The sequence below is a fragment of the Artibeus jamaicensis genome, unplaced genomic scaffold, assembly GCF_021234435.1.
Source record: "Artibeus jamaicensis isolate MK-2021 breed Jamaican fruit bat unplaced genomic scaffold, CSHL_Jam_final contig_76, whole genome shotgun sequence".
Lineage (NCBI taxonomy): Eukaryota > Metazoa > Chordata > Mammalia > Chiroptera > Phyllostomidae > Artibeus > Artibeus jamaicensis.
The window spans coordinates 240,691-529,048 of NW_026521954.1; the positions used below are offsets into that span (position 1 = coordinate 240,691).

At 36.4% G+C, this 288,358-nt stretch overlaps 1 protein-coding gene across 2 annotated transcripts; it reads left to right on the forward strand.

Annotated features, from left to right (window-relative positions):
• The first annotated feature begins 6,637 nt into the window (after positions 1-6,637).
• On the forward strand, positions 6,638-212,837 carry KCTD8 (potassium channel tetramerization domain containing 8). 2 transcript variants are annotated; one of them, XM_037151668.2, is made up of 2 exons: positions 6,638-8,058; positions 211,182-212,837. In XM_037151668.2, the coding sequence occupies exons 1-2, from the start codon at positions 7,107-7,109 to the stop codon at positions 211,640-211,642; spliced, it is 1,413 nt and encodes a 470-aa protein (XP_037007563.1). In that variant the 5' UTR covers positions 6,638-7,106; the 3' UTR covers positions 211,643-212,837. The 2 variants fall into 2 exon arrangements, with proteins under 2 accessions (XP_037007563.1, XP_053528444.1); XM_053672469.1 differs by lacking the exon at positions 211,182-212,837 and adding an exon at positions 96,766-97,236.
• The last annotated feature ends 75,521 nt before the right edge of the window (positions 212,838-288,358 follow it).

Genomic DNA, 288,358 nt, shown 5'->3' on the forward strand with positions numbered 1-288,358 from the left:
TTATAAAGATTTACACATGAATGTTTAAACTTTAGTTATGAATTACTCATTTATAAATATTTAAGCATTTAATGATATGGTGCCAAGTGTTTGTCCTTGTTACTAAAAACTACTAGGCTGAACCATATGAAACTGCTAAATTTTGGGAGTTTTTACAAAAGTGTCTATTTGTTATGGTTCCAGCTTATCAGTGTGGTGAAGTGACTTACTGTTGCCGGCTCAGACAGTTAAGGCTCAACACGGACCTCAGTCACTTGACTTACATTCAGTTTCCCACTTAAAAAACCCCAATGACAATAGAAGTAATACTATTTGTAAATAAATATTTTATTTATATCAGACTATCAGCATCTCCATCTATACCCTGCATTCATAGTTTCTAACAGGAGATTATCTGGAGACATTTATTTTAAAATTTTGATTGTTTCCTTGTAGATTTAAGATAGTTGTCAAGCATTTTACTAACTGCAAACCTTAGCCTGAGGGATTAATTTCACTAATCCAGCATACCCTGCGCTCCCGCTGGAGACAGGGCGGGTGTCATACGAGAAATATATTTATAACAACACCATTTTGGTTTCATAGTGACTTCCTTTGAGGACTATCGCTTGTCTTAGGGCCATTATTTAGATAATTTTGTGGACAAACATATTAGATAGGACAAAAGTTTAAAAGTATAAGAGATGACTGAATTACTAATATGATCAGGGTTTTAATGATATAGTGAAACTCATCAATTAATAGTCTGTCACTGTTCCAAATAATAAAGTTAAAGAAAACTTGTAATTTGGGGCCATTCCAAAGGAAACTTCGGTTAGTGATGGGAAATTAATATTGCTATGCTTTATATTTTAAATTGTTTCCTAACCAATGAAATTTCTTAAAGTACAGCACTGAATTGATTACATCCACATATCATCTATATCTGTATCTATATCTATATATATATATAATGCATATGAGATTAACAGTTTTAGGTTCTTGGCTTATGTTTCCTGAGGGCTTAGAATCCATCCTGGATCAGAATATTATTTTCTTCTCCAGACTAGAATTTCTCCCCAGATATCCTAATGTTATGAGAAACTAGGTTGTCCTTGCCCCTTTGCAGAGCTAAGCAGTGTTTCAAGGAGACCACCAGTTGGGCAAGATGAAATACTAGACCATCTTTTACTACAATATCCTCAACACATATATTCCCACCTGCATATAATTAAACAGCCAACTCTAAAAACATGATCTTTACATCATATAAATTGGTATGAAACTGGTTTATAAATGATCTTATTCATAAACATCTATTGATTATCTTTTATGTGCCAGGCATTATATTATGCATTCAGGTATACTGAATCATGACATATACAAACTTTCGTTAATTTCCTTGGGTATTTAATGTCATAGATTTTTACCAAGTATCACCCTAACCTTTAATAGTGCTTCAGGACAAGAACTCACATCACATTATATTAAGATATTTAAATTCCTGGAATTATGCCATATAACATGCATGTCAAGCACTGATACTCAGTTTCTTAAATACCTCATTTGCAAAGGTTTCCATTTCAGAGCATCATTTTAATTCTCAAAACTGGTAGGTGAGATTTCGAGGTAAACTAGATTCTGCAGCAGTTGTTGAATTTGTAGAAGGTTGTTTCCATCTTATATTCGGCCTTGTTTGTACCAGTGTTGGCCCTGGTCTGGCAGCAAACATTTTACTTCCCAAGAATCAATAGGCCCTTGGCTTGGCCCACTTTTCACAAGAATGAAAAGAAACCTCACTCAGATTTTACCATTATGGGGATTGTGATGGGTGGGAAAGGGAAACAAATCAAAATTCTTCCACTGAGATTGTATACATTATTTTCTCTTTTCTCTTTAAAGATTTTCCTCACTTTTTTGTGTGTGTGGGCATTGGTTAGAGGAATGCCTCAAGGTCCCCATTCCATGTGTTAACGATTCTATTCAACTGTGAAATTCCAGCCTCCTCTCATGACAAGTCCTATAACACATTTTTAATAATGCACATTGCCTTTACTGATTCTCAAAACAATTAGGTGTTTAAGAGTCAGAGCTCAAGAGCTGGGCTATACCAGACGACAGCCACTAGGCACATGTGGCTATTGAGCATGTGACATATTGCTAGTCCTAATGGAGGGGTGTTAGAAGTGTAAAATACATGATCTATTATGGAAACATCTAAATTACATCATTAACGCATTTTCCTATTGATTACATAAAATGATAATATTTTGGACCAGCTAAATAAAATATACTATAAAAATAAAGTTATATATATATTTCATTTTTACATTTTTAATGAGGATATTAGAAACTTTAATTTTAGATATGTGGTTTACACATTTTTACAGGAAAGTACTGCTCTAAAAACTGCAAAGATGTTTTGGAAAAAAAATCAGGCTCTGTTTAGAATTATAAATACTTGAGGATTTTTTTTTGTAATACTTTCAACTGCCTTGTCCAAGATAAATAGTTACCAGATGGGGCTCTGAAAATTAAAAGTGCAGTTGGCCTTGTAGACAAGCACAATATAGGGATAATTAGACCACAGTCCAAAGACTGAGCAAAGTAAAAAAGAATATAAGACCAAGGTAAATTATATCAATGAAATTACATCAATGTCTAGGATGTTAAAGTGCAACGAGAGAGCTAACAATGACTACAGGCAGTGAAGGACATGCTGGGGGTAGTGTGGAGGTGTTCATGGTGGTGGGGTAGTGCTACCTCAAACCTTAGGGGCCAGACAACTGAAAGGAAGGTAGGTAGAGCTATTGATGTGGGAAGCTTTGGAAAACCTTTGTTCACCCAAAACCCCAGGCGCCCTGGGAGAGTGATAACAGCAGGATAGTCACAAGGACTGGGACTAGCACCCCCGCTGATAGAACTAATTTTCACATTTAGCCTTTTAACTCTGCTTCTGCTCAGTAGATAGACCTAATTACCGCATTCTGCTTCTGTATCTCGCTTTGCTACGTAGACAGGAGGACCCCATAGACTATATTAACCCCAAGAATCCTTTGTTCGGGGCTCAGACTTTGGAGATTGATTACTATGCGTATGTACACGTTAATAAACCTCGTACTCCAGAATTCCTTGGTGTCTGGTTGCTTCATTTTCCTATAACACTATTACAATCTGTCATCTGCTTTCGGATCTTGGGTCTATCTGCTTAAGTGGTGGCCCTGTTCTCATCCCCTGGAGGAATGGTATAAAAGAGACATAATAAATACAGTACACCCCATCAAATCTGAATGGTACTCTTATGGTGGCATCATCCCGGTGAGAAGTCTATGGTTTTTATTATTTCCACTGTACCCACAAGGAACCAGGTTCAGAGAGGTTAAGTAAATTTCAGATCACAAAGCTATTCAAAGACAAAGATTTTAACACGGTTCTCTACTGGAGTCTAAATCTCGTTGTTACCTTCTGTGTTCTCCTTGCCCTAATGAAATCAAGATAGTCTCTACCTTCAAGTAATTCTCAGCCTAGTGAAAAATATCAAGTTTATTTTAAATTATAAATTATTTGTTAAAACCTGGACTCAGTATATCTTTTTTGGAAAGGTGGTGGTACTTGTAGAGACACACAGGTTTGGCTGTGTTATTTTAAAGTGTGTTGGGAATGTAGAATGATCTAGTATAGTTTGTAATCAGAGAAGTTTGACGATAGTATGTGGTGTTGATTACTCAGTCCACCAAAAATAACTGTCTTAATATTGTCTCTTTCTTGCTTTCCCTTCTATTTTAGATCTGAGTTTTTACTTATCTTTAATTGAAAGTATTAAAGTGACATTGATTAATAAAATTATATAGTTTTCAACTGTGCAATTCTATGATACATCATTCATGTATTGCATTGTGTGCCCACCACCCAAAGTCAAATATCCCCCCATCACCATGTATTTGGCCCCCTTTTACCCTTTTACTACCATCCAAACCCTTCCCTCTGGGAACCACCATACTGTTGTCTGTGTCTATGAGTTTTTGCTTGTTTCCCTTGTTCATTCATTTGTTGCTTTCTGTGTTATATGCCATGTCATATTAAACCAAATGGACATAATTGGCATTTACAGAACCTTTCACCCCAGAACACCAGATTATACATTCTTCTCCAGTGCACATGGAATACTCTCAAGAATAAACCATAATGTTGGGACACAAAATTAGCCCCAACAAATATAAAACTGAGATGTTTTAAATCAGATTCTGTTCTCACTTTTTCTGATTTTAATTGTGAAAGACTGAGTCTTACTCATTTCTACAATCTCACCACTTAGCCAGATGTCTAGCATATAGTTCATGATTTGTCATACATTCATGATATGAACACATTTCTATGCGGCAAGCATTCGATGAATAGTAATTGACTGTTTCCTGTTGGATAGACACCCAGCAATGACACATCCTTGTGATAAACATTATCCATGTGTAAGCTCTGGGTGCTTGACATCTTAGGATGAAACTTAACCTAGTTTGGTAAAAAGATTTCCAGAGAAGTGTTATTTAACCTGAGTCCTAAAAGAAGAAGTGAAGAAAGGAAAAAGATTAAAGAACTTCTGGAAATTAAAGGACATTTCTAGCAGAAAGAAGAATAACAGGTAAGGACATTCTGGACCTGTAACTTGTTCAGTTTACAGTTTGGTTGGAGGGTATCCTTGGGGGAAGGGGTGAGAGTAAGGGGACTATGGGGAGGGAGGGAGGAAGGAAAAGTGTTCAGTAGATGTGAAAAGGATTATTTTAAGAAGCAATATATCACACAATGCAATTCATTAAGACTTTCTAAGATGAATCATTTAAAATAGAATTTTAGACCATTTTATTTTATAACACATTTTATAAAATTAAAAAAAATTAAGGTGGATTTCACCCTGATAATTTTGGAGACCTGATATATGTGTATGCATATGCATATTTATTATATATCCACTGTGTTACAGTTCTGTGGTCTGCACCATGCTTATCATTAGGGACATTCGCCTTATGATCAAGGGGCTTTATTAGTGGTTTGAGCTATTATTATTTATTCATGTATAAAGGTTATAAAGCTTCTATTAATTCATCTTTCCACAAACTATTATTTTAAATCCCAAAAGTTTTCTGATTTTAGCTTTTAAATGAAGAAGAGTAAAGTCAGTTCTACTTATTAATTTAATTAATCAGTTTGTAAATTTGGGGAGACAATATGCTTAAATGAAAAGATTACATGAAGATGCTTATCACAAACCCACTTTTAAGTCTTAGTTCTTTGGCAAATATATTGTGCTTTTTCATTGGTAATATAACTTCAAAATTGGTGTAACATTTTCTATTGAGGTAGCCAATAAGGATTATTGAATTGAACATAGTTTGCAATGCTTGAAAGAATAATATGTTACTTATAAAAAACTTTTATCACAAATCCAGCACTTTGTTTTTGATGGATTCAAAGATAAGGAATCTTAAGTAGATATTAAAATTTCTTTAAAAAACATTAAAATCTCTGTATTACTTTAGGTGTTAATGGATAAAGTTTATCTGTATTAGTATGATAATGTTTGAAGAAACTTTGTATCAGAGTATACTGTTTTCACATTTGCACTTTATAAATTAATGGTTCTGTATATCTATGAACACAAAAAGATGGATAATATGTTTGATTCTTCCACACCATAAAAAAATCATCATTTGCATTTTTATCACCATTCTTTATGACAAATATTGCTAATCTTTCAGACTGTACTTTTGCCATATGCAATGAAAATTCATATAATTTTGATTTGTGACTTGATCCATGGGGTTAAACGACCAATAAAACATAAGCCATTTCTCTTGATCGATGGAAGCGAAAGGGAAGTGGGGAGATTAATGAAAGGATGATCCGTACTGGATGGAGACTAGGAACCAACAGAATCATGTCCTTCCTGGCTCTGTCCCTTCCTCCGTAAACACTTACTAAGCATCTCCTGTGAATCGAATACTGAAAAGATGAAAGAATAATCACTTTACATACAATCCTTTATTCGTTTTGGGAACCAAAATCAGGTTTTATTCCTAAAAATTCTTCAACTGTATGTAGCACATGGAGTTAAATACCTAATCGTGACATATGATTGTAACAGACCTGCGCTGCCGGCATTTCGCACTGCACTTTAAAAACTATAGTAAAACCACTATAAAGGATTCACCCCCACTCAGTCTTTTTACAATCACTGCTCTCAGCCAACATAGTAATTAAAGATTAGAAGATTGGCTTTTTGTTGTTGTTGTTATAATCCAACCCTCCTCCCCGCCCGGCCCCAGTCCACTTTACACTATAATATAAGAGGGAAAAAACAAACAAAGTGGTTTTACTGGGTGAACAGGGACGAAGGAAGAAAGGAAGGAAAAACAGGGAAAGAAGGAGGGAGCAATCCGTCCGGAAGGTGGGGCTGAGCGGAGGGGCAGGACTGTCCCTTTTCCCATTTGTTCTGTGAACGCCCCGCTCCCCTCCCCGGCCTCACCGCCCCGGGAGCACCTCCTCCGGCTGGGACCCCGGCCCCGCCCCCTGGCGTCGGAGCCCGGAGCCGGCGGCGGGCGCTTATCTCTTTAAATGACAGCTGTGGCTCGAGTCCCGGTCCCGGGCTTGACGTCAGTGCCGCCTCCCGGGCTGCGAGGAGTAGTTAGCGCCACGGTCCGCGCTCGGGACTCGCGGCGCGCCGGCGAGCTGCTGGGGCCGCGAGTTTCCGTGGCTCCGACCCCTCCTCTCGCCCTCCCCGCGGAGAGCCGAGCGGCGGCGCTGAGAGCCTCTTGCAAGTGTCTCGCACACTTCACGCCGTCGCCCCGAGAAGCAGCCGCTCCTCCCGGCTCTTCCACCGCCATCACCTCCGCCGCCGCGGTTCCCGCTGAGCTCCGCTCCCGCGCTTCGCTCCCCCGATGGAGCCGGAGCGCCGCGGCCGCCACCGCCGCCCCAAGCCCTGAACCCAGCCGCCCGGGCCCGAGGAACTTGCTGTCCGGTCCGAAGGCGCACCAGGCGCACGTCAAGGCCGGGGGCCGCCGCGGGTGCAGGGCGCGGGCTCCGGGAACGAGAAAGTGCGGCTCTCCCGGGTCCCCTGGCCGGCGGCGGGGCGGACCATGGCTTTGAAGGACACGAGCAGCGCCGGCAGCACCATCCTGCCCATTAGCGAGATGGTCTCTTCGTCCAGCTCTCCAGGGTCGTCGGCGGCCGCCGCCCCGGGGCTCTGCGCGCCCTCGCCCTTCCCGGAGGTGGTGGAGCTGAACGTGGGCGGCCAGGTGTATGTGACCAAGCACTCGACGCTGCTCAGCGTCCCGGACAGCACTCTGGCCAGTATGTTCTCCCCCTCCAGCCCCCGGGGCGGCGCGCGACGCCGGGGCGAGCTGCCCAGGGACAGCCGGGCGCGGTTCTTCATCGACCGGGACGGCTTCCTGTTCAGGTACGTGCTGGATTATCTGCGGGACAAGCAGCTCGCGCTGCCCGAGCACTTTCCGGAGAAGGAGCGCCTCCTGCGCGAGGCCGAGTACTTCCAGCTCACCGACCTGGTCAAGCTGCTTTCGCCCAAGGTCACCAAGCAGAACTCGCTCAACGACGAGGGCTGCCAGAGCGACCTGGACGACAACGTCTCGCAGGGGAGCAGCGACGCGCTCCTGCTTCGGGGGGCGGCGGCCGCCGCGCCCTCGGGCCCCGGAGCGCCCGGCGGCGGGGGCGCTCTGGACAAGCGCTCGGGCTTCCTCACGCTGGGCTACCGTGGCTCCTACACCACAGTTCGCGACAACCAGGCAGATGCCAAGTTTCGGCGGGTGGCGCGCATCATGGTGTGCGGACGCATCGCGCTGGCCAAGGAGGTGTTCGGTGACACGCTCAACGAGAGCCGCGACCCCGACAGACCTCCAGAGAAGTACACGTCCCGCTTCTACCTCAAGTTCACCTACTTGGAGCAGGCGTTCGATCGCCTGTCCGAGGCTGGCTTCCACATGGTGGCGTGTAACTCCTCGGGCACCGCCGCCTTCGTCAACCAGTACCGCGACGACAAGATCTGGAGCAGCTACACGGAGTACATCTTTTTCCGTAAGTGCACAGTCTCCGCATTTCCCGGCCCTCCAAGAATCCGGACGGGCTGGTGTCCCAGAGGGAGCTGGCAAATTAATAGATGCCAGAGGTCCCCTGGCACGCCCCGGTCGCGTAGCAGACAGGGTTTGCGCTTTCTCCTGCGCGATCGCTCCCCTCTTGTTTTTCAGAAGCACGAGTTCCCACGCAGTCCTCTTTCTTAACTTCATTGAACTTGCCCTGTCCCTGCCCTGCATCTGGAATCTCTGGGCTCCCTTCTACTGCGGAGGGCAGGGAGGGAACCTGGGAGCCCCGGCTGGGAGCGTAGTTCTCCTCTCCACTTCTGCGGGACTCCCGGGGATCAGCTTCTGTGAATCTCAGTGCTTCCTCTCCAGAGGGCAGGTTGGCATGGAGGCATCGCCGCGCACCGCCAGGATTACCTCCTCTTAGTGCTGGTGTGGCGCAGGAGAGTCCAATTAGGGGCGATTTCGGAAGGGGGCAACTTGAGAAGCGATGAATGTGCCTCCAGAGTCCCTCCGGGGCCCGGGGTCTGAGAGCGGCTGGTGGGAAAGAGGTCTCCATCGACCCAGAGAAACCTCGTATTTATTTCCGCGCCACTCGTTATGTGTAATTGCTCCATGATTTGGACGGGGAGAGTGGAGGGAACTGAGGAGTCTGAGTGGTTTTTGCCAAGCAGGGACTTGGTGTTTGCGTGTGCCTGCGTGCGTGTGTGTGTGTGTGTGTGTGTGTGTGTGTGTGTGTGAAAGAGAGAGAAAGAGAGATTGTGTTTTCCTTCTGGGCGTCTCAGCTGCGAAAGGGGAGTTGAGTCTCCTTTCCCAGGGGCAATAAACCCTGGGATACTCTGAACCCAGGGAATGAGGGAAAGGATTTAGAAAGCGTTTGGCATGATGCTTTGTGCAGTGCACTTAGGGAGGGGGCCCTGTGGATCAAGTTCAAGAACTCAGCCAAAAATCACTGGGGTGTGGGGGATGGGGAGGCGGGACAGGCTCAATTCTCAGTGGCGTTTTAGAAAGCTAGCAGGACCACATCTAGAGAGCTATTTGGGAAAATGAAAAGCCATCTGGGATGCAGCATTTGGCAAATGGATTTCCTTCTGCAAGACACAAAAAGCTTTGACATTTGCTATTAGAGAGAGTAGCCATGACCGCTTATGAAACAGACCAGCTTTAATTGTATGTATTTATTTTGGTAATTTACTCACTGTTCTGGAACTAGACAATTTTCTGCACTTTATTTTGACTTGAGAAGTGGAAAGAATGTCTTCTCGCATAGCTGCACGGTTGATTGGAAGGTGCTATTTTATATTCTAGTAACCTCGTAGGTAGGGTGACAAGACACAGCAGGCTTGGCCTTAGAGTGAGGTTGTCTTTTATAATAATGCTGAGTATTTTGAGAAAGCCATTTCAACAGAGGAAGTATCCTCTGTTGGTAGATAAGAACCTAATCATCTTAATTATATCAAAGTAGTATTTCTTATTGCTCAATAAGAGAAAAACCACCAAAACAAATGTATTATTTTATTGCTTATGTATAATAAGGCTTCTCTAATATAGATATGAGGTAATTAAACTATATTTAGCATTACTCTTTACATTTTATCTCTTATAAGTGGGAACTTTATTAACATTTTAGACCTTAAACATTTATGTGATTTCAACATGGATATATTTTCAAGCATTTCAGAAGAGATGAAATGAACTTTTGACTTTCTTGTGGTTAGTGATTTTTGTTAGAGAAGATAAGGGTAAGTGTTCTGCAGTTTTGTTTCTTGCATATTTCTTCCAGGTTTGGTTTTTCTTTTTCCTTGAGAAAGTTGTGGGCTTAAAAGTGTCCATTAGTTTTGTTATAAAGAAGTAACAAAAGGTTATCTCTAAAGTATGAAAAAATGTTTTAAAGGAGTGTACTGAAGTTGGAAACTCAGTCAATTTAACTAATAAGATAACAACTTAAGAGATATTTGCAATTCAGAATATTTCACTTCTGGAGTAAGTATAGAGCATGTAATTATATTGTTTCGTGGTCTCTCTTGAAAATGAATATCAGTGTTATTCATTAAAAACAAAATTATCGGATAAACTTCCCTTTTGACACAATACTTTCAACACATATTTATGTAGTATATAACATGCATAGTCATTTTAACACCTTTCTACATTCAGGCTACATGTGAACTTAGTTTGAACCTTCACTAAACTCTATGGAATTGTAGTTTATACACTTGCTATTTAGCAAATGTGTGATATTGGTTAAATTATTTATTTCGTGTATGTCTCAGTTTCCTCATCTGTCTAACATACTATAGTACCAACTTAATAGTATTTGAGAATACATGTAAAATGCTTAGAATAGTGTTTGACCTATGATAAAAGCTTAACAAAGGTTAACTGTTAAGAATTATAATTAAGAGAGTACAGGCTTTATTATTCTTGTTGATATTAAATTTTAATTTTATAATAAGTATGGTGGATTTAATTATAAAGTTAATTAGAAATTTATTTGCCAATTAAATGACAGCATAATAAACTTTCAGAAGTGTGAAACAAGCAATTTAATAACCAACTTCTTTCCTGGAACTGTGATTTTTTTCAGGCCAAGTTCAAGACTTCTAGCTTTGCCAATCATATTCCAGTTAGTGTTTTTGGATTAACTCCAGGAGAATTCTTTTCTGATTCAAGGCCAAGAAGTGTTTTAGTGCTCTCCACCAGGACCTGAGACTTTGGCAGTATTTTCTGACAAGCACTGAGCAAGATTTGTATCTCCTTAAGTGCTTGTATCCAAGCCATTGTGTTCTAATGCTAAAGGTTATATACAGGCCATTAAACATTTAATACCAGCTTCATTTGGCTACACGGACACATCCATTCTGAGTCTTTTTTATAAAGATTTTATTTATTTATTTTTTAAAGAGAGGGGGAGGGAGGGAGAAAGAGAGGGAGAGAAACATCGATGTGTGAGAGAAACTTCCATCCGTTGCCTCTGGCAAACCTCTAACCAGGCATGTGCCTGGACCAGGAGTTGAACCATCAACCTTTCAGTTTGTTGCATGATGCCCAGCCTCCTAAGACATACCAGTCAGGGCAGCCACACCAGTCAGGGATATTCTGAGTCTTAACTCATTATTTTATCAAGTCTTTTAGGCTCTGCAACATATACTAAGTACTTTATATTACTCTTCTAATACTTAAGATGGATTGTCCTTTCTTGAAGAAAAATAGCAATTTATTGGTCTTTATTATAGAGTGTTTCTGTTAAGGGTATTTATGGCTGTTTTTAACAATATCTGGGAGGCAAAACATTGGCATTATATTACATAGACAATACATAGTTATCTGCTTGGAATGTGGTACATGGGCCACTGATACTTAAAACTGGCAAGCATTGCATGCATCATTTTTGTCTCATAATCAGTAAGTTTACAGACACATAGTCTTGATTAATTGGTCTTCTCTTATTTGTTTGTTTGTTTGTTTATTTATTTATTTATTTATTTTTAGAGAGAGGGGATGGGAAGGAGAAAGAGAGGGAGAGAAACATCAATGTGTGGTTGCCTTTCACATGGCCCCCACTGGGGACCTGGCCCACAACCCAGGCATGTGCCTTGACTGGGAATCCAAGGGTGACCTTTTGGTTCACAGCCCATGCTCAGTCCACTGAACTACACCAGCCAGGGCTTAATTGGTCTTCTCTTAACAGTGCTTCCAGTTTTGTTGGCTGAGTAGTATGTTGTACAAAAGTACACTTTTCTTTAGGATTTCTCTTGGTATTCTTTAAGTTTGGTGTATCCTTTTTGTTGTGATACATAAAATTAATTAAACATTCATGCTATTACTGAACTAGGCTGTGAAATCTAATTTGTCTTACTATATTTTTATATCATCTCTTTCAAATTCTGATTTAATTCATTTGGTTGGGTTGAAGAAATCTAGTCAAGTTGGAAATGGTAAAACAGCTATTCAATTCTATGTTATCAGGGCTGTTGAATTAAAATCTTTCTAAGAGACACCTTCAAAAAATACAATGTTTCTAAGAAACAATGTATTTAGATGAATATATTTTAAATTATGTTATTTTCCAGTTTAAAAACATATCTACTTTTATTACCAAACATTGTTTTATAGAAAACAACTTTGTTAATCACTTTTTAAGTTGGTTCTTTTCCTCCTGAAAATGTATTAGTTATTTTTATAATCATAATGTAAAAATTTTTCCTGAAACCACATGGTTGAATGACCTTTGGATCAGGGAATAAGAAAAAGGAAAAGACAGCTTTATAAAACAGCAAGACTCTTGTTTCATGCAAATAATTGCAATAATAAAGCAAACAAAAAAGACAAAAACCTTGGAGCACAAAAACCTTGTTGGCTGTGGCAGGACATTGCTTCCTATCTGAGGGCATTAAACTTTTATTCTGGCACAGTACTGTCTCTAAACTTGATCTTTTTTATAGTGTTGGGTGTTCCCTTTGCGGGCTGCCATTTCTACAGCTTCTTGTTGGTCCATTGGTGTGCAAATGAGGAAGTTGAAAGACCAAATGGTATTGCAAGCCTTATTTGGCAAAGTTCTTTCTTTTATAGCTCAGAATACTAGAAATCACACTGTGTGTGTGTGTGTGTGTGTGTGTGTGTGTGTGTGTGTGTGTGTGTGTGAGTGTGAAAATGGCATAGGCAGTTTTAGGACTTTTATACAAGAAAAGTAAAAATTTTAAAATGATCAATAGTAATTGCTAATGAAATCTTGGTTTGTTTCCTTCCAGTCTTCATTATATGTGTACATAGATGGTAAATATTTTTAAAAGTTATGGTTTATAGTATGTAGATGGTTCGTCTGCTGTCTTTGTTTTGTTTTATACTCAATACATTTAATAAGTTGACACATTTAATGACATTTCCTCCATGACGTTAACTTTTTTATTGTCTTCTTATATAATAAAGTATAATGCAAGTCCTTTGCCACAGGCAATATTATAAATATTAGTGTTGAATATTTTCCCTGCAAGCTTAGGAAACATTTGATTGTTTTTAAAGTACAGAATGTGCAGTAATAAGAACATTTACTAAGTACCTCCATTTGTGATGTGTTTTATGTGCAACTTTGTTTACTTTTTGTAACATTCCACTTAAATGGAAAGTCTTAAGGTAGTTGTATGCTCTTCTTATGCAGAAAATTAATTTTACCTTGTGTGATGAAACACATTTTTTAGAAGGTGGCAAAATAAAGAGGGTATTTTAGTTGAAATCAATTTTCTTAATTATATACCTTTTATCAGTCCCAAATATTCATTAACACCATTTAAATTATATACTCGGTATAGTTAGGTTCAAAAATGTGTCATGTACCTGTTGAGCATTGGGATTGGCTTTAACGATTCTGAAGCCTTAAAGTATTGTGAAAATATATATACATATTTTTATATTTCTAATGCAATATATATGAATAAACTTGAAATCCTTGAAAATTAGCATTTTGGATTACTTTTGAATCTACATTTAATTATACATATTTTAAAAGCCTCATATAAATTAACTTCAGGGTGTCTGAGTGGACATTTGGTTGTGAGCAGCTGGAATACTGCAGGACCCGCTGGTGGTCTCTCTAATGAGTTCCTTCTTTCAGTAGTGGGGCTGCCCCGCCTCAGGTTTTGCAAGGACTCACCTAAAGAAGAGAGCGATTTTACTCTCAGGACTTCAAAGTCACTGCAACCAGAAGTTAAATACGTAGGCTCCAAGGGTGATGATGAACTTCCAGTTGCTGACTTGGGTGCACATGCTCTGTGCCTGTTATCTGTACACTTCTCATCATTGGTTTCCGCAAGTGAGCATGTCACGAAACATAATTGTCCAATGAAGTGAACTGTCTTTTGTACTTCGAAAAACAAAGTCCGTATGAAGTATTTTATGATGAGCTTTACTAACCCATTGGTTTTGCAACACATAGCCTAGCCGTATAATACTAGGTCTCACCTTGCTGCAGTATCTGTCTACATTTAACCTCTGCACTCCTCTCTTTTTTAATAGCGTACTGAACAAAGGGCCTCACTGCATGTCCTACAATTTGAAGTGGTGTCTGCTTCTCTTTCTTGATGCATCTTACCTTTTCCAGCTTTGTTGAGATATAATTGACATATAACATTGTATACGTTTACATAACACATGATACTTTATCTGTTGTGACGTGATGACCACTGTAGTGTTTGCTGACACCTCTACCACATCAAGTAACTAGCATTTCCTTTTTGTGGTGAGGACATCTCAGATTCACTCTCATAGCAACTTTCAAATAGATAGTACAGTATTATTAATTATAATGCTAATGCTGTGCACTAGGTCCCCAGAAATCACTCCTCTTTCAACTGCATGCTGTACTCTTTGGCCAGCCCCCTGTTCTCCAAGACCACTTCCCATCCTTTGGTAACCACCGTCCTTACTCTGTGTCTATGAGCTCAGCTTTTCTTAGATTACACGTATAAGTGATATCACATAGTGTTTTTCTTTCTCTGTTAGACTTATTTCATTTATAATGCATTGAAGTCCATCCATGGACTTCCATCCATTTGTTGTCACAAATGGCAGGATTTCCTTTTTTTCTCATGCCTGACTCATATTCTATTGTGTGTGTATCACCTTTTCTTTATCCATTCATTCCTTGATGGGCACTTTGCTGTTTCCTAATCTTAGCCATTTTGTGTAACTCTGCAATGAACATAACAGTTCAGATATCTATTTGTGATCCTGTTTTCATTTCCTTTGGGTATATATCTCGAGTAGAATTGCTAGATAATACAATTATCTATTTTCATGTCGATGTTTCTCCTCAGCTTACTTTCCTTGAGAGTTGGCACCAGGTCTCAATTTTGTGTTCTTAGCTGCCAGGGTAGTGGCTAGGAGCATATTAAGAACTCAGTAAGTATTTGTTTTTTAAATGAAAGTGAAAACTAATGACTGACCCAGAGATGCTGGAGGTTCCATTAGGATAGTTATTGAATTGAGATTTAGTTTCACTTCAATTTAAATTGTACTTATTGAGCAATTACCAGGCTGCAGCTTGGGGCAAGACATATAAATATGAATGACAGAGACCTTGTCTTTAATGTGATCACAGTGGACTTTATGCCATAGTGAATTATGTTTTGAGGAGTTATTCTGTGTATTAGTAAAAGCAGAGTAATGGCATGAGAAGTTGTTACACAGGTGCCTATAAAAGTGAAAATAAATGAAATGTTAGCTAAAATATGGACAGATTAAAATAGTGTTATAAATGAAGCTGTTAGAATTATAAACATATACATGGATTCATATGCACAGGCACATACATGCATTTATTTATAGTTAAGTGGTTGGTGGGATAGAAGGCATAAAATATCTAGAATCAGTGGACTTATCTTTTTAGTATATGAAGGAGGTTGGGCAAATGCCTGATGCTGCAGCCCACCTGCACCCGTGTTGTCCAGTACTTGCTTTTCAAAGAATCATAGAGTGTGGAGTGGCTGCTTCCCCCAGACATGCTCAGGTCTTGTTGTGGTGGGATGTCAGTTCAGGAAGTATCTGGCTGTCCTGATGGGTATTTGCAAAAGTGAGGACTGTTAATGTTATAGTGATATCTCTATGCTTATTTTTTGAGAAGTACCTTAAAATAAACCTAACAGGTATTACTGTTTCATGATCAATAATACCATATCAGGTTCACTTATATTCATTAACCTGTGTTAAGGTTTGTTGGCAATAAGTGCGCATAGTTTCATGATAACCAGTAGGATGCTCATTAGTTCATTTATTCACTAGTTAAACTTCAAATGCTGTTGCTAACATAATGCAAAAATTTTCACAGCTGTAATTGAACAACAATAAAAAATTTAAAAAAACTACTTATATAGGAAAAACTAGTTAAAGACAATAAAATAATGTAATAAAGAAATATATAGTGTTGACTTCAGGTACTAGAATAGTAAGTGATTTAACCATTCAATTGTGTTACTTTCAGCAGTTATAATACAAAAAACCTTGAGCAAAATGAAATTGATAGATATTGCTCCTTCTCACCATTTCGTGTGATGAGACATGTCTGATTTCTGGTACAAGTGGACTAGGAAAAGCAGTACTGTACTGAAGGAATGACAATACCAGAATTTATTGGGCCTCATGCCTAAGAAGCAAAACCTCTCAACACTATGAATAGTTTAATATTTCTTAGTCAGATTCCTTGTCAAATTCTGGCTTGAGCTTTGAGATATTGGATAAATAATTCAATCTCTCTCCTGAAGGAGAGTGAGAAAAAATACAGCACCCATCCCAGAGGTTTGTTATGAAGATTAAGTGAAATAATACATATATATAACACTTAGAAGAATATCAAACACAAATTAAATGCTTAATAGGTATTAGCTATTGCTATTTATTAACTTAAAGGACTCAAAATACATAACTAATTGAATTGCTGTACATAGTAATTCTCTGTATTACATTTCTGTTTTTCTCTCTGAGGAATTTGGTAGTTATATCTATTCAAAATTGCTCTGGTAGCATTATTGGTTTCTATTATCATTATCATCAGTGCAAATTTCAAAAAGTTCTTGACCTACCAAATGTAAAGTCAGTTGTAATTTATTATTAAAATAAGTGTTCTGGTTGGATCTTCACTGCTTAGGGAAAAAATGCACTCTTCTAGGTCTGGTGCTGTGTAGTCGTCAATTCCGATATAATTAACAGGAATACTGTCATTCAGCAGTTACTGTCTCAAACTATGGGTTCTATTTAGGCAAATCACCTCTTAATCATACTCTATATATTTCTGATGAAGGCTTTTAGCTTTGATTGTTAGCAGTTTTGCGCAAGAGAACAAATTGTCAAAGGGCCAGGTGGGCTCAAACATTGCTCAAGGTTTGGGCATTTGGCCAAAAATCTCAGGCTAGTTTCTTGGATTTGAGTGCATACATATCTTCACAATTTTGGGAATAATATGTTAGATATCAACTCAATCAGCTCCTATTGAAACTCTGCCACACTTTTCGAATGTAAGTTTTCTAATTGCTGAAAGTCTAGGTATCTGAAGGAAGATATCTAAGAAAAATGCTGGCAGCCATTCAGAGATAATTCTTGGATATTTTGACCTGTTTTGGTTGCTGAAGGCTGCATCTAAGATGTCTCTTTGCAGGTAAGGGTAAACATTTTCATGCATGTAACTGGGTTGTCTTTTTAAAAATCTAAGGTGTACTGCATGTGACTTTGATATATTTATGTAGTGTTACATGATTGCTGATATAGTGATACTTATCACACTATATGGTAACAGTAAAATATTACTGTCTATATTCATCATAGATCTCTGTGGCTTATAACCACTTGTTACAGGTTTGTACCCTTACACACTGCTACAATTATCCCTGCCCCCCATTCCACTGGTAACCACCATTTGACTCTTTGCTTCTTACAGGTTTAACTTTTTTAGATTCCACATGTAAGTGATGCCATATGGTACTTGTCTCTGTGACTTATCTCACCCGTGTCAGTTGCCCCATTTTCAGTGGTGGTTAATCCAAGGGTGCAAGGGGGGACAGCCTGATCCCTGGTGCCTGCCTGATTCTCATCAACATTTATCTAGCAGTTTCGTCACTGATGACCATGGCCTGGTGCAAACATTACATTAGAGACAGTCAAACTTTGATTTTCCTAATTTTGTCATTTCTTCCACATTTCTAGGTGGAATTTTATAATGAACTTTTCCTGAAAAAAACACCACAAAAACTTAAAATATAGTTCATAGAAGGAAGATGGGGGAAATGCATAATTCTTTCTTATTTCTTGCCATTTTCACAGTAAAAGGAGTTGGTTCTCTAGTAACTTCCAGTGATATTCCGCGAGTTGTGCTTATTGCTTTGGTGTTTTGTCGGTTCCTTTTCTTTTTTCCTGTTGTGTAGCTTTCATCCTTGTTTCCCTCTTTTGTTGCTGCTTCGTTTTCCAATCTCTCTTTTCTTTCTCTCCCCTCTCTCTCACGTGCTCTGTGAAATTATGGCTATTTCATGCAGTTGAGCATTTAAGTCAATGTTGTCTATTGTTTTGGATGCCCATGCTGTTCAGTCTGACCTGTGAGAGACTCTGCTCTTTTGAAGCAGCACAGTAACACCTTGGTAGATTACTTACTACTATGTAGCCACAACCTTTAACTGCTTGGGTTTGGGGTATAGAAATAGCTGGGTCGGTCAGCTCCATAAATTTCCAAATTTCTCCTTCCCCTTCTCTTAGAGGCGTCAGTCAAAGGGATTAAAGAGTGCCTCCTCGCCAAAAGCTGTGTTCTCTTCTTCCTCTTTTGGTGGGTTTGCTAGGTGGGTCTTTCTCCCTTATTAGACTCTGCTGAGGAAACAGGATTGAAACAGGACACACTAATGTTCTGAAATTCCCTGGCATTTTCTCTCATGCTGCAGCTTTAGTTGGCATGTGTCTACCTTCTAAACTACAACAGATCGTAATGTGACCAAATGGTCACCATCATATAATAGATGTTGCCAGTTTTTCCATCTGCAATATCATTATCCTGTGGCCAACCACCTGACTGCATCCCTGCCACATTAAACTAGTACCATATTTTAGGTTTTGTTATTGCAGGAGGGATCCACATTCTCTAATCCAAGTTATATTTCTGAGCTACATAAAACCAAATGCACTCTAGTTGAAGCTGAAGGGATTTGTTAAGGATATAGATTATCTTATGGAATCATAGGAAGAGTTAAAGAAATGGACTCTAGACTGAGTTCATGAGACTTCAGATCACCCTGGAGAACTATCTCTGCCACAATCAGGGAACCCAGAGTAAAGACTCTGCCAGCATAGCTATAGGCCACTTCCCCCACAACACCACACTGCCCTGTGCTCACCCTCCCTTGAGCAATGAATGAGAGTCTGTGGGAGGCAGAAATGATGGGACGTGGACCAGATCCAGAAGAAGGATCTGCAATGGAATCAGCAAATTTAGTTTTCAGCTATCTAGCCTCTTCCTGCCAGTATATAGCAGGCCCATTCACTGCATACTGCACATCCTGAATCTCATTTAAATGTGAAAAGAACACCTGAAAGATAATATTTTCATACAAATACCTGCAAATATGATATTCATACACATCGCAGTTTTGCAAAGACATCATTGTGTAACTCTCTTTCTGCCCATTCCTTTATATACCACTGTATGTAAAGTGGAAATGAGACTAGTAATTTTGATCTTGTCATTTCAGTGCAAATTGTCTTTGAGAAGAAAGTACAGGAAGTGGGATCACAACCTGGAAGACGAAAAATACCTGAGGAGTGTTGATGCTGTGCAAGTGCGTGGTTCTAAGTGGTGGAGTCTCGGATAAATGAACGTCTGCTAGGTTGTTCGACTACTGCTGTAGTGATGTTCTAGGGTAAATGGATTCTGGTAAAGGTCAGAGAAAAGCAGAAGATTTGGAGAAACCTTTTGCTTCTGTCACTTTCTAGTTATTGACTCCATGAAAACCCCTTGTGTACTTTGAGATTATTCTCCCATCTCTCATCTGAGCTTAAATGGGCTGATACTTGTCAGGGGTTTTTAGCACCTCAGTTGAACTCTATGGTGTAAATAATTTACCTCAAATTATTCTGAGGTAAAATATGAAGAAAATCTGCTTAAGGAAGGAGCTGTCTTATTTTTCTGAATCGGGTAAGATACAAGCTGAGGCTCTGCCCCAGCTATTTGTCAGATGAGTGACTTCTGCCTGGCATTAAAAGTGAATTTAAGTTTGAGATGTAGGTCAGGTGTAGGAAAATTACAGGCAACCGTAATAATGCTTGTACATTGTCATAAATATTCCCATAAAAACTCATGAATGAGAGCAATTACTAGCAACTTCAACTCCCCAGGGAAATTTTCTGTTAAACCTGCCGCAGACGATTTGGCCAATCAAGTGAAGAGGGCAATTTTATAATAATAGCTCTGCTCAATCTTCCTGTGAAGTCTTGTTCTGAGTCTGATGCTCAGTTACTATTTCTTGATTGAAGTAGTGAAAGGTGTTATGGACTGACTAGGTTTTTTAAAATGAAATTGAAACTCCTGTTTCTGCAGTTACAGAGGGTGATGTTTTTAAAATGTTATTTACTCTCCGTGCCTTATTCAGTGAAGCCTGTCACTGTCTCTGGCACCAAATTGTCACTTAGCGAATGTTTATTGACTTTAATTAGGGAAGCTGTGTGATGGGTGAGTAGAGACATATTGTGATGGGTTAAGAAGGAAGGTTTTGGAGCAATCCAGGGCTACCTTCGTATCTTAACCCTTTTAGTGCATAATTGTGATTTTGGGTAAGTCATTTAGTGTCTCCAAACCTTGGCTTCCTTTTTTGCAAAATTAATAGAGTAATAGTATATATTTCAGAAGGTGCCTTGAGGATTAAATCATATGATTCATACAAACCACTTGGCACAGCAACTTGTTCAAAGTCAAGGTTTTCTAAAGCTAATTATTTTAATTATAAATAACAATGGGAATACAGAGGAGTTGTTTATTGCTTGAACTAAATGGAGAGAGAGTCCAGGGAAGATGTTAGGGAAAGGAAGACACTGCCGATTAGTGACAGAGCAGTGGGCATCCCACACGAGTGCTTGGGAGTGTCACCAGGCATGGCTTGGTAGAGACTAGTTTGATTTGGCTAGAAAATGAAGAATATGTGTGTGTGGGGGGGACCTGGAAATGTAGGCAAGGGAAAGAGGATGCAGTGCACTTTGTATCAGGGAAAGGATTTCAAGACAGAAAGGGACATCATCAAATATGTTTATTCAGGAAGCAACTGTGGCAGCAGGTGACACACGGAGTTGGGGAAACTAAAGTTACTTGGTTGGTTTTTGGATGTTGGAAAGGTTCAGACCAGCCATGAGCCACCATGTTCAGGAAGAAGGAGATGAATTCCAGTGCTGTGTAGGTGGTACAGTCAATCCAACTTTGAGGGGAAGGAGTCAAACCATCTGGCAGTCATGATTCATTTATTACTTTTACCAAGAGGAAACCTTGAGAGAAAGAAAAGAAAGGAGGCAACCTGGTCCAATCTCCTGGTCAACTGGCTCTCTGAGTAAATAGATCAGTGCTTTTTCTGGGAAGAGGAGGCCATATCTAGTAAAGGCTTGTGCCAGATAACCCTGGTTAAAGGATGACTTATAGTAAATAAGTACAAAAGGATTTGCTCCCTGGAGGATACCATGTAAGTTATTTTTTTCTCTGAGTATATAAAATTTAGAAGCTTTATAACTTACATGTTTTTGTCCATGTGAGGAGGCCCATAAAACCTCCCTTCGATGCTTCATCGTTCATTCCAGGCCAGGGAGTGAACATCCTCTGCAGAAAAGAAGGAACTGGAGCGCCGCGCAGGATGTCCCAGATCTCTCTTTGTTTTATCCATGTCTCTAGGGTCTAAATGATTGATGAAACCTGATGCCACAGGAGTCTGCTTTGATGATCTGATTTTGAGTCTTAGCTCAAACTTTGTAACCTATTGTGTATAAAGGATGGGGAGGAAGTGATACAGAGGATGACTCCAGAGTTGATGAGATTGGGCATACTGGAGGGGTCAGACCCTGGCAGTGTCTGAAAAGAGAAGGTGATAAGGTCAGTGTTAAATCTGTTACATTTGAGGTATCTGTGTAAGCTGCAGGTGGTAGTGTCTCAAATGTAAGTACTAGAGATCAAATGAATAATCAGTGAGTTTGGAGAGGGAGGGGACTGTGTCAGGGCTGTTGAATGAGTAGATACAAAGAAGCCAGGGAATGGTTTTGAGAAAGGCCAGCTGGACATTGCAAATATCAGAAGGGAGAAGTGGTTGTGCATTGTATAGGAAAAACAAAATTTAAGTACAGAGAAGTGAGTTTTAACCATGTCACTGTAATGCTCTGATGTGGACACTGGCACGCAGTGTCTGCGGCATTATGGATGAGACACAGGACATTCACATGGACTACCGAGTCCTGTGGAGGAAAAGGGACCGCATGGCTTCTCTCTCAAGGGGAGAAAAATCTGCGGCCCTTGCTGTGAATGGCCCTTATTGGGTTTCTCGGCACATTACATGATGTTCCTCATTTACTATTGCACAGGTTCACTTTAGGTGGTTACCTTTTAGAAAACAAAGGAGACAATGCCGCTAATCACATCACAGAAGAAAGATATTTGCAAATGCAAAGGGAAAAGTGGCTGAACCAATTACACTCCATACTGGGGAGTTTTAGCATGGATTTTAGGAAGTTATAGTAAGCACTTTCTGTCTCAATTCAGGGTGAAGAGTTTTAGCAAAAGCAAGTCTCAAAGTGGCCTAGGCACATTGCAGGCCTGATTCCCCATGGGAGAACCTATCCGTGGGCGTGGGTCCTGTGCATCTCCGAGTGGGAGCTGGGCCCACGCCACACAGAATAGTCTCCTACAATGCTGCAAAGGGTTGAGCACAGATTTATACTGAAAACATCAATTAGATTGACCCATTAGGAGCTCATTAGTGATTTTAGAGATGGTTGAATAAAATTATAAATTTATAGTGGTAATGAATTGCATGACTGGAAGACAGTCTCTGGTGTGGATGTAGAAGGAGGGAGGGTAGATAATGGGATTCATTCAGGCTTTCAGATTCTTAGTGTGGTACTGTGAACAGAGCAGAACTAGTTAAGGATGATGATAAAAGAGTAGTAATCAACCAGCTGCTTGTTCCAGAAATCAGTAAGCTTTTCAGGTCTAAATAACTTATAATAGTATCACCTGGGATGTTGGCTAAAACAGAATATTTGTTCCCAACTGAATTAGAATCTCTGGGTGATGGTGCTTGAGAATATTCCTTTAAAAGGAAGCCTTCCAGATTAATGTTTTTAATTTTATTTTATTGTTTATGCTGTTACAGTCGTCCCGATTTTTCACACTTTGCCCACCTCCACCCAGCCACTCACGCCCCTCCCTCAGGCAATATCAGTGGGCCTCTGGGTCCACGGATCACCTGGGTCTGTTCTTTGGCTAATCCCTCCACCTTTTCTCCTCCAGTCCTGCCCCCTTTACTCCACAGCTATCAATCTGTTCCTTGTATCTGTGCTGCTACTTCTATCAGATTAATGTTTAAGAACCTTTTTAGTCATAAACAAGAGAGTCCTGAGAAAAAATATGGTTCTGCTGAAATAGTAAATGAAAAAACAGAACAGATCTGTATGTCTAGAATGCTGTCAATTATAATAAAAAATATGCAAGTCAATATTTATACATTAAAACAGCTGGAAGGAAATGCACTTAGTATTGTAGGATTTTAAATAACTTATTTATTTCTTGCAAATCTTTTCATCACAGACTATATTTGTTATATGATTTAAATATAATTATTAAAAATAAGTAGCTAATAAATATATATATTTGTATACACTAGATTTTAGACATAGATACAGAGAGATAAGACAGTGCCTTAAAGAGTATGTTTTGATAATAATAGAAAAAAGAAAGAACATAAAGGCATTTTATAGCTGAATTAGATTTCGAGAGAATGATATCTGAGAGAGACATGAAGGAAAAGCACAGCTTAGTAAAAAACAAATTCCATGTACTTCATAATTTTGTCTAGGGTAGTCCATCCTCTACTACCCTAGAGACTACAGATGTTCAAATAAAATTACAGATCACTCTGTGGATTGGCACACTCATTTAGAGGGAACATAAGTCTGAAAAAAAGCCTGAAATCATGAATCCAGCTGTGTTAGGAAAATCCCAAAGGCCATCTTAGAGAAATGGCTGAAGTCTTGCATAGATTACTAGTCACCTAGGAGTATATCTTTCAAAAGCTATCCTGGTAAAAATTAAGTACAGGAAATCAGAATACTATTTGCAAGACCTAAACTAAAGAATTGGATTTTTTTAAAGTAAGTTTTTTTTTTACAAGGCTAGCATTATACACAGCACTGTGAGAGCCAACTGACTGTCAAATTCATAGATGTCTATTGAGCAATTATTATAGGCCAGACTTTTTAAAGAGGGATATCAAAATATATGTGTATGATACTTAACTTCAGGGAGCTTACAATATAGGTAGGGAAATGGAATAAATGAAGTCTCCACTCTGAAGATAATTGCAAATATTAAAGACATGGAATCAAAGGAAGACACAAAGGGGTAGATTATAGCAAGAAAGGCCTTTGGGAGGTGATTGTAAGAGTCTAGGCATGAGATGGCCCCAGCATGACTTGAGCTGATGATAACGAGACTGGAAAAGAGGAGGTGGACATTGTGAAGAAATAATCATTAGGGTTGTGGGCTGTTTGAGTACTTACGAGAGGGATAGAGAGGCCTAATTTCAATGCTTAGACCTAGAAAGACTCAGGAATATGGAGGATGAGAAGGACTAATGAAGAGGAGGAGAGAAATGATGGGTCTAGTTTATTATGTCAAGTTGGTCATTCTGGCCATTAGCCCTACCCATGAGACTTTGCACTTCTCTCTTCAAAGCATGCCTTTAAGGAAAGAGGATGATCAGTAAACATGTTAAGTAGCTAGATCACCAGGTGAGACCCGAAGGTTGGGGATGGGCAAATGTTGGCTCCGAATATTTTTCTGGTCATTAACTCAGGACAATAAAGATAAACCATATGCCACATTCTTGAAGTTTCTCTACCTCCAAACTGTTCATTCAAAATCTCATGGATCATAGCATTTGCTGCTACCAGCTTGTGGGATCACTCTATTATTCCTGCCTTCTCTCAATTCCTCAGCCTTTTGTTCATTGGCTCGTTTTCTTGTTTTGCTCGTTTTCTTGTTTAGGTTACAGGCTTATAATCGTTACTCTCCTGAAAATATTCTAAACATTCTTTTTTTAGCTGAATTATTTATTTATAAAGACCCAAACACTTCTACACTTCTAATCTTTATGGTATTTTTCCATTACCATTTAGTCTCTTTATACTCTTCTCCTTACTCCTCATTCTTTTTAATCCCTTTTGTGGCTCCAGTGGACCCAACTAGCGACTTTTCTCTGCTATAACCAAAGAGCTTAAAATGCTGGAGAAAGTCATACAATAGAACAGATCATTTCCACAAAAAATCCGTGGACACCAGCCTTAAATAGACATCACTGCCTGGAAATTCTCCTGTGCTTTTGTGTTAAGTTCTAATCATCACAATTCTTATAATAACCCTTTTTAAAGCCTCCAGTTACCTCACATATTTCTTATTTTAGTCTCAGAAAAAGTCTTTACTTCTTTCTTTACAGAAAAAGTGGAAGCTGCTCCATTCATTCATCTGCCAATGTACAAATCTATGCACAACTCAGTCCCTGTTATCTGCCTTCCCTTATGTTACAATGACAGAGGGTCCATTTCTTTGGTCCTAGGATGTTCCTTCTGCTCTGTGATCTGGGTCCTATCATTCCCATCTTATTAGGAACATTGCATGAATGCTTACTATTACTGTTTTTTGGTGTTCAACCTCTCTCTCAACTTCATCTTTTCCATTAGCTTTTAAAGTTGCCAATCTTTTCCATTAGAATAACAGTAAAATGTCCCCAAAGTTATTCCTTTTCTCTATCTAATTACCCCCTTGTATAGGTGAATTTTTGAAAGGCATTCCTATCCAATTACATCTTTATGTGACTGAACTTAGTGAAAGAATGCTCTATCTATTTTTATGTTTCTTTTTTATTATTGACACTATTACAGATGTCTCTCATTTTCCTTTTTTTGTCCTCCTCCATTAAGCTGCCACCCCCCAACCTGCTGCCCCTTCACCTCATTGTTTTCTGTGTCCATGGGCCATGCATATATGCACATGTGCTCTTTGACTAATGTCTTCCAGTCCCTCTAACACCCCTTTCCTCTGAGATCTGTCAGTCAGTTCCATGTACCCATGCTTCTGGTCCTATTTTGATCGTCACTTTATTTTGTTCATTAGATTCACATATAATTGATATCACTGGATAAGGGAGGCAGAACTGAGCCAAAAGGAATAAGGACTCATGGACTTGGACAACAGTATGGTAACTGCAGGGAGGAAGGGAACATAAGGGGATTAAATGGGAATGGATGAAAATTACAATACAAAAAATGCACACAGTAATCACATGGTACTTGTGTTTCTCTGGCTTCTTTCATTTAGCATAATGATCTCCAGATCCATCCATGTTGTTGCAAAGTGTAAGAGTTCCTTCTTTTTTACAGTCTGTGTTTCAATGTCAATATTTTCCTGTTTCAACTTTACATTTACAGTATAGTATACTCCAATGTGGCTTTTGGTCCTCAGCGCATCTCTAGAAGAGTCGCTTCAGAGATCGCTATGGTTTTCCATCTATGCATTAAAACCACTAGCTATCTTTCTTTCCTCATTTATTTCCACATCTTATCAGCATTTGCCATTGTTGACTGTTCTCAAAGTCTCAAAATACATTCTCTTCGCTTGTGTTCAGCTCGTGCTTAACCAGAGGACAAAATGTAATATGTGATTCTCTATCCCAGCCTTGTGCAAAAGCATGGGCCAGTGTCAGAACAGAAGAAAGAGGACATTTTCCTGTTCAATAATTCATAAAGACACTTTTATAGTTCTTAATTTTATGAAACTACAGTATGCTTACCTGTTTGGCTGTTCCTTTTGTTTCCTTCGTGGGTTTGTCATTCCTAGCACTTAAATATTAGAGTTGCTTTGTTCTATTTCCCCTCTCACCTTTCCCATGTTACTCAGAGGTCTCATCACCATGGTGCACTGATCATTTACTTACATGCTAATGGCTCCCAATTTTAGGTTCATAGTGTAGACCTCTCCTTTGAGTGACAGGCCAACCCAGCTCCTATTTGAAATTTCTGTTTGAAAAATGTGAGAAACATGTCTGATTCATTACATCCAAGTTCACAAGTGCGAAATTCATGACCTTCTTCTTTTCCACTTCTACCAACACATTTCTATTTGCATTGTCAGTAAATGGTCATCTTATGCACTCTGATACACAAGCCAGAAACCTAATAATCCATCTGGGCACATCCCTTGTGTTTCTTTTGGAGTTGAAAGGAATTGTAGGTATTTCCTCATTTAGAATATTTAATCTAAATGAATCCTCTGACATTTGATTCTCGATTTTGTTTGCATAATCTCTGAAACTTTTTAAGAGAGAAGGAGGCCCCTAGTATTCATGAGATTCTCAAAGGGATGTGTGTGTGTGTATAATTATGTGTATTATTTATACATTATATATGATAACAATGATCAGAGTTTTACTTAACTCCCTCATCCATGGATGAGGAAATTGGAGCCGTGGTTTGCCAGGGTCACTCACCACACTGCTTGGAGCCAGAGCGGGACCCAGAACCGCAGCTCCTGAGTTCCAGGCCACTACTCTTTTCTACAGAAGGAGTTTAGTGGCGAAAATCAAATTATTTTCACTGAGATTATCACCTCTTATCTCCAATGAAACTGCAATGATAGTCATGTAAGCCTGAAGGTACCTGTTTTTGCTGTGCATGAGTGTTGGAATATTCTGTTAATAATGTATTTCAAATTCAAGCAAGTAATTCTTATATGCAGAATAAAAATGTATGATTTTTACATGAAATTTTATATGTCTATTTAAAAATTATGATAGCAGGAGCTTCTTTTTAACTTGCTCGGACAAGTTAGTTCCCGTTATGTATCATGTGCCCTGATCTGTTTCTGACTTAGGATTCCGCGGTCACTCAGCCCAATTGCCTAGGCCCGTTGTTCTGTTCTGCAACCTCTGGGCTTCTTCCTCATCCCAGGATGCCAAAAATGACAAGGGGAACATTGTACAAGGTGCTTCTTTTTTGACTTCAGTTTTCATTTTTATATTAAGGTCCTTTAACCATCTGGAGTACTGTTTTGTATGTGGTGTTCAAAGGTAGGAGTGCATTTTTATTTATTTTCTGTCTACTACATGGAAAATTTATCCTACATTAAGACAAAGAAATGTGTCCTTTCTCCTGTAATTTAGGCTACCACATTACTCATCACTGGACTTGTGACATGGCCTCATTTGTATATCATCTTCCATACTTCAGAAAGTCTTTGAGTCTCTTTAGTACATTCCATTTCTTTACTTTTTTCATACCATAGTATTTTTGTTAACATGGTTTTATATATACACTCTTCCTTAATTTAATTTCTACTTTGCAGAGTTTAGTTTTCTATTATGAATGGTATTTTATTTAATCAATTTTGTATCTGATTAAACCCTTGTTAGTTTTAATAATTTGTCTAATTCTATCTTTCTTTTTGTATTTTAAACCATCATATTATCTAAAGGATAGTTTTTTTCCTTCCCTTCCAATATTTTTACTTTTATATCTTTGTCTTTTTTTTAATGAAATTTTGTATGAATGCCTATCTTAATTGTAAAATGAATGTGTCTGAAGTTTTTTCCTTAAATGCAGTGTTTGAACATAAGATTTGCTTTAGATATTTGGTTCATAACTATAACCAAGTTTAAGCTATTTTCTTCTATTCATAGATTTATATGAGTGGATTACTTTTTAAATTATAAAGAGTTTTTAAATTTTATTCAACTTGTTCTCTTTTATCTCTTCAAATAATTATATATTCCTCTTTGTTATGTATTGATATGGTAGATTGTATTAATTGCTTATTTGGAACTAAATATTCCCAGAATTCTGGGATAAATTTTACTCGATTATATTAAATTTTATTTTAATGTACCTTTCACTTGTTAATATTTTATTTTGATGCTTGCACATACACTGGTAATTGAATGGCCCTACAATTTTTTTTTCTGTACTGTCTTTACCTGGTTTTGGATTTAAGACTATACCAGCCTTGGGAAAGGGCAGCTTTGTCTTGTTATGTTTTTCCTTAAAAGGTAAGAATCATCTGTTCCTTGATACTCTGGTGCACCTAATGCACCTAAATTATCTAAAAATGCCCCTAAAAATCAGCAAAGGCAGGTAATTTTGTGGAGGAAGAGATTTTGACTTTTAAATTTCTTTAATACTAACTAAACTATTCAAATTTTCTCTTTCCTTTTACACTAATTTGACATTTTGTATTTTTCTCAAATATATATTTTGCCTACATTTCCAAATTTAGTATCATATGGGTGTTCATATTTTTAAATGATCATTTTACTATCTTTTTGTGTTAATGGTTATTTCTCTCTCACTTTTTCTGCTGTTGCCTCTCCCTTCTTTCTCTCTCGCTCTCCTTCCCCCATTTGCCTCTCTCCTCTCCTTCTTCTTCCCTTTCTCTCCTAAAACTAATTGCCAGAGTCTATTTATCCATCACTCTCCTTAAAGCTTTTAATTTTTTTGTTTTCACTGAGTTGGGAGAGGGTGGGTTTGTTCTCCATGCATTGATTGTTGTTAGTGTATGTGTGTGTATATATGTATGTATATATGTATGTATATATGTTTTTCTACTTTCCAGGTTCAATTGATTCATTTTCCCCAGTGCATCTATTGTTCTGTTCTGAATTTCCTATTCTTCTGTACTATTTTTGCCTATAAATATAGAGACAAAATTGGCACAGATAACAGAATGCCTATTTACATTGCGTGTGTGTATGTGGGAGTCTATCGGATTATGTAGAGAAGCAGGGTCATTTCGTAGAAAGGCCCCTGAGGATGCTGAGCTGGGAGTGAGACCGATGGGTAAGACTGCAGGATCTGGTATTATGTATAAAGACAAATACAGGCAAGTGGCCACACTGGCTGATGACCAAAGGAAGAGTTGGGGAAGTTGGTGGGAGACGTTGGATAGTCTCCTTAAGGCCATAGATATATGTATATGTTTAGAAAATACTGGCTAGCTCTTATTAGTTTAACAGCATCTTCCTAGACCTGAAGAATCGACAATGTTTAGTACCTAAGATCAAACTGAAACCATCTGGATTCAATATGGAGAGTGTTAGATACAATCTATAGAAACTATCTTCTCAGTACTACTTTATTAGGTATAATTCACTATGAAATTATGACATCATTTACATATTGTTTTTACCATCAGCACCTGAAAATATGTACATTCTCTCTGAGGGAGTTTTACCATTATCAAAAGGCACTGATTATTCAGAAATCTCATTAAACGTCTCTTTAGTATATGAAAGGTGTATGCATCTGTCAATCGTGCACTCCTTTTTTAATATTTTAAGCAGCTCACCTTTTGTTCTTAGCTCAGTGGGATTAAAAAAGTTTATATATCTTCATCATTGTTGATTCAAGTAAACAATAACCTCATGGTACAATTATTACTTCTCTTCACTGCTAACTTTCTAGTCTTCATTTATCTTTAGAATCCTGGGTCTGCCTTTAGAAGGAGATGAAGTTCATTGTCCCCTGTGGACTGTTCTCTGGATCAAGAACTTTTTTCCAGTTTAAATTAACAGAAGAATTGGGTCACATTTTATTAAGCAGGCAGATTTGTAGACATTCTCTGGAATCACAGCTGTGTCAGTTAATGAACTGCAGAGGAGCTATTATTTCACTGATATCTTGACAATTCACAACATAATTAACAGCAGGGCTGCTTTACTAAAGGAATATGTTGTGCTCAGAGTGTTATGATTTCTTACTTCGAAAGGTGCTGAAGGATGGGAAGGCGCGCACCATGCTCTGTGCAGGGTGCTCAATGAGGATGCAATGCAAGTGTGTCAACTTCATTAATTTAGGTCAGCGGTTCTCAGCTTTTGTTCTATTGGCATTTTGGGTCCAAGGATGCTTTGTTATGGGAGGTGACCTTGGAAGATGTTTAGTACTATTTCTGGCTTCTACCCAATAGGTTGCAGTAGCACACCCATCCTGTTCCCTTTGTCCATTGTGACAACCAAAAATGTTCCATGATATTGCCAAATATCTGGGTACAACAACCTCTCCCCTTGTGTGTCCTGTTGCTCTTGGTTCTTTTGCTCACCACCAGTAAGAACTGTGGCTCTCAATGCTAGAGTTTGGTAAAAAGAAAGGTATTATTTACTCAGAAGTTATACAGATTGAGAAAAATGGCAGAATATCACCATTAAATCCCAAATTCCCTTTAAAACACCCACAAACACACACACATAGTCCTATTTCCCCTTGTCAGACCAAGCCAGTCAGGGATTCCATATCTAAGGAAGAGAAATAGAAGTTTGTAGTTTAGCTGGACAGATTCCCGTATGTATTCTGGCTCCCTCCAGCAGTCTGTGCTAGCTACTTAGGCTCCTACCCTTAATCCCAAACTGCATCCTCATAGTGGACCAGTGGGTGAATCCTTCTGCATTCTTTCAAACCACATGACCAAGACCCTGCACTGCTGCTACATGGTCAAGAGGTTTCTTCTTCCCCAGCCCCATGGTCAAAAAGGAGAGCAAAAGAGAGTGAGAGAGAGAGAGAGAGAAGGAAGGAGAGAGAGAGAGAGAGACTGAGCATCTCATGGCTTTCCTATTCTCCTTCCCACAGAGGTCTAGCATGGCTAAGAGAGAGAGAGAGAGCATGGCTAAGAGAGAGAGAGCATGGCTAAGACAAAGACAGGGACCTCTCTCTCTGCTTCCAAACCTCATAGTTAAGCCCAAGCATGGCTGCCATGCCTGGGCTTAAATCCCGGCTCAGATCTTTCGCTGTAACCCCATTTCTGATTCCTCCTACACTGCATCACACCTACCAGTATTCTGGTTTCGTCTGCTTTTCTCTGTTTCCATTGTTAGTTCAGGCAAATGTATCCTCATGATGGAGGAGCTTCTGCCAAGCCATTCTCGCAGGTGCAGGAAGCTGGTCCATCTACATTGCATCCCAGGTTAGCGTCACGCCCATCTCCCTGACTCTGAGCAGGCACGGCTTTAATTACTGAAGAAACATTGCAGGCTACAAGGGGTTTGAAAGAAGTTTTCAAAGTCACAAAAGGCAAGGGCCCGCATCCAAGATTACTCTATCCAGAAAAGCTATCATTTAAAATGGTAATCATCATTTAAAATGGTAATATCACTTAAAATCATCATCACCAAGCTATTATTATGTGAAATGTCAAAAGGACTTATCTAAGAAAAAGAAGAAGATCAAAACTATGAAAAGTAAAATGACAACAAACTCACAACTATCAACAACCGAACCTAAAAAAAAGAACAAAAATGAACTAAGCAGACAACTAGAACAGGAACAGATTCACAGAAATAGAGATCACATGGAGGGTTATCAGCTGGGAGATGGGGGAGAGTGGGGAATATATACAGGGAATAAGATGCACAAATGGTAGGTACAAAATAGACAGGAAGAGGTTAAGAATAATGTAGGAGATGGAGAAGCCAAAGAACTTGTATGTGTGACCCATGAACTAAGGGGGCAGAGGGTGCTGGTGGTAGGAGAGTGCAGGGCAGATGGGAATGAAGGGGAGAAAGAATAGAGCAACTGTAAGAGCATAATCAATAAAATATATTTTAAAATAAATAAAACACTTGCTAAGTTCTTTAGATATGCAAAGCGGCTCTCAATGGCCCTGCTTGGCTTCCCTCATCCCCCAAGTTGGGGGAACTCTAGCTCAGCACCCTGTTCCATGGGAAAGGGGCAAAATTACCCTAATTAAGAGCTGCTGACTTAGATCAGTGTTAACATTTACCCTGGTTATTTAAGTAGTTAACTATATGGTTGTTAAAATGGAGTTGTGATAGGGTCCAACTCTTTCTTAGCCCAATAAAATAGCAAAAACAATAGCTGCCATCACTACTGCCCTTTTGCTGAGGGGATGGAAAGGGATATTTGCTGGATATAAACTAAGTGACAGGTGCTGCTCTGGGCTCTGCGTGTTATTTCATTTACTCCTCCCAATAGCCCTATGAAGAGTGCATCTTGGTTCTCATTCGACTACCATGAGAACTGAGGCTTGGCGTGACTAAGCTACCTCCCCAGGGTCAGGTACCTGATCGGTGGTGCAGGTGGGAAGAAATCTAGCCGGACCCATCTGTCAACCCTACTTTTTTCACCTCTTTGCACTGTACCCTAAAAACAGCTTCTTCTGTAAGTCTCACTATTTCTGTCAATGACAACATGCTTCCAAGCATTCAGTATTCTGTTTTTTAATTTTTAATATGTTAATAAAATTATTAGCTCTACTGTTAATGTGATATGGTTTTCTGTTTTAAATGAATGCATAAAAACTTTGGAGGACCTTTTTCAAACATTAACTCTCCAAAGAAGTCTAATACAGATTCTTTTGTGGCTACGGGATTGCTTCTGGCTTCTTCCCCCACTCCTGTATACTGACATTGAAAATCACCCACTGTAATAGAGGTATCTCAGAGATATTTTCTTCAACAATTGACATTGGAGAAAAAATCTCATATTACTAACACCTCAAATTCTACATTATAAGACTTTCTTTCTAATGACAAAGTTTCATGGGCTTAAGTTCAATACTTTTTATTGTTTCCTTGGAGAGAGGGGTCTGATCAACAACCAAATGGCTAATAAATAGGTAGAAAATCTAAAGAGGGGTAAAATTCTAAGGTAAAGATATAAAAGTCAAGTTTGAAATTTCTATTTCATTTCTAAAGAGTACAGTGCAGTACATTAAGCATAGACATTTAGAAAGATATTGTTAAGTAACAAAAATAAAGTAGGAATGAATGGCACATATTTTAGGAACATTTAATTAATGCCCATGCTCAGATCATATAATTGCTTTTAAGCACAAAATAATTTCAATAAGGGACAAAAGGAGATTCAGAGTTAAAATTGGAAACCAGAAGCATTATTATGAACAAGCCATTGTGACTTTTTAAAAATATTATAAGAATTCTGGGCTTTCTCCCAATAGTTGCTACGTCAAACACTGAAACATCTGAAACAGATGTTGCGTTTTTTTCCCCCACAATTCATGAGAATTTTATTTATCACAAATTGTAGCTGATGGGTAGAGAGTTATACAATCCCTCTGCCATGCGTATATTGTGTTAGACTTCTGTGACTCTATTTGGATGCTGCTCTTGAAGTCTAGGTTTCAGAAATGACTCCATTCTTTGTAAGAAAGTCCATACTATGTCACACAGTAAATATTATAAAATCAGAGGCTATGCAGAAACATTTTGTCTACAGGAAAACCACATATGCTATCTCAATTTTCAAAATTAAACAAAACATGATAAAAATGACCAAGCATAGAGACAGTGAGAGAGAGAGAGAGAGGGAGAGAGAGAGAGAGAGAGAGAGAGAGAGAGAGAGAAACAGTTTTAAAAACACCTCCACAAAGGGATTCCACAAATCTGGTGGAAATTCATTACCTTCTTCTTCTAAAAAGCAGCTTAATTTTTGTCTCTGAATGAGGATCAATCTAGGTACTGAAAACCACTTTCCCTATTTTAAACTATCAGATTGTAATTCCTTTACAGCCATCATTTTCTGACTCTGCTAATTAACTTCCTGACAGTTTTATGATTCTTCCCTACGTCTCTTTAATATTACCTGAATTGTTCTGTTAGGAATTATTACTTTATTTCACGAGGGAGATCGTGTCAGGATTTTTTCTGATCTTTTCTCTGAGTTCCTGGGGAGATGCCTGGACAAGGCTGTGCACTCACCTGTGTTCACAGCTCCCAGGGGCTTTGTGCTTTCTGGCCAGCACACCAGGTCTCCAGCAATTGACCCAACATCTAGACTAGGGTTGGCAAACTGTAGTCTGTTGTGATTCTTAAAAAAATAAACTTCTATTGAAATGCATCTATAGTCATTCGATTTCTTATTAACTATCTATGTTTTTAACATAGCTGAGTAGTTGTGACCCAATCTGTGTGTACTCCAAAGCCTAAAATATGTACTTTCTGTTTCTATGAAGAAAATGTTTGCTGGCCCCTGATCTGTTCTTACCAGTGTCTGAATGTATTTTGGCCAGGTACAATTAAATCCCTGCTCACCATTTGTCTCTCCTTTGATTTTGGGCCAGTTGGTTGCTCTGTGACCATAGCTCTCCAGTAAGTTCACGTTGTTAACCTGCAGTTTGTTCATTGCTATGGACTGAATGTTCATGTCCCATCTAAATTCATGTGATAAAGCGTAATGGCCAATATATGGTATTTGAAGGCGGGGCCTTTGGGAGGTGATCAGTTCATAAAGATGGGACCCTCATGAAGGGGATGAATGCTCTTACATTGAATAAGAGTGCTGAAAGTGGATATCCCTGACTTGTTCTCACTCTGAAGGGGCCATTGGTGCCCTTATAAAAGAGGCCCCAGAGAGCTCTGTCACCCCTTCTGCCATGTGAAGATGCAGCATAAAGAGGGCTGTCTATGAACCATGGAGCAGAATCTCATTAAATTCTGCATCTGCCAGCACCTTGATCTTGGACTTCTCAGCCTCCAGCAGTGGGAGAGAGAAATGTCTGTTGTTTATAAGCCACCCAGACTGTGGTATTTTGTTATAGCAGACCAAATAAACTGAGGCATTTATCATTTTTTACTGTTGTTGTTTAAAGTTAAAGGAAGTTCTGTCAACTCTCTACATCCCCGAGTGATACCCAAAGGTCTCCATTTCTCCCTCTGTCACATTTTTTCCCCTTACAATTTATCTGTTAAAAAAGTTTAGTTATTTGTTAGATTTCTCCACTATATGTTGTTTTTTGTGACATTAAAGTAATTTGGTTCCTTGCTTCTCTGGAAGCTTTTTTTCAGCTTGGTCCCCAAACTCTACTCCCCGCTTCCCCGGGTCTTCTTGTTTCTTCCTCCTCTTTGTCTCTCTCCTGCTGTAGCATGATTCTACCTCCAGCAGCTTTTTCTCTGTTTGGAGTCCTGTTTAGAAAGGAAGCTTGGAAGATTTAGAAGTCACTTGGAGATACATAGGATTTGTTTTTAGCAATTTACAGATGAGGGGACCAGGCTTGAAGAAGTCGAATGTGATTGACTCAAGGTAATACACTAATAATTAGGAATATGGATTTTTAACTGTTGATTCCAAAAACATGCCTCGGTCCCTGTAATACACGTGCAGTGGTTCAGCAAGACTTGTTTTGATTCCTTTCTCTCTTCTCCATGCCCTTACCCACTGCCTTAATCCTAAGAACTTCTAAAAATAGCCCCTGATTCTTTCTCAGCTGCCTCCATGCTGCTGTTGCTGATCTGATCCATTTCCTCACCAACATAATACAAAACAAAACATGTTAAGTCCTCTGTGATGAGTTCTAACTGGTCAAAAAGGTGTGCGAATGGACAATATCTCAATTCACATTTTATTGCCACAGAAGAAATGCCAGCAATTCCACCACCGGTGTTTGCTCATTTTGTGCCCTGTTTCAGTGACTGCCCATTAGAAATTATTTGTTCTAGCCTCAGCCATCTGTTCGCTTTCTGTACCACTGCCATTTTGTCTCACCCTTGTTTATGCTCATGCTGCCATCTCTTTATATAATGTCTTCTCTTTCCACTGCCATTTTAAAGCCAGATGCTTAGGTGGCCCTTGTGCGAAGCCTTCCTTAGTCTCCTTCAATGCTGAGTTAGAATTTATAGTTTTTTAATGGGCCTCACACAGTCATTCAAAAAGATCTATATCAGAGCATTAACCAGACTGTGTTTGGGTGAGTTATTTGTGCATCTGTCTGTTCTGCGAGAGTCAGAGTTTACCGAGGAATGGGACAATACCTTCCTCATCTCGGAATCCCAGAGCTTCCACATTACCTGGAACACAGTACTTATTTAAGTCAGTTTTGTTAGATGAACCCAGTTAGTATTGGTGAGAGTATGTTGCTATTGTAAGACAAATTTTAGCTTCTTGCTTAGAAAACATATTTAACAATTGCATACTTGTTTCATTTTTCTGTTTTTACTTATCTAATAACATATATTCAAAACAATAGTTAAATACGCATAGATAAGCAGGCAGACGACATTTCGTTTTTCTATATTTTCTCCTAAATTAACCTTCCATTTTTCATGACAGTCCTCTGAGTGTTATCTGAGTGCAAATAATATTTCTTCATGTAGCTCATCATAACCAGCAAAATTAAATATTTTAATTAACATTTGTAATCAGCTTTTCCTGTTCTAGGGTCTAGTGGTTTATATTCATTTAAACAAATTGAATTTTAGGGATAAACTAAACATTGCTTTTATAAAGCCACATGCAGATTGATTTTCTTTTCTCTAACCTTGCATGCTTCATAAACTTACATTTCCATCATTCGTTCATTTATTCACTCACTTAATAAATCTCATAAGTATTGATAGCTAATAACTGTCATCTAGGTAGGTCCAGGGTTTGCCCAAGTCAGGGCTGATGGACCTCTTTGGAAGACACTGTGCTTTAATTTCTTTAAGTCACAATAAGAAATGTTTAGGACATTAGAGACACAGACTCTACCTCCTACAACATTATTTTACTATTAATTTATTTTCCAAGCAAATACAACCATAAGCAACATTCAGAAGGGAATTGAACTGCTGGTCCTGCACCTAAAGGTCATATTATTCAGTCACCCCAGTGTGTCTAGACTCCAAGTTACCTTTGTTCTCTTAATGACCGGCAATGGTGAGTGAGGATGCCTTACAAACGTGTTAAATAGTTTGCCAGCTTAGAGGCTCTTGTTTCAGGCAGATGGTCTTTCGGCTTCTTCTTCTCAGGGAAGAAGTTATGGGTCTTTGAATGACATTGAGACCTAATTTTCTTACTTTGCTTGTGATATTTCACAGAAAAATTATCTTTATTTTAAATAAAAATTTAACAGCAAACAATTTCTAGGAAACTAGAGGATACCATGCTGTCCCTAGTTATGGAATAAGACACGCAGACCTTAGGGAGACTCATTCAGGGAAATTGGTACAGTACACACAAATGTGCTAATGTCACCAGCTCCCATGATAAGGGGAGACTTGTTTCTGGTTGGTGGTGCTGAGTTTTTTACTCAAGGTTGAATTTCTCCCACATTGTCAGAGGTTCTCCATGAAGATCTGCCATAGACTGGGATACAAATGCAAATAACGCATGCTTCTTTCCGCAGGTAGTTTATTATCTAACCAGTAAAAAATTTCACCAATGATTATAAAAGAATGTGGCAAGGTCTTCTGAGCCAGTAAGTCATTAGAATAGATGGTATCATTATGTATTTTAAAATGGTTTTGAAGGCTAATATTTTCACAAAACACAATTTGTAAATAAAGTATTCTCCTATAGAATAAGAGTATAAGTTATAATTTGGATATATATTTTAACAATTGTATAATTTGGATATATATTTTAACAATTGTTAAATTTAACAATTTAACATTGTTTTTTCCTAATTTTTGTGGGATATATAATTTAGAATCTGAGAAGTTAGCAAACTCCCATAAGGCACGATTCAAGAATTTTTAAAATCTAGCTTTTCAGGACAATTTGCTGTGAGAGTATAAAGTCATAAGGACTTGAAATCCCAACAACATAATTGTATCATAGTTCAGAGATTAGTGATCACAATTCAGAGACTGGGGATTTGAAGTCAGACACACAGGGATTCGACTCCTGTCTCCTTATTAATGGTATGGTCTTGGACATGTTACTCACCTGCCGTAGGTATCATTTTACTTCCGTGTGATGCCTCAGAAATTATTTTGAGGATTTAAAAAAGATTATATAATTGTAAACATTTGTTGTATATTGCCTGACTGATAGCAAACCCTTGAAGCACAGTCACTATCTCTGTGTTACTAGAATCATGTCCCTGAATCAGTTTTGAAATATTTTAAATAACTTATAGTACATTCAGTCAAGGAAGTGTCAGAAGAAGAGTGAGACAGAGGTGTTACAAAAAGATTATGGCAGAGCACCCACAGGGGCCATCAATCTCATCCTCAGCTACCACGCCAGCACTCAGTCTTGTAAAGATACGTTTTTGTAGATGGATTTGGGTTTATCACGAGACGCTTTCTCCTTCGGGCTCATTTTTATAATACAGTTCTCTACTCAGAGCTCTTTCTGCCTATTTAACCTCCTACAAACCAATCCAATTTGGTCATTACAGGTTTTCATGTGGGTTCAGAAGTTGATCAAAGGACATCACATTGCTTTATGTACTTTGTATCTGAGCTGCTTAAAAACCCAGGGAGGTCTCCTGATTAAGAAGCATATACTTTTCCAGTAACTACTATACCCTTTCTTTTGGTCTGTGTTAAGTTAAAAAAAAATCTAAGCAATCTTTTGCTTTACTTCAGTGTTCTTTTTTCACTGCTGTGTGTAGTTCACCATATTAGTCTCTACTGCTGCTCTAACAACTTGCCACAAACAGTGGCTTAAAAGTACACACACCCTCCAGTACTGGAGGGCAGAAGTCTGAAATGGGTTATAGTGGGCTGCCACCCAGCTGTCGCCTGGGCTGTGTGTCCTCTGGAGGCTCTAAGGTACAATCTGTTTCCTGCCTTTTTCAGCTTCAAGAGGCTGCCTCTATTCCTGGCCCTCTTCCCGCTTCAAAGCCAGCAGAGTAAGGCTACCACCCATCTGTCTGCCTCTGCCTCTTTTTCTCCCTGTCTGATTCTCCCCACACTCCCTTCCACTGATAACGCCCCTTGCGGGTATACTGGGTCGATCTGAGGAGTGCTTGGGTATTGTCCTCTTTTCAAGATCCTTAATCACATTTGCTAAATCTCTTTTGTCACATAAGGCAACATATTAACAGGTTCTGGGTTTTGGAGGTGGGTTTTTTTAGGGGACTTTATTCTGCCTACACTAACTACCCAGATAGTCTTTCTGTGGGTATGGTAATGCTGTCGATTACATAACGACATTTTTCACTTTTAACAATGATGCACTCAGATTTTCAGACTGCTGCTTAAGTACGGACATGGGAGAAATCTAGTTCTTTAGGCAGGTTAACAGCTCATCTTACCTCTTGTGTGTTAAATTTACTAATTCAACTATTTTTTATTATTTTTCAATAAAATTGTCCCTATTTTCCCTCTGTTACTCTCCCCTGCCCTACCAACCTCCAACTCCCACATTCAGTCCTACATCCCCCAGTTGTCTTTGTCCATGGGTCCTTCTAAACAAGTTCCTTCATGACCCTTCTTTCCCTGTTAAGCCTCTCCCCCCTCCTTTCTGGTTACTGTCATTTTTATCTTTATTTCCATGTCTCCATTTCTATTTTGCTCACTTGTTTGTTTTGTTGATTAGGCTCTACTAAGTGAGATTTTATGATATTTGTCTTTCACCACCTGGCTTATTTCACTTAGCATAATGCTCTTTGGTTCCATCCATGGTTTTGGGAAGGGTAGGAGCTCCTTCTTTCTTTCTGCTGCGTAGTATTCCATTGCGTAAATGTACCACCGTTTTTTGATCCATTCATTTACTGATGGGCACCTAGGTTGCTTCCAGCTCTTGGCTATTGTAAATTGTGCTGCTATGAACATTGTGGGGCATAGGTTCTTTTGAATTGGCATTTCAGAATTCTTAAGGTGTAATCCCATCAGTGGAATTACTAGTTCAACCCTTAACAACTAATATTTTATTCAAGTTTTAATACTTCTTTTATTCACCAACTAGAAATCACAAAGACATAGGTCATGCACTAATATTTTAGAGGTTTTCATCTACGAGGGTGAGGTTTGTTTTTTAAAATTGAAAGTTTCAGTTCCCTTAGACATTTGTTTCCATGGGACTGCTCATTTTCTAAGGATGCTAATCCAGTTAGATATTACTGTACCCAATATAGGAATACCTTAAATTTGAATAAATACTTTAATCTGTCTTCTCACTTTAATGTATTTCTGCTTTTCGTTGTCAGTTTTGGGTAAATTATGCAGTAAATTTTTCTTTTTGAATGACTTTCATATATGGATGCAATATTTTTGAATTGATGTGTGGTATGATAGGAACTGTTATTATAAAATTTCCTGTATTAAACAGCAACTATAAAGACAGAGTAAGTGTCTCTTACCTGGGCGTGACATCTAGTAGGTGTACAATATCAATGCATTTTATAGATTCTGAACAAATGAAAAATATTGCAATAGCAGGGTGGCATGATCATGACAAAGTGAGTGAAACTGGGAGAAGAGGCACAGAAGAATGTAAATAAATATATGTTTGTGCTTTGGATTAGCCCTTTGAATAAATAAAAATTATCTATACTGACTATCAAGCAGAGAGCTTTATGTGATATTAAATAATTTAATAAATTGACAATATGGCTCTAAAATTAGAACATTAATTTTAAACTGCATTGTGAATGTCATTGTAGTAACTGTTTTGATTTTTCCACTCTATTATCTACTTGGGGGCTGTTCTGTCCAGTTAAACACTCAACATTTGTAGTCTTAGGCCAAGCTTTGCCTGACAAGTTTATCAAAGAAATTGAAATCTTCTAGGATCACTTTCATGGAGAGCTAACTTTTAGAGATCTATGGCTCTATGCTGTCTTCTCAGAAATGTGGTGTTTGTAGAAGTTGTACTAACTCTTTGAGCCATTAAGCTAATGCATAGTATCTTGTGGGTACTATGTTTGAGATATTGTAACTTGGGAACCTATTCATAACATCAATTCTTTCTTCACTAGAATAATACTTTTGCAGGGGTCAATAAAATGTCTATGGCTCGAGGTGGCTGGAGAGATAATTTTGGTAATATGAAGTAGCAAGTGTAGTAATTTATCTTGGTTGCTTCCTGATATGCTTTATATCTTAGTTAATCATCACAATAATCTTGTAAGGTAGGAGTTAGTAGCTCCATTTCCAAGATGAGAAAGTTGAATTTCAAACAGATGTTTAATTAGTTATTAATGGAATTTATGGCATAGCATTCGTTAGTAAGATTATATAGGTTTCAAGTGTACAGCTCTATGGTACATCATTTGTATATTGCATTGTGTGCCCACCACCCAAAGTCAAATCTTCAGTCACCATATATTTGATTCTCTTTACCCTTTACTACCTCCTACCCCTTCCTTCTGGTAACCACCATACTGTTGTTGCCTGTGTCTCTGCGTGTGTTGTTTTGTTTTCCTGTTTGTTCACTTGTTCTTTCAGTTTGACGAGTATATATCACCTATGACTGAAATCCTATGATTCTTAACTAGATTTTTTAAAAGTTAATATAAACAAGTAGATCTCCATTGACCACATGAATATCTACTCTCAAGTGTCTTTCCACACTGTATACTCTGCCCAACTATTACACAGTGCTTTACTCTAAGTATTCTATATTTTATTCCACATTCAAGGTGTCAGAATTTAATCTTCTTGGAAACTGTACCTGTTATTTATCTAAGACTACTGTAACAATGTACCACACATTGGGTGGCTTAAAACAACAGAAATGTATTCTTTCACAGCTCTGGAGAAGTTGAGGTATCTTTAGGATCATGCTCCCTCTGATACTGCAAGGAGCCCTCCCTTGCTTCTTCCCAGCTTCCTCCGGTGGTAGGTCTCAGTCCTCAGCATCTCATGGATTACAGCTAATTGGCTCCAGTCTCTGCTTCTGTCATCACACAGACACACATATCTCGATGTGTCTGTGTGTCTTTGCATGGCATTCTCCTTCCTCCTCTTCTTGTAAAGACACTGGTCATACGAGAATAAGGGCCTAACCTACTCCAGTATGACATCATCTCAATTGGTCACAACCTTATTTCCAAACAAGGTAATATTCTGAAAGTTGGGGGGGGGATTTCAAGCTGTCTTCTTTGGGGGTCACAGTTCAACCCATGACACCACATGTACCACATTTGGAAAATATATGGTTACTTTTATAAGCTGTGTATTTCGACACTGTTTTCTCTGGTTTATATTAAAGGATGTTACAAATAAGGATCATATAAAAATAACGATTGTACTTTCTATACATAAGTTGCTTCTCCAAGTTTGTTTCAAGAAATTCATGGTTTTCAAGATGCTCTGAGAAAAATGGAGTGTTATTAAATAACTGTGGGATATTCTGAACATTATTGTACATTTTATATAGTCTTAGTGCCCCTTAGGTTTTTAAAGTCACTGAGAAGTCCTGTGTAAAAATCAGTGAATCTACTCCTAAATTCCACAAATATGTTTAATGTTGGAAACCAGTTATCATGTAACAGTTGTTGTTTTGCACAACTATCTTGGGAAATGCTGAATTATAAGATCACATCATAGATACTCGTGTCCCTTTTTATCAAGAACATGGGCAGATTACTTAACCTCTGTATGCTTCAGTTTTCTTAACTGCAAAATGAGAATAATGGCAGTTATGTCATAAAAATTATTGACACTATTAAATGAGATAAAGCAGGCAAAAAGCAGGATGCAAAAGGGGCTTGATGCATCTATTATTATTTTGACTAGTATTATCATCAAGTTTGTCACAAGGCATTAATCCAGAGTGATGTTGAGATCCATCAAAAAAGAGTGCCGTACTGACTAGACTGAACCCAATTTTTTATGTGGTTTACAGAATAAAGAGATCGTATATTTTATTTTACAAGTACTTAAGCTTTTTCATTGTTTTATAGCAATACTCAAGAAACAGGAAAAAGTTACATTAGAATCAGTTTACTGGGTATAATAAGAGTGGGAATTATGCAACACATTTTTAAAATAGTTTTGTGGAAATGGTTTAATTAGGAAGGTCCCTTATTAAGAATACCAGTCATTTTATTGTGCTGTTAATACAATGATGCTCTGGAGCCATTGGAATGTATAAGCTGAGAGGACTTGAAATGAAAGGCCCAGAATCCCACACTTCGGACTTTTGTGTGTTTACTTCTGTTGTCCTTTATCTTGGGTGATCGGTTGACATTTTTTTCTGTTTCCTGGCCCTTTATTCTATCTCATATTATAACCTTTGCTTTTTAAAAATATGCAATAAACTGGAAAACTGATGATGAGTTGTTTTTAAAATTATAAAAATGGCTGAAAGTTTTTTTCCTGAAAGTCTTTGAGCATATGTTTCTACATGGTTTAAATTGCCAGCTCAATGGATAACATGTTACTACATTATGTCTCATAAAATGTTTATTTTTGTGTAAGCTAAAGGAAGCTCCTAAATTGCCACTTCTCCATCATCTGCTAGTCTCTAAATGCCCCTCTTTCTTCTTCAGTTCCTCATAATTTCTCCAAATGAGCACCAACCTGGATACTACCACACCTCTTTCAGGTGGACCACTGGAGTCCGATCCTGCCTGTCACCGGGCACAGACTGTTTTCCCAGCACAGCCTTATGCTGTAAGACAGCTCTGTCTTAGAGGGACTGTGGACTATGCTTGGGTCTCTCTTGGATATGTAAAAATGTCACTCCATTCTCTGTCAGTCATTTTACTCAGAAAATTTTTAATGCTAAAAGGAGTGTTAGAAATTTCCCATACTGGTAGGTCTGCATGAAATCAAAAATCTTCACATTCATTTCCCAACTTTAGAATATATATAGCTCTTTCTAGCTGCTTGTGGCTATGCCATTTGAGGGAATGTTTTAATGTTTTGTTAATGAAGAGTTCTACTTAAATGCAGTAGATATGCCATTATATATTATCAATTTTCAAGTAGCTCGTAATACCTAGAATACGTGGACAGCAATTAAAGTACGCCACAGAGACTTCCTTTCAGTTTAATATGTAGGGGTCATTTAATGAGTCAAGGTCATGATTTTACCAACTGCTTTTTGACTATATTTAGAAGCATGGGTTAGTATTTCATAGACTGCTTGCCCATTCTTGTACTTTACAAATACAGTTTCTTTAATCTTTCATTGACCTTATGAGTTTAGGTTATTATCCTCTATACGGCAGACGAGGAAGCTAAGGCATAAGGACTTAACAGTAGATGGATGATTGGGCTGGGATTTGATCTCAGATTTGCCAGAAAACTCAGAGTACATATTTTCTACTCTATTGTACTGCTTCTGGTAACACAAAGGTAAAGAAAAATCAGAGAAGAGGTAAGACTGTATTAACTATTACGAAGTATGAGTATTCGGTAGGCAATGAGAAAGCAGGAGAAAGACCATTGCTTGTGCATAGTGTGGGGTGTGGATAGACAATGAGAAAATAAGAGAACTAAGGTTGTAGGGTGTGATAGGAGAAAAATTTATGTAGTGTTAGCTTCAATAACAGATTAGGGAGCAAAACGTTATTTCAGTAGGTGATGGAGACTCATTGACGGATTTGATCTTGGGTGATAGAATATCATGGGGAAAGTGGTGAGTAAAAAGACAGCGTGGCTATACACGTAGCTGAAGGTTAATTAGCAGTATAACTACATAGTCATGCTGCCAGTCTCCTTCAGACAAATAGTTAAAAATTAAAAAATTAAAAAATAAAAAGACAGCATGGTTATATCAATCTCATTGGAAAGTGGTAGACTTTGACATATTAAAATGAATTAGGAGTTTATTGTAGTAATTGAGATGAGAATGATAAGAACTTAGACTAGGTTATTAAAATAGGAGTGTTTTGAAGATAGTCTCTTTAGAAGTTGTTTGGGTATGAAAGAGAAGAATGGAGAGTGACATGCTGAAATCTGCATTTTAAATAATTGGAAGAATTGTGACAACATTGATGGAAGTAAGGACAATGCAAAGCAGTACACTTTAGAGGAAGAAACAAGCTCTTACTATATGAAATGTTAAAGGGACTTACCTAAGAAAAAGAAGATAAAAAAGATGAACAGTGAAAGGACAGCAAACTCACAGTTATTAAGAACCACACCTAGAGCAAAAGCAAAGTAAGAGGACAGCTAGATCAGGAGCAGAACCATAGAAATGAAGATCACATGGAGGGTTAGCAACAGGGGAGTGGGAGGAGGAGAGAGGGGGGAAAAGGTCCAGAGAATAAGTAGCATAGACGGTAGGTAGAAAATAGATAGGGGGGAGGGCAAGATCAGTATGGGAATATAGAATCTAAAGAACTTGAGACACATGGACATAAACTAAAGGGGGATGGTGGGGGAGGGAATGTGCAGGGTGGAGGGGAATGAAGGGGGAAATGGGACAATTGTAATGGCATAATCAATAAAATATATTTAAAAAAAAGAAAAATTAATGCACTTAGGGAATTGTGGCATTGCGCGTGGACCATGATCTGGATATGTCCAGTGGGCTCTTACACAGATGGACCTGAACTCCTGTTGGCTGAGGATTGCAGGGAAAATTAGGTAGTCATCTATATTCATTGAACATCCAAGATTTGTGTTCTCATGTTTATTTAGTTGTCGCGCTTAATTAAAACATTTAGCTACCCAACTCGAGCTCTTAAAATTAACCTGAGAACAGAAACATTTGTAAATACAATATGTAAATTTGAGGATGAAAATAATGTGACAAGAAGCACAGATGGGATCTTCTTCACTGGAATCATGAATAGTTTTTCTTTGAAAATTTTTCTTCGCTTTTTTTGTGAAGCTATCATTTCCATAGATGTTTATGCTCTTAAATTCTTTTCTTAGACTTGATGATTTATAGATCTTTTTTGAGTTCAGAGAAAAGCCATATATTTTAATACATAAAATTCTGCTCTGAGGTTGACCATCCAAGTTATATTTAACTCACAAAAAATATTTATTATATACTCTGGATATTGTTCTGACTACCAATACTTGTCCCTTTTCTACCTGAACTTGAGAACTGATAGTCCCTGTATCCACCTCTTCATCTTTGGATGCTCTCCCAGTGCTGAAAAGAAAAAGAATACCCAGAGCAATATAAAGAAAGCAGAACTGCCTTAGTCTATAGGAGACATGATACATTTTTCTACTGGCTGTAACTTTCCAAAGAAATGCATAATGCAAATGTTGCTTTCAAAGAAAGCAAAGTTGCCAAAATAACCATGACTGTCTCCTAACATGGCCACCCATGGCTTCTACTCTTGTCCACTTCCCTAAAACCAAAACTTGCTAGAAGAATGGCTCAGAGTATGAAGACATGCTTGGAAATGAGGACCACTGTACTAGTTCTTGTGCAGTGGAGGAACAAGCCCTTCAAAACACTCAGTTAGAGGAATGACAGACCTGATCCCTGATCCAAAACTGAACACTAACCACCATTTGACTTTCTAGTTTCTATCTGGGATTAAAATAAAAATGGATCACATACTTTTTCTTGGCATTTGGGCTACTTGAATAGCATCACAGGGAAGAAAACAGAACAAAAATTAGAAGAGTGACAGTAACTAACTCTGGCCATGCCTTTTTCTACTCTTCTGTGACTTGGACGACATGGCTGATCAGATCTTTGACCCTTGCTAAGAACACATTTTGCAAGTGAGGTTTTTTAACTCAAGACCATGTACAATTGTTTAAAATCCTTTTTCTTTTTTGGATGGAACAAAAAAGGTAGAAATCCAGATCAAAATTAAGAAGCCTCATGAAATTTAAATTTAGAAAAAATAAAATTGCAATTACTTACTTTGAACAGGAATTTCATTAGGTTTTTCTAAAGAGCTTTGTCCTAAGAAACCCAAAATATTTTCCTCCAAACATTGCCTCATGAAGGCGAATCGTGATTATTATGAAACAAAATAGGCATTTAGCACCAGAAAGTTTGACCTAATTCTCAGCATTTCAGAGAATGTTTAAAGTGAGATTGCTCAACATGCTCAGTTACATTTACGTGACTTCAAACATAAAGCAAAATGTAAAACGATAGAATCTTGAATGAGTGTGAGGTAGGGATTTCTAAAAATGCAAAACATGAGGATTTTATAAATTAGGGAACCAGTTGATTTGTCTCATTATCCTGCAGGGTATCTGTCAAACAGGCCAGCTCTTCAGGTCATTCAGCTTATTTTCTCTTCTGGATTCTATCTGTTCAGTCCTGAGGCAAAACTCGGATCCTGCTGAAAGGCACGCTGATGTTCCAGGAGACAGTGCACGCACAGGGTTTACCCAAGTAGTGCCCCATTTGAAAATGATGCATAGACTTTAATATAGAAATGCAAAATGTCATACTTAGTTGTCCTCTTTGCAAGGTCAGACTCATAGATATGGTTGGCGATACTAGAGAAAATTTTTGTTTGGTATTGAAAAATATTTTCCCACATATGACCTTTATATATAGAAATAGGAACAAAATATGAAATACAATATGAACAGAGCAAGGAATTTAGTATTGGGACTTTAAGGAAGGTTGAATAGTAGGATAAAAAGCTACCTTCTTTTTGGCCTTATAGGAAACAGATTTATTATGTGACATTTTAAAGATGGCCATTTCTTTTCAAAATATCATTTTATATTGAAATGGAAACAGCATTTTCCTCAATGTCAAAATGATTTTGATTTTAGAGATTAATCAATTGAGTCCTGAGACTTTTTAAAGATACAGAATTTATGAAGTAGTTGTGCATCCTGGTTTTGTAGGAACTGAATCCAGTACACTATGGGGGAGGGGAGGCAGCTCTCCTAAAGGAATACAAAACAAATTATAAATACAGTGTTAGCACAAAAGTAAACATATCTTCCACATGAGGCAATAAGTTAAAACAAATGCATACTGAAAAACATGAAAACTACCAGCAACTTCACAAAATCTATTTTAAAAACCTCATAGTTTAACAAATTACTAATTACCTACAAAATTTACTTTTTTCACTACATTTTATGTCTGCATATTCTTAGTGTCTGCTATGGGCTGAATTTTGTTCCCTTTGAATGCATGTGTTCACTCACCCTCAGTACTTCAGAACAAAAAGGGCTTTTTAAGATATAATTAAGTTAAAACAAGGCTGTTAGGGTGGGCCCTAGCACAGTCTGACTGGTATCCTTCTAACAAGAGAAGACAGGACACATGCAGGGAGACCAGGGGTGTGTGCTCACGGTGAGAAGTGGCCACCAGCCAGCCCAGGAAAAGGCCTGAGGAGAAACCAACCCTGCTGACTCCTGGATTCTGTCTTCCAGACGTTGAGAAAATAAATCACCGCTGTGTAAGCCATCCAGTCTGTGGAATTTCATTATGGCGGTCCCAGCAGTCTAGTGCAGTCTTTGTAGCTTCTACCTACTAAAATGATATTGTAACTTTTTCTGCAGAAAATGTAGAAAGATAATTCAGCTTTTTCTCTTGTAGGATTGATTGAAATATATATTTTATTATTGGGATGCATAAACCATGTGACTTTATACCCAGATGTGTTTGCTTTATGGTCAGCAAAGAGTAATTCTGATAAATTCTATTTTGCTCAACTCCAACCTCTCCAAAATCATGCATTTATAAGTAAATATTCTGCAATGTTGAGTATCTTGACAAGAGAGAAATTCAGTTTTAATCATGTGCTGATACATTTTTCATTTTCAATTTTACATTACAATGTTTGATAAGTGAAAGAATTTCTCACAGACTAGCCCCTCACTTCATTTATTTCCAGTCTTGTTTCTCACTCACTGACCACACACTTTTACTGCTGGATTCCAAAAGACAGAATTATATTGTGGTATAATCTTCCACCTATGCCTTTGTGTTCCAAAGCTGAATATATTGTGCCAGTAGATATGTGTTCTTAGAAGTCATTTCTACACAGGGATAACTAATATAATGGAATCTACTTAAAGTCACTTCAGTGTATCCAACTACATGTATTCTTAATTCAGCCTCCCTTAGCCAGACTCCTGAAGCGCTTACCAACACGGTGGTAGCCAGCCGACATGATGGAAGAAGATAGCGATTATAACCAATTGCAGTTAATGTATCTTTTGCAAATTTTATGAAAACCTAAATGTATATATTTTTCTGGAGCTTCTTGGATCAAGGAGAGAGCCTTGCAGCTTAAGCTTCTCTGGTTAATTTGGCTTTAAAGACTCAAGGGGTTTGCCTAAATTCACACAGTGGTTAACCAGGACACTATCGTAGGTCTTTCTCGGTGTAGTTTTTGTTGTCTGTTTTAAAGCACGGATTTATGTATTTTTATTCTTTCTAATATAATGAAGTGTGATGACAGCTAATTTCAATTCTGTGATTAAATAATGATATTCTTTTAAAGAGGAAATTATTGGAATATTTCATTAATAGTTTATTGTTTATCTATCTCTCTTCAGCCAAGGTTTTCTGTGCTTAAAAAAGAGAATAAACATTTGAGACTGTAAGGCTTAAATTTGGATGAACTTCAGTAAGAAACCAGAGAGCAGCAGGACCAGAATCTGAGAAGGAAACATGTCACTACCTGAACTGTCCTCTATTCATTGCTCTAGAACAGCTGTGTGGTCATCCTACATAGTCATTTCTTTTTGCTGTTCAGTTATTAAAAGCCAGGTTTACTTCACCTTTGTGAATTCAATGTTTGCTCTAGAATATGGATTTGCATGCTAAAATTTAGAATTTAAAAATATGTAAGGCTTGAAATAACTAAAGGAGTCTTTGTGGACTACCTTTGCGCTTTATCGTGTGTTTCAGTTTGTGCAACTTCATGGTCCTTCATATGAAACTATTTGGGGATGCTTACGTTGCTCTTGGAAATATGAAAAATAGAATTCTTTTTTCAATACTGTAATGACACTGCAATGTCTGGATGGAACGGTGTAGGCATTTTGAGTAATAAGAGGAAATGGCTACCAAGACTAGTAATTGCTTCCATTTATTTGAGATTTAGTGTCTTCTGTCCCGAGTTAAAACATTCTGCATGTGTTAACTCATTTAATCCATAAAACAATGTCAGCATAAGAAGTATTCCCATGTCCATGTCATAGATGAGGATCCCGAGGCTCAGAAAGGTAAAGTCCAAACATGATAAACGCGGGCATTTCTGACTTCAGAGCCCATGTGCGTAGCCTTTGGCCTACACTGCCCCTTTGTCTTTGACAGTGAGTCAGTGACAGCTGTTAGACGAGACACACAGGAAACGCACACTAAAAACAAGCAAGGATGAAAACCGCAGCCCTTCCAGAGAGTTCTAAAGGATTCACGATTCTCTGATAGGGTGATTGGGAAGAAAAGTATTGAAAGTAGGAATTGTAAAGTCTTCTTTGAAAGTACTCAGCTCCATGAGACTACAGTATTGTACTTACCCTACCAATTTGCACCTTAAGAAACACATGATCAAAACAAAGTCATAGAATGTATTCATTGAACTAAAATAAAATAGCCACATAGTGAATTACCGTGAGAAGAGTTGAGCTTACGGAACTGAAGGTGCTAGAAGGAGAGTTTTGAGGTGTCATTTCCCTCCTTCTCTTAGGTCTGAGCATGGGTACAGCATACTAGATGAGGAAGAAACCTGGGGGGGGCAGGAATTTAGTGGTTTAGACCTGACGTCATTGTCTATTGAAGCAATGGGAAAGTAGATGAAATTCTATACTTCAAATGGTTTTTAAATGTTTTATGTGTGATTAAGACACTCAACAGTTGCTACCGGGTAGGCAATGTAGGCTTTCATTTTAGCATTTGAAGAAACTTTTATAAAGTTATTCTCAGAAATAAAATATGACAAGGAATTTGAGCCTATTTTCTTCTAGTAATAAAATAATGCAGATTTATTTGAACAGAAACAGGTACTGAAATGTCAATTACACAATTTCAAAATGTACTGTGAACAGTAGAGGTAGTAGTATAGTAAATTCTCTAGTTTCTAGGTAGTAGGGACTATTTTTCACAGAAAAATAATGCTGGGTTTAAGAGTGATAGAGGGAAATTCAAAGTTGTTTCAGAGCCTATCTGAAATGCGATGAGCTGGCTTAAGTAATAAGGTAATACTTACTTGCTATACAATCTAGAGTAGACTGATCCCATCACAATTGAAGAGAGATAAACATCCTTCCTCTTGAGTTTGTGCCTTTTTTTCCATTTTGTGATTATTTGTTAGACCTTTACTCTGACTACATTGCCTTACAATCATCTTGTGAAGGAGCCTGTGATATTTCATAGGACATTTTGTCCTTGAGTCCCCAAGCCATATACTCTGTTACTTTATTACATGACCTACGTCCTGCTGGAAGACCAGCACTTCTGAATTGTACTAGCTTTTTCTAATCCTTTAAAAATGGCCATTGGTCTTTTCTCCCCTTGAACCTTGCCCAGAGCAATTCTTCCACCTCTGACTCAACTCTCCTCCCCTCCTGTCTCCTCTGCGATCTTGCTTACATCCCCCATCTCTCCCTGTTTCACGGGCTCTTTTACCTCTACCAGCATTCAGACTAAAATTTCTACAAGCCAACAAGTTTTTCCCCACCATTACTTCCATCTGAGTAGTGCCTCTTCACTGTTTATTTTATTACTTTCACTTGAAAAAGCCAGTTTCCTGAATTCTTTTAGTAATCAATTATCTTTTACTTCTCTACAATATGGCTTCTGCCTGTTCAATATTTTTTTGAAACCGTTCCATGGGAATATGGAATGACTGCCATGATGTGCCTGTAATGTTTGGCAGGGTTAATCAGCTCCCTTCCCCCCACCTGAAACTCTCTCCTCCTTTAGGCTCTGTGACACAGTTGTGTTGTGGTTAACTGTGTAGTGTCTAGATTTGTGGGTTCCTTTTCCTTCTCTCCTGTACCAGAAGTATGAAGGCACTCTTGAAGGTTTTATCATCAAATCTCTTCTCACATTTGTTTACTGACTTAAAATTAAATCCAATCTCCTTCTCACGATCTGGTCCTGGCTACTTCCTGACAACCTCAGCTCAGACTTCTCTTATTTGGCATCGATGTGCCTCCATCACTCTGGCCTTTGCTTTGTTCCAAGAACCGTATGTGGTCTTTCCTCCACATGTGCTTAGTAAATGCTGTACCTACCTGGCTGTTCCCAAGCTGCTGTTTCTTCAGGTGTCAGTTTAAATGACTGTCTTATGCAGAATAGGTCTGCTTTCTTGCTGCCCAGTGAAATCAGCTATAAAGTGAACTTGTGCAAGATATCCTCTATAGTTTGTTCTGGATCTTTAATTCTGTGATAGACCTAAATGACCTATAATGATAGGTTTGATAGGCCACTATAGTGGCCTTCAAGTGAAATACCTTCAAAATCCCCATCACCAATTCTGTGTCCCCAGCTGATAGAATATAGTCGATGCACAGTGGATGCTGAATGAATAAATCACTCATCACCGTCTGACTTACATAAGTCACTTCTCTTTGGACTCCATCTTTGATGCTTCTTTACTTTTTGGTGAGAACTGAGAGAGAGAATCTAATCCTTTAGGACTAAAGGCAGCAAGTATTAAAGAGGACACATTAACTCAGGTAACTGGGCACTGTCTTATTGAATCTCTGATTTAGTGACTGCAGTGGTCGACATTGTACACTTACTTCCAGGGAATAACTTCTAGGCAATAGATAACTTCTAAGCATCTAAAAAGCCAAATGAAAGTGGTTTGGCAGCTAAAGGCACAGAGCTATATAAATTCCAGTTAATTACCTGAAATGTGTCATTTTAAAGATTTTTATGACTTTTATAAAATGCAATATATTTCTGAGTTTCATTCTCTGAACATAAAAATAAATATCTTAATTTTCTATCAAAGATTTTTCTACAGGAACATAGCAGTGAAATGTGCCCTTTGTATTAAAAAATACACATAAGCAAAAGAAAATTCAGGTTTTTTTTAAAATGTTGATTTAATTGTAACTCATTGTGCTAGAACTGTGTTGTAACCATAAACAAATTAATTCCATTTGTTGGATACATAATTGCAATAAATTGTGTTTGAAAAACAATTCAAAATTCTTGTGCTATTTTCTCACATAGTAAGAACATTTGTCAGTCAGTATATTTTAGTTCTAACACATTAGCCATAATAAATTCTAAATTCTTTTTTCCAGATAATGACTTAATTCCTTTTGTAAGAAAAATATACAACCTCATTAATAAAAATAGATAAGCAATATAGAAACATTCAAGAATAATAATAAAAGTTATTCAAATGTAACCACTCAGAAAATACTATTACAAAAACTGTGCAGATGACATTCTAGTCATCTCTGTAAGATTTGACTCCTTAACTTCATTTAAAACCATGAACATAAACTCTTATATCCCAACTAATTATTGTCTTCTATGCACTTGTACATGTTTATATGCATATGTCAGTGGGTGTATATACTACACACAGACATATACATGCACTTTACCTACTATATATGAATGTGCATAAATATATGTGAACATATTACCAATGTTTAAATATATAAATATTAGAGAAATGGGCTTAATATTTGCTACTATGGTCAAGGTACTTATAAATCAATACCATTTGTTTCACTGATAGGCATCTGACCTTTAAAATGGACTATTGATTCTTTATATTTTTGTGGTCTCCTTTTTATATAAACTGATTCATTTAGATTTGGCCTGATAATCTTTATTTTATGTTTTATTAACAGCAATTCATAAGCTGGCTAAAAGAACCCAAAAACTTATGGCTTAAACACATTAAGGGTTTTTAAGAAATATTCATGTATAGGGTCTAGATAGAGGCACCCAGGAACCAGACTCTTCCTAGGTTTCTCAGCCTCTTTTCAGAGCAGGAACTTTCTCGTGTTTGCAGATTGGCAACTAGAGTTTAACCACCAGGTTTGCATTGCAAGCTGCAAATCAGAGGGAGAAAAGGGGGAAAATGGGACACCAGCTGAGTTGATGCCTTTTCTTTGAGGAGCAGTCTTAACTTACTCCAACAATTTACATTCCTATTGCCTAGTCTTGAAACATGTCATAAGGCCATTCCTGGATGCTGGGGAAGGTGCTTCTCTTAGTGAAGAAGTGGAAAAAAAGACAATTAGCCTGAAAGTGGTAGACTTAGTAGCAGTAGACTGAGAGACAGATATCTGTCTCCAAAGGGTTGGGGACAAGCAAAAATTGACTTGTATTCTTTTTGATGTTAATGAAATTGTTCTTTGTGTACTAATTTCTTTAGCAGTTGCATGATATGAGAAGATCCATTAAATTTGTTAGGTTGTCTAAGATTTTTGTGACCTGATTTTTAGGACAAATAAAATTACAGGTATCTCTTTGAATCTGACACATTTAAAAACCCTCCCTTGCGGTTATCAGGTGAACACTGTAGTTGGATCACATATTGACCCTTTATCACTTCCTTTTTCCCACCTTTTGTGCTGGTAGGGTTGGAATGCTCACAGTTCTGGATACTAGACATTGGAGGAATTCGGCTTGCAGCATGTCCACGGAAGCTTTAGTTTCTTATTAAAGGGAGTGACTTACCTCTCTCTCCTCGTTCTTGCATAAGCACAACTATGATGCCTGAAATCTGAGCAGCCCTCTTGAGAACATGCAGGACCATTCCTAAAGGAAAAGCCTATATAATTACAGATTTAAGCCCTGGTATTGCTGAGTCAAGCCTATGTCAAATGTAAATGACTTTCTAATGTGAGAAAATATTTGTCATTGCAAGTTTTTCCATTGTTTATAGGTAAACTCCTGCCCAGTTGGTGCAGTATTCATTTCTTTACTGAAACAAACTAAGATTTTTATTTTTGAGACTTTGTCCTGGCTTAGAATTATCATCAAAAGCCCCTGGAAGAAATGTTTCATTTATCTATATCATGCATTCCAGAGCAAACAGGCATTTGTACAAGTTACCTGACTTGAGGCCAGTGTGCTTTTATGTTGTTAGAAAGACTTGAGTTTGAAGCCAGGATTTGATCTTGAGGAACTGAATTTACAACAGGAATAATAATGACGATGTCATGGGGTTTTATGACACAAAATATGATAATATGGGAACACATTTTGCACAAACATTGGTTTTTTTCTTGGACCCCTCGCAAAAAAACCAAAAGTTTTCCTCTTTCTTTCTTAGTTTAAGGGTTTTTCATTTGTTTGTTTTTGAGGTATATGATATTTATGTTAGGATCAGGCACTTTGGCAGCTCAAAGAAAGAAATTACTTAAATCCCACTTCTCTGGACTGTGTACTTGGGCTGGTTACTTGATCTTTCTGAATCTCCATTTCCTGTTTCTTTGCTCGAATTAAAGGGCATATAAGCACATACTCTCAACTAAATGAAATGATTTATGTGAAAACTAGTCCTTGCCATACTATTGCTCAATCAGTAGATGTTATTTTCTGATTCACTTGAACTTGATACTCATAATTATGTTTTAGAGGAAATATCTTATATTTTGAAATAAATATCACTTTTGATGCTTTTTAATGACTTAAGAGAAAGTAAACTGACAGTAACTAAACACAGAATAACTGTAAACTATTATGTTCTCTTGAATTTTCTATTCTCATTGATGAAACTGTATTACATGCTATCAAATTCAAAGTATTGGAGAGCTATAGATAATAATACTGGCATTAATATCTATAAAATAAATGCCATTATTTTCACATTAATAATTCATAAGATACTTTAATGTTTTGATAATTACCATTCAAAAACTCCTTTGCTCAACATGGTAGTTTTTAAAAACATTCTCACATGAACTTTATGCCTGGATTTAAAAAATTTTGAGTTCAGTATTTGTAATGTTAGGTAGGTAGATAAGATTTATACATATATATATATTTTAGAGTGATCGTTTAGTAGATTCTCTGTTTTGAAAATATAGTACATTAACTAACATGACAGGTGTAATTTTAATTGCTTATTTGTGTGGGTTTAAAAAAATTTTTTTATTGTTGTTCAAATACAGTCTCCATTTCCCTCCGACCATGTTCTCCTGCCCCACCCACCCCCACCTCCCACCCTCAATCTTACCTCCTTTTGCTTTGTTTATGGGCCCTTTATATACATATTCACATAACAGTACAGCTAAAAATAGGTAACTAAATAAAACATAAAAATAATTGCCTATTTTTTGTAGATGGCATTTGTTTTTTGTTTTTTTAAATTATTTTAAATATATTTGATTAATTATACCATTACAGTTGTTCTATTTCCCCCCTTCATTCCCCTGAACCCTGCACACCCCTCCCCCACCATCCCCCCTTTAGTTTATGACCACGTGTTTCAAGTTCTTTACATTCTCTATTTCTCCTACCATTCTTGCCCTCCCCCTATTTTCTACCTACCATCTATGCTACTTATTTTCTGTACTTCTCCCCCCATCTCCTTCTCCCACTCCCCTGTTGCTAACCCTCCATGTGATCTTCATTTCTATGGTTCTGCTCCTGATCTAGCTGTCCTCTTACAAGTACAGTTTTCTGTCTATTTCTCCCATCCCAGCCCACCCCTCCCCCATGCTCCCCACCTCCCTCCCATTTCCACCCCCCTTAGTTATTGTCCCTGTGTCCTTTATACTTGTTCCTCTAAATCCCACCCATTTTTCCCCCTTAAATTCCCTCCCCTCTCCCCTCTGGTCGCTGTACCCTGTTCTCTATTTCAGTGTCTTTGTTTTTATTTTTCTTGCTTGTTTGTTTTGTTGTTTAGCTTCCTGTTAAAGGTGAGATCATATGGTATTTGTTTAATTACCTATTTTTAGCCCTTCAGGTATGTGAATAACTGTAATGTAGTTTTAGAAATTTTTCACATTTTTCCTAAGAATTACGTTATTTGAAAGACCTGATCTAGGTTCTCCTTTTAACTTTCTTTATAACTATAGGAAAATAGCACAATCTTTTTTGTCCTTACCAATCTTTGTTTTGTCCTCTGTTTTTGTCCCCTGTACTGAAATCTGATCCTATACTTGAACAGCCAGCAAAGCTCTAGTTTGCTGCGATAATGCTTCTGTGAATACCGAACTCACCCAAGACCACAGGACTGTCCTCACTACAACCAGTGCTCATCTATAGAAGGAGGAGAACTCTGCTGTTGTTACCATATGACATTTTCCCCACACTCGGCAGCACAGTACTTTCAGCAGGAACTGGGATTCAGTGTCAGCACTTTCTCAACTATGACTTCGCAGTGATCAGTATTCTTGCTCTGAAGGCTGAGAGGAAAGTGCTTCTTTGTCCTTATCTGTTCTGACAATCTGATATATTTAGCTTTATCTCATGAATATCTGCAGATTATATTTTTGGCATTTCATAAAAATAGCTGTTTTTTTCAGCTGCACAGAGCTATAGTTTATAATAAATTTTATAGTGCAGTGTTCAAGAAAGAAATTATAATGAGTCAAGACCATCCCCTGCCCCTCAGCCAAATCTCACCATTTTTATTTCTCATGTAACCTAGGGAAGAAATTGTATCCACTATTTGGCATTATATCAACTGGTTATTCTTAGCTTCCAAGGTTTTATGGTTTTATTTTTTTATCATCAGCATGATCAAAAATACTTATTAAGCATTTTTATGGTACTTATGTGAGTGAATCAGCTGCTAACCTTTAGATGCTCATGAATATTGGCAGAGGAAACCAAGTGCTTTGGAGCAATTCATTTCTCTCCAAGTACACTCAAGCTGTTTTAACTAAGGTTTGACTTTGAGGTCGTGAGTGATCTCACTCAGTGATCGTTGAAACTGTAATGACAACTAAAGTCTCAGCCCACAAGCTCAACTTGTAGTTTTTTAGGATTTAGTGCCTTGATTTGCAGGTCACATTCATTATTGTAGAAGGTTGCTGCAACACTTCCAAGACAGGAGAGGACCACATGATATACCCACTCAGAAGACCAACTCTCTCTTTCTGCAAATCTTAGTGTCCTTTCTCAGCATCCACTTAAAATAAGGACAAAACTTTAGTCAAAACCTATACATCCACTTCTATTGGTTAATGGAATGAGTACCAGTGTAAATAATAAGATCTGTGTAGCTTAAGGCAAGATAAATAGGGATGCTTGACCAAAAATCCGTTCTTAAACTTGTCTGCCAAAGATTCTGAAATTTGCACTTTTGGCAAGAATGTAAGTCTTTTTTTGGGGGATTGTACTGAGGTTTGGCATAGACCTTGAAATTTAGACTACACCTGCTGTTTGGCTTTTGCTTCAGGCTCAGTTTTGGAAGACTGATTTGCTTAATGCCATAGCTGTGTCAGTTTTGGCAACCCCGAACTCGTGTGGGATCATGAAGATCATCATGTGTAACGGTAATTCAAACAAAGTGCAACATTTATGTTGATTTTTAAAATCTGAACTTTTCATTATTTAAATATCTTAATTATAAAATATATATAACAAAATGTATCATCTTTAATTATTAAGTAAACAGTTCAGAAATATGAACTTACTCACATTTTTGTACAACTATCTCATTCCATTTTGGCTGCCATAACCAACTACCAGAGACCAAGGGGATTATAAAGCACCAGAAATTTATTTCACATGGTTCTGGAGCCTGAGAGGCCCCAGACCAGGCAACAAGCAGCAGGCAGATTAAGGTGGGACCTAGGAAAAAAGGAAGCAAGAGAGGCAGGAAAACTGGGAAGAATGAGGTGGGAGAAAAAAACTCCTGTCATTTATTTTCTTTCATTCATTTATTCAAAATATATTTCTTATCTCTTTGGCGCCAGGAAATATATTAGTCTTGGGCAAACACTGATAATGAAATGATATTTTTAAAAAAATCAGCTAAACTTATATAGTATTTTCTATGGGTCAAGTCCCAGAATAAATACTTTAAAAATATTTAATCATTTATCTCCGTAACATCCTGTGAGAGTTATTGTTATAGTCCTCATTTTATAAATGCAGACACTGAGGAGAAAATAGACTATGTACAGATAGTCACTGAGTGGCAGGGCCTGGATTTGACCACAGGCAGCCCTGCTCTGGAGCCCTTGCTGTCAATCAACATTTTACTGACACTTCTAGAGGATCTGTAGCCCCTGAGCACTACAATGAGAAGAACATGAAGGAGAGGGACAATTAATAGACATTCATTTGCATGAAAAGCATGGGAAGATAAGGGAATAAACAGGAAAGATTTCCCTCTCCAGGTTCCAGAGATGGGAAGGGCTTAATTCCAGAGAAGGTGAAGGTTTGCCTGCTGATGGTTGAGTGGAGTTCAGCCAGATGAGGGGAGGAGGAAGGAAGCCCAAAGGAAGGTGAACCCTGCTAGAGAGACATTTGTTTTTTGCATTTACATTATATAAAAGAAATAGCATTTGCAACAGCTGCATCATTCTACATTATTGAGTAAAAAAAGTTTCCCTCCATATTTTACATGAGCTGCTAAAAGCTATCATGTGGATTTCAAAAGCCATTGATACAGCTGGGATTTTAAATATAGTTGTGCTATAATAAAAGATAATGAGTATATCTCTGCACCAAGCATGCAACTTATAATGGTGTCTCAGGGTTTTTTTGTTTTTGTGGGGTCTTTTTGTTCATTTTTTAAATTGAAGCAGTATCTCTGAAATGTGGCCTGATTGTCAGAAGTATAAGTCAAGACATAAATCTGTGCCTGGGAAGACATCCTGTTATTGGCTTTAAGACCTTTTCTTGAAGGTCTTTTCTTTAACATAGTGAATAATGTTTATTAATCAGAACTTTCTGGATTTCAAATTGGGTTTGGGAGTAAAGCGACTGAAGGAAAAAATAACTCAGTTTTTTCTATGAAAATGAATACACACAATGAATAAACAATGGATGGTCTCTTTTTCTTTTTCTTGGGGGCTTTACCTCCCTTCCTTTCCCTTTAATGTCCACCTGTTTCTGTAGCGTGTCTGCTCTGCCATCACCCACTCCGTAAAGCTGCCTTGGTATCGGTCTCTTTGCCTCTAGGTGTGTCTGCAGCCTCTCTCCACACTTGCACCCATGCCCTCATAACAGCTTTAGCATCACCGGTGCAGCTTCGCTATAATTGCACATAATTCTTAGCACATCTTTTTGCAATTTTTTCTAAACTGTGAGCCCCTGAGGGTAGGGATTGTATTATGTTCAGTATAATGGATTTCACGACAGTCTGTCCTTACTAAAAGACTGGATCACCTGATACCATTAAACTATTATCTAGTGGGAAATACTGCTATTTTAACTAAAAAAGCAAATTCATGGCTCCCTAGAAATACAAAGATCATCACCAATATGCACCAATATTTTGTCTTTTTCTAAAACCATTTCATGGTCAGGGTTGGCCTCATGGATGTAGAATATAACTTGAAGCTCTGTATATATTATCTGGAGAAGAAATTGGGAGAACCAGGTGGGGAAATAAAGATAAATCACAAACAACGTGTAAAAACTAGGCAAAATCTATACAAAGAATGAGGAAGGGAAGAAAACAGATTCATCTGGGTACCTAACAAGTGAGATACACTAGTTTCATTTCACTATCATAAAGACATTGTTATGTAGAATTTGTTACCCATTTTCCACTGTAGATACTACAGCACAACAGTGTTGTAATGCACAGTGATACTAATTAGAGAGAACAGCTCCACAGTCTGGAATTTATTTTCCAAATTGTTTGTTTGAGTTCATACAAGTTGCCTTTCTTCATATAATGTTTATTAGGAGCAAACTCCAGTAGCCTTGGCAGTCTTTGAAAAATATTTTCAATGACTGTCTATATCCCACTCATTTATCAATCCATTCACTCATCACCCACATATTGAACACTGCGGTGTGCCAACCACTGTGTATCCCAGGGATACAAAGCCAAGTTCCTGTTGTCATGGAACTTATTTCAAAGATAAAATTTCTGTGGCCAATCCCGTTGGTTGGCTAACTCAACATTTATTTCCACTTCCTTCTCTCTGTCCAGGAATTAAGGCTGGAAAAGAAATACTTTTTGTATTTCTCTTCCAGCTGCGGTTGGTGGGCAATGTAACCCATTTTCACCTGTGAGATTTAAGTAGAAGTCTCCTGTTGGATTTCTGGCAGGTTTCTGCCTTTTTGATAAGAAGGACTGATATATATATTAAGATTTTGACCGTTTTTTTCCTGCCATAAAAGATGATGTCTGGACTATGCCTGACATCATTCAACTATGAGGATGCAAGCAACATTCTAAGGCTGTCAGAACCCAAGTATGGAAAAATGTCTGGGATCCTTGTAACATTGTTGCAAACCTAGAGCCATATTATCCACTATTTATGAGTAGACTTATTATGTGAGAAAAATGAACTCTTATTTGGTCAAGTCTACTTTGGTTACATTTCCTTTCACTAGAGTCCTAATGCTACCTTCTTATTTAGCCAACTTGCTATTTTGGTGTCTTTACATTTTATCCAATTTTTAAATTATGCTAGAATGTCTAATAGTATAGGCAGAATTTTAAGCCCACTAGTAATTATTTGATGAGGTTAATTTCTAGATATATAAGTACTGGCTATAAAGACAGGCCTTTGGATGCCTTTTGGCCATATTTCTATCTTGACGACCTGAAATATTTCATAATCTAAAATATGGGAGAGCGTCAAATTCAAATGAATGGTACTTCTTAACTATTCATTTTCAATTCATTATATCCTGTAAATGACAGTAGAAATAGATTTGAATTTGGAAATGCCTAGGTAATTTTTAACCCAGACAATGTGATGAGAATTTGTGTAAATTCCAGGAAAATTCCAGTCAATGATATGAGATGCTTATTTTTAAAAAAAAACTGCAAGAAAAAAAGCCAGTGAATGCAAATGTGTTCATCTGTTAACAACTCTTATTCTTTTTATTAAAAAGTAATGCTTATCAAATAAGTTTAGCAAAACTCTAAGGAATAAGTGCTCTACAATTTCTATCCCCAGCACATAAAATGCGTACATGTTGTTAGCAGGTTGGAATGGTTGATATCTCTTAAACATGCTCTTCTGATTTTGAGCTATGGAGACTAGTCATTAATATTCAGCTCACTTATATAGAAGGGGAAACAATAACTTTCCTTTGGGAACTGTTTTCTAGCACACTAAAATTTACCTAAGTAGAAGTACAGATACTCTTAAAGGAGCTTAAATGATCTGTCTCCAGTCAAGTACAGAAATTATGTTAAGGGAATACTTCTCCTTTAATGTGTTCCTTTTCCAATACAGAGTCATTTTATGTCACCAAGTATTCTAAATTTTCCCCTTAACTATGAAGGAATATCTCATACTATGTTCTATATGCTCATGTATATTCAACCACTACTTGAGTTGACTCCTGGGTATAGAAAACCTGGGTGACCAGGTTACATATAACTTTGCAAGAAACAACAGGAGCTGAGCAGTGTCTGTAACAATGACTCCCTAAAGCCCGGTCAAGTGTAAAATCAAATTAGAAACATTTCAGTCCAGATACCAAAATGTATCAGAAGGTGAGATTTCTAGAAATTGTGTTTTCTTACCTTTAATCCTTTCTCAAAAATATCATTGCTGCCTTTCCTGTTTAATTATTATACAGTTTATAGTAGCTTTCTCTGAAGCTAGTGATTTTGAAAATACTGAGGCATAAACATGAGTCCAGCAGGGTTTATTGTTGTTTCTGAGATTACCTCTTTATTTTATAATTTGCATAACAGCTTTTCTCCTTACAAAAAAGACCTGTTCCCTGTCTGGATGCCAAAAATTTGTATTTATCTTCCTGCTGCCTAATGCCAATGTAAAGGGATCTAAAGCACAGTGTGCCCTGTCTGTATTTACAGGGGTTCTTCACATGCTAAATGTGGGCTTCCACTTAATCTCACCAAAAAATAATTTGGTGCTTGAGCACCCTGCTGTTAGTGGAATGTCAAGAGCTTCAGCAGTCATTGGCTGAATGCAGGGTATGGCTCATGCAGAATCTGATTTGATTTCAGAAAGCTATAAACCAGACACTGATGAAGCTGTTGAAGAAGCTGCTTGTGATGTTTTTGAAACACTGCTTTTATCTTTAATCTCAAAGATTGTGTATGGCTGCCTATATCAGGATTTTGGCTCAATGCCATTTTGATAATGCAACCAAAAGATTTTCTTAAGAAAAAAATTTTCCTACTTTGTCAGTTCATTTTTTGAAATCCCTATTATAATGCAAGGCAACAACCTATAGTGATAGCTTTAAAGATTGTATAAAGTCATAAATATTTTTGGATGGTTGATGGTTTTTATGATGCATTTTATACATCCAACAGCTGGAAAAATATTTAAAAGATCATCTGCCTATCATAGACTATCAAACATAATTTTCTGTGGCCATCTCAGAGATTTTCAACAATGCCAATTTATATAATTGAATAAATAGTAGCATTAATTCTAATTTCAGGTTTGCTGAGGTCCCTCCCTGCCCACACACAAAAATAAAGTTGAATAGTGAGAGACAATACCTTGTACTTTCATTTTACTGGTAGTTAAAATATTTTAATAAAGTCAGTGATGGTCTCTTCATACATGATTCCTTGTTGTAATGTTTACAGTGTAAAGAAATGTCTGATGGGCTAAACTGTAACTAATAACGGACGTTGAACCTCTATGAATTCTGTTAGCTTTGACTCATAAATGGAGAGCAGAACGGCAGTTAGTGGGTGGGGGAGGGGTAGAGGGGGAGGGGACTGAGCAGAAAGGAGAAAGGACTAACGGACATGGACAACAGTGTGGTGTGTGCTGGGGGGAGGAGGTATAAGGATACTAAAAGGTAATGTAAAAATATACGATAGAGATTAAATTTAAAAACACCGTAAAATAGTTCTGTTAGCTTTGAAATTGATTAATTCATGTATGTATTCATTAAGTGAATGATTTATTGACTTCATTCTGTGTACTGGCATTTGAACAGTAAGCAAAAATAGATATGTTCTCTGTATTGGAGCTTATCGTGAAGTAGGGGAAAACAGGTATTAATAAATTTATCACAAATTGGCAACTATGGTAATAGGAACTGAAGACCAGGGTACATAATACTATATGATTGCATAATAGTGGATTTCACCTAGTCAGGGAGGTCAGGTAGGGCTTCACTGGGGATTGGGCACTGTCATGCAGAATAGAAGGACTTGAATAGATCCTACTGGGGGTAGAAGAGGAAGTGAAGAAGGCCCAAAGGGCCTGTGGCAGGAGGGACACCAGCCAAGTCTGAGAGAACGAAGAAAGACAGGCATAGAGGAGAATACTATGGCTCAGTGTGGGGCTAGAGGGGTTATTAATAGTCACCCAATAGGGTCTTAGAGTGTTTTACCTTTATTTTAAGAGCAATGGGAATTAATGAAAGGATTTTTACATAGGAGATTTAGGAGGTAGGGTAGAACACATATAACATGATAAAATCCCTATTCTGAAGAAAAGAATTGGAAAGAGGGGAGTGTATACCCATCATCTGGTTAGGGCTTTCTAGTATTTTACAAATGAAAGAAGGCTAGTAAGAGGAAGACTGGGCTGCTGAATCAAGTCTCCAGAAATTTGGAATGATTGTTTGCAATTTCAAATCCTGTTACTGTGAATTGTTGAGACAACATTTATGATGATGCTGATTATTAGTCAGTGTGATAGGCCAAACTGTATGGCCACATGGTCTTCATAAATAAGGTCTCTGGTTTTGCTTTTGATTTTTTTTGTTTGCCTGCCACTTTTAGCTTTCTCCAGGCCTACATTCTTAAGAAGTATGATATAAAAATAAAAACAAAGATTTCCTCCCTGGCACACACAATGACATCTAAATGTACATGCAGACAACCTGTATATTAATTGTGTATCAATCATGATAGAGGCATAATTTTATAATCTGCTTTTAAATTCAATTTGTAAGCAAGATCATAACACATATTTATACATTTAAATGCTTTTTTACATATTTTATTATTTATTTTCAGTCAGAGGAGAAGGGAGTTAGAAGGAGAGAAAGAGAAACATTAATATGCGGATGGATGCCTCTCACATGCCCACCACCAGGATCCTGGCCTGCAACCCAGGCATGAGCTCTGACTGGGAATCCTCCCAGCAACCCTTTGGTTCCCAGGCAAACACTCAATCCACTGAGCCACACCAGCCAGGGCCAGAATTTATTTAATAATTTCCCTTTTAATGAAAATGTGTGTTAATTCTAATTTTCCCTATTATATAAGACTGAAATAAATGTTCTTGCATCTAAATATTTCATATTTATTTAAAATTGTAGATGAAATTATTGAGTCACTTGGTATACACATTAAAAATTTAAGTATATTTGTGAGTTATCTGCCCTCCAAAAGTTTTTAAGCAATTTAATATTTATCCTATTTGGAGATCATGTCTGTTTTACAACATCTTTCTCAAGAGTGGATAGATGAATTACACTCAGATTTTATTAGTATGTTTTGCTATTCTGATAGGTTATAAATGATACTTTTACTGGTTTTAATTTTTTTAATGGAAAAAAGACTCATGGAATGGACGACAATGTGGTGATTGTTGGGGGAAGGGGAAATAAAGGGACTAAATGGTAATGAGAAAAGTACAATAAAGATTAAATTAAATATTGATGTCATTTTTCTCAACAGTTTTGTGTCATATTTTTGTGTACTCATTTTATTTTAGGAATTCATTTGAAATCATTCAATATTGTAAAATATTTCAGTGTTTAATATGTTTGTGGATTTGGAGTTCTTTCTCTTTTTTTTATTATTCAGAAATAGTATACATTTTTTGGTGGAACCAGGTGCAATTAACATTACAAACACACATTGTCCTTGATGCTGTTCTGCAAAGCCCTACTTTTCTCAATAGTAAACAACTTACAGATGTTTCTTTCTAATCTTTTAAAAATTAATAACATTCATTTTTCTAGAACTGTTATACAGGTTTACAAAAAAGTTGTGCCCACCACTGTTCCTGCAGTTTCTCTAGTACTAATATTTTGCATTAGTGTGATACGTGTGTTATAACTGAAGAATCAATATTGATACATTGTTGTCTATGCTTTTTAGTTTATATTAGGCTTCACTGTTTGTGTTGCATGTTCTGTGGATTTTGGAAAATATATAATTTCACATATCTACCATAACACTTTCATACAGAATAGTTTGTTGCTCTAAAGTCCCACTTGTACATCTCTCCTCCCTTCCCTCACTGCTTGCCTTAACTCCTTGACACCACTGAAATTTTTACTCTTTATTGTATTGACTTTTCCAGAGTGCCTTAGAGTTGGAATCATAGTATGTAGCCTTTCAGCCTGGCCTCTTTTTCTCAGCCATATGTATTAAAGGTTCTTTCATGGTTTTTTTTTTTTGGCTTGATAGCTTAGTTTTTCTTATTGCTGAATAATATTGCAAACCAGAGTTTGTTTATCCAGTCACCTATTAAACCTCTTGGTTGCTTCCACATTTTAGAAATCATGAACAGAGTTGCTATAAACACTTGTGTGCATATTTTTGTGTGGATGCATATTTTCAACTCATTTGGATAAAGTGCTAGATTATATGGTACGACCGTGTTTAGCTTTGTAAGTAGCACCCAGACTGTCTTTTATAGTGGCTGTTACCATTTTGTTTCTCCACTACTAATAAAGGGTTCCTTGACCATGTTCTCCATGCCCTTCCCAATATTTGGTTTTGTCTGTGGTTTGAATTTTAGCCACTTTAATAGGTGTCTGATGATCTGATTGGCATCAGTATCAGGTTGTTTTAATCTGCAATTTCCTAATGACATATGCTGAGCATATTTTCATTTGCCTGTTTTTCGCTTGAGTATCTTCTCTGGTGTAGCATCTCTTTAAATATTTTTACCAATTTTTTATTGTTTTTTTTAACTATTGGATTTTGAAGTTTTTTGCATCTTTTCAAAATCAGTCTTATGAGATATGTGTTTAGAAAATATTTGCTTTGACTTGCCTTTTTAATTCTTTTAATAGTGTCTTTCACAGAGCAAAATTTTTCTTTATTTTAATTAAGTTGAATTTATCAAATTTTTCTTTCATGGACAGTCTTTTGGCATCAGATCTAAAAAAGCCATTCTCAAAACCAAAGTCATCTAAATTTTCTCCTATATTATCTTTAGGGAATTTTATAGTATTGTCTTTTACAGTTAGCTCCGTGATTCATTTTGAGTTAATTTTTACAAAAAGTGTAAGTACAGTGTTTAAATTCACTTTTTCACATGTGCATTTTTAGTTGTTCGAGCACCACAAATATGTTTTGTTCATGCTTGAAACACTCAAACATCCCTGTGTAACTAATACTAAGTTATACATGTGGATATGGATGTAGGTATAGTTCTCAGAATTTTGCTACTTTTCAATGGTTTGTTTGAAAACCAATAAAGTGATTTCAGTTTATTCTAAGAGTCTCAAGTCAGGATGCAATCACTGGCAGGAACATTTCCATAATATCCAATTTTCATAGAGCTGGTGTGTTGCTTAGGGATACATGAAACACTGTTCCAAAGTTGGTGCACCATATTCTTTATGGAATGATCTGGTGAAGGACATTTAGTTTTCTTCTGTATCTTGGCTGTTGTGAACATTGCTGCGGTGAATGTAAGGGTACACGTAACACACAGTAGATTATGGATGCGTTATATACTTGCACAGTTAAATTTACATACTGTTGTTAACCAGTGTTGCCCAACTAAATTTAAGAAAAATGCTAATATGTCTTCACATATGTAATTTTTAAAAAGTTGGTGAAAAGTTACAGGTGTTCCTAGAGGAGAAATTTTGTTTATTGTATCTTGCCTCTCTGCCCGGTCCTTCTTGAAGCTTCTCATCTCACACAAGCCTGTGATCTTTATCTTCTGTGGCTTGCAGTGAACTTCATTCTTTGAAGCTGGAAGCAGGAAGTTTTTAGTTAAATGCTCTAGCTCCCCATCCATACCCTTGGAGACTAGCTGTAGTCTCAGTATTAATATATGCAGAAACACATCAAAGGTATATTTTTCCATGTCCTCCTTTAACCTTAGAATAAATAACATGGGAGTATTCCTCTTAGTTTGTAAGCTCTGATATGACTTACAATGGAATAAAAGACCGAAGAGTGTCAGTTCTTCAATGCTTCTCTTTAATGGTTCTGTGGTTTGATACCATGGTGACAAGCATTGAGGAAATACTTGAAATTAATGATGCTTTCAGCTGATTTGAAAAAAATGTATTTTTAATTCCTCTAGCATCTTGTTTATATTATCATCTTTCATGCTAATTCCTTTTAGAGCATAAATGAATTGCAAATATCAATTTCAAGAATTATTTTAATTCATTAACACCATGCTTATCTTTTGCCTAATTTTACCAGGTTATTTTAACCCAAATTATAGAAACATTAAAAAAAGTAAAACATATGGCTTAAATATTATAAATACATTTTGTAACCCTATTTGTATTTAGAGAATTATGTTAGGAATTTGCTGAGCTATTTCTTAATATTTAAATATCTACTATTTCTTATTTATGTATTTACTTATTTTTATTTTTATTTATTTTTTTTAGCAAACTATTCCAAGTTTAATATTTCAAAACAGTCATACTATATCTGGCATTGGTTATCCAGTACTTTGTAAGTTATTTCTATAACAGTTAATAAAATTTATAATTTATTATTGGTCTTAACTGGGTCAGAGTTTTAAAGAATTTTTTTACCTTTAACACAGGAAAAACTAGCAACTTGAAGTTATTCTGGTATTGCCTTTATAATTCAATAAAGAAACTTCGTAGCTTCTTTGTGGTATTATTTGAAAAATTTCTTTTCTACTACATTTATTGCAGATTTCCATTTCATCTCACCTGAACTGTTTTTATAATAACTTCATGATATCCCTGACTTCAGTCTTTTCCTTCATTGTTTTGCCCCCCACTCTACACAGTATCTGAGCTTTCACAAACACAGCACTGCTCATATTAGAGTAACTGTTCTGCATTATAGTGTAGAAATGGTATGGCTTCAGAATAAGTAACACTTACTATCTCTGTGATTTTGGGCACATTCTGTAATCTCTCCAAGGTCCAGTGTCCTTAGTTGTACAATGGAATATTATTAGCAAACTCATAAAAGGTGGGTTATGATGAAGTGAATATAATTTTTATTCTCTTAATTCTTTTCATCTGCCTAGAGAATAAATTCCAAAAACTTGGAATACAAAATGAATGAAAATGGGCTCAGACAACTCTGAACACTTAGGTAACTCACCTATATGTGGCCAGCATTTTAGCCTCAGCCCATTCAGAGATCTCCTACCCTGTCCTTGGCTTCCCTATTCCTGGGCCCGCACTTCTATTTATAATTCTGCTGTCTAGAATTTCTGTCCTGCCCACTCATTGAAGCCAACAGATTGACATGTCCAAACTCCAAGTCAATGACATTGCCAAGTGTAATCAAGTGCAGCCAGCCTAGTGTGACCTTTCTTCCTGATATTTGTAGGGCACTGATTTTTTCTTTCTCATGACACTAAGCAGTTACTGCTTTGAATGATAGTTACTTGTGTACATCTTTTCTAAAACATTGTAAGGTACTCAACATCAAGGCCAATGTTATGCCCATGCATGCTGATGGCTCTTAGAATTGTGTAATGGACACAAAGTTTTCAATAACTGATGGTGAATTAAGGTATCATTTACCTTTTTAATACTCATAATTATCCTCAGGATTATCTGTCATATGGATAATTTTTAACCCATTAAACCATTCAAATCTGGTATTCATCCCAAATTGGCCCAAGAGGACTTATCTGACCATTTCAACAGAGTGCATACATATCACTGAATATTTGTATCGCTATTATCTAGAAAATTAGCTCAATTGTCTAATAGCAAAAAATTATCCCCTAATGTGTCAAATTCTGACAAATCTGAGGCATTTTTGGTTAATACTTTCTATTTTTAAAAACCCAGGTTATTTCTGACCCCAAACATCTGAACCCATAATTCTCTATCGTGTTGCTAAATGAGTATGTTTTAGTGCATAGCATTTTGAACAATGCCCAAAATAATGCTTCATATCTCATTATACACCATGAGGCTAAGAAAAGCATTGTAACTTGTCTAGTATTTTACATATTTTCTGGCCAAGTTTTACCTAAACCATTTCTGACAGGAAGATAACTCCTCTGGTCTTAATTACCCCAAGGGAAGCTGGTTTCATAGCCTCCCTTATAAAATAAGGATCTTCACAAATGAATGTGGCAAATGAACCCTAGAGCCATTTTAGTGCCAGATGAAATGTGTCAGTGAAAAACGTGGAATGAGTAAGATCAAGGAAAAAATTCTCACCTGGCCTGAGATTAGGTAAGCAGAAAGCATTAATGATGCCTCCCAGGAAACTTCTGCTCTGAGGCAGAGAATGAGGAGATAATGAACTGTGATGGAAGGGGAGAGGAAAAGAGAAGAGCATTTGAGAAGACTAAAGCAGAAATATTGAGAATTAAATGGGAAAAAAAGCCATGTGGAAAGAATTACTCCGCCTATGAATAAATGAAATAGAAAAGGCACAGAAGGGTCCCCAATAGGAGGCCTTCCCAGATTGCAGCTTTAAGAGATGGTTAGTATCTATTGATATGAAGCTTAAAAACTGTGACCTGTGAATTTATATCATCTGGTCAATCTTAAAAATTTTTTAATCTATAAATACTAAACCTCTATGATGGCTTTCCTCAAAGGATTCCTCAAGGATACTTTCACTTTGGTTAATTTTTTAACAAATGAATTAAATATAAGGATTGCCTTGTATTCCATTTTCTTGATACTCCTGGCTGTTTGAAAAAAACAAAGCTTTGATTCATTTAACAAAGAAAATACTTGTTTGTTGTTCTGCCTCCGTAGACTCCCAGCAGATGGAAGGGTAATTAAAACCATCCACTAGCATAGTTGTTGTTTTCCTTCTGGCAGCTTCAATTCTATTTTTATTTGTCTGTGTCTAAGTTTTCTTTAAGAATTTCAGGAAATTGTCCGTGAAAGATAACTCGATGACCCTGGATGGAACTGATGGAAAGGGGGGCTACGCTCACTAAGGGCGCAAAGCAGAACAGGAAGCAGGGCTTTTAAAAATTCTTTTTATCTTGCCGTTTAGGCCAGGAGTGCAGAAAGTAAACAAATATTTTCTAGTTTCTTAGAGAATTTGGATGGCATGTATGAAACATCTGGATAATCTACCTTTCATTATACTTTTAGAAGAAAATAGTTTATTGAAATATAAAAGAAATGGTAGTAGTTGAATTGCTGTTAACTTCTATCTACTGAAAAAAATCCACTGACAGATCGCCACCCCCTGTGCCCAGGGTAAATAGTTTTGCTCCTGAGAAGTGTGGGTATGTTTCTGTGAGTCTGTGTCAGCCTCATCATCACCTCTCCTTTTAACCTTGCTAAAATGGTTCGTTATTCCTTGTTTTTTTTAAAGTCACTTGTGTATGTATTTTCACACTATAAGAATAAAAAGATAATCTGGTTTGTTAAATGATAATGTCTCAAATATTTAGGAGAGAACTACAAGCTATTTGTTTAAATAATAAATTACTTATCTGGTTTCAGTCTTGCAGTATCTGATCTTGATCTGATCAGCACTGCATTTATTCAGGATTTTTTTTTTGTGCTAGAAATATTGTCAAAGCCTAGAGAAAAGATAACTGCTCTACCTGGACTTACTTTCAATGAAGACTCCAAAGCAGTAAGAACAAAAGAAGAGTTCAATAAGTAAAGACGTCAATGGTATTTGGCATAAAATGAGTTAATGATGTTGGATGTTTGGATTTTATGTTACTGCAGTACAGGAGAATGTATTTTCTGTACATTTTATTTCCTTCTCAGTCTTGGAGGTGTGCTTACTATCCAGTGTACAAATCCGTGATGCCTTGGATGATCATCTGTTTTGTAAACGACATATTCAAACCTTAATTCATTCTATTCCAATGACACACTTTATCTTGCCGTTAATTTTAATAAAATATCAATAGGGTAAAAAAAGTCATAATTGCATATGCTAGGGAAAGCCAGTTAGTAAAAGCAGGAACATTGTATTAAAATCCTGCATGGTTTTAGGCAGGAAAATGAAAACAAAGCAGAAATGCAAAAATTACAATCCATTTTATTAATATACGTGGGACTTCGAGATTTTTAAAAATTATAATTTAGAGAGTAACACTTTTCATTTTATTTAATTTTTATTTTTCATTTTGACTGTTCTTGCTAGCGCATATATTCAGAATAGTCTATAAAGCAAAACTGTATGCATGAGTTAACTGTCGTAAAGCCAGCACCTGCACAACCGCGTCTGGGGCGGGACATGGCCCTTGGTCCTCTGGATCCCCATCCGTGCTTCTGTCTCCAATGAACTTCCATGTTGACTTTGTTACTTATTTGTTGGCTAACTTTCCTGTTTTTTTCTTCAGTGTTTTAATTCATAGGTATGCATCCCTAGCCATTTTTGGTTTACCATTATTTTTTAAAAAATGGAATGTGTGCCCAGCTTCTTTCTCCCAGCCTGACGTCTGTGATATTTAGTAGAGATGTTTCACGTAGCTGATTTTTCCCTTTTCATGGTTTGTATTTACTGTATGGCTCTCTCACAATTTTTAAATCCGTACTACCACTCTGGACATTTGAGTTGCTTCTAGTTTTTATCTTTCTATCCCTGGGCTTTTATTCAGGTGTGGAACTGCTAGGTACGTCTCTTTTCAGCTGTAGCAGGTAATGTCCAGCTGTTCTCCAAAGTGGTGTAACTTTGTGCTCCCATCTCCTGCGTGGTATTTTCCCACGACTTCACCTCGTTGGTAGCCTTTGGTATTTGTCAGGTTTTTAAGTTGTAGCCACAGTGATTGGTGTGTTTTAGTGTCTTAGTGGACTTTTAATTTGTTCATCTGACCAATTAGGTTGAGTTCCATTTGGCCATGGTTGATATTCTTGTCATATTTTTCACTTGGGTTATTTTTCTTTTTCTATCGATTTGTATGATTGACACATACACACATACGGAGCATAAAAATCCAGTGTTGGTTATGTTTTTTGTAAACTTCTTCTCCTAGCAAGTGGTTTATTTTTTAATTCTCTTAACACTATCTTCTGAGAACATAACTATTTTATATAGTCCAATTGATCAATCTCTTTCTTCATAATTATTGTGTCCTGTTTAAGAAAGCTTTCCTTGTCCTAGCATAAACATACTTATTTATATTCTAGAAGCTTTATTATTTTGCCTTTCACAGTTTGCTCCATAGTTTACCTGGAATTGATTTTTACATATTTTGTGAGGTAGATGCCAAATTATTTTATTCCTAGAATTGCCCTATAATCATTGATTGAAAATGTCCTTTCCCTCTGTGTAGAGTTGTAACTTTGTTTACACAATGCCCTTACATGAATGCGTCCAGAAATAAACTCTCCATTTTGTTTCATTTGTTCGCTACTCTGTCCTTGTGCCATTGACACATTGCCTTAAAAACTGTATTTTTATAATGACTCCTGATATCCCACAGAGCACGTCTTTCTGCCTCACTCTTCCTCCGTAGTGTCTTGACTATTTTTGGCCCTTTGCAGTTTCCGAGATTTATCTTTCCACCCATGCTCTACATGATGGGAAAGAGAGCAGAATACAATTTCTCAAAGAAAAACTGGGTGCTTTTTAGGAAGGTTTGAATGTTAGAGAGCAAAATCAACAAAAAGTCACTTCTCCTTAGAAGATAATGGATGACAGTTTGGCACCCACCAGGGGGTGCTGTGTGAAGTTTAATAGTAAGTGCTCTTGTTAAATGTGGATATGTAATATGGAGGATTTTGGATCTGCTATATTTCTCTCTCTCTGTCTATCATCTATCTATCATCTATCTGTCTATATATATTTAAAGGATATATATATATATATATAATTGATGTTAGTGTGTCAATACATGATACTTTATAACAAAAAGCACCCATGAAGCAGAGGATTAGAGAATTAAGAATTTGTCTTGGTGTAACTGTTTTTAATTTTTTCGTAGACGCTCATGTGATTAAAGGAACTAAGAGAAATCTGTTCTACAATGTAATTTCTCCAGGAGTTAAAATAAGGTATACAACTTGTATTATTTTTTGACAGAGCAATGAAGTTCGGGTAGGGTTGGTACTTAACCCTTTTTTCATCCCAAAGGGTGCCCCCAGCTTCAGCTGTACTAGTCACAGAAGGAGCAACTCCCTCTGCAGGTCTTCCTGGCGTGTTAAGCTTGTGGAGATTGATTGCACTTAGAGTAATGTTTACATATGTGCAGGACTAAATGCTAGAATGGCAAGGTATCCTCTTGTACTTCACTAGACTTCAGAGATTTTTTAGTTCAGTCCCTACCTGAAGAAGGAGCTTGGCCTATATGTCTCTGGAATAAAATTGCTTAGTATCCATTCGAAGCTTCTGGGATGACAAATGCTGGTCTCTCAGAGAGCCTTCTCCATTATTAGGCAGTACTAAAGTCACTTTCTTCATCAATTCTTTAAGATTTCACTACTTTACTTACTTTTTTATCACCTTTTTCCAGCAGTGATTTTTTTCATTCTAAAAACACTACCTTTTTAAACAATTTATATAGGTAGTGTTGTATGAAACAGGAAGTGAAAGCTTGAAGTTTCTTCCACTGCTAGAATAATTTCCCCCATGTTACCCCCCCTTGCCTGTCTAAGTTTAGCCTTCTGAGGCAAGAGATGTGTGTATTTTTCTTTCATGCGGCAATACTGCAGGTGGTCAGCCAACAGCTTATCATGGTCTCCTTAAGTGTTTTTTGCCTGTTTTATGTGTCATGTATTTTTAGTTGTTACAATAAATGTGTTAAGTATAAATAAGGTATTTTTAAAAGAGAAAATGGAATCATTTAACATGCTTTCATAGTAGAACTTGTATGACATTTGTGGAATTTGACGTTATTACTAAAATCCAGGACAGACCTGAAGAGATTGGCTTTATATTCTGAATTGTGTTTCAGCTACTACTGAATTTTTACTTGCATTCTTAATATGAATGCCTGTCAGTAGAGTACATGTACACAAACGCCATTTTTGTTAAGGACACTGACGCCATAGAAAGGAACATCCATTTGTCATTAAAACGTTATGTGTTTATTGTAAAAGTTTTCTAAATAATGCAAGTGGTAATCATAACTCCTTTTGATAAAAGACAAGCCAAAGGAAGCATTACTTTGATTTGTAAAATCACTGCATTGAAGGTGTTTTAGAGGGCCTATGTCGGTAGGTGTCTCACCATCTTGATGAAGAGAAATGCCATTAAAGTTCACATGCATGGAATCAAGTTCCCATGTAGACAACTAAAGACACATATTATCCACTCTTCCAAACAACAAAGATGTTTTCATTGAGTAGACAACACAATAATAGAATTAAGAAAAATAGTTATGTCCTTGAGATACATTTCTTAACATTGCCCTCCTAGTTGTATAATTTGTAAGAAAATGCTCATGGTATATAACTATTAAGAAATCTGTTTTTCAAACAGTAATGCATATTTGTATTGGTAGATATACCCTGGGAAAAATAACTGCTTGTTTTTCTATAGCTGGAGTGTTCTAGAAACTAACTCATCTTTTCTGCTTTGTATGAGTATATTGGACTTTTGATTATTTATAACAAATAATATTGCAAAAAATTCTTTGTGCATATTTCTGTAATCGATTTCTTGAAACTGAATTACTGGGTTTACAGTATTTGATTTCAGCTTTGGACATACAAGGTCAAATTGTTCTCTAATGGCACTGTGGTTCCATTCATACTGGCGTGTGGCTTTGGACACTCACATTCTGTCCAACACTGAGTAATAGTCACAATCTAATAGTTTCAATCTTTTTATTTTGGGAAAATCGATAGTCCAAAATGACATCTTGTTTTAGTTTTCAAAAATGTTTGTTAAAGAGATTGTAATTTGGGACCATTTTAATATCTTTTCCTGGAAATATCCTTTCCTCATTTTAATTATACTTGTCTTCTTATTATTAAATTATTAGAACCCTTTTAAAATTAGAACTGTTATACTTTGCCTATTATATATGATGCAAATATCTAACTCCATGTGGTATTTGTTCTTTAACTTTCTTTATGCAGGTATTTTTTGCAGAATACCTTTTTCCCTATACTTTTAATAAACTTATCTTTTACAGATTATGATTTTCCATCATGTTTAGGGCAGCTTTTTCTACCCCAAGATTATAAACTATTATTCTATTATTTCTCTTTTTATAGTATTTCTTTTTTTAAACTGATGCCAGGACAGAAATAAATAGAATATAATAACTGTTAATATATATTATGGGGTGCTTACTGCATGGCAGGAGATTTCCTAAGATCTTTACAAACCCTAATCTATTTAATCTTCAAAACTATCTGATAAATTAGGTGTTCCCCACTTGGTGGACTCGGAAACACAGAGAGATTAAGAGACTTAACCAGAAGTCACTCAGCAGGTTGGTGGTCAGTCAGGAATTAACTCTCTGTAGTCTGCCTCTGAACCTGTGCAGTAAACCATCATTAATTACTTGCTAAAAGAAATTAATTACTCACTAAAGAATTACACTTGAATATCTTTGTTTCCAGTACTCGATTGCATTCTGTGGGGAATATAGTAGAAATTTAAGTGCTCTTGTCTTTTACATGAAATGCAGAACAAAGAAAAGTGTGTGGTAACTTGAGAACATAAAGCAAAATAAATTATTAGATCAAACAATCAGAAAACAAATTACTTCAGAAATGAGAAGCTCTTGGTGATAAAATTCATTGGTTATCTATAATGAAATTTTGTTTTTAAATGTCCTTCTTCCCTCCTTCTGGAACATCAAATATATGTTGAGTCAAAGAGGAACTGTGGAGGAAAAAAAACTCACTTATTTGGAATATTTTTTTAAAACCTCAAATAAGAAAAAGTATGATAATTCAACCCAGTACATCAGAACACTTTAAAGATTTTCTGAAATCATCGCTTCATCTTAGCAAAGAACAAAAGAAACTCCTAGAGGAAAGCGATGTTTTATTGGCACTCGGCTGAGGTTCTGGGACAAGAAAGTTCAATAGCCCCTAAATCAGCATACTGCCCACTGCCTCCTGTTATTCTGCTACATATTGTTTGTACTGTAATGACCTTGAATAAAATAATTTTTGACCTGCTAATTAAGCAGTGACCCTACCTTGAAATTTTAAGCAACATGTTTATGCTCACATAAATTACAAGAGTGTCGCTTCACGGGGGTGGGGTGGGAACCCTGACCTTGGGAAGTCCTTCCTCTATGGATTTGGTAGAAATTTCCAACTCAGTTTCATCTTCTATATTTAGATACTTCAATAGCGTTCAAGGTCACCATAAGAAACTATTTCTGGCACTACTTATTTCCTCTCACCTATTGTTCTTTTTTTCCTTTATTCACTTTACTGAGAACTAGAAGAAATAGAACAGATGAAATTCAGAATATCTATATAAAGAATATTTAAATGTTTAGACAGAATCTTGAATCTTACACCTGATATAATTATTACTTAACTTTCACATTTTCTCTTAGTTTGATGATACTTATTTTTATTGCAATTTTTCAAACAGAAGGTATAATGTAACAAATAATACATCTACTTTCACATATATTCAGAATTTGATTTTTTCTTTTTCACTTTTAGGTAAGTTATAGAATAGTGAACTGATCCCACTCACACCCTCTCCCTGATGTCCTCCATTCTGGTTATTCTTTTGAGCAGTCTCTCCACTTGAATTTAATATCCTTGTTCCCATTTGTTAAGGAATTTGCTTTAGGAGGGGAATCCTGTGCCATTAAATAGTGATGGTAACTGACCCGTCCACAGTCAGAAATACTCTTGTAACACATTTCAGCTATTTGGTCTTTTGTGTTGAGAGCAAGTATAGTTATTTGGTGGAATTATATGTCCTTTGGATTGACCTTAAGAGCAGGAGAATGCTGTATTCATTCATTCAAATTTATTCCTCTGAGCTGGCAGTGATGGAGGAGAGGGGGGAGAAGGAGAGAAGGTAGACTAGTGAAAAGCTACAAGGGCTGGCCCCCAGCACAGTCTCTGAAGTTAGGCTGGCTGAGTCCCCCACTTTACAAGTGTTGCATTTGTCAAATTATTTAACCTCTTTGTTTCTCAGTTTTCTCATATTTAAAAGGAGGACAGAATGGTATGGCAGATGTTAATTCAAGTATGTAAATAATAACTTTTTATACCTTTGTTTTTTTGAAGACATTTTTGTTTTAAATGGGTTTTTTTGGTGATAATTGCCTTTAGGTTGAGATCTATGAAACAAAGGAAACCGTACATCATCTACAAACATACAGTTTACACGAATGTATTAAATCATCTACATTTTATACTGTTCCTAGCTTTCAAAATATTGTTCTAAATATGGGGTTATTGAGTCTTATGACAATTTTGTGTCCTAGCCATTATGGTCATTAATATCCTCATATGGACAAAGACTCCTGTTCAAAGCTACAGAAACCACGAGCAGCTAAGAGAGAAATGGAATATGCATCCCACAAATTCTAGTACGCTGTTCTTTTTATCTGATACTTCCTCACTCAGAATCTAGGCACTTGATAGCAGGTAGACAAAATAAAGATTTAAGAACATGTTAAGAGATCCATAGATTGGAGCAATTACTTTTTAATAATTATCAACTAATAATGCTTCGTGTGTTTTCTTCATTTTTGATTTTCATGAAAAAATGAAATGGTGCAAAGAAATGTAAGGAGAGAGAGTACCACTGTTATTAACTCAGAACCAACTGGTTGAGATTTTTAGGATCTTAATAAATTTTAGGTAAAGTAAGTAAAGCGATAAAAATCAAATGAGGGGCCATAAAAACGCTTTTGATGTCAAGTTAAGACATTCTTAAGCTGTCATCAGAAATATGAAAGTTATGAAGCACTGAGGGTAAGTTAGAAGGATATATACAACTGAAGCATGAGAGGCAAAGACAATGTGGAATGAAGTTCTCCACAGTGTACCTGTATACACATCGGGTGGAGTGTGTGTTCATGTGCTTGTGTAATTATACCCCGAGTTTAGAGAGTGATCAGTTTGCAAATTGTTGTTGATGATACTATTCAGATTTTGTATTTCTTTGACTTTTCTATAAATTGTATTATTTTCTATACTTCTGTGAATTTTCTTCAATGATTATATTTAAGTTTTAGTAGCTTTGTTCACTTATTAAATATTTTAAGTAACTACACTGTGCCATATAGAATACAATGATGAATAAATCATATTCTTGGTGGGAGATTGATATTATTGAATGGAGAGAGTGCTAATCTGGATTTCTCAATTGATAATGTTTATGCCCTCAACATGTAGATCAAATAATTTTCTCTAACATGCTGGATGATAATTTGTTCTAGATATATAAATATTCTATTTGTATAAGTAATATTCTGAAATTTTGATAGAAAAAAACAAATTCACTAAGAATAAATTAAAACAAATTCTCAATGAAAACTTATTGCCAAGTCTGTATGAGATTATAATAGAGGATAACCACCCATAAGGGAAGAGATCATTTTTTAAGTTATTTGCACAGTTTTGTTGCCTAGTTAATAAATTTGACATCAGAAAGTATTAACAGCAAGAGCTGAGTTACTGGAAGCTGAAACACCATATCATGGTTCCTAATGAGAACAAGACACCAGAAGCAACATGCTCAGCAATAAAGCAAATGTTTTCATCAATCTCATTAACTCCGGATGGCATGATCTTCTAACTGCATAGTTTAGCAATCAATATTTCTAATAAATATATTATCAAGACAAAGGCTAAACTACATTTTGGTTTTCCTGATTTAAAAGACAGAGGAAAGCATATCTGCCTCAAGAATTTTCTCAACAATAGAAAATTTTTAAACAGGGTTTTGTTAAATAAAGGAATAAACTTTATCTGAAAACAATTTCCAACGAAACTGTCAGCTTTTGAGGTTTTCTCAATTGACTCATTTTTTCATAATTTCCTAGTCCAGTTTTTATTTGGAGTAGAAACAATTATGCAAGATAAAATGTTGATGCAGCTTAAACTATTATTTACTAACTACTTCCTAATTCATATGCTTGTTATTTACTGTGCCACAATTATATCAACTTCTAAAAAGAGGCTAACATTTCATGGCCAGTATTTATCACTTTTTCTGTTTTTCAGAGCATGAACCAGTACTTACTGTAGTGTGCCTGGCCTCGTGGAGTTTATATCTATGGTACTGCAAGGGTGTGATAAGTAAACCAACACGGCATGGTGCTATAAGTAGTGTAACATAGGCAACTTACTCATCATCCCTGTGTCTGTATTTCCCCATTTTCAAGATAGGGATAGTAATAGTACTTACCTGATTGGAGTTTACGAAGCTTGAATAAAATACTTCTTCCTGAATACTTAGACAAGTAAGTGGCACATGTTCAGTGCTTAATAAGTTAATAAAACAAGATTGTATTATAATGGTTCAAAAGAAAGTGGTTATATCTTCAGGCTTCAGGAAAAATAGGGTTCCTGAGATGGACTGTAAGATTTGATTTTGACAAGTGGAAAAAGCAGGGGTCTGGAAGAGCAGGGCGCTTCAGCTGGGAGAGCCAAGAGTTGCAGATGGGATTTGGTGTCACATTTAAGGAAAAGCCATCCAATTTCATTAGCATGAGGAGTAAGCATGGAAGTATATGATCAAACTAGATGGATATATTATGTGGGGATTAGGATGTGGGAGGGTTGCTAGGCTAATCTAAGATTTTAGTTAATTTAAAAATTACCACAAAAAAAGCAGATATGATTAAACCTTGAGGCTGATGTGATTAGTTTTTTTATCTTAGAAAATGAATATATTTAGTTTGTCTAAAATAAAGATTGGAGAAAGAGAGATATGTTGTACGTTACTGCTAAAAAACAAAAGATTAGTGATATTACAACTAAAAAATTGGGTGTTATGGATAGATATTAGGAAATTAACTTTTGTTTGTATTGGATATCTACTAGAATTTTTTTAAATGGTGGTTGTGGAGTAACCAATAGTAAATGCTTGAAACACAGCAAGTTTTCCAACCATGGTCACGTAACCGGGTTTGAAGTAGCTGTGTTTCTGTAAACAGCTAGGACACTGGCTACAATAGGTTAAAGGACTGCAATAGGTTAAATGTCAAGCAGTGGGAAATCCGGGACTTCCATCAAAAAGAGAAGACAAGAAAATAAGGATAGCTGCATGACCACCTTGGCTTTTTTTTCTTGAAAACTCTTAACCTGATGCAAGGAGGAAAAGCCAAGAGTCCAGTCTGGGGAGCCCTCTGAGGTGAGGTGACTGAAACAGAGTTTGGGGAGGCCCAGGTATCTGGAATTTTGAAGGCAGGAGGGAGCTATGGAGAAAAAAGAGCTCCAGAAATCATAATAGTGGTATCATTGAGATCATTGTTAGATACTAAGCCAGCCCATTATGGAGGGAAATTCCCCAAGGCTGTTAGGGGATGAGTAAGAGGCTATAGAATATGATCAATTTTAGAGATCATACCAGGGAAGAAGACGTTTGAGTTCCAGCAGGCTAGAATAAGAACTGTGAGAATACCTCGTGCATTTATAATGGACCCATAAGGGTCATCATGCCTTATAAACAGAATTCAATCTAACATAAAATAAAGTCTACATGAGACCTTCTACACCCTTACCCCCAAATTCATAAAACAACCTCAAAAAGGTCAGGCTGGCCTTTATATAATTTCCTGTTGGAAGAAAAGTCTAACACACTTTTTAAAAAGTCAACAAAATGTGGTATTCAACAACATTCACAATGTCCAGAAACAAATTACTAAGAATTCAAAGAAATATCTAACCCTAATCTCTTCAGAAAAAAAATGCAATAAAAGAAGGTAGAAATTATAAAAGTGGTAAAAATATCAGAAAATCGCTTAAGTCACTTGTTATAAACATGCTCAGGATTTAAACAGAAATAAGAACAAAATAACAATAGATGAAAAACAGGATAAAATGGGACTTTTAAAGCCATAATGTAAAATATCTGAAAAGAAAATTCAATAAGAATAATAGCAGTTCACGGAATGCAGAAAACAGCACTGGCTTTGAAGATAATAGAAGTAGAAACTTTAAAATTGAAACACAAAAGTAAAAAATTAAAATAAAAATACAAGTAGGTTCTTAGGAATTTTATGGAAACTGTGAGATAATATCACATGGTATAACATGGAGACAGGCAGAGAAATTTTTTAAAAATTCATGGTCAAATTTTCCAAATCTGATCACAATTATAACCAACCACTCAAAAAACCCCAACAAAATAGGATAAAATAAAGCCAAATAAGGCCATCATAAGCTAATTATTGAAAACCAGTATTAAAGAGATAATTATATATATAATTAATGTATACAATTTTTATAGAAATTGACAAGCTACATATAAGATTTATATGGAAATATAAAGGATCTAGAATAATGAAACCAATTTTTTAAAAGAAGAAAAATGAAAATATTTAAATTACATGATTTCAAGAATTATTATAAAGTCACAGCAATGAAGAACAAGTGGTATTAGTATAAATCTTGATACAAATATATTTGGAAGAAAATGGAGAGTCTGGAAATAGACCTGTATAACATTGCCAAGGCGATTCGGTGGAGAAAGCGAAAAAATGGTGACAGGAAAATTGGACATATGCCAAAAAAGGAATCAGAACCCTTACTTCATATCTCAAGGGGGCGGAAGGACTGGGCAAAAAAGGACTCATGGACATGGACAACAGTGTGGTGATTACTGGAGGGAGGGGAGTGTAAGGGGACTAAATAGTAATGGGAGAAAATACTATAAAGATTTAAGTTTAAAAAAACCTTCAAATTGTTCGTATAGCAAAATGTAATAGCGAAAGTACTAAGTTTTAAAAGAATGATTTGGAGAAATCTTAATGATGTTGGATTTAACAAAAATTCTAGACAAAAAATCGAGTGGCTGAGCCTAGAACTGCTTGTTATGGAGAAATCAGGACAGGACGCAGCAAGCATCAAGTGCAGTTGTGCCCAAGAGGATGGCAGCCATGGAGATGTGCTATCCACTCTCCCTTCCAGAGAGAACCCACTGTGCCCCTGAAAGTTGTAGAGTTAGTAGGCAGATTCCTGATGTTAATGCCTTCAGTATCCACATTTGTGTTTAACTCAAAGCAATGGTTTTTTCTGGCCAGTTTGTTAGCAATAACTGAGCATGTCAGGGGTTCTGGTGCCTGACCATTTCTGCCCAAAGTGGGACTCCTGTAACATGAACACCTTCTTCCATAGCTTCCCCATGGGTTAGCCAAGATGGTCAGATCCTTGCAGTAGTTTGAGGATGAAGCCTGCTTCTCTTTTCACCACAACTCCGTTTCTTATATATTTTTCAGATCTGTTATTACAGTCTGAATGTTTTCCCTACCTAATCTTTCTTCTTCCCCTTTTATCTGTTATAGACATTATTCCCAACTGATCTCATGTGCTCTAAACTCCATCTCAAGAATGTTTGTCCTCAACCTGGCTGGTAGCTCAGTTGGCTACAGCAGTGTCCCAATGCTCCCCAAGGTCGTGGGTGTGATTCCCTGTCAGAGCACATACAAGAATCAACCAATGAATGCATAACTAAATGGAACAACAAATCAATCAATTGATCTCTCTAAATCAAAATTATTTATTGATTTTAAAATCAATAAACAATTTTTAAAAAATGTCTTGAGATAATTGAGGTTCAAAAACCAAAATGTGTAGATGGGTGAGACATTGTTAGGTGATGATGATGATGATGGTGATGTTGATAGTGATGATACTAAAGATTACATTTACTTTAGCATCACTTAAGTTTATTTTTTAAATAATATTACTGAGAAATACAGTGTATAAGTGTGCAGCTTCTAGAACTGGTAATGTATCTAAAGAGGTGGAATCCAAGAAAGAGAGAAACAGAAAAATAGGAGGCTCAAGGATGTAAGAGGAGACTGTCAACAGAGGAGAGAGTTTGGTGAGGAGGGAATCAATATATAGCAAAAAGGTCATGTTACCTGTTTTTGAACTATGACTTTGTTTTTCAATGTTAGCATTAGTGACTATGGGAAAATAGGACCAAGAAGGGTCACAATCTTTTAGAATCTTGTACCCAGATTTCAGTGATGTCAACAACCCTCAGTGAATATCACTTGTCCTCTGAAGCAAGAGATATATCTTTTATTAGTAGTATTTTAAATAAGGAATTAATATAAGGGTAATCATCAACCATAGTTAAGACAGATATTCATTATAGAATGAATATTATTGATCACAAGAATAGAAACTTTGAAGATAGGCACACACATTTAGTTTGTCTTTCTTTTTGCAGTTGTGACCAGTTTGCATTATTTTTCCACCCTGGTGGAAGCTTAAGTTGGTTTGCACCTATATTTTCTAAAGTATGACTTTCGGGTTGATGTTATGTGGGCCATCTGCATTATTATACTTATTTAAAACTGTGTTAAGAATGGGAAAGTAGAGAAGTAGGGTTTTGAATAATGACTTCACTTGTGTAATATTTAGCCCAATTGACTGTGTCATTTTCTTTGGTGTTTTTCACAGATGATTTATAGTCTTTGTCATGCAAAGTTGTGTGCTCAATTTTATGTAATATAATTATTTAAATTATGGTCTTAACTCCATCCTTCTATGTTATTTGAAGCTAGACATACTCATTAGGAAAGAATAGTGTATTTCCAAGTAAAATTGGGCTACAATTCCTATAACCTGCTGTGTGTATTCAGAGAACAGTTCTCCAACTGTGATTTTAATATTACATTATTTATCATGGAGGAAACTTGCCGACTTATTTCAAATGAAAGGCTGACATTGTGCTTTACAGGGATAATAATGGCATTTTTTTCTGTGTAAAAGTATTGATCTAATTATTTCTTTAATGATCCTAGAAGAAACATGTTGTCGCCTGCATTACCATTAGCACGATTCTGGTTTATATATACAATATTAAAATATATTTAAACTAACTTTTAAATCTTATAACTGACAATAGAATATACAGATGGCATGTTACAAAATTGTACAACTGAAACCTATATAATTTTATTAACCAACATCACCCCAATAAATTCAGTAAAAAAATATTTGTTAGTGTTCCAGACAGAAACACTCATAGATACAGAGAACAGGTTGATGGTTGCGGGGGGGGGGGGGGTCGGGGGAATGAGTGAAAAAGATGAAGGTTTAGAGATGTACATATCGGTGGTTACAAAATAGTCACAGGGGTGTAAAGTACAGCATAGGGAATATATAAGAGGGGACTCCCCCAAACCAGAATTTATTTATTAAAAATTCTGTATTTATTCTTACATGTTTAAACTTCAGTCACCTTCAAAGCACTCTCCATCTGATGCAATACCCTTACCAAGAAGTTTTCCCACTGCTCTAAACAGTGTTGCAACTCATTGGTTTTGATGCCTTTTTAGTGCTTCAACCATTTTTCGTTTCACCTCTTCCACATCAGCAAAACATTGCCCTTTGAGGACTTTTTCATCCAGGGAAACAACAACAAAAAGAGTTGCTCAGGACGAAATCAGGTGAATAGTGAGGCTGGGGCACAGAGCGGGGTCGGGATGTTTTTGGTCAAAAAGTGCTGAACACTCAGCACAGTGTGGGCAGGTGTGCTGTAAATCATCTATCACAAAGTGGGCAAAGTTGAAATAGTGTTACAAAACCACTGAAGCTGAATGCAGCCTCTCACAGCACTGCCAGCTGGTACACTATATAGTTGAGTTCCTAGAACACTCACCTAGCAGGGGAAGCCTGTACTACAAGGGCCCACCCTCCAGAAGATAATTCTATATTTGGGGGGGTACCTCTTCATAATCAATAATATTGTAATAATTACGTATGGTGCCAGGTGGGTATTGGAAATATCAAGGGGAACACTTTGTAAAATATATGATTGTTTAACCACTGCACTGCACACCTGAAATTAAAGCAAAGTAGAATTGAATGTAATGTGATTGCTGGGGGAGGGATTATAAAGGAACTAAATGGTAACAAAAAATGCAATAAAGATTAAATCAAAAATATATAGAAATGTAAATTAAAGAAACATGTAGATGGCCTTTGGGGCACCTATAGAGACTTAAAGGATCTGTGACTTCTGAGTCCTAGGCTGTAGAAAAAAATTTCAAAAACCTACAATGTAGTTAACAGGAAAGAAAGAAAGGTGGGGCAGGGGTGGAGGGGAGAGAGGAAGAGGGGGAGAGAGATTTGACTATATTTTGGTTTCCACCACTGCATTTACCTAAATGACTTCCTGAGAATTTTTCTTCCTGATGGTAGATGCCCACTCCTGGCTCACCACTGGGGTGCCCTGTTGTCTGGGGCTCAAAGAAGCACAGAAAAAGAAGCTCTTTTACCAAAAGTAGTCAAGAGCTGCAATTTTTAGCCCTTTCTTGCTTCAGTGGGCTGTGTATGTTAAGCTTTGATTTCGGAACCTTGTCTTGAAGAACCTTAGAGCATGTGAAAGACCGGTGTTCTCCTGGCGGGTATTATACCAACAGAGCAAAATCAATGTAGAGATTTTCATTGTATGTTGCCTATTTGCTGAGACGGTCAACTGGAATTTGGAACATGAAAGCACTCTTCTCTATTTAAAATCAATTCAGTTAGAAAAAGCATTTTAAACAAGGAAAGAAAGTGTAGACTAATTCTAAAGAATGTGGTTTCATTATTTTTAGAGTTTAAATCAAATTAGTGGATCTCATAGGGCTTGCTTAACGAATAGATAATAATTTGTTATTAGCACATTAGGTAATTAGGGTTTATGAAACTTTTGAAAATGTGTGAAAATAGTCCCATTCTTTAAGTAATTTTAAGCATTCTTCCCATAATCTTATCTATATTTTATCATAATGTGGAAAGCTTATTTGATAAAAAGGAAAATCTGAGCTTAGATTTAGTTAGATACTGATTTTTAAAAATCTAACTTAGTAGAGTAAAAAATAAATAAGAAATACCACATTTTTTAGACTATAAGACACACCCCCCAAAATTTGGGAGGAATAATGGTTGTTAATGCTGCTGTTGAGTTCTGTTTACATTTACATAGGTGAATTATGTTATTTATGTTATTAAATATTTTACCACATGTTTTTATTCAAAATTTTTTTCCTATTTTCCTCCTCTAAAACCTAAGTGCATCTTATGGTCTGGAAAATATGGTATTTGCCACAGTGTAGCAGGAACTGTTGATTCCTTATTCACAATATTGATAAATACTACAGCTTCTTCTCTTCTCACAGTCTCTCAGAGGTCGTGGGTAGGACCAAGCCCCGGATGTCCTCAGCTAAAGCCCTCTCATTAACACACCTAATACTGGCCTCTTCCCCTCCATGTAATTTCCTTATCCCACTGGTACTGCTCCTGGGGGTCACCTCCCAATTCAGCTACTTTTTTTTTTTTTTTAATTTTATTTAGTTATTTTTCAAGTACAGTTTTTTGTCTATTTTTCCCCTCCCAGCCTCCCCTGCCCCTTGCTCCCCCCAATTCAGCTACTTGATCTCAAATATTTCTTATGAGATTTGCTTGGAGGGAACCCAACCTAAGACAATTTTATATAAGGAGATCAGTATCATCTTTTTAGGTTGCTTTTTGCTTAGGAACCAATTACTTATAAAAATGATGTTGAATTTATGAAATACATGAAAAATCATTTTATTCACTATGTTGACATTTTTAACCCACCACAAAGAGTGAGTTTACTGCAAAAGAAAGAACATTAGAGTGTAACCCATTAAAAATTCTGCTATCTTTTGGATCAGAACATATATAATTAGGAATTTTCTCTACTTAAATAGAACCTCTCCAATCACACTCGCGTTTCTTTTTCTGTTTTATCTTTATCCATAGCACTTATCACTCTATGCCACATCACGGAATTTAACTTTGTGTGTGCCTTCCTCCCTTCAAAGTGGATTCCCTGCACTAGAATAAAGCCTGACCCATGATAGGCTATCAAGAAATGTTAGTGGAATGAGTGAATAGATAAAAGTTTTTTATATAGTAGCCAAATTGTAATCAGAAAATTGTTTGGTAAGCATGGAGTCAAAACTAGAGAAAATACCATTTTTGAAGTATAAATGATATAGATTTCTTTTCTTTTCTAAACATAAAATAAACTTTACTCAAAAGACTTGAAATTTAAAAAGAAATCTTATAGTTGACTTTATATAAAATTCTTTTATTGATAATAAATGTCAGAGTGTTGATAATGTTGGTATATTTTATCTAATATAATTTTCAAAGAACCCTGTAATGTGGTGGCCAGTTCAACTTTCAGGTAGTAAACACTGATTTAATTCAGCAACACAGCATTATCTGTTTTTTTTATATTAATGTGAATATTAACATATTTTTTACTTTATGACATAAAGTATATTTTTGTTTTGTATGTTTTTATTTTATTGTTGCTAAAGACCTGAAAGCTTAATAGGTTTACACCTCTTTATATGTTGTATTTATTTTATTGTATTTAGATAGGATTTATATACATATAAATTCATAGATTTTATATATACAATTTAATAGGTTCTGGGAAATACATATATTTATATAGTATACCTTCTTGTTAAAATGTGGAATATATCATACCAGAAAGTTCCATCCTGCCTTTTTTATCAATCCTCACCATCATTCTACCTCCAAGGTTAACACTCATGATTTTTTATCACCGTAGATTAGTTTTACCTGTTTTTAGACTTCTTCTAATGGGACTATACATTATAGGCTCTTGCGTATTCATTTTCTTTTGCTCAGCATATTTGTCCACACTGTTGCTTTATAGGTTTAGTTCTTTTTGTTTTTAAGACAATAATTTTTAAAACACTTTTAGGTTCACTGTAAAACTGAGGGGGACAGTACAGAGATTTCCCTTATAGTTCCTGTCCCCACACATGCATGGGCTTCCCAATGAGCATTCAACACCAGAATAATATATCTTATGAACATCCATTGAAGTATCTTTGTCACTCAAAGTCCATGCTTAACATTAAGGTTAACTTTTGGTGGTGTACATTCTACGGTTTGGACAAAGGTAAAGTGACATGTATTGATCATTTGGTTGTAATGCAGAGTGTTTTCACTGCCCTAAAATTCTCTGTCTCTGTTAATTCCTCTTTCTCCCCACTCTCCAACTCCTGGCAGCCACTGGTCTTTTCACTGTCCCTATAGTTTTTCTTTTTCTAGAATATCACAAAGTTGGAATTATACAGTATTTAACCTTTCAAATCAGCTTCTTTCACTTAGTAGTATGCATTTAAAGTTCCACCATTTCTCTTCATGGGTTGAGAGCTATTCTTTTGAGCATTGGTAATATTTCATGACCTGAGTGTACCACAGTTTATTCATTCATCTACTGATGAATATCTCTATTTCTTCAAAGCTTTGGCAGTTGTGAATAAAGCTGCATTAAGTATCCATGTATAGGTTTTGTGTAGATGTGTTTTCAACTCCTTTAGGTAAATACCAAAGAGAGCAATTGCTGGATTGTATGGTAAGAATGTACTTACTTTTGCACAAAATTATCAAACTGTCTTCCACAGTTACTGTACCCCTGTGCATTTCCACCACCAATGAATGAGATTTCTTCTCACTCCACATCCTCACAGGCATCTGGTATTGTCAGTGTTCCAGCTGGCAAATTCACCAGTGATATTGAAGGATAATATATAAAACTATCTTCCATAGTATTAAATTCTGTCATAATTTCTATCCTAATCAGCATTACATTTTAATGATATCTATAGTTATATTTCATTCAATATTTCTCATACTCTAATAGTCTTTGTACCATAGTTTGATAACTTTAGCATATATGTGATTATGAATATTACACATTTCTGTGAATATTAATTTTGAAATATACAAAATGGTTTATCTCTTTTCTTTAATTTCTTTGGCAACCAATAACACAGCCATTGCTTTTTATAATGTTTGGATTTGCCCTATGTTTAAACCTTTTCTGTCAAAGGGTATCCATCTTCATATTATCAGTCTTACTTACTTGAATACATCATATCTTTAGCTCCATCACTATATTATTTTATATTTAATTTCTAATCTCTTACAGCTTACTAGATAAAATGATCACCTAATAAATGTGTGAAGAAATGAATGAATGATGGGGTCAGTTATGAGCAGTTATCAAGACATGCCATGGAGAAGTCAGTTATGACATGTCGCTAGGTAACATCAGGTCACATCATGGATAATGTGACCTGAGATTTATCTCCCCACCATGTGCTTAGTTTTGTCCTTGCAGACTGATGCTACTACTGTGCATCACCTGGAGGGTGTGGGTAAAATACAGTATTTGGGAAATACTAATGCCTTTAGTTTAAGAGAGTAACCCAATTAAAAAATGGGAAAAGGACTTGAACAGACACTTCTCCAAGGAGGACATACAGAAGATCCAGAGACACATGAAGAGATGCTCAATATCGCTAGCTATCAGAGAGATGCAAATTAAAACCACAATGAGATACCACTTTACACCAGTCAGGATGGCTATCATAAACAAAGCAACAAACAACAAATGTTGGAGAGGTTGTGGGGAAAAGGGGACCCTAGTTCACTGTTGGTGGGATTGCAGACTGGTACAACCATTATGGAAAACAGTATGGAATTTTCTCAGAAAAATAAAAATCAACCTGCCTTTGACCCAGCAATTCCACTGCTAGGATTATATCCTAAGAATCCTAAAACATCAATTTCAAAGAACCTATGCACCACAATGTTCATAGCAGCACAATTTACAATAGCCAAGAGTTGGAAGCAACCTAGGTGCCTGTCAGTAAATGAATGGATCAAAAAATGGTGGTACGTATACACAATGGAATTCTATGCAGCAGAGAGAAAGAAGGAGCTACTATCCTTTGCAACAACATGGATAGAACTGGAAAGCGTTATGCTGAGTGAAATAAGCCAGGGGTTGAAAGACAAATGCCATATGATCTCACCTTTAACAGGAAGCTAAACAACAAAACAAACAAGCAAGCAAAATAAAAACAAAGACTCTGAAATAGAGAACAAGGGGACAATGATCAAAGGGGAGAGGGGAGGGAATTTAAGGGGGAAAAAGGGGAGGGATTTAGAGGAACAAGTATAAAGGACACAGGGACAATAAGTGGAGTGGAAATGGGAGGGAGGTGGGAAGCACGGGGCAGGGTGGGTTGGAGTGGGAGAAATAGACAGAAAACTGTACTTGAAAAATAGCTAAATAAAAATTTTTAAAAAATGCTTTGAATGAGATACAAAAAAAAAGAGAGTAGTCCAAGTTTTTATCCAGAACATCTCCAAAAGTCTTATTTGGTTTGCTGATGACTTATTAAGCATACAATATTTTCTATATGTTTTGCTATTCTATTTAATTTGAGACAGTAGTATTGTTATAGGCTTCACATGTTTCCTGGTTACTGTGTTAAATTTTCTATCTCTATTGTCAATATCAGTGAAGAGATATCATGTTTCCCAAGGCCTAATAAAGTACCTGTATAGTCTATGAAGTTGTTATTCTGCTGTCTGATCATGATACAAATGAGAAATATTCAGTACATTTTGTTGGTTATTTGGGCCATTAAAACAAACAAATAAAAAGAATGGCATCTCTGTGTATTAATTCTGGACAATTGTTCAAATAGTTGTTCTCTGTGTATTAATTCTGGACAATTGTTCAAATGCCAGAATTGGATATATTGAAATTAATCATGCATATTGAAATTAATCAGTCACTGCACTTGGCCTCAATGTCTGTCTATCAAGTTGTTCTCAATTTTTCTCCTCAAGAGGCATTTGACAGTGTTTGGAGACAACTTTGGTTGCCGCAACTGGGGAACAACAAAAGGAATGTACAGGGTGAAGGTCCAGGATGCTGGGAAACATTCTATAGTTCAAAAGAACAGCATCCCACAACTGAGAACTATGCAACCCAAAATGTTAATGGAGCCAAGGATGAGAATTCCTTTCCTATCATATAAAAAAGGCATTTTTGAAAGAGTGATATGAATATGGAATGTGTGTGGTATGTGATATTATAAAAACAGAATCATTCATGGTGAAATTGGTATGATGGATTTGCCTTTTTCTAGCTATTGAGATTTTTCTTTTAAAACAAAGCTTAATACAATGAAAAAAGAGCTTACTCCTCTTTTATGCATTCTTGTCTTGTCCACTTCATTAGTAATGAAAACAAGCAACATAATGAGATCCTGTGCGAAAGTGCTTTATAAGAAGTAAAATAGCACATAAGTAGAATAGCAATTGAAGGCACTCAAGACAATAATCATTTATTGAGCACTTATATACTGTATAATTCTACTGAGAATAAAAATATTGAATACTATTCCATTTTTCTGTGTTGAAAAACTAAAACTTGTATATTTGGAATTACTGCATTTTTTGGATTATACAATGTACCCCCCCCCCGCTCCAAATTTGGGAGAAAAAATGTTAATGCCTGTGGGGGCGAATTCTTCACAAGTCTCCTGGTGCCATGGACACCTGTGAATGAATAATTATGTCCGAGACAAGATGAGATCTGTTTAGGGGAGGAGGAGTGGGCTGTGGCCAGTTTCTCAGGGGAGACACAGGCCAGCAGAGGCCAGTTTCTCTGAGGAGAAAAAGGCCCCAAGTGCCCTCTTCCATAGCCTTTTATTGGGTTGTAATACATAGGAATACAGGGTGGCAAGGATCAAACAGTAGATAACATTTCAAAGATATCTGAGGGCTTCAGAGTCTGAGTCAGTGTCTGTCAGGAAGAGAGTTGCAGAAACTTTGGGAGACATACTCATTTCCTCTGGGACCCTTATCATATGAATGAAAGCACTGTTAGCATAGCAGATTTCACAGGTTTATCAGCAAGTTTTGTGATGCCAGATTTTTCCACAGTACATGCTCTAGCAAGGCAAGGAGCTGTACCTCTTCCCAACAGGTATTCAGGCATAAGGGGATTAGAGCCAGGAAGCACTTCTCCCAGAGGACATGGGGACTCTGGCTTTGACAAAGCCGGGGAGTGGGGGAGAGTGCATTGCTTTTTGTTGCAGCTCCCCGAGTCCTTCCATGAAGGCCTCCCAAGTGATCCAGTCTGGCTTAGGTTGCCCCCCACTTTGAGGGGTCTTATCCGTCATTGACTTCCAACCAAGCTCCGGGGGCAGGGAGAGGAACTGAGGCAGCATTTGCTACCAGAAACAGGCTTTGTCTCCTGCGGCTGGCACTCCAAAGATCGTCTCTCCCCTTAGCCACAAAGGGTAGAGATACAATTCCTAAAATCAGGCAGAGCGGTCTACAACAAATGCTGCTGTTGAGTTCTGTTTACATTTACATTGGTGAAATATTATATTTTTTATGTTAAGTATTTTACCACATTTTTGCTTCAAATTTTTTTCTTATTTTCCTCTAAAACCTAAGCATGTCTTATGGTCTAAAAAACATGGTAATAACTTTGAGAAGTAAAGATACCTGATTTGAAACAATGTTTAGGGTATTTGTATAACAGACACATTCAACAGAGGAGCAACTTGGACCATCTTCTCTCATCTTCATTGCAGCAGGGCGGATCCACTGCCATCTCTTAGAAACATACTGAAATTGTATATTGTCTGTGATGGACACAGAGGAGTTCACTGCTAACAAGGCCAGTGGGGAGACACTGGCTGACGTAGTTCAACTCCTTCTGTGATCATTGAAAACACAAATGTAGAGGATGAGTGACTTACTCAAGATTGTGTATTTAAAAATTATTAAACAGGTCGTGAAATTTAGGGCTTCTGACCCCTTAGGGTGTTTTTTTAGCATATTACATTGAACTTTATGCCTGTTAAAAAATGCTGATTTCAGAGAATTTAGTCTGTGCATTAATTGAGGGCATCTATAAGTACCTGTGAAATAACTATATATAATAATTTTGTAACATTTCTGCCTTATTTCAGTTTTCCTTGAAAAATTGGTCTTAGAATGATAGTAATTTTCATGGGTTCTTGTAGGTCCCGGTGTGTGTAGGTATACACACACACACACACACACACACACACACATATTTATACATATGTATGCACAAGGCCTGTCCAGAAAAAGTCCGGCCATTGTTAAAATAACAAGAACAGTTTGCACAACATCAGTGTAACCTGGCAGCCAAGGAGGGTGGACTGGTATGCGCATGTGTGAACAAGGACAACTTCACTGTACTAGTCAGTGGGGGTGGTAGATGCAGTTAAGAGCAAGTGTACTGTGTCATCATCACATTCAGAATGAATGAGCAAGTAGAACAACAAATTTGCATCAGATTTTTACCTGAAGCTTGAACATTCCTCTGCAGAAACTATTTGGATGATTCAGAAGGCCACAGCTATGGGCAACTGGTTATTGACAGTTTCATTGTGAAAATGCACCTGTTTATGTATCATGTCTTGTGCAGAGATTTTTAGCCAAACATCAAATCTCCCAGATGACTCAGCTCCCCTTATAGCCCTACTTCCCAGAATTGGTGCCCTGCCACTTCTGGCTTTTCTCAAAACTAAAATCGCCTTTGAAAGGGAAGAGATTTTAGACTGATCATCAGTAAGATTCAGGAAAATATGATGGGACAACTGATAGCAATTGGGAGAACTGTGTGAGGTCTCAAGGTCCCTACTTTGAAGGGAACTGAGGCATCATTGTCTTATATGTGATGTTTCTTGTGTCTTACATCTTCTTCAGTAACTGTCTCAGCTTTTCATATTACATGGTCGTATACCTTCTGGACAGACCAAATATATATGCATATGTCTGTACACAATATGTATAGTTACATAGTATGTATATAGCTACAGCTATAGAGTATGTATGACATATAACTTAGGTAAATTGCTATCATCTCCAAAATCAGCAAGGAAGTTTAATGGTAAATTTTCTACTCAAAAATGGCAGTGAGTTTTGTCTACAGGTTAATTTGAATTCACATCTTGTCATTTATTTTATAAAAATCAGTCTGTTTATTCTGTTGCTAAGACCCTACATATCCCTGTTTGTTTTTCACTGAGTCCATTTTTTTTTATGATTTATAATAGAATAAAAGTATTGTATTAAGTGGACACACTTTTCTAAAAGAAATAATTTAACAACACTGTGTTTGTTAAAGTGTGTTGGAGCTCATTTTACTCTTATCATTATGAATTAAATGGCCCTCAACTCTGGTGTGCCTGAATGTATTTAACACACTAGTCTTCATTTGCTGACATTATTACAGGATGCGCTATTAACAATGTGTATTTAGGCCCTTACAATTGGATCTATTGTTTTCATCAAAAATTTTTGGCAAACTAAGACAAAAAAGATAGCTACAAAGTATATATATTTTTTATGTTTTATTTTCCTCTGGACTTTCTTTAGAAATCACGCAAAGCAATCATGCCTTCTGTCAGTTTACACAGTGTACCTAAGTATACAATGATTTGTCCATTGGTGAAAATGTTCGGCATGTAGAATCACGAGAAGTAAAAGTTATCTTACCATGAATCATCTGTTATTCCTTAATGACACTCGATGGGGGTGGAGTTGGAGGGTCACCATGCAGGATGTCTCCTCCTGCTCTAGAAAAATTGCTGGTGCCAAAGCCTTCCTTTCTCTGACTCAAACAGAAAAGGGATGGAAGCTTTGAATCAGCATAATTGACACATCCTTGTTATCACTGAGACCACCATCATCATCATCACAGTCAACTCCGGTACAAAATCGTGTACCTATATTTACTATATGCCCTGCATATATTTCTTCACTTAATTTTCACAGCAACCTTTTTGCTGGCCATTTTTTATACCTGATATGAAGACATATCACTAAGACAGAGAAGTTAGGTAATTTCACTCAAGTTCATACCTTTGGTAACTTTGATTTATACTCGGGTCTCTTTGAAAGGTATTCTATTTTTTTTTGTAATGTGTACCACAATTAACTACTTCTTTTTTATCATAAAAGCTACTAAAAAGGTAGGCTAGAGCCTCTGAAAAATAGATAACACCCTGGATTCTAATAACACCTATGAATAATGAAGCTAATGACAACCGAAGTATGAAACTAAATCTGAGCTATAAAAACAATATATAAAGTAAGAAGAGAAGTTGATGTATTTGAGAAGAGCTCAACCAAATAAAACCTGAGAATGACCTAGTGACACTGTTATCAAAAGGCAAGGACAGAGTCAGTCTGAGGCTTTCAAGCTAATTGTCAGTGTGGTTACAGTTTTTATAAGCGAGATATTCACCTGAGGCATGACCCACATTTGTGTCTCTTACAGGAAATCCTAACGGCGTTTACTGATAGCTGGAAGACAACACAAAAGATCTCCCTACCTGCTGCATTTCAGACATATCTAACCTGAAATGCGAGGCTTTTTGTCACACTGGAAAAATAGAATGACAATAGAAAAAACTGACAGGTCGGGTGCACTGTTTTCTTTCATTGCTGGGGCATTGCTACACGCAACGTACAGTGGAGGCGGAGGCCGGACTGTGAGGTCTTGAGGCACCAAGTTTCATGTTATATTTCCCATGGACTCCTGGGAAATTCCATCTGTGTTGACTTGCTGTTATTCATTCTCTCCGTTGCCTCCTCTGAGGTCAAATTTATGAGGTCAAATTTAAATTTTACATGGAAAAGCTTATTCAAGTACACAGAAGGTGATTTATTTGAATTATTAGAAATGATTTCCATATTTAGTGCATGCTACTCCATGAATGTTTCCCTGTATATCTTGTATAAAACACAGTAGTAATATTAATTGCTTTTAAAATCTACATTCCTTCTCCTGTGTCACCAGCTACCCATGTGGGTGGTATGACACTGAGAAACAAAAATTAATAATTAGAGTCCTTTGTAACCTAAGAAAATTACTCTGGTAGATCGTTATTAATACTACATTTAGAAGAGGAGCTCTGCATTCTCAAGTCACTTTGCTTTTCAGTAAATAAATTTGTGTTAATCACTATGATCTAGTACAAAGATTTTTATTGGGTTCTCACATTTTAATCTGCACAGAATAAGCTAAGGGTTGATTGCATTTCTGAATAGAATTAAGAGCATGAGAATGATGGCGTGCTGCATTTTAATGACCTTTACATTTGACAAACACAGTTGACCCTTGAACAATGGGGGTTAGGGACACCCCCATTGACCACTGCATAGTCAAAAATCTGCATGTACCATTGTACTGCCCAGTCCATCCCTTGGTATTTGTGGGGGATTGGTTACAAGACACCTGTAGATGCCGTAACCCATGGATTCTCATCCCTTATATAAAATGACACAGAACCATGCCTGCAGACCACCCTCTGCATCCACAGATTCCCAACCATGGACTACTTTCAATTTTTGTTTGGCTGAGTCCATGGAGGAGAAGCTCAGAAATATGAGGGCCTCTTGGATATTTACTGAAAAGAAAATCTGCTTATACATGGACCCATTTGTTTCAAATCCTTATTGTTCAAGTGTCAACTGCACTTTCATTTCCTTTGTAATTTTAATTTGTTTCTTCATCATCATTTAACCCCCCCTTCCACCCCACCCTCCCTCCCCCACAGTCGCCACACTGTTGTTCCTATGGATGAGCTCTTTCCCTTATTTTCTTTTCTGCTCACTCCCTCCACTCTCCCAGCACCCCAGCCTCTGCCCAGAGCTGTCGGCCTGCTGTCTGTAAGTCTGTCTCTGTTTTCCTTGTTAGTTCAGTTTGTTCACTGGATTCCACATATGAGTGAAATCGTATAATACTTGTGTTTCTCCGACTGGCTTATTTCATTTAGCATAATGTTCTCCAGGTCCATCATGCAAGTTTGCAAAAGGTAACATTTTCTTCTTTTATGGCCAAGTAATATTTCATCATCTCATCTTGTCAACACTTTTCAAAGTTCAATCTGCATAAAAATCATTTGAGGATTTTGATAAAAAATGTCAGGTCTGACTCAGCAAGTCTGGACTGCAGTCTGAGATTCCACATGTTTTACAAGGTGCTGGTTGATACCAGTGTTGCCGGCTCACTTCTGGAAGTGGAAGCACCTTTTCCACCTGTTCTTCCTTTGCTACACCTGAGGCACCTGAGGCTGAACAGGTCCAAGGACAAAGTCACAGTCACATGGTGAGCCATCCATGAGGGGCTTTCTGCAGACCAGTGCCCTTCCCACCTCACTGTGCCGGCGCTGAAAGCAGGGCTTACACAGAGAGCCCTTACCAAAATGAGACAGGACCAACAGTGACAGAAACCTATTAAAAATGTAACATAAGAAAGTTTTTTTCCTCTGAGTTTTCAGAATACTCAGAAACTTATCTTTTGCCAGAAATGCAATTGATTTGTAAATGATCATTTTTTCATATTTTAACAAGTTTTTTTTAAATAGAACGGATTTTAGAAGTAAAAAAAAATAGTGTGGTTATTTCTACAGAAAAATTGTAGAAAATTTGTTCTTAACAATATTAAAACCCATTAACCAGTGCAAGACACTAGGGTAATATTTAATTCTTATGTAACGTTCCAAAGGAGCATTAACCAGATCATAAAAGAGATGTTTAGTGGCAGTATGTAGATGAAAAAGCAAAAACCCTGGCAGGATGCATTCATTGTGCAACATCTCAGCTAAGTGAGGGCAGAATGGGGACTAGAACTCAGTTCTCCTTTTCTCTACACTCCTCTCCTTAGCTGCAAGGAAGTGGCAGGCAAACTTAGTCTCCCCTGGCAGTCCATCATGAGTAAAGCTAAGGGGTCTCTAAAGAGTAATGGGGTTCTCCAAAGTAACATGTGGGTAGTTACAACTCAACTCCATAAAAGTGGAACCATTTCCCCTAACTCAGTTCAGCCACATCTGTCATTTGTTCAATCCTGAAAACAATCCCCCGGATGGCACTGATTTTTTTTTTTTTAGCAGCTTTACTCTCTGGTCTTTGCTAGTGCTGCATAGTTAATAGTTTTGTGTCCCTGATGGAAAATCATCTAAAATTATATGTACTGAGTGCTTATTATGGGCGATAATATGTGCACATTTTGCAGATGCACTACATGTGTACAGTGAAAATTACCATCAGCTGGGAGAATACATGTCTAGTACAGCCAAATCATCGCAATTGGCAAAGAGTCCGTATCTGCCCAGTGGTCATGCAATTCTCTGTCGTGCAAAGACTTCTTCCTAGTTTCAAGGTGTTTGCTGGAGTCAGAATCGAAACATTTACTTTCTGTTCCGGAAGATCCTTTAGAAATGTCAGTGCCAACATGGTTGCCGTTGCCACCAACACACTGAGCAACTATGTAGTTTGCATTTATGTAGATGCTTTATGCAAACTGCCTTCTACAAGCAATAACTCTAATTATTATGTGTTTGTGTTTGAAAATGAATATTAGTTCAATATTATTAAAATATTAGTAAATATTAATAAAACATTTAAATATTAGCCAAACATATAATATTGGTATGCAATGTGAAACAGAGACATTTTTCAAAAGAAGTACCTCTGAAGGAATGTATATATTCTGAATGTGCATTGAAATTTAATACTTTTAAATTTTTCTTAAAATTACCAGTTTGAATTACAAATTGCTTAGAACAGTGTCTGATGCAATGCAAGAGCTCAGTAAACGATGTTCTTTGTAGTGATTCATTACACCTTCAAAACAGCTCTATGAGTTAGGAATTGCTTTATATTATCCCCCACCCCCAAACCCTCTCACCCCCCCAGTTCAACAGATGGCATAAATATGTTTATTTGCCCAAGAGCACACAGCTCAGTGGTGAAGCTAGCATGTAAATACAGACATTTAACTCCAGTGACTTGATATTCTTAATTCCTACCCTTGTGAACATTTAAATAAGATGATAATCACAGTAATAACATTAATGATAATGATAAGTAACTTTATCTCAGATTCCATTTTCTTCCCGAGCCTTGATTATTTCACTAGATTCTTGGGGTTTGCTCTCAGTTCCAATATTTACAGCCCTGCAACCAGCAGTACTGAGGAGAACATTATGCAAACATTCTTTATTACCCCATGTATTAATTAGAAAATATTTTATTTGCCAGAAAATCTAAAACAGAAACCTGTAATTATAAGAAAATAGAGCTGGTGTGGCTGAAGTTAATTCACCTAATACTTGGATAAAAATTGGCTTCTGAGATTAATATGCATGAAGAACTGAGATATCAAAATCAGACTTAATTTTAAGTGGTTTTCAAATGAATGGCCCAAACTGTAAGAGGTAAATCAAAGCAAAAATTGTGTTTGCATTTCACTTCATATGCAATTTGAACTTTCGTGCTATAAAAATAAGAAAGTCTTTTGCCCCCTGATTTTTTATGCTTCATTTGTTTGAACTACATTTTTATTTTATCACAAATTAAAAACCATATCTTTTGGCCAAGAGCTCATTAGAGGGACAAATCTTTCTTGAAAATGTTCTGAAACAGGCTTCATTTCCATCCCTGTGTGATTTTATTTCCAAACCGAGAACCAACTGAAGCATGTCAGAAACAGCTGATGAGCAGATGAAGTAATGGCTTCTTACATAACGAGATTAGGTTTCTCACTTGTAAGAATAAAGGGACAAAGAATGCAGGGTGGGTAATTGCACGGTCAGAACACGTGTTACTCATGCAGGGGAACCTCTCTGGAATACCACTTGCTTCAGAAGGTTCAGATATTTGAAGGGCAGGACAATCCGTTGTGGCCACACATAGTAAATGAAAAGATGGGAGAAAGCTAAGTAGATAAACAACTTGGGCAACGAGTAGAGAAAGAAAGATACAACTTGTTTATAGAAAAAATTAGAAGCTAAAATATGAAAAATAAAATTATCCTTATGCCAATCTGTTTAAGCAAATGTGGTGGATAATGGAAGCCATTGTCATGATAATTCAGGCCCCAGACCCTACAGGTAAGTAAAATAAATGGGAATAAACCTGAGGATTTTTAAAAACATATTAAGAGCTTGAAGTAATCACATTTATTAAATTAAACTATTTACTCGTAATTCTAAATTCACAGGAATTCAAGCCATATGGCAAAAAATTAGGATCCGGGTTTTTAGAAAAAAAATTAATCCAGATGGAAGTGCAGCTACCAAAACACACATGCACACGTGGAATGGTGTGTACCCACAGTGTGGTCAGTGCTGCGCTATTGCTCCTGGAGGTAACAGTGACGCACAATATGAAGTGTTCCAGGTTAAAAATGTACAAGGGGCCCGTTGCACGTGCTCAATTTATTAAATGAGTGAAGCAAATAAACAAAACACTGAAACAGTACAAGCTGTGAACCCAAGAGAAGAAGGAATCACACATGAGGGATTTCACACGGAGTCCCTTGGAGCACATCTCCAATCCGCACACTGCACAGCGGCTGTCTGGCTCACTTCTGTCTTCCCTTTCTACCCAGAGGTTCTATTTTGAGAAGTTGTGCATTGAGTCTAGATTTTCCCCACAGTACGGCTCTTTAAAGGACATGAAAGGTATATCTTGAATCATACAAATTTGTTTCTGCCCTGATTTGAATTTCTTGTGCCTTATAACATATTGATTTTATCTTCCAAGCATTATGTATATGAGGATACACTCTTCCTGTAGGGATATATGTGTGTGTATAATTAAAATATACATTTTATTATATATAAATGTTTTACTTATATATAAATAAAATGCACATATTTTTAATAATGGAAAGATAATAAGATTAAGCAAGCATGCTGCTAAAATTTGCAGGCCTGGTGCAAGAATATATACCATATATACATATACATATATATGTGAGTACCACATATATATTAATATTGAAAGTTGTATTTCAAAGTAGTAAATTATTAAATACAACAGATTTTATCTTCATACCTTGACCAATATATTTTCTTAAAAACCTAGAAGGCCAGGTTTAAATGTAGAATTCTTGAATGACTCCCACTTCTGTCCTGCAACAGGACAGGCCACATTAGGAGAGCTTGTCCTCAGTGCCTGAGCTGCAGGTTCTATCCCATTCTCTTCACCTTGGATCGCTCCTGTCTTTTCAAGAAACACACACACAGACACTCTCCCATCATCCAAACTCCCGTCTTCCCTCCAAATAAGCAGCTGTGGCTAACTATCTGCATCAGGTATATCTGAACAGACAATTGTATTTCAAGTTCTTTTGCCCAGAATCATGGAAATGTAAAGTTAAATGATACTTAGAAATTCTTCTCTAATATGATTATTTTCACCTAATTTTTCTTATGCTTATATAATTTTTAAACATTTTTTAAAATTTTATTTAGTTATTTTTCAAGTACAGTTTTCTATTTCTCCCATCCCAGCCCACCCCGCCCCTGTGCCCCCCACCTCCCTCCCATTTCCACCCCCCTTAGTTATTGTCCCTGTGTCCTTTATACTTGTTCCTCTAAATTCCTCCCCTTTTTTCTTTTTAAAAGATTTTTATTTATTTATTTATCTTTAGAGGGGAAGGGAAGGAGAGAGGGAGAGAAATATCAATGTATGGTTGCATATCGTGGATCCCCTGCCAGGAACCAGCCTGCAGGGAACCGGCCTGCAACCCAGGCATGTGCCCTGACTGGGAATCGACCTCCCCTTTTTTCTAAATAGGCTTGATGAATACATTACTGGATTAAAAAGCGAAGTTTAGAGATGTTAAGTGAGTTGACTAAAATCACTTTTACTGAGAGTAAATCACATCTAAATTAAAACATTCAGATGAAAAGTTTTTACTCTTACAAGAGAGAATAAATTGGTAATTTGTTGAATATCAAGCAACCAAGTGTTCAGAAATTTAAAAAAATTCTTAGATAATAAAATTAATACATTTCTTAAAAGTGTCCAAAAGAAATCCAATATCAATACTGGGACTTTGGCAGAAGAATTCTTATTCATAAAACACTATTAGGAACAATTACTGAGCCTAAGGGGCAAGTGAACAAAAATTTAATCCAACAAAATTTGGAAGATTTTTGGGTGGATATTTATTAGTCAGTTTTAGATTGCAAACTAGGTATAGTATATTACATATATTCTTTGTCAACATTTTATGACTATGCTGAAATATCTCAGGAGAACTTGGGAAAAATGGAAATGAAATTGCTTTCTGAGAGTTAAACTGTGAAGTCAGCACATAATATATCAGATCAGAGATATGCAAAGTTGCCTTAGAGAGAAAGATTAGCTTCCTGAATTGCAATGTAATCAAATGCATTAAAATATCAAATGAAAGAATATGTCCATCAGGAAGAAGTTAGAAAATGAATTATAGAAAAGAGAAGGTCCCTGAATTAAGAGTTGACTGTGTCAGTCCAAGTATGGTCTAGGGGAGAAGATGCCTTCTCAACAAACAGAACATTCTTAACTCATGGGAAAGGCCATCCCTGGAACGGGTATGCACACACCAGGCTGTTTTACCTGCCATCAAGTATTTCTTTTATTAAACTACCTCTTTTTTTCTAACTCAGTACTTTCTAGGTCTTCTTCTGATAAATATTGTAGGAGGTATTTTATAGGAGGTCTATGTGACATACGGCTGACGATGATGTCTTTTTGTTGTTATATATTAAGAGGCATTCTAGTGTGTACACGAGACTATTAATTCTCTGCTCAGCTTTCTTTCTTATTAACAAGACCTCAACATTTTGATATTTTTATAGTATTTCCAGCTTAATCAAATAAATAAAAACGATATTTCCCAGCCCTTCTTGCAAGATATTAAGAATGGAAAATAGAAAAATCAAAGGATCTCAGGACAGTGGTAATGGAGAGTTGTCATACCTTTGCTGAACTACATGTAACACTCTGTTACACAGAGAACAAAAAAAAACAACTAACCCCTTTGGATAAGCCACTCTAGAGTCTCTCTTGCCTCATCCCAAACACAAGCTTAAACCACACAGTCAATCTTACAAGGAGCCTTTGGAAGACTGTTGTCATAAAGCTGAGGATGGCAGATTAAGTCAAATGATAATCAAGTGCATACTCTGTAGGCTTCTTGGAAGAGAGTAATACATGAAATAACATTGTTTCCAATTGAATTTTTATACAGTAAAAATGGCAGTTAAAGAGAAGACAGAGAGAGTGAGAATAAATGAGTACAACTAGAACTGATGTTAGGATAAATGATTTGAAGGAAATAAACAGTGAAGTGATAGGCCTAAGAAGAGTTTACCCAGGGTGGCTGTGAACAAATGTCACTTTGGGAACAAAAGGGAACAAATGGAGCGTGAGCATTGCAAGGAAGACATTTTACAAATGTAGACAAATGCACAAACCCCCCTGGGAATGCCCTTTTGTGAGGTCTCCTAGTTCATTATCAAGCTTCTCCTGTCTCTCTAACCTTGTTGTTTTGCTTACCTTCTTAAATGTCTTAAAGCAAAGAAAGGACATTTGCAGAGAGGAGGTATTGATAGGCTTTTTTTTTAGGAATCAGGAATGAGCAGTGGATGTTTTTTTTTTCATTTCCTTCTCTTCCATTCTTCCAGTAAACATTGCCAGGGATTTATAGATTCATTAACATTGTCTCCATTTTCTCAAACCAAACTACTGCTTTACTGTTCTGCATCCTAGTCTTTCAATTTTAAAACCTTTCCTGGAAATGAATTCTAGCAGAGTCTTTTAAAGCTGCAATTATGCTCCCAAAATAAAAATGTTTTATTTGGTGAGATCTATTTTTCAGTGATTTTCCTCTATACTACCAAAAAGTATAAACCCTTATTCCACAATATTTACAGGACAAAAGTACCCATGACTAGGCATAGCTATATATTTGAATCATAACATGTCTTCTTGTAATTTAAGACAGTATCCAAATCTAAAGTGAGATTTCTATTGAAGAAAATTCTGAAATATCCCTTTCTAAGTGCACTTGAAAAAAAAACTTAGGTGCAAAAAATCTTTCCTCCAGATCACAGTTCTCAAACTTTTACACAAAGCGTTCATTTTCTCTACATGAAATTGTGTGAGAAAGGACAGATAGAAAGTAAAGAAGAGAATAAGAGTAACTTCTTCCAACATTTAACAATATGCTGTGGGAACAGGGCACAGGACTCATTCTCTACCGGTATCATTCTCAATGAAATGTCACAGGCAAACAGGGAGAGTATGAAGAATGCAAGACTGACTATAGAAACACCTGTCCTTTTCAAATTTTCAATCTATTACTTTGGGGCATGAGTAACCCTTTGCAAGTTACTATTCTGACACTTAATTTTTTTCATCTCTGAGAGAAATTGAACAATAATTCTTCAGCTTGGTGAGAGAATTTAACTGATTCATTTCCACGACTACATGAAGGATGGATCCTGACATAGAAGTGCTTCATTTCCATTACTTTAAATTTAAACATTCTATTCTCTATTCACAGCTCCTTTTCTGCAACTCTCATGCTCCGTGTTCTTTGACTATCTTGCTTTTTTTTTTTACCAAAAAAGTATTAAGTATTTAAATTATTTACATTTTCTCTCTGTCAGTTACCACCTGTTTCACTTCCTTCTTATTTATCTTAAACATCATGGTCAAATTGCCCTCAGTCTCTGGATAACTTTCCAGTTTTTCACTGGTAAAACCCCAAGTCTGGATGAATCCACCTGGTTGATATCTTATTCTAAGTGGGGAGAGCTCTTACAAAGTTTACAAACTGAAGCTTGTTTCACTGCAAAAGAATAATACCTACCCTTGGTTCCTCAGTACTTCCTCAATATTTCAGTTCAATTTAAATTATATCTCTCTTTTATTATGTACAGCAGCAATTCCAACCTTCTGAATTTCCTAGACCAGCTAACACCTAACGTGCATTGTCAACCAGTAACTTCCATAGATAATAAAAGTGATAAGATGGACTTTTGTGAACTACTGCTATCAATTTTTAGATTGTATTCATGTCCATCCTTTCCTGGTTTCCTCCCATCTGCCACTTATCTAAAGCAAATTCTTTTTGTGAGTGGAATTCTATTCTTTTCTACCTCTTCAAGGATATGTTACACAAATTATTTCCTCTCCCAATCCTCTCCTCAACTCAAATATCTTTCTATCTCAAGAATTCTTCCACTAAATTTTAAGTTTGATATATTCACTTCTATGTTTAAAAGGGAAAAATCATCAATGAACAAGCAAAGTTCCACAGTTTAATCACATATTTCAAGCCAGCCACATACCAGCTTATTTCTCTCCCTCAGAGTCAAACACTAGAAAGTTGTATATGTTAGCTGTCTATTTTCCAAATCTCAGTTATTCCCCCAGCTGCTGCTGGCTGCCCTCTTGCCCTTCTACTCTACTTAACCTGCTATCTCCTAGGCAACCAATGACATCTTGTTTCTATATCTGGAGTCACTTTTCCACCCACATCTCACTTGAAGTCTCTGCAGTATTTAGCAATATTGATTATTCCTTCTTGTAAAACTTTTTTCTTTGGGAGTTTCACATATTAGATGACAGCATGAGCACAAGAATCTAGCTCACTTATTTCCAAACATTTTATGGACCTATCAGACATTTCATGAAGACAGAAGATAAGATATAGTCACAATGATGATAAATAAATAATTTGTGCCAATACTGAATGGGCACAATAGAGATTTTATGATAGTTGACATATAGAAAACAGTATAGGATTAACATGCAAAAAACTGCAGACATCAGAGGTAAGTAGGGAGTCCCCTAGGAAGTCCAGAGACGTTATAAGTTCAGAGTCAACAAATTTGAAGACCACTGGGAGCTAACTCTTTAGACTACCTGAGACAGATAACTTTCTTTCCTCTTCCTATTATAAAATCTAGCAGTCGGGGTTTTGGGCATCAAGATAACACTGAGAACCCTTCTCTAACCAGAAAAAGTGATCTACCTGAGCATGGCTACCACTGGGTGTTAGAGGATGAGAAAGGCTCATCACAGAGATTAAGGGTACTTTAGACCTGGCACAGGTAAACATTTTGTCCACATAGTAAATATTTTAGATTTGGAAGACCAGAGTCTTGTGAGGCAACTACTCAACTCTGTCATTAGAGAATGAATATAGGCAAAGTGTAAACAAATGAATTGTGTTCTTATAAAACTCAATATACATGTCAACTCCTGCCCTAGATTCACATACACACAAAAATTATAATCTAAAGAAAGAAATAAGCATTGTTTCATCTAATAGAAGATTATTTGTGCTGTCAAATTGCTCGTTCTCTGCTTTGGTAAGTGTAGATGTTTGACTTCCTGTTTCTTGTCTATGCTACCTACAGGAGCATTACCTTTGACAGGCCCAAATATTTATTCAAAAATTGCAGTTGGGTTTCCGATTCAAGATAGAGCACCTAGAAGAGACATGCACACCTAGTGAGAAAACAAAACTTACCCCCACACACCAGCAAACATAATACTTCATTTATATTTACGAATAGACAAGAGGTTATATGGCATTGGAAAAAATCAACATCATCAAAGAGAATATCTAAGACAAACTAAAAAAACACCCTGGAGGGTTAGAGATAACTCAGAGAACAAAAGAAAACTTAAAGCTAATTTTAATTGTCCTTATAAAGATTCAAGTAAATTTTATATTTTTTGAAAAATAATTATGAATTTTTTAAATGAGTGTGGAAGTAAAAAGGACATTTAGAATCTGAATGATGAAAATGGACATTATTAAGGTATACAGGTGGAAAAATTATATTAGGATGAGGAGCAAGTCATCTGAAAGATGAAAATCAAAGACCTCTGACAGAATTTAGACAAAAAATAAACAGTGATGAAAATTATGAGGAAGATTAAATCACCAGGAAATTAAGTCAGAAAAGGTTAATGCATGTCTAAAAGGAGTATTAGAGGGAGAATAGAGAGCCATTCGTTTACCTTATGTGACTTCAACTTTCTTCACAACATCTCATCCACAGATCACATGACCATGTGATCATTGCATTCATTATAACCTGCTTTAACTCTGGAGAAACATCTTCCTTTGTTAGTGAGCTCTGTCAAATACTGTTAACGTGCACGAAGTAGTGGTACTCACCTCACATCGGATGCTACTAATGCACAACTTCGTGAGGCTAGTCACGTGTCACCTTGCTCTGACTGGAGCTGGTGGACCCATCACAGATGTGAGTCCCCAGCTTTCTTGTAATTCTACAGAAAGCAGCCTTGGGCAGCTTGGGCTGTACTGTTACACGAAGGTGACATACCATCTACGTGCTCTGATTTTTTTGTGAGATGAGGGTGAAAGTGATCTCAAATATGGGAGAAAATACTCTTGAGTTTGGGAAAGTAGTCTGATCCAGGATGTTAGCTGGCAGTGGGGTGTAGAGCATTCCAGCTGCCTGCCAGCTGCAGGCTTTGGGGAAAGTTATGTCCTTATGCAGCACTCCTTGTTGGGAGAGGAGGAAAATTGTGGTCTCAGGTAGTTTATTGCCAGGCGATTTCTGGAGAGTACCTGGATTGCTCACTGAGCAACTCTGTTTTTCTTCCTACAAACGTTATTGCGCATATAAAATAAACACCAACAACAAATAAAAGAATCAAATAATCTAAAATGTGTGCATAAAATGCACATATTTATGCATAAATAAAATTGTGGAGGACTACATATCAAACTTCAATCTTAAAGGTAGCCAAGGAGGAGTATAAGTAATGCTTGCTTTGTAAATCTATGTAAAATTTAAATTTTACTTTCTAAGTGCATTGCATGCATTTAGAAGTTAGTTCTGTATTCATATAGTCGCTACGTTTTCTCTACTGATATTTTTTCAAGCTTTAGACCTTGGATAATTTTCATTTACTATTGCATTAGAACAACAGTGAATGATTAAAAGGAGAAAATCATATTAATATTAATCCTAGTCTTTACTGTAACATACAAAAGTAACAGATTATATCCCAGTGATTTAAGTCCTGACTTGAATGGCCATTCTGTTTGCAGAGTAGGAAGTCTATTCAGTTCAATGCCATAATCCATTCAGGTGAGTTATCTGGCTTAGAACCCCCAACTAAATGAGTAACTAAATGTGTTTTGAGAAACAAAGATAATTAAAATGTTCCATCCACTCTTAAGGACCTCCCAAAGATCTACATATTTTATTTGAAAAATCTTTAGAAAACATTTTTCCAAGACTTAACAACTTCAAAATCTGAAAATATACCCCTCCCCACACTTGTGTTTTATGCAAATTTTTAAAATATCATCAATCAAGACACCTAAAATTCAAAAGAGAATGTGGGTTTTGGTATTGAAAGGGGAAGGTGACACAGAAAATAATTATGATCCTTTGTTCCTGAGAGGTGTCTACAAAAAAATGAGTGAGCAGTTTGCTTATGATGACAGGTCTCCTTCAATTTCTCAGTCATTCAGTTTAATTATATATTATCTATGGTAATAATGCAGAATTAAATAATGGCAATGAAGAAACCAAGAAGAATAAAAATAGAACATTTTCAACATTTAAAATTCAATTCAAGGGTTGAGAGATGCAAATAAATTAATTTGGCCTCTCTTTTTGACAGATCCTAAATCACATTCATCTCAACTATCCGTACTGTAAAAACACTTTTGTTCATTATCCTCTCCCCTTGGATTTGTTTGGAAATGCCACATTTTGTTGAATACTAAATATTGTCTGTGGTCACGTGGATCCCCATGCTGCATCCCAGGGCTCTGTGTCTGACTGGCAAAAGGGGCGGGCATTTCTATATTGTGATGGACGTACCATGTTAACATTTGTTGACTCTAGGTAACATTTATTGTATAACTTACAATAAAACTAAGGTGGATAATACTATTTGCTATATGTAAATGTGGTTAAGAGTTGAATAAGCAATTTTCAATTTTATTTTATTGATTTGGATGTATCAGATAATCTACCTGATAGATTATCAACTTGTAGTGAAAGCAGTTTCTCTTCTTCCCATACAAAATGCTTTGGAGATTGAAACCAACCCTGTGTAAGATAGGAATTTAACAGAGAGAGAGAGAGCTTGTTGCAGATATTGTCTTTACTGTCATTTACACTGTGGATATAAAATAATTTTGGAAAAATGATGGGAGAATGAGGATATTAGAACTAACATTTGTTTATGTAGCTGATTCTAAGTAATTGGTAGGAACGTTATTTGTGGAAGAATTTGCAGGTCTCAACATGACTTTAAAGGAGAAATATAATACAGTTATTTACCTTAGAGGGTATCACCAAGGCTGGAATTCGGACTTATGTTAAAATAATACAAAGGAGAAATGAGCAGTGTGCATATGATTCCACTTACATATGGAATCTAAAGAACAATATAAATGGACAAACAAAACAGAAACAGACTCATAGATACACAGAACAGAGTGATGGTTGCCTGAGTGAGGTCAGATGGGGCCCTGGGTAAAAAAGGTGAGGGGTTGAGAAGTACAGATTGGTAATTACAAAATGGTCACAGAGAGTTAGAAGTACAGCACAGGGAAGGCAGTGAATAGTATTGTAAAATCTATGTGTGTAAAATCTAGGTAGGTAACTGTAAATACAGGGGGAGCATTTTGTAGAGTATATTGTTGTCTAACCACTATGCTATACAACTGAAACTAATACAAAATAACATTGAATATAAACTGTAATTGAAAAAAAATTTAATTTAAAAAGACAAACATAGAAAAATAAACAAAACAGAAAATAAAATAAATGAGGGGGCTTCAAAGTGTGTGCAAAATGATATAGAAGAACTCTGTTTGGGGAACTGGTGGTGTGATCTGTACTTAATATTCCAGTCAGTGGGAAGGGAATGGGTTTTTCATGTCTAATCTTTTCTAGTGAATTCAGAAAACAGTTGACTTGTATACAATTGCACACACATGCACACAAGTGAGAATAAAGATAGGTTCCAGACGACACCAAGAATGATCAAATCAAATAATTTTTCAGAAACTAAAGTAAGATTTGTGACTGAAACAAGTGTTGATCACATCGGCAATGCCTCTGCACACTGATGGTCACTGATTGTGTTGGGTTCTTCGGGTTTCCTCATTGATCTGGTCACTGTTCCTTATAACACAACTAATGTTTCCAAGAAACATTTCAGAGTTTAAATTTTTAGTGGTAAGATAGAAAGCCTATGAAAGCGAAGTAGTAAACTCTTTACCCTGAAACTGATCAACTAGAAAATCAGTGGCTTAGATGAGATCAGGAGCCATAGTTTGATGGATTTGTGTTAAAATTTTGTATTTTTAGTATCAATGTTAACATTTTTTATTATTTCATAAAACAGCCTGTAGCCTTTTTATTGTAGCACTAAAATCATCTAGTTCAACAATGCTTAATTACACTTAGTGTTTCTTGATCCAGAAATATGTACTATGGCTGATTCTATATTCAAAGCTAGATTATTCACTAAGTCTTAATTATACAAGCAGCATCTACACTATCAATGCAATTATTTCATTGGACTATGTATTATTCAGTTTCAAATAGATGTATAAAATGTCAAGTGTTTCTATGGTACCTATAAATAAAAAACATTGTAGTTCTTAATTTGATATAATTTGCTAACACCTGGCTCTATGCACTTCTTTTTTAAAACTATTTTTCATTTAAAACATCTTGCCAAAAACTTACAAGTCTCTCAAAATGATAAAAATCCTATGATCACATTGTCTCCCAAGATTCAATACTTTGTTAAGCACCTGTTCTTCGTGTTATTATTAGTTTACAAATGCAATTATTGCCGAACCAAATTTTTAAAAAATTAAGTGTTGAGATTTGGAAATGCTTGTGACAATAGTCTTATGAAACTTAGCATCTAACTTCTTGAAAACCATAATTAGTTTCATTTTACCTCAGGTATACAATTCTATAATAATAGTTGCAGGATATTTTGTGAGAAAGAGACTATAGTCAAAAGATATTACTAGATTTTCAGATTGTCAGTGCTCAGAATAATTCAGTTTATGAGGCATTTATCTCACAAAGAGACTTAAAATTCTCTAAAATATTATGTTAAAGTTATTGTAACTAAAATAGCTTTGAAATTGAAATTCTTTTGATTAAAACACATGCTTTTAAATGTTGGATTTAAATTCTTCCATTTGGTTTGTCAAAGATGAGTCAAGGAAACACATTATTTGCCTGACTTGTATTCAATTTTGACATCAGTATTTAATACATCATGCCGTCTAGGATTAATGTGCTGTTGCAGGGCACACTCCTAGAGTTTCTCATTTATAACCATATTATAAAATCTACATGCCAGTAGTTCTACACTTATTTCTTTCCATATAGATATAAGCATATTTATTCTTATTTAATAATATGTTTTTCTTATATACATTACAAGCTCATAAAAGAAGAGGTATCCATAAAATCAAACTAAAATACACACAGAATGAAACATTGAGATATTACACCATGTAGACCTTGAACATAGAATGGGTTACAGTCTACATTGTTTTCTCTTACTTCTTCCTTTCCTATTTACATAGGACTCTTCTGCCAGTTCATGATTAGTGTACAACATACTAAACCAGTTAAATTAAATTTAGATAATCTTGTTAATGAACTGTCAGACTATGGAACAGTTTCTACATTTTTGGAGGGATTAAAGGTTTTTTTTTTTTTTAATTTTTAAAATTTTATTTAGTTATTTTTCAAGTACAGTTTTTTGTTCATTTCTCCCATCCCAGCCCCCCCCCGCCCCGTTCTCCCCACCTCCCTCCCATTTCCACCCCCCCCTTAGTTCTCGTCCCTGTGTCCTTCCTATTTGTTCCTCCAAATCCCTCCCCCTTTTTGCCTTTAAATTTCCTTCTCTCTCCCCTCTGGTCACTGTCCCCTTGTTCTCTATTTCAGTGCCTTTGTTTTTATTCTGCTTGCTTGTTCATTTTGTTGTTTAACTTCCTGTTTTTTTTGTTGTTTTTTTTAAATTATTTTTTTATTGATTATGCTGTTACAGTTGTTCTATTCCCCCTTTATTCCCCTCCACCCTACCCCCCATCCCCACCATCACCCCCCCTTTAGTTTATGACCATGTGTCTCAAGTCCTTTAGATTCTATATTTCCCATGCTATTCTTGCCCCCCCCATCTATTTTCTATCTACTGTCTATGCTACTTATTTTCTGTACCTTCTCCCCCCTTCTCCTCCTCCCACTCCCCTGTTGCTAACCCTCCTTGAGATCTTCATTTCTATGTTTCCACTCCTGATCTAGCTGTCCTTTTAGTTTGCTTTCGTTTTAGGTGTGGTTGTTAATAACTGTGAGTTTGTTGTCCTTTCACTGTTCATGTTTCTTTAACTTCTTTTTCTTAGATAAGTCCCTTTAACGTTTCATATAATAAGATGGGGTTTTATTTTTATAATTTAATGTCTGTGCAGGCATAGATTTAGTGCTTAGTGAGCACCTGTTGATTGATTATACTACACTAATATATCAGTTTGAAAGTTTTGTTACCATAGCCAGTTCTGAGACATCACATATACTTACATGTTATTCCTTCATCTTGATCCATGAAAGGTTTTACTTAACTTTAAATGTATATCACTGAATTATATACAACAAAGTACCTGCATAGAATGGGAAGATATTGCATTTACATACAATAGTAATTGAATACTTGAAAAATAGACAAGGACCATATTTCAGTGTATGGAAATAAGCAATAGTATCTGTGGCAGTGGGGCTATATTTTCATGTCTGTAAGTTGCTTAAAGAAATGATATTGCTCTTTTCTAATTAATGAATCTGTCTTTGGTCTGAGTGTCTTTAAATTATGCATCTGACTGTCACAGTATTTTAATTTTATGGATGTTTTAATAGAGATTTTATTTAGGTACATAGATTTATGTGTTATAAGTATGCATTTTCAAAAGTTATGTACATTGTGACCTATCTTGTGATAACTTCTACTTTGCTTATTATATTAGTTGCTATACAGAAAGCCATAGGTTGATGTGCAGCTTGAGTCAAAGTATTTTGTGGTTTGAAACTTAATTATGCAATTAATTGGAAAATAAGCTACAATGGAAGTATTTTGTGTTAAACCCAGTGGTTTATTATTTTTAAATAAATGTTTGTGTTCTTTTTGTAATCTGACATTAAAATGACATTATATTGAACTTCAATAAAAATTTGTGTCTTACTTAACAAAACTTATTAAAATATGCATCCTCATGATGTATTATTTCTTTAAAAATTATATCCCTCTTGAATACAATGATGTATAAACAAACAGAGGATGACTTCACAATGTGAAAGTGTCTGGGCATTGCCCATAACAATTAAACAGTTTTAGACAGCAGATACAGATGAGTTAGCTTAATTCCAGCTCCATAAGTTTGATTAGTTCTGGGCACTACATGCAAAAAAAAGTATGTGGTCATCATTACTAGAACTTGAATATGGGCTTGGAAGACCTTTAATTTTCCTTCTCTGATCTTCCACTTAGATATACTGCCCTTCTACAATATCCTTAGCAAACATTCACCCTGACTGTGGTGAAATTCTTAAGGAACAGGAGACTTTTTCACTGGTTTTGCTAGGTATGACTGCTGTGGTTAAAGAATTCATAATGTATTTGAAGGCTGCTGTCAAGTCACTCTCTCAAGTCAGATGTTTGTAGTACCTTTAACTATTACTTGTATCTTTTGGTGTTTTAGCACTTCCTGTTATTCTGGTGAGGGTTTTGCATAAAGATTATCTAATTTGTTAATTAGAGGCTTCTTGCTCTGCTTTTCTTTCTCCCCCTTTTTAAAACGATATGCGGCACAGGGCGCTAGTAGCCTATTAAAATCCATTATCTTCTTTATTAGCAGAAGGTTAGTTTTTTTAAAAAGATTTATTTATTTATTTATTTATTTATTTATTTATTTATTTATTTATAGAGATAGGGGAAAGGAAGGAGAATAGAGGGAGAGAAACATCAATGTGTGGTAGCTTCTCATGTGCCTCTACAGGGGACCTGGCCCACAACCTAGGCATGTGCCCAGACTGGGAATCAAACTGGTGACCTGTTGGTTCACCACCCATGCTCAATCCACTGAGCTACACCAGCTAAGGCTTGAAGGTTAGTTTTATTGAAAACAAATCTAATAAAATGCACATTTCTCAGATTGCTGAGATGGCCATTGATTAACTTGTGGCTAGATTCAAGCAGAAAATGTTGGATATGTTTCCATGAAAATGCCTTCATAGGGAGATTGATTCACATTAATAGACTTTTTCCTTTTACTTTTCTCCTTCTTATTGGTTGTAATTTAAAATCAAGAGGTAGATCATTTTGTGTTAATTAGCCAATAAACACTTGCTAAAAATTGTGAAACAGATTGACATTGTAGAACTGTAACCATTTTATGTCTAAATTACTCTTGATATGAGAGAAAAATTCACTTAATTATTTTTGTTTTTTTGTTAAGGTTATTGTTATATATAGTCAAACAATAGCTAATGCACCTTTTAAAGACATGGCTTTATTTCTATGCTCTCTATTCTGTTCCATTGATCAATGTGTCTGTTCTTATGCCAGTATGAAATTGTTTTGATTATAGTGGCCTTGTAATATAGTTTTTTCACCAGCTATTGTGATCCCTCCTTCTTTGTTCTTCTTTCTTAAGATTACTGAGGATATTTTGGGTCTTTTTGGTTCTATAAAAATTTTTGTAATATTTGTTCTAGAGCTGTGAAATATGTTATTGGTATCTTAATAGAAATTGCATTGAATCTATAGATTGCTTTGGGTAGCATGGACATTTTAAGATGATAATTCTTCCAGTCTATAAATAGTGCATATGCTTCCACTTATTTGTATCTTTTTCAATTTCTTTCTTCAGTGTCCTATAATTTTCCATGTACAGGTCTTTTACCTCCTTAGTTAAATTTATTCTTAGGTACCTTATTTATTTATTTTGTTGTTGCAATAGTAAATGGGTTATTTTATTAGTTCCTCCTTCTGACAGTTCATTACTGGTGTATGAAAATGCCATTGATTTCTGAATAATGATGTTGTATCCTGCTCCTTTGCCAAATTCATTTATTAGGTGAAGTAGATTTTTTGGTAGAGACTATAGGATTTTCTACGCTCAATATAATGTCATCTATAAATAATGACAGTTTTACTTCCTCTTTTCCAATTTGGATGCCTTTTATTTCTTCTTGTCTTATCGCAGTGGCTAGGCCTTCCTGTAATATGTTGAATAAGCGTGGCAGAAGTGGCTACCCCTGTCTTCTTCCTGATCTTAAGGAAAATATTTTTAGATTTTGCCCATTGAGTATGATATTGGCAGTTGGTATGTTTTCAGGTATGGTGTTTATTAGGTTGAGGCATGCTCCCTCTGTTCCAGCTTTGATGAGTTTTTTTTATCATAAATGGGTACTGAATTTTATCAAATGCTTTTTTCTGTATCTATTGACGTGATCATGCAATTTTTGTCTTTTGTTTTTGTTTATTTGATGTATCACATTTATCATTTTGAGAATATTATACCATTTTTGCATTCCTAGAATAAATTCCACTTGATAATAGTGTATGATCTTTTTATCGTATTGCTGGATTTGGTTTGCTAGTATTTTGTCAAAATTTTAGCATCTATATTCAGCAGAGATATCGGCTTGCAATTTCCTTTCTTTGTTGTGCCTTTACCTAGTTTTGGAATTAGGATAATATTGGCTTCATAAAAAGAGTTTGAAAGTCTTCCCTTTTCTTGAATTTTTTAGAATAGTTTGAGAAGCGAAGGTGTTAGTTCTTTGAATGATTGGTAAAATTTACCTGTGAATTTGACAAAGGAGGTAAAAGCGCAATGGAGTAAAGATAGTTTCTTCAATAAATGGTTCTGGGAGAACTGGACTGGTACATGCAAAAAAAAAAAAAAAAAAAGAAACTAGACCACCAACTTAGGCCATACACCAGAATCAATTCAAAATAGAAAAAGGACTTAAAATATAAGTCACGATACCATAAAAATCCTAAAGGAAAACATAGGCAGTAAAATTTCAGATATCTAATAGAATGATATTTTTGCAAATATATCTCCTAGGGCAAGGAAAAAATAAACAAATGGGACTACATCAAATTAAAAACTTCTGCAAGACTGAAGAAATCATCATTAAAATGAAAAGAAAACTGACTGTATGGCAGGACATATTTGACAATAATACATCAGACGAGAGTTTAATCTCCAAAATTTATAAAGATCTCATATGACTCAATGCCAGGAAGACAAACAATCCAATTAAAAAATGGTCAAAGGACTTGAAAAGACACTTCTCTGAGGAGGACATACAAATGGCCTATTGACATACGAAAAAATATTCAATATCACTACCATCAGAGAAATGCAAATAAAAAACACAATGAAATACCACCTCACATCTGCCAAAATGACTATCATTAATAAATCAACAAACAACAAGTTCTGGTGAGGTTGTGAAGAAAAGGGAACCCTAGTGTACTCTTGGTGGGAATGCAGACTGGTGCAGCCACTGTGGAAAACAGTGAAATTTCCCCCCAAAATATCAAAAATCAAATTGCCTTTTGATTCAGCAATTCCACTTCTGGGAATATAAGAATCTCAAAACACCAATTCAAAAGGGTTTATGCACCCCAATGTTCATAGCAGTGCTATTTACAATAGCCAAGATTTGGAAATAGCCTAAGTGCCCATCAGTATATGAGTGGATAAAAAATTTTTACATTTATGCGATGGAATATTACATAGCAGAAAGAAAAAAGGAAAGCATACCTTTTGCAACAGCTTGGGTGGAGCTGGAGACTATTGTGTTAAGTGGAATAAGGGAGGTGGTGAAAGACATATACCATGTGATCTCATTTGTAGGAGGAGTTTAGTGAACAATATAAAGTAATGAGCAAAGTAGAACTAGAGGCATGGAATCATAGAATAGACTGACAACTGTAAGGAGGGAGCGGTGAGATGAGGACTGACTGAAAGAATGTGAAAGAATTATTGGAAAACATGGACAGTGATTTGGGGACTAACTATGGAAGTGTGGGAGTAGTCTGGGTGGAGGGGAGGAAGGGGACAACTATAATATCAGAAATAATGAAATAATTAAAAAATTAAATAGAGTGGGAATAAGGTCAGTTGTGAAGATACAGCATAATTTGGTGATCTTTAAAAATATGGGCATGCTACTCCTAAGTGTGGATGTATAATTTTAAATGTTACACTTACATATGTATATGTATGGCATACATTTGTGTATATATATGTATATATATATGGATATATATGGCTTACATTTGTCTACTACAATTCTCAGGTCTTTGGGATTTGTGTTTGTTTATTTGTTTGTTTTTTTTTAACATGAACTACTATGTAAAAAAACAGCTAAGTCTTCTTACATATGGATGTGGTTTTTTATTTATTTTTATATTTTTTAAAATATTTTATTTATTTATTTTTTAGAGAGAGGGAAAGGGAAGGAGAAAAATGGAGAGAGAAACATCAATGTGTGGTCGCCTCTCATGTGCCCCCTACTAGGGACCTGGCCTGCATCCCAGGCATGTGCCCTGACTGGGAATCAAACAAGTGACCCTTTGTTTCACAGGCCCGTGCTCAATCCACTGAGCTACATCAGCCAGGGCTGGATGTGGTTTTTTAAATACAAAAAAATAAGGTGTGTCACAGAAGCAGAACATGGGGCTTTTGGAATCAAACAGTCCAGAATTTGGGGCTTCATTGATTTATTGTGAGATTTAAAAACCTAGCACTTTAAACGCCGCATAGGTCTTGAGCCAGGTTCTAGCTTACCCAGATCTTTGAGAATCTCGATTCTGTTCTCTAATACATTAACTTCTTCCAACACTGTATGACTTGATCATTTGATGTGAGTATTCCACAGGATTCTTCATTTGGTTATGTTTGCTGATGGAAACAGTGTTCTGGCGGTGTCACAAGAAAAAACGTTTTTAGAGACCCACAAGGTAGGATGAGGTCTGGTGGTAAGATCTATTTGAGTGAAAATAGAAGGAGGCCCATAGGTTTCCAGTGTCCCATTTCCATCTGCCCTACCATGAAAAATTAAGGCCAGAAATAGGGCCAATATCCAGAGATTCTGCGCCATATTCGATCTTAATCCTTTGGAGCCCCTGTGGTATGCTGCTGGCTGCTGGCTGCTATACCACATGGCCACCATGGAAAGAATGTGCCAATGAAGGAGGAGGTAGACCATGGAAGTGGTGTTGAGAGCATGTGAGAGAGAGGGGGGTGAGAGAGAAGGGCTTTTCCCTGGGATTATATTATCTTGAGTTTGAGAAGGGCCAAGAGGTTTTCTCAAAATGACCAATTGACTTTCCAAGTTTTCCTGGGCTTCTGATGGCACAACCTCCCAACCAATATATCTCTGTCCCAGGTTAGATTAGGCCTCTGTGGTCACTGTTTTGACTCCTATTGCATAAGCTGTGTAGAAGCACCTCTCCTTGTGCCATTTTGACTTCTGCACTGTGCTTACTTCTCCCTGGCCCACTCCCCACAACCTGGTACTGGAGGGCAGACTGTTGCCTATATCAAGGAAGGGAGAGTGTTAATCCACTTGGAGGGAAAAATGCGGTGTTCCCTTGGGAAGTGTGTGAAGTGGTAGCTTCCTGGTGAAGCAAGCAGGCTTCTTAATATCAGATACCCTTTGCTCCCTTCCTTTATTAATAACTAGCTTTCTATGCTAACACTATGACAGTAGATAAATAATGAATTATATATCACAGTGTTCTTAAACTTTAACATGCCCATGAATTACCTTGCCATCTAGTTAAAATGCAGTTTCTGATTCATAGGTTTAGCATGGGCCTCAGCTTCTGCATTTTTAACAATCTTTAAGGTAATGGCAGTTCATAGATTATAATTTGAATAATAGGATTATAGATAACCTTATTATTTTGGCTTCTATATTCTATTTTGTAGAAACAATTTTTAAAGTTACTTTACTTGACCATGTGCCCATGCAGCTGGCAAAGCATAAACTAAAGAGACAAAATTGAGTGATACTATTTTTGATACAAAATGAAAGATATTTAAAGAATTTAGAAAAACCCACAGCTTTTGGATATAGGGATATTTGTAGAAATTCAGAGGAGTACCATCTAGAAGTTCTTGTAAGTATGGAAGTCAGTGTTTAGTCTATTTACCATTATTAACTATTATTAACACAAATAACCATTTGAAAAGGAATCCAAATAAACAGAAATCACTTTATGAGTTTGGGTATGGCCTAGGTCTCAACACATTAGATTTCTCTTCTTTTTCAGACAAAGCTTTTCATTGAGGCTGATTTCAAATTGTTGTTGATTTTGTTAAGTATATTATCACTCTTTGTTACTTGCTGTCATTGGGCTAAGTGTTGTACCTGGAGTTTGCATAAAGGAATTTTTGACCTAAGTGATGCCTCGAGTACTAAAAAGGTTAAGGAAAATATTTTTTAAATGCGGGCCTTTTACTTCTCCTCAGGAATTCTGTCTTTTTTACATTTTTTCTTAATGAATAGTTATTGATCATGTGTTCTGTGTCAGAATTCCAATTTTTATTCAAACCTAGAATTATATGTATACCACTTACCCAACCTTTCTCATTTTTTTGCTTTATATTTATTGGGTTTAATAAATACAAAAAGGCTTTAATTTGGGAAAAATGGAATCTCATGGAACTGGGGATATAGATGGTCACTAGGTGTTATTTTAGGTAATGTCAAAATTCAGTTGCCTCTAGTCTGATAATGTAGCTTTCTTAATACACAGGACAGTGTTAAAGGCTGGACTGACTGCATGTGCTCTACCATAGGTTAGTGTTATATGAAGTTTCATCAATGTGGCTTCATACATCTTATGATATTGACTTGTAATCTGCATTTTTATTTGTCTTGCAGCTGTGATTTTGAAGCACTATACTCTTTCTGCTAACAACTACTAATTTAAAGAATTTATGATTTCTTTCTCTAAGATAACCTAAAAAATAGCTAAAAGTCTTTGTTGATAGGTATTCTAGCATAGACTGGTTTTAACAGAGCATTTAAAAAAACGCACCATAAAAATCATACTTAGACTATACAATAAGTGATCACCAGAGTGAAAGAGGATGAAGGAAGAGGTAGAAGAGAGTAAAAAGGGCATAAATGGTGATGGAAGGAGCCTTGACTTTGGGTAGCAAATACACAATACAATATGCAGATGATGTATTATAGAATCATATACTTAAAACCTATATAATTTTATTTAACCAATGTCACCCCAATAAATTCAATACAAATAAAAAATTAAAACATACTGTAAAAGTGTGTAATTTATTACTAGTTATTACATATGACACTATTTTTCCCTTGCTGCACTCAGATTGCAGAGTTGATGATATCTGCCTCACTTAATACAATATTTCAAATAAGTTTTCATTTAAAAAGAGATAACAACACAGAAAATAATTTTCTCATAAAATATATGAATGCGATCTTTTTCCTGATAGCATGATTGGAATTAGATCCATTTTGAAAGGTCTTTTACATTTATTATTATCTTATAATGCTAGCGATAAAAATCATGATTAGGAAACTAAAACAGAAGCTATGTCTCTAATAAATAGCAGACCTTTGAAGGACTATAATCTCTTCTAATTTGAGCATAAATGGGAAGACTTAATTATACTGCAAAACAATATATTGCCCATCTCTATGTCATTTTAGACAACTGAATTTTCATTACATATTAAAAATAGGTAAGTGGGTGATTTTTTAAATTACCCACTTTATTTCTTTTTCAAGACAAAAGATGCACACAGTGGTTTGCTGCCTCGTGTTAACCTTGTACTGGAAACATCCCAGAGTTTCATCGTGTGAGAAAGCCGCTCATGAAAGCAGGCTTGGCGGGGCAGCGACACATGATGAGGTACCCACTCTTCAAAGAGAAATAGGGAAGAGTTTTCTTTTGAAAATAAGACTGAGAAGACTCTCACAAACATCTGTTGCAGTGTCTGATAAGGGTTTTAGTGGTGCTTATCTTTCAGTAAAGCAGCTTTAGCTGTTTAATATCCTGTTTTCTTACATTTCTGGTTTTCATACATTTTCACAAGTGTGTGTTCAGTTCTAAACAGGAAAAAATGATACCTAACTAATGTACATTAACATGAATAGTATCAGTGTTAATGTTTTTAGGCTAGGTGTATGACAATTTTTAAAGAACCTTTGAATAATTACTAAGATTTTATTGCCACTGAAAACTTCGAATTATCATTTTTACAACTATATGCATGTTACCATGTCGGCTGTTTACTTACATGAGGTAAATGACTGTTTCAAAAGACCATTCACTTGTTACTACTTTTGCTGATATTTAATATACATTTATTTCATGATTGGCTTCTATGTTGAATTCTGTTTTTCTGGATCCAATGAGGGATACTGAAACTAGAAATGTACTCATCTATCTTAAAAAGGTAGCATTTTGTCTTTAGATATGGATCCAGTGGCTGTGAACTTTAGCCTTCTTAATACTTAGAAATATTCTGTCAGTTGAGGGAGTTGGTTTCTGATTACAACGATCAAGATGACTATTAAGAAGCAAGTTCTAGGAAGTTCTCCAGGGAGCTCTTTCCTATTGGTGCTGCACAGCTGTCAGCCCCTCCCCTGAGGGGATTTAATATATATTTGCACCTTACTCCTGCTTAAACAACAAATGTACGTGGAGCCAGTGGTGGGTGTGATGCTCTTCCCTCTTTTCTCACCCATTCATTTTAGCTAACTTTACTTTACAAAAAATAAAGCAGAGTGTAGGTCATTAGCATGAGGGAGATCTGAGAAGAAAAGTAGAGAATTTGCTACTTATATTTGTGTTTGTGGGAAACAGGGCTTTTCAGAGCCTCACTGGACCTGAAAGAACCTGTAAATCCCCATCTGAATACAGTGAAAAATCAACTTTGGACCCAGTGGTGTTTTATTATTCCTGCACCACCTTAGTGTATATTTCACGTATGGAAATCGTGTGTATGTTTCCATTATAACTCCTTCCGCACGCCTTGCTGAATGCTGAATACTGACATATCTGCACCAGGCACTGTGCTCCTTGTGAAGGGAAAGACATAACTACAATGCTTCTTTACTGCATTGAGTTCAGTCTAATGAATGACAGGCTCAGATATGAGTACACCGATTACAATATGTACAATAAAAGGCTACTGAATCTACTGTGTACTCAGTGCCAGGACTTGCCACTGATTACTAGTGGCAAAAATTCCTTGAAGAATCACAAACTCTTGCCATGTTGAATTACTCAAATATTGGTATCTGAAATACTCTTTTTTATTTTTTTTACAAATGAGTAGAACTGACATAAATTGTAATGGTCCATAAATCATTAATATATCAAGGGGAACCATAACCATAACAACATCACCAATGATTCTTGGATCTCTGATTCTGCTCACAAATGTCTAATTAACCCATGTGGCACTACACTATTATGGAGCTGTTTAAACTAATATCATTTATCTCATTAATTCTGTGGGAAAGTAATTTCCAAAATCAAACACAGGTCTTCTGTTCAGGGAGACTGTGATTTCCCATAGCTTTTCCTTGTGTCGGTTCTTGTGGCTAGAAGGAAATTTAGTGTGGTTGGGATGGAAACAAAGACAGAGAAATGGGCTTAATCAGGAAATCAGAAAAATGAGGGAAGATTTACTGTTTTGCTTCTCTAGTAAAGGAAACTTTAAATTCTTTCACGTAATATGTGCCTAGATTAAAAATGTTTTATGATATATATTTGCACTATGCTGCCAATTGAGTAACAGGATCTTAGCATTCTTTGTTCTGCTTTAAAATTGCTTTTCAATAACAAACACGATAGGATATAAATTGAAAATATTTAAACCAAGGAAAACTATATCGATGGCCAGGCAATTAGGAGAGAATAGGTAGAGAAGTTTCAAATATCTTGGGGCTTACAATATTTAAATTATCTAACAATGACCAGGCTATTTTACAGAAGAAAAAAAACTGTTAAAATCGAATGACTATTTAGTGAATTACCAGTATTAATAATTGTATATCAATACAAAGGCAAGATAGTACTTAAATGAAAGTTTAAAGAATGTGGATATACTCAGATACAAATGAAGTATATATTTATTGGCAACATTTAAAATATTTAAGGTTGTTTTTTCTTTGCTTTTCTTCCCTTCTCCAGAAACTGTCAAGTAAGTGACAAGAAAGACATCAAAGGACATGAAAGGAGGTCTCTGCTGGGCCTCACATTTAAGAGCTGTTGCTCCTAGGGCCAAATTTAAATTTACAGCATTTTAGTTAGTTCTAGAAGGCCCTGCCAGAGGATGTGAGTGTAGCCCTCTCGCTTTTTCCGTCCCTGATAGCCTTTTATTTCCTCTTGTCCTAGAACATTCTGTCTTACTTTCTTCTAGTTCTGTGGGATTTTAACTGAGTTCTCCTTAGCCTTCAGATTCAATGGATATGCCTCAGGATGTCACAAGAAAAAAAAGGAGACTTTAAAAGGTGCTAGTTTTTCACTCTGTTTTTTAACAAATTAGGTATATTGGGCTCTGCATAAGGTTTACTTAGGGAAAGCAAGCCCAACTTTTCAAAATGTAAGTTTGAAAATCCATGCACGAATCGATGTGTAGGATGTGATTCAGAGCCTGAATTCTCCAGTTCTACTGAAGACGATGTCTGGTGTGAACATACGGGAAACCTTAGGGGATAAGTTGTCAAGAAAATCAGACATAATGAGGAATTTTTTTCATCATTCATGGGTAGGTGCTCTATGTCACATTTAGCCAATGCTTTCATAAATCAAAACCAGATAATCTCACCAGTTGCTATGGTACTGAAGGGTGATGAGGAAATGGATTTGAACTAAAAATAGATGTCCATATTTCAATGAGAAAATCTGGTTTTGATTTATAACGGCATTAGTCAGAACGTGCTCTCATATCCTGATCTTGCCAGTTCTTTGATGGCTCCTTAGGTAGTAGTGGGCAAGTGAAGCTCATAAAGTCTATTAGGTTACTAAGAGTCAGGCCAGCTTCCATTTCTCCAGCATTACCACAGGATTCTAGGCACCCAGATGTTTTGTGAGGAGGGATGCCCAAGAAAAAGTAATGGAATTGTTCATTTCCCCTCCTGTATACGTACTTTACACTTGTCAAGTTATATCTGTGACTCAGCTCTACAACATAATACCACGTGTCCTAAATTTGGAAAGTCATTTTCACTAAAACCTTGCCAGCCATGAGCATTATACTTTGTGCATTTTTAAGTAAAAAAACAGCATGGCATTGCATTAACTTAAATAATTACTAGTCAAGCTCAATTTTTGTGTTGATAATTTAGATAACACAATGTTTTTCAAGACTGTCAAATGACTAAATAAATGAACTTACCTCTCAAAGCAATAATCTTCTTTATAACATTTCTGATAAAAATTATTATTTTTGTTGGTTTTCCGTGGGTGGTTTGATAATGTTTTCATGGTTGAACCTCCTCTTAAACTCCAAAATGCCAAAAGAATTTTCAGGTGGCTGTGCTACAGTTTTTTATAAAGTTTTTTCCATTTTTTGGCCTGGGTTTTAAAAAGGTTGTTTGGTTGTTTTCTTCTTTTTCCTTTGTTATCAAACAATTACTTAAAATACTGTTAACTGACCTACCACATTGGATTTCCAGGGAAAAAGCCTGGAAATTGTTAAGTAATAAATATCACCTGCTTATGGTTGCTTTTCCCTGATGTTTTGTTATACGGACCATATGTCTTTATCCTTGATGTGCTGCATCCAGCAGTTACACCTTTACAACTTCGATGCTTAAATGTATAGCTACTTATGATTGTTTGTCCTGATCAAGCATCAACTGAGATGCACAACTGAGTTCAGAATCTTGGTACCAGTTTAGGTTAATGTTCATCAATAAGTATGGGGAATAAGTTAATCTGGTTTTAAATTTGGAAAAGATGAATATTATTTTGAAAATAATTTAAGCTCGTAATTTGGTATATTTGATAACTTGATTTAATGGGAAATGTCATCAATAAGTAGGAAAAAATTTCAAATAGTTTTCAAAAGAAAATTACATTTCATGGAAAAAAATCAAAATGGAAAACAGAATTGTTACTTTCCATAATAATTTTGTGCTTAGATAAGATTTCCATCTGTTCAGATTCTGGTTAATTTTTAAACTAGTTGAAAGTTTATTTATATTTTCTTTATGGTATTTTATCAGTATCTCTTAATGATCTACAATGATAATTTACAATCTCTTAACAGCTAGAGACTTGTATGTAAGAAATCTTGAAAAGGACTTCAACTATAAGAGGTACAGAAAAATATTTCTTTTAGTTCCCATGAAATATTAAGAACTCTGTTGAACCACTTTAGAATTATAAATTATAATTAAAATTTTGTTTTGAAATGACTGATATTTCTGAGATAATATTGAATCTTACAGAAAACCCTATGATTCATAGAAAATTATAGGCTTTTTCAAGTTAAAGAGTTACAAATGAAGACTGAATCCTACTTCCTCCTCTGAACAGGTCCCACATCCACATCTCTCCACAGCGCATGTGCAGAGAGGAGGCAGGAGCGTTAAAAGGCTCATCAGGATGACTAGATTCTTGAAAATGAGCTGATGCAATACATTTTCAAGTAAAGATGGAAAATATTGGTTTAATTTTTACTTCAATGTAACTATAAAAAGGAACAAAAGTAAAATAGAAGGAATTGTTGACTTTGAATTTTTCTTCATTAAAAATGTTACGTCTAAATTTTAAAAAATAGCTCTGACCTTAAGTGTTTGGTATCAATGTTTTTGACTGTGTCAACTATGTAGAGTGTTCTCTGGCTCCTGGACAGGAAATAAAACAAGATACTTAGTTTCCATGTTGAAATAGATTCAGTAATCACCATTACATGTTTTCGATTGGTCACTATTTTCCGTTATTGAGTTGTTCTGATTAACTTCTTGGTTGGCTAGATTGTATTTGTCAGTTTAGAGGTCTGTGTATTTTTTAAAGAAAAGCTTCCATGGGCTAAATTACCTAATCTCTTGCACAGCCGCCTGTGTGTCTTGATCATACAGGAAGGAACACGCGGCAGCGTGTACGATTCCGGATCCACACTTTCACGTTGGAACTGTGCAGCCATTGCGGAACGTCTCCCAAAGTTAATTCTGTGCAACCCTAAGTGCCTTTCACATGGGAAAGAATTCAAAATCTTTTTCTAATTTGTTTTAACATTTTCTTTTAGCAGATGAGTTTGATGATACTAAGGACATTTAGCTCGGAGAAAGAAAATTTTATAAATATATAAAATTTACATTTTTGTGTATATATAGAAATATATGTAGATATCTATATATAGAGATAGACATATATATAGATATAGTCACATCTATCTATATCTATCTATCTATATCTATCTATATCTATATCTATATCTATATCTATATCTATATCATCTATATCTATATCTAACTAAAGGTCTGTTAGCAAGAAGTCCTCTCTTTTTTACCTTGTTTAATCTAGGTCAGGTGTCCTTTTCTATACTTCGTAGTATTCTGTGATTTTTCTTATATAACATTTATGAGGTTGTTTTATAGTCATCTGATAAATACCAGTCATTCCCAAACCAATTTTTAATTATGCCTTTTAATTCTAAATTGGTTCAACTGATTTCAACTGATTGTTTCAATTGATTTATGAGGTTGTATTATAATCATCACATACAAATTTGGACAATGAATTCCTGGAGTTCACATACATAATAAGCACTCAACCAGTGTTTTTGATCCAGAGGGGTTCGCGTTATCGTCTCGTGATTCATAGTGGCTTCCAAGAACACCGTGCTGAGAGTGATTTTGAGGTCACTTGCTGACTCAGTGAGAATGGGTGCAGTGATCAGTCAGCAATGCCTGCTCTGAACCTAAGACTGGAAAGTGGTACTAAAAGTGAACAATATTGCTCCTCCTAGATTAGATGCTATTTATTTACAGCAGATGGCAGAATCAGGACTATTAGATAAATAATACTCCAGTCCAGGAGGTAGATTGTGGCTCAGTATAATGATCAATGCTTTAATGATAAAAAGTGGCTTCATTCTAGAGTCCCTGCATAAGTGACTTTTTTCCCTAGAATTTTTAACACATAGATTAGAAAAATAGTTGAAAACTAGTGAACATTATGGACACTTTCCACTGAATGATTTAAGCCTGTAGGAAGTAGTTTATCAATATGGCCGAGACATAGCAAGAAATTAATTTTAAAGCAGAGAAGTATTTTTAGGTAGATAAAATAATTTTTTAAATTTCAGTGTTTATTGAATTTATGCAAGTTTTATGGTCTAATTCTATAGACCATTTAAATAATAAATGGTCTTTGGGTTATATGTTTGAAGATTCCACAAAACTACCGTAAATGAACATTTGTTAACTTAGTGAAAAATAATATTACCATCTACCAGGTTATTTAAGCTAAGAACCCAGTGTTACATTGTATCCATCAACAAGCCCTGAAGTTTCTCCCCCAGGTCTGAATCTGCCCTCTTCTTTCTGTTTCCATTGTTATCACCATCTCTCCCTGGTCTATAGAAATGCCTCCCATTTAATACCCCCCTGCTCCAATACCATTCATCCTCCATCCAGGAGCAAGGGTGTCTTTCCTAAAACACAGGTCAGATTATGTCACTTTTTTAGTTGAGGTACTCTAATAGTTCTGTATCATAGTAGCATAGAATTTACCCAAGCTTCTTATATATTTACCTAAAAAGTTCTCCAGATGTCGACCTCTCTGACTCCCCTCTGCCCCTTCACTCATATGCCCAACCACACTGGACTTTTTATCAGTTAGGGACTATTGCATTATTGTAATGTAAGTGAGAAACAGAGGTGGTAGTATTGGAGATGATAAGTAGTCAGTTATAAATGCATTTTGAAGGTAGAATAAAATGCCATTTTGTTCCACCTGACAGCTATATTGTGATAAAAAGAGGATTTAAGGATGATTCGAAGAATTTTGGCCTGAGCAGTTGGAAGGATAGAGTTGCCATCAATTAAAATGGGGGAGGCTAAGTTTGAGGTATATTTAAAAGAGAACAGCAGGAGTTTAGTTTTGAAGATGTTGAATTTGAGATGACGAAGAGTCAGCAATATGAGCCTGGAGTTGAGAAGGGAGTTCTAGGCTGAGATAAAGTTCTGTGAGTTGTTGGAATGTACTTAGAACTTAAAGTTATAAGACTTCCTATGTTTATAAAAGGAATAAATGTGTATGAAAATGAGAAGAGACCAAGAACTGAGCTAGAGAGTACCAGAACATTAACATGTTTTGGAAAAAGAGAATAAGTCTGTAAAGGATTCTGAGAAGCAGTGACCAGTGAGGTAAACTCCCCCCGACACACACACACACATACCAAGAAATAGTAAAGATTAGCCATGGCAGATGCTGCTAACCAGTCAAGTAAAATGAGAACTGAGAATTGACCATTGGATTTGGTAACAGGTTCTTGACAATCTTGACAAGACTTGTTTTGGTGGAAATATAGAGGTTAAAGTTTGAATGGGTTTAGAGAGAATAGAAGGAACAGAAATGGAAGCAATGAATATAACTATCTGTTTATTTATTTATTTATTTTTAGAGAGAGGGGAAGGGAGGGACAAAGAGAGGGAGAGAAACATCAATGTGTGGTTGTCTCTCGTGCACCCCCCACAGGGGACCTGGCCTACAACCCAGGCATGTGCTCTGACTGGGAATCAAACTGGTGACCCGTTGGTTCTCAGGCCAGTATTCAATCCACTGAGGTACACCAGTGAGGGTTAAACATCTCTTTTAAGGACTTTCACAGTACAGGTAATAGAATGATGTGGGTTATGACTGGAGCAGGAAATGGGGTCAAGTACTGTTTGTTTTGTTTTATAGATAGAAGAAGTCATATCATGGTTGTATTATTTTTCTGTTGGGAACCGCCCTGCCTGGTTTCAGGAGCTGAAGCCCCCCATGGCTAGCTAAGGCTGAGTGAGCAACCTTCAGACCATAAGTCACTAAGGAGACAAAGCTTATTTCCCTGGCAGGAGCACCGCTTCCGCTCCTTTTTTCAAAACTGGCCTCCAATGCTTGATCAGTTAGCCAATGACAGGTAAGATTCCTCAAGGGGGGAACGACCTAAGACAGGCATGATCATGTGGAGGCCCCAGGGGAGGACTTGGGGGGCTATGGAGAAAGGAGGTGATGGACCCTCGCCCCTCGGCTTTGACAAAGCCTCAGTCCTCATTCTGTCTGTAGGAAGTCTCCTAATCTCTTGGTTGCCTTACTTCCCCTGCCTGACCTAAGCCTGAAACAATGACAGAGGGCAGTGGGGCCCTCTGCTGGAAAGGGCAGGCTCCCTGGGTGGATCAGGCCTAAGAAAGAATATATAAATTCCTGTGAAACCTGCTTTGCTAAGAATGCTCTTAAATGGTAAAGGTCCGAGAAGGAAATTAGTTTGCTTCCCAAAGTTTTGTAGCCCTTTACTTAATAGACCCTGACTCAGAATAGGCCCTTGTAGTTCTTTTTGTGCTATCTATTGTTTGATCCTTACTGCCTGACAATGATTAATGAACTTTACCTATATTCTTGTGCAAATTGAAACCCAGTAAAACCCTGTCAAGGCAAGGGTCAGGGCGCTACCTGCTTAAGGGAGTAGCTATGTGGTCCCTTTTCCTCCACCAGACTCGGTAGTCTGTGAATTTGTCTCATTATGGATGAGTCATCCATAATGCTGCGGACACTGTGGACCAGTGTTCATTTAATTTTTCTGTCCATGGAAGTGTACATGTAGAAAGCAAAAAGATGATATGGAAGGAAGATGACAAATGCATGAGCAAGGTATATGTGAGTCTGTGAGAGAATAGGTTTTAGCACACACGTCGAGAGAGTGGCTTTATATAGGCATGAGCAGGTCTTCACAAGGAGGCAGAGGAAGCGGGTGCGGTTACTCAGAGGTGGAATTTCATGGACATTCATCCATATTTTTTCAGAGAAATAGAAAGCAAAGCCATTTGCTGGCAGAAAGTCTTAATTTTGTCTTCTGTAAAATGGGAGGACTAAAGGAGAAATAACAAAAAGTTTGTAAACTCAAGTTCACTATATAGCTATAACAATGTTCTAATGATTATCTCTGATTGTATATTTAAATGGAAATTTGGAAGTTTTCTGATATTCATTCATTTCTGTTAAATGAACAGATGTCAAATACTTTAAATTATAGAACTTAGGTGTTGAAATGATTCACTGGGGAAAAACATGGATCTCCATAATAGATTTCATAAAATACACTCACACTACAAATATCTTTTATTCTTGAAATTAAAAAATCTAATAAGCACATTGAAATTCTTGTTTCTAACCATCTTGCTTTACTGTCTTGATAGAAATAGAGAATCATTACTATATTCTTTCATAAATATTTGAAAATTGATTTGTCTCTTGGTAAAATTGTGAACTTTAGTCAGAAATACATTTTTCCTTGGTTTCCATTGATTTTTTAAAGTGCATTCAATTTGTTCAAAGAAAGTAATTATTATTAATCATTTTTTATTTCTTAGGTTCTCTGTAAATCAGTGTTCATATAGTTTAAAAATAATACCCTCTACTTTAATGTGCTGTGATAAAAATAGTTTCACCTCCATTTAGACACATCGATTGTACATTCTTATATTTGAATTTATCATCATTGACTTTCAGAGTTTTAAAAATCTAAACTGAAGGCATTATGATCAATCTAGTACGGAAAAATTGCTTGTATTTTTGCATATTTATGTCTGAGGTGTAACTGATAGATGCTACATTGTATTGCTTTGTGTGATAGCCAATAGTTATCTTTACTAATTGTTCACTTACTGAAGAGAAAATTAAAGAATATAAAGGCAAAATACATTTTATTTTTATTTGTTTTTTGCAAAATACATTTTTATAAAGAACTCGATATATATTGACTGCCAGATAAAACACACAAATGCTCTTTTATTTACTTGAAATTATTATTTTCTTAGTACTACTTTCACTTTATAGTCAGTTAGAAAGCTCAAAGAGCCATAATTTATCAAGTTTTTTAATAGTATGACTCAAAATAACTACTCACTTCTAAAACATGTTTCATTTACTATAGTTGCAATATTTAGTAGGCTATTGTACTTTGATTCTTTAAATATTGTTAACTCTTGCTAATTTGTAATAGCACGCCAGTCTTGAGTGCTTACCATAATTTCATAACCATTCCAGATGAGCTTATCACTATATGAAATGCAGAAGAACAACTTCTCATAGGCTCGATATTGTTTAAGCAATTAGGGACTTTTTGCTGGGTTCATGAAAACTCAGAAGAACTAAACTATGTTATAATGAGCCATATATAGTTAAGCAAACAAGATTTATTCATTGCTTTATTTCTCATTACTTCTCATTCATTTTAGAACACGTTTCAGCATGCTATTTATCCTCAGGGCCGCTTTCTCTGGGGACATCCTCTGGGGGATGAATATTTCAAAGGCACCAGGACCAGCTTCTTTATTATACAGATGGGGAGTGCTAGCCCTGAAACGCTAAGGTTGTCTGCTTCTAACCCTTTTATTGTAAAGGATTCCTCCCATTATTGATAGTGTTTAACACCATTGGTATGCTATTAAAGTTGCCCAGTCTTGGTGCAAGGTTCTTTATAGTAGCTCTCAATCTTTTCTCTGCTGGTACATTTTTAAGACTAATTTCTACTAGGATTCTGGGCTAATTGAATGATAGCAGAAAAGCATTTTCCATCATTACGGTTGGAGCAGGAACAGTAAATCACCACTTGTGCAAATTGGGAACTTCATCTTAATGTCCTCAGACAGAAGAAAGCACACGGAAAACTCTAATCAGTCAAACCCCAGTGTTCAATGAGCGTGCACGTCAGTTTGTTCGCAGGGGTGTCCAGGAACAATAGCTGGACTCGGATGTGCCTGCCACTCGAGCCATTTGCCGTTTAATATGTGGAAGAAAGAGAGCACAGTACATATTCCTTCTAAATCTAAACAGAAAATAGGTACACTTTATAAAATGGAGACTATTGTGTTGCGTTCTATGTGAAAAAAATTACCCATGGATTAAACTCTGTTGAACCAATAAATACTCAATGACCAGCAATAGGAATAAGATCAGAGTTGGTTAATTTGGGTGCGGAAAAACAGAGACAGCTTTACAAATTGACGAAGGTTAGCAGAATTATAAGGGGATGGGTATGTTGTATAGTGGACTGAACATCAGATTGGCCACCTCCTTCGATGAATGACTGCTAGTCCTGATTAAGCTGTGCCACTTAAGGAAAGTTACTTAAAGTCTCTTAGCCTAATTTTTAAAACAATATCATTGCATTAGGTAATTTTGAATCCCATAGCTCTGAAACTCTGTCATTCTTATAACAATGACAGTTTTTTGAAGAGATAAAAATACTGATACTCTAAGTTACCTCTAGAAATACTATCCCACTTTTCACAATGCTCCTAGTGAAACATTGTAAGCACACATTCTTTTTCTCTCAGCTTAAATGCAAACCGAAATGATGGGCATCAACCAAAGAAACCCAAGAAGAAGATAGGCATCATCTGGGCAGTAGGGAGAGAATATTTCAACTGGATTCAGCAGGTGCTATGGGATCACAGTGGAAGGAATGGGTGTAGCATAAGGAAACCTATGAGTGTGCAAAGAGTGACAATCACTGTTATTCTGGCCATCGAGGAAGAGAGCTGTATGGTAGGAACCATAGTTTGATTCCCTGAGGTGGTCTCCCTAGCCCAGTGTATCTGTGAGGGAGGGTAGAAAATGGAAGCTTGGACCCTTTCCTCACTCTGGAGCATCCCATTTATTACCTTGATCCTTAGTAATGAGATTAATGAAGTCTGAGTATCTGGATGGCCCTAAATCTGAGGGAGAATGCTACTCTTGACAATGATGAAAAAGTTCAATGTTTGGAGACAGGCTACAATAACCCCAGTTGCTTTAAAATTTGAATTAATCTTCCAGAGGAAAAAAAGCCTAAGACTAACATAGATTGTATTGCCCAGAGGCTTATGCCTGTTTAAAAAAAAAAAAAAAACTTCTAGGGCTGTCTTATACCATTGTATTGGAAAAGATAAGCCAAGATACTCTTTAGTTAATAGAGCCCTACTATGTGAGCTTTGGCTCAGCAGGCTCTTCAAAATTTCTAAGTACCTAAGAAAGGTAAGAGAAATCTGTTTTCCCAGCAGTTCCTCTCCACTAGAAATTCTCTATACTGGGAAAAATAAAGGTTTCATGGAGTTTTGTCCAAGGTGATTGACAATTCCCCAGACCTCCATCAGCCCTAGATAAAGGTAGGAGCAAAGGATTTAGGCACCAGTTGATCATAAAAACTATTACTAATTATTAGTTAATTGATTTTTAACTGACATCTAACTCCCCCTGGCATGGTTACTTATATGATTGTTACTCAATAAACTTTTGTTGAGTCAAGGAAGGAAGGAAGGAAGGAAGGAATAAGTGAAGGAATGAACAAATGAACGAATGAGTCATTGTCAGTAAGCCTACTCCTTACTTGGGCATGCAGAGTACAGCAACTGCTAATACCGAAAAACAGCTCTTTCCACTACAATATATAAGAAATGAAAAGCAGGTAAAGAACACTATAAAGAGGTAGTTGCTTTTATGTTTTAAGACCATACTCTGTATTTTAGTAGATTCTTGACATTAGCTACACTGTATTTCAGCTTATTCTAGTTTATACACAGAAATCTGAAATAAGCTTGTGTCTTCATTTGTAAAGTTTTTGGATAACTAAAGACCCCTCCTCCTAAAACTTTGGAAATTACCAAAGACTCTTGATCTCTTCTGCTCTCATGCCCATATACTTGTTGTGGGTACTTTACCTAATCTCTTTTTAAATTTTTATGTGAAACAAAATACAAGAAAACAAGGGAAGGGAAGAGGATGACCAGGAAACAAGAGACAGACAGAGAGAAGGAAAAAGTAAAAACATCACAGAGATACCTTACTTATATTCACATCTCTTACACTCCTATTGCCCCCAGCCTCTTTAGCACTTGGAGTTTGATGTTACCTAGGCTTATATCTTGCAAGTGATTGGTGTCTAATTCCCATGTTCCTTTTTAAGAATACATTTTCCCTCTTTCCCTACCTAGTATTTAAGGAGCAGTGTAACGTCTTTATTCTGCCTCATGCATAAAAGTTTTATTGTTTGAGCAAGGCCTTCCAATGTTAACTTTTATTACAAGCTCTCGTCAAGACATATTTTCTTAGTAAATCACTTGATTTTCTAAAAGCCATTCTGGGTAATAAAAATGGCATCATAACTTTGCATGCATGGGCCAAGGAAGGACTGTATACACATTGATGTAATATAATAAGGTTCAGATATGTAGACCACTCTTACCTGACAATGTAGCATGGTAAAACAGTGTGAGATCAGAAGACTAACTCACAAGAGCTAAGATGTGACTTCAGTATGATCTCAAAATGAGCATTTTGTCTAATATGGAACTTTACAATTTACTAATTCAGGAGAAACTTTACATGAGGATTATGGAGATTAAAAATTGAAAATATTAAATTAATTTGAATACCTTTGGGATGAAAAGAGAAAAGATTAGGTGTCCCTGAAAACACCTGGTATCATTTACAATAAAGACACTGCATTCTTACATTTTCCAGAGGCTAGGAGATGTAGTCTCTTTAAATTACTGCAGGGGGCCGGGGGGCTAAAGTATTTGAAATAATTTATTAAGTCCATGAGATATCTCTGTCTAAAATCTTTGCCACTGTCTCTAAATTTTGGGCAAACTTTCAAACTTATTAAAGTAATCTCTGGTATAAAATTTAAAGAGTACAGAAAGTTTGAAACTGGCAGTTAGATCAGGTAGGGTTTTATCATCTGTTTTCAGATTTGGAGAGTAAGCTTGGTACGACTTTCTTTTTCTGTTGTTGCCTATGTAAATGATTTCAAACAGCAAAAAAGACTTATACAAAAGAAAGGCGTTAGACGGCCATCATCTATTTTTTCTTAGTCTTCTGTATGGTTTTTAATAACGTAACTGGAAACAGTAAGGGGATTCCACAAAAACATGAAGAATGGAACTGTCATGTGATTTGGCTATCCCATCTCTGTGTATTTATCTGAAGAATACAAAAACATTAAGTTGAAAAGATATATGTACCCCTGTTTTCATTGCAGTAGTATATGCAAATAGCCAAGATACAGAAACAACCTATGGACCCATGCAATGCGTGAATGTATAAAGGAGTTGTAAGATATATATTGATACAATATAATACTACTCAGCCATAAAAAGAGGTGAAACCTTGCCACCTGGGACAACATGGATGAATCTTGAGGGTATTATGCTAAGTGAAATAGGAGAGATTGAGAGAGTACTGTATTTTTTACTCATACATGGTGTATAAAAACAAAACAAAACAACAATGAAAACACAGGCAAAACAAAACAAACTCATAGATGCAGAAAACCAGAGGAGAAAGGGGGTGAAGGAAGGGAAAATGGGTAAAAGTATCAATTGTATGGTGACAGAGGGAAGCTAGACCTTTGGTGGTGAGCATGATGTAGTATATACGTATGTTGAATGACAATGGTTTACACCTAAAACTTATATAATACTATAAACAAGTGTTAACTCAAAAATACCAAGTAAGTAAATAGACATAATTAAGAAAATCCAACAAAACATCTATCTCCTCATCTTGAAAGCATAATTATACATGGGGAACCACCAAAAATGGAATTTATTCATATTTATTGTGTATTTATTCTTACATGTTTAAACTTCAGCCACCTGCAAAGTCTCTCCACTTGATACAATCAATAAACCTATAGAGACATTTTTTCCACTGCTCAAAACAGCATTTGAATTTGTCAATTTTCATGCCTTTTAGTGCTCTGGCCACTTTTTTCATCTCATCCACATTGGCAAAACAGTTTCCTTTGAGGACTTTTTACATCCTGGGGTGAGGGGGAGTTGCTTGAGGACGAGATCAGGTGAATAGGAAGGGTGGAGCACGGGGGTCATGCTGATTTGGGTCAAAAAACTTGAACAATCAGAGCACTGTGGGAAGGTGAACCCATAAAACACCGATCATGAAAGGGGCAAATGCATTAAAAGAGTCTTCAAAAGCTTCTGTGATGTCAAATGCAGCCTCTCACAATAGCACCAGCTGTACTTGGATACAGGTGGGTTCCCAGAACACTCGCCTGGTGGGGGAAGCCTATACTACAAGGAGCCCACTTTCCAGAAGATAATCCTGGGTTTCTTCTGATCCCCTCCTCGGAAACTATGTTATTATAGCACTTTTATTATGATTGATCATTTTTATCATTTTGCAAATATCTAGATTATTTGGCTTAACTAATGATGTTAGGTTATGCTGTTACATGTATTTTTTCTTTTAACTATGCTATGATTTAAAACATATATTTCCCAATAGAATTATTTATCAATGGGAAAAATTAAGACATAACCATATGTAAAGTGTCCTGGCCATTCAGTTTGTGAGCTGCTTTCCTGACTTCAAGAAAGGTGACTTCTGTTTTCTGAAATATTCATTTTTCCCACATGGTTCAGTGAGTGGAATAAGAGACCTGTTCAACATATTATACTATTTCTAATTCATATTTCAAATCTTTACACATTTTTTAGTCGTGAAAAATTCATTAAGGTTTTATGATGCCAACATTGAAAATGTCTTATTTGTTTTCTTGTAGAAAATGTTTAGGTAGAAGTCTGTTAGAATTCATAAGTAAAGTAGACACACTTATTATTATTATTATTATTTTGGCTATACATTTGCTGTTGGGAGAGTAAGCTTTTAAATCCAAATGGATAGTCAGCACCCTTTTGAAGTATGTGTTTTTTACCTGTATAGCGTCAGCTTGGTGAAAATGATGGCTTACATAAGCAAAAGGAAAACAGTGTTACCTTCTGAATATTTATAAACATTTGATTTTTTAAAAAATGGGAATCATTTCTGTATAGGAAAAAGCTATTGAAAAAATGAACTATCAAATGACATTCAGAATTCTTTAAGCAGATTTGTGATTTACCTATTATTCTATTTTCTAATTAGGTTTTTAGCTGTCTAATTCTCCAAGCCATTTAAGTAATTTTGAGGTTCTTAACATGGGATGTGTCTCACAAAAATAAGATAATCTTCTACATAGGAAACAAGCACTCTTCTTGATTTCAGAACTATCAACAAGCCTGACCCTACTGAATATTAATAGTGAGGAAAGGAATTTGAGTTTTTATATTTGAAAAATTCTCAGTTCTGTGTAGTATTGTGGTAATAACTGGATTTCAGGAGTTCCAGAGGTCCATGCCTGCTTGAGAGTAGAGACCCAGCCTATCTCACTCACCACATACCCAGGGCCAGACTCTGCCTGATGCATGATTAACATGAAAGTAGACCTGTTCAATTAATGTATGACACAGAATGCACAATACTATAGCCTATGAATGGTCTATTAAGGCAATTTATATGCAATTTATATGCATTTTGCAAATTTATGTGAGCTTTTGGTAATAGAAATTCATTAAGAATTCTTAAACAGGCCTGGCCAATGTGTCTCAGTTGGTTGGAGCATAGTCCCATAATGCAGTTGGGGGTTTAGTTCCAGGTCTGGGTGCAACCGATTGACGCTTCTCTCTCATATCAACGTTTCTCCTTCTCCTTTCCTCTTCTCTCTAAAGGCATTTTAAAAATGTCCTCATGTGAGGATAAAAAAGAGAACTCTTAAACCATTAAGTTAATTTTATATACAGATTATCAAAAATATCCTATATAGATCATCACTTTTCAAAGAACATAAGTACATGAGAATACACTTGTCTACACACATTTTAAACATCTGATGATTTATGTTTCTTCATATTTAAAAATGCCTCATTTTGAATCATCATTGTAAATTCAGACTGAGTATAAAAGATAGAAAAAGTTTTTGTTGATATCCTATATGATATCCTAGAAGTACCTTTACTGCTTTTTTTTAATTTGGCTAATGTGTTTATCATTTGACCTGAAAAAATCTGCAGAGGAAGATATTCCTATTGCTAAGTTTTGTGGGGATTTTTATGAAGATTATGGCGATTCATTCTGCATGTGCATTTATCATATTGAACCATAAGAAATGTTCAATATTTGACAGATATTGACTTTATGGCCTAACATATTATATATTCATGTTAATAATATTGTAGATATTTATTGATGGACCATTACTATTTATAGGCAATTAGTGTGTATCTTCTCATTTCATACTAACAAAAACACTATAAAGTGTAGATAATCATATTATTTTCAACTGATACAGAAATTAACGGGTCACATACTCAATGAACTGTGGCATTGGAATTCAAATATTAGAATTTAAAATCCAAATCTGTAGATTCTTAAGCATTATGATTGTCTGTCTCCCAAAACAAAACAATTATTATCAACTTAATTATCTGGTATACTCAGTACATCTCTATCATGATTTATTATTCATTAGGTTGACTATTTCTTATAGAGAATTGCAATTATATGTAAATATGAGTGAAGATGAACTCCAAATGGAAAGACTTTGAAATGAAATGCACTATTTCTTCTGAAAGGCCACGGTGGTTATAATAATTAAGATTTTAATTAATAATCTAAGTGTAAACACTTGTATAACTTGCTGTTACTCTATATGGATTTTAGTCTCAATTTGACTCCTAAGTCTGTATGTTTCTATGGTCCATGGAGGAGATAAATACTCTACAGTCATCATGACTCTCCCTAACCCTTTAGTTGTAGTACATATAGTCAGTTTTTAAAGTGTGAATACAAAAATAGAAATGAAAGAAGGAGATCAGAGGGGGCATATTGGGAAGAAAGAATGATATTCCGAGATAAATGGGTTTAAAAGAGAAACTCTTCTTATTCAAAGGGAGCACAGATTTGAAGATAAAATTTGAATCATCTTGACATGGAAATCATCTGGAACAAAATAAACATTAATGTAAATATAAACACATTCCTTATGAAACAAAGTTATTGTTGAAAATAATGGCTTTCAACTAACTGTGTTTTGGGAAGTTTCTCCTGATCTAGGAATTCCTAGTTGCATATCTAGGATATACAACTTCTCCTTATGACGAGAAGTTTCTCCTGATCTAGGTATACAAAAATGGGATATACATTTTTTTGGAATAACATTATACCAAATTATTTGTTAATTCCAAGTACTAGAACATAATAAGTATGAGAAAATTTCCAATAGAGACCCAATACTGCTACAAGAACTTATAATTTAATATGGATACTTTGATGAAGCTTGGCAAGTGCCCTAATATGAAGAAAATAAGAAAATTTGACATTGACTTAGGAAAGTTTTCATAATGGCTTAGATTTTATGTCAATTAAGTAATAAAGAGAAGAAGTACTGAACACTGATTCAAACACTAGGGCAAATTTTGAGTAAATTTCAGTTTTGAATTTAGGAGTACAAAGGAGTGACTCTTCATTATTTTAGGCCTAATTGTAATTTTAATAATAATTAGTATTATTTATATGTATTTTGAACGATAACATTCTACAAATATTTGAAAAGCATACACCAAGAAGGTAGAATTTGTTATTTATCTTGGTACAAAGTTGTTGAACTGGCCATGAATGGTTGACATTAAGGAGGATACTCAAGCTCAGAAACTCCCTGGTTGAAATGCATAAAACCACAGTATGTTTTCCTTAAAAATAATGGCAAATCAGTGCTTTAGCTACTTAAAACAAGATGAAATTTCAACCTCTACATCGATGAATAAAAAACTTAAAATAGAAAGTAGTTAATATTTATTGAGCGCTTTAAATGCACTAGATACTATTTAAAGCACTTTACCCTTGAATTCATTTTATCTACACAATGACCTTTGAGGTCAAAACTAAGTTATCCCAATTTTACAGATAAGAACATTAAGGCCAGCACTCTGACTGGTGTAGCTCAATGGATTGAGCGTGGGCCAGAGAAACACACGATTGTGGTTCAATTCCCAGTCAGAGAGCATATGCCTGGGTTGCAGGCCAGTTCCCAGCAGGGGACACATGAGAGGCAACCATACATTGATATTTCTCTCCTTCTCTCCTTCCCTTCCCCTCTAAAGATAAATAAATAAAATCTAAAAAAATATTTAGGTCAAAAAAAGGTAAGTTAGTGTCTCCGAATTATTAAGTTTTTGGACAAACTCAAATGTGGCTGCATATCCCAGTCCCTCGGAAACAGTGAGAGTGATTGGAGACTGCTCTCTGCAAAGAAAAGGAATGACAATGGAAGTCATATTGTCAGGGACACAGAGCCATGTTTGGAAGGCTGAGGAAATGAGTAGAGCTACATTTGGATATTACAAACAAACAAGGGTACTGATGGACAAATGATTCTACCTCTTGTCCTGGCAGGACATTCAACTTCACCTAAAGACTGTTAACCAGGGATGCATTTTAAAACATTAGTCATCTTCACAGCACTTTTTAATATTTTAAACCATTTCCCCAAAACGGGGTACTGCCTTCCCTTCCTTTCTGTTCTTTTTTTCGTTTCTTTCTATTTATATATACTACTCTTTGTTCTTTTTAATATAATGTAAAATAAAATAATGAACTATATATTTTGTTTCTATCCGTAGACAGTAAGAATGCAATGTTTATATCTTGGTTTTAAAAAGCAGCAGCAAACAATTAAGAAGCAACCATTTTTAGGACCACAAATATCGATGCATTCACACAGAAGTAACTCCATTAATGCTGATTTGAGGTCATGATAACATGCTGGCCCACTTACTCTCTTGGAAAGAAGCCAGAAACGCAGTCAGGGTTTGTGTAACCTGTTTTCTTTGAAAAATAAAACAACTCCATCTCTCACCTACCTGCATTTTAATATACAAGTTCATGTTTGAAAGAAGGAAAGAAGCAGATTTTCAACTTGTTATGCCTCAAAGGTGATAATATTAAGATTATCAAAGCATAGAGGTAAAAAGAAAAACTGCCATAGAATTTCCACTGATGCAGAAGCAGAAGAAAGAACATGTTGGAGTGAAATTTCTAATGGTCATGAGCAGAGTCTCTCAAAATAGAGTCAGATCCTAACTCCTAATTCCCACTCCTGAGTCATTAGTTTATACCTCTCCCATGCTGTAACTCTGTGACTGGTCTCTAATTGGTCTTCCTTCACTGAAGTCTATCATGAGCAACCAGAGCAATGTCTTTTAAAGCAAAATTTATATCACGTCTATCACCTGCTCCTAAACTTCCTAAGTTCTTGGCCTATATGCTGTGACCCATGTGATCCATCATCTAGGTCACTCTCGTCACTCATTTTCCATCACTCTTCCCCTTCCTCTACTCTGTGGTTGTTGCTACTGCTGCTGCTGCTCGTTAGGAGTTGTAAACATAATGACAGCAATCCAAGGCTCTTTGCTTTTCTGGTTCCTGAGCTAAAATACTCTCCTTGCAGACATTTCTAGGAATAAGTCTCTCTACCTTTACTCCGGCCTTTGCTAAAGTGATAGTACAAGAACATTCCTGGACCTTTCAATTGTATGTGGTATCTCTCCTCACTGTCCCCTTAACCTGTTTTATTTTTCCTGTGAAGAGCTTATCAGTGCCTGACATTATGTCTTGTATAACTTTGTTTATTATTTGATTCTTATCAATATTCCTGTTTGGGAGGGAAGTCCTATGAAGTTGAATGATTTTCCTGATTTATTCTGTGCTGAATCTCCAGTGCCTAGAACACAGTAGGGTGTTCAGTTCATATATGGTGAATAAATTATAATGATTACTTCCATACCCCACCTACATCTCTAGTTGATTCAAGATATTTTCTAATTTTATCTAATTTACTTTACTATAACTATCCTTATTTTTGTTTAATAATTGCTTTTATATTTTAACATAAAATATTTATTTCTATTTAGTGTTATCTCTTTTTGCTTACAACCAGGGTAGTTTTCTCAGGGCTTCAAATGTTAGTAATTCATTCTGTTCCTTTTTCTGGCAGTTTTGCTAATGTCTAAGTAACTTGGGGAAAGCTGAAGTACGTATAAAAGTTGAGTCTTCCTGTAAAGTTTCTACCAAATACATGGAATTACACAAATAATATGTTAAAAAATTATAAAAATTGAAATAAGTATTTAAAGATTTGGGGGGATGAGAAAAACTGTGAAAAGCTGAATAGCTCAAAGAACATATTTATATAGAAAAGATTGCCCATAGACTCCTTTGCTTCTCCCAAATTTCTATCATTAGTTACAACTTACAAAGTGATAATATAATTCAGGCGGCTTCTAAGGAAGAAAAAGTCATGTGTAGGGAAAGGATAAGAAATAGTAATGTGGTTAAGGTTTTTACTCCTGAATTTTCTTTAGAAAGAACACTTCACTGTATATATTGTAAGAAATTAGAAGAGATTGTCAAGGAAAAATGCATTTCTATCTCAAGGGGTTTGGGAGAATAACATAGATTAATTTTGGGAGATGGCTTAGGTACCTGGATTTCAGAAGGTGAACATTTGCTTTCTGCTCTACTGAGTCTCTCTTTCTATAATCCTATGGCCATTTCTACTTGAAGAGGCAAGTAGAAGCTTTCCTTACAAGATTTCAAATGGTAGTATGACATGTTCTCAGTGCATTTAATATAGGAGCCTGCTGATGATAGTTGAAGAATATGCAATTTGCAAATGGCTCAGGAGAGAATAATGCAATTACCATTTCTTTTCTTACCCTGATACATGTACAAGATGATAGGTAGGTAGATATATAGATAAATAGATAGATTAAAAAACAGGCAAAACCAAACCAAAGAATCTCTGTTGTGAGAAACAAACAAAATTCCTGAAGTCACTATCTCAGACCCAGTACAGAATTTTTAGCTGCAAGTTTAAATGACATTGGTGGTGGGAATTTTGAAAAGGTGTCTTTGCTGTATACAATTTTTTTCCTAACTCATTCCATCAATTGTGAAAACTGTGTATTTGGAAGTCATTGGCTCTAAATGGCACAATAATTGTTAACATTTGTCAGTGCTTACCACATGTCAGGTACTTCACCCCAATTTTACATTGTAGGTATCATTATTATTCCAATTTTAGATGAAGAAACTGAGACACAAGGCAGTTAAAGAATTTACCAAAGATTACACTGTATGTAAGTGGTGGACCTGAATTAACATCCAAGCATTGAAGCTAAAGATGCCCCAGTTTAAGGTATTTGAATGATATGTCAATATAGGTATCACAGAGTATCCTTGAAATCCGTTCAGATTAAAGGAAGGGAGGACATTAAGAACACGGAGTGGAGAATTATCCACAGAAATGTATTAAATATTCTGTTGTGGCTTTAGGAAAAACAGTGTCATTCAAGTCACTTAAAGTTTAAGATGTTTTATAACAAAGGCATATATGACATTAAGGGAGTGTAATCACCTTAATTTGCAAGTACGCAGAGTCAAACAAAAATTGAGGGCACTCCGATACTTCAGCTGGGTTTTAGGGAGATACTACAAGTTCAGTTCTGGCCTCCACCTGCTTTTACCTCTACACATGAATTTATTAATCCCTTCTGCAGTGGACTGTTTAAAAATAAAGACTTTGCTGAGATATAATCCACATATCATAAAATTCACCCACTTAAATTATATAAGGAAACATAATTGTAAGGACAGAGCTGTCCATCCATTACTATAATCTATGTTTAGAACATGTTGCCCTGGCTGGTGTGGCTCAGTGGATTGAGCCCTGGCCTGTGAAAGAAATATCAGCAGTTCAGTTCCTAGTCAGGGCACATGTCTGCTTCACAGGCCAGGCCCCCAGTTGTGGGGGGTGAGGCAACTGATCAATGTGTCTCTTACACACTGATGTTTCTCTCCGTCTCTTTCTCCTTCCCTTCCACTCTCTGTAAAAGTGAAGAACTAAAATCTTTTTTAAAAGAACATTTTTATCATTACTAAAGTAATTATTGTGTCTACTAGTAGTCACTCTTCATCCTCACCCCTCCCAGCCTTGGATAACAACCAATCTGTAGTACATCTCTATTGATTTAACTATTCAGGACAATTTCTACAAATGGACTTATGTAATACATACTCTTCAGTGTCAGGCTTCTTGCATTTTGCATAATGTTTTAAAGGTCCATCCATGTTATAGCATGTGCCAGTATTTTATTGAAGAATAGCATTTCAATGTATAGATACACCACATTTTATTTATGCATCCATTATTAATGGACACTTAGGTTGTTTATACTTGGCAGTTATGAATAATGCTACTGTGAACATTTATGTATAAGTTTTTGTGTGGCTATGTCTTCATTTCACTTGGATATGTAACTAGGAATAAAATTTCTGGGTCATACGGTAAGTCTATTTTTAGCAATTTGAGTACATGTTAAGCTCTTTTTCAAAGTAACCAAACCATTTTACATTCCAGCCCCAATAAATGAATGCTCACTTTTCCCACATTTGTTTCCCATCTTTGTCAACAATTGTTATTGTCTGACTTTTTAATTAAAGCCACCCTATTGGGCATGAAGTAATATTTCACTATCATTTTGATTTGCATGTTTCTTATAACTAATAATGTGCATATTCATATTCTTATGGGTCATTTATATATATTCTTTGGAAAAATGTCTCATTTTTAAGTAGGTTATTTACCTTTTTACTATTAAGTTACTTATATAGCCTGGACACAAGTCCCTGTCAGGTACATGATTTGTAAATATATTTCCCCAGTCTGAGAACAGGGCTCTGCTTCTAACGTGTGACAACCTATCCTTGTTTTGCATTTGCCACTGCTCTCTCCCAGGATTTTCCTTCTTATATCTGCTGATTTCTGCTTACTTTAGTTTTTGTTAATAATCTTTTTTTATTCATGTTGCTCATGACTTTCTTTGCCCCAGAGTACTGCTTGTCTACCTCTAACTGCTTTTACATTTACAAATCCCTTAAGAGGTTTCTAAAACAGAGTATCTGTGGTCTAGGTGACCCCCTTCTGGTCCAATCACCTGTGACTCAGGCAATTTGTTGGCTCAGGTGAATGGACTAGCCAGCCTAGAATGGCTCCTTGAACAAAGGCTGTGGTAGGTGGTTTTCTTGAAGAAGGGTACTGTGGGTAATGCAAACTCCCAAAGCTTAATAGAGTGCAGTGCAGTCTTGGGCAATAAAGGCAGAAGAACGGAATGCTGAGCATGACTGCTTTATTTCACTATATAGACACAGAGACATTACAGAAGTTCATTACACATATTGTCTGCTTTTCTTGCCTTTTCATTTTTATTTATTTTTTAATTATTGTTCAAATACAATTGTCTCCCATTTTCTCCCCACCACTCCCTCACTACCTACTCATCCCCACCTCCCACCTTCGATCCTACCCCTATTTGACTTTGTCCATGGGTCCTATATTCATGTCCTTGATTACTCTCCCCCTTCTTTCCCACATTATCTCCCTCCTCCCTCCCCTCTGGTTACTGTCAGTTTGTTCTTTATTCCAGTGTTTCTGGTTATATTTTGCTTAAGTTCCACTTATAGATGAGAGCATACAGTACTTTTCTTTCCCTTTTAGTTTCAAATTCCAACTTAGAAATTTAGCTCAAACTGAATTGCAGAGAGCAATAGTTTTTTGCTTGATTCCATTGTGTTGCAATTCAAGACTTGGCTGCATTAACATTTAACATGTAGGATTGTAAGCTTGCTTTAATATAGATGACGTACAATACAATATAAGTGATGCACACTACTATATACATGATGTACAGTGATAATATGCCTGTAAGTAAACTGATTTTATACATTCTGTATACTCTGCATATATATGTGTGTGTATATCCTAAGTTTGCTAAATTTTTAGTGCTTCGATTCCCAGTTCAAATCTTTTTTATTAAATGTTCCAGATATTCCCATAAACTTAAAACCCTGAAATGAATTAGGAAAATACCATAATAATATATTCATGTTCATGAACCATGACTTGCCTTTTCTCTGAGCATCTGGTTTCTTTGAGGGAAAGGACTTTATACCTCATTTTTGTTACCTCTTTAGTTACAGCAGCAATTTCTACTCATTAGGCAACTCAAAATATATTGCATTTAACTAAAAGGAAGTTGTAAGCTGTAAAGAATTTAGGGAGACACAATTTAGTAATGCATCTTTCTTCTTGTTAAAGGTGAGTTTACCCATGGATATCAGCAGCCTGCCTGGCTAATTGGATCCTAAAAAATGGGAATTCAGGTCAAAGGACCCAGACAGTGGGATGTTTATTTTTTTCTATGTAGAGGTAAAGAGGGATAATAGCAACTTTGTTCGTTACACACAAGTCATTTGTGTGCCCTGGACATCAGGTGCCTTACATCCTCACTCCTCTCCTCTGAAGGCAGCAATGCCGATGATCAGTGTGTCCAAGAAGGACTTGAAAGGCATCTAACTAGGAGTGACTGTAACTAAAAGTGGAGCCTCTGTTAAGATTTTCATCTCAATAGGGACATGGGAACAAATAATTAGCAAGGAAAATACTGCCATTGTGTCAGTTTGGGGAAAATTTTCTGTGCAGATTTTAATTAATTATCCAATTAAATAGGTGTGGCCTGGTTACGGTGCTCTAGGGACAGCCGTGGCCTCTGGCTAGACCCTTGGGCCTTGAGAGGATGTTTCCATTTTTAAATAAGACCTCGAAAAGACTGTGGTTGATATTTGTGATGGATTTATCCAAAGTGACTTTTTAAATCACTTCAATTTTTAGAAAATATTTAATATTTTCCACAGACTTTAATCTTCCCTGTTGTCATTTCAATGAAATGTCTGGATTGTATTTTAAATGTGACTTTTTAATGCAATAGCAAATACTTACAGAAAATATATACATAGAAAACAGATAGATTTCACAGACTAAACACCCTCATATAACAATCACTCAGCCTAAGGAACCAGCCTTAAGAGCACCAAACGCACCTCTTTTGTTCCCATGTAGGCTCCGTGCTGCCTCCCGGGGTAACCAATCCTCAAATTTTTATAACCACAATTTTATTTAATTTTAAAATTTTATGTAAACAGATTATGCAGCATTTACTCTTGTGTGGAGCCTCTCTCTGCCAACATTGTTTGCAATACGATCCATTACGCTTCATGTATTTATAGGTGGTTCACTCTGATTGCTACACAGTGTCCTACTGTGTGACGACACCCCAGCCTATCCTTCTACTCTTGGCAGGTTACAGGTTTCTATCTTTCCACTTTTCAAATAGTGTTGCAATGAATATTTTAGTACCTTCTTAAGTAAATTCAGTCCCTGAAACAGAAAGACTAAAGAAAAAGTTGTTTCAGAGGGCGCATTTTGTACTACTGCTCCTGTAATAAATGACCACAAACTTAGAAGCTGAAAACAATACAACTTCAGTATCTACACTCTCGGAAGTCTGATGCCCCCACGGGACATGTTGCTGGTACCTTGGGGCTAGAATGAGGCAGTTGGGGACTGAGCAGATTTCCAGTGTTTGGTACTTTGGCAGGTTTTAGCGCCCACAGCAAACAGAAGGAATGGCGTAGATTCTGCTAGAGTTCAAGTATTGGGGCCACCAATTCTTTATTAGCAAAAAAAAAAGCTCTACAAATTGTGCAAGGAAAAAACCTGCACCAAAACCTGTTTACCATCACAGCTAAGAGGATGTTATATATATTTTTTGCCTGGGCTTGGTGTTAGAAATGAGTTTCTGTTTACTCACTCTCTGAACTTACACAGGTTTTAAGTAGTGAATTTTTCTCCTCAACACGAAAATTATTTCTAGGGTGGTGTAACCCCATGGACACTGATGGAAACAAATACAAAATTGCTTAGAGGGCTTTTTCCCAATCCAACTTTAAATATTCTTACCTAAAACACACATAATAAACACACACACAAACATATTATGTCCCCAACTGTGAGTGAGTACGGGATACCAGACTTTCCCCACTACGATAAAAACTACAAAGGTGGACAGGTGTTTAACAAAACTCCCTCCGGCATCAGGCAGTAGGCAGAGAGGCCGAGATTCTCGACACAGGAAAAACAGATGAAATGAACCTCTTATTCACCCAGCCTCTCCTTAAGAGAATACTTGACCACAGTTCCCGGAAGACACACCCACGTTGAGAGGTGACCTCTGTTGCTGAGAAAGCAAAGGTCGGAATTCAGAGCTGCTGAAATGTCTGGAACTTGCAGGAAAGAACTGCAGAAGATAAACTTCGCACTGGGAGGAATTAGACATCGGTTCTGGGGTTCACCACAAAACTTGGGCTGTGTGCAGGTGTGTCTCTGCAAAGTCTAGTGGAGTCTGCATGCTGCAGGCTGGGAATGGGATGCAGCAGGTCCCCCTGGCTGAGCAGCCCGAGGAGGGGTCGTCTGCATCTTGGTCCTGCATTTCCCTATCAGGGCCTGCATTTGAATTTGTTTCCTAAGACCATTAGTTACTGTAAAATATGTGGCTAGAAGACATTAATAATTAGACACAAGGTTCTTTTGTTTGTTTGGTTTTTTGCAAGCCCTAGGTTGGAAATATTATTTCCTCTAGATTCCACTGAATAACTGAACAGTTTGTTATTTAGTTTCTCTGTCTTTTCCCATGGCTCAGCACATACAGTTGAAAGAAGCCAGTCAGAATTTTCAGTATTCTGCCTGGAAATCTTCTTAGCCAAAGCCACAAATGTACTAGATATATTTTTCATTTTTACGACTATTGTAGGTGACATTGTGTCCCCACTTGCCACCACTGCGCGTCATAGTTAGTCTTTCGTCTTCCTGCAATAAAACATCGTCCCTGCCCTTCCCCTGCGCGCGAACCCTTAAAGCCCGTGCAGCGCCTGCCCAGTACCAAGGGCGCATGTTTAGGGTTTCGTTATAGTTTGTGCTCCAACTGCAAGATTGATTTCTGTTTGCGTTATTTATCGTGACATTAAAAAAAATCCAAAACCCAGTGGCAAAATACAAAAATAATCATTTCTCATCTCCTGAACCTCTGGTTTAACCAAGTAGCCGTTCCCCAGGGCTCACTTGGGACCACTCAAGAGGCTGCAGTCAGCCGGCAGATGGGGCTAAATGAGCCCCAATGGCTTCGTTCACATCGCATTCTGGAGAATTGGAAAGGACTAACAAAAAGGCTGCTACCTCTCCACATGTCCCTTTGGGCTCACCATCAGCATAGCTCCTCCGTATGGCATCTGGATTCCCGGAGTGAGTGTTGGAAGCTGTGAGCCGTCATACAGGCTGCATCTAGACCTGGCGTGGCATCACCCTTGCCCTGTTCTATTGGGTTCCATATAGCAAAACTGTCACAGAACAACAGGTCCAAGGCGGATAATATTTGGAGCACCCAGGGATGCCAAAACTGCTACAGAACAACAGGGGCCCCTCCCAAGGATGGTATACTAATACCTACGGGGCTCATCTGTCAGTCGCCAGAGGAAAGTCATCTCTCAATGCCACAGATTTGTGAAAAGGAGAGGAAAGGTTTATTTAAAGCTATACAGACTTAAAGTAGTGACTCAATGTTCCCATTAAAATATCAAAGTCCTTTAGGATAACCATCGACACCCTCAGCGCCTCCTTCCTTCCTGCCCTAATTTGGGGTACCATATCTCAGGAAAAGAAGCACACGTCTGTGTTTCAGGTCACTGGCACCACCAGCTGTGTCGCTGTCCAGGCAGGGTCTCTAATTACTCCAAAGTCATGTGGCACCTTCTCATGGTCCACTGGCAAGAGTTCTTTGTACCCATTTTTCCAGGCAAAGTCTCTCCTGCTTCCCGGGCCTTGTGGCCAAAGGGAGCATACCAAAGCCACATGGGCCTCTTCTACCAAAGCTGCAGGGGTCCACATTCCACCAAAAGTGTGTGGCTTTCTCCTTCACATGGCTGCAGGGGTCCCCACTCTGGCAAAGCCACATGGTTCTCTCCTTCACCTGGCCAAGAAGGGGTCCTCACTCTGTTAAAACCACGTGGCTTACTCTTCTCAATGGCTGCTGTGTCTGGGTTTAAATCCCCACACCAGTCCTCCTTTGCAGCCCCATTTCAGACTCTTCCCACAATCAGTTATACCTGCCAGAACTCCCATATCCTCCCAGCTTTACTGGGCTGCCATAGTGAGTCTGAGCAGGTGTGGCCCCATGGCGTGAAGCCAATAAATTCCAAGGTCTCACACAGGCACTATAACTCGGGGTGAGGTGTACCAGCCCTTAGTTACATCCTGGGTAGAAGTCACTCCCTTCTCCCTGGCTCAAAGCATGGCCACAGCTATTTAGCATATCTATGAAACCAGTTAAAGGTTATAGATATTAAATGACCATGCCAGAGATTAGCTGCAAAACTGTTGCTATGTTAACAGTTCTCAATGTCCCTGTTCCATTTGTCCCTTCCCCCTGGGGGTGGGGGTGAGGACATCTTAATATTTCCTGGAAACCTTGAGTTCTGGACCCCATTCCAAATCCCTTTTTAGGGCCCCCCTCCTGACTGCACCCTGTTACAAAACCTGCCCAGATTTAAAGATACAAGTTCTACCATAGATAGGGTAGTGACAAAAATTTGTGGACATTTTCAATTCACTAGTGACAAATTATTTTAAAATAACTATCAAAGCTAAAGAAAGAAAAAATTAAAATATAAATAACCTGTATCTACTAAAATATTAAATTTCTAATTTAAAAAACCCTTCATATAAAGAAAACCTTGGACCTTGATGGTTTCACTGATAATTTTATGAAACAGGAATAAGGCTCATCAAAACTAAAACTCATTCTTTGAAAGAACTATGAACTATAAAACCTCTAGCAAGACTGAACTAGAACAAAAGAGAAAAGTTATTAACTTAAAATATGAGAGTATTAAAAATAAAAGCACATAATTATTTATTACACACAAGTTTATTTCAATGTTTATGGAGCTTTAAGAATCTGATTCAAGAAAATAATGAAATATCTGAAACAATGTTTAGCCTCTAAATTAGCAAGATCAGTATATTAAAGAGTATCCTCAAATACAAAACTAAATACTATGCCAAGAAGGTTTTAAAGGTCATTATGACAAGTCTTCAAATTGTCATTCTCTATAATATACAAGCTGTTTCAGAAAACAAAGAAGCACTTACTTTCAATTTGTGAAACTGCTATATAACTGAATAAAATATTTAAGTATGTTTTATGAAAAGAAAATCATAATCCATGCCATATGTGGCTGTAAATGTAAAAATATTAATAAATATTAACACATCAATCCAGGAGAGGATTCTAAAACTGCACTAGGACAAGGAAGAATCTATTTCAGCAATTACTATTGGTTTAATATTAGGAAACTCTATTATAAAATTCTGTATCTTTAACAATAAAGGGAAAATAACTATTTTAGCACACACAAGAAAGCATTTAAAAGTTTTACAACTGATTATAACTTAAAAAGAAACAAAAATCTTAGCAAATGAAGAATAGACCAGAGTATTCTTAATTCTATAAAATTATCTTTCAACACTTATATATCATAATTAATGGAGAAATGTTAGAGACACTTAATTTTAAAAGAGGATCAAAATAAGGAAGTCTTAATGTCACAAAAATCTAGGGTGTTCATAAATGCCAACAATAAATAATTAGAAAATCTAACTTTAGATAGATATTATTTATAATAATGGCAAAAACAATTGTTTAAGACAGAACTAAGGAGAGTTATATAGAACTTTCATGAAAAAATATATTGAAAGACAAAAAGACACAAATAGAGTGAGAGATTTACCATGCTCATGCTCTCCAACAACCACTGAAATAAAGATGTCAGTTCTCCCTAAATTAATCTGTACATTCAAATTATTCTCAATTCTCTACAGACACTTCGTTTTTTGCATTTGTCAAACTGATCCTAAAATTTGCGTGAAAAGCTAAAAGGATGAAAACACCCACATCTTTGTATTTTTGTCTATGTGCGAGAAAATTCACCTCTCTAGATGGTAAAATTTATTTAAAAGATATGGGAGTTAAAATATTTCGACATCAGTTAAAGCATAAATATCTATTTTGGAACATGAAGCTCCAAAATAATTTCCACGTAGGAAATATAGTAAGTGTAGTGGGTGACATTGAAGTTCAGTGGAGCAAAGGACAGCTATTTCCATCAATGATGCTGGTAAAGTTGGCTATTCACACAACAAAAGAAGGTTATATAAAGAAGGAATCATAAAGAAATATCTTTTTGATCCTGAAATCAGAAATTCCTTATTTAAGAATGTGAAAATACAGCCATGGAAGAAAAGATTAAGTGTCATAATTTTACATAATTTTTTAAAACTTAAACTAACCTAAGAAAATAAAAAAAACAAAGCTTTGAAATAGGAGAAAATATATGCATCCTGTAAAAATTAAAAAGTACTTACTTTTCAGAATATATTTAAAACAAACCTACAGGCAAACTGATGTTTTTAAAAGCACAAGTTAATAATAATGAGCCAATAAACCAACTACCTACTTATATCTAGGTAGTTGACAAAAGAGGGCACTTGATTTTTAATAAACATATAAAAGTCATTAATTTTGACTGATTAATATGACTTACTCATGCCCTGTTTAGTGTGGCTCAGTGGATTGAGTGCTGGCCTGTGAACCAAAGGGTTGCAGTTTTGATTCCCAGTCAGGGCACATGCCTGGTTTGCAGGTCAGATCCCCAGTAAGGGGTGTATGAGAGGCAACCACATACTGATGTTTCTTTCCCTTTCTTTCTCCCTACCTTCCCCTCTGTCTAAATATAAATAAATAAATAATTTTAAAAAATTTAAAACATATAATTCACTCACACTAAGAGAAAGGCAAAGTCAAACCTAGAGAATCAGTTTCATAGGTATTGAACATGGACTTTGGAGTCAGACCCCCAGGGTTCAAATTCTAGTCTTGCAGCTGACTGGGTGACCTTGGGAAAGTCACTTTACATCTTGGGGCCTCTGTTATCTCAGCTATAAGATGGAGATGGAAATTTATCCCTCCTGCCCTTAACTGTGTTATGACTTAACTATTTGGATCGTACTCAACATAAACACTTCATAAGTTTATGAAATCACTTAAGACAAAGGGACTTCATTTAACACTCATCAAATAAGAAAAAAAAGTTTGTCCGATAATGCCCTGTGTGGAAAAATAAAAGGAAACAAGAACTAATAGATCTCTGGTGAAAACATCACATCTAATTTTACAAGCATTTTGGGATAAGACTAAAGATACACATACTCTTAGTACTCAGTGTTTCCACTTTGCAGCATGGATGTGTATAATTTTACATATATCCATTTTATACAAGTATACCAAGATATCTATAGGCACACTGTTCTTTAGAGTTAAAAATGTCCAGATTGTTAAAGAATGAAGAATGATGAATAAACTGTAGACACACCAACATATTATAGAGAAGTGAAAATGAACTGATTCAATCTACATGGTTACATTTCAAGAGACAAGGTTTAGTGAGAAATCTAGCTGCAAAAGATTGTGTACAGAAAAGTTAGCATTTCTGTAACTTTAAAAACAAGCATGTTAGCATGCATCATTTGGATATAGGTACAATTCAGGGACGCATATACATCAGCATGGGAATGACGGACACTAACTTTGGAACAGTGGTTACCTGTGGATGTGATGAAGGAAGAAAGGTATGAGGAAAGGACAGGAAGTGTGGCATGGGCTGTATCTGTAATGTCTTGTTTGTGTACAGAGAGAGGAAATGAGACAGAATGACAGAAGGAGAATTTGGAGAGACAGACAGAGATGGAGGGCAATTTTGGAGAGACAGATGGAAGAAAAGACAAAATATAAATATAGTTATTTCTGTGTTGTTTATAAGGTATTACATATTAGGGTATAAATTGGACATTGGATAACTATAAGTTATGAGCCAAATTTTGCCTGTTATCTGTTTATGTAAATAAAGTTTTACTGGAATATAGCCATGCTCATTTTCTTTATATATCATCTATGATGGTTGTTTTTTTTTTATTTTAATAATAGAGTTGAGTAACTGTGACAGAGATGTTATGAACTTCAAATTCTGAAGTGTTTCCTACATGATCCTTTACAGAAAAAATACGTGATTCTTGGTGTAAAGTGCAATATATGCTTTTCCCATATATTTAAAGTATTTCGTGTTTTCAACATTATGCATTGAAATGCATTGGCTTGTAAAGGGAATTGATTTTTGCAGTGGTTTTATTCAAAAGCCATGATAATAGTAACTTATTAACCTTCAATTTTGTTCAAAGTTGGAAGTAAATGCTTGTATTTAGTCATGAGAAAAAATTGTTAACCTCTATGCTTTTGTTTAGAAGAAATAATGAGGATATGGTCATCTTACATTATAATCCATGTTCCAAATAAAGACTCTGTTCCATGTAGTTTTTCAGGGACCCAGGCTGGTGGCAGCTTAATTATCATCTGTATTTGGATTGAAGGTCCCTTTCTGTATCATCATCTCAAAGTACACATAAGGGCTCACTTCGGAAGTTTTAAAAAACAGACTTTGGTTATGGCACAGACGGCATTTGGTCCCATTTCACTGGTGATGACTTGGTCACACGGCCACACCTAACTGCAGATCCACTGAGAAGTGGAGGCTAGCTGGGCAGACAGACATGCAGCTATTACAGAGGAGAGCGTACCGCAGATGCAGAGTTGACGTTACAAGCAAGAAAGTCTAGTGTTTTAAAATACTAGAAGTAAGAGTAAAGTAGACCTGCAGTTCAGGTGTTTGTTCTTTTGGGGGAGGGGTTGGGGGTTAGATAAAGTACAGAGGTGGGAAATAGTATTATGAATGGGGAACAGGACTACAGAAGTAATCATGTCCCATACCACTGGGGTTGCCAGAAAAATACAGGATTGGGATATCTTATTAAATTTGAATTTCAGAGAAATGACAACTTTAAGTATGTTGTATACAGTAATTTCATTTGCTAACTGTGGTAATGCTACATATCAAGAAGTTATTCCGTGCCTTTTTCTTTTCTTTTTTTTATTCCATGCCTTTTCCAAGGCTTACATTAATTCTGGTGGATAATAATGTGTCATTTAGTGATTTTGAGCAGAGCATATGAAAGTTACAGTCATGTGAAAGTTAAGGAAAGTCACATGGGCAACATAAAGGAATACAGATTTGAAGACAATAAAATCAGAGGAAGAAAAAAAGCAGTGAAAGAACACTTATATGTATCTCTTTGAGATCCAGATTTTTATTCTTTTGGATATACACTTAGAAGTGGGATTACTGGCTCATATAATAGTTCTAGTTTTAATTTTTTGAGGGACCTCCATGTTCATTGCTGCATTATTGATAATAATATATGGAAACAAACTAAATGCCCATCAATATATGGATAAAGAATACATGATATATACGTACAATAGAATATTATTCAGTCTTAATAAGAGGAGAAAGTCCTGCCTTATGCAAAAACATGGATGACTTGGAGGACAGTATGCTATTTGATATAAGCCAAGCTCAGAAGGACAACTACTGCATGATCCCACTTATATGACAACTCATATAAAGTAATCAAAACTCACAGAAGCAGAGAGTATAATGATGGATACTTAGGCCTGGGAGCAGGTGGAAATGGGGAGTTGCTGTAGAACAGGCATAAAGTTCCATCTATGCAGGATGAACAAGTTCCAGAGACCTACTATACAACACTGTGCTTACAGTTAAGAATACTGCCCTGTGTACTTAACATTTGTTAAAATGAGATGTCATGTTAAATGTTATTACCAAGTAAAATAAAAATTTAAATTTATTATAATAGTCCAGTAAAGAGATTTTAGGGAAAAAAGAGAAGTGACCACAACAGTGTTGATAATAAAAAGAAACAATCAGGAAATAAGAGGAAGTTATAACTAATAGAAATGAGTGATTAATTGGATAATTGAAGCATGGATCACTAAAAATGGATCTAAGATGACTCTTTTCCATTTGTAAACATTGATACCATAAACAAAAACAAAGAATATAAGATCAAAAGGAAGGAGGTAAGGGGCAGAGGCATCGGGGGGAGGCATACAATGGTAAGTTTGGGTACAGGACGATTGTAGTATTATGTACGGTAGTCAGGTAGTGATGACCAGTTGGCAGATACAAGTACTGTTCTGGACTCCTGTGGCATGTCTGGACTATGGATACAAATCAGAAAAGTCAACTCTACAAATAATGAAAATACTACAAATAATGAGAACTGTCAAGTAACAGAAAAAAGCAAAGGGCCTGTGACGTAATTCTGTGGACTGCTACAATGTAAGGATATGCAGAGCAAGATGATTCAGAATTGATCTAATGGGATAAATAGCAAAGAGTAGCAGAAATAGGGGCAGATAATACCAAAAGGCCAAATATGCAGTTCACATCTCAAAGGCCATAAGAGAGTATAAAGAATGAGAAACTGCCACTGGATTTGATGAGAGTGTTCATAGTCAGTTTTACCCAGGGCATTTCCAGAGGAGGATCTGGGTTAAAGATGGGAGGATGAAGCAAGATAGATACCTGTGAGTGTGAAGTGAGAAATTAAAAGCAACAAGAATTGAATGCTCTCTGAAGAAAATAATTTAGGATAATTTATTTTCATACTTAAACCTACTTCTTCTGAAAGAAGGGTGTTTGCAGATGAAAGATCTTAGAGAAATTAGACATGGTCAATGGAGCATGTTCCTTAAGAAATAGAAAACAAAGGGTTAAAGACTGTAGGTGGGTTGACTAATGGAGGCAAGAGGAGAGATACCATAACTGAAGATTGAGAAATAATAGGATAAAATGTGGATGTGTTTGGTTGTTTGGAGAGTTGTAGTTCAGACCCAATAACTTAAAATTCCTTTTTAACTAGGCAGTAAACTCATTTGTCAGGAATGAAATGTATTTCTGGTTCGCATATCTTGAGGATTGTTGGAAAGGTTTGAGTTCAGTTTCTAGTAATTCAAACCAATGAAATGTTAGGAAAGATTAGAAGGATTTCTTGTGTGACAGACATAAGTACACTGTCCAGATGTTTTTATATATTGGAATACATTATAACTTTCTGCCAACAATTTTAGGGGCCAAGCATTATATTGTCCTTTCTGATACTGCTGCAAATAAGGAATTGTTTTGCTTCTTCTGGAGTTTACTATAATCTCACAATTAAAAAAAATCAGAAGCACATGTGAAAAAAAACCTGGATTACACAAATTATATAACATGTTCTGAACCCTTAAACTATTCAAATTATTTCAAGCATTTTACGGTCTATCTTGAGGCATCTTAGTTTTAGAAAACTAGTCCCAGAATGTTTCATAAGAGTCAGCTGATTTTTCTGAAATCAGTCTTCTACTTAACTGCTTCATACGAACAAATAGTAATTAATTTGATTTTACCGTTGGAATATGGTAATGGTAATATTGACATCTGAATACCAATTAGACTACACACTTAATCTCATTGTCTTGATAGTCCCCTTTACCACTGTATTGAATTATGAGAATAATCTTATCTTTCTCTTCTACTATCTTAAAATAATTTTTAAAAAAATAAAAAAATTCTCATGCCATTAATACTTGCTGTAAAAGTCATAACACTATAAACACCTACATGTATGTTAACTCAGACCCTTGTATACTGTTACCTTCCTGTAGCAGTAATTTTTTTTGTCAGATCATTTTCTGGGGTTTCCAAATATAGATACCTACTTTTTGATAGCTGCCAATCTTAGCCCCTTTTGCACACTATTTTGAGTATAATATAGCCTACTTTTACAATTACTTTATAGTGATACCAATATTTTTATATATTTTAAGACATCCCAAGTACTATTAATTTTATTTCCAATCTCCCTACTCCTTCCCCTTCTTAAGAACACCAGCCAGTTCCAATAGGCTAAATTCTCATTTTTCTCATCCATAACACTCCTATTTTGACATGTTTTATAGAGTTTTGAAAGCCACAAATTCAAAACTTTGTATTTTTCTACTTTAGGGAGTTGCTAGAGGAAAAAGGAAAAGGTTGGGTATGTTTATTTTACTCTAAGAAAAAGTGGGAAAAATGTGTATGCTAAAAAAGTCTTCTGCAATCAAATTTCAGACTCACAAGAAAAATCTGGCCCTATACATTTTTTGTGTTGAATATGGAGATTAAGCCTAAGGAAAAGGAAGTTTAGAACTGTTTGTACTGGGAGCAAAAGTGTTAATATTAGAATGTCAATGTTGTGCTTAAATTAATGTCTCCTGGTAATAGGGTCAACAGATTTGGTAAATAAAAATACAGTCTGCCCAATTTGATTTGACTTCCAGATAACTATTACGAGTGATTTATAAATGTGTCCCAAATATTGTGTGGACTTCTTGTATTTTAACTCTGACTCTACCTGGGAAGAGTCAGAGTGTAGGTGATAAGAGAGGAACAGTGCAAAGCCATGTTCTGAAATCCATCACCAAAAGACAGAAGGAGTTAGACTAGAGTGAGCAGAAGAAAACGGGTAGTAGAAAGATGACCTGCAGGACAGCTGTTAGATGGTCAGCAGTAGTAACCTGTGAGAAGGACTCAGGAAGGTGCCTCGAGATAATAGACAATGCTGTTTCTACCACCAGCCGTTCACATTCTCCTCCAATTATTTTGCTGTTCGTGACAAGGCAGCTCTGTGACTTTGGAAAGAAATTTAGGTTTTTAATTCTGGTAGTGTCACTTCTTTTAAGTTGATGATCCTTAGTCAAGTTAATGAACATATTTTGAGTTACTTTTGCCCCCACTTGTAAAATGAAAATGTTGTTGTGAAGACCAGATGGATTCTTACAGTGCTTGAATCAGGTTCTTGACCAGACCAGGTCAAAGCATCTATGATTGGGAATCTAGAAAGGTCACTTGCCCAAGCCTCACATTTATGAAGACCCCTACTGTGGGGGCGACTTTTCCCACAAGTCCCCTTGTCCACCATGGATGAAAGTAAACACTACCAAGACATGATCTTTCTGGGGAGGAAAGGTGGCTGATCCCTCAAAGGGGAAGGGCCAGGATCCCCTTCCTCCACCGGCTTTTATTGGGTTGTAAAACACAGGAATACAGGTGGCAAGGATCAAACAGTAGATGACATTTCAAAAAAATCTGAGGGCTTAGTCTGAGTAAGTGTCTGTCAGGAAAGGGGGTTGCAGAAACCTTGGGAGACACTCATTTCCTACTTGCACCCTTATCATATGAATAAAAGCACTCTTAAAAAGCAAGTTTCACAGGACTTTTAGGAATTCTTTCTTATGCCAGATTATCCCGGGGAACCCGCCATTCCCAGCACAAGGCTGCACCACCCTCTGTCATTGTTTTCAAGCTTAAGTCAGGCAGAGGAGGCAGATAGCCAGAGAATTCTCAGAGACTTCTCGCAGACAGACAGAACTCAGGCTTCGTCAAAGCCCGGGGAGTGGGGGTCCATCACCCCCTTTTTCCATAGCCCCCCAAGTCCTTCCCCATGGTCATGGGGCCTCTGCATGCCTGTCTTAGTGATTCCCCCCTTGGGGAATCTTACCCATTATTGGCTAACTAACTGATCAAGCATTGAAGGCCAGTTATGGAAAAAGGAGCAGAAGCGGTGGTCCTGCCAGAGAGATAAGCTTTGTCTCCATAGTGGCTTATGGTCTGAAGATCGCTCACTCAGCCTTAGCCATGGGGAGCTTCAGCTCCTGAAACCAGGCAGGCGGTCCCCAACACCCTACATTTAGACTTTGGTAATTATCTCTAATAGATTTTACACAGATAGAGTTACAGAAGTGGAGGAATTAATGGAAGATATTCATTTTATGGCTATAAACTCAGGCTATGTAGTGGTGTACCATAATGTTATAATACTTATTAACACTGAGATTATTCTCTAAATACAAAAGTTGTACCCTTCCTTGAGGCAGCAACAGGATCAGCTTGTCAGAATACACGTGTTTAGATTTCTTAAATGTAAATGAGCACCAGTTTTTGACCGCTACCTTAGCACGTCTCCATATTTATTTTTCTGGACTCTACAAAGCAAGCTGCCTCTCTTGACTTGAAAACCGTCAGACCCTTTCTATCTTTGCTTCATTTGTCTGTGGCTCTCCTTATGGACAAAATGGGGGGGAAACCAAACCTATCAGAAAAAAGGTTGATATGAAAATTAAATAGTACAGTATAGTATAATATCTTGCACTATTTTAAACATTTGTTGTATCCAATACAGGTCTTGCGTCAGAGTAGTCGGTGAACTGGAGATTGTAAAAGCTGGATCGGGGGGCGTTGTCCACCCCCACAGTGTAGGTATAAAGGGCAGGCAGGTATTGTGGGCTGTCTCACTATAAAATCCTATATGTATGTTAACATACATGTTCACATAATTCCTTTCCTGAACTCAGAAATAGTGTTCATCCCAGGTTGATTACATACACACACACACACACACACACACACACACACACATTGTCTTGTTAGCATTTACGAAAGAAATTTTTACTTTTTAGCCACATATAACCCTATACATCTTTGACCTTTGTAGAGCACACCAGTGCTATAACCATGATTTAGTTTTCTTTCCCTAGATGTAAAGAGAAAATGCACATGAACAAAACCAGTGCTTGGCACCTGGTCCAGCAGGAAGTAACTGAAATGTAGATTAGGAATTTCATAATTGGCAAAAAGTGGTCAGAGCGACGTTGAGCTTTGAAGTGGAGCTGGAGAGGAGTTGGTGTGGAGGGAACTGCAGGAAGATAAAGTGTGGGTTTTGATCTCAAGAGTGACGGTGTCTGTGCCTGAGACCGTGGAGAAAGGAACAGAGGGGGAACACCTTGTCTCATGCTTTCCTCCAAATGGCTTCAGACAGGTGGTGAGGTGAGATAGAAATTCCCATTATATCACTACAATCGAACAGTGTCCTCAGGGACTATGAGGACCCTGCACACCCCTGAATGCATTGTTTTGACCACAGCCTGCTGGTCTTTAGGACTGTCAGAGCCTCAGGCTCAGAAGAGTTTTACAAGCTGCTGCAGGAACACGTCTCGCCCTGGGTTCCTGGAGATGTGCGATTCCTATTTCAGGCCTGAGAAGGACGGCAACATCATTCATGACCACAAACAAGAATAAAATCCCATGGCTGATAGTAATTTTGATTCATGGGTGGAGTTAAAGACATACATTAAAAACCTGCTGGGAGTGATACAAGGCAGTAATGACAGTGCGGGGGGCTGCACAGCCTGCCACTGGCGATCACCGACTCGCAAATCCGTCTTTAATCTCAGCAAAGTGAGGGACCAGGGGAAGGAGGTGCCAGGGACTGCGGGGATGAAACAGATGTGAACAGTGAAGGCTGCAGGTCTCTTAATAGCAAATCATGTAGAACTCACTCAATTAATTGCTGTTTTGGTAGAGGAACACCATTTATGGGAGCTGAGAGCAATTGTTGTATCTCAATTCAGTAAATCATCGGGGAGTGTCTCAGGCAGCTTTACAGATTGATTTAAACAGGCTTCCAGGTGAACCTACTTTCCACGCTGGACCCGGTGGTGGGGTCCTGATAAAGGACCCCTGCGAACCTTCAGTGGTCTCTGCAGGAGTCGATGTGAGGTGGCACCCCCAACTTTATTACCGTGTCTGCATGGGTAGGTGATTAGCTTGAAAGGAAGAAGAGAGCTTCCCAAATATTAAAACGAAGTACTTTCAAGACCAAGAGAAAGCAGGCAGCAAAGTTAGAGACCAAACTCACTGAATAATATGGAGGCCCAGTCTGAGAAATGAAAGGGCAAGCCCATCAAAAGAACCAGGCACACCTCCCATTGTGGTAGAAGACACAGAAAATGTGAAACAAAGACAGCAGACTAGCATTTTTTCATTATCTACATCTATATCTATATCTGTACCTATATCTATATCTATCTATATCTATGTATCTCACACCTTCTTTGTTCAGTCATCAAAGGACACTCAGGTGGTATCCATGTTATGGCTATTATGAATATTGCTGCAATGAGAAAAGAGCTACATGTATGTCACTGCAAATATAGGTTTTCCAAATTTGGGGGTAGGTACACAGAAGAGGGTCTACAGCCATGAAAAAGAAAAGATACTGCCATTTGTGACAACGTGGATGAATCATGAGAGTATCATGCTAAGTGAAATACATCGGAAGGAAAAGGACAAGGACCGTGTGATTTTAGTCATATGTGGGAGATAAAACAGAAAGTGACAAATGTAAACAAGCAAACTCATAGACACAGACAGCAGTACAGTGGTTACCAGAGGAAAGGTGGGGTGGGCAGGATGAAGAGGGTAAAAGGGGTTGAACAGAAGGTGCAAGAAGGAGACTGGACTAACGGTGGTAAGCACACAGTGGAATACACAAGTGATGTATTATAGAAGTGTACACGTGAAACTGATATAATGTTATTAACCACAGTTATCCCAATCCCAACAAATTTAATTTTAAAAGACTACAGAGATAAGTAGTGAATGAAAATGATAAATTTCTTTTAATTAAATTTCAGTTGGCAACATTATATTTCCCTTGATAAAATATCCTTTAAGTGTTAAGTGAACAGAGAATTCTTCTACCCAAAAGGCTGCAGAATCCACACCATTCAATATAAGGAATCAATCAATAGATCAGTGAATTCTTCCATAACACTTGTCTCATGAATAATTGTCAATACGTAACAGACTGTCCACTCTGTGCTGGGCACTGTTCTTCACCCCTCCCACATGCTGCTTCGTTTCATCTCCATGGTAACACTGTGTGGTAGGTAAATGCTGTTGGTGCCTTCACGTTACCGAGGAAACAGGGGCAAGGAGAGGGGAAGTAACCTGCCTGCTGTCATGTGAGGAAGCTGAAATTTGAGACCTGCCATCTGGGACCTCATATTTGTTTTTCTGTAGTTCACATATTCGCTTAAGTTGAATAAGGTCAGTGCATTCCTGGGAAGATGGCCGTTGTTCAGTAAAGCAGCGGAAAGGCTGAGAGCCAAGGCTCCACTCCAGAGAGGAGTGTGTGCGTGGCCTGACGGTACCTTGAAGTCTCAAGTTTAGGTATGTTTTAATTCCAATTTATTTAAACCAAAAAAACACTCACCCATTTGTTCAAACCATACTCACCCCATCTCTGGCAACCACCCATTTATTCTCTGTATCTATGAGCTTGATTAATCCCTCATATAAGAGAGATCATGGGATTCTTGTCTTTCCCCAACTAATTTCACTTAGCACAATGCCCTCAAGGTCCATCCGTGTCATTGCAAATCGTACTATTTCATTCTTTTTTATGGCTGAATAATATTCCATTCATATATCTATATATCTATATATCTATATATCTATATATCTATATATCTATATATCTATATATCTATATATCTATATATCTACCATGATTTCTTTATCTATTCATCCATCTATGGGCACTTAAGATGTTTTTCTTATCTTGGCTATTGTAAATAAAGCTACAATGAGCATGAGAGTACATATATATTTCCACATTACTGTTTTCATGTTTTTCATATAAATACCCAGAAGTGGAATTGCTGGATCATATGGTGGTTCTATTATTATTTATTTGAGGACTCTCTATACTAGCAGAAAGTTTGGTGACTGCACCAATTTACTGTCCCACGAACAGTGTACAAGTGTTCCTCCCCATTCTCCTTGCCAAAACGTGGATGTCTTGTCTATTCGATAACAGGCATTCTACCATGTATGGAGTGATAGCTCATGTGGATTTTTTGCATATTCCTGATGATAAATGACAGTGAGGATCTTTTTTGTGTACCTATTAGCCATGTGTATATCTTCTTTGGACAAATATTTAGATATTTCTTCCCATTTCTAATTGGATTGTGCTTTGTTTTGTTTTGTTTTTGCTATTGAGCTGTGTGAGTTTTTTACATTTTGAATATCAGCTCCTTATTAGATATGATCTGCAAATATTTCTTCCCATTTGGTAGGTTGCCTTTTCCTTTTGTTGATGGTTTCCTTCCTTGTGCTGAGGTTTTTTATTTTGATATAATCTCATTTGCTTATTTTTACTTTTGGTATCAGATTCAGAATATCAATGTTAAGACCTACATGAAAGAGTTACTGCCTATGAACACAGAGACTGCATTCTCAATCCCAACACTTGCGGGATCTGGACAAGAGTGTAATGCAGCTTCAGAGTCCACAACAACATCAAAATCTTCTCTGAAATTTTATAGCATAAGGATTGCCTGTGACTAAAATTTAAATTGTGCTTTAGATTTCACTGAAGTGAGACCACATCATTTTATACTGAGGTCTGTCCAGAAAAAGTCTAACCATTGTTACTATACCAATGGTTTGTGCAGCATCAGTGTAACCTGGCAGTCAAGGAAAGTGGACTGGAATGAGTGTGTGTGAACAACAAACCCTTCATTGGACTAGTCAGTGGGGGCGGTAGATGTGTTAAGTGACCAAGTGTACTGTGTGACCATCACATCCCAAATGAACAAGTGCGTAGAGTGACAAATCTGCATCAGATTTTGTGTTAAGTTTGAACATTCCTCCATGGAAACTATTCAGATGATTCAGAAGGCCATAGGTCTGGGCAACTGTTGGTGAGCAGCTTCATCATGAAAAAGTGCCCACCTGCTCCGGCATCACATTTGGTGCAGAGATTTTTGGCAAAATATCAAATCACCTGGGTGACTCAGCCCTCTTACAGCCCAGATTTGGTGCCCTGGGACTTCTGCCTTTTCCCCCAAACTAAAATCACCTTTGAAAGGGAAAAGATTTCAGAGCATCAATGAGATTCAGGAAAATACGATGGGGCAGCTGATGGTGACTGGGAGAACTGCGTGAGGTCCTAAGGTGCCTACTTTGAAAGGGACTGAGGCATCATTGTCCTATATACAATGTTTCTTGTATCTTGTATTCACTTCAATAAATGTCTCTATTTTTCATTGTATGTGGCTGAATACTTTCTGGACAGACCTGGTGTAATTGGTTGAGAAGACAGAGCAGAAATCATTTTCCTCATTTACACAGATGTTCAGGTTGTTTAAACTTACTCTTGCACATGACTAGCAATTAGTGGAAGGAACGAGAACCCAAGTACTCTTTTTCCCACAAAGCAATCTGCTTTTCCTATTCTTCTTCCTAGAATCTTATGATTTTCTTTCATAAATCAAAGCTAATATGACACTGTTGAAAATACAGCTTTATTTTGGGATAATTTATAATTTAAAAACTCATGGGAGTGTCTTCATAGTAAGGTAATATGTAATAGTGCTAGCATATAAGTGGATTATATAGGATTTCAAAGTGCGATAATCATGCATGTAGTAAATAAATAATGTCATTGTACCACAGCAGAGATAATTTTTAAAAACTTTATGCCTCTGAAGTTAACTTTTTTGAGAAGCAGAAAACAAACTAGTAAAATCTCATATAAAATTAATGTATTTTTCAACATGAAGTTCTGTCTTGAAATACACTAAATCCTATGACCTAAGACCCATACAATCTGTTATATCAATATTTCTTCATGTATATCCATGGTATAACATGTAGATTGCTATTTTTATTAATTTGCTTTTGATATTTTTCATTAACTGAACAGATAGTTATTAAGACTATACTAAATTCTATTATAGGTTATAAATGATCAAACTTACACATGGTCTTTCCTTTCATGAAGCTGTGATCTGGACAGAAATAGTTATTAGTCACATAATGCCATTGTTAAGTGAAACATCGCAGCTGATTTAGTCTAGAGAGAGAGAAGGTAGAACTATGAGGACCTATAACAGTATCAATAACCTGAGCTAGAGAATAAATGAAGATGACCTGGAGAAGGGAAGTTTAATCCTGAGGAACAGTTAACTTATGATAAGGATGGAAAGACAATTCCAAGTAACACTAATGGCATATACAAAGGCCCTGTGACAGAAAGGAGTGTTGGGTTTGAGGAATAGAGAAAATAGGGAGTAAGGAGATTGTGGTATAAGATGAATCCTGAGCAGGAGAAAACCCAGAGCTCTGATCTTGTCAAAAGTGTCACACTTCATCTTGAAAGCAAGGAAGACAATGTTTTGTTTTGCTTTTTCCTTAGTTTGTTTTGAATCTTGGGAGTGGGGGCAGGAGCAGATCTGAGTGTTATGTACACAGGACTGCGAGCTGTGAAATTTGGAACTCAGCTGTTTCTAGGTTTCTGCATGGTCTCTCGGCAGCATATCTCCCCTCCAACACCTGAGGTTTATGTAATGACTCATCTCACTGCTAATGGGCCTACTCAAACCCAGGGACAAATTAGAGGTCTTACAGAAATGCAAATATGCTCGGGGTTAAAAAGAGAATCAGGAAAGAGGTTTCTGTGTTATCTCATCCTCAGATGTAGAGCTTGCTGAGTTCCTTTTCAGGGTGAAATCATGAAGATCATTCTTTTCTTCTTCTTCTCCCTTGCAAACTCATTGAAATGATGTGATCTCATCCTCCAATGTAGAGCTTGCTGAGTTCCTTTTCAGGGTGAAATCATGAAGATCACTCTTTTCTTCTCCTTCTCAGTTGCAAATTCATTGAAATGATGTGATCTCATCCTTCAATGTAGAGCTTGCTGAGTTCCTTTTCAGGGTGAAATCATGAAGATCATTCTTTTCTTCTTCTTCTCACTTGCAAACTCATTGAAATGATGTGAGTGTCAAACAGATAGAGATCAACGTGCTGGTAAATCTGAGTTGGAGAGTGCAATTTACATATGGGTCACAAGTGTGACCCGAAAGAGTGCCATGAATTAGTTTTACTCGCCCATAGCTCCAAGCCACTCCACCCCATGGAACCCACTGCCACCTCCCACAGGGCCACCTGTGCAGTCAGCAGGTGCTCTAATAAACTCAGCCCATAGAGGAACAGCAGCCCTTCTTCACCTCACAGAGGTAAATGGGAAGAAAGACGGGGTGAAGTGAGAGGTGGCCTCTCCAGAACCGCTCTCCCTCCAGATGTCACACCTTCCCTGCAGAGGAGTGAGAAGGCCAGAAGGGAGAGGCTCCAAGGATCCTTCCCATGTTGTTCCTCCTGGGAAAGCAGTGGAAATTCCGTCCCCATTACAGAAGCAGGAAATGTGAATTAATGTCCACCCTCCACCACAGCTATTTCATTGAATTTTCAATTTTCTTTGTTTTATTTTGTTTCTTCAGTATTTTCCAAGGGATCTGGCCCTTTCTACTTGCCCTCCATGTAGACACACATATACATTAGCGTGCACATTTCAGGCAAATTTAAACACAACATTCCAGGTGGAGAAGAGTAATTGTTATGTATACAGGGTATGGCACAAGTAATGCCTGCTTGAGTATGGTTGGAGGGTAATAATTCATAGTTTTAATTTGAACATTTCACCTAAAAGGTCACATGGTGTGCTTGAGTGTCATGCTGTTATATTACAGAATTGCATGCTTATGATTTTGTAATAAAAGATTTTATGATAAAAGGGATGTTATTTGTGGCAGACCCTATATTTATTTTTCTTCAACATTATACATATGCACATGTAAGAATTAAATGCCATCAACTCACATTTATCAAAACCATAAGAGGGATTGTGGGAGGAAATTTAAAAGGGAACTCCTTTTAAGTTTTTACACTTTGTTTCAACGTGTATCTTTTTGATATATATTTTTATCACATACATCAAAAATCTCATGTTTCTCTTCTAGATTCCGTTTTGAGTGAATGCCACAATCACTGTCCATGGAGTGGCCAGAAGCCATGGCCAGCCTAGACTGTTTCCTTCACCTCACCCTCCAGACCCCAGGAGGCTGACCCTCCTGCCCTACAGCAGCCATGCTCACTTGCACTTGCACTCTGGCTTGTGACAGGGTTCAGGCAGAGGGAGGCCCTGCGGGGTGCAGGGGCACAGGAGCACCATGAGGTCCAGGCATTGATTTCCAGGCTCCCCTCTGCAGGGCTGCAGGTGGGCAGTGGCTGTGTGCCTGGACCTGGGGCCAGAGGCCCTGCAGCTTTAACCTCATCGCAGACACTGTTTCCAGGTCCAGGTAGCTGTGCTCTCTTCTGATCCTTCAGGTCTGGAGACACAGTAAAAATTCCCCTCTGCTTCCAGCCCCATGGTGTTTCAGCATCTCACGTTTGTTCCTCTATTCACCTTCACCCTTTGTCAGTCATCCCATTAGTAACTTCTACTCCATCAACATCTGAGAGTGCTCTGTTTGCTGTCATGACCTTGACTGATACAGGAAGTCATTGCAGTAAAGATGAGCTGTGTATAAAATTAAAGCCTAGAATACTTCCAGCATTATAGAATGTGTGGGGGAAGAAGTAATTCATCAGACTCTAGATAAACCAGAAGGTGCCACACAACTGAGAGATATATAATTTTACTCTCTATTAAACTCCGTGTACTATTTAAAATACCATAATCGCAAATGAAATGCTGTAATAAAACAATTTTACTGATAGGCTGAAAGCTATGTGGTCTATTTCCTGCTTAAGGGATTGGATTTCATCCAAGCAATTTTCAATTTATTTTAGTTTTTTAAAATCTTTATTGTATTTTTCCCATTACCATTTAGTCCCTTTATAACCCCCACCCCCAGCAATCACCACACTGTTGTCCATGTCCATGGGTCCTTTTTCCTTTTTATCTTAGTTTTAATGACATTCAGAAAAACACCCTGACAAACAAGGATAGAAATCTCGGTTCTGCCTCTTACTTGCTGGGTGACTTTAGACGGGGTATTTAACTCATTGGAGTCTCAGGTTTCTCAGGTACGAAAGGTTTTCAGGGTTGAGTGCTGTATTGTGTATGGCGTATCTAGCACATTACCTGACAAGTTTTAAATGCTCAATCATACTTCTGCTCTTATTCCCACTATAGTATCATCATCATTATCATTGTTATTGACCTCTATTGTTCAATGCTGATGCATGTTTTGATTTACTGATTTTAGGATTTTGATTTGTTGTTAAAGTCGGATAACAAGAAAACATTACCTTCCGCTTAAAGACAATTTATATATTTTATTTATACTTCACACTGCTGCTTCAGTCTAAGCTCCTATGGCAATTCTATCATTAAAAAAATGTCGATTAGAAATGAGTCAGAGTCTGCCTTTTCTAGACTATTACTCAGAAAAACGTTTTTCCTTGTGCAAGAGTGATAATTTCAGTAGAGAGGTCTTCAGTTTTTGTTAGATCCCCATGGGAATGTAAAGGTCTTCTGGCTATGAAGTGTGTCTGTAAAATCCCCTGCTGTTTCCCAGCAGGGCCTGGCATGTGGTCGTTTCCTACACGTTCTTTGACTGAGAGGAGGTGGAGAGGGTGGACAAAAGGTCTCTGTCCTGCTCTGGGCGTCAAGGCAGAGAGATACAGTGCAGACATCATACCCTAGTCTGCCCTTGACCAAGGCTGGTCTCCTCTCTGCTAACTTTTGCCATCCAATAGTCACTTACAAATAATACTAGAGAAAATGTTGGGTCCATATTCTCTCTACTGATCCTAAAAGCCCTTTTCTTCAACTCTCTCCTTTGATATCCAACTATCAAAGGACACCTACTGAACCTATCCATATTGTCACCTTCAGAATTCTCAGCAAGCTTGGTTTTTATCTTCCTCAAATGGATCCAACTCTGCACTGACAGGTTTTCCTTCACCCTCCAGCGTGGGTTGGAACATCATGGTGTTCCCCAGCCACCTCTATGCATGTGCGCATGCCCAGACAGTAAGCACACTGGTCGTGATAGTTTATTTTCTGTATTTTACATGAGCTCTATAAGAGTAGAAACCATACCTGTTGTTCACCATCAAGCCACCATGTCCGACTGTCCAGCGTCACTTTCCGCACCTGTACAGTTCAGGTGTTGATGGGGCAACTCTCTCATGGGGTGTTTTGAGGATGAAAATAGTATGCGGCACACTTTGTGTGCTCTGCAAAAGTTTTAGCTATATTATTCATTAATTTAATCTTGTAGTGTTGACAGTATTTTAAACCTCATTTCACAGGAGAGAAAATTGAGGTATGGTTTCCACAAGGATGTGCAGCTCTTTGGAAATAATATATAAACAAACGAGAAAATATTCAAAACCACGCTCTTTACAGACCATTTCTTTATTGAAATATAAACATTGTGTTTGTGTCAATAATGCCCAATTTTAAAGAAACTCTGATTCTTAGAAAAACACTTAAAATTCTTAAGGACTATATAAAGTATGCTTTTTCAGAGAATAGAACTTTTGTGGTAATAGTCTTAATCTGAAGATTTAAAACCCTTGTATTTCCTTGAGATACAGAGTTTATATAAAAAATAAGACAAGGATGAAGCAACATAGTATATCTGACAGCTCCATGTGACAGTAACCCAGATCTTTCACTTCATTGTATTGAAACCTGGGGCAATGGCATTTGCAACATTAAAACAAATTTAATCTTAATGGAATCAAGGAGTGACAGATTCAAATACTATGCCGAATGCTGAAGAGGTAAACACACCCAGTGGATCTGGGACACCACCCAGCATAAGATGAATTAGGAAGCTCCTTGAAGAAGGATACATTGTCTTTGAGACTACTAAGTTCACAGCAAGAGAAACACTCTGAGTTGAAATGAAAGATAAAAGACAGTAAAAGAATTGATCTTTAATAAAATATTTTGTGGCTTTGAACAATTCAGAAAAGGCAGGAAACATTCAGGCAAAGTAAAAAGCTTACAGAAAAACAGAATAGTGTAAAATTTTTAAAAAATGAATAATAAGGGAAACACATTTCTTTTTTACTCTCTCAGAAAGCATGTCATAAGATAACTGTTTAAACTGATTTGCTCACTTCTAAACAAAGAGCAAAAGAAAAAAATTAGAAACCAAACAAAAATATTAGCTAAATGAGTGTCCAATAAAAATTTTATCTAAATTTTGCATGTGTTGAGCAGTGCATTGTGTAGTTCAAAAGGTCACCTGGTGTTATAAGATGTGTAACAAAAAAGCAAGTTTCCTGTGTCATCATCTACTGCTCCGGTCCCAGGGTTAGCTCCTCAGACGCAACCATTTTCTACTTATCTCATCATTTGCCCCATGATCCTAGATAAATATTTAATATCATTTTACTTAAATACTTACTTAAATAAAATAGATACAAACAAAAATGTAATGAATCTATGTTCCAGCTTCAGAAATAAAACATACCAGTCACAGTCGGCCTGCCCTTTTCCCCAAAGGAAATTACTATTTTTATTGACCCATCCTTGTAAGAGTTCAATCTATTTATTTCGTCATTGTATTTTAAAGGATAAAACTAATACAAAGCCCTTTCTTCTGTTAACAGAGGGAAGATCACTGAAGTCCTTTTCCTGTAAATTCAGTGGCCCACTGTTGTGGCGTGCTTTATTCTCTAGCCATGCTAATGAGCCGTATCAGCCAATCAGAGTCCATGCTGGGTAGACAGGCCTGACACCGTGTCAGGGTGACAGAGGGTGGGGCTTGAGTCTCTGCGGCACTGCTCGGTGTTTTGACAGCTCCCTTAACCTCTCCATCATTTGTAAAGAAGGATGGGATTTTGACCATGGGAAAAATAAAGACAAGATCTGGAGAAATTAATCAGGGAGAAAGATATGAAGGAATCTTTGAGCAATGGGAAAGAGTCTTTTACTCTGCAGATTACTTCTGAAAATGTTTTTGGATCTCTTAATACTTACATGATTGTTTAAGAATCATAGAGTTATTTTCAAAATATAGGTCACACTTCAGATCTATGGAATCAGAATCTCAATGGTTGAAGCCTAGAAATTTGTATTTTAACCAAAATGCTTCCTTGGATAAGTTCAGTATAAAAGCTCAGAAACTAGTGATAATGACAATATTATCCCATTTTAAACTGTTTCCTACTTCATTATGCACACGCCCAAAGATATTGGGGAGGTTTTTATTTTGGCCATTGACTTTTAGAGCTGCCAATCCAATTTCACTTCTGGAATCACTGTCTAGAATCAACCTGGTAACAACTTTCTATTTCATCAGATAGACACACAGAAAGAAACAAAGAAAAAGAGAAAGAGAGAAGAAAAAAGAGGAGAGTAGAGGGGAGGGAAAGGAAGGAAGGGGTTTGATGTATTCCAGAAAAAATTCTCTATAAAAACTTGAAATTAAAGCCATGTATTTTAACAGTTAATTTTTGAGTATGTCTTTTGGATTCATGAAGAACATTAAAATAATTTCATCAGTAGGATACAAAATTGGATTGTTACCATTCCTAACATGATGCTGAAAATGTTTAAACATTGATTCAAAAATAACACACCAATTTGAAATACAGCTTCATCACTACCATCTGAGAAAATAAGATAAAGGCCATAGGTAGAATCTCAAATAAATAAAATAAAAACCAAGATTTAATCATTCATCAAGTCAATATTGGTTAATGTCATAGGTAATTTTATGCACATTTTATTATATATAAATCCATTTTGTAATTGAATGTTTTGCATCAACGTCTCCAGGCTTACAGTGTGTTTGCTCATTATAGTTTCCGGATTGATTTTCCATAAGTAGCCATTTAATGTGTTATAGCATTGATTGAAGCAATTACAGAAAAACCTGAAAATCACAGATAGGGCCTGTGCAGGGAGAAATGGGGTGATATGTGATCTTTTCCTAGCCCAATATGAAACATGTCACCTGCCATCTGCAGGATAACTGAGGTTGTTGACTGGGGACCAACTCTTGGCGCAGGTGTTTGGAACCCAAAATAATCACCTAAATATGCATATCTGAGTTTGTCATTACCACTTAGTATCTCTGCTGCCCAGTTGAAGAACACTAAACAAACAGAGAATTAGGCCCCAATTTATAAATTTGCAAGCAAAATCAAAATTTTCAGGGCATTTGCTTGGAACTACCCAGCACAGATGGCCAGATGGCTCAGAAACAACCTTCCTTTCCAGCCATTATGCTTGAGAGCCTGGGTCGCTCCAATTTGTAGCTATTGAAAATGGAATGTTCTAATAAGATTTCTAAATCCTGAGGACAAGCTTTGAATGTTAAGAGATGTTAATGCCAAAGCCCCTGACTGTTTGGCTCAAGACTTTCCCTGAGAAGGAGTACTCAAGAGTATAAGCAGCACAGCATATTAAACCTCGATTTGGGGTGCCTGCTGAGAGGACCCGAGACATCCTGCATTCTGTTGTACATGTCTGCCAGTCATTGGGTTTCTTTGCATCATTTAAGGCCTTTAAAAAATACTTTAAAAGGAGTTAATTTGTAAACTCTAGTAAAGTCCCTTGAAAACAAGAGCTTTGTAATCCAGATGATGACAGACGGTGAAATCAGTAGTAAGCAGTACCATTCATTTGGCAATAACTCTATGATTCATGATCATGATAATTTTATTAATTTCTATCATTTTGATTACCCCAAATATTTTACATTTTCTTTGTATTGTCTAATTTGCTTTAGGTTGGTAAGTTGAATTGTATTTGAATGATTTAATTTCTGCAGTTTCTTTACCTATATGGTAAAGTCCTTGTGGTCAGAGAAATTAGCCTTGACCATTTTTTATCAACTACTGCAAATAACTAGACCTTGCATATCTTTAGTAATAATAATAGAAACAACTGTTTTTATAGTATTTACCATGTGCTAAGTGTAGTTCTAAATATTTTACATATAATTATTCAATCATTATAACAATGTAGTGCCATGAATACAGATATTACCAACATCTTGCAGATGTGGAAATTGAATAACAAAGAGGTTATTTAATGTACCCTAAGTCAGAGTTATGAAGTGAAGGCTGAGATTCAAACCCAGTAAATCTGGTGTCAGAATCTGTGTACTTTAAATACAAAAGTTGGCAAGAAGTTTGAAAATATTTGATAATTTATTGGAATAACTTTTATATTTCATATGCTGAGAAAAATAACCATTGTTTCACCAATCATACACTGAGACCTAGTGAGGTATGAGTCATTATGTTATGAACAGAAGGACTAAAGCAACAAACAAATGAGACAAATACCCTGCCTCATGTAAGTTAATTTTAAAGAGGGACACAGACAATGAATATGATAAGCTGGGTTATGAGGGGAACAGTGGGCAATGGTCATGCTTTAGATCTGTTGGCCAAGAAAGACTTCTTGGAGGAGGAGACAGTAAGAATAAAAAAGAAAGAGGAAAACTCAGACATGCAAAGAGCAGAACAATTTATTATCTCTCAGTTCTGGAGGCTAAAAGTCCAAAACCAAGGCCCCAGCTGAGCCACACTCCCTCCTCCCTATCCCACCTTCTGCTTGCCCCAGATGTTTCTCAGATTATGGTGGCATCGTTCTAACTTCTGCTCCATTTTCATTCTCCTTACATTCAATTTCAAGTAAGGTCACATTCTCAAGGACTGCTGATTAGGTATCAACATATCTCTTTTTTTTTTTTTTTTTTGCAAGGGTGGGATGAGGAAGCATAATTCAACCCAGAGCAATTCATTTCTGCACTGTATAGCCACACATTCTAAAATGTTCATATATTAGCAGTAGGAACTATCTGTGAATCTCACCCTTACATCAGGGATATTATCTCTCAGAAAATATTACTGATTCCCTTTCTTCCTGCATCAGGCAAATATTAGTTTTGCTACTACACAGATAAGAAAAAATCTGGATGCCTTGTTCTAAAAGTCATTTTCCAAATAAAAGATTTAAAATCCAAAACCCCTTGAAATCTAGCACCTGGGTTTGTCACTCTTCACCACAATGAATGCAAAGACTATTGTGAGTCATGCAAGGCCAGTAAAGGATATTGTCAAAAAAGTAAAAGAAGAAATTAAGTTAAAAACAGTAATACTAATAGATACACACTAAGTACTGGTAAACCATGTTAAAACATAATAATAGACTTTGTGAAAGTGCTACAAAGGTAACTGTGGAACAGAGCTTATCTGAGTAGGAAGGTAATGGGGAGATGAATGTACCATAAAAGACAGCGTGGCCGAGACTGCTAACTGCCCACCACATTCATGCTTTCTGCTGAGACTTGTTACTGAGGAGTAAGTAGATGCTTAACCATATTCCTCAAATACCCTTTAAATTAGGTGAGGCCATGTCACTAGTTCTCAGCAATGAAATACTGGTAGAAGCTACGTGTGTGATTTCTTTGGGATTAAAAAGCAGTGTCCCTTCCCTGTCATCTCCTCCTTACCTGCTGCTGGTCCTTGATAATCAGGTTGAACTTGAAAGGCTTGTATTGAAGATGAGCAGTCTTAACTGACTTTGTGGAACAAACTGCTACTCTTCACACCTCATCTCATACCAATGACTACCAACATCTGCACTGAAGTCTAATGTGATGAGCCAAATTTGTGTTGTATTAAGTCATAGAAATTTAAGTTTGTCTGTTTTAGAAACATCACCCTAACAAATTCAGTTGGATATCATTGAAACTGCAGAAACAGAGATGGAGAGAAGGGATGTCTGATAGAGGGAGTGACAGAGGAGTAAAGGCACAAAGAGGAGAAATCGCAAAGGAGGAGACCACTTTGGCTGGAGTCCCTCTACTGGGGTATGTTGGAGATAAACCTAAACAATTAGGTCTTGATCATATATAATGGAGGCTTTTCAAATCCCAGAATGGATGTTCATATTTAAATTCATGAAGTAGTAGAGAGCTATTGAAGAATTATGAGCATGGGTGTTATATATTCAAAGGCATTTTAGAACATTTTTATATTTATTTAAGAATTCCATGTCTCATTGAAGAAAGGATTATAACAACCTTTTAGATACTAATCTAGCAAGATTGCCTTGAGGAGAGAGAAAACAAAACACTCACATAAAAAGAGATATTTTAATACTTTTGTCTAAATCAGGGGTCTTCAAATATCTCTTAAGGTTAGGTATTAAATAGGTGAGGCACATAGACTATTTATTGTCTGTGTTGTGACTACTTAACTCTGCCTTTGCAATATCAAAGCAGTAATAAATAGTCAAGAAAGTAATAGGCATAGCTTTGTTCCAATAAAACTTTATTCACAATAAAAGTTGAAAAGCCTGTGGACTTTAGTGTTTGCCCACCCCTCATCTAGAAGGAAAAGTAACAGGACTTCAGGTTTCTTCTGGGAGTGGGGGGCGATGGAAGGATGGAGAAGTAGAGGAATAAACACAGAGAAATCAATGAAACATACCTTGCAGAACTAGTGTAGCACTTTCAATGTGGACTCCATAATTAACACACCCCTTTCTCTGCTACTACTCAACTAGGAGCTCCATGAAGTACTCAATTGTATTCATCTGACTATTGGGAACATGGTAAGAATTTGATGAAATATTTGCTTAGTTAATTAGATAATTTTTGATTTACTGAATATGGAGACTGAGAATTGATGAAGGCCCCAGGTGATTCAGAGTGACTATGAAGCTTAGGTTAACAGAAAATAGTCATGCCACAATTAGAAATATTTATGACTTCAAACATGGTATTTAATCTTTCTGCACCTGGATGTCCTGGAGTCGTCTCATAATTGGCAGGTATGAATTCAGCATTTGATTTCCCTTCCTTGTCCACCCCCAAAACTCATCTTCCTCTGTTCTCCATCTTCATCAGTGTTGTTGCCATTTATCCAGTCACTAGAAACAGAAATTCTATGAGCCAGTCTTGTCTCCTAACTTAGAGGAATGCAATTTTAGAAAAAAATTTTGTAGGTTATATGCCTGAATTAAATTTTTAAAAATCCATTTATTTCTCTCCACCATCATTCTTCGTATAGACTGCCGCAGAACAAACACGCTTCCTTTATGGAGACCTTCTTTGCAGTCTCAACATGGTTAAGTCAGTTGCTTTTCCAGTTAAAACTGCTCAATGAGTTCCTATTGCATTTAGAATAAATCCACACTCCAGATCACGACCTGGATATCCATAATTAATCTTTTGCCCACATCACCAATCTAATGTCGAGGCTACTCTCCACCTTACCTAATAGTAACCAGTCACTGTTGATGCCATTTCCTAAAATTCTCAAGCTCTTTTTGCTTCTAGGTATTTTTGCTTTCTTTCTTTCTCCCTGGTTGTCCCCAACCCCAACCCTGCCTTTGTGTGATAGGCAGGTTTAGTGCCTTTGTGCTTGGTTTTGACTAAATCGGAATTCCAAGATTTCCCTTCTGTGAATAGAATCAAGTTGCCCTTGGAATATATATATATATATATATATATATATATATATATATATAGAGAGAGAGAGAGAGAGAGAGAGAGAGAGAGACTTGGAAAGTGGTAATGAAGCAGAAGCCACATATTTAATAAGATCAAGGTTGGAATTCTTGAAAGACACACATAGTTTCAGTGGTCATGGTCATTTGCACTTTGTCCCTGCAGGTTCCAGTCTGTTTTTGCTCTTATTCGCATTCAGCTTTCCTTTGTGACTTCCGGTCTTCATGATTCTATAGCAACTGCAGGCTCAAGCCTGAAAACGGAGGCCATAGGCTGCCTAGACTGTCCCATCAGCTCCCACAGTGGCATAAGGGCTAACACTTTCGAAGTTGCTACAGAATCGTGGAAAGCGAAAGTCATGAGAAAAGCCTAGTATACATTTCACAGATCCGAAGCTATGAATTTGAAATGAAAACCCCAGGCCTGTCTTCTCTGATATACACATGATCAAGGCCAGTGAGGCAGTTCTGCATAGAAAGTTTTCTTATGACTTTTAGGGTGAACCTTCCTAGCTTATGCACAGATAACAGCAAATCCCTGCACAATGTCTACTGATTCTCCTGTGTTGCGACTCACAGGCCCTTTTTGCAAATCTGAACTAATTCCCCAAGACAGATTTAACAGTTCCTTATAGAAAATGCTTTATGTCTTGTGTTTTAAATTCTGCTTAGTGCCTAGTCCCATTGTTGTAGTTCTGTTTCTAGCATGGGTTCTCTTTGCCCTTTTTAAAAGGGTTCATAATATTGAGGCTTCATAAGAAATCCAGCTAGTAATTTCACTGAGGATTTTTAGAAAACTTTTTATTGATAACATATTAATCTCATTCTTTAGTTTGAACATCTAGTATAAAATTAAAGTCTTCCATTTTTTAAATTTTAGCATGATTTCCACAAAAATCTCTTTTAGTCTGTATCCAATTAAGAGACAGAGACCATAGATCAACTTATTAAACTATGATGGAAGAATAAGTATGAAGATGTGAGAGGAATTCTAAAAGGTACCCTACGGCTAAGAGAGAATATCTAAGGAAGGTCAAATTTAGAAGTTCTTCATTCTCATTATGGGTCAAATTGTGTCCACCAAGGTGTTGAGGTCCTAAGCCCCAGTACATCAGAACATGTGACTTTTTGGAATAAAAGTATTGCAGATTTAATTAATTAAGCTAAGATGAAGTCATACTAGAATGAATGGGCCCCTAATTCAACATGACCGGTGCTCCTATAAGAAGACCATGTAAAGACAAAGACATGAGGAAGATTGTCATGTGATAACAAAGGCAGAGACAGAAGTGAAACATCAGTGAGACATTGTATGTCAAAGACTCCTGGGAAGCCAGCAGAAGTTAAGTGGCAAGGACAGGATCCCCTACAGTTTCAGGGGGAATGTGGATCTGCCACCATCTTGGTTTTAAATCTCTAGCCTGCAGAATCCCAAAACAATACATTTCTGTTGTTGTAAGCCACCTAGTTAGTGGTACTTTGTTACAGTAGCCATAGGACACTAATACACCCTTGAAATCTGGGATCATGCCTCCTTGGAGAAGGTGATGTTGTTATCACACAGGATGGAGAAGTTGCCCAGGAAAGAGGTCCTCTGGCATAGGTGGGCAAAGCTGGTGGACAGCAGGCAGAGGGAGTTGGGATATGATCTGGGCATGAGTCCTGGATCAGGCATTGCTATGTTCAGGGGGCTGTAGCAATGTCATCCCTGGACCTTACCAGGTCTGTGGGATCCCCAAGGAATTGCCTTTCTGGACACATGGCTGTGGCAGAACACCACTGAATGTCCCTAAACACACAACCTGATGGACCACACATCAGGAAAGCAAAGAAAAGCAAAGGAACAAGAGCCTCCTCCTGCAGTGGCCCACCACTACCGTCTGAAGTCAGTGCTGAATGTCATGCTCATTGTAGAGGAGGCACGCTAGAAATGCTTAAAGAGCCCAGTGCAGTGTAAGGAGCTACACATGAGTTCGGCACTGAGACTGTAAATTGATCGCTGCCACAGAGCTGTTTTGGAGTCTTGGGATCATTCTAAGGACAATCATGAAGTTCCTGCTGGTCACAATTCTCCTATTTGTACCCTTCTAAGTCCAGCATTAAGTAGTGAAGACAACATGTGTTTCTAGCTCATTTCAGGGTTATAGATTTATTTTGTTTATTCAGGTGTGTGTGTGTGTGTGTGTGTGTGTGTGTTTGTGCCAGCTATTGGCACTTAGGCCTAAAGTCCATCACAGGTCTCCCAAACTGTACCAGGTAGAAGCCAGGACCCTCATAGTCTGTACTCAACAATGGTTATGTTTCAAACAAAAACAAACATTCCAACCAAAAGTAGTTTCTTAAACACTGAGCAGGGGGACTTAAAGTCCAACTTAATTTTTTTTATCTTCAAGTTATGTTCCTCAAGTACCAGAGTAGTGAATCCTTCATTCCAAATACTCCAGAAACTTTCCTTCTATCTTTGACAGTAGTTCCAGTAACTGCTGTTTGCCTCTGACTCCATTTATGTCTGCTCAGTGATAAGATGCCTCGGAGATCTTGGCGTGGCCAGGTTCATCCTCTGAGGAGGGAAGAATATACAGGAGTCAAAATCAAATAGCTCCTTAGATGGTGGCAGGAGCAGAATGTCTGTTACTACAGACTTCATTTGATGGTAACATCTTTCCTAAAGAACTATGACAAGGACAGTGAGTGGAGTTTGGGGCAGGATCAGGGTAGAATACGGTACCGTGCACCACACTCATGCCCTATTCATACTTTACCCAGTCTTCAAGGCTGTTTCTTATGTGTCTTTCAGCAGTATTTGTAATTGCTACTGTATCCTAGGTTTTAGACAACATTAGGTACCCCCGTTCAGACCTATTTGCTCTAGTGTAGGAAAAAAAATCATGTGTATCATTCAATTTATGTTGTGTATCTCCAATTCTCTAATTCTTGTATCACTGACTCAGTAAGGGTGGAAGATGGAGCTTAAGGAAGTAATGCTGAGAAGGCCTTTGATTTGGCAACAGTGACCAAATGGAGATACTGTGGTCCATGTTTTTTTTTACCTTTGAAACTAGTTTGAACTGCTCCTACACATTTCCATGTTGGTGCTAATGTTTCCTGAGACCCACCCTTAATTCTGACTCAAGAATTGTAATTCTTCTGGTCTGTCATTCCAATAGACTATGCCTTTTCCCCCCCAGGAGTGTTGGAGACTGTTGGGGAAATGATGCTTTGTGTGATTGAACCTGATACTTATGAATTAAGAAGTCAATTTAATAAGAATAAGAAAACTAAGTTGTGAAATTGCATGATGTATATTCAGATAACCTTATATGTTGAATGTCTATATGTTTTACAAACTCTCATTTAGAATTGCCATTCACAGAATAAGTAACAGATAATTTTCATACAAATGAGTTTCTTTTTTCTGTGCTTTTCTGTTCAGTCTCTTTATATTAAACTTCAAAGTGCCTTTTGGATACAGTGAATGTTAAAGTTGCCTCTTCATGCTCTTCGCCATATTATCAGCCTTTAAATGTTTTTTAAACTTCTGAAAAGACATGACACTCTACAGGGGTCCTGCTTCTGCTTTTGCATTCAAAGACTTATCAGTTTGGGGAGACACTCTACTCTTCTCCCATTTGTGAGTTCTTTTATTTCAGGAGAACTGGACAGATTAGTATTGATGCACTAGTTTATAAAAGTCACTTTTGTATTATATATTTCTTAATTAATTAAATCTCTGTATAAGTTTAATGAAGCATTTGAAATTAGGAAGGTAACCATATCTTCAAAATAGATCTTGGTTAAAATTTGTGAACAATTCCATACAGCATTTTCTGCAACCTCTTTAAGAATTCTGAATTAAGGATATCACTCATCGACATCATAATTAAATATAATAGTGAAAATATATAAATGTGAAATTCAAATGTCATAGTTTTCAATTAACATTTATAAGTGTTTCCACATAAACATTATTTAAAATAATGTTTTTAAAGTTTAAATAAATAATTATATTATTTTATATACATTTGATTCAACATTTAAATATTCTTATGTATATTTATAATTAGAAAAATAAAACAAATTTTCGTTATGATATTTTTTATTTAGTTAATGGCTTGCTATTTTATTCTAGCAAAATACTAAGCTGTATATTATTGTTTGTATTACTCTATATGCAAGTCATTAAAATGCTTGATTCCCCTTTTGGCAGAATTAAGGAGAGCTATATGGAGAATATTGCATTTTTGTATATGTCAGACATTGCCTCAAGCAGAAAGGGAAGAGACAGGGTAAAGTGTGGGAGTTAAAGTGTTTACATAGTTCATATTGAGTCATAAATGTTCAGTAACAAGTTGGTCAAGAAGAAATTAATTCCCTTAGATATTCAAAAGATAAAGAGGTAGAGATATAAGGGCAGGTACGTTGACTCACCTCAGGGATTTTCTAGTTTACTTACGGAAACAAAACCGATATGCTTTAGAAATAAATTACCTATATAAATGATCATAAATTAAGTGATTATGAACTGGGTTATTCATATTATGTTACACTTTGTTCATGAGAGTAATATGGTAACAAAGGGAAGAAATATTGGACTTAGAATGAGAAATCCCCAGTTGTAATGCCACCTCTGCCAGTTTTTACCTGTATTCCTTCAGGAAAAAATTCATAACTTTTCTGACTTCTAGTTTCCTAATCTGTAAGATGAGCTAGCTAGAGGTCTTCTTCCTTATACCAATAAAACCAACCATATATTCATTTTAAAGAATGAACTTCCTACAAGTAGATCAATAGTGTTGGGGGACTCTGGGGCTTCCAAGGAAATCACCAAGGGTCCAAAAAAATAACAAAGAGGTAGAGAAGGAAAAGATGGAAAAGAGAATATAAATAATGTCTATAAGCCAACTGTAGACAAGGCAAACACCAATAAAGACAGTTAAATTAACTGAGAACACATAGGAAGATTAAGCTTGCATTATCACAAGGTAAAGAGGCAAGCTTGATATTCTGCATTAGTCTAGGGCTATTTAAGGGAAGAATGTCAAATTTTGGGCAACCTTAACCTTACTAGAAGGAAACCCAAATGCTTTTTTTGGAGAATGTAATATAAATTTAAGTCTTAAAAATTCTCATACAATATTCTAAATAAAATATGGAGCCACATTAAAAAACAACCAACTTATAAATATATGAGGCACCATTAATGAGTATTAATATAAAAAACAACAGATTTAATACACAAATACTTCAGATTTTGTCATTATTAAATTTAGAAGCTAAATATACATAAATATTTAAAGAGTAAATAAAAATAAAAATTAAAAATAAAAATCAGAAAGGAATAATAAATTATCAAAAAGTAGCTGGCAAAGAACATAGTAGAATGCTTCAAAATAAAATGAAGACAAAGTAGAACCTAGAAATCAAAGAAGAACGTTTAAAAAAACATAAGCAATAAAAAAGAGTCAATATATAAACTACTATATAAACTATAGTAATTTACATGCAAATGAAAAAAATCATGAAACTGGAGATAGGAATGAAAAAATTACCCACAATGCAGTTTTTAATTTAAAAGAAGATTGAAATTATGAGTTTAAAAAACATGGAATGCAGAATGGAAAGTCCTATCAATAGGAAAAATAAAGGAGAGACAATAATTGAAAATCAGTGATAGAAATTACATATAGTGATATCAAACCTATAAGTTTGCCAGCCCAAAGTTTGAGTTATGCAAAAATGAATAAACAAAACAGATACCTATTATATTGTTGGAGAAATTACAAAACAAAGAAAAACAACAAAAAGGCAAAGAGGATTAAAAAAGAGAGAATGAATGAATGAACAAGAGAGAGAAGAAAGACTGTACTAAAAACTGGCAAAATGGGACAAAGTTTAGCCACCTTTTTCTGGAAAGGGCTCCAAAGTAAATGTTTTAGGTTTTGTTTGTTCATAGGATTACAGTCTCATAGTCTTCTTTTTTAACTCTTTAAAAATATAAGATCCATTCTTACCTTGATGGCTGTATAAGAATAGGACACAGACCGTGGGTGGTATTTTCCCAACCTCTACTGAAAACACCTGTACCAAAAAGAGCAACTAAAGACAACAGACTTCTCTACAGCTACAGTGGAAGTCAGTTGACATTGGTCAAATACATTTTAAAATGGAAACAGTTGTACTTGAATAACAATAAAAATAATTAATTAATTTTAAAATTTACTAAGAAAAATACAGTTCAGCTGGATGTATGTCCTCAGCAAAATTACTTTCTTGGAATACAAGAAATCTTTTAAAAATATATAAGTAAAACCAGAAAATTTACTATCAACAGATTCTTAAAAATATTTTATACAATAAATATTTTAAAAAGAAAGTAAATCACTTTTAGCAGAAAAGATTAAGGGCATAGAAATTAGTTTAGCTATATGAAAAAAGATATATGTTCCAAAATTAATAGTGATAATGTCTAAATTGTGAAATTTCAAAAACATTAAAAATAAATTGGGAGTCAACACTACTACTAAATATGTAGAGAAGGTGGTGCTTGCAGTTTAAATATTCTACTTATTTGTTTTGTTAAAGTGGGTAGCCAAAATACCGATTCAACTTGGACTTGAAAATTAAAGGTATGATGTATTCATGGTAATTTTTTATACCTAGTAAAAGAATAAAAACATTTTACAAATCTCAAAATAGCTGAATAAAAAAATAAGTATAATTAAAAATTTCCATCAGTAAAGAAAGAAAAATGGGAGTGGAGGAAAAGGAAGTTTAGAAAAAAAATTAAAGTAATATGATAGTAATCCAAATAAATATAAATGGAAAAAAGCTATCAGCTAAAATGTATAGATTTGGAGATGAAATTAAAAAATGAAAATTCTACTAAACACTGTTCACAAGAGTTATATTTAAAATATAAGAAAATATAAATTTTGCAAAAAAGATAATGAAAAAAACATACCAGGTAAAGTTTAACCAAAAGAAAACCATGAATAATGGATTTTAAAAAATTAAATGTTTTATTTAAAAATTATTGTAGATTTATATGAAATTACAAGAATAACACAAAGGGGTCCTATGTACCTTTCAATTTTTTTCTTCCAACGATAATAACTTTTATAAGTATAGTTCAATGTCATAACTAAGAAATTAACAATGACATGATCCATTGACTTTATTTAAATTTTACTGGTTTTGCATGCACTCATTTTGTGTGTGTTTATTTCCATGCAATTTCACCTCATATGTTGACTTGTGTAACCAATACCACAGTCAAGATACAGAACTGCTTCTTCACTAGAAGAAACTCTCACTCTGTCTTTTGATGGCCACACTGTAATCTCCATCTCTAACCCCCAACAACCACGGGTCTGTTCTTTGTCTCTATAATTTGGTCATTTTAAGAATATTATGTAAATAAAATGGGACATAAGTTTTCAAGGCAACAAATATATTAGGTATAAACAGGAATACTAAAATTATAAAAATGTGAAATTACCAGGAAGTTATAAATTTATTCATAAAAGTCTACTACAGAATATAAAAATAAAATAACTCGTTTTATAGTTATGGGTAATACAAAATATATAAATAACAAGGCCAATTTTACAGATTACTAAAATAATAGAAGATTTTTATTTCCTCTTTTAATTATATGTAAGTCAAATAGACAAAAATAATTCGTAAATAAATAAAACGTAAAAAATATGTGTATTGTCTAATAAGTTATCTCTGTTGTAGTCAACAGAATGTGTGTGTGTCTTGCTTAGGAGATAGAATGTTCACAAGCCGCTGTTCATAAATGCAAAGGGTGGGACACTGCCTCAGTGTCCACTTGTGGGAGACCTGATGGAGAGATTTTACACAATGGCATAGCATTCACATGTGAAGATGAATGAACTACAGCAGCTTATGACAACGCAATACATCTTAAAGTATGTTGGACAGAAAAAGACAATCATTCTGATGTCATTTTCAGAAAGCTCAAACACTAGGAAACCCAAACTAAATGTGTGTGTGTGTACGTTCACAAACTACTCTTAAATCTACTAAAGAGTGTTTTGAAAGTATTTTTATAAACAAGGTAAGTTATATTAAGGCTAATAGCTATTTTTGGGGGGTGGGGGGATGCACAAGAGAATGACATCAGAGACATGCCACGTGCCCTTTCAAGGCTATAGGTCAAATTTTTCTTTTAAGTTTGATGGTGTAATCACAATTGTTGGCTATATTATGTTTTATTACCATAATACATGTGTTACATGTGTTTTGTATATATGAAATAATATATAATAATTTTAGACAAATAAAACTAGCCATAATAATAGTGTGGTGTTTCAAAGATATTTTTAAAGATATACAGAGCAAATGAAAGGGGAAATCTCTGTCATACATAATATTCATCAACATTAGGTAAAACCATCATGAACACACTTCTGCCTCCAGATGACTGGTGAATTCTGCTTCTGCTATCCATCCCAGCTTGCCTGTGTGACTTGCTCTGCACTGATAACACCGACTCCGCCCACCTGCCGAGAGCGAGCTTCCCCACTTCTCTCTGTGGACTGGAAGTGGAGAGACCCCCTGGGAAATGCTCTGCTTGGTGCCCCTGCACACCCCAGCCTCCACTCATATCTTAAAACAGGAAATCCTGGTTCCTCTGCTTCCTGTCTTCCAACCAGAGATGGAAGGATGCCCCATCTCCATGTTCCTGCAAAACAATTGACTTTATTCCCTTCTTCTAGTATTTGTTTTTCAGATTCAACCAAAATTTTGTGGAGGTTTTCTTTAGTATAATTTTTCTATGTGATTATCAAAATCAATAATGGAGAGATGCCCTTTGTGGCAGACAACAATAATGAAATAGCAGTAGAGAAGCCACTCATTTTTAAAGCAAACTGCTTTATAATTTCCTAATCACATACACCATATTTTGCCATGTATAATGTGCAGCCAGGATTTGCGTGCATTGTACGTGGGATTATTATACCCATGGTATGTAATCATTATGCCCATGTATAATGCACATTCTTATTTTTCCCTGAAATATTTGAGCAAAAAAGGTATGCATTATACATGAATATACATATTCAGAAATGTATACACATACATGTATATTATATATATATATATATATATATATATATACCCACATAAATATATGTAATCTCCCACTTGGTAAGACTCATTTCTTATTTATTGTATAAGAACATTTACCAGGTTATCTTTATTTTTTCTTCCTTTCAAAACAAAATTAACTGTGATTAACAGGGGATACATATATAACATGAAGAAAAAGGCTCACCACTGTGACCATATGACTTTGTAAAACTCTCTTATTTAAAACAATTTAATTATGGTGAGGATAGAACACATCAGACCTACCCTGCTAAGACCATTTTAAGTGTACAGAACAGATTGTTAACTGTAATCGCAGAATTGTACAGCATATCTTTAGAACTTATTCATCTTATATAACTGAAACTATACCCACTAAACAGCAACCTCCCATTCCCAAAGATCTTAAAGGGTTCAGACACTTTATGTTTTATACATGTGAGAAAAGACTTTCAGGGAAAGAACTGTGAAGCAAAAGTAAGACACAACTGTTACATGATTAACTGTTACAATATTTACACAATATCAGGAAAAATGTCTATGTTGTGCATTCAAATGCAGAGACCTTAACCTGAGTTTAGGTAGGTTAATTTGCCTTCTGGTCTCTCTTTTAACTCTGTTTTTTATTATACCATTCCTCCAATCTAGAACTCACAGCAGCTTGCACCTTGGGAAATTATTTAGCTAGAACTCTGTAACCCCTTCGGTCTCTGTGGTGTAGTTCCTCTGTAGCTGTCCAACTTCACATTCTCACTACCCAATCTGCCCAGGCTCTTTAATGTGTCTCTGCCCATCCATATATTTTTGTTGTTTTGCTTTTCATTCACAATCTTACATTTTTATTTTATATATGGTGGAAGAAGGGGAAAGGAGACATTTTTCCTAAGGTCTGTAGAATAAAATGTTTACTGACTTGAAGAGTGAGCTCAGAGATGAAAATCACATTTGAACCTGATATACCCTAGCGGGTATGCTGCCTTTCAACAGGAATTCTGAATCTCATATTTTTTTATTAAGTTCTCTGGCCCATCACATGTCTTTTTTGCTGTTTCCCATCACAAGAGAAGCCATTTTACAGCAAGCCCTGCTGTGTGTGCATAATAAAAACCCTTCAGAAAAGCCCCATTTTAACAGATCATTAAATTTATTGCCGGTGAGGTGGTAAAAATCCAAGATTCTAGAACAAACACATTTTTATTCTTTTTTGTTTTAATTTTTCTATTAGGACACTTAAAAAGAAAGTGAATGCCTTTTATGAAATAACAAACCCTCAAATAAAATCAGCATGCAAGGAAATAGAATGCTTCCTAATAAACAATAAATAAATAAATATTCATATTGCCTAGAAATTTATCTAGTGGATTAAAGATGAGCCTTCAATTGGTTTGTAATTTTCTGTTGTCACATCAGTTATTAATTCAGGCTGACAGGCACTGTAGAAATAAACATATCCTCCCCGATGTCATTTCTAATTCCTAAGATGATGCAGACTTTGCTTCCCTCCTTTGCTGCAATATTTGTAACCGGGGGAGATTCCTATGGAGTTTCATGAGGACAACTGAATGGTAGAGCAGGGCAACATATCAGTGAGAGTTGAGAGGCACAAGGCTTTGATAACTTCAGCCCAATTATTCTACTCCTAGACAAGATCTTAGGATGACATATTGGCAGCCATGGTAGTTTTGGAGCATACCTAACTTCTTATTTAGGGTTCATCTGAGGTTCTGGATATGCTTTGTAATTTTACCCCGTGGCCTGACATGATGACTCTAATTAGGGAATGCTTCATGTTTTGGAAGTAGTGATAAGAGGTGGAGGTACAAGTTCAAGGGTTACTCATTAAGATGCATTCTGGTGGTGGCACAGTTTTCTGAAACTCCCTGTGATTGTGCTCCCAGCTAATTACTTCCCCCGCTAGCTGGTCCTTCACAGTGCCAGGATGCACGGGGGCAAGTTTGAGAGGTGACACCAATTGGTAGTGACTCAGTAAAACTGCTGTAAAAATAATTAGCAATAGTGCCTTTGGTTAAACACGGAATGCAATGACTGTATTGCAATTATGGTAATGATCAGACACTCTATTTCCATAGAGAAAAGAAATGACTAGTACATAAATCATTGCTGGAGTATATGCTCAAAGACTAAAACTCTGTAAGAGACACAGGATTTCTTAGCCTATCACCATTTCCTGGGACTTAAACACTTGTCTCCTGAGTTCCACAAGAAGTTCTGATGTCAGCAAGTAGGTCAAGCGTGGTCACCTCAGCTGGGTCTTTGGACTTCCGATTCTCACCACTGCTTTCTCTGCCTGTGTTTATACTGCTGCCTATTCAGCAGCAAGCCACTCCTCATGTGCAGATCACAGAATAGACCTCCTCAGGCAAAGCAGTTTCACCTCTCAGCATTATTGGAGGTTTCCTGTAGGAAACAGCAGTGTTTTCCTCTACAAAGCAGTTTTTCATTTATTATGCTTAGCAGTTGGGTAGCAGTTGACATAGGTAACACATGTTGGCAGGTAAATGTACCCCTCCACAGAATTAAGGAAATACATGTTTGTTTTAAATTATTAATATTCCATGTTGACAAACATGTTCGGTGAGAAAACAATTTTGCATTTCAATGATATGGGACAGAATAGAAGTATGTGTGAGAACTTTTCAATCAAGATGGGAATCAGGACAGAAGCAGAGGTGGATTACAACTTAAAATAGGATGGTCAGGGTCTGACTCACAGAGACAGATATTGATCAAATCCATGAAAGAGATTGTGAAGCTTGAATCATTCATGTCATACTTCAGTATTTGCATTGCCTTTAAAGACTTAATCAGTTATTTAGTTTAAAATATTTATTGAGTACTTAATAAGTGCCAAGCAAAACACTTTATGAATGATACATTTTAACATCTATTTATGTGTAAGGAGGCCAACATATGAAGAGTTCAAGTAACTTATTCAAGGTTACAAGCCTGGGAAGCAACAACCTGAGTACTAGTTATCAACCCTCTGCTATCTCTAAGTATGTTCTCATCTGGTTCTTGGGCACAAACACCCATCTCCCAAAGCTATTGTAGATACAGCTCTCAGAAAAGGAATTGACAAACAGTGAAAGTTTGTGTCGAGTGGTTATTATTGTTATTTTAATCTTCCAACTCTTGAAGTGATAAAGTGAGCCTACCATTAGAAAAAATGCTCAGCTGCGTGGTATATCTCATGTAATCTTACGACAACCCTTCACAGATGGGGAGACTCATTATAGGGGGAAGTTTCAACAACCTTCTTATGGGCACCTCTGGCTAAGAAGTGCTCAGGCCTGAGCTTGAACAAGACCTGTCTGTTGGCTTATGGCAACTATTCCAGACACAAATCCTTCTCATTTAGTTTCCCGTCTAATTGGGGATGAAGAGAAACTGATGTGAGTTTAGATGACATGATTTGGGTGTGGCATCTGGCCCCTGAGCAAGGACAGGAGGCAGCAGGTCAGACTAAGGACCACCTTGCTACAGAGCTTGGGTCACTGGACAGACAGCTCTCTTTCCCTTTCACCAAGCCACACAAGAACCTCGTCAGATGCAGCGATAACCTGGGCATTGAAGGTGGAGTGGAAACACCTTGATTGCCACCAGTTGTGAACATTTTACACAAGCTGGGGGCTTGTGGCTGGAGGCTATTATTAGTCAAGTAGGTAGATACTAGGTCTCGCCAGGGGGAAACACTGGGCTCTAAATTCTGATATTTTTCTTCTGGCAAATTTCAGAGCTGAAAAGGATCCTTTATAATGTTTTCCCCATTGAAACAGCAATGCATTGGGGTCCACAGAGGAGTTCCTTCTCAAAGGGCATCCTGCCGGTAGCCAGCAGGACTGAGACTGGAAGTCGGCTTCCTTATCATGTCTCCTACCTGCTCTTTTAATCACCAGGTAATGCGAACATACTCAGTGCAAATTTTAAAAAGTAAAGTGCAGAAGGAGAGCTCAATTCACTTATCTCAATGCCATGATTCTCTCCCTGGAAAAGTACCCTTATTGTATCGGACTGCTTCCTTTCAGCTTTTACCATCTTTTATTTGTGATCTGATAGCTTCCAAGGAAGATGCATTTTGCTTTGCTTCTCTGTGCCATGATCCCAGAGGGCCCTGTCCCCAGAAAGGGGTGGAAAGGTGCCTGTAATTGTGTGATTCCGTCTGTGACACGGTTAGTTTATTTCTGGAGTGCAGTGATAGCAAAATTGTCTCTCACGCTAATTCTGTTTTCCAACAGGTTTTATCATAATAAATGTGACATTTTGAACTCCATCAGCCTATTTGATTTGTCCCTCAATTGGGTCACAATTACATTATATTTCTTGAGTTGCTTCTCAGGTAGTTACTAGTCTTTAATTCTGTGTTGGAATCATTACCCTATAGAAAGTTTACTTTTTATAAATCAGTTTGACATATTTTATCTTTATTGATTCTGAGTTTTATGAGTTATAGTACCAGCATAAAATTATTTTCCAAAAACTTTATATTTTCTTTAAGTGTATCAGTAGTTTTATTATTTATATTTGGCCCTTTCATTAACACAGGATTTATTTTTATATGTAACGTGAGGTATAATAAACACGTACTTTTTTCAAATAGATGGCCAATTACTTTAACACAGTTAATTGAGTAGTGCATTGTTTTCTCGCTGAATTGAAATATCAGATTTCTATGAACACATTGTTTGATTTCTGCAGTTTCATTCCATTTCATTGACATAATTTTCCACATTGTTGCAATCCTCATAAAATGTTAAAATCTAATTTGATACCCAAGAAGGCAAGTCCCTTAGATTTTTTGGTATGTCTCAAAATATTGTAGAATGTATGCATACACACATATATGTTATACACATATGTAAACACTTGCATATACACGTACGTATGTATGTGTATGTGAACATATACATACATCTTCCTCTAAATTATTTTAACATCAGTTTGATGAGTAATGTAAAATATATTGAGATTTGTATTAGTTTTACATTGCATTTATACATTTATCTGGGGATAATTACATCTTCATAATGTTATTCTAACAGGGAACATACAGCTTCTCTTCATTTATTTACATTCTCTGAGTCCCTCAATAAAGTCCAATGATCCCAAAGTCTCTTCATCTACTTCTTATTAAATTTTTGTACAGTTAATGTGAAATTTTGCTTCTGTGCTGAGTGTGATCTGTTTTCCATAGTATATGTTTTAATTAGCATTGTTATATAAAAGCAAGTGGTTGATTTTTGCATGCTAATCTTCTATTCAGCCTCCTTATGAAGCTCTTATTAGTTTATCGGTCCTGCTGGATGATATCACATCACCTGAAATAATAATGTTTCTTTTGTCTCTTTCTAATAGTTGCACTTATTTTTATTACTTCTCATTTTATTGACTATATCCTTCCGTACAACACTGAATAGCAATAATAGTAGGCATATTAGGTTTAATTTACTTTGATATGAATATTTTTATCACTCACTATTAGGTTAAGAAATTATTTTTCTTCCAGTTTTTAGTCTGTTATTTAATAAAATAAATCAAGTATGGATATTGTATTCTATCTAATATGTCTTTATGTATATTGTGATGATTACATATTATTTTTTCTTATTTTATCTTGTATTATATGTTTTCTAGTGATGAACTGTCTCTATTTTTGAAATAAATATTACTTGGTTATCATACATTATTCTTTGATACATTATCAGGTTAAAGTTGTATAAATTTAATTTAAGATTTTTACATCTAGGTTCAGAAAGTAGATAGATCTATAATATTCTTTCCTGTGTATATTTCTCTTTGGATTTTAGATCAGGGTTATTGATGCTTATAGAATTGAATAATAATTTATCTTTCTTTTATTTTCTGTTCTTTGGCTTAGTTTGTATAACATAAATCTTATAATTTCTCCAGAGATTTGTTTGCTATAAAACCATTGGAACATGCTTTGTTTTTAGGCTAGATTTTGAACTTATTTCCCTTTTGAAAGTTTTTATTTATATACATCAGTACATTTTTTATTTCTTAGTAAGCCAAAATTGCTAATTTATGAATTTTAGAACACTACTACTTTGAAATTTACTGATTGCATAGACACTCTATTTTTTAATTATAGTTTACATTCAATATTATTTTGCATTAGCTTCAGGTATACAGCATAGTGGTTAGACAATCATATGTTTTACAAGTGTCCCCCCCCTGATATTTCCAGTACCCACCTGGCACCACACATAGTTATTACAAAACTAGTGACTATATTTCCTGTGCTGCAATTTACATCCCCTGATATCTTAATTATCACAGTTTTCAGGCTTAATGATGTCTTTTCTGTTTTCTCATTATTAGACACACCACAAGTTTGTTTAATCTTTCAATAGCCAGCCTTTCTTTTTTTATACTCTATAGATTTTTCTTGTCATTTTCTGCCTTTCTTCTATATTAAGCTCCTATTTATTTTAAATTATTTTGCTGTATTCCAGACCTCTGAGTTGAATGTCAGGTCTAAATAAATATTTTTACTTTTAAGTTTTCTATTAAATATATTTAGATCTGCCTTGTTTTTCTTTCTCTAATATTGCTTTTTGAAAGTCCTACAGATGTTTGGTATGTAGTAGCCTTATTACATTTTAAAGTAAACTGGTTAAAGTCTTTTGTTGACATAACTTGCACGGCACCATGCCAAATGAAATATGAGGTCCCTTTCTTTCTTGCTTGCTCTCTTTCTCACTGAATTCAGAATCACGAGGCATCCAAATGCTATGTGCAGATAGGGTGGCAAGGAGCTGGGCCCCTCATGCCATCTCCTCTGCTTACATATGGGGGGGGGCAAAAGTAGGTTTACAGTTGCGAGTATGCAAAACAAAGAGTTTATTCTTTTATTATTTATTAATTACTGTATTATTTGTATTAAAACTGTAAATCTACTTTTGTCCATCCCTATATATGTTCCTTTATTCTTTTGGACTTCATTCATAAAACACAAGTTCAGAACAGCAAAGCATTAAACCAAACATGAGGTGTGTCTGAACACAGATTATAAGACCATGAAATCTGTCCCATTCCTTGGTTGGGGGGATCATCTGCCTTCTTTAGAGCCCCATTCAAGCCACCCACTCCTTCACCTGGAGCAGAAATCCAGAATCATCTCAAAGCCCCACCTCTTCCTCAAGAAAGGTAGTTGATTCCATTGGAGAGAAGCCGGTTTTTTGTCCTGGAATATAGCACCTCTCTGCCTCCTGCTTAGTGAAATGGGCCAGTCCAGCCGTATAGACCTAACTCGGGTCTGACAAAGGGACCCAAATTCCTTCTGTCTATTTCATTAGTTTACTCTGGGCTTTGGGTTCTACTGAATTGTTCTTATTTCTTCCTATGAGTGTGTAAAACTCACAGGAGTTTTCTCTACTCTTTAGATTGATTCCCTCTGCTCTGTGTCATCCAGAATTCCCCCAAGATCTCTTCTTTTCATGACACCTTTCTTGCTTTCTAGCGCTGGCAAGAACTTGGCTCTGGTCCTTTCTCTCTGCACTTTTCTATTACAATTTAAAAGGTTTTGTAAAACACTGAGAAATACAAAAAATAGTCTGATATTTTGACTCAATCTCCTCCATTTCCTTTCGGTTCTTCCTGGACTATAGTACACTAGAGTAGGATATACTCTATATTCTTGATGCCTTACTTCCTGGTGATTTTCCAAAAATACATTTTCCTAATAAAAGTGATGTGACTTTGATTCATTTTCCTCATAATTGCACTGTGCTAAAAAGCCTTATTTTTAGTAGATTATTTATTACCAAAAATTGAATTCTGAAACAACTTTTTTGCCTTCGCCAGTTATAGCATTGTCCTGATATGCCAAGGTTGCAGGTTCAATTTCTGGTCAGGGCACATACAAGAATCAATCAATGAAGGCATAAATAACTGGAAAACCAAATTGACGTTTCTCTCTGTCTTTCCTCTCTTTAAAAATAATCAATACACAAAACCTTTTCCTCATTGATAAAGTAGATAAAGCAGAAAACAATTTAGAAATATAATACTGAATATTTTGATTATAAAGTTTTTCTGGTTATATGTATATTTTGTTATTACAAACATAAAATAACAAAAATTGATAGAACAAAACCAATAAAAACATTAATGATTCTTATTTCCTTGTGATCTACAAAATCAGAATCATCTCACTCTTTTGTATAATCTTTGGCTTTGACCTTGCAGCTTAGCTGGCAAAATAGTTCACGGTCTATTAAAGGTAAATGGAGCAGCCTGCCATTCAAGCTGCTCCATTCTGAGTCTTCAATCATTGGCTAAACATCTTTTCTTTTTTATCTCTTTAATGCCATTATACAATTGCAATTGTATTAAAAACCATTTATAATGTGATACTTCCCAATTAATTGGTGATCTTTATATATAGTCCTTGTAATAGAGTAATGGTAGCTCTAGTTTAGATCTTTGTTATAGATATTTTTGCCCTGTGGTACATATATTTGAATTTTTATTCCAATTGTAAGTATTTTGTATAAGCAAGTTTTGTAAAGAGAACAAAAAGTGACCATGCAGGTTATCTACAATGAACCACATAACTCAAAGTAGACTATTGATTTTTTTGTGAATGCTGGGTTCTCAGCACTTCCTGAAGAGTCATTCAACAGGTGTCATACTGGAAGCATATTCTGCTACTAACGCTTCATATAGTAAACAATTTTCTATCTTTGAGGTTTTTAATAAGTAATTATTATTATATATTGTAATTACACATGATTTCTTAATGCATTTCCAATGCAAATGCTTCTTTTACATAGCCATTTGATTGATCCAAGTAAAAGGTGTTACCAGTACATCTTTTTATCTTGTAATGGTTTCATTAGCACAACTTTGCAAGTTTTTGCTTTAATCTTCAAGGCTTTAAGATGTTACTGCTGCTATGGAAATATTAGGTTTAGACTGAAGTGCACTACAGAGTTGATAAGTTCCAGGCACCTCCACCCTGACAGAACCTATTCATTAAGTAACTAGACCGTGGCAACTCTTGGCAAAAAAGCCTGGCCAGAGGTCAGAACGTGTCCTGAGCCAGAGGCGCACGTCCTTGGAAGACTCGGTCTTAAATATGTCTTCTTATATGAGAATTCTGATATTTTGGAAATTATAGTACCAGGCACGTCATGAGTGTGAGGATAATTCTCCCACCTCCTCTATTCTCTGCTGTAATTCTACATCATCTTACCCATGTTTCTCATTACTTTTACTCTGTAAATTTTATAGTTGGATTTACATCCTAAATATATAAATTTCCTTTAAAGCATACTTATTTCTCAAACTGTACCAACCCAAAGTAAGAGGTTTCTTTTAAAATCCAAAAAAATATGCATTGTAGAAGACATTGCCATGTAAGCATTTGTTTTGAAATGGGAAATTCTTAAATTGAGGTTTCCTGGCTAAAGTGACTTGGTGCCAATAATGGTCACAAGTAACTGAGTTAGAATGCACAGTTCACATTTTCATGTTTTTAGCCTTTGAAATTTATCTTTTATTAAAATAAAGTTGCAAATAATCTAAAGAAATTCTAACACTGAGGTACAATTAAGAACTTTTACCCCCATTTTTTTACAAATATGCATTTCAGTTTAATGTTATTAGGGATAAAAATTCATGAGTGATGTTAGCTCTAGTTTAGTATTTTAGGGAAGCTGGTTTACACACCATTCTCAGGAGTTTTGAGGCAGTGTCTCTCAGAAGATAACACAGCATACACTCAGGAGTTTGACAGATCTTCCTCTGAATCCATCTCTTCCAAATGGGACCCATCAAGTTCCAGAAACTCTCTTAGCCTTGGTTTCCTCTGGTGTAATGTAGGCATAATATCCACTAAGCTTTATGAAGTTATTATGAGATGTATATGCCTCGCTACATACAATGTGCTTAGCATGGTTCCTGGCCCACAGCTAAGTATTCAATAAATGTTCCTTATTGCAACCTCACACTCACTTGGTAAAATATAAAGCAACACCATCCTGGTTGCATCATGAAGTTTGTTTCTCTAAGCTCATTATCTCCTTTAACTGGTGGCTGCACAGGAAAAGGTGACAAAAAGTGACATGTTGCCTTGGGATGTGTGAAACACTTATTTGATTACTATAAAACATCTTGATTTCTGTATTTAACCACACTTACCTACTAAAGTATATAGTGTGTGTTAGTGTGTGTCTCTTTGGGTTTACCTTGTACCCCTATCCACTTTTAGAATCAGAACTCCACCCCCAGGACACAGGAATGGATTCGGGTCTCAGTCCCGAACAATAGTAATGCCTTCCCCACCCTGGTCACAGGTTCTAAAGCAAGGAGGGGCACATGTCTCTGTTAGTAGAATAAAAGTAAATCTCCAAGATTTTCTAAGTTATGTATTTTGTATTATAATGATTTGCTCACAAATATATACTGATTATATTTTTATGCTCGACTCACTCTAACATCCCCAGCTTTTTGATCAGTAACATAAAATATGCATAAAATTAAGTTTATGCATAAAGCCCTAAGTGTTACAGTTCTCCAATGGCAAATGCAGCCAACATGTCACTCAACTAGCTTCAGGAAGAGAGATTTCAGTTATATTTCAGCGTTAATTGTGTCTAATAAAATATCTAAACAGGTTTGTGAAAAAGATAATTTCTGCCGATGTTACTATTGTATTTGTTCTAAAATACCTGTTTTATAGGTGGAGCGTGGCCAGAGGGACTACTGAGTCAGACACCCAAACATGACAGCTCCCTCCGAGCTGTCAGTCTCTTCTACTTTAGTTGGGACTGGAAGAATTTGTTTCCTGCATTCACGTCTGAGAGCTTTTTGTTCAGACGTGTAAAGGCCTTCCCCCTGCCTCAATAGTTCAAAGTATCCCAGGAGTTTTCTGTTATTGAACTACCCAGACTACTTGCCTCCCAGCCCACACTCTTGCCTCAGATTATGGGGCTGGGTTAGGAAGGTATTACGATCAGTCAGTCTAGGTTATAATTTCACTTCTGTAGCCTGGGACTTGGGGTCTGTTACCTAAGATAGATAGTAGCCCCAAGAATATTTTCAGAAATACATACCAGCCAGTAAATAATGTACTCCATGCATATAAGAATGGTGCAAAACAGAAATCGACCTATCATTTGCACAGGTGGAGAATTGAAGACAAGAAAACACATGGTCTTTAGGGGACTATTAATACTTCTAGTTTGGCTTGAATAGAGGTTGAGGGTAATTGAAAATGAGTTTTGGAGTTTGAAAATGGGACTGTGGAATGGTAACTTTGGTATGTGAGGTCAAGAGCTCTGAGTAAGTTTCTGAAAGCCACTGACGTTCCCTGAGAACAGGAACTGTAACGTTTCTGTGATATGTAGCTGGGGTCTTTGTGTAGAGCGTAAGGTAAAGATTAGAGATAAAAAGATCTCCAGAAGGTGTTTGCAGTAGGGTCACTATGAGGTTAGAAAGTTCTTGCAATAGATTCGATAAGAGTTACTGAGGATCATAACTGTGCAGGTGAAGACTGATGATGAAGGAAAAGATCGAGACATTATCAAGGTAATTTAATATTTCTGTAGCTATTCATATGAGGAGGGAAGCAATAGAAGTGTGGAATAGGAATAATGACAATGGTTCTAAGATTTCAAACCTGTTGATTGAAAAGATTGTGGTGTTTTTATAAAATAGAAAACAGAAAGAGGAACTGGTTTATAGAAAAAATAATAGTACAGTAATTTTTCAGAATATGGTATTTGAAGTTTAGGAGATGCCCATAAAGCAGTAAAATCACGGGCTCGGAACTTCAAGGAAAGACCAGGAGGTAGACATGTGAGTGGAATCAGTTATAGATGAGAGACTGGTCTTTGATAACATACATATAATGTGGGGAGGGGACCGCTGAGTGTGTGTGTTTGTAGAGAGAATATAATGTGTTATGGGAATAAATGTGACTGACATCAGGAGACTATAAACCTTATTATGCAAATACTGGTTTAATTGGGGGACACTTTGACTAGATGTGATAATTGTTTTACAGAATCTTAAAGGCTATTTTTTGGAAGAGAAAAAAGATTACAATTTGGCAGAGACTGAAAGAGATTGCATTTTAATGAAGAAACTAAGGTATTATGATTCAGATTCAATATTTAGTTATTAAGAATAATATTGTGCTCGTTTATGTGAGATGCCATAACTCAACGTTTACCAAGTGCCAGACATTAGACCAAGTAGGTTTGTATTAGTTTCCAATGGCTGCTATAACAAATTACTACCAATGATGGCTCAAACAACAGATTTCTTTGCTTAGAGTTCCCAAGGCCCAGAGTCTGTAATTATTACTGAACAAAAAAAAAAAGGGAGTTCATCTGCCTGCCACCACAGAAGGCAAACTTGTGAAGCCTATTCTGTGTGAAAGAAAATAGGTTTTATCAGATTCTGCATAATCTGGAAGAATGAGGGATTCCTCATCTCACAGCTCATCTCATACGCAAAAGCCAGACACAGGCCAGCCATCCTTAGCAAGACCAAAACAAAAGGCAGTGCCCAGACAGAGTTCCTGCTCCATGCTGAGTACCATCATTTGGAGCCCACACGTAGCTGCTATGTGCTCAGCCAGGTAACTTAGCTTGTTCCCCGCTGCTGTCTGGCTTTAGGCTCCATCTGGGAGCTTGTGTGTGGAGCTGGGGCAGCCATAGGCCATGCAGTTACTCAGGCTGCAAGTTCACATGATTGCACCAGCAAAAGCTTCACCAGATCAGTGAGAGAGAGAAAGAGACTCTCCTGGAGGCCATGGGTCCAGCAGCTACTAAGGCTATGTGGCCCTTGGAGACAAGAGGCCAGGGTGCCATCCAAATGCAGGTCCCAAGTAGCACGTGATAAGCAAGTGAGAGTGTCTCTTTGTTCCCCTGGGACTATATCTTTTTTTAAGTGTGGGGCAGACCAGGTGCTTTTCCAAAACAATCAATCAACTTCCCAAACTTCACAGGCTTTGGGTGGGCCTTCCTCCCTGCCCCAACCAATCCCTTCTTCCTCCAGGCTAGACTGACAGGCCTCTTTGGTCCAGCACCTCCTGCCACCATCTTGACTTCTACTGCATGCCTGTCCATTCCCAACCTGTTACCAGAAGGAGTAAGAGGTCCTTTTCCTCTATCCAATTATCTTGCTAACCTTGCAGTTCTAAGAGCAAAAACTACCCCCTGCCACCACTGTTGGCCGTGGAGGGTACTCCCCTGGTGCTCTGTACCTCCCATATCCTAGTCCCTGTGTGTAGCAAGTTGCCCACACTCAGGGCAATCAGACAGTGAGCTACCAAATAAAAGTCCTAAGAAAAGGGACCCTGGAAACCACACATGGCTTCTCAGGCAGCACCTAGTGGCAGCAGCCTCAGTAGGAGGGGTGGGGAATCTGCAGCCAGGAACAGGACCTCTGACTCCCAGGGATGTAGGGGTGTAGGTGGAGCATCTGCCAGGCAACACAGCCTCAGATGCAGAAGCTGGACTGCAATACTCAATGTCCTCCTGTTGGCCCCGGGCGGTTCACCAAGGCATTCTTTTAACTGTCTACGCGCCCTCGGCACAGGAACCTCCCACCTCCGGCCCCGAGGAGTGTGGCGAGGTGCACAAGCGTCTTCCACATCCCATTTCCATAGCCTAGATCTTTCCCGCAGCCTCACCCCACGACCCCTGGCAGCCTCTCCTGTTCCTCACCCTCAGCCGGCTCCTGGCAGTCCAGACAGGCTGTCTATCAGCATCAAAATCACTTTCACCGGCTGAAATCCTCATGTCAGCTGGGCCACGTCCGTGGAGATTCACAGGAAACTGCTATGTGCCTCGCAGCTTCTGGTGGTTGCAGGTACTCCTTGATTTGTAACCAGATCACTCCCGTTGACTCCGTGGTCACATTGCGCCTCCTCCTCTGTATGTATCCAATTCCCTTCCATCTTCCACTTCTAAGGATAGCAGTGGTTGATTTGGGGTCCATCTGGAAAATCAGGGATAATTTCAAGATCTCAAAATTTTAATCTCATCTGCAGTCTCATAAAGTGAGATTTATAGTTTTCAGGGATTAGGACCTGCTGTGTTTCCTGGGGGCACTAGTGTAAGGCTTTCCCTCATATATAACTTTACTTAAAACAACTCTAGGAGAGAGGCCCCAGGTTTTTACTCCCTCTTAAGTAAAATAGAAAAATGAGTCTTATAGTCATGCTTGACATAGCTGGTAGGTGTCAGAGCTTCGCTTCAGCACAGCTTTAGTATTTGCAAAGGCTGAGCATTGGTTCAAATGCTCACACGTGAAATTAGACTCTGCTGTGAGCATCCATGTTTCCATTTTGTACTTATTATAGCGAGTGCGCATCAGGCTGCCTCTGTAATAGGCACGCTCTCATAAATCTCAAAGTGAAAAGAGATGGCTTTCACATTAAATAGTCTGACAGCTACAAAACGTGGCACCTCGCTGACCTTGTTGGGAGGACTTGAAAACGTTTGTTAGCAGGCAGGCACTCAAGATCTGAAGAGATCTAAGAAATAACAATCCCCTCAACTGTGACTTTCTGCCTGCAATTGCTGCTGCTCCTGGAGCCTCAGCATTAGCCGGGGTTTTTGTTTGTTTTTGTTTTATTTTTTTTCCTTCTCACAAACCCTGCATCCCGATAGTCACCAAGAATTTTTCCCCAGGGCTAACACAGCTGTTCTGTATTTTATAACAAGCAGTGGTAATTTACAACCAGCATGGTTTTATGTTCATAAAGACTTGTTATACACAGCACATCATAAATGCACCCCTAATCTGTATGTACAGAACATCTATTTTCTTTTCCTCCCAGAATCATCAGACACGTTGTAGATACAAACTCTCATCAAGCTTCCTGAGTACCATGTAGGTTTTCTGATCCACAGTCTATGGACATGGGACCAGCAGAGTAGGCTTGTGCTCACATACTTGAAGACCAGTAACTTATCCCTTTCATATAGTGTGTGCTTGTGAAAGCAGAGGTCATTAGAAAGCGTGTGGCAAAAAAACTTTCTGACAATAACAAGCAATGGTAGATGGGAAGGTAAGAACCTGGGAATTAGCATGTCTTAATTCCAGAGTCTAAAAGGAGTCTGAGCATCTGTATGATTTGTTTTTCGAGGGAGGTTTGTGTGTTTTTGTTTTTAAACACAAAATGGTGAATGAGCCAAAGAACCCTGGCTCCCCTGAGTGAAATGCGTAGGTGTCTACAATCATTCTGCATGTGATAAGTCTTCTGAAAAGACATTTGAACACTTAATACCTTTTCTACTACAAATATTTCTATGCAAGTATTGGATAATCACTTAATTATGTACAGTGATCAGATAATCACATAAGTAGTATAAAATTCTTTAGCAGACAGAAGAAAATTTTTTCTCATCATTTATGGTTCCCAATAGTTTTTATTTCACTTTAATAACATGAAAAACCTTCCCAAAGGAATCTTTTTACTCACTACAATGACTGTGAGGTCCTTATAGATCACAGCAAATGGCTCATCTTCTCTCCAATTGTTTTTGTTCTTGTTTGTTTGTTTTTGTCATGCCCTGTAAACTTACTTATACTTGGGTTTATTATTTTTAGTTGAAACAAAATAAACAAACAAAAAACTTCTTTGGAACTAAAACAATTTTCTATATGATTAGACATTCGTTTTTAGTGCTAAATTTTGTTTAATTCAGTTCAACAGTTACCGAATTGTTAGGAGCCCAGTCTCAGGAGTGGGTACTCCTGTAAATACAAAGGTAGAAAAAAAGAAAGGGAAAACAAAACAACTTTGTCCCACATTGACTAATGTAGTTTGTTTGTGCGTTTGTTTTATGGAGCAGAGCACAGGGATGTAAGTTAAAAGTTAGTACGGAAATAACTTTTACTTAAAATAGATTTCCGACTTCGAGACAGATTCAAATAAACTGCCATGGGTCATTTAGAGAGTGATAACTCACAAGAAATCACAACCAATGTGAGAATGGAAGGTTTTATGCTGAGAGCACCATTTATGCTGAGTAGGGCAGGGAACAAGGGAGAAACGTTATCCAGACAAAGGGAAACGGGCGTGAATACAGCAAGGCATTTGCCAGAAACAACCAGTGTATTTCAGCTGCTCTGCACAAGATGAGTTGGGGTCCTCAATGCCAAAATGTCCTCAATGCCAAAATGTGGCCTTCGAATTTTTTTTTATGCAGAGGAATTCTTTAGTTTTTTGCACAAGGGACTTGAAGGAACTAGACTGCAGGGATATTTATTTGGAAATGTAGTGGAGAATTGTTTGAAATGAGACTAACTAATGTGGAGTTGGAAATCTGGTTAAGAGACACAGCAAGAAGTCATGAGAAACCTCTTATAACCGGTGAGTATGGGAACAGAAGCAAAGAGCTCGATTTGGGAGGCACAGGAAGGCTAGAATGAACAAGACCTGGAAGTTCATTGAAAATAAAAGATGAATCTATTGGGTAGCCAAAGGTGATCTCGGACATCATCTACAGAAGTAATTAATAGGAAGACACAAATTTATAGGGCGGGAGAAAGCTAAAAAGATTACTTTTGAAAACCTGCTCCATGGTAGTTCCATTAAATGTATATTCTCTCACATTTTTCCTAATACTACAAATGCTTACTCATTTTATTAGTGTCTTTAACTCAATGATAAAACAAATCAGTTTCCTGAAATGTGTGATATTAGGAAGCTTAAGACACAGCCTCTGGTCTCATTGAAATTATAAATTTTTTGAAGAAGTTAGGAAACCAGAGATGTGCTATTGGGTGAACATTTAGGTGGGGATGATCAGAAAATTATTAATTATCTAGGTGAATATTTAGTAACATAAAAGGTAGAGAATACTAAGTACCAAGTGAAAGATATAGTTAGTAGTAAATATACAGGAATTTACAAGAGTGACAATCATTTTATTATTTGATCAAGTTTTCATGATAAGCTAAAAGGATACAATTTCTCCACAAAAACATTTATAATTTTACAATTTAAGATTGAGAGACACACATTTAAATGAACAAGTACAATAAAAAGTTAAGTACAAAGAGAATCACAAGAATATTTCAGTGACCAATCATGTCAGGCTGAAAAAAGGAATACCACAACTTGTTTTTCTTCTTAAATTACTTTTTGTACCTTCCTTTTTTCTTGAATTTCCTTCATTCATAAAAGTGGTTAAGTAATAATAGAAGAAGCTATGTAAAAATTAATTCTATTCATTCCAATAGCCTTTTTACTCAATGACTTTTTCATTTCAATTTACTATGAAAATTTAGCTGATAAATTAAAAGTAATTCCAGTTCATAGTTCGCTCTAACCACAGCCTATTCCTGCTCCCTTCTTCAGGTCCTACTCAAACTTTAGTTACAGCTGCATTACTGTGCTTGGCTCCCTCAGCCTGCGATACCGGATATCCGGGAGTACATGCGTGTATGCGTGCCCGTCATCTTGTAACTGACACTATGCCTGGTACATAGTAGGTGCTCGACAAATGTTCCATAAAAATGGAGTTCTTTCCCCTTTGACTCAAGCGCTTAATACTCAGAGGCATGTAGTGCTAATATTTGAGATAGATTGGTTCATTCTGTTCAAGTACCACATAAACATTCACAGACTATTGAGTTTAGTACTATTAAAGGCTAATTTTCTTTCTGGGAATTGTGTCTCCTGCAGACACATTATACATATCCAGTCTTTATTTTATTGTCCCTAGTCAGGTAAAAAAATAAAATAAAAGCTCCTTTCAAGTGTGCAATTGTACACATAGACTTCATTTGGAAATGCCAGTGTATTCCAAGAAATAATACGAAAGCAATCCTAGCAAAGGTGCCCACACCCACAGCCGCCTGGAGTCATGCACCTTTTTTAAACATGAAAATATTAACATTTAATTTCTGTAATACACTCCCCATCCAAAAGACTTATTAAAGCTATTACTTCCTCCTTTATCAAGCAAAGTAATATAACCCAAAGGAATTAATTGAATGCCCTGATTTGCCCAATTTTATAAATTTAGGTTCATTGTGATACCTTCAATTTATTTTATTTTGTTTAATGTAATGTTTTTACTATTGCTTTTATACCACACATTTTAATAGCTTAAAGCAAACTTTTCTGTTTTAATTTCTCAAATAAGTTCCTTTTAGTACATGAGAATTTATGCTTAATAACCTCTCAAATCTGTTATAGAGAACTTTACAACAAAATTGTTTTGACGTGCATTACCTCTTTTTGTATTATAGCCATATAACAGTATTACCATCTTATTTTAGTTTTAATAGAAAAGAAACTGAGACTGATATAAGCTAAGAGACTTTTCTGCACTTCATGTGTTCATAAGTACCATGTGTAGGGCCAGAATAAAAAAGGAAGAATTTGTATTCTTCATTCAGTCCTCTCAACATTTAGATAAGCAAATATGTCATTCTATGGCAGAATAGCACCAGGTATTTACGCTGCATAATAATAATAAACATTTTGAGCATTTACACATGCAAGGCACATCCTAAGTACTTTACATATGTTGGCTCATGTAATCTTTGCCAAAACTCTATGAAGTTTAAACTTAAGAAAACAGAGATCCAAAGTAGGTAAATAATTTGCCTAAGAAAATACACCTGACAAGTAGTTGAACTGGGATGTGAGCCCAGCCAGTCTGCACTGCGTTGATTTAAGCATCACTTATTGCTGGCATGGCTGACGAGAATAGACTTAATGAAACAAATGGGAGTCAGTGACGTCTCTTAGGACTACACTTCCCATCAATGAACTTAAAAACTTTATCTTTGAACCTGTAGTTCTGTGAAGTACTGTAGTGGAAACTGAATATTTCCCCTATCCTAAGAGCTAATTTTAATAATGGTAAGCCTTTAATGTATTATATTTAATATCTGAATAGAATTTTACTGCCTGGAAAATTTCTCCCTATGTATTTCATAATTTAGGACTATAGAACTTTATCATATTTACAAAGTTAGGCCAATCCCAAAATTTTAGCCAGGAAAGACCAAATATTAGGGAGGTTACATAAGGGGCATAAAAGGGCTTAGAAAGGGTCTGAGCCAAAGTCAAATCCAGATTTCCAATGCTATTCCCTCTTTGAAGAAAAATACGAGCACAATAAATGAATATGATATGTGTGTGTATACATTGGTGTGTACTGACTGTGCCTTAAAAAATAATTGTGGAAAAGCATGACCTAGACAGTGGGCTTGCAGTTCTTCTAGGTAAGGCTTTAATTACCCTGGAAAATGATCAACTCTTGGATGAAAATCCTAGTCAATGTAATGGCAAATAGCCAAATGAAAAGTGAAAGGCTTAATTGTCCCAATGCTTTTTTGAAAGTTTCTAGGTGTACATATGAATTGAACACCTCTAAATAATTAACTTCTTTTAAAATTGAAATCTCAAATGGGTATGATATTTGTTTATTTACCTACTTGTTGCTTACTTTAATATTTAGTGAAGATTTTTTTATGTGATGGAAGAAAGCCCAGCTGATAAGTCTACCATATCACATATTTAAATACTAAGTCTTATTGGTGCTCTAATTCAGAGGTCAAATTGTTTTTAAGAAGATCATTTAGGTGTATATTTGATTCTATTACTACTTGAAGAGACAGATAATTTTCTTGAAATCAGGCTGTTCCCACATATGCAAGATTTAGTATTATTTGTATAATCATTCACATTGTGTTTAAGAATTTTGAATGCCTTTGGAACATTGAATGTGTTGATAAAATTTAAAGTTTTTAGTTACCTTTGGAAACTTACAATAAACAGGTATCTATAAGAAAACTAAGCAACTAGAGTAATCATTATTCCCTTTCAATGCATTTATTTTTCTCAAATTTCATGTCATAAAACACATAAATCATTTTGTTATTGTATCTAAGTTCCAATTTGAATCTACTAAATTTTAGTAATGATTTAAAGTATTCTCAATCAAATAGCAATAATAATATGTAATATGTTATACACTATTAAAATTTTTAACACAAAATGTGATTTTTTGTTATAACTAAGAATTTATATAAAAAACTGTCATAGTATTCTATACATTGAAAGTGTGTACAAGATAAAGTCAAGCGTCCTCCCCTTGGTCATATATAAACATCTGAACCTAGTTAGATTCCTTCCTGGAGTCCACCTTGCCTACAGATAGCTTATGAAACAGGAGTTAAAAAGGAAAGCATGTGTTTGTTAATTCCTGTTGATACCTGTACCTCTTCTAAATTATTTCAAAAAATAAAAGAAGCTCTGAAGATTGTGGCAAACTCAGATGCTAACTTCTTTTGCATAGTTTAAAGTGTACAGTGGGAGATGTTCATATGTGCACCATGCATTAACAATATTATAAAACATCATAAAATAGCCAATGAGCTGTTCACCAGAGCATCTGCTATGTGCCTCTTCCAGCTCCTTGCACAGAGCATGGTGCATAGTAGGGCTCAGTACAATTCTCTTTACTGAACTGATGCATGTCCTCTCAGAGAAGTCTTCCTTGATCTTACACTAAAAAAACAATTGATTTCCATGGCACATATGCTGCATTCTATTTCTTTTCCTGTGGAGATTCTGCATTTGTGTGTGTGTGTTTATGTTATCAGTAAGGCTTCTGGTCAACAGCAGGCTATTGGCAGTTAAGTTTTGGAAGAGTCAAAAGTTATCCATATATTTTGAACTGTGTGGCGGGTTGCCCCAAACCTCTGTGTTGTTCAAGGGTCAACTGTGTCCTTTTTCTGTGCTGTCTTCCACTCTAATATTCTTATTTTTTTCTGCCTGAATATCTCCATCTAATGCTCTATCCCCATGCCTTTAACATAAAATGATTTCTCATTAATCATTTATCCTTAATGTAAATTTGTTTTCTCAGGTGTTTGCAGCACAATTTCTTAGTTCATTATTGGGAATGGAAATTATAGATTCCTCTTTAGAGATTTATGGTTAGAGTAATAGAGAGAAGTGACAGAAAGGATAAAAACATAGAGTTATATCCTATGTGGTACCTGGCTCGTACTGGGCTTCCAGCTAGCTTGGATCACATTCAGCCGTGGTGTTAACTGGATGAACAGATGCTGCACTTCCTCCCCTGCCCTGATCACGTAAATGCATACATACGAACCCTTTGGCAAATGCAAAATCTCTAGAGATGGGGCTGGACATCTCTGTATTTTAAAAAAATGACAATGATATACTCTGAGGTAGGGAGAGTTGCCAAACAGTGCTGTGCCTCTTGGTCCAGGGATGCAACCAGATCACGGAAATCGTGGGAGAGGAGTGGCAAGGCATAATCTTGCATGCTTTGTCACTGACTGAATCCAACTGAAGCCAGAGGGCACGGGGTCCCCAGAACACTGGCTATGCCCATCTAGCACACAAGATAAAGGAGGGCTCAGAATACCTCTGGGAAAGTCAGCAAGAAGTGTTAGGAGTGCACCTTCTTCACCCTCACCCCTCAGGTTCATGCCCATTCTCTCTTTACCATAGATGGCAGGGCAGAGACAGGAAAAAACAGCTGTTTGCTTTTGTTTTCTTTAACCCATGGTGGCCAATGCTTCTGAAATGTACTAGTGCAATTTCGTATTAAGCATCCATGAACATCGACATTTGTTTTAAATTTATTACATTGAAGACAAAACACATATGGAATAATGGTTAGGCCTATCTTCAAATTAGGAACGTATTCTTTACTGAGGTGTTTTGGGGTTTTTGTCTGGTATTTTTTTATTGGGTAGGTATGATCAAAGTATAGTTTACATACAGAAAAACTTACCCATTTTAGCTGTGTAATTTCATCAGTTCTTATAAATGCATACAATCCTATAACTAACATTACACTCAAGATACAGGATATTTCCACCATTCTGAAATAATTCCAAAGCTCTTTGAAATCTTCAGTCCAACTTAACTTAATATTTGGTATCAATATTTGTTTCTTGTGATTTTAAATAGGAAAACTGATGTTAGCACCCAGACAGTAAGTTGCACACAGTAGATGTTTTGTAAAAAGTATTTTTGTTGGTTTGTTTTTCCATCATTCTGAATAATATAAACTACTCATATTGGTTATAAACATTTTATATGTAATAGGCTGAAGAAAAGTTCATAATTTTAGCTGCTCATTGAAATGACCTGGATCTATGAAATGACCCAAATGGCCATGGGACACCTCCTTTAAGCAGGATGTCTTGAACTGAGACCAAGGCATTAATAATGGAAGCTTTCCAAGTAATTCCTTATGTGCCTGAGGTTGACACTAATGAATTCGACTGATTTTTATCAACTCTAGCTGCACAGTGGATTCCCTGACAATTGCTTTAAAATACTGATGCCTTTCCCTCCACTCTGATTTATATAATTTGTTCATAAAAGTTGACCACAAGAAAAAAATGAGATTTGGGTGTCTCAATATTTTGGAATGGTTAGGCTCCAGTTAATCAAGGTTTTATTATAGTTCTGGGTATGCGGTGGTGTTCAATAAATGTTAAATAGATGTCCTAATGTCACAGCAGAGTCAAGGAAAGTAAAATATGCTGTCTCTTGGAAATAAACTGTGTGTGCATTTGAAATAATTATCTTGGCAAACTATCACTTCCTGAAAATTGTCCCCCTAGGTAATTTACCTCAACTAGTAAGCCTTGTATTTTAAGAGAACACTATATTTCAACTATATTTTTTCACCATAATATTAGGCACATATATATCTTACAGCACTTTCATAATTCTCTCCAGGGAAATAGACAGGAAACAAGATTAAAAGACTGAAGATAAGATTTAAACTGCCACCCACTTGGAAGCATAAATGATGCCATTGCTCCTCAGAGCCCGGAGAATACTGCTGCTTTGTAGAATTGAGCAATGATACTCTCTGCTTTCATAATGGCAAAATATATGCAGAATGAACACCTAATGTCAATAACTAGGACAGGAATGAATTAACTGTTTAATTAAATGGCTATGGAATTAGCAAAATATTTATGTATAATAACTTTTTCGGATTTCAGGAAATAGTAATTAACAAAAATATTTTAAGCATACAGTTAGCAATGACCTTTGTAAGGCAGAAATGCTCATTAAGCAAACCTCCCAAACTTTATTTTATAGATGATTAATCAGCATGCTGCATGGTTTAATGTAGACTGCCCTAGGTGGTGTATTTAATCCCTCAACAAACAGCATTTTTCTTGATATACATGTTCTTGGTTTAAAACAAAGAAATTATAGCCCTGATTGGTGTGGCTCATTGGGTGGGGCATTGTCTTGCAAACCAAAACACACTGATGTCTCTCTTCCTCTCTTTCTCCCTCCCTTCCCCCTCTCTCTGTAAATAAATAAATGGATAAATAAATAATCGTAAAAAGCCAAACAAATTACAAAGCTTATTTAATTTGACCTTTTCATTTCTTATTCAATTGTTCTACTTCTTTTTCCTTTTTAGGGCCACCTCAAAAAATAGCGTCACCAAAACAAGAACATGAGGACAGGAAACATGACAAAGTCACAGATAAAGGAAGTGAAAGTGGGACTTCCTGTAATGAGCTCTCCACCTCCAGCTGTGACAGCCACTCAGAGGCAAGCACGCCTCAGGACAACCCACCCAACGCTCAGCAGACAGCAGCTCACCAGCCTAACACCTTGACTCTGGATCGACCTTCCAAAAAAGCTCCGGTGCAGTGGATGCCTCCGCCAGACAAACGCAGGAACAGTGAACTCTTTCAGACACTCATCAGCAAGTCCCGGGAGACAAATCTTTCGAAAAAGAAAGTCTGTGAGAAGCTCAGTGTAGAAGAAGAAATGAAAAAGTGTATTCAGGATTTTAAAAAAATCCACATTCCGGATTATTTCCCGGAGCGCAAACGCCAGTGGCAATCTGAACTGTTACAGAAGTATGGGTTATAGTAATGATCACATTCCTGCAGTATTCCAATGACATTCAATGTTTACTACAGTGTCACTACCTGACTGTGTCTTCACAATGGTCAGCGTGATTCTTGCTGCTCTACTGTTTTGTGAACCGTGGCTGTGGGACAGTATTTTCTTTTATTCCTTTTGTTGTTGTTTTTAGAAATATTTAAAAAAGAACGAAAGAGAAAGCCAATAAATATGAATCAAAATGGTGTGTCTGAATCAAACCACTTTTGAAGAATGAAAGTAAAATGTGCATGATCAAGAAACTTAGAATCTTGATTTTTGAACTGTGGTCAACTGGATATGTTTGTCATTTGGTAACTCACTAAAAACAAATCATCATATCACTCCAAGTAAAATGACAATATGGATGAAGCAACATCAAATGTTAGATGATGGTTTTAGGACCCAAATCCAAAACTGTTTAAATGTTAATGCAATAAAACAAGTATTATTTTTGCATGAACACAGTGTTACAAATAAATCACAAGACATAGGGAAGACCTGTTTGATGCTTGAGAAGATAAAATATTACAAAAATGTAAAGGAAACATGTTTCAGGTAAAGCCTATAAATGTAAGCTGTCTCTAGGAGATTGAATTTCATTTATCCTGGAGCTGTGATTTTTTTTGTGTATGTATATGGTGTTCTGTATGTTATGATGGTGTAAATATGCTTTATACTGTTGTGTTATAGAACCGACACTCACTCATTAATGCTAGCCATGATTGTTTCTGTGAAATGAGTGCTTACATCAGGCTGTGAAAATTGGTATAATGATGTTCTGAAAGACCCTACTATTGTGTTAATCGAAATAATTGAGGGAAATGGTCAAGAACTTTATGTATTTATTAAAAGGGGAAAATATATTAGAATTCCTTGACTTCTACTGACTCTTCTTTAAAAATGTTCAATTTTTACATTGTCTTCAACTTTTCCTTTAAAATCTCAAGCTGGGGTATGATATGTTCAAACTTAATGTTGACAAATTAGAATGTTAGTACATTTCAAAAGGGACCTAAAGTCAGGTCCAGATAGCATTGGTATTGATTAATAAATCCTTAGACCACAAAGGAAAAGAGACTTCATCTGAGAATGCACTAAAATTTTATTCTAGCTGACAATTAGATTTAAAGCCTCTCCAAAAACAATTGGGAAGTTACTTGTTATATATTAAGAGACAGAAATGTCAATAGCAAGCTGAAAGTTCAAACTGAACTTTCAAACTGAACTGAAATAATAAAGTATTTCTTCCTGGTTGCATATGTAGAAAGAAGTTTTTATTTTTATTTTTTATTATTGTTCAAGTACAGTGTCTCCATCTTCCCCTCACAACTCCCCCCAACCCCAGCCATCCTCACTTCCCATGTTTTCATAAGCCACACAATTTTTGCCTTAGCATCCCTACAAAAAGAAATGCATAATACCATGAAATATCATTAAAATTGTCTTTGAGAGGATAAAAATATCCTCAAGAATTATAAAGCTCAATCTCCTGTATGCCAGGTTGAAATAGAAGTTGAACAGCACTTAATGGATAATAGAGGCAGAAAAGCACTATTAACTCAAAATTTTTAAGTCTACATTTATTTTTAGATTTCTTACTATACTAGTATATAAAATACTATCAACAATGGTACCAGATGTATGACTTTCCTTGAATTACCAATCTGGATTTAAGGAAATGACTACTCTCAAAATCTGCATTGCATTTTGGGAAGGCTTTCAGTCCTATCATAATATCATATAAATTCAAGGCTCTGGATAAATGGATACAGCTCAGTGGTTAGGTTGCCACAGTTCAAATGCCACCTTTACCACTTACACCTGTGTGGTCTTAGTGATGTGGGGATAGTAATAATATAGAGAAGATTAAGTGAGGTAATTAAAGTAACAACATTACTCTTGGAAATGAAGGGAAAAGGGGAGGCAGTGGTCTTACCAGAACCCAAGGACCAGGACAATCAGATGGGGAATCTGGAATAGAGAGGAATAAGATCTTCAGTAAGAACTATAGCCACTAAAAAGTCACAGTCACTCTCAGAGATGCCTCCCAAAGTAAAGAGAGAGGAGTGGAAATCATCCTAACTCCTCATGCTCCAATTTCCCTCCAGTGCTTTCTATTGTCCCAATCAGTGGAAGCCTGTCGACAAACAACCTTGAAAATGTAATTTATAGAGGTGATCCCCTTGTGATACAAAGCTCAGCGAAGGGTAGTGTTAAGATCTGAAAAATTCCTCACACCCTGTTCTACTTTTTCGCAAAACAAAACTTCAAATTGAATCACAATGGCATAAGAGAAGCGACGCTAGTAAAAATATTTATCCTTACTGTCCTTGGTAAGTTGGAATCCATTTCAATTATAGCCTGTTGAGCACTTTCCACAGACCTAGCATTTGGCTCAAGGATCAACAACATCCTCAATGGTATGGGGGGTATAAATAGTGAGGGAAGGAGACTTGAGTGGAGGTGGTGAACATACAGTGCAGTGTACAGATAACTGTGGAATTGTGCACCTGAAACCTGTATAATTCTGTTAACCAGCGTACCCCAATAAATTAAAAAATAAATAGATAAATGGATAGATAAGTAGACAAATAAATAAGAATTAAAAAAATTACCAGTTATTTCTATTAGGAAGAAGCTTCTGTGGTCTGACTTTCTGAAACCATTATTCTTTCACTGAATGCTAGAAGCTGGGAGACCCCACATGGAGTTACAAGGAGACCGAAGGAGGCAGCTGGAGTGGGGCCTCCTCCCTCTTCTCCCAGAAGGAAAGGAGACTTCAGCATTTAAGCATAAGTGGTTTCAAACTGGTTTATAAAGCTTCTTTTCCACAGGATTAAGAGACAAAATATGGAGAGTCACCAAAGTCAAAAGAATAGGAAGCAGGCAAGTTGAGTATACATGAGAAATAAATATATATTTTGAGCTCATATGGTATGCCTTTTTTCTGATATACATTTGACACTCAAGCTAAGATCTGCTATATTATTTATGTTAATTCAAGTGGGAAGATATTGAGTAGTCACTAAGATGGAAAAATAATATAAATTTTGTCAAATTTTTTATTTCAGAAAAATGGAATAGACAAGCTTATTCTAACTCCTCCCACTACGTATAACTAAACCTTAGAAATCATGTATAAACACACTTCGGAGTCCCTGAAAGGCCGAGAGAAGGGAGGCTGGCTAGGGAAATTGGGACCCAAGGTACTATATAGTGATGGGTTTTGGGGATTTTCTTTTTGCCTCATCTATTCCAGTCTTGGAGCTGAAGAGACTGGTTACCCATAAACGTTAACAGGTGTGGACACAACAAGCACCAACACAATCCTGCTCTCTCTAGCCAAGGACCATCAAAGGACAGCCAATCAACCTAGAAAGGCGAATGCACTTAGATAATAACTGGTCTGCTGTGGCAGCCTACAGGTAGGTGTAGCACATAATCAGTTAAAGGCTCCTCATTTTATAAGATTTTTGTAAAGAGAAGTTTTAGGTTCAAAGCAAAATTGAGAAGGTACAGAGATTTCCTCTCTCTTCCCTACCCCGACACTTGCATAACCTCTTTCATGACAGACATTCCTCACCAGAGTGATATATTTGTTAGAACAGATAAACTTACCTCCACCCATTATTATCACCCAAAGTTCATAATTTACATTATTGTTTAGTCTTGATTTTGTACATTCTATGGGTATTCACAAATGCACCATGACATTTCCATCATTATGGTATTATATAAAGTGTATTCACTGCCCTAAAAATCCCCATGTTCTGCATAGTCATTCATTCCTTCCCCTTCCCTCAACTACTGGCAAAGACTGGACTTTATACTATCTCCATAGTTTTGCCTTTTCCAGAATGTCATACAGTCGGAATCATACAGTAAACAGCCTCTTCAAATTGGCTGTCTCCACTTAGCATTATGCATTTAAGTTTCCTCCAGGTTTTCCCATGGCTGAATAAGTCATTTGTTTTCAGTGTTGAGTATACTTCATCATCTGCATAGAGAACAATTCATTCACTTACCCACTGAAGGACAACTTGGGTACTTTTGAGTTATGGCAACTATGAATATAGCTGCTACAAACATCCATATAAGGGTTATTGTGTGGATATAAGCTTTCAATTCTGTTGGGTAAATACCAAGGAATATAATTGCTGAATTACATGGTAAGGCTATGTTTACTTCTGTAAGGAATTTTCAGACTGTCTTCCCAAATGCCTGTACTTTTTGCATTCCCACCAACAATCAATGAAAGTTCCTGTTTTTCCACACACCACCAGCATTTCATATTGTCAGTGTTCCAGATTTGGACCATTCTAATAGATTTGCAGTACCATGTCATTGTTCTTTTAATTTGCATTTCACAAATGACATATAATATAAAGCATCATTTCATATTTTTTGCCAGATGTATATCTTCTTTGGTGAGATGTCTGTTAATATCTGTGCCAATTTTTAATCAGGTTGCTCATTTTCTCATTGCTGAATTTTCAGTTTTTTTGTATATCTTATACAACAGTCCTATATTTTAAAAACATTTTATTGCTTATGCTATTACAATTGTCCCATTTTCCCCCTTTGCCTCCCTCCATTCAGCCTGCCCTCCACTTCCATTGTCAATCCCCACACAACTGTCCATGGCGTCCTTCATATGTGCTTTTTGACTAATCCCTCCACCTTCTTTCAATAGTCCCTGCCTCCCCTATCCCATCTTACAGCTCTCAGTCTGTTCCATGAGTCTACACCTCTGGTTCTATTTTGCTCATTAGTTCATTTTGTTCATTAGTTCCCTCTTAAAAACGAGATCATGTGGTATTTTGTCTTTCACTGACTGGCTTATTTCACTTAGCATAAGAGTCTTCTGTTTCATCCATGCTGTTATAGAAGATTGGAGTTCCTTCTTCCTTTTTTCTATATAGTATTCCATTGCATAGATGTACCACAGTTTTTTTTTTTTATCCATGCATCTGCTGATGGGCACTTAGGCTGTTTCCAAATTTTGGCTAATGAAAACAGTGCCACTATGAATATAGGGGTGCTCAACTGCTTTCGAGTAGTTGTTTTAGAATTCTTTGAGTATATTCCCAGCAATGAGATACCTGGGTCAAAAAGCAGTTTCATTTTTAGTTTTCTGAGTAAATTCCATACTGTTTTCCACAGTGGCTGCACCAGTCTGCATTCCCAACAACAGAGAACTAGGGTTCCCTTCTCTCCACATCCTCATCAGCACTTGTACATTGATTTAACAATGATAGCCACAGAACAGTCCTTTATGATATATTCTTTTGCAAATATTTTCTCCCGGCCTGTGACTTGTTTACTCATTTTTCTGAGAATGTTTTCACAAAGTAGAAGTTTTTCTACTTAACTTATCAAATCCAGCATATAAATTATTTCTTTCATGGCTCATGTTTTGGTATGATATCTAAAATGTCATTGCCATACTTGAGGTCACCAGATTGTCTTCTCTGCTATCTACTGGGAGAGCTATAGTTTTGCATGCTATGTGTAAATCTATGATACTTTTGAGCTACTTTTGAGAAGGGCATAAGGTCTTTGTCTTGGTTTATTTTTTACATGCGGATATCCAGTTGTTTCAGGACCATTTGCTCTTTTGTCTTGCCTTTTTTCCTGTGTTAAAGATTAATCAGCTCTATTTTTGTGGGCCTATCTGGGGGAATCTCTATTTTGTTTTGCAGATCTATTTGTCTATTTTTTCACCAATAACACACTATCTTAATGACGGTCATGCTATAGGAAATTTTGAAGTTAGATAACATCAGTCTTCTGACTTTGTTCTTCTCCTTCAATATTGTGTTGGTCGTCTGAGTCCTTTACCTCTCCATATAAAATTTTGAAAATTGGTTGATATATACAAGAAATAACTTTTTGAATTTTTTATTGAAATTTTATTAAATCAATAGATAAACTTGGGAAGGACTGACATCTGGACGTATTGAGTCTTCCTATTCATGAGTATGGAGTATCTCTGCATTTGTTTAATCCTTATACGATTTATTCATCAGAGTTTTGTGGTTTTCCTTTTATAGATACACATATTTTGTGAGATTTATAGCTATTTCATTCTGGAGAATACTAATGTAAATGGTAGTATGTTTTTAATTTCAAACTCTACTTGTTCATTACTGGCATATTGCAGCTCCGCACCTTTTGATAAATGAAGTCCAAACACCTGAGTGTCACATTACAGATCCTCAATAAGGGGTTCCACACCAGATTACCTTTCTTGGGCAACAAACCACTTCCCAAACTTAATGACTTAAAAACAACCATTTATGAGCTTGCCATTATGAGGATTTGCAGTGTGGGCTGAGATCAGCGGGGCTGCTCTTCCACTGATCATGTCTAGACTGACTCTCCTCTGTAATCCGCTGCTAATCTGTCAGAGACCAAGTTACCTAGAGAGGACTCCCTCCTTATTTGGCTGTTGACAGGCTTGAATCCAGGTGCCTCAGTTCTCTGCAGATCCTCTCCAGCAGTCCAGCTCAGATTCACTCACACGCTGAGAGTGTTCCAAGAGTATAAGAGATTGCAAGGCCTTTAGAGGTCTGACTCCAAATTCATACGACATCACACCCCTGCATCTTGTTGGTCAAACCAAGTTATTGAACAGTTAGGGAATATGGAAACACACTGCATGTCTTCATGGGGAGAACAATAATTTGTGTCCATTTGTGTTCTACTAGAAATTCAAACCATCTTTCCAGAGTCACACCTAGAAGCAAACTCTGCACACCAGTTTTTAGTAATTTACTAAGAATCTATACATACTCTAAAATCATCAAACACACATACACATTTCTTTCATATTAGAAGTCTTACCCATACTACATGTTTTAATCCAAATGACATCCATTTTCCAAAGTTTTCATTAATCTTCGGGACAGAATCATTAATCATTGTACTCTTACATATCTTAGAAACATAATTTTAAAAACATTCTATCTTGCTGTATATATTATTTGCATTCTATAATATGTAAGAGTATGAATGTAAATTTGCATTTTTATTAGTTGAAGAGATTTTTAATATAGGTGAATTAACAGAAACAGTGGCTAGACAGTTTCTGGTGCATAGTAGGTATTAACTGTGTAGGTATTTTGACAGATGAATAAACATACCTTTCAGTGTAAGAGTCTCAACAGTCCTTGATAGATACTCTCCCTGCCTCACTAAGCTTGCTGAAAGCTATTTTACAGTGTTTTCTGGCCAAACTCCATTCACTTGTCCTGTATTGCTAATCCTTTACAGAGGGATGTCTCAAACTAGCATTTGTCAAAATATTTCATGCTTTGTTCCAATTTGTGTAAATGTGGTTTAGCATCTCCTGCTAGACATGCAATGATTTGGCCTTAAAATCATCCTCCCCCCTTACCTTTTGTTTGGCATGCAGTAAAAATAATCTGTGACTTGTATGTTAGTGTTGTTTGGTTTAGCTTAGTTAAGCAAATATTATCAAAAATATTTATAGTCATTTCAAAAGGAAGCGATTTGAATGACTTTCCTATAAAACCCTTACATGTCAAATCTATTTTCAAACGACTGTATATAATTTAAAAAGCTCTCCATTTTCTGCCTCTCTTTCTCCAGCTTTGTTGTCCACGTAGCAACATGTACACATGCAACACACACACACATTTTCTCTCTATTTATAACTGCTTTTAACTCACAATTAGAATTAGCCACTTCTTTGTTTGTGCCCGCCAAGATAGTATTTATTATGATAGGGATAAATTGTATTAACTTGTTGAATATTCCTTCTCCTGCTATTCCTGAAGGAAAATTAAGATTTGCCAGTTCAGTCCTCACCTATTTGGTGACCCAGAAGAAAAATAGTGAGAATACAAGTTCCAACTCGTTCCTACCATGTTTTTCCCTCTTTTCTCTTAGCTTTGTCTTCATGGCGAAATAAGTAATAAGAATGCAAGATGATTGTGCATATTTTCATAAAATGATGGATCTAAGCAATACATCCATTATTGGCTGCTAAAATTAGTACACAGAAAGATAACGGGAAACTTTATACTGGGTAGATCAGACTAATAGTACACAACCTCAGTGCCAAATCTTAACATCATGCACAGGGAGACATTGGACATTAGTGCCACTTAATGTGATACAAGAGGCACTAAAAAGCTCATAGTACTATAGCTAACTGCCACTTAGCTGGAAATAAAGGGGATAAAGAAACCTTTTAAGTGACAACAAAATGCAGTCAGTAATTTTAAAAGGCCAGAGTCTACATGACAAATAACTTTTTTTTACATTTTTATTAGATTTATTGGCGTGTCATTGGTTAAATTACATAGGTTTCAAGTGTATGTTTCTATGATACATGATCTTCTTATGGGATTGCGTTCACACCACCTAAAAGCAAATTATCTTCTGTCACCATATATTTGACCCCCCCCTACCCTTTACTACCCACTTGTCACCCTTCCCTTTAGTAACCACCATACTGTTGTCTGCATCTCTGGGTTCTAGTTTGTTTTTCTCATTCATTTGCTGTTTTCCCATTTGTTGCTTTCAGTTTTATATCTTCCATATGAGTAAAATCATATGATTCTTAAGCTTTTTCTGGCTTATGTTGCTTTGATATTCTTGAGGTCCATTCATGTTTTAACAAATGGCAGTATTTCAACTTTTCTGATGGCTGGGTAGTATTCCAATGTATTTATGTATCACATGTCCTTTATCCATTCATCTACCGAAGAGCAGTTTGGTTGTTTCCTTGTCTTGGCCACTATAAAAATGCTGCAATAAACATAGGGACGTATATATCTCTGTAAATAAATGTTTTCAAATGTTATGAGTAGATACCGAGAAGAGGGATTGTTGCATCATATGATAACTCTATTCCTAACTTTTTGAGGAAATGGCATGTTGCTCTTTATAATTACTGTACTCTTTACATTTCTACCAGTAGTGAATAAGGGTTCCTTTTTCTACACAACCTCTCCAACACTTGTTCTTACTTGTCTTATTGATAACAGCCATTCTGACAGGTTTGAGATGGTATCTCATTGCAGTTTTTATTGGTATTTCTCTAATAGCTGGTGAAGTTGGGCATCTTTTCATATATCGAATGGCCATTTGTACATCTTCTTGGTCATCAAGGAGTGTCTGTTCAGGTCCTTTGCCCATTTTTCAATTTTTAATTGCTTGTTTAGGTTGAATTGTGTGAGTTCTTTATATATTTTTGTTTGTTTCTTCTTTGTGAGAGCAGTTGTTTAAAGCTGTTATCTTTGCCCATTTGGTTGCTTGCTTTTTTTGTTTAGCTGGTAATATGTTTTGCAGAAGTTTTTTTCTTTGATATAGTCTCATTCATCTATTTTTGTCTTGCGTTTGGGATCAAATTCATAAAATCTTCTCCAAGACCAAGGTCCATGAGTTTAATACTTATGGTTTATTTTATGTAGTTTATTGTTTCAAGTCTTATATTTAGGTTTTTGATCCATTTTGAGTTGATTTTTTATTGGGGGTGGCAAATAGCAGTGTAGTTTCATTCTTTTGCATATGAATTTCCAATTTTCCCTTCACCATTTATTGAAGAGGCTTTCTTTTCTTCATTGTATGTTTTTGGCTCCTTTGTCAAAAATTATTTGCTCATATACATGTGGGTTTATTTCTTGGCTCTCAATTGTGTTCCATTGGTCTCTGTGTTAATTTTTTTGCCAGTACCACACTGCTTTGATTATCATTGTTTTGCAGTGTAATCTGAAGTCAAGTAGTGTGATATCTCTGTTCTTTTTTCTCAGAATTGCTTTGGCTGTTGTGGCCTTTTTGGGATACAGACCAGTCTCATGGTTTTTTGTTCTATTTTTTCGAAAGATATCATTGGGATTTTGATGGGGATTGCATTAAATCTTTATATCACTTTGGGTAATCTGGGCATTTTAACAATGTTGACCCTTCCAATCCATGAACACAAAATATCTTTTTATTCCGTTGTTTCTTTTCCAATCTCTTCTAATAATGCTTTGTAGTTTTCAACATAGAGATTCATCACATACTTTGTTAAGTTTATTCTTTGGTATTTTATTTTTTTGTTTCAATTGCAAAAGAAATTTCTTTCATTTCTGTGAAATTTCATTGTTAGTGCATAGGAATGCAATTGATTTTTGTACATTGGTTTTGTATCCTGCAGTTTTACTGTATTTGTTCATTGTTTCTAGTGTTTTTGGTGGGGTATTTAGGGTTTTCTATATAAATAATCATGTCATTTGTGAAAACTGACACTTTGGCTTCTTCATTCTTAGTTTGGTTGTCTTTTCTTTCTTTCTGTTGCCTGATGGCTCTGGCTAAGACTTCCACTACTGTGTTGAATAAGAGTGATGAGAGTAGACTATTCTGTCTTGTTCCAGATTTTAGAGGAAAAACTTTCAGTTTTTCACCATTAATATAATGTTAGCTAAGGATTTGTCATATATGTTGTGTATGACCTTTACCTTGTTGAGGTAGTTTTGTTACAGAACAGAGGTCCAAGGGGGGCAATATTTGGCCCACCCAGGGATGCCAAAAACTGTTACAGAAAACAGGGGCCCCTCCCAAGGACGGTATACTAATACCGACTGGGCTTGTCTGTCCGCTGCCAGAGGAAAGACATCTCTCAATGCCAGAGATTTGTGAAAAGGAGAGGAAAGGTTCATTTAAAGCTATACAGACTTAAAGTAGTGACCCAATGTCCCTATTAATATATCGAAGTCCTTTAGGATACCCACAGACACCCACAGCACTTCCTTCACCCCTACCCTAATATCTCAGGAAAAGAAGCACACTTATGTGCTTCAGGCCACTGGCACCACCAGCTGTGTCGCCATCCAGGCAGGATCTCCAATTAATCCAAAGTCATGTGGCACCTTCTCACAGTCCACTGGCAAGAGTTCTTTGTACCCATTTTCCAGGCAAAGTCTCTCCTGCCTCCCAAGCCACGTGGCCAAAGGAAGCACCTCAAAGTCATGGGCCTCTTCTACCAAAGCTGCAGGGGTCTGTACTTCACCAAAAGCGCATGGCTTTCTTCTTCATCTGGCTGCAGGGGTCCCCATTCTGGCAAAGCTGAGTGGCGGTTCTCTGCTTAAGCCGCATGGTGATTCTCTCTCACATGGCTGCAGGAATCCCCATTCTAGCCAAAAACGCGTGGTTCTCTCTCCTCACATGGCTAAGAGGAGGTCTGCACTACACCAAAACTGCATGGCTGCATGGCTCCCCAATGGCTGCCGTGTCTGTGTTTAAATCCCTGTGCCAGTCCTCCTTTGCAGCCCCATTTCCAACTTCTCCTACAATCGGTTACACCTGCCAGGACTCCCATATCCTCCCAGCTTTACTGGGCTGCCATAGTGAGTCTGGGCAGGTTTGGCCCCATTGCATGGAGCCAATTGATTCCAAGCTCTCACACAGGCGCTGTAACTCAGAGGACCAGCCCTTAGTTACATACTGGATAGAAGTCACTCCCTTCTCCCTGGCTCAAAGCATGGCCACAGCTATTTGACATATCTATGAAACCAGTTAAAGGTTATAGATATGTTAAATGACCATTCCAGAGGTTAGCTGCGAAACTGTTGCTATGCAAAACAGCTCTCAATGGCCCTGCTTCATTTGTCCCTTCCCCCAACTGACACCTGTTGCGGGTCAGGGGTAAGAGGTGAGGACATCTTATATGTCCTTCTAAATATTTCCTGGACACCTTTAGTTCTGGACCCAATTCCAAACCCTTTTTTGGGGTTCCCCTCCTGGCTGCATCCTGTTACACTTTCTTTTTATACCCGTTTATTGAGTGTTTTAGTCATAAATGGGTGTTGTATCTTATCAAATGCTTTTTATATTTCTATTGATAAAAATCAAAAGATGTTTATCCTTTATTTTATTAATTTAGTGCATTACATTGATTTATTTGATTATGTGCCCCTGCAATGAACCCCTCTTGGTCACAATATATCATTTTTAATGTACTTTTGTATTCAATTTTGCAAATATTTTGTTTAGGATTTTTGCATCTATTCATCAAAGATATTGGTTTATAGTGGGTTTGTTTTGTTGTTGGTGGTGGTAGTGGTGGTTTTTTTTTTTTTTGGTATGGTTTTCTTGCCAGGTTTTGGTATCAGGGTTTTGTTGGCCTTATAAAATATGTTAGAAATGATTGACTATTCAATTTTTGTAAGATTTTGAGAAGAATAGTCATCACCTCTTCTTTGAATGCTTGATAGAAGCCTTCTAGTCCCAGACTTTTATTTTGGGGGAGGTTTTTGATGGTTATTTCAATTTTATCACTGTTAATTGGTCTATTTAAATTTTCCAGTTCTTAATGATTAACTCTAGGAAAGTTATACATTTCTAGAACCTTCTCTATTTCTCCTAAATTATTGAATTTGGTTACATATAGTCTTTCATGATATTCTAGTATGATCCTTTGTATATCTGTGATGTCAATAATAACTTCTCCTCTTTTATTGCTAATTTACTTCGTTTGGGTCTTTTATCTTCTTTTCTTAGTGAGTCTAGCTGGGGGTTTGTCAACTTTATTAACGATACAATGGTAAGGAAAACACAAAGAGGAGGAAGGAAGCACACATAGTCAAAAGATACAGCCTGTACATTCTATGTTTGTATTTTGATTTTAACCAAACCAGCTGTAAAAATTATCACTATCATCACTGTTATCATCATCATCCTCAAAGAGTTTAAGGGTCTCTTTTTAAAGATAATAAGAAGTTATTACTTTATAACAGTGACATTGTGAATGTTAAAAATGTCCATATCTTTTAAAGACACTTTCTGAAGTACAAATGGATAAAAACAATAATATATCCCAGTTTATTTCTAAAATAACACATGTAGAAGGAATACGTTGAACTAATGAAGCAAGTTTGACCTTGTTGGTCGAAGCAAATGACAGATACTCATGGTACCTTTCCACTTTTGCATTTGTTTGAAGCCATCATTTAAAAATATATAAACTTCTTTAAAAGAATTTTAATAAGTGTGAAACTGTTACTATTAATAGGCAAAGTTCAGAGCATTTTTGAGGTTAGTAAATAAGAATTTATAGCGGCATCAATTTATCTTTTTATGTGACTCTCTAAAACAGCATTAGACTCCTGGAGTGGAAGGTTGAAGTGAAAACACAATGAGTTTGTACAAAAAATAATTATCTTCATGTTAGTTTTTTATGTATTAGACTTATGTGATGAAATACAGAAAGGAAAGGGAGATAAAAGTTTTGGGAGGGTGTTAATGACATGATGGACCTTACAAACTCAACTGGATTTTTAAAAATTAAGTGAATAGAGAAGAAAACAATACATTTAGAGATTAGATAAGGGAGTAAACAACGTCTGGAAATCTCATGAAATCAAATTGTAATCTCAGAAAGAATGTGTGTATATGTGATCTGAAAGGAATGGAGAGTGTGGTCACAGAAAAGAACTCAACTGGTGATTTTAATAGAATAGGTTGTAAAGGAACTCCAGAATGGCCAACATCATTTGAATGTATTTATTCCATCATCCTTTGCTAAGGATTTGTCTTTCATAATTCTGTCCTTATTACATTATTGATTAATCACTCTCTAATAGTTATCCCAATATCCTCTCTAGAAAACAGGTCATATCAGACAAGCTTATTTCTTATAAATACTTTCATACTTATACTCATTCCCTCACTCAAAACTGTCAGTGGCTGCATGTCTACCTCCAGATTATATTTAAAATTTGTAGCCTGTTAGTCTCAGTTTCCCAACTGGCCATACTTTGTTCATTTCACCCTCTTTGTCTCTAATTCATATCAGTCTCAGAGCCAATCAGATATATCCTTTTCCCATTTTTTGTTTTCTGTTCTTTTTATTCTCCAAATTTGGAATTCCCTTTCCCCATAATGTTTTTTAACACCAAATTAATAACCTCATCAAAATCCAAATGAACACATCATAGAAATGTCTGCCTGGGTTCAGATCCAATCTCCACACCACAGTAGCCATACATATAATAGTGATAATAATAGTGCTTCCCTTCAGAATTGTTATGAGGCTTTAATATACAAAAGGCACTTTAAACCATGGTCAACATTCCTCAAAAACTGTTGTAACTACTTATGAAAGACCTCTTTACCATAATCATATTTCCTTAATTAAATTTCTTTAGTAGGGATATGTTGTTGTTTATCTCAAAATGTTTCTACATGTTGCTTTAAACTTGTTCCATAATTACATGAAAGAATGCCTTTGATATTCTTGTATTCAATATATTCAAGCTTCAAAACAGGAAAAAATTTTTTAAAAAAAAAAAAAAAAACACAAGCAGTTTTAAAAATTTTAATATTTTGTACCATTCACTACTTAATAAATGCTTATGATTAATAAATAACCAAATATCTAAATTGAATAAAAGAGTAAACAAATAGATATATTAATGAATCAGTGAATGAATAAAAGAGATATTAAACAAATAGCATGAATGTGTTAAGCGAAACTCAGAAAAATGTATCATCTCAAGCTCCCAAATTGTTCTACCAGAGAATGTTAATTTTTCACTGAAGCATCAACCTTAAAACCCCAGGCTGTGACTTTCCACTAATTATTCATCACCATTCTGATTCAGAAAACCAAAAATATATCTATTTTTCACCATTATAACTGCTGCTTATTTGTTAGGGAAGTTAATTTGCTACACAAACTGTCAAGTAATTATACTATTTTACAGAGTTTACAAAGGCATAGCTGAACTTCATAGAGCTCTTCCATGTACTGAGGACATTTTAAAAAGTAAATTCTGAGCCCTGACTGGTGTAGCTCAGTCAGTTGGGTGTCATCCCAGAAAGCAATTGCTGGTCAGGGCACTTGCCTGGGTTTTGGGTTCAGTCCCACCAGGGCACATACAAGTGGCAACCTATTGATGTTTCTCTCTTACATTGAAGTTTCTTTTTCTCCCTCTCTTTCTCTCTCTCAAAAAGTAAATAAATAAAACCTTCTAAAAAGGTAAACCTGACACTAATCAATGTTGACATTTTAGATGCTTTCCATGTAGATATTCAGACCTATTTATATCAAGGTAGTAATTGATATAGTACTACATCAATTACTACATGGATAGTAATTGGGGGTGGAAGGAGACCTAACATATGCTGATGGAAGATGGTTTGAGTTTAGCTGGTGGGCAAACAGTGCAATATAAAGATCTAGTATCACAGAAATATATAATTGAAAACTGCATGGTCTTATTAACCAATATCACACTAATAAATTTAATTAAAAAATAAAAAACAGGAAACTGTACTTGAACAATTAAATAAATAAGTTAAAAAAATAAAAATGAGCAAAGAATTTGTATACATTTTCCAAAGTAAATATAGAAATGGCCAATTATCAGAATTATCTGAATGCTACTATACTTTGAGATTCTGATGAACAAAAATTGGCAGTGTTGCTATTGTTCCAAAGATAACATTTCTTCTAAACTTTTGCTTAACATTGCAATATCTCATCTGATAATTTTGAATATATATAAGAATTGACATCAAAGTGAATGTCTTCTTTCTTCTTTAATAAATATGCTACCAGTGTTTTTTTTTAATTAAGATATAATTCAGCACCACAAAATTCATCACTTTACATTACAATTTGGTGATGATTAGTATATTTTCAAAGTGGCACAACCATCACCACTATCTAAATCATAAACACTTATTTTCATCCTATCCATGAGGCCAACCATTAGCAATCATTTCCTTATGCCCTTTCTCCCTACCAGTCCCTTAGAAATTATTCTTTCCTTATGGTTTGCATATTCTAGACATTTCATATATATGGAATAATAAAATATGTGGCATTTTACATAGAGCTGGTTTACATTTAGTATAATGTTTTCAAGGTTCATGAATGTTCTATAATGAATTAGTACTTCATTTATTTTTAAGCTGAAAGATATTTTATTGTATAAATTAGGACATTTTGTTTATTATCCATTCATCAACTGATGGACTTTTGGGTTGTATGAGCTATTTGCTGTTACAAACAATGCTGGTATTGTTACCATGGGCAGTTAACTAGTTATTAGTAAGAAAGAGAGCAAAAGAAATTAAACATTGAGTTTAATAACTAAGGTGCATGAACCTGTTTGCTTTACCAAGACTCCAGTGGACCATATCATTTCTCCATCAAGGGCATTAACACTCCTCCTTTTCCTCATCCTGTACTGGTACCAGATTTGTTTTTTTTTTGGGGGGGGTGCTGCAGGGAATGGAGCTTGACAATAGAGGCCTGTCAGTCTAACTAGGAGATGGCCCTATCAAAAGCCCATGAAAGCTTGAGAAGTTGATTGCTTATTTTGAAATAGCACCTGGTCCATCCAAAACCCAAGCTAATACAATCCTGGGGGAACAAAGAAACTCATTCCTCTCCCTCTCTCTCTCCCTTCCCTCTCTCCCTTTTGTTCACCCTATAATTCACTCACCCAGTTCATCATTAGCTTTCTCTCACCTGGGAGATGCAACCATATGGGTCTAACAGTTACCAGGGCCTGCAGCAGACTGTCTGGGCTCCAAAGAACTGAAGTTAAATATGAAACAGGAACTCTTGACATTGCTTTTGTTTTTGCCCTGATTTTCTGTGGTGGAACAGAGAGAGAAAGGACTTTGGAAGGGCATCCTTTGGTTTTGTTTCCTGATTAAATCCTACCACCAGATCTCATTCTCTTTTGTGGGCCCCTGAAAATGCTTTTTATCACACCTAAAGAACCCCCTCTTACTTGCAAAACTATGTACATTTGCTTACAATTTTTTTAGTAAACATATATTTTAAAATCTCTTGGGTAAACAGTGTAATTACAGTATCCTACAACAACTTTGTTTAACCTTTTGAGGAACTATGGAATTATTTTTCAAAATGGTCATGACATTCAATAATCCCGTGAACAGTCTAGAAAGGCTCCAATTTCCATGTCCTCAACCACACTTAATATCTGTATTTTTCATTGTAGTCACCTAGTAGGTATAAAGTGGTAGTTCATTGTCATTTTGATTTGGATTTGTCTAAGGATTAATGATGATGAACACTTATTGGCCATTTCTATATTTACTTTGGAAAATGTATTTGAATCCTTTGCTCATTTTTATTTTTTAAAATTTATTTATTTAATTGTTCAAGTACAGTTTTCCATTTTTATTTCTTAATTAAATTTATTAGTGTGATACTGGTTAATAAGACCATATAGTTTTCAATTATACACTTCTGTAATAGTAGATCCATATATGGCACTGTGTGCCCACCAGCTGAACTCAAACCATCTTCCATCTGCATATGTTAGGTCTCCTTCCACCCCCATCTCCATACCCCTTCCCTGTAACAACCACTAAATTGCTGTTCATGTCCATGACTTTCAATATTATATCCTACATATGGGATTCTTTACATTGTTAAGTTGTAATAATATTTAATGTATTCTGGACAAAAGAGACTTATCAGGTAAATATTTGCAAATATTTTAATTAAATGTTTGGACCAATAATTTTCCTAGCCCTTGCCAAGAGTCTGTGTGCACATGTTAGACCTCTCCTTCAACACTCAGATTATTACTCCATCTTGGTCTTCATTTACTGCTTAGACAGAGCCTGGAAGTCAGCCAGTGGTGAGTATTTAAGAATTGCACTTTGAAGGAACTCCAGTTTTTTCTAGAAGATGTTCAGGTGCTGGTTTCAATCCTATGGGAATTTGGTTTCCAAGGTCACCACAAGACTAGGAGAAAGGGGCCTGGGTCTAGGACATAGTAAAATGTCATGAACTTTTTTTTTAACTGAGATTCAGTAAAGTTTTGAGTAAACATGCTAAAAATTAATGGTGTATTTGGTTAATTTCTAGACTTTTAAAAAAGTTGATTTTGACCATTTTTCCAATACTCTCATCAGTTTTGTGGAGGAGGGGACTTTCGGAGGTTGTTATTCATTCCCGTTCTATCGTGTTTTTTACAATTGACATAATCTCCATGTTTGTCATTTTCTATGGAAACTTTTAACAAATAGAAAATCACATTTTCAATGCACAGAAAGTCTGTGCTCATCCCACGGCATTATATAGAATCTTACAGTGTCAAGCCATTCCTCTGTTGTTTTCTCAGAAACCCCAGTTCAAATTGAACACACTTTGACCACTAAGAAACAGACTATAAGAACAATTATTTTTCTCTTTTATTATATTCTTGCTTCTTGATTTTATCACTCTGAGATTGTGTTGTAATCTTATGATGAATTGTGTGCACCATGCAAAATAAGACTGCAGTAGAATAACATAAATCAAACAATAAGTGATACGTTCAAAGTCATACTCCTCATAACTGAAAATATTGAAAGTTCTGATCTTATGATAATAACAGAAAAAAACTGATTGAAGTGTCTAGATTTCCTTTCCTGGACAAAGAATGATAGTGATCGGCAAAAATTTATTTTTCATAACCTCCTCTATTGTTCTAGAGTTCCCTGCATTCTAAACAGAACAAAATCACTTCCCTCAGTACCTAGAAATCTTGTGCCTGCCTGAGAGAAGCCAAGCTCAAAGCCGTCACACTAAGTAATAAATGCAATCACTTCAAAAGAGCTCATCTCTTAGTCCTGATTAGATCAGGCTGCAGGAAAAAGTTTCCTTTTTAGAATAGTCACCTTTCTCAAAACACCTGTCAGGGAAGAAATTATTTAGCTTGGAAAATTCTGTTAAGGAAACAAAATCGCTGGTCGCCAGTAAAGTGCAGGGACTGAAGCTGTGGTTTCTGGGTGAGAACGTGGTTCACCTTGAACGGGACAAATATGGCTATTCACAGCCTGGCTTGTAACAAGATAAGTACCATATCCTTATAGAACCTTTTTATTTTTAAATAGCCACTTTCAATTTGAAGCCCAAACAAAATGATTGTGGTGTGACAATAAGAAACCCTAAATCCAATTAAATCATTAGTATATTTGACAGACTGACTTCCTACTTCTATCTCATTATATCAACAACCTTAGATAGATTTTTCCTCTTTGAAGTAAAGGCAGCAGAAAGGCAGAGATAACGCAGTCATTTCGAAATACATGGAACTGCTCGTAAACAGTCTTAGCAATATGTGGGCATAAAATTCTTAATGTACCTATATATAAAACACAGTTAAAGAAATCCAATCTCAGACTAGTATCTCCTTAGTAATAAATAAACCATCAGTGAAAATGCAATTCATTTTTACCTGGGGACACAAAGAAAATGAAGTGTTTCTATAAATACATTATTTTATATTATATAATCTCTCTGCTAACAATCACCACTGCAGTCCTATATAAAGGGTATTTATTATCTCCAAGAAATGTGCAGATTATCATTACTAGAATTGAACAAAATATATAAAGCATCATTACATCTTTTACTGCTCTGAATGTTTAACTGCAAAACCTTAAACTGTTTCCTTCTTTTTTCCAAGTAGAGCTTCTTATGTCCTTCTATGTGAGGGTGTGAATCAACTAAGGATGGAGAGCACACAAGATCTATTTTCAAATTAGGATAAAATTTCCACCTCACATCTGCTGTTGTCAATATCTATATAATGAAACAAATGCATCTATAGCACAATTAAGGACATGGAAAAAATTTTGATTCCAAGGAATCAAAGTTTCCTACATTGCTACGTTGTACCTTTCCACTACCTCCTTCATTGTGTCTCTGTTTCTTATCTGCAAAATGTCATATATGTTAAATATACATTGTACAGAGCAGTATGAATGCAAAAATACCCCATAGGTTGACATTATTTGTCATATTGAATTATTTATTTTTTAATTGGGCAATTTTTTAAAAAGCCAATTGGGCCCTGGCTGTTGTGGTTCAGTGGATTGAGTGCCAGCCTGTGAATCCAAGGGCCGCTGCTTTGCTTCCCAGTCAGGGCACATGCCTGGGTTGCAGGCCAGGTCCCCAGGAGGAGGCATGCAAGAGGCAACCACACATTGGTGTTTCTCTCCCTCTCTTCTCTCCCCTCTCAAAAAATAAATAAAATATTTTAAAACAGCCAATTGAAACCCCAGCTTGGGAACTATTAGTCCTTTTTTCATATCTGTAACCACAATATTGTTTGTACATTCATTCATTCATCTTTTTTATTTTTGCTTTTTATTTTTTTATTTGACTACCAAATTAGACATTGCTGGTACAGTCATGAGTAACACAGACATGGCGACCTCGCACAGTTCATGATTAGTAAGTAATTCTAGGTCTAAAGAAAAGAGAACAACATAGAAGCTCAGATGCCATAGGCACACACCACATGTGGATCTCAAGTGATCAGGGAGAAAAAGAGTAGTCTCCCAGAAGACCTCCGGCCTGCCTCCAAAGAATTAGTAGGAATTTTCCAGACAGGAAGTGAAAATGATATCACAATGCCTTTGAAGAGGAAATGGCATCTTCGAACTCAAGAAAGAGGCTTATAGGAACACAATCCAGAATGAAATCAAGAAGGCAGAATGCAGAATGCCGAGGCTGTAGAAGTCAGTGGAGACCTGAGCCTCTTAAGCCACATTATATACACAACGGTCCAAAGCTTGTAGACCACAGCGAAGGCAGTTCTGAGAGGGAAGTTCACAGCAACACAGGCATACCTAAAGAAGATAGAAACATTTCAAATAAACAACTTAGCCCTAACTGTACAAAAACTGAAAGACCAATAATAAAAGCCCAGAGTGAGCAGAAGGAAGGAAATAACCAAGGCCAGAGCAGAATTAAATGACATAGAGGCTAAAAGAACAATTCAAAAGATCAATAATGCCAGGAACTGGTTCTTTAAAAAGATGAACAAAACTAACAAGCCTTTAACTCTATTCATCAAGAATAAAAGAGAGTACCCAAATAAACACAATCAGAAATGAAAGAAAAGAGATTACAACTGACACCACAGAAATACAAAGGATTGCAGGAAATTACTATAGACAACTACAAGCCAAGAAATTTGAAAACCTGGGTGAAATGGACAAAGTTTTAGAAAAATATAATCCTCCAAAAGTGAATCAAGAAGAAGCAGAAAGCCCAAACAGACTGGTAAGAGCTAGTGTAATTGACGCCATAATTGGAAAACCCCCAGTACACAAAAACCCTGGGCCAGATGGTTTCACAGAATAATTCTACAAAACATTTTATAAAAAGCTAACCCCTATCCTCAAACCATTCCAAAAACTTCAAGGAGAGAGGACTCCCAAATTCTTTTTATGAGACCAGCATCATCCTAATCCCAAAACCAGGTAAAAATGCAACAAAGAAAGAAAACTACAGGCCAGAACTGCTAATGAGCATAGACACTAAAATCCTCAACAAAATACTGGCAAACCACATCTAGCAATACATTAAAAAGATCATGCACCATGATCAAGTAGGGTTTATCCCAGGGATGCAAGGATGGTACAATATTTGCAAATCAATAAGTGTAATACATCACATAAACAAAAGCAAAGACAAAAATCACATGATCATATCAACAGATGAGGAAAAATCTTCTGATAAGGTACAATACCCATTTATGATAAAAAAACACTCAGCAAGTGGGAATACAGGGAGCATCCTCAACATAGTGAAGGCCACATACAAGAAACCTATAGCCAACATCAAAATCAATGGTCAAAACTATAAGTTTTCCCACTAAGATCAGGAACAAGACAAGAGTGTCCACTTTCACCACTTCTATTTCACTTAGAAATGAAAGTACTAGCCACAGCAATCAAACCAAAAAAAAAAAAGAAATAAAAGACATCCAAATTAGAAAGGGGGAAGTAAAGTTGTCATTGTGTGCATATGACATGATACTGTACATATAAAACCTCATAAATCCACCAAAGAAGTATTCAACCTAGTAAGTGAATTTGGCAAAGTAGCAGATACAAAGTCAATACTCAGAAATCAACACATTTTTGTTCAGCAACAATGAAATATCAGAAGCAGAAATTAGGAAAAAATTTTCATTGGCTATAGCAACAAGTGAAAATAAAGTACTTAGGAATAAACCAAACCAGAAAGGTACAAGACTGTACTCAGAAAAGTATACAACACTGAAGAAAGAAATTAAGAAGGATGCAAATAAATAGAAGCGTATACCATGTTCATGGGTTGGAAGAATTAACACAATCAAAATGTCCATACTACCCAAAGCAATTTAAAGATTAAATTCAATATTTTTAAAATACCAATGATATATTTCACAGATATAGAACAAATATTTCAAAAATGTATATGGAACCATAAATGACCCCAAATAGCCACAACAATTTTGAGAAAGGACAAAATAAGAGGGGTCACAATACCTGGTATCAAACTATATTACAAGGCCACAGTAATCAAAACAGCCTGCTACTGGCAAATGAACAGACACATAGATCAATGGAACAGAATAGAGAGCCCAGAAATAAACCCAAGTCTCTATGGTCAATTAATATTTGACAAAGTGGGCAGAAGCATAAAATAGAATAAAAATAGCCTCTTTAACAAATTGTGTTGGGAGATCTAAATGGCTACATGCAAAAAAATGAATCTTAACCGCAAACTTACACCATATACAAAAATAAATTCAGGATGTATGAAAGGCTTAAATATAAGTCAGGATACTATAAAAGTCCTAGAGGAGAACATAGGCAGGGAAATCTCATATATTCCATGCAGCAATATTTTCACAGATATGTCCCCTAAAACAAGGGACATAAAGAAGGAATAAACAAAATAGACTTCATCAAAATAAAAAGCTGCTGCACAGTAAAGAAAACATAAGCAAAATGAAAAAGGAACTAACTGTATGGGAAAATATATTTGCCAATGATACCTCGGACAAGGGTTTTGTCTCCAAAATATTTAAAGAACTCACATGACACCACTCCAGGAAGACAAATTCATTAAAAAATGGGCAAAGGACCTGGGCAGACACTTCTCCAAGGAGGACATACAGAGGGCCCTGAGAGATATGAAAGGGTTCTCAGCATCGCTAGCCATCAGAGATACAAATTAAAACCAAAATGAGATACCACTTCAAATGTTTGTTGATGAACAAATCAACAAACAACAAGTGCTGGTGAGGATGTGGAGAAGAGAAACTTGGTATACTGTTGGTAGGAATGCACACTGGTACAGCCACTATGAAAAAAAGTATGGAATTTCCTCAAAAAATACAACTAAAAATGGCATTGAGTTTTGATCTGGCAATCCTAGGAATCCCAAAACACCAATTCAAAAAAATCTATGCACCCCAATGTTCATAGCAGCACAATTTACATTAGCCAAGTGCTAGAAACAGCTTAAATGCCCATCAGCAAATGAGTGGATCAAAAAACTGTGGTACATTTATACAATGGAATACTATATTGCAGAAAGAAAGAAAGAACTCTTTCCTTTTGCAACCACATGGATGACATGGATGACCATTATGCTAAGCAAAATATAAATACCATATGATCTGACCTATAAGTTGAACCTAATCAACAAGACAAGTGAGCAAAATAGAAGTAGGGACATGTAAACAAAGAACAAACTGACAGTGACCAGAAGGCCTGGGGGGGTCATCAAAGAACATGTCTAAAGGTCCCATGGACAAAGACAATGAGGGGGAATCAAATACTGGAGGACAGAGTGGGTATGATGTGGGAGAGTGGTATGGGGTAGATGGGGACACCTGTAATATCACAACAATTAAAAATATAGACATAAAAAAAGGAATAAAGACACATGGTCACTAAGAAAACAAACAAACAAAAAAGCTGCAAATGTCTCCTAGGATCATCAATGGGACGTCACGAACGTTGGAAACCTGAGAGGACATGGACAAAAAGTTTTTAGACTATCGCTGTGCTTGCAGCGGAAGGGAGGTGAGCATTTGTGTATGACCACCAGAAATTTCATCAGTAATCCAAGGGGAGAGCTTATGTGCTCAAACAGGGTGGTATGCACTGGATGTTAAGAGAAGTCAAGTAATTTGAAAGAACCAGGGCTATTAGGAATATATTACTTTCTTAGGATATGCTGGCACATCCATTACAAATGCCTCTGGTGGGTTTAAATCATTTTATAAGCTTTTTATAACCATTATAACTTAACTTTTTAGTGGGAATTAAAACTGTAAGTGAAAAGAACAGCAGATGCAAGTGGAATTCCAGCTCCATCATTAACTACCTCCTGGCAAGTCACTAACTTTTTGAAATTAGTTCTTTCTTGCCTATACAGTGGAGAGTGGGGAGTCGCACTATTTAGCAGGTAATACAGGCAGAAAAGTACTTTATAATCTTCAAATAAAGATAACACTGTTATTAGTAGAAAGTAAATTCCAGGAGGTTAGCACTGATAATTACGCACCTGGAGGAAGAGAGCAGTATAGACATGGGGAATCAGTTACTCTTAAAGTGACGTTTGGAAAAGGGAAGTTTAGTAGCCCATTACACATTCTAAGTATGAGGCTGTTGACTGTTTTACCTGTTTTCACATCAAATACCTTCCTAAACCCCCTTACCCTGTATAAACCAGTTTAGAGGCTAGGTTTTCAAGTGTAACACCAGTGTCTCTCTCTATTGTATATTATGTGAAGAGTGCATTCCCTTTCCTTCCTTTGAGCACCACGAGAGCTGACCTCACTCTGTCTAGCTGATGTATCTACAACATATATATCATTTATATCCTGAATCTCCAGGGCCAGATAAATGGCCATCCAGTGGCTCGAATGTCCTAGTGTATATTTCTCATATTTTTCTTATGGAAACATTCACATATATTTGATAGAATTTGATTCTACAGTTTTCTGTCATGAATCCATGTTTTCTGAGTTCCCCAATAAGACATAACTTTAAAAATTGTGGATTAATCTTGAATATTTTTATTTAAATCATTCTTTACTACAAGAGTTATTCTAATGGATCGTATGCAATAACCTCTTATTACTTAAAGAGATAAGGCCATTGGAATGTTTCTTTGGATTACATTAATTCATCCTTTGAATATAACTTAAAAGTAAGAATCCTTAGATATAAAATGTCAGGTTGCACGTAGAGAGATACTCTTTATTGCCAAAATCTTTTATCTTTCCTGATGGAGATCTGTGCATTTGCTTTGGCCAGCTATTCTACAAATCACAGGTTAAAAGCAAATATGTCTTTGATTCTAAAAATTCACCAGTTAATGTCACTGGAGTGCTTGTAAGGGACGTTTTCCATGTGGTTTGCTTTTGCTTCCCTGCTTGACTTAGCTGCATTATTCATGGTCACCTTTAGTCCATCTGGCAACACTGTTTCTCCTTAGCTCTACCTACATGAGACATCATCAGCAAACTGGAAGTGTTTGACTGACACCCTCTAGCACAGAAAGCAAGTCATGGAAGCTGTTGGGCATACTCCCACTCTGTTGCCATCTCACCTCCTTGACGGCAGTGCCAAGTTGCTTGGACAGTGGTAAACAATAAATCCGTTCTCCCTTTTCCAGAGTTGGCTTGTTCTTAAATGTGATTTCCAGTTTATTCCCAGACAACCATAGCTATTTAATTTCTCTAGAACTCATATTTAGATAATCAGAACTGAATAAAGCTGAGTCTTTCCCTTTAAATGGTAGTATGTAGATAAATACAAATTCTGGAACAAGCAGTATGGTAATAACTCATTATCCTACATTCATAAGAAATTCGAGGTGTGGACTTACTGAGCTATTTTAAGTGCCCCTTTCATTTTAGATTTTATTGCTAATGATTTTTTAATTTGTTTTCAATTAAGTCATAAGAAAGTACTTTTCTTTCTTAACAAGTATGTTAGAATATGATTGACATGCTTTCTTAGGAATCAGGATCTTGCTTCAGCTTTAAAACACTCTTACAATTTCACCTACTTCGATAGATCTATGCAGGCAGGCTAGGATGGTGAGTTGAACATTTATGGGATGGGCTTCCCAAAACGATGATGAAAGAGCCTGGCTGGTGTAGCTCAGTGGATTGGACGCAGGCCTGTGAACCAAAGGATCGCAGTTCGATTCCCAGTTGGGGCACATGCCTGGGCTGCAGGCCAGTTCCCAGCACAGGACACATGAGAGGCAGTCTTACACTGATATTTCTCTCCATCTCTCCTTCCCTTCCCCACTAAAGATAAATAAATAAAATCTTAAAAAAACAATGATGAAAGATAAGATTAATTTGCTATAATTTCCCTATATTTGTTTTTATAACAGTAAGAATGACTGCAGTTTTATCATTATAGCACACAATCACACTAAAACTTCTTTTTTTTAATTGTTGTTCAGATACAGTTGTCCTGACGTTTTTTCCCATTGCTCTCCCCTGTCCCATGCTTCCCCCCGACTCCTGAAGTCAATCCCCCATCCCTCATCCGTGCCCATGAGTCCTCTACTTGTGTTCCTTGGCTTGCCTCTTCCCTTTCTTTCCCTTGCTATTCCCTTCCCCCTGCCCCTCAAATCACTGTCAGTTTATTCATTATTTCCAAGTCTCTAGTTCTATTTGTTTGCTTGTTTGTTTTGTTGATTAGGCTCCACTTACAGGTGAGATCATACGGTATGTGTCTTTCACCACCTGGCTTATATCATTTAACATAATATTCTCCAGGTCCGTCTTATTTTTGTTAATCAAATATGTTACTCTAAAAGTCTTTATACTGTTGTCATTTCGTCCTCTTTTGCATAAGCACAAAATGAACACTGAACCCATTGTCCATGAAGAATGAAGGTACTTAGTGTTTTGTATGTCATGACTGGAGGGGCTTACTGAGGCCCATACCGTCATAATAGCTCAATTACACCTATTCTGGTACCAGGGACTGGAATTTTCCCATTGTGAATTTGTTCTCATGTCTTTTAATTATTACTTCTTTTATCTTTAAATATGTAAATATCCTAGAGTAAATAAAGAAAGGTAAATTGTTTTACAATAAAGTGTGAGTGAGCTGAGAAAATTTTATTCTCAAAGGAAGGGGGCAGTTGGAATGTTGGGCACATGTTGCAGCGGCTGAGGGCTGAATGGGAAATTGGAGAAGTAGGAGTTGAAGTGCCTCTAAAGGACGCCTAATTCTTCCATAGTGTCTCCTGGTGCCCCTCTGATTTTAACTTTCCATCGCCTTTCCAAGTGCTTTTCACTTGGACCCAGTGACAGCAGTTTAAGTCTGCACTCAAGTCCAAATTAGAAAGGAAGAGAGGGAGGAAAGAATGAAGGAAAAGAGGGAAGAAGGAAGGAAGGGAGAGAGGAAGGGAGGGAGGGAAGGAGGAAAGATCCCCATGAAAGAGCTTGGTTTCAGCCATTTTTAGTTTTCCCTGTATAATTACCAGTCCAACCAGTGGAGATTTAGCATCTTCTTCAGTTAGCCTATCCCCTTAAAGTTGGGTACAATCACGACCTGCATTGCCCTTGTTTCATTTCACAGTTTTAGTTACACACAGATTTTCCTGCATGGGAGGTCTGTGCCCGAAACCCTGCATTGTTCAAAGATCACCTGTACATTTGTAGATGCAGTCACTGTGTCGGAGCATCCTCAGTCCAGCCTGGGCAGACTGGGAGAGCGTCTTGAACATTTGCCACAAAGCAATGTTTCCTTCAGCTGTGAACAGATAGGCACAGCTAACTGTTTCTACGAGTCAAGTGATGGTATAGCTTAGGCCATTCCATTTCCAGGAAACAATTCATATAATTTATAACAGGGGGAAAGAATGAAATAAAGCATAGTGTTTCTTCCATGTTTCCATTTTTTGTCATCAAGGGAAAATTTTGTTTGCTGGCAACTCTACAATATCTCTGTTAACAAATAGAAGAATTCCACTTTTTCAGGCACCAAATTTTTTTAAAAAGGAAAATATGTAACTGGACATCACGGTTGCTACTTTGGAAATAAGATAAGAAAGCAAGTCACTGAAAAGGAAAGAACAGTGACTGGGGCATGACCTTTGTTTGACTTTGAATGTGGATGGTTTCCTTGGGTTTTGGTAATTGTATAAGAGAACTATCTGGAAGAGGTCTGAAAAGATGGCAGGTAATAGCTGATCATTACTTAATGTTAGTGTAAATAGAAAGTGAAGGGACTTTGCTGAAAAGTTGCTTAAACTGATGTCTGTTGCGTGAATGAGCGAAACTTCTAGTCAGTGTCTTATTAAAAACTAAATAATTGGAGGCTTAATCAGGACAAGAAATTCTTCCCTGATCTTAGAAAAAATCCTAAAACATACTCTGTGCTAATTAAGTGTATTTATTGCACATCCCTTTCAACACCTCTGTTTATTATCTTTCAGTATTTTTAGCCAAACAAATTGCATGCTACTATGTTTCAGAAATTTACATGACTTCCTTATATTTCTACAGCATAATCAGTTTCCCCTCTAGGTAGTTCATCATTAGTAACTTTGCCTCAGAGTATTTCTGAGGACATTTATGATCACTCATAAGGTAAAACCACTTGCTCTTTTTTCATAAAATCTATGAAATGCTCTTCTAGTGTTGCACACTTCGGAGAAATTAAAGTGCAAATAGCCACAGACAAAATCTTGGTCTCAACATTATTGGGTTTATATGTTAATTTTTCTGTGCAGGCATATGATGTGGTTTGTGTAGGAAAATCACATAAATGACATTTTACTTGTTTTGCTGACAATTGACCAATTATGAATGATCATTTGGATGACGTCAGTGTAAACACAACACACATGCTCCTAATAGAAGACCTTCAGTGGCTTCCCAGGTGCTTCCTGGTTAAAGTTGTCCTCCGGCAAGAAACAATAGCTTTATATGCCAGTATAGCTCCTTTCTCATTTATCATTTTGCATACTTTACATTATAGACACAGAGGATTAATCATACTTTCAGAAATAAACCCAGGTTTTCTAACTGTATCATTGCTTATACTACTTTACCACTCAGAATTTCTTTTTGTACCCATAAAGAGATAACTCTTTCTTCAAATTTTTCTCAAATTCCACCTTCTGATTGATAAAGCAAGACCTAACCTATCCCTAACGTGAATGCCCAGAGACTTTTGTTGGCATTGCTATTAATTAGAGATCTATAATGCCTTATGTTAATAGTCATTTTTGAAAGGTAAAATATAGTTTTATTTCTTTTATTTTAACTTTATGGTATTTTTTATTTATATTACCTTTTAGTCCCCTTGTATGCCCCTCCCCCCAGCAGTCACCACACTGTTGTCCATGTCCATGAGTCCTTTCTCCTTTTTGCTCAATCCATCTACCCCCGTCCTCCCCAACCCACTAGCTGTCATCCTGCTCTTCATCTTTGAGTCTGGCTCTGTTTTTTTGTTAGTTCAGTTTGTTCATTAGATCCACCTATCAGAGAAATCATATGGTATTTGTCTTTCTCTGACTGGCTTATTCCACTTTAGCAAAATGGTCTCTAGGCCCATGTACCGTCACAAAGGGCAAATCGTTTTTCTTTTTTTTACAGCTGAATAGTACATTCCATTGTGTAAATGCCCCATAGTTGTTTTATCCACTCAACTATTGATGGACACTTGGGCTGCTTTCATATCTTGGTGATTGCAAATAATGCTGCAATGATCATAGGGGTGCTTATGTTCTTTCAAATTAGGGTTTTGGGTTCCTTGGGATAGATTCCCAGAAGTGGGATCACTGAGTCAAAAGACAGATCCATTTTCAGTTTTTTGAGGTATTTCCATACTGCTTTCCATAGTAGCTGTATACCAGTCTGCATTCCTGCCAACAGTGTAAAAATGTTCCCCTTTCTCCACAGGCTCACCAGCATTTGCTATTTGCTGATTTGTTGATAGTCATTCTGACAGGTGTGAGATAATATCTCACTATTTAATTTGTATTTCTCTGATGATTAGTGATCTTGAGTGTCTTGTCATATGTCTATTGGCCATCTGTATGTCCTCTTTGGAGAAGTGTCTATTCAGTTCCTTTGACTGTTTTTTTTAATTGGGTTGTTTTTGCTGTTGTTGTTATTGTTGTTTGGTGTTGAGTTTTGTAAGTACTTTGTTAACATCAGATATTAACCCCTTATCATATTATCAGCAAGTATGTTCTCCCATTCTGTGTTTTTTTTTATTTTGTTGATGATTTCCTTTGCTATGCAAAAATTTTTAGTTTGATGTAGTACTATTTATTTTTTCTTTTGTTCTCCTTGTCTGGGAAATTTGTTGTATCTGATAAAAATATTGCAATTTTTAATATGATAAAAATTTTAATAATCTTAATAACATGCTTTAATACCATATTTATTTAGTAACATGTTTTCTGTAAAATTTTTGTTTTTTCTCCTTTGAATCATATAAACATCCTGAGTTACCAAAATTTATTAAGCAAGGCTAAATTATCATTTTTTATCTAAAATGCTTATACATTGGTTATTAATTCCTGAAACTACATTTAGCAAATACAAAAAGTGAAAATAAAAAGTAACTCCCATGGGAGCTGTGATAGCCAAATTTTTTTAAGAAAACTGAATTATCTAATAAAATGTCAAGGAATTTCTAGATGCTTCTGACCTGAAAAGGTGAATATAAAAAGACAAAAGCATAGAACTATGTTTGAGAAGAAAATTTTCAATTGCCTGAGCTGATAAGCATAAAAAAGTCTACTGACCTTTTCTCTCAAGATTCTTATTTATACTTTCTATTTCAACTTGACCATTTTTAAGGAATATCTTCCATCAAAATATGCTTGAATCTTTCCCTTCATATCATATTTAAGCTAAAAATAAGAAACTAAACTTTAGTAGACTGTTCTAAAACTATACTCTAGTTAACTTTGTTTTTAAAACTAGAAATTTTTACAGTTTGTATCTTACATTGTTAAACTTTCTGGAATTTATTTTAATTACCTTTTCCATATTACTATCTAATTTTATTATGTAATTGAAATGATATGTTTGGGTATCTTACAGAATTCTATATTTTCTTTGTCTTTACCTAAAAAAATTGAGAGTTCTTCCATTTTAATAATTGTTTATGTTGATATTGTAGCCAATGGTGGAATGTTACTTCAGGGTACTGTGTAATTCAAAACCAGGCTATGGAACTTGTGGCCAAAATAAATTGTAATAATTAATTTGCAAACATTGATTTAGTACTTACATATCTACCAAACAAACAACTCTCTTGGCTTCCTCTTTGACCCGTCTCTTAAATGGCAGTATTACCCGAGTTTTCTTGATATACAGGTTCCATCACTCCACACATATTCTTCCTCATACTTTCATGGTTTGTTCTCTCAGGTGAAAAGTGCCATTGCTTTCATCCTTCTGTAGACCTCTGTGGCCCAGGGGTGTCCAACCCATGGCCCACAGGCTGCAAACAGCCCAGGACTGTTATGAATGTGGCCCAACAAAAGATTATACATTTACTTAAAACCTTTTTTACACTCATCAATTTTCATTAGTGTTTGTGTGTTTAATGAGTGGCCCAAGACAACTCTTTTTCTTCCATGGTGGCCCAGAGATGCCAAAAGATTGGATGCTCCAATACCCTTTTCATGCAAAGCCACAGGAACCACAAGTACTCTGATCTGCACTCTGCAAGCTTCTTATGGACAGTGTGGTATGAGACTACTCTCCCATGCCTTCCAGGCTGTTCACATCAGACTGGTGTTTGCCCTGCTCTTGTGGGCAAGAGGATACAGCAGGCTTTCTACCATTAGAAATCTCTAGATATGAAACTGTAGTCTTTGTGTTCAAGTACAGCTGCAATAGTTTCCACTAGGCCTTCTCTCCTAGATTATTTTAATAGAGGCACAAAGGAAAGATAGCTTCCATGGGTCGATATTCAGCCAAAAAAGAAATTGTGATCTCTCCTTCTCACAAGTATCCCAAATGTTAATTAGCGGTTCTCTTCAAGTCCCCATCATAGACCTTCACATCAGAGAGAAGGAAGAAATAGCAGAGACTAAGTCGTCTTCATGATGCTACATTTCCCCAAAGGCTTAACTTCTTTGTAGTCCTGCTTTTAGGTTAACTGATTGGGTGAGGATGAAGAGGAAGACTTTGTCCTATTCCTACGTAGCCCAGAAAACACTCAGTGCTTAGAATATGGGAACAGTTAAGCTTTTTATCATCAGATTTTAGCTTTCACTAAAATTTTGATACTAGAGGGAAAATCCACTCACCTGTTATTGTAGATAAGACTACCATCTTCTACGCATGTTCAGGATCCTTAGCGTCACCAGTACCTGAATGCCTGACTCCTTATTATTTTGTTAATTAACACTCATGACCATAGTCATACTTCCTAGAAGTGTGTTTTAATAGTATTTACTGTAGGTGCTTTTGGTAGCTTCTACTACTTTCAAACTAGCATGATCATAGTCATCAAAAATATCTGAAAAAACAAAAGTAATGCTTAGAAAATGCTGCCAAAACAGGTCTAGCCTTTTTGCAGATTCCATAATTTTGAGCCCAGCCGGTTCTTCTTGGCCACATTCTCCCTAGCAGTAGCCTTTAACAGTCATGCATATTCCTAAGAAGATGACTTATTTCTTAATTCGAAAGCTTCTGGATATAAATATTTCAATCTTAGCAAAGACTTTAATGCGTTATTACCTCATAAACATTGATTTTCCTCCCTACTTTCTCCTTCCTTCCTTCCTTCCTTCCTTCCTTCCTTCCTTCCTTCCTTCCTTCCTTCCTTTCTTCCTTCCTCTCTTCTTTATTTTATGAAACTGACTTCTTTGTTTTGCAGAAAATTTGGTGCCAAGGTTGTAAAAAGCTCCTCTGTGGCTTTTATTTTATAATTACATGGTTCATGGAGCATAGAAAGTGAATCTGGAAAATAGAAGAATTGTGAAGAGCTTGTTTAAGGTGCTTAACTGAATATGAATTATAAAATGAAGGCTAGAAAAAATTTAAAAACACTGGTACATTTATCTTATGCTCTGATTGGTGGTTCTGATGGTGGGGAATTCCCTTGCTAATCTGTTCAAAATTTATTCTCCACTCATTGTATTCTAAACATTACACAGACTTTACTAATGATGTTGTCATTGCTTATTAGAATTTAATATGCCTAACCAATGAATTGTAAAATCCAGAACAAAATAATCATTTATGGGCTTAGAGAGCTAGAGAAGGGACAGTAATAAAGCATTACTGGGACTAGAGCAAAAAAAACCATGACATCACTTTATTTTTTAATTTTTAAAAGTTATTGCTGTTTATTTACAGTTGTCCTGCCTTTTTTCCCCATTGCTCACAACTACACTGTACCTCCGACTACCATAGTCAATTCCTCTGCATTGTCCATGCCCACGAGTCCTCTATTCGCTTGCCCCTCTTCTCCTTCTTTCCCCCGTTGTCCTCCTTCCCACATCTGATAACTGTCAGTTTGTTCTTTACTCCCAAGTGTCTGGTTCTATTGTGCTCATTTGTTTGTTTGGTTGATCATATGGAATTTGTCTTTCACCACCTAGTTTATTTCACTTGGCATTATGCTCTCCAGTTTCATTCATGCCATGACATCATTTTGTTTAATGAGAGGACAGGCAGAAACCACAAGAGCCAGAGGGGAAGCCAAAAAAAACATAGAAAGTACTAGATAGCAAGAAATTGTTGGGAAAACACAGTACAACGGAGGAAGTACAAGTGGTAAAAAAGTAGATGTAGATGAGAATTGTTTGAGGAGAATGAGAAAGGTAAAAAATGTCAAAATGTGAAGGAAAAAAGAAACAAAAAATCAAATAGTATAAGAGTAGAGAGAAAAATAGAAAAGGGAAAAAAGAATGAAATACTGAATTTATCAAATCAAAGGTGTTTTAATCAGATACGAATGGAATAAATGATGTAATAGCCAATCCTTTTTATTTTAGTTTATATCAAAGCTAAATGTTTTGCTGCACCTGAAGCCATTTCACATGGGGAAAACAAACAGAATGTGCCCTTGCTGTGTGACTCATTTGGCTGGAGCATTACCCAGGTTGGGAGTCTGATCCCCAGTCTGGGCACATACCTAGGTTTCTGGTTTAATCCCCATTCAGGGCACCAACAGGAGGCAATGGATGGATGTTTCTATCTGTCTATCAATGTCTATCTGTCTGTCTCTGTCTAAAAATCAGTACACATATTCTTGGATAGGGATTAAAAAATAAAATATAAATAAACAAAATGCAAACAATTCAAATTATGCTTTCTCTGATGAAAAAAATGCATTCATCTTCTCTAATTTCCCAATATTTTGTTTGTATGTAGGTTGAGTGCATGTGCGTGTGTGTGTGTCTATTTCTGGATTCAAGGTTGTGTCCACCAGTAATGTTCAGTGATATCTTCATATTTGACAAAATGAATATTTATCTGGAATTTTCTCAGGGAATTAACACAGAAGAAGGAGAAGAAATTAATATTCATTTCAACCACACAAGATGAAATTTTGAAAAGAGGGGCCTGCCTGATTTCAAACAATTAAATGATTAATGAAGTTTCCCAGTAGAGTGAAGACACTGCTATTAAAATTAAAAATGGTTTCATCAAGGAATAGCTATTTGTAACCTCTAAATGCAAATAACTAAATGCAAAAAGAAATCAGGGGAGAAAATAGCCCAAAAGAGAAATAGAAAGCATTTATTTTACAGGCGGTTGAGATCTATAGCTTAACTTATTTCACAAATACAATATAAGGCATCTATATAATGACAGGAGCAAAGCAAGTTTCAAACAGCCAAAGTGTTTCAGAGGTTTTATGATTAGTTAGATGGCGCATTTCAGGGTTTTGCTATGTAATTAACACTTTCTAATGATTTAAGATCAATGTGATTAATAGGCCATTCTCTCTGCAAATTTGTTTTCTGTCCTGCAGGAGGAAATACTAAGCTTCAGAGATGAAAAAATAATTAAGGCAAGAACAATGAGTATACCAAGAATGAAAGCAAAATCTGTCAAAAGAACTCTAGAGCAACTCTAGCCCAGCTCTCTTTCTGGATGTTGCCTCTAACAAGAAACAGGGAAGAAAAGCTTTATCCACACTCACTGGAGATTTTAATTTATTTTTACAGAAGCACACTCAAGATCACTGATTTGTAAAACGTGCCCAGAGCTGAGCCCTTAGGAGCACTTCCGAATAAGAAAGCATCATTTTCCTCTTTGCCAAATCTATTTATTATTGAATTCGCACAGTGTACTCATCCCTCTAGCCTTAGGAAAGATTTTTTTTAAGGTATTAGAAAGAATCCCAGTTATCTGTCTTAGCATTAGAAATTGTAAGAAAGGTAAATACACACACGTAAACAAAAGCTTATACTGTCCAGGAAAATACTTCTAGAACCAAATGGCTTTCTCCTGGTGGTACTGCAGCAGCAGATGATGTCAGCAGCAGTGCATTGTTCGTGGTAGCAGGATTTGGGGAGAAAAGGGATGCAACCTTGAATTCTGCCTCATAGACAACTGGGGCTCATATCAGTTACCAAATGTGGGGTGAGATGAGGAAAGGCAATTACCTGAATCCTTTTCTTTGACTTCCACAAGAACCAGCTGCCACAGACATACAATAGGTCTGCTTATTCTCATTCACCAAGTAGGAATGGCTGCTGGGCAGAAGGAAGAACCATGACAACTGATTAGTTTCAGGAAATGAGTTCATGCCTGTTAGTTCAGTGTAGATCAGTTCATTGAACTCCACACTAACTTTGTTAGTTTTCTCCTGTCTCTAAACATATCACTAATGCAACAGAGGTTTTTAAAAATATGTTATCGATGCAAAGGAAATGAACAAAATAAAGCAAATATTGGCTTGAATAAGTCATACAATTCATTCACAAACACTTGAAAAGTGAAGAAACACCAGGCCAAGGCAAGCAGCTCAGAAATCCAGCCTCAATGTTCCTTTGGCACAGGTTCTGAAATCAGGGCTTAGATACTGTAGAGGGACGCCTCGTTTGTAGGCTAACTTGTGTTTCTACATGTTCATATGGTGAAGTCCTAAACCTCAGCATATAAAAACAAGACTGGTAGTGTCTTTGAAGAGGAAATTAAGTTAAAAATGCCATTAGTGTTGGGAGTGTGTGTTAGTGGATAAAAATTACTAATAGAAAACATCAGGGATAGGGCATAGGTCGGGGGTGGGAATCTGGCTAAACCAACCTAATAGGATTCTTGCTGAAGGTAGGCAAGGTGATGAGATACCACCTAGGGAATAATAGAAAGTGAGAAACCTCATCAGCTATCCAAGATGATCAGATACCAAGGTTGGGGTATTCTGGCTAAATTGAGTTAGTAAGATTCAGAATTCTTGATGAAATGGAATAATGTAAAGATGAAAACAAAAGCCCAAAGGTCGTGATCTTATTGTAAAGAAAGTTGAGTAACTTAAGTAGAGTTTGACCAAAGGGACAATCTTTGTTCGTCCTAATCTAATGTAACTGGTGTCCTTATAAAAAGAGATGAGGTTAATAAGAACAGGGACAGAGAGAAGACTAGGTGAGGACACAGCAAGAATCCTGACCATCTACAAGCCAAGGAGAAAGGCCTAAGAAGAAACTAACTCTGCTGACATCTACTTCTTGGACTTCCAGCCTTCAAAACTGTGAGAAAATAAATTTCTGTGCTTGAAGCCATCTAGTGGTCTGTTCTGGCAATCCTAAGAAGCTAACACACCCTGTAATGCCCAGCTCCATTTGGAAATGACACATCTGCAAGTTCTTGTTCAATATCTTTCTTTGAAGCACTGACCAGACACTACATTTCATGGATGTTTTTTCGCCATCAGGATAAAAGTTCATTCATTGGTATTACGTGTGGGGTGAATACATGTAATAGGGCTAAGTGTGCCACAGAGTGATTTAAGAAAAACAAACACTGCAGGAACAGGAAACATTGATTTGGAAATAGAAGAACCCATTAATTTAGGTTTTAGATGTGACCCAAAACTTTGTTGTCTCTAGTTTGAGCTCATAAATTGAGCAAGCTGGGCTAGATTTTATCAGTGCCTAAGGACATGTTGACTGAAGAAAACTAGAAGATTAACAAGTGGAAAGCCATGCATTGTTTGCAGCAAATTCAGGATAAATTTACCCTTTCTGTCAAGTACAACATATTCTAAAACAGTAAAAAATACCCCAGGGTTAAGAAGAAATTTAATATCCTCTTTATGCTTGTTTATTTTTGTGCTTGCTTGTGTCTTACTGCCTGGCTCCTCCAAGACACTGATTACCAATAGTTATCTCTGATATATTCCATTTTCTTCTTTCTTCTATGCATTCTTGTTAGTAGTTTTGGAGCTCTCCTCAAAGTAGGTGGGAGTAACCCATGGTGTGAATCACTGAAGAAAATGGTGGAGTTGTGTGTCTGAGTGCACCTTCCTGCTCCCTCCTTTATCCTGACACCCCCATAGCATTTTGAGTCAGGGCACATTTAACATAGCACCAACTCTATAACCTTGTCTGGGCCCAAAGAGGTTTGATGTGCATTCTTTTATTTAATCCCCCTAGCTTGAATGAAGAAACATTTTAAATTCAAACACACTTTAATTCCAATCTAAATTTTCTTCTTTCTAGCCATGTGCCTTTGAGCACATGGTATAAGTTTTCTGGGTATCAGTATTGCAGTGAAGATTATGTAACATAATATAAAAATGCTTAGTACTGTATTTAGCATATAGTAAGATGGGCAAACCTCAAAAGATATTAGTTGTAATGCTATTGCAGTGATATGATAAAAGTAATAAGGATGTGTGAGTGTCCTCTTTTTACTGATATAAATATTAAAGCTCAGAAGCATCATATAATTTGCCCAAGGTCACACAACTAGTAGATTATGATACTGGAATTTTAACCTAAGTCTGCAAGTTTGATCACTTTGCCGTATTGCCTCTTAATTCATGGTTCTTGAATATCCACTATGTAGTTTGGATGATGCTCATTCTGGGATTATAAAATAATGCTATAAATCTCTAAAGTAAAAGAATTTATATATTGTGCTTTATCCCCTTAAACTCTAGCCACTGGTGTTAAGATATATATTACACTTTTATTCTTTATTGTAAATGGGCACCATCATTTTTTAATAAAGCTATACAATCATTTTCATTCCACATTACTTATTTACTTTTGCTTTTCTGAGAGGGTATGCCCTAAGGAATCACGTGAGTTGACTCTGGACTTAGCACTATGTTTAATAGTGCTGGGTCCCCTTTTAAGCTTTCAGAGTTCCACAACAATGTTTCTTTTATTTTTCACAGGATGGCTTATTTACTAGAGATCTTCAAGGATGCATTTGGTAGTATAAATCAACAGTATACACAATTATTACATATTCTACTCAGAAAAGTCAGACAGCTATCTGAAAAGAATGAGAAAACACTGTTTCATTATTAAATATTAAAAACATAAAAATTCTAGCAATATTATAAGAAATGAATTAAAGGAAGGCAACTCAGAATTAAAACTGCAAGCCTGTCACTAACTCACTCCGAGAGTAATTGTACAGTCTCAGCACACTGAACAATGAAACATAACACAATTACTCTACTCTCAAGGCACAGTGAGTTAGGGAAGCTATCACCCAAAGCTATAAAAAAGGGCTGTTGTGTCGCTTTATTTTATTTTTGTTCTTTAACCAAGCATATAAAAATCATTATTTTATACTGAAATTCTATGACTTTTATAAACTGAAATTTAAGAAGAATTACTTTGAATGTAATAATACATCTGGTGCCACTTACTGATAAGAGTCTTTGTTTAGTAGTAAATTTGGGTTCATTTATATACATAGCAAAATGTCAAACTCTGGACTGAACAGGTTTTCAGGTCATTTAGGAAATACAATAAAAATGAAATTATTTTTCAGTTGTTTTAATTATGTAGGGGGAAAATTTGGGAGATGTTGGGCCCAGAAAAATCTAGATACTTTGTGCCTTGTGTAGATTACTCTTCCATATATTTTCTCATTTAAAGGAAGATAGTGGAATGAAAATGACATTTTTATATAAAAATCATCTTGAAACCATTCAAATGTATTTAAATAACAAAGTAGAGGCAAATTCTAATATTTTAGAATATTTTATCATTAGTAATGGTTAACCTATAAATCCCCACCATAAGTGATGCCTCACCAGTATATCAAGAGCCAGTGGAAAAGAAACAGTAGAAAATAAAAAAGTATTTATACGTATGAACACATACTTCCAGGTGTTCTGACTAATGTCTGTGTAGAGCACAATGCAGGCACCAGTGTGGGGTGGTCATTATGCCAACTGCATTACAGTCCTGGAAGGAGAAAAGATACATACCACATAGAAGCTGGTACATAGCAGGTGGGACAGGATGTCAAAAGATCATCCTGGGAGAGTAAGCAAAGACACTGAGAGACATAAAAGTAACATGATGCACTTGGGAATCTCCAAATATTTTAGAATGCTGACCACTCCTTTTTTGATGGGTAGGAAAATGCAGTGGAAGTTAAAATTGAGCTGGATCATTATTATTAAGAGACAATTCTCCAGAGATCTCTAGTATTTCTGCACATCTTGCAGACAAAGGAACTAAGATATTTTGTTGCAAGCTATTTTTTTCAAGGATGTTACCAAATAGACTTGGAGCAGAGATAAGCTTTGTTCAGTGCCCAGTATAATAAGGATAGTATCTCAAGGGCAACTGTTTGGAAGGTTTGCTTGCAACCCATCATAAAAAGTTGATTTGTCTAATCTGGGGTTCTTTAGATGTGATGCAAACCCACTATACATCCAACCACCGCCAGGACCCATGTCAGCAGTGGTGCCAGGGGACTTGGGGAAAAGTAGAAACCATTATACACACGAAACCCATTGCTTTCTGTACCATAAGTGGTTAAATTCTTTGTCTCTTTGGCCAAGAGGTCTCATGCCTTCCACCATGATCCATGAAACTGTGAAAGACTAACTTGTTAACTTATACGTAGGGTAAAATCTCAGACCCTTCACAGTTCTTAACAATTCTATTACCTTGAATTTTACATCTGTTCCATAAATATTTTTGAAGGGTCTTTAATATCTCATTAGTGTCCTAGGCTTTGGCAATAGAACATTTAAAGAGAAAAAAATCCATTCTCATTAATTTTATACTCTGATGGCATCAAATGAGGAACATAAGTGGGAACACCTCAATAAGTAAGATGTATAATATGTTACATAGTGATTAGTGCTTTAAAGTAAGGGCAGTGTGTGGAGAGTTTCAAGGTCATTATTTAGAAATAATGAATTGGCAATTTTAAAGAGGATCATTAGGGAAAGCCTGACTGAGAAGGTGATATTTGAATAAACACCTTGAACAGTTAAGGAAAACTTTGGAAGGTCATTTGACAGTTTCTTAGAAAACTGTCGACCACTGACCTACCATACACCTAGCAATAAAACTTATTTGTATGAGTTGAAAATGTATGTCTACACAATAGTCTACAAACACACGTTTATAATTCACAATTGTCCAAACTTGGAAGCAACAAAGATCTCTTCCAATAGACAAAGTGATACATCCAAGCAAGGGAATATAATTGATGAAAGAAAATATACTATCAAGACACAAAAAGACATGGAGAAACCTCAACAGCATATTGGCTAGTGAAAAGTTAATCTACTAAATTCATATACATACTATCATTCCAAGTATATGACATCCAGAAAAGGTAAAACCATGAAGAAAATAGAAAGATAAGTGGTTGCCAGGCGTTCAGGAGGAGGGATGGATGAATATACGGAGTACGGGAGATTATTTGGACAGAAGAAACCATTCTGTGTGACAATGTAATAATGTATTCAGGCCATTATGCATTTTTCAAAAACCAATAGAATGTATGCAGAGTAACCCTAATGCAGACCCGTCAATGGTGCATTTTAAATTAAAAATATTGTATTAACATCATTTATCAATTATAACAAATTTACCACATCAATACAAAATGCTAAGAATCAGGGAAACTAGGGAGGGGTGTTAAGTAGGTATATGAGAACTCTATACATATTTGATTCAATTTTTATGTAAAGCTAAAACTGCTCTAAAAAATAAAGTCTCTTTGAATTATTCTTTGAAGTTAAGGAAAAATTCATTTGGACTAGTCAGAGGGAAAAGCAAACGTAAAGCCCTTGAAGCAAGGAGACTGCCAACATGTCAACAAAGGGCGAGGAGGGCAGTGTGACTAGAACGAAGTGTAGTGGGGAGCGGCTGGGAACAAATGAGGTCAGAGCCATTGTGGCACATTCTACAGGCAAACGTGGAAGGCTTGGCTTTTCTGAGTCAGATGGGGAGCCATTGAAGGTTTCTAGCAGAAGAGTGACTTTAATCTGTGTTAAAGTTTGAGTGGATTATGTTCACTTCATTGTTGAATATATCATAGAGAAGGATAAGGGTAGATACAGGTAAGCTAGTTAAAAAGCTAAGTTTATTGAAATAGTCATGAAGAAAAATGAGGTGTATTTGCACCCAAATTTTTGATCTGAGCAACTGGGAGTTCAGAGTAAAAGTCTACAGAGGTGAGGGAGATGTAAAGGTAGCGCTTCGGAGAGCAAGAGAATGAATTGTGTGTTGATTGTCATGAACTTGAAATACCTAATAAACATGACAGTGGAGACATTGAGTAGGAATGTGTGCTTTTAATTCTAGGAAGATAAATTAAACGTATGATTAAATTTGTATTTTAGGAAGATTACCCTCACAACCCAACACACTGTGGGTTTGATTGGTGGAAGCTCTCGGAGGAGTCCTATTAAGAAGTACTGGGAAGGCCTAGAAGAGAAAAGTGAGAGAAGAGGGAATAGGTATTAGAGGGGCTAAGAAAGGAGAAGTGCTAGGATTTGGTCATTGACCACATCTGAGGCATTGAAATAGAATGAGGATCCTAGAATCATTGTCATTCTTTGACTAAGGTAACTGGGTAAATAACGACCAAACCAAGAAATAAAAGAAAGGCAGTGTTGAGAGGAATGATGACGAGTTTCCTTTTGAACACACTAGACCTAAGGTTCTTGGGGAACACTGAAGTGAAGGTAAAGACAAGGGAGAAATCCGGGATGTCCCGTGGGCTCCCATACTGTGTAGCTTGGTAAATGGTGATGTTTCATTAGCTTAGATCAGGAAAAAATAAGACTGATCAAGTTTGGAGGTACATAAGATGGGCTAATTTGTTAAAAAGATATAATCTAGATACCCAGAGATAAAATCATTCTGTATTAGGTTCAAAAGAGTATATATGAGATGAGGTTCACAAGATTCTGTAACACAAACTTCCCCCCACATGGTGCCATCAACAAGGTAAAAATTCCTTTCTTTCTTATGGTAAAGGAACATGAAGGTTGATGGTCCAGGTAGAGTAAGGGAGACCACTAAGCCAAATCGGATGTATCTCAGTTATAAACTGTTGTTCAGGTTTCAAAGGTAAAATATTAAAAAACAAAGAGAAAACTTGCAAACTTTCCCATGGCAACCCAACATGTTCAGTACAGTTGCAATTTGGACATAGCTGACCTTTTCTAAATTTCGAAGGTGAAGTTAGTTTTATCTTATTTTTTTTAATGAAGAAACAGACTAAGAGAAGCTAAGTAGTCTGCTCAAAGATCAGCCAGTTAGCAAAGGACAGAAACTAGTTATCTATGAATTCCACACTCTTTCTTTGTAACCTGCTTCCATTCTCTAGTTTCCTGCTTTAGGTGTGGAGTTCTGGGGACAGGTATTTCTAACACATAGAATAGTTGAGTATGGGCCCTGGCTGGTGTAGCTCAGTGGATTAAGCACAGGCCTGTGAACCAAAGCATTGCCAGTTTGATTCCCAGTCAGAGCACATGCCTGGGTTGCAGGCCTTATTCCCAGTTTGGGGTGTGCCAGAGGCAGCCACACATGGATGTGTCACTCCCTCTCTTTCTCCCTCCCTTCTCCATCTCTCTGAAACAAATAAATAAAATCTTGAAAAAAGAATAGTTGAATATGGCTAAGGCAAGGGTTATGGAGGAAAATAAATGATTATACAAGCCCACAGAGTTCAAGGGTGAAGATTGGGGATGTTTTGATTGCTTATACAATGCTTTCACTTGAATATCTACTAGCGATGTTTCTTTACTGGACCCTTCTCTGGATTTGTCAGTGTGTCTTCTAAAGCAATTAAAGAGAGGTTACCTTTCTAGGGCAAATTAATATGTCAGTGTGGGTGTGTATGTATAAATTTTCTTATCAAGTAATTTATAATTTTGTATAGGTTTTCTAGGTTTGAAAACCTAGCCTATGTATACTCACAACTTTTATAGAATAAATTAATTTTTCTCTTTTATGACAACACCTAAACTTCTTGTTTTTGTGGTGGGAGACAGGTAGAGTAATAATTTTCTACTGACTAGACAACTACTATTTCTATATGTGTAAAAGCTATGTTTTTAATGCAATTTAAAAGATATTGTCTAAAACTCTGAAGTATTAATACAAGCCTAATTTAAAAATGCATTATCTCCATTCTTTCAAAAAAACACATACTCATCGATCTTTGTTGGAATTTATACTTTTTCAATTACAATCACATATAGAAGCAAGTGTTGGCATATGATGCAATTCACATGATGGCCATTTTTTAATAATAGCTTTCTGTTAACAGTATCTTAGAAGAAAGAAGAATCAATTATATTTGTGAAAGTGGTGAGTATATATGTGTTAAGCTACGAGGTTAATAATATACATATGATGAGTAAAATTATATTAAAATGAAATTAAAATAATCTAGATATTATCTGTATTAATTAAATCAGCATCATTTAAGAAGTTATCACTTAGAAATTTCCTAAAGGAAGAATTGGTTCAGAGTAATTGTAGATATTTGGAAAAAAAAACAATGAACGCATTTAGAAATTTTTGGAAACCAAGAAAATTTTCAGTTCATTTTAAGGCAAAGGTATTTATTCACTTACTCATCCATTCATTAATTTATTCATTACCCATTCTTTTACTTATATAACAGACTTTCAAGTCCCATCTTTAACCCCACATATAGAGCTGTGACTGAGTAGTAGCACCCATATAATGGGCATTTGGAAATTTGACTTGTTGTCTTACAAATATTTGGCAGAGGCCATGAGTTCAAATTATTTTCTAATGTTAGGAATATTTGATGTAAAGAAGAATTATCTCAGCCAAAATATTCTCAATATCACTAACATTGAGAAACACTATGTGTATATAGTACTTCAAGGGATTCTGTGAAATTTCAAGGAACTCATACCTTAATAGAATAGGTACAACAAGAGACCAAAATTTGTTATCCTCTATGGCAAGGGCTCTTATGGAGCCATTCATGAGCTATTGCAATAGCCCAGGCCAGCAGAGAAGCAGAAAGAGCATAAAAGCTTTCTCGGGGACACAGTCTACAAAGAACCACAAGGATCAGCCAGGAGGAAAAGAGAGGTGACAAGTATTTTAGGCAGAAGATTTGCGATGGCCAGGCCAAGGAGTCATGAAAGAGAATGGTGAGTGTGTTAGGAAAGTAAAAGTTGTGGGAGAATTTTTTTCAGGCAAATGCAGAGCTTGTGGGATGATGAGGTATGAAAAGACAAAGTAAATGTCATGAAGTGACTTGTGTGTCCTGGAAAGCCTTTAAGAAATATTAAGTAGGGAGATAGTACGATAGGTTCAAAATATTTGACTAGCATCATCGTGGTTGCTAGATTTTAGAAGGTAAACGTTAGAGATGGGGAAAACAGTTAAGGTGAGATGATAAATCAATGAGGAATGGTAATGCCTTGACAAAACAGCATAGATGTCCTGCTTTGTGCCTACACACCAATATGTAACCAAATACACCAAAGCAGTGCTTTTTCAAGGCCATTGGGAAGGCCTGGTCTCCTCAAATACATGTTTTACTATTTGTTGTCTGAAATACTTTAACATCAGATGAGTAAACTTATTCCAGACGATCTGATTAGAATAGAAATCTATTGACTTAGATGAGGACAGTATAGCAGGTTTAGCTAGCAGAAATAAGAAGCATTAAGTGGTGACTTTATAGGAGCATGTACAGATTACCACAACTTTATGAATTATCAGGGCAAGATAAAAAGATGAAGGCTATATTTGTGATTACAAAACAGAGGTGAGCCAAGAACAAAGTACAATTTAAGCAAATAAAAGGGCATATCTAACAGAGTCCAAACATAGGGAAATCTTCACTGAATATGCATTGAAGGATTTTATTTGATCATTATTATTTTTTAGTGTGCAAAGAATATGATGATTGTGGAATGGTCTTCGACTGGATCAATTGAAATGTAGACGATCTAAGTTTTTGTGAAGTCCTAGAGACATGCAGACCTATGGAGTTGCCTGTATCTCAACAATCATTAGAGTAAATAATTTAATTCTTTAAGAATCCATGCTGTGATATCTAACTTGCCCCGTGTTGTTAGGAAGTGGCAGAACAACCCAAAGGACACAGTGTAGGTCCCAGGTGGAAACACAAGTCCCTCCATTTTGTTTTTCTGGCCGGGCAACCTTGTTTCTACCCTGTGGCAGCACCCAGCTCTTGCTTAACAGTTAAAGGTAGTTACATTTACATAGTCCTAACATTATATTCAGCCCTTCGAAGGCAACCTCAAGGCTGATGTGGCCTCCAGGGAAAATGAGTTTGACACCCCTTATACAGGTGAATCAACCATATAAATACAACTAGAGTAAGGAAAAAATTAAATTTACAATAAAATGCAAATTACTAGCATCAGAATCTTTCTTAAGAACATATTTTGATAATGGAAGAGAAATAACCAGGATAAATGAGAAAGAATGAATGAAAGAAAAAAGAAAAAATAATTCGATATTCATCTATATAATATTCTTAGATTACTGCTTATGAGAGAAAAATCTTAAATTATTCAATAGACATATGATAGTAAGTCTTAGCTCAGATTTGCATGAGATGTAAATTGTAGTAACATAAAGACGACGGGGATATTTGGTGTAAATACTTTATTTTCCATGTAGAACCAGAGAGTTTTCAATAAAGAAAACTAGGCATTTAATAATATTTTATTAAAACAATTTAGTATTTCTGAAGCTCAAAATTGATTGTTTAATCTAAGGCTTAGTAAGTCATAGATTATATAACATATATACGTGCATATTTTATATTTATATGAAAAGATTTTTCCATGTTATTTTCTGCGAAAAGTCAATATCTCTAGCTATTTTCTCACCTTTCAAAATAGTCTTATATTTAGAACCATTGTAAATCTTCTTTTAAAAGTTTCTTTTTATTCTTGGGTAATCAGCAGTTATTTCAACACAATGACTAAAATAAATGTCAGGTCTGCAGATGAAATTAAAAGTCTTTCAACATAATCCTTGTTCTCCATGCTTTTTTCAAAAAGTATTACAATAGCTTTTGCAATCCCATCCACGAGTATTCCAGGCCTCCTACATATGGTGAACAGTGGGCTTTAAAATTTGTTTCTGAGGATCTGGCCCTGGACACTGAAATCTAGTTTACGTGTCTGGGTACTCTTGCTATAATTTTTCTTACTGAGGCTTAATTTGCTATTAGTGACGTTTACCTTAGCACTTCCTGTTTGAAAATCAGTCTCCCTGGTGAAGAATTCCGAGCCTAGATGGGGTTGCCTTGTTTCCTCTAACCATGCAATACCTAACAAAAAGTTGCATTCTCACTTCTGTCATTGTCTTATTTTTTTAAATGTATCTTGAGTTTTCTTCTCCTTATTATAAAATGGTAGGTAGCCAAAAATATGAGTGCCAAGTCAAAATTCTGTGAATCATTGGGACATTGTTGGTTTTCATTTCTTGGACATGGTATGCTATCATCTTTTTACTGTCCAGTCTTGGTTATGCATTTCATTTCTTTGTATATTCTCTGGTAACCTGTCTGTCCTGTTTGAAAAGCTCACTGAAAAGCCACATTGGTCTACCCGTCAATTCCTTTCGATGCTTTATTTGAATCATCAGCATTTATTTAATCACGTTTTAAGGGTCCTCTACCTCTTTTTAAATTCTTCCTTATGATGCTGGCTAAGAAAGGAATTTCCTTATGTTCTCTCCAGGTCAACTAAAGTTTAGACAGGCTTTTTTTCTTGAGTGGGTCCCTGACCTCCTTTTCTTATGGAGCATTTACTTTAGGATGCTTGTTGTTGTAAATTACTTTTCGGCCTCTTTGAGATGTAAATGTTTTAAAAAGCCTTTGCCAGTTTATAGCCCACGGTCCAGGAAACTGTCTCTTTGAAATGTAATCATCAAGAAAGACACACTGCAACTTCAAATTTCTGTGGGAGGTAGGAGACGAACTTCAGGGGGCAGCCTCTCTCCAAGATGTAAAACTTCCATTTCATCTAAGTTTACTTTTCCTTTGGATAAAGGCACTCAAGACGGGTGGGCTACAATCTATCACACACTAGCTCTTACAACTCTCCATTGCTTCAAAGTAGAGGTGTTGAGCTCAGACTGAGTTCTGGCCTTACATTCCTATTGCCACAGCCTTGAATAAAACCTTTCTTGCTTATTTTACTTTATCTAGTGCCATTTTTCCTTTCACAATATCTTACTGATTTTTAAAATTTAATAATTCACATTCTTTAATTCTTAAATAGATAGAGTAAATCTCTGAATACTCAATCCCCTGTTCTCCTTTTATAAAATTACAGCAATTTTTTTCATGATTTATCTCCCTTCTTCTCCCTCCTACCTTCCCTCTCTCCCTTTCTACTTTGGACAAATAATATTAAATCATACAATATTCTTTGTTTGAAACTGTACTTTTTCAAAGCAGTTATAGGCTTAGATATAAGGTGCTTTTATAAATCTACGTATTTGTCTTATTGATCCACTTGGAGTTGAAAATAGTGATTTCTACTGTAACCGCATAGACACTTCATTTTTTTATTATGACTTTTCCAGTTTTTTTTTCTTTTTGATTCAAACTGGCTTCACTCAGCCCCCTGACTCACCTGCCTCCTTTCCCCTTGCTCATCCACTCCCTTCATCATTAAGCCCTCAGGACAATGAGGCCCTGGTCAACATTAAGCAATCTTAAAAACAAAGCCTGGGACCTCTTGACCCCAGAGACAGAGTTTCTTTTAAACTAGTGATAACTTTAGATCTCCCTTGTGTTTCAGCTGCAGGCCCAGAAAAGTAGTGAAACCAGACAAACAAAGTGATGACCTGGCTGGCATCAGGACAAGACGAACTCATCAGCTATACCTACTCTAACAATGACCAATCAGTAATTATCATGACCCTGGTCATGACCTTAACTCTCTTAATCATCATGATTAATGATTCCCCCCCATATGACCCATCCCATGGAAGCCATTAGGGAGTGAAGTCTTTAAGCATTAGCTCACTTGTGACTCCAGGTGCGGACTACTTTCTAAAAATAACCCCTTACCTTCTTAGCTGCAAGCTCCTGTCTTATTGTTCTTGTCTTATCGGGCTTTGATGCATGCAGGTACTGTTGAATCCAGTAACACTACTATCTCTTCTTTACAAGGAAGGGGGATTTCCCTGACTCATCCTCATGTTTTGCTGAGGGACTTCCATTTCACTCTCCAGAGAAAGCACTTTGAAAGTATTTGCAAACCCTTTCTGAACTCCCCACACTACTTCTTCTTCAAAGAAGGAAGTGTCCTTCACCAGACTGGTGTTGTGGGACACCTTAAGGTGCATAAATTTGGTAAGTAGTGTTGGTTTGTCTTTTATTGTGTTGCATATCTTATATTTGGAGTGTGAAACTGACTCAACCTTGCATTCGGTGGGCTACGTATATGCACAGAGTTTGCTCTGAAATCACTTCCTAATCTAGGTTAAGGGCATTTTTTTGAGAAAGGAGGAAGGAAAGGTAGAAGCAGTTGTACTTTGGATCTAGACTTAAACAATGTCTTTACCATATTTGGGGGGAACAAAGCTTATATTATTTTATAAGCTCTCATGTTTATTTCTGTGATATTTCTTAAACACTGTAGAGGAAAAGGTATAAATACCTAAAATCTCTATAAAACAAGTCCCTCCATTTTCTTAGTAATAAAACTATCATCAAGACAGGAAGTTAGAAAATGACTACTTTTAGTAGAATTGATAGCGTTACTTTAGATCCAGATCATTTCATACCCAGAGTTAAATATACAGTGAAATGCACCTTATTTTCACTCACTGCATCAGTATTGAATACATTCCACTTCTAACTCCAGATCTTAGGATTTAAATATTTCTATAATGAAAGTCCTTTTGCATCAGGAGAAGGAGAAAAAGGGCATGAAAGTAATAATAAAAAAGGTACAAACCTCATCTGTTATTTTCTTAGATATGTTGCTTCAAACTTCCATAAGGATATGGTATCTGATTCTCTCCTGGCCTCATCTTCTTATTTCTGTCTTCAGTTTCCTGGATTTCTTAGCATAAAAGAGAATACAGTGAAAATTAAAACACATCTAAAATGTACATCTACAATTAAGTTCAACCCAGAGTAGCACACATTCTGTCTGGAGTGTGAAGATTTCTTGCACTAGAACTATTTCAAACCATTATAGTTATACTCTTAATTGGCTTCCTAGTTTCCCCCAAGTTTGACAGTGAACTCACTTTGCTAAATTGGCAAAATCTCCTTCCTGTCTCCATCTTCCCAAAAGACACATCTGTGGGAGGAAAGAAGGTAGGAAGAAAGAACAGCACATTTATATTTATATTTTTTGTTCAGTACATCTTCTTTGCTTAAATAGACCATGCCTTCCTGGTAGGTGTTTGCATTGGTTCTTAAAGTTCACCCTCCTGGGGATGGCATTAATGACTCTTCCATAAGCCCTATTCTCCTGAGGTGATGGACAGAGGACTTCGATGATACATTAGCATTTGAATAGTTTGGAAGTCTGGTTAGTTAGTGTGCCAAGGATCTGTGATATTTATTCATTTAATAATAAATCAAAAGTGTCTGGGCTCTTATCAGCAATTGAGGCTTACATACAATCCAAAGCTTCCTCTCTTAAATTAAAAAAAAATAGCTACCATATGTGCTATTCATGCAATATATATACATATATGTATATATGTAATAAATAATTCATAACTTTGCTCTGAAGAGATTAAATTCATGAAAAGGGAAGATAAATTTAACAGGGGTTAAATTACTGTCCCTCGTTGAATTTATTTATAACAAATATTTACTGAAAACCTAATACATGCAAGATACCCTAAACATGCGTGCCTTGACATAAAACTTGGTGCCTGTGCACTAGACAGTGTGTAAAAAAAGAGAACATGTTTTAGACTCTACCCTCAATACCTGTATAACTTTGGGCATTACGTTGTATTTAGCCTCTAGGTACCTCTGTCTCAAATGTATAGCATGAAAAGTTCTTGACACTTGGCCTGCCTATCTCAGAGAGCTCAGAGAGTCAAATAAAATAGTGCATATAAGAACATCACTAGAAACTGTTGTCCCTAATTGAGGATAAGGATGCTTCATAAATATTTGTTTGTGTAATTGAAGAGACTATAAAATGGAATATGAATGTAAAGAAGTCAGTTCAGCGTAAAGGTTAAGACCACCAATCCGGGGTTGGAACCTTGGGTTTGCCATGCACTAGCTGTACAACCTTGAACGTTTTATTCAGTTTGCCTCAGCTTCTTCATGTGTAAAATCATACCACAACTTGTCTATATTAACATGGGAATGGTGTTATATCTAGTTTATATCAATATTATAGGGAGTGTACCAGCTTTGGCTTACAAAACAAACCCGAAGTCTAATGGCTGGAATCAAATGTGTGATCCTCCAGCTGTTCTTGCTTGGGTCACTGGTACAGCTAATAGCCATCTGGTGATCCCATGGGAGATAGCTTATCTAGAACATTCACTCAGCCATCTGGTAGATGGTACTAATCAATGGTTGGTCTATCTTTCCTTGTGGTGACATTTTTAGGAGGCAGAGGTGGGTCCCTTTACCTGGCATTGTCAGGGCAGCAAGAAAGAGAGAGCAGAAGCTCCAAGACTTTCAGCTGAAACTTTCAACTGACCGATGTCACTTCTGCTGCCTTCCACTGTCAAAACAAATCACAAGGGCAACCCAGATTCAAAGGAATGGAGAAATAAACTTGGGAAGCAAGGCAAAGTCACATTACAAAGCTGAACAAACACAGATGGGAGAAATTGTTGCTATATTTTACAATTTTCCACAAGGATTAAATGAGATATCATCTGCAAAGTGTTTAGAACAGAGCTTAGAAATAGTAAGCATTATATAAATGCGAATTGAATAAATTGTTAATACATTTTAATGGAGAATAGACAACATTTACACTTTGATACTAAATAAGATTCTATAAAAAGGGTCATAGGTGTGCTAGCACAAAGGATGACTTTAGAGGAGATGAGGAGCTTGTCATGTGTTCGATGATGAACAGCAAAACTCAACACAGAAAAAAGCGTTTGAGCAAGGCCTTGAAGGAAAGGTAAAAATTGAATTGGCAAACCAGGTTATCTGAAGATCCTCCCTCCTCTGAGATAGAATCTCAGAGTTATTTTATCTTTAGCAATATGCCCACATCATTCTTCCTCTTTAGTTTTCTAAAAGTAAAATACTGGGCTTTAGAGGAAAAGCAATCATGCAAGTTAATAAGGTTGCTTTGACTGAGGAATTTTCGATGCCCTTGCTCACCTTTTTTCTAATGCAGAATAAATCATTCCAACCCCTTTAGGGTCTTTCTTTCATTTGGCTCATTTTTTTCTTCTTGCTTAAGCAGGGGAAGAAAATAATAATTGTTAATATTTATTAAGCATGGGCCTGACCTTATTCTAAGTGCTCTACATCTATTAATTAATTTAATCTTCACACCGAGCCTATGGGTTCAGCACTCATCCCTAGATGAGAAAATTGAAGAGATTGGGTAACTTGCCCAAGTCCCACACTGAATATGTGTCAGTGATGTGATTCAACTACAGGCAACTGGACTGTCTCCCCCTCCATCCCAGCTCCTGTGACCTAAGGCTGCATGCTCCCAGGTTGCATGTCTTCAAATAAAGTGAAGTTTCTAAACACCATTTAAATCCGAACACCTACAAGAACTCTATTCGAGGGAATCACAGAATATGGAACCAAAGAATAGAATAACTGGAAAAAATCATAAAGCTCCTCAGCATAATTAGCTACCATTTTTCATAGTTAAAGAAACTGAGTAATGTCTCATTTATGATACAATGTGAACTATAGACAATGGCTAAACGCCAAAGAATGTTCTTCTCTTTGCACACGTCCCTGAGTGAACTTAGAGTCGGGGCATCTGGGAGCTGGAAAGGATTCAATGATTGCACTTAGTTCGCTTTTTATAGACCACCTAGGTCATTATACATTCTGATGCTTTGCCATGAAGCTCAGTTTTCCCAGTTTGACTACTTCTGATTCTAAAAATAATAAATTCATTTACAATTTGCATACTAATCAACAATATAAATACATAAAAGTACATAAATGCAAAAAAGGTATAAAATAAGATTATACATAATCCCACTGTTTAGACCTAAGAGCTGCCAGTGCATTGGTCTGGTTTTTCATGTCTTCTCTCTGAATTTTTTAATATAAATGGCCCTCACTGAAAGTGTCCTCACCCACAGTATAACCTTTCCTCTATGTCAGCCTTCAGGCCCTGTTTTGGTCATCTGATCAAGGCCTTACCAACCGAAAGCACCGAGACGCCAGTATGACCACCACTGGTCCTACAAATGACACCAGCACTGAGAAGCGAGCCAACACAGGCAACTACACTATCACTTGGACTTTATTAATGTAGATTCACTCAGCTTCTATTAAGGCAGATTTAACCCAAATCTATACTAACCTAATAACAATACTAATGCCTCAGAAATAATCAGCAATAACATCACATGAGAGAAATGGGGGATAACAAACCCGAGTCCTAGGGTCTGAACCTGCAGGTCTGGCAGACAGCACAGAGAGCAAAGGAGTTGTCAGCATCTTGCAAGGAAGGAGCTCCAGAGCCAGGTGGGCAGCCAGGTAGGTGAAGCCCTCAGTACTCCAGGGCAGAGCCTCTGGTGGCCGAAGCCAAGGGTGATCAACATGGCTTGGAGCAGCACTCTGGTGTGTGGAGCTCGGCTGTCTCAGCAGTGGTCTGGAACCTGCCTCAGTTATGCCTATGAGAGTGGTAGACTCCACCCTTCTGGATAAGTGTCTTGGCACTCCTGATAACAAGCGCGGAATTTCCCCAGGAGTCTATCTACAGGAGGTCCTGCTCTGCAAACATGGCTGTTTGATCACGTGTACTGCTATATCTTAGGTATGTCTCCTTGCCGTATGTGTCCGCATGACTTAGGTAGTTACTGTCCTGAACCTAAGTGTTATGGCTGACTGACAGCCATCTTGGTTGACATGAATGACTTCACTTTGTTTTATATACTTTATGCTATCTAGACTGGACCAATGCCATTGTATTGGTCCTGCTCTCCACACAAAGTTCCTACATTCCCATTTAACACACTGCTAACGACTCTGAAGTTGTTAAATATTTTGAAGACAAAATTTATAATAGCTACATCCCTTTATTTTAGGGATGTGACATCATCACGCATTGTCTTCATTTAATGACTCAGCTTGCCTTGTATTTTTTTATGGTTCTGGCTTGAGTGCAATATCCTATTTCCCTCTACAACCTAATGCCAGTGCAGATGTCACCATCTCCATTAAATCTCAGGTCTTAATGCTGCTCAGGGCACCTTGATCAAGCCTCCAGAAATCGGAAAATGGAAGACTCTACACCTTCAGAAACCCGCAGGAGAAAAGCAAGAGGTGGTATTTTGCATTTTAGCCTAGAGGTGAAATAACCTTTTAAGATGTAAATTTTTCATTCAAATGAGGTGCTGTTTTCTACATGAAAGCCTCATCAAGATCTCTGTGCATTTGTCATGTCAAATAAAGTGAAGGTAAAAAAATACAACCATAGCTATATTTAGATTTCAAACCTACTTTCTTATATATTTATTCCTGGTATATTCTACTGAATCTTTATAGAGGAATACTTATGTCCTTATATACACTAGTCACTATTTTCTTATTAGATAACTAAACTTAAGTTTTTTCTTTCCTTCATTAATGCTGCCAGGAAATTTTTGCATTTAGGCATTATATTCAGGGTCACTTAAATAGCCTTCCATTTACCATATTTAGAGCATCATGCAGTGTTGTTGATTTCTGAATCCCCGCCTCCCTAGGAAATTATCCAGAATGATTAGAAACACATCAGTATGTTTTGTGTACATGATGGCTCTGCTCAGGGACCACTCTCAGCCTTTAGGGGCAGCCGTTTGGTCCTTGCCCTGTGACTCTGTCCATTATTCTTCCCACAACCTGACAGTTTACCTGCTCAAATCCAGCAAGGGATCATCTCTGTGCTTAAGGAAGGCTTAAATCCTCCAGGAAAAGGCCCTGAAAACCCCACAGAATCTCCCTTTGATTAACTCAAAGTCAATTGATTAGAGTCCTTAATGACATGTAAAAAAAGCCCCTTCACATTTGCTGTGTGAATTGAGACAGCCCCCCCCCATCATATTCATGGATCCTACTGACAACGGAGGGGAGGGGATTCCGTAAGGCCGTGGGTCATTGGGAGCTCTTTCCAAAGTATCCACCTTAGTTTCACTTATCTTTGACCTTGATAAAAATCAGGTGTAAGTTTGATCTGTGTGACATTTTTCATGACGCATGGGAAAAAGTGTAAGCTTTAGATTTAAAGCTTCCCTTACTACTTATAGGTCACTGGGGTAAGTTATTTAATCTTTCTGAGCCTCATATTTCTCCTCTAAAAATGGGGACACCTCTTCCCTGGGTTATTAGGAGGATTAAATAAGATGGGGAATGTAAGGCAGCAGATTTAGTCTCTGTTGTATAGCAAAAACTCCAGAAATGATAGTTACTATTGTTATTTTATCATTATGCTTTTATTTTCTCATGCATCAATACTTGTTCATTTTTGATAACAGCTTACTTTACAATATAAATTTTACAGTGCAAAGATCAGGTATCAGTTAGTTCTGCTTTTATATATGTTTGACTATGAAAAGTGTCACTTTTTACAACTAGACTTAAAATATTAACCAACTAAATCAGTGACTCTCATTCTGTTTCATTTCGGAAACCCATAACTGATGGTATTCACAACTGAGACATTCCCCTGGATATGCCTAGGATTATAAGCAGTTCTGGCTATAATTGTTGTTAATGCAATACTTTTTCCCCTACTCTGAATTCACATTTCAAAAAGCAAACAAACATGTGTGATATTATTGGGTGGCCACTTAGAATTCATGCTCATTAATGCAAAAAAAGTAAAATTATAATATATGAGTGGCATTTCTTTCAAGTTGTCCAGAGACATTCTTGTGGTAGAAGTCTATTGAACTAGAAGACCAATATTGATGAACAAAATGTTTTAATTTCTGATCTTTTGCCTCAGATTAATGAGGCTTTGCTTTTTGTATAGTTTAAAGGGAAAAGCTACCCAAAGACTGACTACCCTAGCAGGGAAGAATTGTTAGTAAATTCACTCATTATTTGCTTACATTTTAATAATGAGTAAGGCTTTCTGCTTTTATCACAAGTGTGAGTTAAGGAAGAATTGTTCATTTAGACTGAGTTTGGCTTTCTACTGAGTAATGGAAGAATTGTGAAATTCCAAAAGAGTTTCCTGTATTATTAAAACAATGAGCCAAGGAGAATCTATTCCCTAAACAATTAACTTTCCTAAATGAATGATGGAAAGAAAGGCAATTCATGAATTCTTTACTTGTTTTTCTTGGGTGCAGACATTAGCTGGTGTTAATGCTCTTGGAATTGTGACATATGAGGTGTTATTCAGAAGGAAGAATCTGATTGCTACTAGCCACCTGGGAAATCAATCACAGCCCTTTATAGTGACGCTCTCATGTTCACTTCTCTTTATGGGCAAACACATTTTACCTTGAAAGTAGAAAACCTGTGATTCTGGCTTTTTTCCTACTGCCATTCTTGATAATTTATACCTTCCACTTGGAGTTCTCAATGATCAATATCTTTTATTAGGCATTGTTTGAGATATTTTCATGAATATCCAGATGCCACACATAAAAACTGACATCTTCTCATGTAGTGCGATTCTATTCCAGTGACTACAAATCAGAACCTAGAGCTACAACTGTGCTTTATTACTTTACTCGTACATTGCTTCTAGTGCTATACCTAACTGGCCTGCTTTCCCGTTCCATTTATGGCCTCAGCCAAACCAATCCCCTTGATTAAAGAAAAATCGAATATGTTCACCAACTTAAAATTAACAAAATGGTGACAGCTAAACATTTTATAAAATGTTCAAGGTAATACTTAGAACTGTTGCCTTGAACACAGGATTTGGTATCATCAGTGAAAATGCTGCATCTGTCACTTCTTAAGAGCTTGACTTTTAAATCAGTAAGCATCTGTGAATCTTACAAAATCGGGATAAGAATCCTATGCAAGCATTGATATTATAAGGTAAATGAAATAAGTTGTCAATGTTCCAGGTACATACAAATCCTTAAGGGAAGAGTGATTAGGTTGCCTAGCACATGAACTCTGGAATCAGACAACATAGCACTGGTGCTGACTAGGTATGTGATCTTGTGCGCAGTGCCTTGACCTTTGTTTCTCAATTTTCTTACCTGTAATATGGGTATAATATGGGGTGATGATAATGTCTACCCCACAGTCAGGCATAAAAGTTAATGGAAACAAATCACTTCAAACAATGTCTGGAATATTGTAATAACTACTTGGCTTCTTGCTATTACTATTATGGTGTTATTTTTAACATCATCATTACTGATTAAAGCTTTTCAAAGGATTTATTCCCTCAGTCCATCAAACACTGTCATATTAATGAAACTCTATAGTTTTTATTTTTACTTTTTGTGATATCTCATAGTACTTAACTCTTCTTAAGCAACTAAGCACTGTCTGGGAGAAATTATTCAAAGGAGAAAATATCTTCACATGTTTTACAGTTACTCATTCACTCTAATTCTTAGACACCCCAAGTATTCTTTCTGAAATAATACACTCCAAATCAAATGAGACAGGATTTGGTAAATTTCTAATCTACATATTTACAGGCATGTATGTGCAATCTTTGTGTGCTTGTGTGTTGACAGCTTTAGAGAATATCTTGTTTAATTACCTATTTATATCTTAAATCGATGTTAATCCCATGAACTAGTTAATATTATATTTTTTATTGTTGTTTAAGTACAATTATCTCCATTTCCCCTCCACCACTCTACCTGGCCTCACCCACCCCCACCTCCACCTTCAATCCTACCCCCCTTAGTCTTTGTCCATGGGTCCTTTATACATGTTTCTTAACCACCATTCCTCTTTTCCCCCCATTATTCCTTTCCCCTCTGGTTATTGTCAGTTTGTTCTTTATTTCAATGTCTCTGGTTATATTTTACTTCCTTGTTCATTTTGTTAATTAAGTTCCAGTTATAAGTGAGATCATGGGGTATTTTTCTTTCACCTCCTGGTTTATTTCACTTAGCATAATGCTCTCCCATTTCATCCATGCTGCCATAAAGGGTAGGAGCTCCTTCTTTCTTTCTGCTGCCCAGTATTCCATTGTGTAAATGAACCATAGTTTTTTTGAGCCACTCATTTATTGATGGGTATTTAGATTGCTTTCAGCACTTGGCTATTGTAAATTGTGCTGAAATGTTTGTTCTGTATCTATAAAATACATCATTGGTATTTTAATAAAGATTGAAATTTAATCTATAAATTGCTTTGGGTAGTATGGACATTTTGATGACATTAATTCTTCCAATCTGTGAACATTGTATATGCTTCCATGTATTTGTGTCTTTCTTAATTTCATTCTTCAGTGTTGTGTAGTTTTCTGAGTATAGGTCTTCTACTCCCTTGGTTAAGGTTATTCCTAGGTATTTAATTTTTTTGTTGCTATGGTTGTATTATTTTCAGAATATAGGACACAAGGAAAAATGGTTCAAAGTGTTTAGTAAGTTTGTCAGTCACACCAAAAAATAGGTGTTTGAAGACACATCTGCCAGGATCCTGAACAGAACTGATAGGTGATGTGCACCAGAAAGCTTGTCTTGTTTACTTATAGCTAGAGCCAGCTGTGACCAGTGGGTGGGTCCCCAAATTTGATTGACTAATGGGGTGTACCCATTATTTATTGTTTCCGTATTCACTCAACTCTTAGTCAATGGACAATGCTCATTTCTCATAAATTTCTAAAAAGGAGATTTATGTAAACTTTAGGAAGTTAAGGAGATTGAGCATTATTGTTGTTTTTTTTACAAGAATCAGAATGCAGGAACTCAAAAATTCTGTAATTGAATTCTCTGAACTGGTGGTCAGAGTGTTAAGTAGAGAAATTTTGAAAGAAAAGTGTGGGGCAAATTAGCTGGTGATCATTCACCATCAACTTGAAATTAGAGCTTTGTCATGACCTGAATTTAGTCATAATAGTGGTTCCCCAACAGGCAGGCTTGATGATTATAATTTATTTCCAATGCAGTTGTCTAGTTTTCAGGTAAGTCAATGACCCAGTTGTTGGCAAACATAAAATATCAAAGACTCCTTATCTTGCATTTTTATAACAATTATTTGAGCTAACCTCATTTCCAAAGTAAGTATTGTAGTCGAGAATTAAGGATTCAAGACAACACAAAATCCAAAAATTACCAGTTTTTTTGCATATATCAAGTTGAAGTCTCCTAATTGGTCTTTTCCAAAATCAGTTGATAAACAAATACAAAAGTAGTGATTTTATTGTGTTCCCACGTATTTATTCAGCATTCAGTGACCTGGGAAAATCAAAATGTTTAAGGCCCAAGAGATGAATAGTTAGGATAACCTGTTGAATTCAACACTTTGTAGCTAATTGCTTTTGCAAAATAACAAAGGTAAGAGCTTCAATACAACTAGGAACACCTTGAATAGCTCTAAATTTTAATATGTAGCAATCAATTCTGAGTTTGTACTAGGTCTAAGTCACAAGTTAGAAATCTGCTGAAGAGTTATACAACAGATATCATTTAAATAATATTCTATATAGTGGATCAGGCTAATAGTAGACATGAAAATCTCCTAGGACTTGAAAGGTGAGTGAATGTCCAGCCTAGTGCACGCTTTCTTCTCTCCTTCACATCAATAAACACTCATTTACAATATTTGTAGTTTAATTCAGAATCAGTTATATGTTAGATTCATGCTATTAAACCTGAATTAGTGGAGTTGTGGGCTGAATCATGTCCCCCTGTGTTTATTTCTGTGTTGAAGTCCTAATCCCCAGAACCTCAGAATGTGACCATATTTGTAAATAGGATCTTAACAGAAGACACTAAGTAAAATGAGTCGTAGGTTGTACAACTCTTATTATACATCTTATATAAGTACATTTTATATATTTATAAAATGAGGAAATTTGGATGCAGACATGGACAGAGGAAAGATGATGTAAACACACAAGGAGAAGACGGTCATTTAGACACCAAGGAGGAAGGCCAGAAACAGATCCTTTCCTCATGGCCCTCAGAAGGAATCAACCTTACTGGCACCTTGATCTTGAATCTCTGGTCTATAGAACTATGAGAAAACACATTTTGGTATTCAAGTCACACACTATGTTGTACGGTGTTATGGCAGCCCTAGCAAACCTACCTGATGGCCCAACCCCGATAAATCTCTTAATAGATATAAATAGTAGAAAAAGTAGTTTGAAATGTGTACCTAATCTCTTATAAATTAAAATGTATCCTACATGTGCAATATATGTGTGCATATATATATAATATAATTATGAAATTTAATTGAAAACAAACTACAGATTGTAGTGAGCCACACTACCTTGGCCAACTGCACAGTAATTAAAATGAGTGCTACAGAAAGAGAGAAAGAAGTGATGTGAAATAGGAAATTTTGTGGGGTAAGAGTCGTAATTTTAAATATAGAGTAGGGAAAGCTTCAGTGAGAAGGTAACTTGAAGAGCATACGGACACTAGCTATGCAGACATCTGAAGGAAGAATATTCCATGGAGAGTGAGTTGCATGAGCACATAGGGACCGTACCGGGCATAGTAACCTGATCAATGTATGTTTAGGGAGGAACTGACTATGTAACAGTGGTAGAGCCTGAGTAAAGATATATAAGTAGGCGAGGAATCTTTTGAGAGCTTTGTAATTAATTGCAAAAATTGTGGAGTTAACTTATGTAAGTTGGAATGCCACTGGAGAATTATAAGCAGAAGAGAGATATGATTGCATTTATATATTAAAGGGGTCAATCACTCTTGTTGCATATTTAAAAATAAACTTAGAGTTGGCAAAAATGGGAGAAGTGAGATCTAGTGAGAGATGAATGAGGCTAGTACCAGGTTAGTAGCAAAAAAGAGATCATAAACAGTCACATCTAAATACCTTTTAAAGGATCCAACATCATTTTATGGTGTGTGAGAAAGCTAAGAGTTAAGAATAACTCATGTTTTTGATCTGAAAGAGTGAAATAGTGGAGTAGCCATTACTGAAAATGCATAATGCTGGAAAGAGAAGGTTCAATGAAAATTCAAGATATCAGTTTTGATAAGTAGGAAAATATAAATATGAACCTGAAGTTCAAACAAGGGAATGGATTAGAGAGAGAATCAGCACATACATAGTGTAAAACCTCCAATGTGATGAGATTATCTAGAGAGTCCACAAAGGTAGAAAAGGAAGGAGCTCCACGGATGAGTTGCAATGAGAGAAAGAGACTGAGAAGAAATGAATATTGAGCTAAGAGGAGAAACAAGATAGAAAGCGAGGTAAGTATGTCAAGTCTGATGATCAAAGAAATAAAATGCTAAGATGTATCTCTATCACAAATAAATGCTATTACAATGTATTCTTATCTCCCTAACATTTCTGTGTACACAGAATATGGATTGAAGGCATCCACTTGAATGTTTGTTTATTTTGTCATTTTTTCATTTATTTAGTCATTCATTCAGGAATGCCTTGTAAGCCATGCTATCTAAATTGTCTCCTCTATTCTCCACTCCAAAGTGGAGACCTCTAATGGTTGAGTGAGACACTCTTGTTAGCTATTGCTACATAACAGCCACAAAATCTCAGTGGCATGCTCAGAAAAACAGGTCACATGGCCATCACCAAGTTCAGGATCAACGTGTGAAAAAAGTAGAGAAAAAAGAATAAATATTTTTCAGTAATTTAATCAACAATAAGCAACAATCAAAGAATCTTTATGGTGGACTAATGATTTTTCAAAATTCTGCTAAAGGCAATAATTACAATTTTGAGGAATATAATATGTAACAAGTGAGGAACATGAAAGTAGAATTAAAATAATTTTAGATTTGGGCACATTTATAGAATTAAAATATACTAGTGATATACTTATTAAAAGCAAGTCTCTTAATCTGGTCACAGTGAGAATGAGGGATCTAAGTTTTACCTTTTAGGGAAGAGAATTTCAGATAATTTGTGAGCGTATCTAAAAAGTACCACTGCCAAAATCATCACAAAAGAATTACATCATTTACCTGCAAGAAGATCATATTTTAAATGTTTCTCCTGATGTTAGGCCATATTTTTGGCCTTATTTGCCAACTGTGCTTATTAAAGAAACAAGTATTGTAAACATTAATTTTCTTTTATGAAGTTAAATTAAAGCCAATACTCCTTTGAATTGCTGCAATCACTTTAGAAATTTTATCAAAACAGTATGCTTAGGAAGGAAATATTTTACATTTATTTTTAAGTAATAGAGTATTTGCAACCATATAAACAAATAAAATGCAATTTCTTCCTAATAAGTAGAAACTAAAATAAGTATTCTTGTCTTGCGTTGTTTATTGGACTGAGATATGACAAAAAGATATGGTAACCTTAAAAACTTCCCTTTCCATTTTTATGAGGCAGCTGAATTTCCTCCCCTCCATCGTTCTTATTTAGCACAGGCTCTCTTTGGTCACATGTCATTCTCAATCCTGCATAGCTTTATTTTTAATTTTATCTCTGGGACATTTTCCAGGACTACTTTGGCTGCAACTGAATGGCACATAACTAAAAGAAAAAAACAAATGGGTTAACAAATCCAAAACATAATTAATACTTACATTTTAAATTTTTTAAACTAATTAGAACATTCATAGAGTTGTGTTCAATAGCCACTTAAATCTTTTTCAATAAATTATGTGTTGCTGTAATCAAGAGAGACGCAATTACATAAAGCAATTAAGAATCTTTTCCTAAATTACTAGATTGTAGTAAAATATAAAATAAAATCTATATACATTGTTAGCCATTTATTTCATGTATTTAAGTGGGGTTCTGTAATTTAAAATAAGTGCATTGATTTTATGCAAAAAGGGGCCCTAATTAAGTATAATATGTATTTTTTTCTGAAATCATTTATGGGAATAGTTAATTCATATTTAAAAAAGAAAAGTTGAAGAAGAAAAAAGAATAACAGTTTTCTGTTGGGTCTGTAGATTATTTGGGGAATCAATCATTCCTTCCACAGTTTTTTTTTTGTATTTTTGCTTTTTGTGTGACACACTGCTTCGTTTCTTCAGAATTTTTCTCAAACATCAATTTTCTCTTTACAACATGTGACCTGAACTATGAGATACCTGTTTCTATTAGAACCCCTCTCATCAATGTGCACCTCTACGTCTAAGCCAGAAAATGGAATCAGCATCCACTTTATTACCTGCTACCATTTCTAACCCAAATTCCCATGCTGTCTTTCAATATTCTCTTTCTCTTTCTCTCATTTATGCCATAATTTCTGCTTCCTCAGAGAAGACATAAATAAAACAAATTAATCCCTCATCTTCTTAAAACGGTTATTCCAGCAATCTCTTGAACTACCCACATCCATATTTCCTCCATTTCTGCTGTCCAATACTTAAATCATTATCAAATTCCAGTATACATATTATAACACAGCATGGGAAACTTCATAATATAACTCCGAAGGTGCGGGTTGGGACCAGATGCCTGTCTCTTTACAGCCTCTAAGGTAACGTTTTAGGCACATGTCACCTCTGAAAACCACTCTAGGTCAAAGATCTCATGCTTTGTTTCCTCCAATAAACTCCTTCTCTCCTGCCATTCGTATTTCTTCTCCCACGAATCCTCCCTTCTAACCTCGCCATGACTTTCAGCCTTCTACCCATTCTCTGTTTCTTTCCTCCCCGTGCATATTTCGGTTTCATGCACTCTCGGGGGCTGATCACTGGAACTCCGTGATCAATCTTGTGAAGATGACAGTAATGCTATCTTAGACATATTCAGAAGTTTTTCTTCATTTTTTACTTGCTATGCTACAGCTTTGAGCTATTATCTTACCTTTAAAATTAATGTTGGAAATGTTCATAATAATAACTTGGAAAACATATAAATAGTATTTATAAAAATGCTATAGTCTCAGAAATAGTTTCTTATTACTGATTTTCTAGTTTGAAATCAATCATGATTTCTTTAAATATTTTTGTTTACCAAAAGGAAATATATTCTATACAAACACCAGGCAATCTTACTGTTGTGGACCAAATGTCTGTGTCCCCACATATCCGTATGTTGACAGCTGCCCCCATGTGATGGCCCCCATTAAGAGATGGGGAGCTTTGGAAGGTGATTGGTTCATGAGAGTAAAACCTATAAGAATGAGATTAGTGCCTTTATTAAAGAGATTTTAGAGAACTTTCTTGCTTTTTCTGCCATGCGAGGACAGAGGAGACCCTCACTAGACAACAGAACTGCTGGTGCCTTGATCTTAGCTCTCGCAGCCTCCAGAACTGTGAGAAATAAATGCTATTTAATCCATCCAGTTTGTGATGTTTTTGTTGTAGTAGCCCATTGTAGACAATTGTAGACTGTTGATTTGTTATGTTGGTAACATGACTAAGAACTCAAATATGCACATACACTTTTATCCATCAATTTTGTATTTGGCAATTTATCCTACCAATCATTAGTGGACAAAGTCATACAGTGCTGATGAGTGAGTCTCCTGAACAAATGCATTATACATTCTTATGTGGTCCACTTAATCTCTACAGCAACCTGCTCATGCATCTTTGCAGACTTGAGTTCATGACCTAAGCAATGTTCAAAGCATTTGGTCTCTTCCAAACTGTAGTTTCAATCACATTCTTCATTCTCCATTTTAACATTATCTAGTCAATCTCTCTCTTTGCCAATTTCTCCAAAATCTTTGAAGTTTTCACCTCTTCCTTTAGAAAGTTACCTTCAAAATCTCTTAAGCTTCCCCGACATGGATACATACAACAATGTAGTGAAGGCCAGAGGGGGTGGGCAGGGGCTGGGAGAAGAGACGAGGGATGTGATACATCTGTAATAGTGTCAACAATACAATTTTTTAAAATCGCTGTTTGCATCCTGTACTGACCATTCTGAAACCTCTACTCACTCTTGTTTTTTATCTCTTTCCCCCCAAAACTCCTAGAAGAAAACATGAGGAAAAAGCTTCTTGGCATTGGCCTTGGCAATGATTTCTTGAATAAGAGACCAAAAGCGCAGACAACAAAAGCAAAAATAGACAGATGAGAATGAAAAAAAGTGTCATCATTTCAGTTTTATAAATATTATAAAAGTAATTATGTAGCTTGTAGTAAGTTTCCAAACTTTACAGCTTACCAAAGTGGATACAAGAAGAAATGAAAATAAGAATAGATTTTTAGGCCCTGGCTGGTATAGCTCAGTGGATTGAGCATGGGCCTGGGAATCAAGCAACCACAGTTCGATTCCCAGTCAGGGCACATGCCTAGGTTGCAGGCCAGTTCCCAGCAGGGGACACACAAGAGGCAACCATACATGGATATTTCTCTCCCTCTCTCCTTCCCTTCCCCTCTAAAGATAAATAAACAAAATCTTTTAAAAAAAGAATAGATTTTTAAACTATTAAAGAATGTAATATTATTATTTAAAAATTTACTACAATGAGAACTGTAGTTTTACATGGCTTCACCAGCCAATCTATTAACACCTAATATCATCCTTTTGCAAATCCTTTCAGAGAATAAATTGAGAGGTTTCCAATTCATTTTATGAAGCCAGCATAAACTCCACACCAAATACCTTGAAATATATTACAAGAAACAAAAGCCAAATTCACTCTTGAATATCGCAGCCAAAATGATAAAGGTGAGACTATATAAAATATATACTGAATTTTATTAAAGTTTGTATATTTCTAAAAGCAAGGCTCATTTAATATTATAAAATAAATTGTCTGTTTGAAGAAAGGACAAAAATAAAATTATTTCAATTTAGATAAAGCAATTAATAAAATTAATTATCAATTCACAATATCAATATTAATAAATATCAACGCTCAAATTAGTAGATTCAATGCAAAGGGCCAGAAGTAACCTAGCCACTCTTAAAGATCAAGGTTGAAGGAGTTACTATGTGGTATGCTGGTAAGTACATTTATTATATTGTAACTGTGTAAGAATAGACAAATAAACCCATGAAACAGAATAAAGTGCCCAGAAGCAATCCCATACCTATGTGGACAATTATTTTAAAATACAGGTAGAACTGCAATACAGTTGAGAAAGGATTGCTTCTAAGGTAATTGATGCCAGATCAATTGGGGATCCACGTGGGGAAAAATAAAACTCGATCTTTACCTTATATGATACCTACATAGCAAATCAATTCTGATGAAATGGTAGCCAAATGTAATCTTTTAAATGAAGAAATAAAAGCTTCACTTTCTTACTAAATGGATTTCAAGACTTACAGAAGATATTTTGAATGTGGCTGGCAACAGAGTACATGACAAAAATCAGAATGTGGTCGGTGTATTTTCTCCATAGTTGACCATTTTTCAATAAAAGAGATGGTATTTACCAACCAATCTGAAAACAACCATTTGATTGGGTCTATTATGATCATTAGTCATTTGCCTTTTTAGCAACCATTTCCTCCTCTTTCCCTATTTTCAGCTACACCTCTTTTCCTGTGTGGCAGTCCTGGTGTGGGGGTGAGCCATCCCTAGCTCCATGGGGGGCACCCTGGTGCACATCAGCAAATTGGCCTAATCAGAATCCCTGTTGCTAAAGCATGGGTTTGAGGATGAGCAACAACTGAAGCATAAGCGGATGACCCTGTAACATTTTCTCTGGTTTCAGTTTTTGGCCATGTCGGTCCAATCAAGTGAAACTCAGAACTGTCATCTGATGGTTGTAAACTCTCGCTGCCTAAGTGTAAGTAAGAAAATCTGCAGTTGTAGTCTGTACTGTCTGATGGGAAAGAGTTTGCAATAAATAAAGCCAACCTCAGAAAGAAGCCAACCTAAAAAGATAATTACGACATTAAAAATTACTGCAAAATGAACTACTTTTCTTGATAAAGTAAACAAAATGAAAAGTCTGTGTTGTCTAGCTGAGCTCTGTCCATCTCTGCACTCTCCCTCGGCTATCACTCCTCCCTCCCTTCGTACTCCCCTCCAGACCAAACCGAAGAATGTTTCCTTCCAGCGAGTCAATATTGCTTTCTTCGGAAACGCAGACAGCAGCCTTCCTGTTCCACAACAAGGGTGTCTTTTGCCTTCAGGTCCTCTGCCTGGCTAGGGTAAAGTTACTGCAGCATCTCTGCTCTTGGAAGTGGAAGAAAGCCAGAGGAGGCTGGTTATTTGCAGAACTGGTTTGGAATTTCAGAGCACAGGATAAATGACCGGGAAGGTCATTTATGAAGTTACTCTCATAACCTCCTCTGTGAATAAAATAACAAAAACAATAACAATGGTTAAAATGCATTGATTCCTTTTTATTGTATTTTTCCCACTACCATTTACCCTTCTTCTATCCTCCTCCTCCTGCAAGCCCCACATTGCTATTTCTCCATGTCCGCGGGTCCTTTTTACCTTTTTCCTAGATCCCTCTCCCCCAACCTCCCCCGACTCAGAGCTGTCAACCTGTTCTCTATCTGTGAGTCTGTCTCTATTTTGCTTATTAGTTCAGTTTATTCATTAGATCCCGCATGGGTGAAATCATGTGGCATTTGTCTTTCTCTGGCTGGCTTATTTCACTCAGCACGATTTTCTGCAGGTCCATCCATGCCGTCACTTCTGTGCTCAGTATTCAGGGGACACCCTTCCAACCATTTTATGAGGTAGATGCTATTACTTTCTCAACTTATATTTGGGTAACAGACATTTAAAATTTTAAATATTTGCTTGAAGTCACACAGTTAGTGATGAGAAATAAAGAAAGGTTTATAAAGATTAGTGATGTGGGCTTAATAAAATCTCTCAATTACTTTGGAGATGTTCAAACATTATAGCCTTTATCATGCCTTCCAGAATTCAAATGATTCAGGTAAATCTTTTTATTTACAATGAGAATAGCAATAAAAATAACTCTCTGGAACACAGCTATTTCCATCTTCCATTTTATCTTAGATTGCAGGATAGACCATGCATTAGGAACTGGTGCTATTTTCTCTGGAGAGGATTTCAAAGAAAGGGTCTTTCAGAAATAGCCTCCTTCATTCTCAGAGTTAAAAAGGACTTCAGAAAGTTGATTGAAAGAAACTGTTGAATACAGAGTTGAAGAGAAAAATTAGACCATTTCTAGGCTCCTCCAGGATCATGTTTCTATAACATCCTACTGAAGACTCCTATTTATATAGAACATTATCATTTATGTGGATATTTTCTACAAAAATGAAGTGGTATGAGAACAGGGCCACAGCTTATTCAACCTTTTATCCCAGAAGCATAAAAATTGCTAGGCTTATATATTCTCTTATTTGATTTTTAAAACAAATTGGTGAGGTAGCTGGAGGCATTTTTTTAAACCTTTAGGAATGAGAACACTTATTTTCCAACATCCCCCAGCTAATAAGTAGGAAACCTGGGTTTTGGACCAACATACAGCCACTGTAGTGTCAAGAATTCTTCCATGTATACTGAACTTGTGCAAAATTTAGGCAGACTCATAGCTGGATAAAGTTTCACAATAGATATCTTCAAGTAATAAAGAAGAAGAGGAAGTAATACTTGCATTATCTACTGTAATAAAGAATGACTATCTCAGTTCCCTTACCCTGTTTGTTGTGGTGAGGTTTCCTCTACTAACATTATCACACATCCAGTCAATACATATCTTAAATCATGTTGTTTTACAAGGACTGTTCTGGGAGTGATGCAAGAAAGGAAATCAAGCTTCATTTCCTAATAGAGACTAATAATGAAACTAATCTTTATTCCCTAAATGCAATGGCACTCTTGCAGTAGGTTGCTTCTCAGAAGAAAGATTAGTTGATTTTCCAGGTTATAAAATAGTGAGCAAAGCTTGTTCTAAAATTACTCTTGCTTGAATAGTTTTATTCTCTTTCAGAGTCCTTTGAGGAAAAAAAAACGGTATGAAGAGGTTATCCATTGAATTGGATTTGGGGAGTGAAAACACTCAAAATTCTATCTCATCTTTAGAAATGGATGCTATTCCATCAACAATATTTATTATCTTTTATGTTTAATGATTTTGTGTTGCTTTCTGAGATATTTTTGGTTGCCAAATTTCAAAGGCATGTCATGTCTGCTTCCCATTCTCAAAATATTTACTCATGGAAACTCATTGAAGACTCTCTTTCCTTCTCTTCCTGCCTTTCCCCGAAGGGTAACAGGGAGGCTGCTATTAATTTCTAAATAGAACAGACTCATTCAACATGTAGTAAAATATTTCTACTGAGCATCTCCTATGTGCCAGACATCTAGATTATAGAATATAGCAGCAAACAACACTTTAAAACATCTCGACACTCCAGAAACACACATTCTTATAATAAGAGAATTTTTCTTTGCCTAAAAATGATGAGGGACCAGAATTACAAATATAGCAAGCATGTGAATAAAAGGATGAATAATTGATAACCATTCAGGAAACAAACAGTAACTGAACAGTAGCTTTGAAGTCAAATGAGCCACACCCACTGGGTTTGCCCCTTCCTCCGTCTTGAGTGTCATTTTCTCCAGCCAGAGGGACTCTCATAGCCTTTGCATGGAGATCATTCGCATAATAGCTTCTCTTTTTCTCTAGTAAATTGATTTAGAATATTCCTATTATTTCCAGCATTGGTCTGTTAGAAATCAGTTTCTGTGATTTGAAAAAGTATAGGAGATTTATTTATACAGTATAATATATATTGGTTTATGCAACACTTGTGAACATAGGTTTCTGAAGTTTGGATTAGATCATGACAAGATTGGTTCAAGTGAAAATACATAAAAGAAGCACCAATAATAAAACAGCAAGACGAACAACAGGAAATCTCTTAGATTCTTCAATACATGATGTTTGGTTCTTTAAGCCACTGCCGGATTCTTGCCTCTCTGGGGATGGGCCTTCATAGCTTTGCCAGTGATCATCTGAATGTGTGAAAACATTTGCTGTTTTTTACAAAATGAGTCACACTTGTTTTCTATTATGTTTTCCTTTAGCATTCTGAAATTAATGTAAATGTTACATTATATATTAATTTCTATATCTTTCTTTTGTAAAAATAAAAATTTATCAAAACTTTTATTAGAGTTAGACAACAGTGTAAGTTTCTGGGAATTTTGCAACTTCCTTTTGCTAGGGTCCATTAAAAAGTCTAAAACTTGTCAAAAATAGACCATTTTGATGAGAAAATTGCTAAGAAGCAAAAGCACTTCTATAAGAGGCAAAACTGATTTCTGAGGGAAAAAGAAAGGACAGACTCTTTTTCTAGAAACATAGTAAGCCAGCCCTCCAGTGTGCTGCCAGTCAGGAACTTAGAACCAGACATTCCTTCCCCTGCCCCCCACAAATTCCAATAATAAAATTTTAATTATTAACTCTTTCAGTGATTTTTCTCATTTCCCCCCCAAAATATGTCAACTGAGAGATACACATCCTTTCAATGAATGGTTTTGAGACAACTGGATGCTCTCATACAAAAGAATGAAATTGGCCTTTACCTTACACTGTATAAAAAAATTAACTCAAAATTGACCATAGACCTAAATGTAAGAGTTTAAAGTGTAAAACTCTTAGAAGAAAAGAGAAATAAATCTTTATAACCTTGGTTTGGGCACTTTTTTGTTGCTATGATATCAAAAATGCAAATAACCAAAGAAAAATTAGATAAACCAGATTTTATTGATATTAAAAACTTTTGTGTTACCAAGGACTCCATCAAGAATGCCAACTCACAAAATGAAAAAAAATGTTTTCAAAAACACATATTTGATAATAAATTTCTATCCAGAATATAAAAAGAATTCATACAGCTCAACAATAGAAAGGCAAATAAACCAATTAATAAGCTGGCAGAGAATCTGAACAGACACATCTCCAGAGAGGATACAAATGACAAGTAAGCACAGAAAAAGTTGTTCAACATAATGAGCTGTCAGGGAAGTACGAGTCAAACAATAAGATCCTCTTCACACTCACTAGGATGGCTGTATTTAAAAAAAAAAACATGTACAATAACATTATAGGTCAGGATGTGGAGAAACAAGGATCCTTGTACATCACTGGTAGAGGCGCAAATGAAACAGCTGCTTAGGAAATGATTTTGGCAATTTCTTAACCAGTTATAAGAGGGTTTTCATATGATCCTGTGATTCTACTTCTAGGTTAAAATTTTAAACAACTGAAAACTTCTGTACATACAAAAAAGCTTGGGCCCAAAGGGTCATATCAATATTATTCATAATAGTCAAAATATGGAGATACTCAAATACCTGTCAACTGATGAATGAGTAAACCACACATGGGGCATCCATATAATGGGAAAGTACTCCACAGCAAAAAAAAAAAAAAAACAGAACATTAATTCACAGTACTGATTGAGTGAACCATGAAAACATTATACTAAGTAAAAGAAGTCAGGCACAAAAGAGCACATATTGTATGGCTCTGCTTATTTGGAAATTCCAGAATAAGCAATTCTATAGAGATGTAAAGTACATCAGTGTCTGTAGAGAACTGCATTCAGGGATGTGAGAATGATGGGAGAAAAACCATTGTTAATGGTTATGGAGTCTTTCGAGGGTAACAAATATGTTCCAAAACTTCATTGTAGTGATGGTAGCATAACTTAGTGAATATCCTAAAAACCACCAAATTGTGCACTGATAATAGTGAATTTTATGGTATGTGACTTATATTTCAATGTAGCTATTAAAATGAGAACTCAGCATAATGCTTTTCAGTTCCATCCATGCTGTTGCAAAGGGTAGGAGCTCCTTCTTTCTTTCTGCTGCATAGAATTCCATTGTGTATATGTACCATAGTTTTTGGATCCATTCATTTAACTATGGGCACCTAGGTTGGTTCCAACTCTTGGTTATTATAAATTGTGCTGCTATGAACATTGGGGTGCATAGGTTCTTTTGGATTGGTTTTTCAGGGTTCTTAGGATATAATCCTAGCAGTGGAATTGCTGGGTCAAAAGGCAGATTCATTTTTAGTTTTCTTAGTAAATTTCATACTGTTTTCCATAATGGTTGTACCAGTCTGCAATCCCACCAACAGTGAACTAGGGTCCCCTTTCCCCTATGACCTTTCCAACATTTGTTGTTTGTTGCTTTGTTGATGATGGCCATTCTGACCAGTGTAAAGTGGTATCTCATTGTGGTTTTAATTTGCGTCTCTTTGACAGCTAGCAATATTGAGTACCTTTTCATGTGTCTTTGGATCCTCTGTATGTACTCCTTGGAGAAGTGTCTGTTCAAGTCCCTTGCCCACTTTTTAATTGGGTTGCTTGTCTTCTTAGAGTGGAGTCATGTAAGTTCTTTGTATATTTTGGAGATTAAACCTTTGTCGGAAGAAGCATTATGCTGAGTGAAATAAGCCAGGCGGTGAAAGAAAAATATCATATGATCTCACCTTTAACAGGAACCTAAACAACAAAGCAAACAAGCAAGCAAAATATAACCAAAGACACTGAAATAGAGAACAGGCAGACAGGGACCAGAAGGGAGAGGGGAGGGAATTTCAGGGGAAAAGGGAAAGGATTCACAGGAACAAGTATAAAGGACAAATGGACAAAAACTAACAGGGGTGAAAATGGGAGGGAGGTGGGGAACACTGGGGGCTGGGCTGGGATGGGAGTAAAAGACAGAAAACTGTACTTGAACAATAATTAAATTAATTAAAAAATAAAATAAAATGAGAACTATTTGAATTGACCTGTTAGAGGCCATTTACAGTGAAGAGAGAATATAATAAAACTTTGAAGTATAATTAGAAACAAATTATTAGTAAAGTAATTTAAATGTTAGTTATAACATTTAAAACAGTTCAGAACATATGACAGTTCATTATCCTTCATAAAAAGCAAAATATGGCATTTTTAAAAAATAATGAGAATAACCTTTTTTCATAATTATAATAATCATACCTTAATTTTACCTGTTGCAAGTTGAGACAACCAATTGGAACCTAATGAACAAACTAACAAGAAAAATAAGGACAGACTCATAAATGGAAAGTAGGATGTCAGCTCATGGTGGGGGAGGCTGGGAGTGAAGGGATTGAGCAAAAAGGAAAGAGGTCTCATGGACATGGACAATAGTGTGGGGATTGCAGTGGGATGGGGGATATAAAGTGACTAAATGGCAATGGAAAAAACAATAAAGATTAAATTAAAAAATTAAAAAAACAAAAGAAACAAACTAGGCTTTTCTGAATTGACACATACTGATTTCCAGTTAAAATTTGTTACATTAAAAAAAGAGAAATATTTTTTCCAGTAGACAAAAGTACTATTTTTCACTTTTGGGGGTCTTCCCTCCTAGACTGCTCTCATTTTGCTTCTCAAACTTGACCACTTACCACCCTCAATTCATGTGTCTCTGAGGCTTTTTCTCTTAAAGAAAGCAAAATCTGTCAAGACAAGTAATCTACTCTCTTATCTACAGACTCAAATGCACAACCCCAATATGTTCATCACCCATAACTATAATGTTGTCCCATAGTAAACACTTCTTTAGTCTGCATAATTTTTTCTAATAATCCTCATCCCATTTAGGCACTCATGTCTATACTGTGTGACCTTATCCTCCTTACCGTAGATGACAGCCAAGGGACAGACACAAAACATGAGCTGACCCCATTATATTCTCCAAAAGGGTTCTATGTAAAAGTGTAAGAAATTGCGTTATGTGATATTTCATGATTAACATATGGTTCTCTAGGAGCACATAGTATAGGTTCTTCACACAAGCTCAGGAGATGCATAACCAGGCCCAAAGAACAGAGCAGAAAGATAGAAAAGAAAGCAGTATTGAACTGTTCCAGGTTCTTTTATGCTCCAAAAAATCTGATATTTACAGAATCCATTCACTTGGTTTGGAAGTTTCTCTTCTTCAATATAGTGGAGCCTAGAGAGAGGTAAGAAGGAAGGTGCTCTTCCACCTCCTCAACACAGGGTCTCTTACGACCTCCTCAGCCATAAGTCAGTCAGTTATTGACTCGCATTCACACCCCGGTGAGCCAGAGCAGGCCAGAAAGACAGGGAAAGAAGAGAGTGCTTCTGCAGAGTAGTGTGGGGATTTCCATTTTTGAAATATAAAAATTATAATTAAAAAAGTGCAATGTGCTTATTTTGGACCCATGAGAAAAAAAAGCATCACTGGAGCTGAGGTAAATATTATTCATATGATTTATAACGCTTCGATCCCAATAAAAGGATATAAATATTACCTTTTCTTTCTGAAAATAAAATTGTAATTAGTTTTAGAATGCAAGAATAAATAAAACTTTTGGAGAAAATAATCTATTGTGGATTGGAACACATTTGAAAACTCAGGTTACTAAAAATATTCTGATGCCAGTAATAAAATATGCTTGTTTAATTACATACCTGCACAGCTATTTCAGAAACTATACTTCTTTGGCAATTGAGAAAACAACAATTGGACATCATTAACCTTGAGTGTCTAAGGGCATATGTTATTTATGCTGAGTATAACGTAATTGAATCCAAGTCTAGACACTTGGGAACAATTACAGTGTAAGCTGTTTACTTTTTATATTCTGTGATACATTTTGGGAAAGCCATTACTCCTCATCATAAAAATGAAATAAAATCCTCTTTGGATTTTTTTATGGTCACCTAGCTTCAACTGTTATCTCACCTTTTCCTCTCTACCTCAACAAGTTCATCCTGTCCATCAGCTGAAACTAATAAACTTTCTTTCAGACATATTAGTTTCTCTGAAATATCTGATGCAGCCATTCCTTCACCTGTTTTCCATAACACCAATCCTTCACAGTTTTCAGTTTTTCATTTTTTTGTCTTGGTGCATTCCATATAATTTAATTCCCATTTAGCTTAATTAAATTTATTTTTCGCAGAACTACTATATTATGCTCTAAGCACCTACCCAGGAGTTGGGAATATTAAGATCAATAAATAGGCATTTCCATTAAGTAACTCACTATCTAATTAGAAAGATAATATGTCTATGGGCAATTGGCTGTGAAAGCACATAATTAGGTTGCTTTGGCACAGCCGATAGGGTCAGAAAAGATCATTCAGGGTAGATGGCAGGTGATCTGATGGGAGACATTGTTGGTGACATTTTTGGAAAATATAATCTTCCTCATCTTCTTTTCACTCATACACATTCCAAGGTTTTAGACTATTTTCTTTTATTTTGTTTTTTCTATTGTTGTTCTGTTACAGGTGTCCCAATTTTCCCCTGTGGCTTTCTCCTGTCCCAACCCCTCCTTGGTCAATCCCCACCCCGCCATCCATGTCCATGTATCATTTATACTTGTTCTTTTACTAGACCCTTCCCCTCTATTCTTCCCTTACCTCCATCTCGCCTCCACTCTGGTCCCTGTCAGTTTGTTCCTTGTTTTCATGCCTTTGGTTCTATTTTGCTTATTTGTTTGTTTTATTCATTATTATAGGTTCTTGTTATAGGTGAGATCATATGGTATTTGTCTTTCACCACCTGGCTTATTTCACTTAGCACAGTACTCTCCAGTTCAATTCATGTGGTCACAAAAAGTAGGAGCTCCTTCTTTCTTTCTGCTGTGTAGTATTCCTTTGTGCAAATGTATCATGGTTTTTTTATCCACTCATCTACTGATGGGCACTTAGGCTGTTTCCACCACTTGGCTATTGTAAATAACACTGCTGTGAACATTGGAGTGCATAGGTCTGAATCAATGTTTCAGGATTCTTAGGGTATATTCCCAGCAGTGGAATCGCTGGATCAAAAGGCAGTGCCATTTTTAGTTTTTTTGAGGAAAATCCATAATGTTTTCCACAGTGGCTACACCAGTGTGCATTTTCCCCAACAGTGTCCTTGGGTTAACTTTTCTCTACAATTTCACTAGCACTTGTTTGATTTGTTCATGATGGACATTCTGACCAATATGAAGTGATAGCTCAGTGTGGTTTTAATTTACATCTCTCTGATGGACAGTGATGCTGAGCAACTTTCAAATGTCTCTGGGCCCTCTGTATATCCTCCTTGGAGAAGTGTCTGTTCAGGTCCTTTGCCCATTTTTAAAATGGATTGTTTGCATTTCTGGCATTGAGTTGTATGGGTTTTTTATGAATTTTGAAGATCAACCCCCGGTCCAAGGTATCCTTGCCAAATATGTTTTCCCATACAGTTGGCTCCCTTTTCATTTTGATGATGTTTTCTTTACATGTGCAGAGCTTTTTAATTTGATGTAATCTCACTTGTTTATTCTTTTCTTTATTTCTCTTGTCCTAGAGGAGGAATCAGTGAAAATATTGCTGCGTGGAATAGCTGAAAGTTTACCACCTATGTTTTTCTCTAGGATTATGATGGTGTAATGGCTTATGTTTAAGTCTTTTATCCATTTTTAGTTTATTCTGGTGTATGGTGTAATTTGGTGGTCTAGTTTCTTTTTTATTTTTTTGCATGCACCATTCCAGACCTCCCAGCACCATTTGTTGAAGAGGCTTTTTTTCACTCCATTTTATGCTTCTGCCCTCTTTGTTGAATATTAATTGACCACAGAGACATGGGTTTATTTCTGGAATCTCTATTCTGTTCCATGGATCTATATGTCTGTTCTTATTCCAGTAGCAGACCATTTTGGTTACAGTGGCCTTGTAGTATAGTTTGATATCTAATATTGTGATCCCTCTTTCTTTGGTCTTCTTTCTAAAGATTCCTGAGGCTCAGTGTGACTCTCATTTAAAATGGAAGGCAAATAAGGAGCTTCCCAAACAAAAGAAAAGCTAAAAGATCTTGACTCTACCAAATCAGTATTGCAAGAGATGCTAAAGAGACTGCTTTAAGAAGAAGAAAAAGAGAAAGGAAGACAAGTACAAGGGAAAAAATGGCAACGAATAAGAACCTATCAGATATAACCTTGAATGTAAATGGATTAAATGCTCCAATCAAAAGACATAGGGTAGCTGAATAAATAAAAAATCATTTCTGTTTTTAAACTAATTATCTCTTATAACATGCTTCTTATGATTATAACAAACAATTCAACCATAAGAAAATAGTGAAATCTTGCTATTGGCAAACTTAAAGAACTTTTACTAAGTGAAATAAGTCATGAAAGACAAATACTGTGTCATCTCATTTATATGTGAAATCTATCTGGAAACAAAACAAAACACAAACAAAAAAGCAAAAACTAAATAAAACAACAACAGCAACAAGAAAGAAGCTTAGTGATACAATAAACAGACTGGCACTTGCCAGAGGTGGGAGGTGGAGGGTGGAAGAAGTGGGTGAAAAAGGTCA

Coding starts and splice junctions, on each gene's coding strand:
- KCTD8 (XM_037151668.2), top strand. CDS start 7,107: ATGGCTTTGAAGGACACGAGCAGCGCCGGCAGCACCATCCTGCCCATT. Junction 8,059..211,181: donor CACGGAGTACATCTTTTTCC/GTAAGTGCACAG, acceptor TTTCCTTTTTAG/GGCCACCTCAAAAAATAGCG.